Genomic DNA, 288,358 nt, shown 5'->3' on the forward strand with positions numbered 1-288,358 from the left:
GCCGTGTGCATGAGCAGCCACGGACACGGCAACTCGGCAGCTAGAGCCGGGTGATCTGTGCTGCCTGTCTACTAGCCCCCCCACCAAACAAACTTTTGGTCATAAAATGCCACCGTTGCCACGCTGGCGTCAGGACATAGCCTGAAAATCAGAGAATCCAGACCAATGAGTTTGCAACCTTTAACCACTGGGGTTTTACAGGGATCAGTGCTGGGACCACAACTGTTTGCCATGGGCGCGATCTTACCACCGTGTTGTGTCCGACTGATTTGGGTGCATCGGGAGCATCGCAGGAGAGACCCAAATTAGGCTTTGCACCAGGCGCAAAATCTCACGCCAACCCGTGGCGCTCGCCACAATCTGGATCACGCCCTCACTGCACATGATCCAGATAGTTATATTTCTAAAAATATTAATAATAATTTTTATTATTATCACAAGTAGGCTTACATTAATAAATGCAAATTACTGCGGATGCTGGAATCTGAAACCAAAGAGAAAATGCTGGAAAATCTCAGCAGGTCTGGCAGCATCTGTAGTTAGTCCTGCCCCTCCTTTAGCCAAGTTTCAGTCACAGCTATGATATCCCAGGCCCATGTATCTATCCATGCCCCGAGTTCTGCTGCCTTGCCCGTTAGGCCTCTTGCATTGAAATAAACGCAGTTCAATCTGTTTCTCTGCCTTCCACTTTTCTCCTTCCTGACTTTTGTTTCTATCCTCTCTTTACTACCCTCCGACTTCCTGCATTGGTTCCCATCCCCCTGCCACATTAGTTCAAAAACCTCCCAACAGCACTAGCAAACAACTCCCCTGGGACATCGGTTCCAGTCCTGCCCAGGTGTAGACCATCCGATTTGTGATGGTCCCACCTCTCCCAGAACCGGTTCCAGTGTCAAAAAAATCTGAATCCCTTCCTCCTGCACCATCTCTCAAGCCACACATTCATACTGTCTATCCTGTCATCTCTACTCTGACTAACACGTGGCATTGGTAGCAATTTCAAGATCCTCACTTTGAGGTCCTACTTTTTAGTTTATCTCCTAACTCCCTAAATTCAGCTTGTAGGACCTCATTCCTTTTACCTATATTGTTGGTGCCTATGTGCACCATGACAGCTGGCTGTTCACGCTCCCCCTTTAGAATGACCTGCAGCCGCTCAGCGACATCCTTGACCCTTGCACCCAGCAGGCAACATACCTTCCTGGAGTCTCGTTTACGTCTGCAGAAACACCTGTCTACTCCCCTTACAATCAAATCCCCTATCACTCTTGCTCTACCACTCTTTTCCCTTCCCTCCTGTGCAGCAGAGCCAGCCACGGTGCCACAAACCTGGCTACTGCTGCCTTCCCCTGTTGAGCCACCTCCCCCAACAGTATCCAAAACGGTATACCTGTTTTGGAGGGAGATGACTGCAGGGGACCCCTGCACTGCTTGCCAACTCGTCCTCTGTCTGACGGTCACCCATTTCCTATCTCTGTCAGCATTCTATATCTGCGGTGTGACCAACTCGCTAAACGTGCTATCCACTAATTATTCCTCAGCATCGTGGATGCTCCAAAGTGAGACCATCCGCAATTCCAGAGCCGTCAAGCGGTCGAACAGGAGCTGCAACTGGACACACTTCTTGCACGTGAAGGAGCCAGGGTCAGTGGACGTGTCCCTGAACTTCAACATCACACACGAGGAGCATGACACGGGTCTGGGATCTCTTGCCATGTCTTGAACCTTAGGTTAACTTATACAACTACAATGCCAATAAACAAAAGAAAACAAAAAGATAGACAAATGAAAAGAAAAGAAAAGCTACTTACAATATATATTGTGTATATCTGGGGTCCCAGCACCGATCCCTGCGGTACCCCACTAGTTACTGCCTGCCAATTTGAAAAGGACCCATTAGTCCCTATTCTTTGTTTCCTCACTGCCAACCAGTTTTCTATTCATCTCAATACACTTCCCCAACCCTATGCATTTTAATCTTGCATGATAATCTCTTATGCAGGACTTTGTCAAACGCTTTCTTAAACTCCAAATATACTACATCGACTGGCTCCCCCTCGTCAACTCTACTAGTTACATCTTCAAAGAATTCCAATAGATTTGTCAAGAATAACTTCCCCTTCATAAATTCATGCGAACTCTGTCTGATCCACTGTTTTCTAAATGCTCCACTTTCAAGTCCCTGATAATGGATTCGAGAATGTTCCCCACCATCGACGTTAGGCTTACTGGTCTATAATTCCCTGTTTTCTCTCTACCTCCCTTTTTGAATATTGGAGTGACGTGAGCTACCCTCCAGTCTGCAGGGACTGTTCCAGAGTCTATAGAATCCCGGAAGCTGAGTTAGGCCTCGTCTGGTGCACTGCATCCAGTTCTTGATGCCACACCTGAGGAAGGACATGAAGGCATATGGTCAGGGTAAATAGTGAGTGTCTTCACTGAAGGGAGCATCAAGAACTGGAGATCACAGATTCAGAATAATTGACGAAAATTTGATAAATTTCTTTCACCCGGAAAGTAGTTGGGAGTTTGGAACGAGAGGACGGTAGAGGCAGGTTAGGTAGAAGTATTCAAAAGGGAATTGGATTGCAATTTGAAAATAAATAATGTGCAAGGTTATGGGGATAAGGCATGTGAATGGGACTAGATAGAATGCTCTTTCAGAGAGCCAATGCAGACCTGATGGACCCAATGTCCTCCTCCTGCACTGCAATTATTTTGTGATAAATACTGTGGCCCCAGGGCAGGCCAGAAGCTGGGAATCCAATTATGCGTAATTTAACTACTGATTTCCCAAAGCCTGTTCACCATCGAAAAAACTGTGCTGTTTAGCACACTGGGCTAAATCGCTGGCTTTTAAAGCAGACCAAGGCAGGCCAGCACGGTTCGATTCCCGTAACAGCCTCCCCGAACAGGAGCCAGAATGTGGCGACTAGGGACTTTTCACAGTAACTTCATTGAAGCCTACTCGTGACAATAAGCCATTTTCATTTCATTTTTCATTTCACTTGCCTGGATGAGAACAGCTTCAACAACGCTCACGAAGCTCGACAACATCCAGGTCAGACCAGATGATTTGATTGGCCCCTCATCCACCATCATCAGCATTCACTCCCTCCACGCACACTGTGCACAGTGGCAGCCGTATGTACCACCTACAAGATGCATTGCAGCAACGCACCAAGGCTCCTCCACACCCACAAGCCTGATCATCGAGAAGGGCAAGGGTAGCAGATGCCTGGGACCACCACCACCAAGAGGTTCCTCTCCAAGCCACACATTATGGTACAATATTGCTTCGAATTGGACCAAAATAACTGTTATGGTATTATATATTTACATTAAAATTACACTATAACTGCGGGAAATCCCAGAATCCAATCAAGGTAGTAGAATAAGGGTAGATATTAGCTTATCTTCAGAAGACCTGAAACGATTGTATAATACTTTTTAAATCCCATGTTTGTTGTACAAAAAAAATTGATTTCCTGCACAGAACTGTAGGTATGCTCAAATTTAAATTTTATTTTTATTTCCATAGTGGGAAATATGTTTTAATCTAGTTTTTTAAAATGTATATTGTATAAATTGGGGGGTGGGGTCATAGGGGAGTGTACCAGCCTCCCCGGACAGGCGCCGGAATGTGGCGACTAGGGGCTTTTCACAGTAACTTCATTGAAGTCTACTCGTGACAATAAGCCATTTTCATTTCATTTCATTTTCATAAGGTACACCGTAGAATTATTGTCTGAGATGCAGCTAGAGAACTTTCTTGAAAAAGGAAAGTTAGCTTTAAAATGAAATGTATCAGTGTTCCTTCGCTGTCATGGGGCCAAATCATGGAACTCTCTTCCTCACAACACTGTGGGTCTACCATATGGGCTGCAGAGGTTGAAGAGCAGTTCACCAATTAGAGATTGACAATCAATATTGACCTAGCCAGGGTCACCCAGATCCCCTGCATGATGAAGAAGAGTGTCCTTGTGGCCATTGTGGGTAGTCGTAATGGACATAAAACACCGAATAAATTTGGCATTGGGCCATCCCAGTACTAAATCTCTTATTTTATGCCTGAAAATGAATTTGACACGCATTAATGTCTACTCCCTATAATCATATCACAGAAAGCTGAGGCAGGAAAGCTGACAAAGCGATAAATGTACATTAAAATTGTTACAAGGCACAAAATACATTTCTGTATATGATTACATAGATCAAAGCACATGTACAGAATAACTCAGAGTCATATGTCTTCGGAGGCACCACGGTAGCACAAGAGCATATCATGCTGCTCTGACATCACTGCTGTGGAAGCTTCATTTGATGTGGGGATATGATTCCGGCGTATGAACACGATATAATGACCTTCCCAACATTAAACGATGGGAAACATGACCTGACATGGGCAGCATGGTAGCATAGTGGTTAGCACTATGGCTTCACAGCGCCAGGGTCCCAGGTTCGATTCCCCGCTGGGTCACTTCCTGTGCGGAGTCTGCACATCCTCCCCGTGTCTGCGTGGGTTTCCCCCGGGTGCTCCAGGTTTCCTCCCACAGTCCAAAGATGTGCAGTTTAGGTGGATTGGCCATGCTAAATTGCCCTTAGTGACCAAAGAGGTTAGGAGGGGTTATTGGGTTACAGGAATAGGGTGGAAGTGAGGGCTTAAATAGGTCGATGCAGACTCGATGGGCCGAATGGCCTCCTTCTGCACTGTATGTTCTATATGGCTTTTATCGCTTGAAAACATACCTTTGATAACTTAGTTAGGGTTTAACCTTGTTGCGTATAATGATATATCGTAACTGCTTAAGCTATATAATTACATGACATAAAATGGGCTATTGTACCACTTTTTATTGATAGAAAATTGTGGTAGCTTTATGTGAGGAGAGTTTTGAAATAAACACCAGTGGGCTTTTATTCCTGAAGCTTTATTACAGCAGTTCAATCGTACCATCATGTTCCTCAGAGTGTTATCCATCATGCGGTTCATGATCAGTCACTAATGGTATTGCACATTGGAGGGCTTTCCTTCAAGGTGACACAAATTTGAAATATTTCATGGGTAGGTCGACAGTAACCCAAGTTCCTCAACTGTTGTATGAGTAATTGAATTGACAGTCCATTTCAGTGCTGCTGCTTTCACTGTCACAAACCTGCAGAACAAGAAGTGTTTTAGATGAGACAATAGGCTATTTCATATATATTTGCCAAGATCTAATAACAGTTTGCCACGGGCGCTAAACTGGGGGTTGCGCAGGCGAGATCTTGGTTTGAGATCTTCTCTGCCCTCTGCATGTGGTGTGATAATGTTCAGGCCATAGCATTTGCCCATGATGGATCACTCTCCGGCCGGTGTGAACAGCTGGTAAATCCTGCCTTGAATTGTGTTTCTGGAGGGAAACACCAATTTCTCGGTCAGAGCTTGACACTGACAAATTTAGGGAAAATTTCACCCACTGTTTTCATGATCTATCGGTCCACTTGTGATGTTGTATGAAGTAAGTAATGGCATGATGGGAAAACTGGTCAACTACTGGCCCATTCGTTAGCACAGGCGACCTCTAACCTGACCCTTCACCAGCCAGTACAAGTGCACACGTCGCACTCTATTGTGGCTCTCCTAACGTCTCAGCAAACCCAACATTTGACTCAAGCTCGATGGCAGCACGGGGAGGAGGCTCGTGATGAGGTTTCACTGCTGCAGAACCCCTACCTTTCTTTTTATTACTGTTCAACCTTAAATCCTGCTATGTTCCTCGATCAGCCCCCTGATAACCTTAATGATGCACCGCACGACTGCTTGCTGAGGAACCACTTCCTTACCGCGCCACGCCCAGATTTAACGGATCATCCTCTGGAACATCCAGAACTCATTTTTTATGTTGATGGGGAGTTCCTCCATTTCTATCACTGGAGTCCCACAGTCGGGATATGCCGTGTCTACGGACACTGACGTTCGGGAAGCAGCAGCCTTCCAGACCCCCGTCTCTGCACAAAAAGCCGAGCTATTCGCCCTTACTCGAGCATGTATTTTGGCCACTGACAAAAGTGTAAACATTTACACTGATTCTAGGTATGCCTTTGGCGTGACCCACGATTTTGGCCGCCTCTGGCAACAGCGAGGCTTTCTCACCTCTGCGGGGGTTCCCAATCAAAATGCAATTTGGGTTAAAAATCTCCTCGATGCTATTCAGCTTCCCCATCAATTGGCAATTATTAAATGTGTTGCGCGCACGGAGGGGGACACTCCTGTTCAATTAAGAAATGCCCATGCTGATTCAGCTGCTAAAGCTGCAGCTTCATCAACCTCTTTAATTGTTCCCAATGGGGCCAATCAGGCTCTAAACCAGGTACCTGCATTAGGGACGAAGGGCATGCCAGAGATAACTGAAGTTCAAAATTTACAGAGGGACGTCTCTGATTCTGAGCGAACACTATGGAAGTCAATGAGGTGTTCGCACTCCTTGACACGAGACCTCTGGCTTACTCCCATTGGTCAAGTTTGTATTCCGAATTCTTTATTGCCGGTCCTTGTTGATTATTTGCATTCTTGTACCCATCTTGGCAAGGAGGGAATGGTACAGCTACTCCTAAAAACTTGGTGGCACCCAGATTTGAATACAGCAGCGCAAACGCGGCTGGACCGATGCCTCATTTGTATGAAACATAATAAGGGTAAAGGTATTAAATGCCCACCATGAACCACTCCCTTGCCAGATGGCCCTTTTGCCTATATACAGCTTGATTTTATTGATTTACCAAAAGTACAATGCTACAAATATTGTTTAGTATTAATCAATGCGTTTAGTAAATGGATTGAAGCCTTCCCCACCACAAATTGTACGGCACATACAGTGGTGAAGTTGTTGGTAATAGAAGTTAATCCTCGCTTTGGGGTACCCAAAATGGTGAGCTCAGACAACGGACCACATTTTGTGGCTCGAATCAATACTGAACTGTGCGAAGCACTCACAATCAAACAGCAATTGCACTGCGCGTATCACCCGCAGGCAGCAGGAATCGTGGAAAGAGCCAACGGGACTTTAAAAGAAAAATTATCTAAATTGACTGAAGAAACTGGGTTAAATTGGCTAAAGGTATTACCCTTGGCGCTGTTTCACATGCGAGTGACTCCCCATTCGCGGACCGGACTGTCAGCTGCAGAGATAGTCTATGGTCGGCCAATGAGGACTCCCTGGGATGCCCATGGAAAGCCCTTAGAGGGCGTAGACCTCCATGTGATGGGTGAACAAATGCAGAACAATTAAAGCAATTAACTTTCTCTGAAGTTTCTCCACTCACAGGTGAAACATGCGCATCTCCCAGGGACAACAGGGACAGCCGTCCCTCGATATCCAGTAATCAAACCCAGAGATTACGTAGTGGTGAAAAATTGGGACAGGAAGAATCTAGGACAACGCTGGAGTGGACCTTTCCTGGTACTACTGACGACACCAACTTCGGTCAAGCTTGAAGGACGTTCCAGTTGGATACATTTCTCCGATTGCAAGAAGGTAGTCTCCAACACAGACGAGAACCCAGGATGAAGATCTTCAGTCCAAAGATGTGCGGGTTAGGTGGATTGGCCATGCTAAATTGTCCGTAGTGTCCTAAAAAGTAAGGTTAAGGGGGGGGGGGGGGGGGGGGGGGGGGGTTGTTGGGTTACGGGTATAGGGTGGATATGTGGGATTTGAGTAGGTGATTATGGCTCGGCACAACATCGAGGGCCGAAGGGCCTGTTCTGTGCTGTACTGTTCTATCTATATCTATCTATTATCATTTGTGGACTCTCTGGACTATTTAGCCTTAATGGCCACTCGGTAGTAGAAAAACTAACCACCTGGGAACCGCATTCTAATACCTATTTATACATGTCATATCTTAATGCTGAAAGATTGAATATAAGTAAGTGTTGGATTTTTACCCACAACCCCATCCATTCGAGAGAAGGAACACCTCTCCAATCCCTCTCCTTTCATACCGTAGAGACAGTTGAATGGATTTTACAAAATCAAACAGGGGAGATAGGGGAGATATGGAAAGATGGAGATCTGCTGGCTATGACATGGCTAAATTTTCAGCTTCATATCAACCTGCTTACAATCATGCCCTGACTCCACCCTCCCTCACTGTTCACTCGAATAATTCTTAAGCACTCCCTTTCACGAGCCAAAAGGTCTATTACTAAAACCTAATATGGAACAGGCAAGGCATCCGACGAACTGATCCACATGGCCTCAGCATTGGAACAACTGGCGAACGTAACGTCAGCAGAAGCCAGGGAAACTGGACAGACACTGGCCGAGGTCTCAGCTGAGCTAGTGACTGTCCGAACCGTGGCATTACAAAATCGACTGGCTTTGGATTATCTGTTAGCCTCGCAGGGAGGAACGTGCGCTATTGTAGGACAGGATTGCTGCACTTATATTCCAGATGGCTCTGAAAATATCACTAACCTGGCCGACCATATTAAGAGACAGGCGGATCAACTTCAAGAGATTGGCAGTGAATTTCATAACGGGAACCCGCCGGGTTGGGTAGGATGGTTGGGTCACGGATTATTTGATTGGATTTTTTAAGGCCTTCATTCTACTACTACTAATGCTACTAGGGATAGGATTGCTTGGCTGCCTGTGTAAATGCCTTTTCAATCAAGTCATGGATGTGCCCATTTGACCAGTTGGCATGATATGACAAAAGGAGGGAATGTGATATTGTACGAAGTAAATAATGGCATGATGGGAAAACTGGTCAACTACTGGGTAAAATGTAAGAAACGCTGACTTCGCATGACCTAAAGCCTGAATAAGATCAGAGAAGGTCAAGCTGTTCCGAAATGCTTGGACTCCGTAAATTCTGATAAGACTAACTCGTCATAACCCAAAGCAGTCTAAATACAACAAGATAGGGTCAGAACAAGTCTCCTCCGACTCTTAAACATTCCATCCAAGGACAAAATAATGATCTGAGTGAGGGGATAGAGTCCTGAAAGGTCAGCAAGGTGGCGCCTGTTTTATGATATTGCTTATGTTTGTACTTCTGATCGAATTCCTGACCAAGCTGTAGTCACGTAATCCTGATTCTGATAATGTATAAATACTGAGCTGATTCTCTGTGAAAGCGTGAACTTGAGTAGGAATCAGCAGAGACACTCCCTGCTCTCCGACCTCAACTTTCAGCCATCAACTGCAGTCCGTTCGTAAATAAAGGCTTGTTATGTTTTCTTAACGAGCGTTGTTGAATCTTTCTACCACAGTCCAGAAGCGGGAAAAATATTGACTTCTACACACTTATACAAGATTAATGCTTCATGTGCAGGCTGTCATACTATATTGTTTTGCCGAATAAAGGGCGAAATTCTCCCCCCCCCACGACGGGTGGGAGAATAGCGGGAGGGCCTTCCCGACTTTTTTGACGCCCTCCCGCTATTCTCCCCCACCCCCCCCCCCCCCCGCCGAAATCCCGACACGAATCGCTGCCGCCGTTTTTTTTACGGCCGGCAGCGATTCACAGCTGTTAGAAGGGCCGAAGTCCCAGCCCTTTACGACCTTTTTACGAACGGCAAACACACCTGGTCCTGCCGTTCGTAAAAACGTCGTGACCACCTGGAAAAAAATAACCATGGCACCGATTGGCACGGCAGTACCACGGCCGTGCCAAGGGTGCCATGGGCCCGCGATCGGTGCCTACCGATCGCGGGCAGCGGGCCCGATGCCCGCGCACTATTTGTCCTTCCGCCGCCCCGCAGTATCAATACGCGGGGCGGCTGAGGGGCAACCCGGACCGCGCATGCGCGGGTTTCGCGCAAAAACGCGATGACGTCACCCGAGCATGCGCGGGTGAAGTCTTCCCACCTGCGCATGCGCGGCTGACGTCATATGACGCGTCAGCCGGCGCTAAGTCCGACAAGCGGGCTTAACGATTTTCGTTAAGCCCGACTTGTCGGAGCCTCCGACGTCGGGCTGCTAGCCCCGACGGGGGACCAGAATCGGTCCCCCGTCGGGAAGGGGCGCGATGCCGTAAAACCCGCCCGGGTTTTACGGCAGTTTGACGATTTCTCCCGTTTTGGGAGAATTTCGCCCAAAAGGTTTTCTGAAAGAAATTAAACTCAGTTTACTATAATAGTAAGTAAGTTGCTGAGAAAACTGCTCCATCGATGCTGTTGAAATGCAGCTGAGTCGACAACTGATATACTTCACATCTGTCTTCATCCAAGAAAACGTGGATGTAGGTACGGAACTCAGGGACAGGGACTATGATATTCTTGAGCAAATTGACAAAGGGAGTGACAAGGTATTGGAGGTGTTGGCAAGTTTAAAAGTGGACAGATCTCCAGGTCCAGATGAACGTGTCCCAGGCTGCTGTGGGAGGTGAGCGAGGAGATTGCAGTGGCTCTGACCCAAATGTTTAATTTCTCTCTGACCACAGGGGAGGTGCCAGAGGTCTGGAGAACAGCAAAAGTGGTCCCAGTATTTAAAAAGAGTTGTCGAGACAAGCTAGGAAAGGACAGAACAGTACGTCTTACGTCAGTGGTAGGTAAACTATTGGAGAAGATTCTGAAGGAGAGATCAGGCATAGTCAGAATGACTTTGTCAGAGGGAAATCATGCCGAGAAAATTTGATTGACATTTTTGAGGAGGTGACTAGGTGTGGAGATGAGGGTAGTGCAGTTGATAATAATAATAATCTCTATTAGTGTCATAAGTAGAGTTACATTAACACTGCAATTAAGTTACTGATGTAGTTCATATGGAAGTCAGCAAAGCCTTTGACAAGGTCAACATGGGAGACTTCTTCAGAAGGGATCCTTCACATGGGATCAGGGTAATTTGATAAGGTGGATTCAAAATTGGCTTAGTTGGAGGAGACAGAGGGTGATGACAGAAGGTTGCTCTATTGACTGGAAGCCACTGTCCAGTGGTGTACCACAGGGATCTGTGCTGGGTGCCCTATTATTCGTCATTTATATAAATGATATAGATGATTATGTGGGGGCTCGGATCATTAAGTTTGCGGATGGCCCAAAGATTGGCAGAGTGGTTGAGTGTCTTGGGTTGGAGACAGAATGGTCAAACGGGTAGAGAAGTGGCAGATGGAATTCAACCCTGAAAAGTGTGAGGCAATACACTTTGGAAGGAGTAATTTGACAAGGAAGTATTCAATGAACGGCCTGACACAGGGCAGTTTCGAGGAACAATGGGTCCTTCACATGTATGCCCATTGATCGCTGAAGGTGGGATGGTGGTGTAAACGGTATATAGGACACTTGCCTTTGTCAATTGAGGCATAGATTACAAAAGCAGGGAGTTTATGTTGGAGTTGTATAGAACTTTGTTGAGGCCACAGCAGGAACACTCTGTGCAATTTGGTCACCACATTATAGGAAGGATGTGATTGCACTGGAGTGGATGCAGAGGAGATTCATCTGGAAGTTGCCTGGGTTGGAGTATTTAAGTTATGAAGAGAGGTTGGAAAGGCTTGGGATCTTTTTGCTGGAGCAAAGACTGAGGGGTAGCCTGATTGATGTGGACAAGATTATGAGGGTCATGGACAGGGTGGATAGGGAGCAGCTGTTCCCCTTAGTTGATGGGTCAGTTACGAGGGGACACAAGTTCAAGGTGCGGGGCAGGAGGTTTAGGGCGGATTTGAGGAAAAGTTTTTTTACCAAAGAATGGTGGCGTTCTGGAATGCACAACCTGGGAGGGTGGTCGAGGCGGATTGCCTCACATCCTTTAAAAATTACTTGGATGAGCACTTGGCTCCATGCTTATCATCCCAGGCCCAAAACACTCATTCCAGGTTAAGCAGAGTTTCACTTGCATCTTTTCCAATTTGCCTACTGCATTCGCTGCTCCCAATGTGGTCTCCTGTATATCAGAGAGACCAAACGCAGACTGGGTGATCGCTTTGCTGAGCACCTTTGGTCTGTGCGCATTCAGGATCCTGACCTTCCCGTTGCTTGTCATTTTAACAAAAGACCCTGCTCCCATGCCCACATGTCTGTCCTTGGCCTGCTGCAATGTTCTAGCGAAGCTCAACGCAAACTGGAGGAACAACATCTCATACGCTGCAGCCTTCCAGTCTCAACATTGAATTCAACAACTTCAGATGTTAGCACTACCCCACCTCGACCCATTTGTTTTCATCCCATTCCATTTTAACTTACCATTTCTTTCCTTCCTAATATATATTTCACCACCCCTCCTCAAATCTTATCCACCTTTCCTTAACCTTTCTTCTCTTTGCTTCCCCCCTTTCCCCACCCCCACATCTACAGTTCACCCTCTGATGTTAGTTTCTCTGCTGTTTGACCGTTCACATCTTTTGTCCTCTCTGGGGACTGCCATTAACACTCTTTCCCCTTGGCATCTGTGGCCATTAGCACCCGGTTTCCCTGGGTTTCTGTGGCTATGACTTATCTTTCATTCTCACTCCGCAGTATAAATATTTCCCACTCTGTCTGTTAGCTTTGACAAAGAGTCATCGGACTCTTTTCTCTCCCAACAGATGCTGCCAGACCTGCTGAGCTTTTCCAGCATTTTCTCTTTGGTTTAACATTCAAGGCTTTAGGTTAAGTGCTGGCAAATGGGGGATAGGTAGGCCGGCCAGATGTTTTTCACGTGTCGGTGCAAACTGGATGGGCTGAAGGGCCTCTTTTGCACTGTATTTTCTGTGATGCTGTGATATGATTTCAGAGTGCTTATTTCTATGAAGTGGATGCATCCTTATTTTCAAACTGTGAGCCCTGGTCCTAGATTCTGCGACAAGAAGAAACATCCTCTCCACACCTGCCTAAGACCAGAACCTGTGTTTCAATCACATCACCTCTTGCATTTCTAAACTCCAGCGAATACAAGCCTAGGCTGTCCAATCTTCCCTTCCAGTCAGGGCACACTTCCGCAGTCAAGGGCATTCAGCCTCTGATCTTAGGGTAAGCGTTCTCCAAGGCGGTCTTCAGGACGCAAGACAACGCAGAATCGCCGAGCAGAAGCTGGTGGGCAAGTTTCGCACACATGATTACGGCCTCAATCGGGACCTTGGATTCATGTTGCACTACATTCACCCCCTACCATCTGGCCTGGGCTTGCAAAATCTTACCAAATGTCCTGGCTGGAGACAATTCACATCTCTTTAACCTGTGATTATCCCTTTCTCCAGTCACACCATCTAGACCTGTATAAACTTCATTACCTGTAAAGACTCGCATTCAAAGTATCATCTTGCATCATTGACTTTGTCTGTATATGTGCTTGTGGAACCCTCCTCTTCACTTAACTTAGCTGTGCTCCGAAAGCTAGTGATTCCAAACAAACCTGTTGGACTTTAACCTGGTGTTGGAAGACTTCTTCCTGTGCCCACCCCAGTCCAACACCGGCATCTCCACATCATGTCAATCTTTTCTGATGAGACAATTCACCCATTCAAGGTATTGGGCCAGTAAATCTCAACTGCTTTCCCGCACATTTACATCCTTTCTTAAATAAGGAGACCAATAGTGCTCCTGATGTGGTCTTCCCAGTTCCCCATATATCTGAAGCGCAGGTTGGATTTTTCATCCCCGCCATCCGCAAGATCACCACGGACGGTGCAGGGACCATAACAGGGACCATGTTGACCTCAGGCAAGAATTTCTGGTCACCGGACAGGCGTGGCCGAAAAATCCCACCTATAATCCCCTTCCTCTTTTCGTATTCAGTTAACTTTGCAATAAATCTATTAACTTTCCTAATTACTAGCTGCACCTCCATTTTAGCCTCTTACGATTCATGTGCCAGGACACCTCAGTCCCTCTCCAGCCCATAGCTTGGCATTTTCTCACCATTTAGAGACTATGAGGCTGGATTCTCCGATTGTGAGGCGACGTCCGGAGCATGTATCTAGTCTTACGACAAAATAGTTGGCACCGCCCCAGCACTGACGTTCTGCCCGGTAGGGGGCTAGCAGCCACGTTACGTAAAACCCCCGACGTTCCTGAAAGAAACAGTCGGAGAATTGCCGGGTCCGTGGTCGCGCACGGCGTCAACCTGCGGCGGTCGCACCGTACAACACGGCGCCAGTCGCATGCGAACACAGCCTGCCAGATAGTGCCCCTCTGTAACCCCCCCATTGCTATCCCCGGACCGCTCCCCCACCAGTCCCCCCTGCCCCACCAAAGCCCCCCCCCCCGGCCAGCGGAACAGCTCCCCCCTGACTGACGGTGCTGGACACTGTCTGCAGCCGCCATGCAAGGTTGACGAAACTTCAGACCGCAAGTGATGCACGCGGTCGGGAAGTCGGCCCATCGGGGGCGGAGCATCGGGGGAGGGCCTTCAGGCTATGTCCTGAGGCCGTCCCAACGGCGTGCGGCCTACTCACCGATGATTTTTGGAGGGGGCGGAGCATCTGGAAACAGGCGCTCCCCTGATTTCAGCATCAAAAGGGATTCTCCGCACAACTTCCAAATGCGATTTTGGGGCAATCGGTGAATCCCGTCCATGATTTTTCATTGAAATAATCATTCTGAGTTATATTTCCTCATCTGGAATCTGCAGACTTTAGCAATCATTCTTCAAACTTATTTGCAGAAGGAGGAACACAGTTGCCTGCCTCACTTACTCAGGCCCCAGATAATCCTTGTAGGGTATTGCGCAAGAACTGATATCTGCACAGCACAATCCCACCCAGTTCATAAGCTCAGAGAAAGCCAATGAACAAGTCTGAGTGCAGCGAACTGCAGACACCGTTTCATTGCTTCTGATCGGCTCATATCGGACAAGAAATGTGAAACACCAGGGGCGAGATTCTCTGCAAATGCGGAGAGTCGTAAAGGCTGCCGTGAAACTGGCCGTGTTTCACGGCAGCCTTCACGCCCGCTTCCGGGACCCGATTCTCCCCCCCCCATCGGGACTAGGAGCGGGACCCCGGGATTCACGGCGTCGCGGCCTTAACGATCGTCGTTAAGGCCGTGCGCCAAGCCGGCTCCAACCGGTGCATGCGCGGGTGACGTCATCACGCCATTGACGGAACCCGAGCATGCGCGATTCCGCATTTCTCCACCGCCGCCCGACAAGATGTGGCGGCTTGATCTTGTCGGGCGGCGGAGGGGAAATAGTGCGTCCATTTTGGACGCAGGCCCGACGATCGGTGGGCACCAATCGCGGGCCTGTCCCCTCCCGAGCACAACGGTGGTGCTCCCGCCCCAAACGGGCATCGAGCGCCCGTTTGTACGACGGCAGCGAGCAGGTGTGTTTGCTGCCGTGAAAAAACGGGCGTAAAGGCCCGGCCGCTCGGCCCATCGGCCGTGGAGAATCGCCGCTCGCCGTAAAAAACGGCGATGGGCGATTTGTGACGTGGGTCAGGCGAGAGGAGGGGAGAATAGCAGGAGGGCGCAAAAAATATCAGGAGGCCCTCCCGCTATTCTCCCAACCGGCGTGGGGGGGGCGGAGAATCGCGCCCCAACATTGTGGGGCTGTTTAGCACAGGGCTAAATCGCTGGCTTTTAAAGCAGACCAAGGCAGGCCAGCAGCACGGGTTCGATTCCTGTACCAGCCTCCCCGAACAGGCGCCGGAATGTGGCGACTAGGGGCTTTTCACAGTAACTTCATTGAAGCCTTCTCGTGACAATAAGTGATTTTCATTTCATTTTTTTCATTTCAAAGCTTTGATCGATTAGCACTCCGAATGTTTTGAACTAGGTGACTGTGGGCAGAATGTTGCCAGAATTTGGCAAAGTGTCAGGCTCAAAATGAAATCTGGCATGAAACCCTCCTGTTGCACAGCCCAGTTTTCCCTCAGATCTTGAGCCCCTTTGAAGATAAAGAATGGTGGGCAAGGTTTACACCATCATTCTGGTCGGGTGGGGCTGGATAGAGCCCGCAACTGGCTCCACAGAGACCGGAGCACCATCGTTAAAGGGTGCTTCGATCAGCACTAAGACCTCACTGCCCCCAGCCCCACCGCGGAGTTATTGGGGACTCTCCCCGAACCCCCTACAATAATCGCCGGCTTTCAGCTCACACCCGACAATCATCACTAGCATTCCTCCCCCCCCCCCCCCCCCCCCACCACCATCCCTGACAATCGTCGCTGGCATTCACCACCACCCCCACCCCCACCGCGGACTTATCGGCAGCACAACCCCCACCCCTTCACTTCAGTGCCCATTCTCCCCCACCACATATAAATTAAGTGCCTCCCCTTTGGGCCCGATCCTGGCACTGCCCCAGCACCCAGCGCAGGCCGGCACTGCCAGGTTGGTACTGTGCCAATCTGGCAGTGCTAACTTGGCAGTCCCAACCTGTGCCAGAGGGCATGTCCCCCCCCCCCCCCCCCCCCCCCCCCCGCCCCCGCCAGGGCCACACTTACCTCTGCCCCGGAAGGAACCCTAAACTGATTCACGTTTGCCGAAACCTGTTGCAAACCTCGGCCACGGGATGTCTAATTGGCGCGGTATGAATAGTTAGAGGCGATCATGGAGCGGGAGGCCCATTAATAATACTTAAATGAATTAAAATCGATTTCTGAGATTCCCGCCCATTGTGGGTGTGAACCTCGTGATGTTGCCAACGAGGATTGGGGGAAAATCAGGAACCGTGATTCTCGACAGATTTTGCACCTATGTCGCCGATCCTGCTCAAGGCTAGAGGGTGCTCAAAATTGGCAGCTATATATCTCAGAATATACCTTGAAAGTCACAAGTTTGGTCATCTGTATCAGAAGTATCTGGATAATTGGCTGGCGGCAGTGCTGTCAAGAAACAAAGAGAATTGTCACTCAATGTGCATTTAGAACATTAATAATATCAAATCCCTGAATATGTTCGTCATTTTCTTCATCAAATCTCCTCACCCCTTGTCCCTTAAATGTGTTGACTTGATGTTAGTGTTCATGACAAGATGCTTCACACAAGCAGCTATTGTACATGTAATAGTGTTACCTCTGGAGTCCCCCAATATCCAAACTTGACCCCTTCTATTTTTCTACACACTGCTGCTCAGGGACATCATCATCTGAAATCACATCATGTGCATTGTCGATAATAACTCTATCTCGCTTGATCACCTCTCTTGATCCCTCTGGTTCTGAAGTCAGGTATAAGATGTCCAAAGTTTTCCTCCAAATAATTATTGCGGAGACACATTTTGCCCGAGACACTAATCCCAGCTGCCTCCTTGATCGCCGTCTGAAGCTGAACAGGACTGTTTGTTCCTGAGCAGAACTTCCAATCCCATATCCCATAGGGGCTGGTTTAGCACACTGGGCTAAATCGCTGGCTTTGAAAGCAGACCAAGGCAGGCCAGCAGCACGGTTCGATTCCCCCGTAACAGCCTCCCTAAACAGGCGCCGGAATGTGGCGACTAGGGGCTTTTCACAGTAACTTCATTTGAAGCCTACTCGTGACAATAAGCCATTTTCATTTCATAGGGGCTGTTTAGCACACTGGGCTAAATCGCTGGCTTTGAAAGCAGACCAAGCAGGCCAGCAGCATGGTCCCCGAACAGGCGCTGGAATGTGGCGACTAGGGGCTTTTCACAGTAACTTCATTTGAAGCCTACTCGTGACAATAAGCCATTTTCATTTTCATATGTTCTCCCTCACCAATACTGCCTACTTTCACCTTTAGAATTTCTAGTCTCAGTCTATCTGCTTCTGACACTCTCATCCATTCTCAATTCATGGGCATCTCTCATCTTCCATTTCTCCAAACTTCAACTGATGTAAAATTCTGCTCAGAAAAACATCGAAAATAGGAGCAGGAGGGGCTCATTCGGCCCTTTGAGCCTGCTCGCCATTCATTATGATCATGGCTGATAATCCAACGCAATAGCTCGTTTCCCCTTTCCCCCCCATACCCTTTGATCTCTTTTGTCCTGAAATAAATTTAACTCCTTCTTGAAACAATACAATGTTTTGGCTCACCTCTTCCTGTGGTAATGGATTCCGCAGGCTGACCCCTCTCTGGGTGAAGAAATTTCTCCTCATCTCTGTCCTAAATGGTCTACCCCGTATCCTCAGACTGTGACCCCTGGTTCTGGACCCGCCCACCATTGGGAACGTCCTTCCTGCATCTACCCTGTCTAGTCCTGTTAGAATTTTAAAGGTCTCTATGAGATCCCCCCTGAACTACAGCGAATACAATCCTAAATGACTCAATCACTCCTCATACATCACTCCGACCATTCCAGGAGTCAGTCTGGTAAACATTTGCTGCACTCCCTCTCGAGCAAGAACATCCTTCCTCTGATAAGGAGACCAAAACTGCACACAATACTCCAGGCGTGTTCTCACTGAGGCTCTATTTAATTGCAGAAAGATGTATTCTTGTACTCGAATCCTCTCAGTATGAAGGCTTACCTTCAGTGACTGGTGTACAAGGACACCCAGGTCTCATTGCACAGTATCCTCTCTCAATCTAAAGCCAATTCAGATAATAATCTGCTTTCCTGTTTTTGCTTCCAAAATAGATAACCTCACATTTAGACCATAAGACGTAGGAGTGGAAGTAAGGCCATTCGGCCCATCGAGTCCACTCCGCCATTCAATCATGGCTGATGGGCATTTCAACTCCACCTACCAGCATTCTCCCCGTACTCCCCAGTGCATTTATCCCAATTGTACTGCATCTGCCATGCATATGACCACCCACTTGTCCAAATCACACTGAAGCATCTCTGCATCCTCCTCACAGCTCACCCTCCCACCCAGTGTTGTGCAAATTTGGAGATATTACATTCAGTTCCCTCATCTATATCATTGATATGAATTGTGGACAGCTGGGGGCTTAGCACCAATCACTGAGGTACCCCACGAGTCACCGCCTGCCATTCGTAAAAAAAATCCGGGGCTAGATTCTCCGGTCGCCGACACCGAAATTGCGTTCGACGATGGGCCGGAGAATCCGAATTCCCGACAGAATCGGGGGCAGCACCGCCTTCGTGATGCTCTGTCCCTCCACAGCGGCTTACCCGCAGAGTACTCCGCACCACGTATCTAAGCCCTCAGGCCTGAGGCCCACCCCCCCCCCGATGCTCCGCCTCCGACTGGCCGAGTTGTTGACAGGGTGGGTCTCTCACGGTCTCACCCGTCGGGGACTCAGTATGGCGGCTCAGTCCAGCATCGCCAGTCGGGGGAGGGCCGCGGGTAGGGGGAACATTATTTAGGGATGGGGGCACTGTGGTGGGGCACCCAGGGCACGCCAGCTGACCGATGGGGGGACTATTTCACGGGCCAGGCCCGCAAGCGGCATCCGCCATGAGACAGGGCGCGGCCGCTGGAGGCCGCCTCCGTGCGCATGCATGGCCACAGACCTGGCCATTCTCCAGGCCATATCGGCAGTTAGAGCTGGGTGCTTTACACTGCCTTCCTGCCAACCCCGGACAAAACGGAGAAGCGGTGGCTGGCGTAAACCGTCACCGTTCCCATGCCGGCGTGGGAGTAGAGTCTCCAAATCGGAAAATCCAACCCCCGTTTATTCCTGGTTTCCTGTCTGCCAACCAGTTTTCTATCCATCTCAATGCGCCACCCCTAATCCCAAGCGCATTAATTTTAATTGCTTATCTCTTCTGTAGGACCTTGCTGAAAGCCTTCTAAAATCCAACTGAACCACATTCTCTGGCTCCTCCTCATCAACTCTACTGGCTACTTCCTCACAGGATGTATCAAGCCTGACTTCCCTTTTGTAAATTCATGCTGACTTCATCCGATTTTGCTACTGTTTTCTAAGTGCTCCAGAATGTGATCTAGAATGTGCTCTAGAATTTTCCACTACCGATGTCAAGTCTGTAATTCCAGACGAGGGCCCATTCACCCTCCCCAGGACCTCAGTCCTCTCGCTCTACACCCACGTCCTCTCCTCCAACATCCATTTTATATCCCCCACAGGGGCCCCCTCCCAATCCATCAGCTCCATGTAGACCTCGGACACCTTCCCCTCCCCTATCTCCTCCTTCGACAGCATCTTGTCCTGAAACCCCGAGGCTGGGAACCCAGGAAAGGACAGCACTTCTCTCAAAATCCCAAACCTGTAAGTATCTGTGGTGAATGTAACTTGGCAATTCACACTGTATCTTTGTAACCGCAGTGGCGTTATCCGACCACTAGGGGGAGTAGCTCTGGGAATGCTCAGGAGCTTGTATAGGGCTCCATCCTTGGCTCTGCCCACGACTCCTCCCCCTTGTGCTGCTGTATAAATACCCTTGTCCAGAGTCAGCCTGCAGTTCCCTGAGAGTTCATCAACGGGTAACAGGCTGGCTCTGTAGTAAGTAGATTAAAGCCTATATTCATATCGGAAAACACGAGTCAGGTGAATTGATGGTTCCATCAGTATCTGAAATCATTCCCCCTGGGCAGCTCATACTCTTCCTCCAGGTCCTCTAATCCCGCAAAACTGCCCCCTACAAACAGATCTCCAAATTGTTCAATCTCTGCCTGCCGCAACCCCCAAAACCTCACATCCAGCCCCCCCCCCCATTGCAAACCTATGATTATCACCAATCGGTGCACACATAGGGGCTGTTTAGCACAGGGCTAAATCGCTGGCTTTGTAAGCAGACCAAGGCAGGCCAGCAGCACGGTTCGATTCCCGTAACAGCCTCTCTGAACAGGCACCGGAATGTGGCGACTAGGGGCTTTTCACAGTAACTTCATTTGAAGCCCACTTGTGACAATAAGCGATTTTCATTTCATTCATTTCACTTCGGGGTTCCCTAAACCCTGGCCCATAACAGTAGCATGGATAGGGGATTAATGGGTGTTTCTTTGGTTGGCAATCAGTAGCTAGTGGTGTCCCTCAGGGATCCGTGTTGGGCCCACAATTGTTCACAATTTACATAGATGATTTGGAGTTGGGGACCAAGGGCAATGTGTCCACGTTTGCAGATGACACTAAGATGAGTGGTAAAGCGAAAAGTGCAGAGGATACTGGAAGTCTGCAGAGGGATTTGGATAGGTTAAGTGAATGGGCTAGGGTCTGGCAGATGGAATACAATGTTGACAAACGTGAGGTTATCCATTTTGGTAGGAATAACAACAAAACGTATTATTATTTAAATGATAAAATATTAAAGCATGCCGCTGTGCAGAGAGACCTGGGTGTGCTCGTGCATGAGTCGCAAAATGTTGGTTTACAGGTGCAACAGGTGATTAAGAAGGCAAATGGAATTTTGTCCTTCATTACTGGAGGGATGGAGTTTAAGACTAGGGAGGGTATGCTGCAATTGTATAAGGTGTTAGTGAGGCCACACCTGGAATATTGTCTTCAGTTTTGGTCTCCTTACCTGAGAAAGGACGTACTGGCCATGGAGGGTGTGCAGAGGAGATTCACTAGGTTAATCCCAGAGCTGAAGGGGTTGGATTATGAGGAGAGGTTGAGTAGACTGGGACTGTACTCATTGGAATTTAGAAGGATTTAGGGTGATCTTATAGAAACATATAAAATTATGAAGGGAATAGATAGGATAGATGCGGGCAGGTTGTTTCCACTGGCGGGTGAAAGCAGAACTAGGGGGCATAGCCTCAAAATAAGGGGAGTAGATTTAGGATTGAGTTGAGGAGGAACTTCTTCACCCAAAGGGTTGTGAATCTATGGAATTCCTTGCCCAGTGAGGCAGTTGAGGCTCCTTCATTAAATGTTTTTAAGATAAAGATAGATAGTTTTTTGAAGAATGAAGGGATTAAGGGTTATGGTGTTGGCAGTAAAGTGGAGCTGAGTCCACAAAAGATCAGCCATGATCTAATTGAATGATGGAGCAGGCTCGAGGGGCCAGATAGCCAAGTCCTGCTCCTAGTTCTTATGTTCTTTTGACCCGTGGGTCTTCCCAGCCTATACAAACCCAACGATCAGCACGTTAACCTTTTTAAAGAACGACTTCCGGACAAAGATCGAGAGGTTCTGAATTACGAACAGGAACCTGAGCAGCTCGGTCATCTTTACCGTCTGCATGCGTCCCATCAATGACAGTGGCAGCACATACCAGCTCTTGAAGTCCCTCTTCATCTGCTCCACTTGTGCAGCTGCGCCCAGCAACCCCGCGTCGCCTAAATCCTCAGGTATCCACAACTCGCCCCCACTACCTTAAACAGCAACTCCTCTAACCTCCTCTCCTGCCCTGTGGCCTCAATCAGGAACGTCTTGTCCTTTTCCCATGTTCAAGCAGAGAACCAGCCAAAGTCCTCCAAAATCCCCATGGTCCCTCTTTCCATCCAAAACCTTGCCCTTCAGACGGGGAACGGACCTGTAAATACCATCCTGAGCAGAAGCTACCAGATGAGCGACTGCTCATTCCATGGCTGCCACCGTGAGTGAGTCCAAACATGAAAAGATTAACTGATATATTTATCTTGCCCCGTACCTTATGCATCACAAATCCAGAAATCACTAATTCCGTGACCGGCTCCCACGCCAAAGACGGCTGGAGAATGGCCGGGTTCGTGTCTGCGCATGAGCACGGCGGCGGCCTGTGCAATATGCGCTGGCCTTGCGCGGGCCTGTCCCCCTGGTAACCCCGCCTCGCCACCCCTGGAGCACCTCCCACCAATCCTTCCAGTCCTCGCTGATGCCCCCGGCCAGCGGAACGCCCCCCCCCCCCCCCCCCACGTGGGTCTCCATGACAACAGAAAGCTTCCGTCGGGGACTCGGCCCATCGGGGACGGAGCATCGGGGAGGGCCTCAGGTGATTTTCCTGAGGCCGTCGCGACGCCGTTTGTGAGGGGGCAAAAGCGGCGCCGCCTCTGATTTCGGTGCCAACGAGGATTCTCCGGCCGATGGCCGAACACAATTTCAGCGATCGGAGAATCCTGCCCAGTCTGTCTCGCAAAATGTCGGGCTGGCCAAACCTTGTTAATATGGGTATAGAAACGCACTTGTGTCAATACAATACCATTTTTGGACTAATGATAGTCTTGATGGTGTGTTCCTGACCAAAAAAAGCTTTTGATTTGTACTTTTGCTGTTAAAACGACTCACTGCAGGATTTAGTACAATAGGATAAATAATCTTATGGAAACAGTACTAGTAAGAATATATACAGCAGCACTTTGGGCTTCAAAACACTTACGTCGATAATCTAATGTCAAATCAACGGGTGCATCTGGATCAAAACGTGGAAAAGATTGTTGTGGACATGGGCACGATTGTGCTATAAATAGAAGAGAAATATTGAAATATTAATTGCCAACACATCTGAAACATCTGCGGTCATGGTAAATGGCCGATTATTACACAATATACAACAGTGCTAGCTGAGGAACTTGTTGGGCGTTATACCAAGAGTTGATATCCTACTCTGCAGTCGGCCTTGCTTCAATGTCTGATCTGAAAGATGGAAACTCTTGACAATGCAAGAATACGTGCACAAGCCACTTTCGCAGAGGCAAGATATGGGCGAGGCTGGGCTGCACGCAAGTGGCAAGTACCAATTCACTTAGTTCGTGGTCAATTGCAATTTCTGAATCTGCTGACCCCCGTTTGAACTTGAGAGCAGGGTCCTGAATCACACAGGAAATATCATGCCCCATATTATTGTGCTGAATTGATTTCCCAATAAGCGGTCCTGTTTGCATTCACCAAACTATACAATTAGCCAGCGCATAATATCTTGGAACAGCTAATAATCGCAGAAATGGAAATGATACAGGCTCTTCACCACAGCTTTTGTACTCTTTTAAATGTCTCACATCCTCTCACCGTTTGAAGTTGATGCGCGATCAGTAACGACTGAAACAAAGGAGTAGTCCGAATTGAAGGCTTTAATCTACAAGATGTTTCCCCAGCAGCTCAAGTACAGAAAGAAGGCCGGCTGGTGGGGAACACGGGTTCTTATACCCCACCTCACTGGGCGGAGCTACCTTACGTTCCGACCAATGAAATGCAAACACTTGGGCCAATGAGCAGCGAGCCTTCTCCACCAATGGTAGCTCACACTCCCAGGTACCGTAGTACCTCTAGTCATACTACCACAGAAGTCAAGTTACATTTGTGACAGACTGGATTGCCCAAATTGCCTTCTGACATGAATGGAATGGTTAACAAAGGTTACTGGCTGCTTGCTAGGGTGGCATTATGATTCAAAGTGTGTGGTTTATGGCACTCTGAACTTGTGGGAAGTTAACAGGGACGGCATTTTCCAAAATTCCCTCAGACTGACCTGTCATCAGGACTGGGCAATCTCAGGCTGATTTGCCGAATGAACAATTGCAATGATATGAATGGTCAATTATGTATTTTCTTCCGACTTGGAATCTATGAGCACGATTCAGCGGACCAAAGCTAATATCCGGTTTTGAACGTGTTTGACAGGGAGTTTCATGACTGCTGTGGCGGCGAGATCGTGGCCCGTAACCATGGCATTTAGTGCCAAAAATGAGCTCCCACAAGATTCTCAACATTACTGGATCTCTCGCCGTCTGATTTGCCCGATTCGTACCTCAGCAGCTTGCTCTAACGTTCCCCCACTTAAATCCCTTATCACAACTACCCCAAAAACTATATGCCGAAGTTACAAATATTAACAGAGAAAACAGGTGAAGGAGAGTCCATCAAAAAGTCAATCGATGAGACCTCCAGGTCCTCCCAGACCTCCATTGCCCTCCCCTAGTCTTGACACTCTTTTGGGCGATTGAGTGGTGCCATCTCAGGAGGCACCACTTCAATGACAGTTGGACTGACATCACTGGCCTCACTGGCCTCGACAGGCTGGGCTGGTTGAACAGAAACGGGAATCCCTGGCTCACCTGGGTTGGACAGAGTTACAGGAGTCTTCATGATGCTAGCTGGACTTGCAGAATTGACACTTACCTCTCCACCCCTCCAGTGGTCGACGTGCTTTCTGATGATCTTCCTGTGATCGCACAAAATGCCAGCCCTGACTGGGCGACAAGACGTCCTTTTAACCACGGCGAACCTGACGCGACATTATCGGCCAAAACCGGGACTCCACGTGAAACAGCCTTTCACCCTCTGCTTTGACCGCTGACTCTTCTGGGAGGCCTGGCATACTGCCACCCTCCTCGCTAAATTTGGTAATGCAAGATCCAATCGGGTTCTCGACTGACGGTCCATGAGCAGCTCAGCTGGTGTGACCTCTGTGGCTGAATGGGGGGCTGAGCTGGACCACAACAATAAAATAGCCAACCTCCGGTGGAAGAGTTTATCAGGTTGTTTTTTTCGTGGCATTTTTCAAAGTTTGGGCAGCCCTCTCAGCCAGCCCATTCAACGCTGGCTGGTAAGTGGCTGTCCAGGTGTGTCATATGCCATTGGCTCGTACAAAAACCTGAAAATCATCGCTGGTGAAATGGGCGCTGTTGTCTGAAACAATTGACCCAGGAAGGCCTTGAATGGCAAACGCTCGACGTAAGGCGAGGCATCTACATGGCTGCTGAGGTTATTGGTCCCAATCTCTTGAACCAATGGCCACTTGGAGTCTGCACCAAAAACATCTTGCCCATAAAACGGCTCGCATAATCAAGATGGACCCTGGACCACAGGCAACCTGGCCATTTCAATGCGTGATTGGTGGACGGAAGTAGCAAAGATCGCTGCATTCTGCATTTGGCAATGGTGGCAATATTGTTACAGTCCTTCAATGGCTTTATCGATGCCCAGCCACTGCCTGCATCTTTGTCTGCCCAGGCTGGGCAGTATGTCACTCTTGAAGGAGGGGGGCCACCTGGCCTGAGGCAGGATGACCACCTGTGAGCCCCACAGAATCCGTCTTCACGTGTCAAATTGCCCAGATGGGGCCTCAGCGGCTCAGACATCTCATAGCGCCAACCAGGCCATATTATTCGCTGAATAGGGGGCGGGATTCTCAGTCGCTGAGACTAATTGCTGACGCCGGCGTGGGAACTGTGGTATTTTACGACAGAAAAAATGGTGCAACAGCTGCACCGATTCCGTTTACTTTAAATAGGTTAGCACCATCACCACGTGGAACGCAATCAATTCCATGGAGAACAGTGCCGGATTAGCCGGGTCTGTGATTGGCGTATATGAGTCTCACACGCCGCAACCGCACTTTAAAGGCCCTTCCCCCCCCACACACACACCGTCCCAGACAACAAGATGGCTGTGCGGAGAGCAGTGCCACGGTTCAGGAACGCTGAGGCGGACACTCTCCTGGACGCCGTGGAGGAGAGAAGGAAGACCCTGTACCCCGGCCCGGGAGGAAAGCCGCCAGGTGCCACCGTTCAGCACCGTGGGCAACGCCGTCTGGACTGGCATGCAGTGCCGGAAGAATTCCATGACCTCCTCAGGGCAGCCAGGGTGAGTTGGTTGTTCCGTGCCCTTGGAACTAACCCCGCCATCCACCCGCACCCACCTATAACCCGGCCCCCCTCCTCCCCTCCGGGGAAAGCCAAACCCCACCCTGCCCCGCATGCCAGCACCCGTGCCAGCCGCCCTGACCGGGTGCCCTGGTCACTGAGACCACCATCTACCCAACCTCTGGGCAGCTTGCGTTGGAAGATCTAACGGTTGTGCTATTTGTAGCCCCCCCCCCCCCCCACACACACACACACACACACACCGCCGTGAGCAAGAGGAGACAGGAGGGGCATCACCAGAACTGCAGCTCCTCATCATGCCCGGGCGGCCCAGAGGAAAGGGAGGTCAGCGAGGTGGAGTTCAACGGCGGGCGAGGAAGTCAGATCCTGCATTGTCGCGGATTCCCATGACATGTGTGCCCCGCCCCCCCACAGCCCCTCTCCCCCAGACCCCACACCCCTCTCACCCCTTACCCCACCCTCAACCTGCACCCCCTCACCCACCTCACCCCCAGACCCCACACCCCCCTCACCCCTTACCCCCCCCCCCCCCAACCTGCACCCCCCTCACCCTCCTCACCCTCCTTCAGCCCACACCTCCCGCTTCAGCCCCCACCCGAGACTCAGGACATCCCGTAGCTCAGGTCGGAAGACATGGGCTTTCTGTCACAGCTGCTTCCGTCACCCTCCACCATCCCAGGGAGCATCACCTCGGTTGGGCACATTAGCGAAGCAGGCCAAGGCTGAGCACATTGGCAGCATGGCCCAGTCACAGCAGGCCAAGGCTGAGCACATCGGCAGCATGGCCCAGTCACAACAGGCCAAGGCTGAACACATCGGCAGCATGGCCCAATCACAGCAGGCCAAGGCTCAGCACATCGGCAGCAGCATGGCCCAATCACAGCAGGCCCAGGCTGAGCACATCGGCAGCATGGCCCAGTCACAGCAGGCCAAGGCTGAGCACATTGGCAGCATGGCCCAGTCACAGCAGGCCAAGACTGAACACATTGGCAGCATGGCCCAGTCACAGCAGGCCAAGGCTGAGCACATCGGCAGCAGCATGGCCCAGTCACAGCAGGCCAAGGCTGAGCACATCGGCAGCATGGCCCAGTCACAGCAGGCCAAGGCTGAGCACATCGGCAGCAGCATGGCCCAATCACAGCAGGCCAAGGCTGAGAGCATCGGCAGCATGGCCCAGTCACAGGAGGCCAAGGCTGAGCACATCGGCAGCAGCATGGCCCAATCACAGCAGGCCAAGGCTGAGAGCATCGGCAGCATGGCCCAGTCACAGCAGGCCAAGGCTGAGAGCATCGGCAGCATGGCCCAGTCACAGCAGGCCAAGGCTGAGCACATTGGCAGCATGGCCCAGTCACAGCAGGCCAAGATTGAGCACATTGGCAGCATGGCCCAGTCACAGGAGGCCAAGTCTGAGCACATCGGCAGCAGCATGGCCCAGTCACAGGAGGCCAAGGCTGAGAGCATCGGCAGCAGCATGGCCCAGTCGCAGCAGGCCAAGGCTGAGCACATCGGCAGCATGGCCCAGTCACAGCAGGTCAAGGCTGAGAGCATCGGCAGCATGGCCCAGTCACAGCAGGCCAAGGCTGAGCACATCGGCAGCAGCATGGCCCAGTCACAGGAGGCCAAGGCTGAGAGCATCGGCAGCAGCATGGCCCAGTCGCAGCAGGCCAAGGCTGAGCACATCAGCAGCATGGCCCAGTCACAGCAGGCCAAGGCTGAGAGCATCGGCAGCATGGCCCAGTCACAGCAGGCCAAGGCTGAGAGCATCGGCAGCAGCATGGCCCAGTCACAGCAGGCCAAGGCTGAGCACATCGGCAGCATGGCCCAGTCACAGCAGGCCAAGGCTGAGCACATCAGCAGCAGCATGGCCCAATCACAGCAGGCCAAGGCTGAGCACATCGGCAGCATGGCCCAGTCACAGCAGGCCAAGGCTGAACACATCGGCAGCAGCATGGCCCAATCACAGCAGGCCAAGGCTGAGCACATCAGCAGCAGCATGGCCCAGTCACAGCAGGCCAAGGCTGAGCACATTGGCAGCATGGCCCAGTCACAGCAGGCCAAGGCTGAGCACATCGGCAGCAGCATGGCCCAGTCACAGCAGGCCAAGGCTGAGCATATCGGCAGCATGGCCCAGTCACAGCAGGCGAAGGCTGAGAGCATCGGCAGCATGGCCCAGTCACAGCAGGCCAAGGCTGAGCACATCGGCAGCATGGCCCAGTCACAGCAGGCCAAGGCTGAACACATCGGCAGCAGCATGGCCCAATCACAGCAGGCCAAGGCTGAGCACATCGGCAGCATGGCCCAGTCACAGCAGGCCAAGGCTGAGCACATTGGCAGCATGGCCCAGTCACAGCAGGCCAAGACTGAACACATTGGCAGCATGGCCCAGTCACAGCAGGCCAAGGCTGAGCACATCGGCAGCAGCATGGCCCAGTCACAGCAGGCCAAGGCTGAGCACATCGGCAGCATGGCCCAGTCACAGCAGGCCAAGGCTGAGCACATCGGCAGCAGCATGGCCCAATCACAGCAGGCCAAGGCTGAGAGCATCGGCAGCATGGCCCAGTCACAGGAGGCCAAGGCTGAGCACATCGGCAGCAGCATGGCCCAATCACAGCAGGCCAAGGCTGAGAGCATCGGCAGCATGGCCCAGTCACAGCAGGCCAAGGCTGAGAGCATCGGCAGCATGGCCCAGTCACAGCAGGCCAAGGCTGAGCACATTGGCAGCATGGCCCAGTCACAGCAGGCCAAGATTGAGCACATTGGCAGCATGGCCCAGTCACAGGAGGCCAAGTCTGAGCACATCGGCAGCAGCATGGCCCAGTCACAGGAGGCCAAGGCTGAGAGCATCGGCAGCAGCATGGCCCAGTCGCAGCAGGCCAAGGCTGAGCACATCGGCAGCATGGCCCAGTCACAGCAGGTCAAGGCTGAGAGCATCGGCAGCATGGCCCAGTCACAGCAGGCCAAGGCTGAGCACATCGGCAGCAGCATGGCCCAGTCACAGGAGGCCAAGGCTGAGAGCATCGGCAGCAGCATGGCCCAGTCGCAGCAGGCCAAGGCTGAGCACATCAGCAGCATGGCCCAGTCACAGCAGGCCAAGGCTGAGAGCATCGGCAGCATGGCCCAGTCACAGCAGGCCAAGGCTGAGAGCATCGGCAGCAGCATGGCCCAGTCACAGCAGGCCAAGGCTGAGCACATCGGCAGCATGGCCCAGTCACAGCAGGCCAAGGCTGAGCACATCAGCAGCAGCATGGCCCAATCACAGCAGGCCAAGGCTGAGCACATCGGCAGCATGGCCCAGTCACAGCAGGCCAAGGCTGAACACATCGGCAGCAGCATGGCCCAATCACAGCAGGCCAAGGCTGAGCACATCAGCAGCAGCATGGCCCAGTCACAGCAGGCCAAGGCTGAGCACATTGGCAGCATGGCCCAGTCACAGCAGGCCAAGGCTGAGCACATCGGCAGCAGCATGGCCCAGTCACAGCAGGCCAAGGCTGAGCATATCGGCAGCATGGCCCAGTCACAGCAGGCGAAGGCTGAGAGCATCGGCAGCATGGCCCAGTCACAGCAGGCCAAGGCTGAGCACATCGGCAGCATGGCCCAGTCACAGCAGGCCAAGGCTGAACACATCGGCAGCAGCATGGCCCAATCACAGCAGGCCAAGGCTGAGCACATCGGCAGCATGGCCCAGTCACAGCAGGCCAAGGCTGAGCACATTGGCAGCAGCATGGCCCAGTCACAGCAGGCCAAGGCTGGGAGCATCGGCAGCATGGCCCAGTCACAGCAGGCCAAGGCTGAACACATCGGCAGCAGCATGGCCCAATCACAGCAGGCCAAGGCTGAGCACATCGGCAGCAGCATGGCCCAGTCACAGCAGGCCAAGGCTGAGAGCATCGGCAGCAGCATGGCCCAGTCACAGCAGGCCAAGGCTGAGCACATTGGCAGCATGGCCCAGTCACAGCAGGCCAAGACTGAGCACATCAGCAGCATGGCCCAGTCACAGAAGGCCAAGGCTGAGCACATCGGCAGCAGCATGGCCCAGTCACAGCAGGCCAAGGCTGAGCATATCGGCAGCATGGCCCAGTCACAGCAGGCCAAGGCTGAGAGCATCAGCAGCAGCATGGCCCAGTCACAGCAGGCCAAGGCTGAGAGCATCGGCAGCATGGCCCAGTCACAGCAGGCCAAGGCTGAGAGCATCGGCAGCATGGCCCAGTCACAGCAGGCCAAGGCTGAGCACATCAGCAGCATGGCCCAGTCACAGCAGGCCAAGGCCGAGCACATCGGCAGCATGGCCCAGTCACAGCAGGCCAAGGCTGAGCACATCGGCAGCATGGCCCAGTCACAGCAGGCCAAGGCTGAGAGCATCGGCAACAGCATGGCCCAATCACAGCAAGCCAAGGCTGAGCACATCGGCAGCAGCATGGCCCAGTCACAGCAGGCCAAGGCTGAGAGCATCGGCAGCATGGCCCAATCACAGCTGGCCAAGGCTGAGAGCATCGGCAGCATGGCCCAGTCACAGCAGGCCAAGGCTGAGCACATCGGCAGCAGCATGGCCCAGTCACAGCAGGCCAAGGCTGAGCACATCAGCAGCAGCATGGCCCAATCACAGCAGGCCAAGGCTGAGAGCATCGGCAGCAGCATGGCCCAGTCACAGCAGACCAAGGCTGAGAGCATCGGCAGCAGCATGGCCCAATCACAGCAGGCCAAGGCTGCGCACATCGGCAGCAGCATGGCCCAGTCACAGCAGGCCAAGGCTGAGAGCATCGGCAGCATGGCCCAGTCACAGCAGGCCAAGGCTGAGAGCATCGGCAGCAGCATGGCCCAATCACAGCAGGCCAAGGCTGCGCACATCGGCAGCAGCATGGCCCAGTCACAGCAGGCCAAGGCTGAGAGCATCGGCAGCATGGCCCAGTCACAGCAGGCCAAGGCTGAGAGCATCGGCAGCATGGCCCAGTCACAGCAGGCCAAGGCTGAGAGCATCGGCAGCAGCATGGCCCAATCACAGCAGGCCAAGGCTGAGCACATCAGCAGCATGGCCCAGTCACAGCAGGCCAAGGCTGAGCACATCGGCAGCCTGGCCCAGTCACAGCAGGCCAAGGCTGAGCACATCAGCAGCAGCATGGCCCAGTCACAGCAGGCCAAGGCTGAGAGCATCGGCAGCATGGCCCAATCACAGCAGGCCAAGGCTGAGCACATCGGCAGCATGGCCCAGTCACAGCAGGCCAAGGCTGAGAGCATCGGCAGCATGGCCCAGTCGTTTGCCGGTGCGGCCCAGACACTGGGTGGGGTGGCCCAGTCCCAGAGGGAGGTGGCCCACTCACTAGTTGAAGTGGTGCAGTCCCAGATGGAGATGGTCCACTCCCTGTGTTCCATGTGATCAAGGCACTGCGCAGCATCTTCACACTGTTTGGTTTCCCTGCTTATATCCACAGCGACCGGGGTACATTGTTCATGAGCGATGAGCTGCGTTGGTATCTGCTCAGCAAGGGCATCGCCTCGAGCAGAACGACGAGCTATAACCCGCGGGGAAACGGGCAAGTGGAGAGGGAGAACGCGACAGTTTGGAAGGTCGTCCTCCTAGCCCTACGGACAAGGAGTCTCCCAATCGCCCGCTGGCAGGAGGTCCTACCCGATGCCCTGCACTCCATTAGGTCGCTCCTCTGTACGGCCACGAACGAGACCCCTCACAATCGTTTGTTTGTCTTCCCCAGGAAGTCCACCTCTGGGGTCTCGCTTCCACTCTGGCTGACGACTCAGGGACCAGTCCTACTCCGGAGACAAGTGAGGAGCCATAAAACAGATCCCATAGTCGAGAGGGTCCAATTGCTACACGCGAACCCTCAATACGCCTACGTCGAGCACCCCGACGGCAGGCAGGATACCGTCTCCCTGCGAGATCCGGCACCCGCTGGCTTGCCTACCGACCCCGACGCTTTCCCCACTGACCCCCCCCCTCCTACCGACGCTCCCCTCCCCGCATCGACCACCGACCCTGACAGCGCCCCCCCCCCCCCCCCCCATAGCACCCCCTGCCCCCCCAGCCGGCGCCGGCACCGATCACCCTAGTCACCCCGGATACCCCCCCCCCGCTCCAAGGCTCGCAATGGCTCAGTCAACCGTGCTCCCGGATATACCACCATCAAAACCGACGGCACCACCACCGGAGCGGAGAAGGTCAGCACGGACGGTCAGACCACCCACAAGACTGAACTTATAACTCCACTTCACCCCCAACGGACTATGTGTTTTTTTAAACAGGGGGTGAATGTGGTGAATGGTATCAGTAGCTGCTGTAACTGTACCTTGCCTTTAATACATTGGCCCTTTAAGACCGGGCTTGGAACACTGGGGGACTCCGCATCTGGCTCCGCCTCCAGGAAACGGTATATAAGATGAGGCTCACTCGGCAGCATGTGGTGAGCACACTTCTCGGCTGCTGTTTAGTTCTCTGATGATTAAAGCCTTTGAATTACCAATCTTCTCTCCTGTGTCGTAATTGAGGGTATCTCAACTTAATCATCAGACACAACAAGATGGACAGCGCTCTAAAGCCGGAGAAACTGAACCTGGACGCTCGGTCGGCGGAAGCCCCGGAAATGTTTAAATATTGGCTCCGGTGCTTTGAGGACTATATTGACTCCTCAGCGACTGATGTCGACGGCGCTCGCAAGCTGAGATTACTACATGCCCGGGTGGGCCACCAACTCTCCTGCGTGATCGAGAACGCTACGACCTACGAAACCGGTCCAGATACTGAAGAAACACTTCGTAAAGCCGATTAACGAGGTACACGCCAGACATTTGCTCTCAAACTGCAGCCAGCGTTCCGGGGGAAACTCTGGACGAGTACGTGGAGAGACTCACTGCGCTCACGAGGAACTGCAACCATAAAGCAGTGACGGCAGAAGCCCACATGAACTTGCATATCCGCGATGTCTTTGTGTCCGGTATCAGGTCCTCGTACATCTGGCAGCGGCTCCTAGAAGACGGGGCAAAGGATCTCCAAGGCACGGTAACGCTCGCCTCTTCCCTAGAAACGGCCCACCGTAACCTCCGTACATACTCCGCGGACCTTGCGAGCCCCTCTCGATCCCCTCCAGACTCGGCCACGCTACAGGCCTGCACCGCGCGGTGATCCGCTCACTCCAGGGGTTCCCCATGCTATTTCTGTGGGCAAGGCCAGCACCCACTTCAATTTTGCCCGGCCCGCTCCACGATCTGCAACGACTGCGGGTAGAAAGGGCACTTCGCTAAAGTCTGCCTGGCTGGGCCCAAAGGCCACAAACAAAATCCTCACCAGGCTCAGAAATCAAGCTCCCGGCCTCACAGGCCCCGCAACGCGGCCGCGCGGCGGCCGGACACGTCCACTTCCGACGCATCATCGACTTCGTTCGAGTCATGGGAGCAGCCATCTTGGCGGCGGCCATCTTCAAACCCCGACACGTGCGACCGACGGCGGCGGCTATTTTGTGACTCCAGGCGGCCATTTTGTGAGTCCGACTTAACCGAGGACTCTGACTACCCGCAACAAGGAGCGATCACGCTCGATCAATTGCGGCCAAAGCACCTGCAGCACTCAATGATGCGGGTACAAATCAACGGCCACGACACTCCCTGCCTATTCGGCTCCGGGAGCACGGAGAGCTTTATCCATCCAGACACGGTAAGGCGCTGCTCGCTGCGCACCCACCCCGCCTCCCAAACTATCACCCTCGCCTCTGGGTCCCATTCGGTCCAAATCACGGGGTATTCTGTCGCTGGCCTCGCAATTCATGGCGCTGAATACACCCTTTTTAAACTTTACATCTTTCCTCGACTCTGCGCCCTCCCCCTGCTGCTGTCTGGACTTTCAGTGCAGCCACCGGAGCCTGACACTGAAATTCGGCGGACCCCTGCCCCCACTCGGTCTGCAGCCTGGCGACACAAAGTTGCGCCACCCCACCTCTTCGCGAACCTCACTCCCGACTGTAAGCCCGTCGCCACCAGGAGTCGCCGGTACAGTACCCAAGACATGACTTTCATCAAGTCGGAGGTTCAGCGGCTACTAAAAGAGGGGGTCATAGAGGCCAGCAACAGCCCTTGGAGGGCCCAAATATGGGTAGTCCGCTCCGGGGAAAAGCAATGAATGGTAGTGGATTATAGCCAGACCATAAACCGCTTTACACAACTCGATGCTTATCCACTTCCCTGCATAGCTGAAATGGTGACTCAAATCGCCCAGTATCGGATATTCTCCAAGGTCGACCTAAAATCGGCCTACCACCAACTCCCTATTCGCTCAGAGGACCGCCCCTACACGGCTTTTGAAGCAGCCGGTCGGCTGTTTCACTTCCTCAGGGTACCCTTTGGTGTTACAAACGGAGTCTCCGTTTTCCAGAGGGCGATAGATCAAATGGTGGACCAGTACGGCTTACGGGCGACCTTCCCGTACTTGGACAACGTCACCATCTGCGGCCATGACCAGCAGGACCACGACGCTGACCTGAGGAAGTTCCTCCAGACTGCCCGGGCCCTCAACCTCACCTACAACAAAGAGAAATGCGTGTTCCACACAACCCGGCTAGCCATCCTCGGCTACGTCGTGGAGAACGGGGTCCTAGGCCCAGACCCTGACCGCATGCGTCCCCTTAAGGAACTCCCGCTCCCCCGTAGCCTCAAGGCACTCAAACGGTGCTTGGGGCTTTTCTCCTATTACGCCCAGTGGGTCCCCAGATATGCGGACAAAGCCCGGCCACTCATTAAGACCACGGTTTTTCCTCTGACGGCTGAGGCCCAGTCGGCTTTCAGCCACTTCAAGGCCAGCATCATCAAGGCCGCCATGCACATGGTGGACGAAGCCATTCCCTTCCAATGGTCGGTCGCCTTTATGTTCGATAACGCACAACGGGGCAAAATAAAGAATTACAAAATTCTGAGGTGGAGGATAGAGCTCTCCACCAATACGTACGATATTAAATATTGCCCGGGGAAGCTCAACGAGCCCCCGTATGCCCTGTCCCGTGGTACGAGCGCCAACGTGCAAAAAGACCGCCTGAGAGCCATCCACGATGACCTCTGCCACCCGGGGGTCACCCGGCTTGCCCACTTCATCAAGTCCCGCAACCTACCCTACTCCACAGAGGAGGTCAAGGCCATGACTAAGGCATGCCAGATCTGTGCGGAATGCAAACCGCAATTCTATCGACCAGACAGGGCCCGCCTGATAAAAGCCTCTGGGCCCTTTGAGCAACTAAGTGTGGACTTCAAAGGGCCCCTCCCGTCCACCAACTGCAACATCTATTTCCTCACCGTCATCGATGAGTTCTCCCGCTTCCCTTTTGCTGTCCCCTGCCCCGATATACCTCGGCCTCCGTGATCAAGGCACTGCGCAGCATCTTCACACTGTTTGGTTTCCCCGCTTATATCCACAGCGACCGGGGTACATCGTTCATGAGCGATGAGCTGCGTCGGTATCTGCTCAGCAAGGGCATCGCCTCGAGCAGAACGACGAGCTATAACCTGCGGGGAAACGGGCAAGTGGAGAGGGAGAACGCGACAGTTTGGAAGGTCGTCCTCCTAGCCCTACGGTCAAGGAGTCTCCCAATTGCCCGCTGGTAGGAGGTCCTACCCGATGCCCTACATTCCATTAGGTCGCTCCTCTGTATGGCCACGAACGAGACCCCTCACAATCGTTTGTTTGTCTTCCCCAGGATGTCCACCTCTGGGGTCTTGCTTCTGCGTTGGCTTTCGACTCCGGGTCCAATCCTACTCCGGAGACAAATGAGGAGCCATAAAACAGATCCAATAGTCGAGAGGGTCCAACTGCTACATGCAAACCCTCAATACGCCTACGTCGAGCACCCCGACGGCAGGCAGGATACCGTCTCCCTGCGAGATCTGGCACCCGCTGGCTCTCCCACCGACCCCGACGCTTTCCCCACTGAGCCCCCCCCCTCCTACCGATGCTCCCCTCCCCGCACCGACAGCGCCCCCCCCCATAGCGTCCCCTGCCCCCCAGCCGACACCGGCACCGATCACCCTAGTCACCCCGGATACCCCCCCGCTCCAAGGCTGGCAATGGCTCAGTCAACCGTGCTCCCGGATATACCACCATCGAAACCGATGCACCACCACCGGAGAGGAGAAGGTCAGCACGGACGGTCAGACCACCCACAAGACTGAACTTATAACTCCACTTCACCCCCGATGGACTATGTGTTTTTTTAAAACAGGGGGTGAATGTGATGTATCGCTGCTGTAACTGTACCTTACTTTAATACATTGGCCCTTTAAGACCGGCCTTGGAACCCTGGGGGACTCCGCCTCTGGCTCCGCCCTTAGGAAATGGTATATAAGATGAGGCTCACTCGGCAGCATGTGGTGAGCACACTTCTCGGCTGCTTTTCAGTTCTCAGATGATTAAAGCCTTTGAATTACCAATCTTCCCTTCGGTGTCGTAATTGACGGTATCTCAAACAGGGACCCTTGTCGCAGAGCAGGAGTGACAGCAGGGCCGCCTCCACTGCTGCTGAACCGTCTGGGGAAACCACCTAGGCATAGTGTTAGGGCCAGTAATAGATAATAGACAATAGAACATTCCAGCTCAGTACAGGCCCTCGATGTTGCGCCGACCTGTGAAACCACTCTGAAGCCCATCTACACTATTCCCTTGTCGTCCATATGTCTATCCAATGACCATTTAAATGCGTTTAGTGTTGGCGAGCCCACTACTGTTGCAGGCAGGGCATTCCACATCCTTACTACTCTCTGAGTAAAGAAACTGCCTCTGACATCTGTCCTATATCTATCTCCCCTCAATTTGAAGCTATGTCCCCTCGTGCTGGACATCACCATCCGAGGAAAAAAGCTCTCACTGTCCACCCTATCTAATCCTCTGATCATCTTGTATGCCTCAATTAAGTCACCTCTTAACCTTCTTCTCTCTAACGAAAACAGCCTCAAGTCCCTCAGCCTTTCCTCATAAGATTTTCCCTCCATACCAGGCAACAGCCTGGTAAATCTCCTCTGCACCCGTTCCAAAGCTTCCACATCCTTTCTAGAATATAATAATTTTTCATTTTCATTTTTCATGTAACGGTCCGCCTAGGCATCTAGGGCCTCCGTGACGGTGCGGATGCACCTGTGTGCTGAGGTCTGTGAGGTCCTGGTTAGGTTCCCACTCGGCGACTGGAATAACTCCGTCGCCTAGAGGTTCAGGGCGACCGTCACCTTGACGGTCCCCAGGAGCGGGTGTCCACCCCCATATCCCGCCGTACCACGTCTGTCATCATATGGCAGATGTGTCGCACTGTCTCCCTGCTCAGCCGGGGTCTCCGACAGCATGCCCGGTCCGGCAGGTCCTCGAATGACAGGTGCTGCTGGTACACACAAGGCCTCATGGGGCACCTCCTTGGCAGCACAGCCTCCTCGACTGTTGGGCGGCCAGCCCTCCAGCCTGTGCGGCTGCCACCTGTCCTCTGCAGCCCGTTCCTCTGCAGCACATTTCTCTGCTGGCCACTCTGCTGCTGCCCGCTCCACTGCTGCAGCTTTCCCCTCCTCTCCGAGTGGGCCCCCACTCACATGGCCGCAGTGCATCTCGCAGAGCTGCGGTCATTGCCAGGGTGGCCAGCATTGTTGGTTGAAAGCCAAACGCCATTGTCTGCAGGGGGTGGAAGGTCAACATGTTAGCATTGCGCATAATCCCGGGCCCAGCCAGGTTCCATGGGTGACGCAGTGGCCCCGGTTGGCACTGCGGGCTCTGCCCACGCATGTCCCTCCCGCATCCCTGCCCCATCGGTATCCAGCACCGATGGACTCCCCAATCCTGGCACCTGTTCCAGCTGCCAGGGGCACTGTTACCTCACACTGCCCTCACTGGAGGCTGCTGTGGGTATAGCCCTGGGTGGTCTGCCAGTTGGTGGTAGCCAGTTGGGCTGGGTGTTTGGTGGTGAGGGGGTAGCTGTGGAAGGGTTGTTGTGTGGGGGTGGGCGCACCCATACTGCCGGTGTCACTCCGTAGAACCAGGTGCCGAGATGGGTGGTCAGTAACCGCGCAGCAAGATGGCCACCGTAATGGCGGTCGGTGCTGGAGCATTGTCCCAGTCCTGTGAGGGGGGGGGGGGTAGCCGAGCTGCCTGACCTGGCTTGTCCCCTCCCCTCCCCCTCCCCTCCCCTGGCTCTGGCAGGGGCCCCCACAGCAGCCAGCAAGGCCCGTGTCTGGGCCGGCAGCCCGCAGTCACTCCACGCCATTTCCCACCTTCTCTCTCTCTCTCTCTCGCTCAGCTGCCAGCAAGGCCAGTGTCTGGGCCGGCAGCCCGCAGTCACTCCACGCCATTTCCCACCTTCTCTCTCTCTCTCGCTCAGCAGCCAGCAAGGCCAGTGTCTGGGCCGGCAGCCCGCAGTCACTCCACGCCATTTCCTACCTTCTCTCTCTCTCTCTCGCTCAGCAGCCAGCAAGGCCAGTGTCTGGGCCGGCAGCCCGCAGTCACTCCACGCCATTTCCCACCTTCTCTCTCTCTCTCGCTCAGCAGCCAGCAAGGCCAGTGTCTGGGCCGGCAGCCCGCAGTCACTCCACGCCATTTCCCACCTTCTCTCTCTCTCTCGCTCAGCAGCCAGCTTCACAATTTGTGAGACCACAAGTGAACTACGCTGTCGGGAACTCGGCCCATCGGAGGCAGAGAATCTCAGAGGCCCCGGAGAATGATGTCTGGCTCGCTGATGATATGCTTACTGCACTTTGACCCCGTGTGGAGAGCGACAGGTTTACGCCATTTTCTGGATGCCGGAGTTTCCCGACTTGGCATCAAACCGGCGCCGACCCCGATTTTGGCATCGGAAGCTATTTTCTGCTCAATCACGCTTCCCGGTTTCGGCGAGCGGAGAATCCCCGCCCCCAGTGTTGACGCCAATGGAGAATCCGTGGACTTTTATGACAGGAAGACAAGCGCCGGACCTGGATGGATTCCGCTACCATTGAGGGGCTAACACTGGTGCCGTGTGGCACACAATCGATTCCAATGAAAAACGGTGCAGGATTTGCCGGGTCCTTGATCGCCACACGGGAAACTGACAAGCTGCAGCCGTGCATCCACATTACACTCCCTACTCACACTTATTCCAGACAAAAAGATTGTACCCTGTTGTGCTGGAGCGCGCCCACACAGCTGATGGGCCGGCTGGGGCCAGAGGGCTGCTGGGCTAGCGGGCTGCCCGAGAAGGACACCTGTACGACCCGTGGCATCAAAGTGGGCTTGTTAGCGGTGTGCGCAGCTGCATGGCTGTCTTGCCGGCTCCTGACCACCCTCCACGGTTCCCCCCAGCCCTGGCAGAAGCCCCCACCGGCCAGCGGCTCAATTGTCAGCAAACTATGGCGATGTTGGACACCTTCCGTACCTCCTCTCTCCCTCAGCAGCCGCCACGCCGGTTTCATCATTTTTAAAAGCGCAAGTGAACGGCGCCCTCGGGAATGTGGCACATCAGCGATGGAGAATTGTTGAAGCCCTGGTAAATACCAGGCCCACTAATGATATGCAAACAGTACCTCCTATACGTGCGGAGTGAAATTTATTGAAGCCGTTTTCGAGGTGACAGAGAATCCTGATTTGGAGTCAAATCAGCGCCTGCCGCGATTTTGGCGTCGGAAGCTATACTCCGCCAAATCGCATTTGCCAATTTTGGCAGCGGCTAACCAAGAATCCTGTCCAGGGTCTTTTTGGGTTCTGTTACAGATGTACCCAATGGATACTGGCAGAGTGTCTCAGAGATTTAAAGTAAGAATGATCTCCTGGGGTACAGGTGGCGCCGGAATGCACTTGGGTAGGGGCAGGCGACTTAATACATCCGCATTCTCAATTTGTGTCCCAGGCCAGTGCTGAAAAACATGGTTGGAAGCTGCCAACAACAAGGACTAATACTGCCCCCTCACCGAGTCCCTGGATGGTGAGGGCTTATCTTTCCTGAAAAGACCCAGTAATGGCTTATGGTCGATCACTTGCTTCACCCTCTATTTTTCCGATTAATATTCTGCCCTCTTGTACAATCTCTGTTGGGAGGCCTAGAAAAACTGGATCTGGAGTCACATGTAGGCCAGAGCAGGCAAGGACTACAGATTTCCTTCCCTAAAAGACATTAGTTAACCGAATGGGTTTTAACAACAATCGACAATAGTTTCATGATCACCTTTAGGCTCTTAATTCCAGATTTTTATTGAATTCAAATCTGTCAAGGTGGGATTCGAACCTGGTGATATTATTAATTAAAATTATTATTAATTATTAGGTAATATTATTAATTACAAAAGCCAAGAGTGTAAAGTGTAGTTGATGTTAAATTACCCATCTCTCCCAATTCTCTACTATATACACACCAATTCTGAGGTGTGTCATGGGAGTGTACCTTTAAGAAAGGTTTTTGTCTTGTCACATGGCTTCAGTGATGTAATTGTGTGGGTGGAGCTGGGCTGTGGCTCTTGTGAGTTTTATTTTCGCTTTTAGATTTGGCTGCTGTGGACTCAGAGAACAGAAGTATTTTTTCCTGTCCCTCTATTTTCATTTTAAAGAGTTGTTCCAAGGAAGAAACGCATTGATTATAGCTACCTGCTGTTTTGGTAGAAAGATTTTTTTGATTTATGGGATCTTGTTTCTGAATTGGAACAGTTAAAGGGGAATTCATTAAGGGTTATACATAGAATACTGTCGCTGTGTGGGGTCCTTATGTTTGGAATGGATAAAAATTCTTGCTGTGTGTGTTTTTACAAATGTGAACTAAATTCGTAGAATAAAGCTTTCTTTTACGATTAAAAGCACCTAAGAAGTCTGTTGAATAACACCTAAAAGGCACCTCTTGTGCTCATCCCAACTAAATTCAACTAAATGCCATAGGTCAGGTGGACTCCATAAAACCCTGGCCCATAACAAGTGAAAGTGAAAAGTAGATCTTGGATGGGATTCTCCGGCCGTGTTTGCCCGGCGACTGGAGAATCCTGCTTGAGGTGGGTCGATTTTTACATTGTCAGTGTCTCGCCCATGGCAGGCAGAGTGGAAGAATCTAGCCCAATGTGTAGTTTTGTCGCTGCAGACTCAATGGGCCGAAGGCCTCTTCTGTACTGTACGGCTCTGTGACTCTAATTGGCGTGCTGTAAAGTCCCTCAAAAGGCAACTAAATGCATGATCAATTCTTGTGTTGTGTTGTTTCAGGGTTAAACATTGACAAGGCACTGAAAAAGCTCCTCTGATCTTCTTGCAATAGTGTCTTGGAGTCTTGAATGTTCAGCAAGGGAATGACTGAAAATGCGCAACTATAAGGTATGATTCATGTTTGTATGCCTCTCCAAGGGGATCAAGTGTTTGAAGCCAATCTAGTAATGGCCCAGCTAAGTACACTGATAACGGATGGATGCACCCCTTGAACTTCATGTAGCTTTACAACACAGAAAAGCAGGACATTTGTTATTGGACAACATTGAATTTATATCAGAAGTGCTACCCCTGGACCATCCGGAGATTACTACATAAAATAAAACTTTTATTTTATTAAATAAATTTAGAATACCCAATTCTTTTTTTCCAATTAAGGGGCAATTTAACGTGGCCAATCCACCGACCCTGTACATCTTTGGGTTTTGGGGGTGGGACCCACGTAGGCACAGGGAGAATGTGCAAACTCCACACGGACAGTGACCCGGAGCCGGGATTGAACCCAGGTCCTCGGCGCTGTGAGGTAGCAGTGCTAACCACTTTGCCATCGTGCCATCCATTGAAAGCACGGTAGCGTTGTGGATCGCACAATTGCTTCACAGCTCCAGGGTCCCAGGTTCGATTCCGGCTTGGGTGACTGTCTGTGCGGCGTCTGCACGTCCTCCCCGTGTGTACGTGGGTTTCCTCCTGGTGCTCCGGTTTCCTCCCACAGTCCAAAGATGTGCAGGTTAGGTAGATTGGCCATGATAAATTGTCCTTAGTGTCCAAAATTGCCCTTCGTGTTGGGTGGGGTTACTGGGTTATGGGGATAGGGTGGAGCCGGTGCAGACTCGATGGGCCGAATGGCCTCCTTCTGCACTGTAAATTCTAGGATAAAGAAAATAAAACTGAGACACTTCTTACATCAAATCTTATTTCAATCCATTACTTACCGGCTTGTTCTTGAGCGGCTCGTTCTTGAGCAGCTCGTTCTTGAGCAGCTCGTTCACAAGCAGCTCGTTCACAAGCAGCTCGTTCACAAGCAGCTCGGTCACTAGCCTCTTTCTCCTCCATCTCCCTCTCTGTTGATAAATAATGAACATGTGCTTATTTGTAGCATTGATAATTAAAACATCTCACCATTATTATTTCTAATCTTCAAAGCACAAGCTATTGATGCTATTTTTAAAAAAATTTGTTCATGGGATGTGAGCAGCATTTATTGTCCATCCCTAATTGCCCTTGATTGGCCACTTAAGTGCTGCGGGCCTGGAGTCACATGTAGGCCAGATCAGGGAAGGCCGGCAGATTTCCTTCCCTATAGGCCAACGACAATGGTTTCATGGACATCATTAGACATTTTTAATTCCAGATTTTTTTCGAATTCATTTTTCACCATCTGCAGTGGTGGGATTTGGACCTGAGTCCCCAGAGCATGACCCTGCGTCTCTGGTTTACTAGCCCAGTGACAATACCACTACGCCATCGCCTCCCCTGCATAGCTGTACTGATAGGTTTCTAATGGAGTTGATTGATTTCCATATTTAGTGCTCTGAATCTTGCCTGATGACAGCCCACATCCAGAAATGACGAGGCATTACCTTGTTATGTAAATTGAAATCAATGAATGGGTTAAAAAAAAAACCTCATGAAAAATTCTGGGCAGTTTTGAATCTGATATTTTTAAAATATGCTATTCCAGCGGCTCGTTTCTGGAAAAGGATTGAAAATTGTGAATACATACAAATATACAAAGCAGGAGCAGAAACAGGCCATTCGGCCCCTCAAGCCTGCTCTGTCATGCAATAAGATCATATCTGATCTGTTTGTGTTTTGAATTCTGCATTCCCATCTACCGTGCAAACCTTTGGTTCCTTTGCCTAATGAGAATCCATTTACATCTGTCTTAAAAATATTCAATGACCCTGCCTCCACTGCCTGCTGAGGCACACCACTCTCTGAGAGATACATATTCTCCGCATCTCTGTCCCAGAAGGGCGATCCCTCATTTTCAAACAGATCCCCCCTCCTTCTGGATTCATCCACAAGAGGAGAGTCCACCACAGGTCCACGTTATTGAGACAGTTCAGAGGTTATATACCTCAAACAAATGTTACCGTGAACAAAGGAGACCGCTAAATGCTAAATGCTCCCATCAAGGCATTTGACTGTGAACATCGGGGGCGGGATTCTCCGACCCCCCGCCGGGGGGAATGCCCGGGGTGAGGGGGGGGGGGGGGGGGCGGGGGGATCCGGTCCCGGGTAGGGGGGGGGGCACAGTGGCCTGGCCTGCAATTGGGGCTCACCGGTCTGCGGGCGGGACTGTGCCGTGGGGATCACTCCTTCCTTCTGCGCCGGCCTCTGTAGGGCTCCGCCATGGCCGGTGCGGAGAAGAACCTCCCTGCACATGTGCATGAACACGGCGGCCAGTCTGTGCATGCGTGGAACCACGTAGGTGGTTCTGCGCATGCGCCAACCCGCCATGACCCTTCGCCGCCAATTGCCACAGCACCAACCCCTCCGCTGCCGGCCTAGCCCCTGGAAGTGCGGTGGATTCCGCAACTTCCGGTTGGTCCGATGCCAGAGTGGTTCGCGCCGTTCTTGGCGCCAGCGTCGGGCCATCCCGCCAATTGTGGGAGAATCCCCCCCATCGTCTATTTCAGCTTAAAGTCTGGAGCACATTGATTGAATGAGTGGTGGAAGCAAATTGAATAAGAACTTTCAAAAGTGAATTGGATATTTATAATTCAAAAGGAAGATTTTTCTGGACTGTATGGGAAGAGGAGGGGGACTGGGATAAAGTGAACAACTCTTCAGAGAGCAGGCACAGTCACGATGAGCTATCAGCCTTCTTCTGTGTTGTTAATTCTCATGATTGCAGGAACTGTTGGGCTTAAGTTGAGAAGCTACTGTAAAACATGTTATGGTTGAAGTCAAAGATAAATAGGTATGCACGATGAAGTATATTTACCAATATTATAAGGCATTATTTTTTATTAAACCAAATGCATGTGGCTTAAAAAAATGACGCTACAGCAATATCTGTATCTGTTGAGATTTTCATTGAAAGACATTGATTTAGATTAGCCGTCGGCTATTCAGTATTGAAAATAATTCCAAAATGTTTTTCCATCAAATCTTATTTCCATATGTATTGTATTCTTCTCTTTGAAGTTTAGGTATTTTTTGAGTCATCGATTAGCTGAGGTCTGCATACAAGACAGATAGAGAGCGCACTCAGTAAGCTAGCGCTTTTCAAGGACACACATCCTGAGTGAGACTCATCCAGAGTGGGGATTGCAACTTGGTAATTTGGTGCAGTGAGGTAATTCGGTGCAGAGTGTAAGGAGGTGCTTTTTAACCCTGGTAAGTAGTTTTCCTTTTCATTGCCTAATTTATTTATTTTTATTTTGAAATTGTTGTTGTATAAGTTTACCTAAGGTTTAAGACATGGCAGGAGATCCCAGACCCGTGTCGTGCTCCTCGTGTGCGATGTGGGAGCTCAGGGACATGTCCACTGTCCCTGGCTCTTTCACGTGCAAGAAGTGTGTTCAGTTGCAGCTCTTGTTAGACCGCTTGACGGCTCTGGAGCTGCGGATGGACTCACTTTGGAGCATCCGCGATGCTGAGGAGGCCGTGGATAGCACGTTTAGCTAGTTGGTCACACCGCAGGTTAAAATTAACGAGGGAGATAGAAAATGGGTGACCAAAAGAGCAAGAGTAGGAAGGCAGTGCAGGTGTCCCCTGCGGTCATCTCCCTGCAAAACAGATATACCGCTTTGGATACTGTTGAGGGAGATGGCTCACCAGGGGAAGGCAGCAGAAGCCAGGTTCATGGCACCGTGGCTGGCTCTGCTGCACAGCAGGGCAGGAAGAAAAATGGCAGGGCTATAGTGATAGGGGACTCAATTGTAAGGGGAATAGACAGGCGGTTCTGTGGACGAAATCGAGACTCCAGGATGGTATGTTGCCTCCCTGGTGCAAGGGTCAAGGATGTCTCGGAGCGGCTGCAGGACATTCTGGGGGGGGGGAGGGTGAACAGCCAGCTGTCGTGGTGCACATAGGCACCAACGATATATGTAAAAAAAGGGATGAGGTCCTACAAGCGGAATTCAGGGAGTTAGGAGTTAAACTAAAAAGTAGGACCTCAAAGGTAGTAATCTCAGGATTGCTACCAGTGCCACGAGCTAGTCAGAGTAGGAATGTCAGGATAGATAGGATGAATGCGTGGCTCGAGAGATTGTGCAAGAGGGAGGGATTCAAATTCCTGGGGCATTGGGACCGGTTCCGGGGGAGGTGGGACCAGTACAAACCGGACGGTCTGCACCTGGGCAGGACTGGAACCGATGTCCTGGGGGGGGTGTTTTCTAGAGCTGTTGGGGAGGGTTTAAACTAATGTGGCAGGGGGATGGGAACTGATGCAGGAAGTTGGAAGGTAGTAAAACAGGGACAGAAGCAAAAGGAAGTAAGGGGAAAAGTGCAAGGCAGAGAAGACATAGTCAAAAATCTAAAAGGGCGACAATACAAGGTACAGTGACTGAGGGGAGCTCAGTGAATAGGTCCAGTAATAACAAAAGGAATACAACTGAAGATGTTAAGATTCAAAACAAAGGTAAAAAAACCAACATAAGTGTACTTTACCTGAATGCTCGTAGTATTCGGAATAAAGTAAATGAGTTGATGGCACAAATCATCGTAAATGACTATGATTTAGTGGCCATTACTGAAACATGGTTAAAGGATGGTCACGACTGGGAGTTAAATATCCAAGGGTATCAAACTATTCGGAAGGACAGAGTGGATGGTAAGGGAGGTGGTGTTGCTCTGTTATTTAAGGATGACATCCGGGCAATAGTAAGGGATGACATCGGTGTTATGGAGGATAAGGTTGAATCCATTTGGGTGGAAATCAGGAATAGTAAGGCGAAAAAGTCACTGATAGGAGTAGTCTATCGGCCACCAAATAGTAACGTTATGGTGGGGCAGGCAATAAACAAAGAAATAACTGATGCATGTAGAAATGGTACAGCAATTATCATGGGGGGTTTTAATCTACATGTCGATTGTTTTAACCAGTTCGGTCAAGGCAACCTTGAGGAGGAGTTTATAGAATGTATCCGCGATAGTTTCCTAGAACAGTATGTAATGGAACCTACGAGGGAACAAGCGGTCCTAGATCTTGTCCTGTGTAATGAGACAGGATTGATTCATGATCTCATAGTTAGGGATCCTCTCGGAAGGAGCGATCACAATATGGTGGAATTTAAATTACAGATGGAGGGTGAGAAAGTAAAATCAAATACTAGTGTTTTGTGTTTAAACAAAGGTGATTACAAGGGGATGAGAGAAGAACTAGCTAAGGTAGACTGGGAGCTAAGACTTCATGGTGGAACAGTTGAGGAGCAGTGGCGAACCGTCCAAGCGATTTTTCACAGTGCTCAGCAAAGGTTTATATCAACAAAAAGGAAGGACGGTAGAAAGAGGGAAAATCGACCGTGGATATCTAAGGAAATAAGGGAGAGTATCAAATTGAAGGAAAAAGCATATAAAGTGGCAAAGATTGCTGGGAGATTAGAGGACTGGGAAATCTTTAGGGGGCAACAGAAAGCTACTAAAAAAGCTATAAAGAAGAGTAAGATAGAGTATGAGAGTAAACTTGCTCAGAATATAAAAACAGACAGTAAAAGTTTTTACAAATATATAAAACAAAAAAGAGTGGCTAAGGTAAATATTGGTCCTTTAGAGGATGAGAAGGGAGTTTTAATAATGGGAGATGAGGAAATGGCTGAGGAACTGAACAGGTTTTTTGGGTCGGTCTTCACAGTTGAAGACACAAATAACATGCCAGCGACTGATAGAAATGAGGCTATGACAGGTGAGGACCTTGAGAGGATTGTTATCACTAAGGAGGTAGTGATGGGCAAGCTAATGGGGCTAAAGGTAGACAAGTCTCCTGGCCCTGATGGAATGCATCCCAGAGTGCTAAAAGAGATGGCTAGGGAAATTGCAGATGCACTAGTGATAATTTACCGAAATTCACTCGACTCTGGGGTGGTCCCGGTGGATTGGAAATTAGCAAACGTGACGCCACTGTTTAAAAAAGGAGGTAGGCAGAAAGCAGGAAATTATAGGCCAGTGAGCTTAACTTCGGTAGTAGGGAAGATGCTGGAATCTATCATCAAGGAAGAAATAGCGAGGCATCTGGATAGAAATTGTCCCATTGGGCAGACGCAGCATGGGTTCATAAAGGGCAGGTCATGCCTAACTAATTTAGTGGAATTTTTTGAGGACATTACCAGTGCAGTAGATAACGGGGAGCCGATGGATGTGGTATATCTGGATTTCCAGAAAGCCTTTGACAAGGTGCCACACAAAATGTTGCTGCATAAGATAAAGATGCATGGCATTAAGGGTAAAGTAGTAGCATGGATAGAGGATTGGTTAATTAATAGAAAGCAAAGAGTGGGGATTAATGGGTGTTCCTCTGGTTGGCAATCAGTAGCTAGTGGTGTCCCTTAGGGATCCGTGTTGGGCCCACAATTGTTCACAATTTACATAGATGATTTGGAGTTGGGGACCAAGGGCAATGTGTCCAAGTTTGCAGATGACACTAAGATGAGTGGTAAAGCAAAAAGTGCAGAGGATACTGGAAGTCTGCAGAGGGATTTGGATAGGTTAAGTGAATGGGCTAGGGTCTGGCAGATGGAATACAATGTTGACAAATGTGAGGTTATCCATTTTGGTAGGAATAACAGCAAACGGGATTATTATTTAAACGATAAAATATTAAAGCATGCCGCTGTGCAGAGAGACTTGGGTGTGCTAGTGCACGAGTCACAGAAGGTTGGTTTACAGGTGCAACAGGTGATTAAGAAGGCAAATGGAATTTTGTCCTTTATTGCTAGAGGGATGGAGTTTAAGACTAGGGAGGTTATGTTGCAATTGTATAAGGTGTTAGTGAGGCCACACCTGGAGTATTGTGTTCAGTTTTGGTCTCCTTACTTGAGAAAGGACGTACTGGCACTGGAGGGTGTGCAGAGGAAATTCACTAGGTTAATCCCAGAGCTGAAGGGGTTGGATTATGAGGAGAGGTTGAGTAGACTGGGACTGTACTCATTGGAATTTAGAAGGATGAGGGGGGATCTTATAGAAACATTAAAAATTATGAAGGCAATAGATATGATAGATGCGGGCAGGTTGTTTCCACTGGCGGGTGAAAGCCGAACTAGGGGGCATAGCCTCAAAATAAGGGGAAGTAGATTTAGGACTGAGTTTAGGAGGAACTTCTTCACCCAAAGAGTTGTGAATCTATGGAATTCCTTGCCCAGTGAAGCAGTTGAGGCTCCTTCATTAAATGTTTTTAAGGTAAAGATAGATAGTTTTTTGAAGAATAAAGGGATTAAGGGTTATGGTGTTCGGGCCGGAATGTGGAGCTGAGTCCACAAAAGATCAGCCGTGATCTCATTGAATGGCGGAGCAGGCTCGAGGGGCCAGATGGCCTCCTCCTGCTCCTAATTCTTATGTTCTTATGTTACTTACCAAGTTGTTCAAAGGCCTCCAGTTCTTCTTGTTCCCTCTCTGTTTCAAATAACAGAGATGTCAGTTTTAACCTCATCTGAACAAGGCTACACATAAAATCCAAAGTATAAGCCAATGCTATATTTGGATGTTTCATGAAGTATGAATTGGATATGGTGTAAAACCGAAACTTCTGGAAATTCTCGCCAAGTCATAATGCATCCGAGGAGAGAGGCAGAGTAAATGGGTGAATTTTCTGAAAGTTGGAAAGGCTCCGTGGCATGGGAGCCAAAATCTGGAAATTCCACTTCTGAACCCAGCACCCACTATTTTCGCTGGGGGATTTATTGGGGGTTTTTTGGGGGTGAGGGAGTGGGCAAAGAATGGAACAGGGTATGAAGTATTTATTACATCTATGGTTTATGGAGGCAGCAGCAGATTTAAAAGTGCAACTTCTTTCAAACAATTATGATCATCCGGATTTCTGAAACACGATTCAATAGCTATAAAAGAGAAAGTTCAAAACTTAACAGAGTTCTGTGCAGGGGTAATGTGCACCTTGGCGCATGTAAAGTGGATATTATCTTTGGAACTGTCAAGTCGTTCCAATACCCTTTCCTTTAAATTAAAAAAACAGCCAGTTTTCAGTTGAAAAAAAAAATCAGTGCTTGCAATTTCAGTTGGTTGATGTTGAAGAAGCTCAATGGTTATCATTATAGCATTAATTCTCTTTTATTACTTCCATGATCCTTTTTTTTGAAGAAGGGATTAAGTACTTGAAGGGAATCAAATGTACTGCATATGCATGTGTCAGCAATAGTTGATTTTAATATCGTGAGGTCTGTAATATACACTTAGAACTTTATTTTATTAATCTTAGCATAAGGGTAGCATGGCCGCACAGTGGTTAGCACGGTTGCTTTGCAGTGCCAGGGTTCCGGGTTCAATTCCCGATTGAGTCACTGTCTGTGCGGAGTCTGCACGTTCTCCCTGTGCCTGCGTGGATTTCCTCTGGGTGCTCCGGTTTCCTTCCATAAGTACTGAAGGACCTACTGTTAGGTGAATTGGACATTCCGAATTCTCCCTCTGTGTACCTGAACCGGTGCCAGAGTGTGGCGGCAAGGTGATTTTTCCAGTAACTTCATTTTAGTTTTAATGCAAGCCTACTTGTGACAATAATAAAGGTTATAATTATTATTAGATCTTAAGGACTTCCCATGGTGGATAGCCTGACATGGATAAAGTGAACAACTCTTCAGAGAGCAGGCACAGCCACGATGAGCCTTCTTCTGTGTTGTTAATTCTCATAATTACAGGAACTGTTGGGCTTAAGTTGAGAAGCTACTGTAAGACATGTTATGGGTGATGAAGTCAAAGATAAATAAATATGCATAATGAAGTATATTTACCAATATTAAAAGGCATCATTTTTTATTAAACCAAATGCATGTGGCTTAAAAAAATGACACTACAGCAATATCTGTATCTGATGAGTGATTTTCATTAAAAAACATTGATTTAGATTAGCAGTGGGCTATTCAGTATTGAAAACAATTCCAAACTGTTTTTACATCAAATCTTATTTCAATATGTTACTTACCAAGTTGTTCAAAGGCCTCCAATTCTTCTTGTTCCCTCTCTGTTTCAAATAACAGAGATGTCAGTTTTAACCTCAATGATCAAAATACCTCAACAAGGCTACAAATAAAATCCAAAGTATAAGCCAATGCTATGTTTTTTTTTCTATTAATTCGGAGTACCCAATTGATTTTTTCCAATTATGGGACAATTTAGCGTGTTCAGTCCACCTACTTTGCACATCTTTGTGTTGTGGGGGCAAAACCCACGCAGACACGGGGAGAATGTGCAAACTCCACACGGACCCAGAGCCGGGATCGAACCTGGGGCCTCGTCACCCTGAGACTGCAGTGTTAACCACTCCGCCACCGTGCTGCCCAAGCCAATGCTATATTTGGATGTTTCATAAAGTATGAATTGGATATGGTGTAAAACCGAAACTTCTGGAAATTCTCGCCAAGTCATAATGCATCCGAGGAGAGAGGCAGAGTAAATGGGTGAATTTTCTGAAAGTTGGAAAGGCTCCGTGGCATGGAAGCCAGAATCTGGAAATTCCACTTCTGAACCCAGCACCCACTATTTTCGCTGGGGGATTTGTTGGGGTTTTTTCGGGCAGGGGGGGGTTGGCAAGGAATGGAACAGGGTATGAAGTATTTATTACATCTATGGTTCATGGAGGCAGCAGCAGATTTAAAAGTGCAACTTCTTTCATACAATTTTGATCATTCGGATTTCTGAAACACGATTCAATAGCTATAAAAGAGAAAGTTCAAAACTTAAGAGTTCTGTACAGAGGTATTGTGCCCCTAGTGCATGTAAAGTGGATATCATCTTTGGAACTGTCATGTCATTTCAATACCCTTGCCTTTAAATAAAAAAACACAGCCAGTTTTCAGTTGAAAAAAAATCAGTGCTTGCAATTTCAGTTTATTTATGTTGAAGAGGCTAGATGGCTATCATTAGAGCATTAATTCTCTTTGATTGCTTCCATGATCCATTTTTTTGAAGAAAGGATTAAGTACTTGAAGGGAATCAAATGCATTGCAGACGCATGCATCAGTAATAGTCGTTTTTAATATTGAGAAGTCTGTAATAGACATTTGGAACTTCATTTTATTCATCTTAGTATAGGGGTAGCATAGTGGTTAGCACTGTTGCTTTATAAGGCCAGGGTTCCGGGTTCAATTCCTGATTGGGTCACTGTCTGTGCAGAGTCTGTACGTTCTCCCTGTGTCTGTGTGGGTTTCCTCCGGGTGCTCCAGTTTCCTCCCACAAGCCCCGAAAGACGTACTGTTAGATGAATTGGATATTCTGAATTCTCCCTGTGTACCCGAACAGGCGCCGGAATGTGGCGAGTCAGGGATTTTCCCAGTAACTTCATTTCAGTGTTAATGTAAGCCTACTTGTGACAATAACAAAGATTATTATTATTAGACCTTGAGGACTTCCCTTGGTGGGTAGCCTGGCATGGAGGGTGTAAGGACAAAAAGTGGTGGGTGGTGGAGCACGGGTTAGAATGAGCTGGCAGAAACATGGCAGAGGGACTATAAGGCCCATGGGGATCATGGGTTTGCATGCATTGACACTGTTGGCATTGAGGATCTGAAGAGCCATGGATGGGCTGTTTGGGGGAATAAGGTGGCATGACTTGACTTGGATGCAGAAGGAGGCTTGTGTGGATGTGAGGGGTAAAGGCTTCGGGACTGTTTTTAGTTTTACTGTATTTTTTTAACCACTGTGACAACATTCCAGCGTATTTAGGTTATTCTTTTTAAATAGCCTACTTGAGGACGTTGCGGTCCCAGTGGCAAAAGCTAATTAAGGAAAGTCAGCATGGCTTTGTAAGGGGAAAGTCATGCCTCACAAATTTGATTTGAGTTTTTTGAAGGGGTAATTAAAAAGGGAGATGAGGACAGTGCAGTTGATGTTGTCTACGTGGACTTTAGTAAGGCCTTTGACAAGGTACCGCGTGGTAGGTTGTTGCAAAAGGTTAAATCTCACAGAATCCAGGGTGAGGTAGCCAATTGGAGACAAAATTGGTTTGGCGGCTGAAGCCAAAGCATGGTTGTGGAGGGTTGTGTTTCAAACTGGAGGCCTGTGACCAGCAGTGAGCCTCAGGGATCGGTGCTGGGTCCACGATATATATTAATGATTTGGATGAGAATTTAGGAGGCATGGTTCGGAAGCTTGCCCATGACACCAAGATCGGTGGTATAGTGGGTAGTGTGAAGAAGATTATACAAGATTGCCAATGAATGGCAGATGGAGTTTAATTTGGATAAATGTGAGGTGATGCATTTTGGTCGATCAAATCAGGGCAGGATTTCTGGACACGAAACGTCAGCTCTTTTCTCTCCCTACAGATGCTGCCAGACCTGCTGAGATTTTCCAGCATTTTCTCTTTGGTTTCAGATTCCAGAAATTTGCTTTTATCAACTCATCAGACTCACTGAGTAGTCTCCAAAATAATCCTTTGGGTATCAGTTAGTTACTTAGGGCTTGGTAGCAGAATCTGCCACTGAGAATTAATTGACAATCGACTGTAAATATAGTCATCATAGGGCAAATAGAGTAATTTTCACCCCTTATTAAACTCATGCACTTGGTTTTTACCGTCTCCAAATTTGACTAGCCCCTCAGTGCTTTTGGCTGGCTGTCCCTTGTGCCATTAAGTTTTTGAACGTAGGTTCAAGTAGCTTCTGTGTATCCAATTCTCATTTTCATACTTACTCATGTCCTCAAGCTGTTGTTCCTCACGTTGTAATTTTTCTGTTTGAACACAGTAGAAATTTTTAGTTGCAATCTTAGTTAAAGTTAAATATACTGAATGATTACGTCAAAAAATAATTGTTTCGAACAAGTACGTATTCTCAATAAAAGGTGTTGTAGGGGTTTCTGTATTAGTTCGGGTATTCAGGGTTAGGGATGCTTTGGGGCACAGATTGGGAGAATTTTAACCTGGAGTAGAGTGTTTGGGAGATGTGGGAGAGGGTGTTTGAAAGTGGTAAAAATGTAAGCACGTCAGCAAGTAGACCTCAGCCTACCGACAGCCAGTGTGCTGTGGTGCTTGATGGCTTGAGAGAGGCAGGGGGTGCGATTCTCCAAAATGGAGAGAAGCAGCCGACGCTGGAGTGAAACCCGGAGTGTTTCACTCCGCTGTTCAGAGGCCGCTCCTCGCCCCCTATTCCCCCCCGGGGGGCGGGCTAGGAGCAGCGGTGCGCGAAACTCGGGCGCCGGGCCTTGATGCTTGCATCAAAGCAGCGCGCCGAGAATCACGCGGCCGGCAGCACCTACGTGGCGTCAGCCGCGCATGTGCAGGTTGGCAGGTGCCAACACGCGCATGCGCGGTTGCCGTCTTCCCCTCCGCTGCCCCGCAAGACATGGCGGCTTGATCTTCCGGGGCGGCGGAGGGAATATCTTGCCAAACAATTTCCTGTTGAATGGCCATAAAATCAAGGAGCATACATTAAAACTAGATACAAGAAGTAAGAAAGGAAGACAGCAGATCCCCAGATAAAACCCTCATGAGGCCCACGGGGTCCCAATTGATCTCCCCGTGGGGTACGGGAATTCGAGCTCCCCCACTGAGGGGCAAGCCTAACAGGTGGGGCAGTTGAAAGCTAGTCATAGAACATAGAACATTCCAGCGCAGTACAGGCCTTTCGGCCCTCGATGTTGCGCCGACCTGTGAAACCACTCTAAAGCCCATCTACACTATTCCCTCATCATCCATATGTCTATCCAATGATCATTTAAATGCCCTTAGTGTTGGCGAGTCCACTATTGTTGCAGGCAGGGCATTCCACACCCTTATTACGCTGAGTAAAGAACCTACCTCTGACATCTGTCCTATATCTATCTCCCCTCAATTTAAAGCTATGTCCCCTCGTGCTGGACATCATCATCCGAGGAAAAAGGCTCTCACTGTCCACCCTATCTAATCCTCTAATAATCTTTTATGCCTCAATTAAGTCACCTCTTAACCTTCTCTCTGACAAAAATAGCCTCAGGTCCCTCAGCCTTTCCTCATAAGATCTTCCCTCCATACCAGGCAACATCCTGGTAAATCTCCTCTGTACCCTTTCCAATGCTTCCACATCCTTCCTATAATGCGGCGACCAGAACTGCACGCAATACTCCAAATACGGCCGCGCCAGAGTTTTATACAACTGCAACATGACCTCATGGCTCCGAAACTCAATTCCTCTACCAATAAAAGCTAACACACCGTACGCCTTCTTAACAACCCTATCAACCTGGGTGGCAACTTTCAGGGATCTATGTACATGGACACCGAGATATCTGTTCATCCACACTACCAAGAATCTTACCATTAGCCCAGTACTCTGTCTTCCTGTTACTCTTTCCAAAATGAATCACTTCACACTTTTCTGCACTAAACTCCATTTACCACCTGTCAGCCCAGCTCTGCAGCTTATCTATGTTCCTCTGTAACCTGCAACATCCTTCCACACTGTCCACAACTCCACCGACTTTAGTGTCATCTGCAAATTTACTCACCCATCCTTCTACGCCCTCCTCCAGGTCATTTATAAAAATGACAAACAGCAGTGGCCCCAAAACAGATCCTTGTGGTACACCACTAGTAACTGAACTCCAGGCTGAACATTGCCCATCAACCACCACCCTTTGTCTTCTTCCAGCTAGCCAAATTTTGATCCAAACTGCTCAATCCCCCTGAATCCCATGCCTACGTATTTTCTGCAATAGCCTACTATGGGGAACCTTATCAAACACTTTACTGAAATCCATATACACCACATCAGCTGCTTTACACTCATCCACCTGTTTGGTCACCTTCTCAAAGAACTCAATAAGGGTTTGTGAGGCATGACCTACCCTTCACAAAACCGTATTGAAATCCCTAATCAAATTATTCCTTTCTGGATGATTATAAATCTTATTTCTTATAAACCTTTCCAAGACTTTGCCCACAACAGAAGTAAGGCTCACTGGCCTATAATTACCAGGGTTGTCTCTACTCCCCTTCTTGAACAAGGGGACAACATTTGCTATCCTCCAGTCTTCTGGCACTATTCCTGTAGACAATGACGACATAAAAATCAAAGCCAAAGGCTCTGCAATCTCCTCCCGAGCTTCCCAGAAAATACTAGGATAAATCCCATCCGGCCCAGGGGACCTACCTATTTCACACTTTCCAGAATTGCTAACACCTCCTCCTTATGAGCCTCAAGCCCTTCTAGTCTAGTAGCCTGCATCTCAGTATTCTCCTCAACAACATTGTCTTTTCCCTGCGTGAATACTGATGAAAAATATTCATTTAGCACCTCTCCTATCTCCTCGGACTCCAAGCACAACTCCCCACTACTGTCCTTGACTGGCCCTACTCTTACCCTAGTCATTCTTTTATTCCTGACATACCGATAGAAAACTTTAGAATTATCCTTGATCCGACCTGCCAAAGACTTCTCATGTCCCCTCCTGGCTCTTCTTAGCTCTCTCTTTAGGTCCTTCGTAGCTAACTTGTAACTCTCGAGCGCCCTAACTGAACCTTCACGTCTCATCTTGACATAAGCCTCCTCCTTCCTCTTCACAAGTGATTCAACTACTTTAGTAAACCACGGTTCCCTGGCTCAACCACTTCCTCCCAGCCTGACAGGTACAGACTTATCAAGGACACGCAGTAGCTGTTCCTTGCACGAACTGCACATTTCCATTGTGCCCATCCCCTGCAGTTTCCCTCCCCATCCGATGGGGAACCGGCACTTCAGATGGTCCCGGCTGGGACTGATGTACTGCACGCTGCGTTGTGCCTTGGTTTTATTTGACAGAATAACTGTGTGTTTAAGCCTTCTTGGGACACCTGTGCATATTATAAGCTCTAAAAAAAAGCTCCACTGTGATCTACATATAGATAAATTGAAGCATATGTTAAAAAGCGGATTTCGATCAATTAAAGTTGGCCAGAGATGTTGTGCAAGTGACTTTTTTTGATTAAATAAAATTGACACCAATGATCCATGAAAGGGAAGCTCAGACTTTGGCCTCCCTGTTTTAGACAAGCTGGTTTAGCTCACTTAGATATCCAGTTGGTTCATGATGCAGAGCAAGGTCAATCAGAGTGGGTTCAATTCCTGTACCGGCTGAGGTTATTCATGAAGACTCAACCTTAACTTCTCACCTGAGGTGTGGTGACCCCCAGGTTAAATCGCCACTAGTCAGCTCTCCCTCAAAGGAGAAAGCAGCCTATGGTGATCTGGGGCTATGGCGACCGTACCTTTATAACAAGCTGATCTGCTATGGCAGAGCCATGATGAAGAAAGAAGTTTTCAAGTATTTTGGCTGAAAGGTGAATATCAGTCAGGACACCAAGAAGAACTTCCCAGCTCTTTACGGGTTGCCTCATACCTTTTTAAAACGTACCTGGATGAGCACTCGGTACATCTTAACATTCGAGGATATGGGCCAAGTGCTGACAAATGGGATTAGTATTGGTAGATCAGGTGCCTTTCATGCGGCAGTGCAGACTTGATCTGTGATTCTGAAGTGACCAGTTTTCAGTGTAGGAAAGATGTCTTTGTTCTTCTTGGAATTTAGCAATATCTAATTTGTGCTGCGGGTTGAATTTGAGTCAAAGAATAAGGAAGATTACACAAAGAGTTGTCATAATAATCGAAATCTAAAACTTACCTTGTTCCTCGTGCATTTGTAGTTGAAGCCTTCTCCGCTCTATTGATAGAGAATAGAATTATACAATTGTATGGTTGCACATCATAGTAACTAGCTGTAGATTAAAGCTAAATTATAGCAATATCAAATAGCAATAATTAATATCATAAAGCATGATGCAATTTTACAAATATTCCTTGGCAGGATCATTCATATCCTTTAGATCTTGATAACATCTACATGGAATGTGACATCACCTTTCTTTGTTTAAATGTTTTACACAAAATCGGAGCCTCCTCTTTATGCAGGTTATGCTATGCTGTAGATGATTTTTGTTACAATCCCAGTTTGTGTTACTACTGGACGGGAAGGTCCCAGAATGGAACCCTGGGTCAAGTTTCATTTTATTTGAGAAAATTTGGATGGACAGTGTCATGTGAGAGTACCTTTAAGAAATGGATGTTTAAGCAATGCACCTTTAAGAAATTGAGCAGCTCATATTACTGAAGTGATGTCAGAGGGTGGGTGGAGCTGGGTTTTCAGCTCAGCCATTTTGCAGTGTTTAGGTTTTCAGTTTTGAGGAAGCGAGCTTGGGTGTGTCTGTGTTTGCAGTGAGCTGGATCTGCTGTGATCTCTGCCAGGAAAGACTATCTCTGAATCATTTGGGTGATTTAAACTCATAATAGTTAATGTCTTTAACCTGATGTGTTTCTGTTTAAAGGTGTTAAGTCTTTTGGAGGTTTGAAGGAACATTTTGAGGGATTATTTAGTGTTGTATTATTTTCGGGGTTATCTTTGAAGTAAGGGGTGTTAAGGGATCCAGTGTTTATTTAAAAAGGTTAAGTTGAATTCATGGAATAAACATTGGTTTGTGTTTAAAAACCCACGTGTCCATAATTGCAGTACCACACCTGGAGAACAAGCCGTGTGCTTCAAAAGCAACAATACATTAAAGGGAGAGGTTGGTTGAACTCCATGATACATTTTGGGGTTCTGAAAACGCCGCTCCCACAACAACAGGGTCACAAGACTGCCAATTAGCTTTTAACAAAAAAAAATTATTAAACATGAAAAGTTTGACTTTTTCACTCCAACTTATCTTCACAAATGTCCACCGACTCTAAAGGTGGCACAGGTTAAAAAATATATCTTATGTACAAGGTTTTCAGTAAACACTGTAAACCAACAGGCTACTAGTCAGGCAACATCCCTCTCTGAAACCAAATGGCAGATGCTACTCAGTCGGTCGTCAGTGGATTTCACCTCAAATTCCCTCCCCCAGATGATAGTCACACAAAGCTTCACTCTTTAAAATCTTCTTTCAAATAATGCTTTCCCTCAGTTGGGTTGGCAAGGATCTGGATCCAGGATTTCCAACTCTTTTGAGTATTCCTTTGTCATTTATAGGCGTGAAAACTCAGACTCTCACATAATCTCTCAGGAATTAAGCCACCAGTCGCTTCACAATTGCTTCAGCAATTGTTTCACATGCGCAGTAGGATATCACCAACCTTATAATTACTTCAAATGTCTCTGGCTTCTTGTGAGCCAACTTCACCAATTGCTTCACTTTTCCACTGTCCTTAACCTCAGTGAACAGTAAATCCCTGTTCCAGTTACTGTTTTACTTTTATTTCAATCTTCCTGTGAACCTCTCTTTTCATTGCCTCGTTTCTAGATCGGTACCTGCACTTTCCTGGCTCATGCACAGTCAGTTCCAACCCCTCACGATGCAGAGTTGCAGCACAGGTGAAATTAGATTTGCATTATATCCCAGGATTTGGTTGAGTTAAATTGACCACTGTCACCAGGTTTGTAAAATTTAAACACAATTAACCTTGTATTATCTACAGTATCTGATTAAACTGACAGTAAAATGTAACTAATATCCCTTTCCTAACTCTTCCCCCTTTCTGACGACCCACATTCTCTATACACACACACACAAATAAAACAGAAGATACAGAAGTCTGAAGACCCGCACATCCAGCTTCTTCCCCACAGCTACTGGACTCCTCAACGACTCTCCCTCGGACTGATCTGTTCCCTGTAAGAACACTATTCACGACGCCCTATGCTGCTCTTGTATTTGCTTTGTTTGGCCCCTTGTTCTGCACTGTAACCAATCACTGTTTGTCGATGTTCTCTGTTGATTATTCTTTTGTCTACTGTGTATGTACTGTGTACGTTCCCTCGGCCGCAGAAAAATATTTTTCACCGTATTTCGGTAGATGTGACAATAAATATCAATCAATCAAATATCGACATTCAATTCATCTTCCTAACCACTTGCTGTACCAGCTTACTGACATTTTAGTGATTCATGTAGGATCCTTAGATCCCGTTGTACCACCGAATTCTGCAATCTCTCCATTTAAAAGTACACTGGTGGGAGTCTCCGTCCGGAAGCCCTGCTGTCAGCAGTGGAATTCTCCATCCCGCCAGCCGGCCAATGGGGTTGCCCATTGTTGTCAGCCCCACACCGTCGGGATAATCCCCGGGCGTGGGTCGCTGCTGGCGCAACGGAGAATCCAGCCCACTGCTTTTGTCTTCTTCCTGCTGAAGTAGACAAATTCAATTTTCCAACATTATATTCCATCTGCCAAATGTTTGCCCACTCACTTAAATTTGTCTACATCTTTTTACAGACTCTCTATCTCCTTTTGCCGACTTACTTTCCTACCTAGCTTGGTGTACAAATTAAGTTATCATATTTTCGGCCCCCCTTCATCCAAATTATTGACATAAGACCATTAGACAGCGGAGCAGAATTAGGCCACTCGACCCATCGAGTCTGCTCCGCCATTCAATCATGGCTGATATTTTCTCACCCCTATTCTCCTGCCTTCTCCCCATAATCCCTGATCCCCTTATTAATCAAGATGGATTGTGAATAGTTGAGGCCCCGGAAGCTATCCATTTGTTCCATCTTGCCAATCCAACCAAGACCCGTTTTCCCCTATTCTCTCTTTACTGTTAGCTAACCGATCCTTTATCCACGCTATGACGTCACCTCTGACACCATGAGTAGTGGGATGCTCCGGTCCCATAGCCGCGTGTTTCACGATGACGCGCTATCTGTTGTCACGGGATTCTCTCTTACAGGCGCTTGTCAATGGGATTTCCCATTGAAGTCACCCCACACAACCAGGAAACCCATGTGTGCTGCCAGTGGGGACTGAAAATCCAAACAGCCGGAGAATTATGACCCATGTGTTCTTTGATTTGATTTGATTTATTATTGTCACAAGTATTAGTATACAGTGAAAAGTATTGTTTCTTGCATGCTGTACAAACAATGCATACCGTCCATAGGGAAGGAAGGAGAGACTGCAGAATATAATGTTACAGTTATAGCAAGGTGTAGAGAAAAGATCAGCTTAATATGAGGTAGGTCGGGAAGAAGCTGTTCTTGAGTCGGTTGGTACGTGACCTCAAACTTTGGTATCTTTTTCCTGACGGAAGGAGGTGGAAGAGAGTATGTCCCGGGGTGCGTGGGGGTCCTTAATTATGCCGGTTGCCTTTCTGAGGCAGCGGAAATTATAGAGTCTGGTGAATGTGATTCACACTATATATAGTTGTCAATATCACTCCATGTATATATGTTCGTTATCTACCCGTTGTAAGATCAATGCTGTATATAGTTGCTAATATAACTCCGTGTATATATGTTCACTATCCACCATTGTAAGTGCAATTGCACTATCCGACCACCAGGGGGAGTTGCTCTGGGAGTACTCGAGAGTTTGTACTGGGCCCCTCCCTTGGCTCCGCCCAGGACTCCTCCCCCTGGGACCGATGTATAAAGATCAGTGCCTTAGAGCCAGCCTGCCATTTCACCTGAAGTTCAACGACGAATAGGCTGGCTCTATTGTAAGTGTATTAAAGCCTCTGTTCAGATCCAACTACACGTGTTTGCTGAATTGATGGTTCCATCAATTTAATACACTTAAGAAGCTGCCGAAGTAAAGCATGGAATCCGCTCTAAAACCAGGACGTCTAGAACTCGATCCGCAGGATGCAGAGGCGAAAGAAACCTTCTGCCACTGGCTGAAATGTTTTAAGGCCTACCTGGCCGAAATCAGCACCGCTGAAACTACGGAGGAACAAAAGCTCAGCCTACTGCACGCGAGGGTAAGCCACAGAATTTCTACACAATTAAATCCAGCCGGTTCCTACACCGCAGCGCTGGCGATTTTGGACAAAATGTATATTAGGCCCATGAACGAGGTCTTTGCCCACCATGTGTTCACGACTCGCCGACAACTAGTTACTGAAACTTTAGCTGAATTTGCATGCGAGTTGAACAATCTCTCAAATGACTGCAATTACCAGGCTGTAACCGGGGCCGAACATAGGGAGCTTGCTGTGCGGGATGTTTTTGTAGCGGGCCTTCGATCTAGCTATGTACGCCAGAGACTATTAGAAATGGGGCCCAGGGCTTAGAGACTACCGTAGAGGCTGCTATCATGATGGAAGTTTCCTTCCGCAGCCTCAACTCGTTTCCCGCGGACCCCGCTAACCCTGCATGGGCCCCCGACCTGAGGACCCCCCAAGCCTGTGCCGCAAGGCCCCCCAGCTATCGCGCTGCCACAGCCGGTCGCCCTACTATCCCAGTCAACTACTCAAGCTATCCTGCTGCTCCAGCTAATTACTCAGCTTCCCCAGCCAGCTACTCAGCTCGCCAAACCAGTTATTCAACTGCTCCAGCCTGCCACTATTCAGCTCCCCAAACCAGTTATTCAACTGCTCCAGCCTGCCACTACTCAGCTCCCCAAACCAGTTATTCAACTGCTCCAGCCTGCCACTATTTAGCTCCCCAAACCAGTTATTCAACTGCTCCAGCCTGCCACTATTCAGCTCCCCAAACCAGTTATTCAACTGCTCCAGCCTGCCACTATTTAGCTCCCCAAACCAGTTATTCAACTGCTCCAGCCTGCCACTATTCAGCTCCCCAAACCAGTTATTCAACTGCTCCTGCCTGCCACTTCTGTGGACAAAGCCAGCACCCACGGCAGCACTGCTCAGCCCGATCCGCGACCTGCAGCAGCTGCGGGAAGAAAGGCCACTATGCTAAAGTGTGCCTCAGCAGAAGGGCCCCAGCCCTCAACACCCCAACAGTCCAAAAAACATCGCCCCCAGCACCAGCAGGCCCGCGGGGCCCGAAACGCTGCGGCCTACGCTCAGGCTCCGCCCCCTCCCGCCTCGTGCGATCCATGGGGGCCGCCATCTTGGCAAACCTCCACCATGCGGCCGGCCACGTGCGAATCATGGGGGCCGCCATCTTGGACGCCATCTTCATCACCACCCTCCACGTGCAATCCACGGGCCCTAGCTGCATACCCAGACTCAAACAACTCGTCGGAGGAGTACGACCTCCCCGGACAGTCACCACATGGCCCGCAACTCAGCGCAGTGTTCCTGCATCAAGCTTGCCAGAATGCAGCGGCATCTACTCGACAGGACGCCCAATCGGAAGAATTCGACTCCCCTGGGCACCCACCACGCGGCCCGCAACTCAACGCGGTCACCATCGACCAATCTCGCCCCAAGCATCTGAGAAATTCGATGACGGAGGTCCAGATCAACGGGTACAACACGTCGTGCCTCTTCGACTCCGGGAGCACAGAGAGCTTCATACACCCAGAGCTGGTAAGACGCTGTTCCCTCCCTATTTATCCCATCAACCAAACTATCGCCCTCGCTTCGGGCTCCCATTCCATCCAAATCCAAGGCCGCACTACAGCAACGCTAACGATTCGAGGCGCTAGCTATTCCAAATTTAAACTGTATGTCTTGCCCAACCTCTGCGCGCCACTCCTCTTAGACTTGGATTCCCAATGTAATCTCAAGAGTCTCACCCTCAGCTTCGGCGGGCCCCTGCCCCCACTCACTATCTGCAGCCTCGCCACGCTGCGCATCGCCCCCCCCTCCTCTCTTCGCCAACCTCACCCCGGATTGCAAACCGGTAGCCACCCGCAGCAGGCGGTACAGCCTGCAGGATAGGGTATTTATCAGAACGGAGGTCCGAAGGCTGCTCAGTGAGGGAATCATAGAGGCCAGTAACAGTCCCTGGAGAGCTCAGGTGGTGGTCGTCAAGACCGGGGGAAAATTCCACATGGTCGTCGATTATAGCCAGACCATCAATCGCTTTATGCTCCTAGACGCGTATCCCCTCACCAGAATCGCAGACATGGTAAACCAGATCGCCCAATATCGGGTATTTTCCACGGTGGATCTGAAGTCTGCATACCACCAGCTCCCAATCCGCCTGGAGGACCACCACAACATGGCATTCGAGGCCGATGGCCGCCTCTTCCATTTCCTCCGGGTTCCCTTCAGCGTCACTAACGGGGTTTCGGTGTTCCTACGAGCAATATATCGAATGGTGGACCAGTACGGGCTGTGGGCCACGTTTCCGTATCTGGATAATGTTACCATCTGCGGCTATGACCAGCAGGACCACGACGCCAACCTCCACCGTTTTCTCCAGACGGCCCAAAAATTAAACCTTACATATAACAAGCAGAAATGCGTGTTCCGCACAAACAGACTAGCCATCCTCGGCTACGTCGTGGAGAATGGAGTCCTGGGCCCAGACCCGGACTGCATGCGCCCCCTCTTAGAATTCCCCCTCCCCCATGGCCCCAAGGCCCTCAAACGGTGCTTGGGGCTCTTTTCGTACTACGTCCAGTGGGTCCCCTAATATGCGGACAAAGCCCACCCACTCTTCAAGGCCACACTATTTCCCCTGTCTGCTGAGGCGCGCCAAGCCGTCAGCTGCATCAGGGACGACATCGCCAAAGCAGCCATGCGGGCGGTGGATGAACCCACTCCCTTTCAGGTTGAGAGCGACGCCTCAGAGGTAGCGCTAGCAGCCACTTTAAACCAAGCAGGGCGGCCCGTTGCATTTTTCTCCCGTACCCTATCCGCTTCAGAACTCCGACACTCCTCAGTCGAGAAGGAAGCACAAGCCATCAGTGGAGGCTGTCCGACACTGGAGGCACTACCTCGCAGGTAGGAGGTTCACCCTAATTACCGACCAATGGTCGGTCCCCCTTCATGTTCGACAACTCGCAAAGGGGCAAAATTAAAAATGACAAAATTCTTTGGTGGAGGATTGAACTCTCCACCTACAATTACGATATCAAATATCGACCGGGGAAGCTCAACGAGCCCTCGGATGCCCTATCCCGCGGGACATGCGCCTGCGCGCAAATCAGTCGCCTAAAGGCCATCCACGATGACCTCTGCCACCCAGGGGTCACCCGGCTCGCCCACTACATCAGAGCCCAAAACCTGCCTTTCTCCAACGAGGAGGTAAAAGCGGTCACCAGGGACTGTCCGATCTGTGCGGAGTGCAAACCGCACTTCTATAGACCAGACAGGGCCCACCTGGTCAAGGTTTCTAGGCCCTTTGAACGCCTTGTGATCGATTTCAAAGGGCCACTCCCCTCCACTAACAAAAACATTTACTTCCTTAACATTATTGACGAGTTCTCCTGATTCCCCTTCGCCATCCCATGCCCCGATATGACCTCCCACACAGTCATTAGGGCCCTGCATAGTGTCTTCACCCTGTTCGGTTTCCCCAGCTACGTGCACAGCGACCGGGGTGCATCCTTTATGAGCGACGAGCTGCGTCAGTACCTGCTCGACAAGGGCATCGCCTCGAGCAGGACTACCACTTACAACCCCAGGGGGAACGGACAGGTGGAGAGGGAGAACGCGACGGTCTGGAAGACCGTCCTACTGACCCTCAGGTCCAGGAAGCTCCAAGTTTCCCAATGGCAGGAAGTCCTCCCTGACGCGCTCCACGCAATTAGATCCCTCCTGTGTACAGCTACCAACCAAACCCCCACGAGCGGCTCTTCATTTTTTCCAGGGGCACTAGCACAGGGGTCTCACTTCCGGTGTGGCAGAGGACGCCAGGCCCGGTTCTCCTAAGGAAGCACGTCAGGGCGCACAAGACCGACCCCATTGTTGAAAAGGTGCGCCTGCTTCATTCCAACCCACAGTACGCATTTGTTGAGTTCCCGGACGTTCGCCAGGACACAGTATCCCTCCGGGACCTGGCACCAGCTGGATCCAGCCCCCCATCTACCCCCACCGAGGAACTCCTTTCCCCGTTCCCTATGCGGCCGCCCCCTTGCGCCCCCGATTCTGCGAGCTCACCCCACCAGTCCCGAGCGCCAGCACCAGTCCGCCCCCCACGCCCCCCCCGTCTCCATTCGACCAGGAGGTGTATGAGGCTCGGACAATACTCGCCCCGGAGCCGGCAACCGTACCCCAGACCTCGACGTCCGCCCAGCCACCGCAAGAGGCTGCAACCCCGGTGCTCCGCAGATCAAAACGGACAATTCGTCCACCGGACAGACTGACCCTTTGAGCCATCACCCCCGCCGGACTTGGTTTTTTTAACAGGGGGTGAATGTGGTGAATGTGATTCACACTATATATAGTTGCCAATATCACTCCATGTATATATGTTCGTTATCTACCCATTGTAGGTGCAGGTGCACTATCCGACCACCAGGGGGAGTCGCTCTGGGAGTATGCGAGAGTTTGTACTGGGCTCCCTTGGCTCCGCCCAGGACTCCTCCCCCTGGGACCCATGTATAAAGATCAGTGCCTTAGAGCCAGCCTGCCATTTCACCTGAAGTTCAACGACGAATAGGCTGGCTCTATTGTAAGTGTATTAAAGCCTCTGTTCAGATCCAACTACACGTGTTCGTTGAATTGATGGTTCCATCAGAGTCAATGGATGGGGGGCTGGTTTGCGTGATGGACTGGGCTACATTCATGACCTTTTGTAGTTTCCTGCGATCTTGGGCAGAGCAGGCTCCATACCCAGCTGTGATACAATCGAAAGAATGCTTTCTATGGTGCATCTGTAGAAGTTGGTGACGGTCACAGCTGACATGCCAAATTTCCTCAGTCTTCGGAGAAAGTAGAGTCGTTGGTGGGCTTTCTTAACTATAGCGTCGGCATGGGGGGACCAGGACAGGCTGTCGGTGATCTGTACACCTAAAAACTTGAAGCTTCTTATCTTGTGTAGTAACGTTTAGTGTGGCACCTTGTCAAATGCCTTCTGGAAACCCAAGCACACCACATCCACAGGCTCCCTTTGCCCACCTTGCTTGTTACTTTCTCAACAGACACTAAGAAATTAATAAAACACTTTTCCCTTCTTTCAGAGACCCACGTTGACTCTGCCTGAACAAATTAGGACTTTCTAAGTATCCTGCTGCAACCTCTTTTAATAATGGATTCTTGCAATTTCCCCCACAACAGATGCTAGGCTATCTGACCTCTAGTTTGGTCATCTAGTGCATATGTTCACACATGTAGTGATATGCATCACTGTATATACACAAGGGGTTAAGGTGAATACACTACAACTAAGTAACAACTAGAGGGAGCACCAGAGATGTATATATGCATAGACAAACAGGAAGTAACCTCTCTCCCTTCACAGGAATGGCAGCTGGTGAGCAGGACACAGACAGGCAGCTCAGATGTAACATAGTATAAGCGCTGGAGAGAGAACGAACTCACAGAAATAAAGCATCGACTTCAACTGTAAGACTACGAGCTTTATTCAGACACAAGGAATAATACATGGTACCAGGACCAAGTGACTTCAGAACGCTTACTAGAAAAGTTACACAAGAGGCAGACAAAGCACGATCGAAAACAGAAGAAAATTCGGACGTGGGGAGATTTCTCTGAGTCCATGCAACTCGTTGGAACTCCACCGCAGCTGAAAACAACCGGTAATTTAAGTCATAGATGGAAAATCTTTAAACAAATGTTTGAACTGTATATCGTAGCTAATGAGTTGAGTGCAGCCTCAGAAGAAATTAAAATAGCACTTCTCCGAGCAGGACATGAAGCTAGAGAAATCTATAACTGCTTTAATTACTTGAAAGGTGAAGACAACACCAAATTAGAAGCAATACGTAAAAAAAATTAAGATTACTGTAACACCAGTAGCAATGCAGCTTTAAGACATTCAATGCTCAGAGACCAAATTGCACAGGGGATGAGTGAGACGAAACTCAAACAATCATCAGAACAGAAAGGTTTAATGCTGGAAATCACGATTGACAAGTGCAGATCGCAACAAAAAATAACTTTAAGTTTTTAACAAGAAAAAACGGCAAAAAGTTATTTTCCACGTGTCTGAGGAAGTTAAAATGACGTCTGAGCACATTTTAAACTCCCCGGCTGGGGACCAAAAGATGCAAATCTGGGTCTGTGCATACGCAGGAAACAGCAGCCGCGCTTGTACAATTGAAACAAGACGTTTTTGATTCAGATCATTCTGTGCATGTGCAAGCCGCGCATGTGCAATTGAAAAAAGAGATTTTGGGTGCAGATCATTGCAACTTGCGTATGCGCAGTTGAATGCATGCGCAGTTTACGTAAAAGCGCACAGTAAAGGAAAAGCGATTTGCGCATGCACAATCCATTCCTACGCTTTATGTCATGAGTGTCATGATGTCAGAGGCCCTGGACCACGCCCACTTAAAGGGGAAATGTCCGAATATTGAAAAAACGTGTTTTTTCACCTGGAAAGACAAAACAATGCCTGAACTTCTACCAACAGTTAAAAATGACCTCCGCAGCACCCTGGAACAAGCAGCTTGCTTGTGAAGAGCACAGTGTCAAATCCGAAACCAAAGAAGATGATTTGCTCATTGAACATGAAGAGCACGATGACAAATCCGAAACAAAAGAAGATGATTTGTTTATCGAAGAATACTACTCAGTCATGGCTGAGTTATTCGGATATGATGATCATAAAAGCATCAGCGCCATGGTTGAAAAGCTCAACACGACTATACCCATGGTGGATGAATCCAATACCATGATGCAATGGCAGATAGTCGATACATTGGATGACAGCAACCTGTCAAATACCCAAGAAGAAAATTATGCCACACAGCGAGTACTGAACGACTCCGCTGGGAGAGCACAGATCGACTCCACAGAAAGACCACTGCACCACTCCACACAGAGAGTGATGAAAGACTCAACAGAGAGAGCGATACAAGCCTCCACAGAGGGTTCGTGGACAGACTCCACAATGGAAGCAACTCAAGACTCCATAGCCAAGTCCATGCATGAACAAGGCCATGAAGGTGTATCAACCTTATCTGAGCAACCAGCAGCAGACTATGAAAGTCTACCAAGCTCACCTGAACAACAAAAAGACTATGACAGTCTACCCATCTTATTTGAGCCACCAGAGGAAGACTATGACAGTCTACCCAGCTTATTTGATCCATCAGAGGAAGACTATGAAAGTCTACCCAGCTCATTTGAGCCACCAGAAGAAGACTATGAAAGTCTACCCAGCTCATTTTACCACCAAAAAGACACTGAATGTCTACCCACTGTATGTGAGACAAGTGATGAAGAAATCACAATTCCCATACAAGGTGTGCAAGATCATAGCGAGACTGACAGATCTCAGCTCGTATGTACAGAAACACTCAACAATCAAAGTGAAACTACTCTTGAGATCACGCCAATTAAAACCTCATCTACTCTAACCTATCCCCAAGAAAATGAAACTTTGAAGATTTTGACTCCAGAAGAGGAGCATCAAGAAATCAATGATGATTCAAGTGAACCAGAAATGACTCCAGAAGAGGAGCACCGATGAATCAAAGGAGGAATCACATCAACCACAAAGGAGTGATGTCACCAAGATCAAAGCAACATCAGATCATTCACACAATCCTCAAGAAGAAATGCTCAATGAAACATCAGATACCACAAAGGACACTGACACAAATTACTTTGAGAAGGACTCAAATTATCCACACGGAACAGTCATTGAGCGCAATAAGAACAAAAAAAGCCACAAGAAGCACAACAGAATCAAGAACAACAACAGCAACAACAAAAACAACAAGAAGCACAACAAGAACAACTACAGGCACAACAAAAACTACAAGCACGACCGACAAAAACAACAAGAACAACAACAAAAACAACAAGAAGAAGCATAGCAAAGGCAACAACAGCAACAACAAGCATGACAAAAACAACAAGAACAATGGAAACAACAAAGACAGAAACGACAAAAATGACAACAATGAAACAACAACTTGTACAACATGGTACAACTCTGCACATGAAGGACAATGTAACAGCACAGCTCAAAACAATGGCAAGAGTATAAACATACCATGGCATGACAACGAATCTTACAAATTCAAATTTGCTCCACTACAAACAAGCAAACCAGCTTCCAAGGCAGAACCTGTACCCCAGATCTCTTTGTTCTGTAATTCTCCCCAATTCCCTACCATTAACTGAGTAGGTCCTGCCCTGATTTGATCTACCTCACATTTATCCAAATTAAACTCCATCTGCCATTCATCGGCCCACTGGCCCAATTGGTCAATATCTTGTTGCAATCTCATATAACCTTCCTTATCCACTATGCCACCAATCTTGGTGCCATCTGCAAACTTACTAACCATGCCTCCTACATTCTCATCCAAATCATTAATATATATAACAAATAAAGTGGACCCAGCACCGATCCCTGAGGCTCACCGCTGGTCACGGGCCTCCAGTTTGGAAAATAACCCTCTACAACCACCCTTTGGCATCGGTCGCCAAGCCAATTTTGTCTCCAAGTGGCTAGCTCACACTGAATTCCATGAGATTTAACCTCTTGCAACATCCTCCCACACGGTACCTTATCAAAGGCCTTGCTAAGGTCCATGTAGACAACGTTGACTGCACTTCCCTCATCTACCTTCTTGGTTACCCCTTCAAAAAACTCAATCAAATTTGTGAGACATGACTTTCCCCTTACAAAGCCATGGTGACTTTCCCTAATTAGTCCTTGTCTGTCTAAATGCCTGTAGATCCTGTCCCACAGAATACCTTCTAACAATTTACCCACTAAAGAAGTAAGGCTAACCGGTCTGTAGTTCCCAGGCTTATCCCTATTGCCCTTCTTAAACAAGGGCACAACATTTGCTACCCTCCAATCTTCAGGCACCTCTCCTGTGGCTGTCATTGATTTAAATATCTCAGCTCGGGGGCCGGCAATTTCCTCCCTAGCCTCGCACAACGTCACGGGATACATTTCATCAGGACCTGGGGATTTATCTATCTAAATTTGATTTAATACCTCCAGCACCTCCTTCCCTGTAATATGTACACTCCTCAAGACATCACTTTTTATTTCCCCAATTTCCCTAACATTCCTGTCTTTCTCAACAGTAAATACTGCCGAGAAACATTCATTTAGGATCTCTCCCATCCCTTGCGGATCTGCACAGAGATGACCTTGTTGATCCTTAAGAGGCCCAACCCTCTACCCCATCACCCTTTTACCCTTTATGTATCTGTAAAAGCTCTTTGGATTTTCCTTTGCCTTATCTGCCAAGACAATCTCATGTCCCCTTTTTGCCCTCCTGATTTCTCTCTTAACTCTACTCCGACAAGCCCTATACTCTTCCAGGGATCCACGATCCCAGCTGCCTATGCATGTCATATGCCTCTTTCTTCCTTTCACCAGGGCCTCGATATCCTGAGTCAGCCTGGGTTCCCGTCTTCTACCAGCCTCACCCTTCACTCTAAGAGGAATGTACTCACCCTGAACTCCAGTTAACACCTTTTTGAAAGACTCCCACTTCCCAGCTGTCCCCTTGCCTACAAATAGGCAACCCAAATCAACTTTTGAAAGTTCCTGCCTGATACCCTTGAAATTGGCCTTTCCCCAATTTAGAATTTTAACTTTTGGGCCGGAACTATCATTCTCCTCAGCTATCTTAAAAGTAATGGAATTATGGTCACAAAGTGATCCCTCACTAACACTTCCGTTACCTGCCCTTCCTTATTCCACAAGAGGAGGTCAAGTTTTGCCCCCTCTCTAGTCGGGCCACCCACATATTGAATGAGGAATTCTTCCTGAATACACTCGACAAATTTCTTTCCATCCAAATCCCTTGTGCTTTGGCCGTCCCACTTAATGTTGGGAAAGTTAAAGTCCCCAACTATTACCACCCTATTTTATGGCAGCTATCTGTAATCTCTTTACATATTTGCTCCTCAATATCCCGCTGACTATTTGAGGGCCTATAGTACAGTCCTATCAAAGTGACCTCACCCTGCTTATTTTTCAGTTTGACCCATATAGACTCAGTGGGAGAACCCTCGGATATATCCTCTCTCTGTACTGTTGTGATGCTGTGCTTAATCAAAAATGCAACTCCCCCTCCTCTCCTATTGTATACACCTCTGCCACTGTGCAGCAGTGATGGTGGGAGTGAATGTCTAAGGTAATGGATAGGGTGCCGGTCAAGCATGCTGTTTTGTTTTTTGACCTAGATGACGTTGGGCTTCTTGAATATTTTTGGAGCCGTACTCGCCCAGGCAAGTGAAGAGTTTCCCAACACATGAAAGATGTTTTTCAAATTTCCATCCCAGATATATTTTCAAGCCGTCATTGGTGATGTATTATATATTTTTGCAGGAATATTGAGATGGACTTTACTGGTCCTCTGTGTGGTAGTCACCACTGATGTATATATAGGATGTTGATAGAGGTGCTTTACGGTAAGGCCCCTGTACTACAGGTACGGTGGGGGGGGGGGGGGGGGGGGAATATCCCTGCGTGCTGGCTCCGCCCAGTAGGTGGAGTATAAATATGTGTGCTCCCCGTACAGCAGCCATTTAGTCAGCTGCTGTCGGAGGCCACACATCTCAGTGTAATAAAGCCTCAATTACATCCCACTCTCGTCTGTGCGTAATTGATAGTGTATCACTCTGAGAATGGACTGTGAGGCGGGAGGGCTCAACAAAAGGCTGCAGGAGGTGTTGGGAAGGGAGCCTGAAATCGTCCTACTCCCATAGGATTTTCTCAACAATCGGTACTTCAGCACTGTGGCTCTTCGCTGACTGTAGACAATTAACCACTTTAACCAATTAGTTGGCCCATGTTTGCATTTTAGCAGCATTGCGTGGGGCTGCCGCTGTGTTGGGATACCTCCAGGTAAACCATGTTTCATGTATAAGGACAGTAGCCTTCCTCAGCGTCTATTTCTGTGAGATGATTTATTGAACTGATCTTAAAATATCTGCCCTCAGTAGCCTCATAGAACATAGAACATACATGGCATAAGCATTTGACTATTGAAAGCCAGAGTTAGGACATCATTTCAAAACATGACATTGACCTTTTCATCTCAAACAAAAGATACAATCAGCCCTCTTTTCCAAAAGAGATATTTGCATGCACGATCCTGTGTGATTTTGAGTTGCCCAGGTTTCCCACTGAACCCCACCATATATTAGCACATTGTTCCACTAGTCATTTGCTGCACACGTATTTCACACATCATCTTTAAATTAACAGGAAACACATGTGAGTTGACATTGGCTGTTCTTCTGCCTTGTCCAGAGAGTGTCATTTCCTTGGTCCTGGTTGCCTTTATGACTGTTGTTTTTCCACTGTGGCTGTTGTTGACCCGTGGACCTCTGGGATTAATGGTAGGTTCTGTTCTCAATACACCTTCATCCTGACCACCCAGTTGCTGTGAAGGAACAGTGTTTCTAGTTGTTCAGATATGGTTGTAGTTGCAATGGTATAAATAAGTCGTTCACTTACATTATATACGATCGAGATGAAAATTTCTTTGCACATGTGTCAGGTTTCCATGTGGCCTGACCCGTGATGAAAGTTTGCACCTTGACTGGCTCCCCAATGCTCAGCTCAAGTCATAGTTTGCCACTCCTGTCAAACTGAAATTGGGCTTTCTTCTGTCTTTTCACCTTGACATTTTCACTCATGCCAGTTTCTATTCTGGTCCCAGTAGCTTTTATTCCTTTTGGAAGAGTAGTTTGTGTATGGCATGGTATTAATCTCTGCACAGAACTACTTTCCTCACCTTCAATTGGTGTGTTTCTCCAATCAAGGATTGTCTTGTGTACTTGTGCTGTAGAAGGGTCAATGTACTTGAAATGTTAACTGTGCTTCTCTCTCCACCGATGCTGCCAGACCTGTTGTCTTTTTCACAGATTTTTCTGTTTTTATTGCCTTTCGGGGGTGATGTGCAGAGCTGAATTTCCCAGTCTTGTGATTTGGCTGATTTCTTCACTGAGGGCTATTGTCATACATCACAATGTCTGGAATGCCATACCGACTGAGGTGGACTTTTAGGCATTCTAACCCTTCTCCCATCATCACTGAAGTCAGCTGGTCAAACTCCCGGTGGTGAGAATGCTGGTTGAAACTGACCAGATAATCAGTTAATCACAGATCATCTGACCAGATAATCACAAAATGAAAAGGTCGACCCCCCAGCTTCATCCATGGTCTGTTTGGGATATCAGGCATCATCAATGGCTGTATGGGATATCAGGCATCATCAATGGCTCTCTCGCTTTTGTTTGCTTAATACTCGGCACACACACTGTACCGGCCAATACAGTCTTTCATAGAAACATTGAAAATAGAAGCAGGAAATACACACAATAATCTTTATTGTCACAGGTAGTCTCATATTAACGCTGCTGTGAAGTTACTGTGAAAAGCCCCTAGTTGCCACCTTCCAGCACCTGTTCAGGTACACAGAGGGAGAATTCAGAGGGCTGGAAGAACTGGCGTAAAAGGGCCACAAATTCCTAGTCTTGCAGGGGGCGAGCAGGGACCCGGGGTAGATCTCGCAGCTTTTGCTGCAGATACGGGCCCCACACTTCCGGGTCGGAGGCTGCGCATGCGCACGGCGACGGCCTCCATCGGCCGTGTCGTGCTCCATGGCGGACTCGGACCTCAGAGCTAGACCGTAAAAATAAACCCTCCGATCGGCCGCGCGCCCGACCCTGACCGCCTGCACAAACATTTCCCGAACGCCTAGAAACCCCTGCGATCGGTTTGCCCCGACCAGGGCAGCCACAGACTGAGTCTGCAGCCGCCACACTAATATCCCTACCGTCTGGACCACATTAGATCCACGTGGTCAGGACTTCGGCCGGTCAGGGGCAGAGAATGGCTGAGCGGGACTCTGGCAATGGCCCCAGGTAGGTCCGAGGCAGTGCGGCGTACTCCACGAGTATGGTACCGATTCCTTGCGGGAAAATGGATTCTCCCCCCCCCCCCCTCCCCGCGGTGGCTGTGGTTACGGCATTGGGGTGCAGAGAATCCAGCCCAGAATTTCCAATTCACCTAACAAGCGTGTCTTTCAGGATTTGTGGGAGGAAACCCACGCAAACGCAGGGAGAACGTGCAGACTCCGCACAGACAGTGACCCAAGCCGGGAATCGAACCTGGGACCTTGGCACTGTGGCGCAATGGTGCTAACCACTGTGCTACCGTGCTGCACGTCTTTGTACTCCTTTGGGATCTGTTCTATTGTCAATGGTTTTGTGTGTAATGACACGTTGTGAAGCTGTCAGGTTACCAGCGCTGGACGAACTGTACACAGTTATAAACAACAGAACACCCGGAGGTCTGGTTCATCGTGGCCGGAGACTTCAACAAGGCCAACCTCAAGAGTGTACTGCCAAAATTCCACCAGCACATCTCCTGTCCCACCAGGGCGACAACACTCTTGACCACTGCTACTCAAAAATCAAGGGCGCCTACCGTTCCATCCCCCGACCGCACTTTGGGAAATCAGACCATAAGACGGCGCTCCTTCTCCCGGCATACAAGCCGAAACTCAAGCGGGAGCATCCAGCTAAGAAGGCCGTGCAGTGCTGGTCCGAGGAAACAGAATAGCTCCAACATGACTGCTTCGAGACAGTGGACTCGTCCATATTTAAGAACTTAAATGAGTATGCCACCACCGTCACAGAGTTCATCAGTAAATGTGTGGACGACTGCGTGCCAAAGAAAGCAGTACATATGTTCCCCAACCGGAAACCATGGCTCAATCGGGAGATTGACAGGCCTTCCTACTGAGGGACAGGTCTGAGGCGTTCAAGGCAGACAACCCTGTCCTATACAAAAAATCCAGGTATGAATTCCGCAAAGCCATCCGAGATGCTGAGAGAGAATATCAGACCAAGCTAAAGTCACAGACTAGCGTTACAAACTCTCGGCGGTTGTGGTAAAGCCTAAACAACATAATGGGCTACAAAGCAAAGCTGAGCAGTATCTCTGGCAGCAGCGCACCCTTCCCCGATGAACTCAATGCATTCTATGCTCGGTTCGAGCAGGTAACCAACGATCCACTGTCGAGTGCTCCAGCAGCCCATAACTCACCCATTCCCACCATCACAGCTTCCAAAGTCAGATCGGCTTTCCTGAAAGTGAACCCTCGGAAGGCAACGTGTCCAGACGGGATCCCTGGTCGTGCACTCAGAGCCTGCGCGGACCAGCTGACAGATGTGTTTGCGGACATCTTTAACCTGTCCCTACTCCACTCTGAGGTCCCACCTGCTTCAAGAAGACTACCATCATACCAGTACCAAAGAACAACCAGGCAACGTGCCTCAATGACTACCATCCAGTGGCCCTGCCTTCAGTTGCAATGAAGTGCTTCGAGAGGTTGGTCATGAAGCGCATCACCTCCATACTCCCAGAATGCCTTGATCCACTGCAATTCGCATACTGCTGCAACCTGTCCATGGCAGACGGCATTCACTCCATGGCCCTACACTCATTCCTAGAGCATCTCGACAACAAGGACTCCTACATCAGACTCCTGTTTATTGACTACAGCTCCACCTTCAACACCATAATGTTAGCCAAGCTCATATCAAAGCTCCAAAACCTCGGACTTGGCTCCACACTCAGCAACTGGATCCTGAACAGACCACAATCAGTAAGAATAAACACCAACACCTCCTCCATAATAGTCCTCAATACCGGGGCCCCGCAAGGCTGCGTAGTTAGCCCCCTACTCTACTCCCTGTACACACACGACTGCGTGGCAAAACTTGGTTCCAACTCCATCTACAAGTTTTCTGACCATAGTGGGACATATCTCGAATAACGACGAGTCAGAATACAGGAGGGAGATAGGGAACCTAGTGGAGTGGTGCATCGACAACAATCTCTCCCTCAATGCCAGCAAAACTAAAGAGCTGATCATTGACTTCAGGAAGCAAAGTACTGTACACACCCCTGTCAGCATCAACGGGGCCGAGGTGGAGATGGTTAGCAGTTTCAAATTCCTAGGGGTGCACATCTCCAAAAATCTGTCCTGGTCCACCCACGTTGACGCTACCACCAAGAAAGCACAGCAGCACCTATATTTCCTCAGGAAACTAAGGAAATTCGGCATGTCCACATGAACTCTTACCAACTTTTACAGATGCACTATAGAAAGCATCCTATCTGGCTGCATCACAGCCTGGTATGGCAACTGCTCAGCCCAGGACTGCAAGAAACTTCAGAGTCGTGAACACAGCCCAGTCCATCGCACGAACCTGCCTCCCATCCATTGACTCCATCTACACCTCCCGCTGCCTGGGGAAAGCGGGCAGCATAATCAAGGATCCCTCCCACCCGGCTTACTCACTCTTCCAACTTCTTCCATCGGGCAGGAGATACAGAAGTCTGAGAACACGCACGGACAGACTCAAAAATAACTTCTTTCCCGCTGTTACCAGATTCCTAAACGACCCTCTTATGGACTGACCTGATTAACACTACACCGCTGATGCTTCAGTGGATGCCGGTGTTTATGTAGTTACATTGTATACCCTGTGTTGCCCTATTATGTATTTTCTTTTATTCACTTTTCTTCCCATGAACTGAATGATCTATTGAGCTGCTGGCAGAAAAATACTTTTCACTGTACCTCGGTACACGTGACAATAAACAAAATCCAAAGTCCAAACTTTAGGCTGGCTTCAGGTGAATGAGTGACTGTTGTGTCCCATCTATGTTCTGGAACTCCAGATCTTTCTTCTTGCCATTGCGTTAGGTTGTCGGGCTCATTTGGCATCTCGGTTTGACTTTTGTACCATCATGTAGCCTCAATCTTTCATTTTTGGGTCACTATGCATGTATCTGTAAAGGTCAATATGCTGCATGATGCACCAGTGCTTGTTTGGAATTTCTTGTTTGCAGCACGTTAGCATTGTGGATAGCACAATCGCTTCACAGCTCCAGGGTCCCAGGTTCGATTCCTGGCTTGGGTCACTGTCTGTGCGGAGTCTGCACATCCTCCCCGTGTGTGCGTGGGTTTCCTCCTGGTGCTCCGGTTTCCTCCCACAGTCCAAAGATGTGCAGGTTAGGTGGATTGGCCATGATAAATTGCCCTTAGTGTCCAAAATTGCCCTTAGTGTTGGGTGGGGTTACTGGGTTATGGGGATAGGGTGGAGGTGTTAACCTTGGGTAGGGTGCTCTTTCCAAGAGCCGGTGCTGACTCGATGGGCCGAATGGCCTCCTTCTGCACTGTAAATTCTATGATCTCTGATCCTTTCCCTGTGCTGTCAACATGGTAATAGTCACAAACTACTTGTTCCCTCTTGACTTGACTGAACCAACCTGCTGTATCGTGTATGATTCTTCATCAGATTCATCTGCTGATAAAGGTAAAGCTGCCATGGCCCCAGATGACCAAAGGCTGCTTTCCCCTTTGAGGGGGATTGCTGACCGGTGATGATTTAACCAGAGGATCTCACAGCTCAGGTGAAGGTGTGACCTTCATGAATAACTTTTGCCGGTATGGGAATTGAACCCGCGTTGCTGGCCTCTCTCTGCATCATGAACCAGCTGTCCACCCCACTGAGCTAAACCCATGGAAGCCACCCTCAGCCATCAGAAAACCCTCGGGGGTGCACTGCCAGTGGGCCCAGAGAATCCCGCCAACAGTGAACGGCCCGGGAATTCTGGCCAGTATTTTCATCATGCCGTTTGGGATTGTTCCAGTCTTTTGACTCAGACTGTCTCAGAGTAAAGGTCTGGTCTGCTCTGCCATACATCTGCTCAAGCTGACCTTTCACAACCTCCACATTTCAATACATGTCTGTCGCTTTCTTCAGCATCAATTTCTCATCTCTCATCAAAACTTACTTCGGCCACATTTGGAATATTGCGGCGTGCAGTTCTGATCGCCACACTACCAGAAGGACATGGGTGCTTTGGAGAGAGTGCAAAGTAGGTTTCCTCGGATGTTGCCAGGTCCGGAGGGTGTTGGCTATGAGGGGTTGAATAAACGTGGATTGTTTTCATTGGAAAGATGGAGGTTGAAGGGAGACCTGATTGAGGTCTACAATATTACAAGAGGTATAGACAGGGTGAATAGTCAGAAGCTTTTTCCCCCAGAGTGGAAAACTCAATTACAAGGGGGCACAGAGGTTCAAGTTGAAAGAGGGAATGTTTTGGGGAGATATGCGGGGAAAATTTTCACACAGAGGATGGTGGGTGCCTGGAATGCGTTTCCAGTGGAGGTGGTGGAGGCAGTCATTATAGCAACGTTTAAGATGTATCGTGACGGACACATGAACGGGCGGGGAATGTAGGGATATAGTTCACTTGCGGAATAAGAAGTCGGCCTAAATAAGGAATCCGGATCGGCACAGGCTTGATGGGCCGAAGGGCCTGTTCCTGTGCTGTAATGTTCTTTGTTCTTCTTTGTTTCATGAGACTTGCCCTCTCTGCAGGGTCTCTCCCACCTAAGATCAAGTTGTCTTTAGTCAGACCATCTTTTAGCTGTCCAAATTCACAAAAGTCAGCTGTGTGACTGCAATGAAATGATATTCATCAGCACCATGCATTCAAGGTTCAAAATGTGCATTTTCAGGCTTTCAAAATCTCTGCCAACTGTTATCTTTTCTCAGCTGTTAGACTTAGGGTAGTATACCCTATATATAGGTCGTCTCTCTCCCCAGCAGTGTTAGGAGTGTGGCTATTCTTATCGGCTCAGGCTTGTTAACTAAGCCTGTTGCGATTTCATAGCATTGGCATTGTCAGTGGAAAGACTTGTCAGTTTTTCCACGCATGTTTTTTCAACTGGACTCGAGATGGGATTGGAAAATAATTACAGCAGCAATTTTTACTCGCTCAGTAATTTACTTGCAGCCTCGGACTGTGTTTCTTTCGTCCTTTTTCTCTGCAGCAAGCAATTTCAAACCCAACTAACCATGGCAGCCTCCCAGTGATTTTCCAGGATGGAGGACCCCTTACTCATCTGCATGAGCCACAGAGGGGCTCCCTTTTGGCAATGACCATCACGGGCATCCATTACTGTCACGGGGTCTGCACCATTCCAATCGTCTGCTTGCCTGCATGACCCCAATGGATAAAATAAAAAATAACCCCAGTTATTGAAGAATAAAGGGAGTAAGGGTTATGGTGTTCGGGCCGGAAAGTGGAGCTGAGTCCACAAAAGATCAGCCATGATCTCATTGAATGGCGGAGCAGGCTCGAGGGGCTAGATGGCCTACTCCTGCTCCTAGTTCTTATGTTCTTATTGCGGGCGCAACAATATGGACATGAACTCCTCTTTTCTTACTGCCTTAGCATGGGTACCTCTATTGATGATGTTGCCAAGGCAACCAATCTACCGCCTTCTGATTGACTTGGCAGTTCTGTGAGGAGGTGCCCCCGTCAATTGGACAATGGTCTTAGTGGCAACCTCTAAATTGGCCGCTGTCAGCAAAATGCCTTCCCCAGGGTCCTGCGTGACTCCTGCTCTTGGTCTGGAAAACAGGACTACCTACCTTTTGATACATTGGGAATATATTTTATATTTCCTCCCATACTTGCGGTATTGTTTAAATTTCCTCCATGACACTGAGAATGTACTTTACATTTCTTCTGAGACATTGAGGATGTGTGGAGGGAATGCAGTTAAATTTCCTCTTAGTTATTGGAGGTGCATTTTAAAATTCCCCATTGTCATTCTGGATAGTCAGAGGCTTTTTCCCAGGGTAGAGGGGTCAATTACTAGGGGGCATAGGTTTAAGGTGCGAGGGGCAAGGTTTAGAGATGTACGAGGCATGTTATTTTACACAGAGGGTAGTGGGTGCCTGGAACTCGCTGCCGGAGGAGGTGGTGGAAGCAGTGACTGTCATAATGTACATCTATGTATATAATGGAGTGCAGACAGGCAGTGATTGACACATAGGATGACCAGTAAGCACACAGAACAGAGCAGCCAATCACCAGACAGGACACTACCACTATAAAGCCAGAGGGCACTAGGTTTCCCGCTCTCTCTGGACCCAGCCACTGAGACAGTCAGAGCTCGTGAGCTAGCAAACACCATGTGGTAGCTAGTAAGTCTGGTCAGGCTAGTACCAGGTCTCCAGTCAAGTCAATATAGTTAACCCACAGTTAAACATGTATAGTAGTTAAGACGTTAAATACAATCGTGTTGCATCTTATCAAGTGTTGGACGTCTGTCTCTCGCTACACTGCATCAAGTACAGTCCACATCAACCCAGCCTGCCTAACGCATCATGGACGATAGTGACATTTAAGGGGCATCTTGACAAATACATGAATAGGATGGGAATAGAGGGATACGGACCCAGGAAGTGTAGAAGATTTTAGTTTAGACGGACAGCGTGGCCGGCACGGGCTTGGAGGGCCGAAGGGCCTGTTCCTGTGCTGTACTTTTTTTTGTTCTTTGTTGGACACATTATAAATTTCCCAATTTTACTTAGAGTCCTCATTTAATATTGATACAGCAGGCTAATGGACATTCATATTCATAAATACTTCTGTTAGATGCAATAAAATGGTAAATTAGCGAATGTGTGGAGTATGGCATTGCAAAGGAATGTAGAAGATGTTCTTTGAGAAAGAAAGAAAACGCATTCCACACTGACAGACATCTGCTAAGATGATGCTGCAGCTAATTTGATTCCACGATTTCAAAAAGACAAAGCTGCCTTGGCCAAGTATTCGATTCACATTGAATAGTCTCCTTTACCCAAATTTGTTTTGTACTGGAGTTTCCTAATGATGTAGAACATAGAACATAGAACATTACAGCGCAGTACAGGCCCTTCGGCCCTCGATGTTGCGCCGACCTGTGAAACCCCTCTGAAGCCCATGTGATGTGAACTTCTTACACCTCCAATCTTTGCAAATTAGCATGTGACATTTGGGAGCAGAAATCGACCAGGGGTAATTTACATTTAGAGAAAATGCTGGAAAATCTCAGCAGGTCTGGCAGCATCTGGAGGGAGAGAAAAGAGCGAACGTTTCGAGTCCGATGACTCTTTGTCAAAGCTTTTCTCTCCCTATGTTGCCAGACCTGCTGAGATTTTCCAGCATTTTCTCTTTCGTTTCAGATTCCAGCATCCGCAGTAATTTGCTCTTAATTCACATTTAGATCAGGACGATTTGTATTATTTCTCCCCTTACAACGTATTTTAACTTAAAAATACAGCAAATGCCAAATCTGTAACTCATATCAGAATTCATGTTACATTCCTCCATCCAGATCGAAACTTTAAACTCACTTTAGATTTTAAACAAGACACTTGTAATATCATTTACACCAACTATTCTAATAACTTACGCTTCTGTATTTGAGCATTTTCCTTCTGCAGCATATTTTCTGTTGACAGAGAATAAATTTGCTTAACGTTAAGCACTGAATTAGTTATCATGTACAATTCAATAGTTCACCACTAAACAATTCCTTTGTGAATGTTGAAAGTTGGCAGTTATTTTCTCTTTCCAAACAATCGCTTAAGCAGTGCCACTTGAATTTCGAAAGTAAATTCACTGATTCCACGGTCTCAGTATGGAGACCACTTTTTTACTATCAATGCAGTTTTTTTTGTAAAACCTCAAAACGTAAAAACAATGGACCTTTGTCACTCACAACTATCCCCATTTGTCTTTTTTTTAACTCAACTCAAATTCACTTCAAGTCGTCTAAATAGTGTTTGGAGTGAACAATTCAATCGATTGGTTCACTAATTAATAGCAAGAAGCGAAAGGTAAAAGCAAGAGCAGACCGTACCGTCCCTCACTCCACCATAACCATGCAATGTGATCATGGCTGAACTTCAGCCTCTAACACAATTTCCCACCCATTCCTGATATTACTTGAATCCCCAAAAATCTGCCGATCCCAGCCTCAATTATATTCAAAGGTGGAGCATCCACAATCGTCTGGGGTAGACAACGCCAAATGTTCACAAGCCCTTATCTCAAGTCTGTACTTCCATATATATACCTTCTAAAATCCACAGAATCTCTACAGTGCAGGTGGAGGCCCATTCGGCCCATCGAGTCTGCGCCGATACTCTGAAGAAGAACTCTACCTAGAGCCACTACCCCGTCCTAACCCCGTGACCCAGTAACTTAACCTGCACATCTTTGAACACTAAGGAGCAATTTAGAATGGCCAATCCACCCATCCTGCATATCTTTGGACTTTGGGAAGACACCAGAGAACCCAGAGGAAACCCACGCAGTCAAGGGGAGAAATGAAATGAAAATCGCTTATTGTCACAAGTAGGCTTCAAATGAAGTTACTGTGAAAAGCCCCTAGTCACCACATTCCGGCGCCTGTTTGGGGAGGCTGTTACGGGAATCGAACCGTGACATTCAAACTCCACGCAGACAATAAGTACCAGAGTGGTTAGCACTGCTGCCTCACAGCGTCAGGGACTCAGGTTCAATTCTGGCCTTGGGTGGCTAGTTGAGAGAAAGTTAGAAGTCATATATCCCATATTCTGATGAGGTTCGTTACAGCCTTTCAGATTTCGACTTGGGGGCTGAACTTCCGTGACCAAGATTCTAGTTTTTAATGATGTAGAGATGCCGGCGTTGGACTGGGGTGAGCACAGTAAGCAGTCTTACAACACCAGGTTAAAGTCCAACAGGTTTGTTTCAAATCACTAGCTTTCGGAGCACTGCTTCCTCAGGTGAATGAAGAGGTATGTTTGACATAGCTCTGTTCAAACCTACCTCTTCATTCCCTGAGGAAGGAGCAGTGCTTCGAAAGCTAGTGTTTGTAACAAACCTGTTGGACTTTAACCTGGTGTTGTCAGACTTCTTACTAGTTTTTAATGACATAATTGCTTCTACTGCTAGTTTAATGCTGACGCTGCTGGAGTACATCGGGTCAGGTGACCTGCATTTAATTTGGATGTGTTTGGCAGGCATCCATGCTAGATAGGGGGAAATTCAAGGCACTAATGTGCCAGGTTTTGAATGGGGTTGTTGAAGACCCTTTCTCCAAAAGTAGAGAAAAACACATTCAAAATACTTCCTTGTCAGTGTGTGGTTGCAAACATTTTTGAAAAATTCCCATTTCCGAGGTTTAAATCATGATCATAGCCTTGAAATCCCTCCACAGTGGAGTTCATACCAGCCCTTCAGAATACTGGCTTCCAAACTTACATCTCCCCTTGCGTGGGCAGAGGGTCTGTTGTGCCCCTGTCACGGCTACAAGAAACCATAGCAATCCAGGACATGTTATCTCCAGGTTTCCCTGGAGTTCATGGCCCTCTTCGCAGACTGACTGCAGAGTCTGCCTGGTTCGCTGAACATCACTGCTCTGCTTAAAACACATTTTTTAAAAAAAACTGCTTAGCCATCTCTGGCATTGACTTTCTTCATAAGAAAACGTACCTATTTCCACGGCTCGATCTGCTAACAGCTTCTCTGTTAATAAAGAAAACGATTACTAAAGTGCTGTCTTCTTCATTAAAATAACTACTAAAGATGTCACAAGTAAAGAAGTATGATAAAATGCAAAGTTGCAATAAAGTTAGAGTCAGGTGTGCAACGACCCACAATAGGTGTTTAGATTTGTGTTTTGCGTTGTTGGACATTCAGTCTTGTTAAAAGTATCATGTCGCTCTGTAAAGGCCTTATAAACGACTCCAAAGTCAGGGGGTGGAATTGTCCGGCGGCTGGATACTCCGATCGGCCGGCAGCGCATCCGGAAGACACCCAGGGGTTTCCCAATGGCATGGGGTGGCCACAATGTGCGACCCCATTGGCCGGTTGCAGGAAAGGAGAATCCTGCTGCCAACGGGGGCCCGCCACTCCGGAAAACGCGGCTGACGGACTGGAGAATCCCGCCCAGGATATTTCATTTCCTTTGTTGGTTTCAATCGCTCCAAAGAATCAATGACAATTAGCAAAAAATAGTTCAGATTTAGATGTCACCACCTAATGTCAAAATGTAGCAACTCTCTTTGTAGTATTCAATCTGTCCGATTGATGTAGTATGGCTAGAATTCTCCGTTTGTTCACACCAACCGGAGTCTCCGTTCCTGCCCCAGTGAATGGCTGAGACCCAAATTCTCCATTCTCGCTGCCAACTGTAGCAGGGTGAATTCGGAACGGAGAATCACAGCCAATATCGCAAACCTGTCTTGCCAAACAATTGCAATTTCGTAGTCAACTTTTATCTGTTGCAGAGGTCACCAACTCCTTGGCTTTCCATGGTAATAATTTTAATTATATCTGTTGCCATCAAGTTTTTTTTAAGCAATGTCGACAAAAATTAAGAGATACTTTGGAGTAACTTAAAAGATCAAGGTCAATTTCATTACTTCCGATAAAATTAAGAACTCACTTGACCTGTGGTTTACTGGTTTGTGACATGGAATAAGTATCTACAAAGATCATAGTGGTTTGAGCCCTATGTTCTATCCCATTGGACTGTCCTTTTACCACAAACCATATCCTCTGGAACTTACGTTTTTGTATAAGTTGCTTTTCTTCAATCAGCAACCAATCTGTGGATAGAGAATAAATCAGCTGAGTCCTCGTGCTTTAAAATAATCCACTGTTACAACTGAATATCTTTGCAAAGTAATGACATTGATAAAGCATTCTGGCCGGAATTCTCCGGTTATTGGGATTCTCTTTTCCCGCTGGCTGTGCAGCCACGCCAGCAGGTTTCATGGTGGTGCGGGGTGGTTATTATGGGAAATCCCATTGACAATCGGTGGGAAGACAGAATCCCACCCCCAACGAATGGCACGTGGCTGAGAAACAGGGGGCGGCGGACTGGAGTACCCACACTTTTTGAAAGACAATTTCAAAGCAGTCGAGGAGCATTCTTGGAAAAGGAGAGACTTCCATCAGGAGACTGCCAATGTGAAAATTAAAATTCAGTGATCTCAGAATGATAAAGCGAAGGAATGACCTTTCCATGACCTATCTCCTCAGATCCCAGAAGGATTGGGTTTTTGGGAATTAGGGGGCGGATTTCTCCGTTCCAGCGGCAAAGTGCCGGCGGCAGTGGAGAATCCGCGGGTGTATCACGATGGGAAAATCAGCGGGAACCCCTCACTGATTCCGGTACCGGTGAAGGGCTAGCGGATCGCGCGGAAAATGGCCGGAGAATCGTCGGGTCCCGAACCGCGAATGCGCAGGTCTGACGAGCAGCATCGGCTGCACCGAAAGCCATGGCGCCGGCAATGCTGGATACCTAGCCCGCCCACCCTGACCCCACAGCCCATTCCCTGTCCACCCCCCCAGTACTCCCCCCAACCCTACCAGGAGCACCCCCCCCCCCGCCCAGTGGCATGGATCCCGGGTGAGTGTGGTGGCGCTGGGCACTAAGCTGCCAGCAGGTAGACTGCCTTCCATGTGGAAAGCAGGTCAAATTCCATTTGCTGTTTTTTTTTCCCTCTCCGCTAGCAGTTCCACGACTGGGGCCACTGATCCACCTGCAGTATGGAGTCTATCAGCCACTGCTCAGTTTGCCTTTGTTTACTATCCCCAGGGTCCCCATGGTCTGTCACTGTGCTCGCTGCGGTAAATAAGACTGTCCTGCCCAATATGACCACACCCCCCCCCTGTCCTGGTATTGAAACAAGAGTGAAATATTTGTCCCACCCAACCCGTCCTTACTCCCTATCGGTCTCTCTGCCTCAGGTGTGTTTCCTGTTGGAAGGCTACATCCACCTTCAGATGGGCTAGGATCTCTTCACCGACCTGTTGAGGCCTCTCGTATTCCATGTTAGCCATATTCACCTTGTGGGCCCAGCCCAGCCTGCTCGGGCCTGTCCTTGTTCTCGGGCCACTATCATATTATTTGTTTCCTCTTTCTCGCCGTCCCTGCATGCAACCCGTTGCAACCAGCACTCTACTCCTTCCCCACCCCTCCTGTCGCTCCCCATCGCCCCCCTTGCCCTTGTGTTTCCGTCTCCTGCTCACCCCCTCATCTGTACCCTCCCCCCCCTCCATACCCCTGAACCCCCTTCTTTTGCCCTATTTCCCCTGAACTCTTCTGTTTCTCCTTCCTCCTGCCAGGGATAGCCTCTCTCCTGGGAGTCGTGCCGTTGCCTCCTCCTTCATCGTACTCCCGTACACCAGCTTTTTTTAAAGTTAGATTACCCAATTATTTTTTTCTAATTAAGGGGCAATTTAGCGTGGCCAATCCACCTACCCTGCACATCTTTGGGGTTGTGAGGGAGAAACCCACGCTGATACAGGGAGAATGCCTTGTTTGTCCTGCCCAAGTACATCACCTCACACTTACTCGGTTTTAATTCTATTTGCCATTGATCAGCCCATCTGACCAGCCCATCGATATCCTTCTGTAATCGAAGGCCATCCTCCTCACTATTTACCACCCCACCAATTTTCGTATCATCCACAAACGTACTGATCAACCCTCCTACATTCATATCTAAATCCTTTATATTCAACAAGGACCCCAACACTGATCCCTGCGGGACCCCAATGGACACAGGCTTCCAGTCAGAAAAACATGCCTCGACCTTCACCCTCTGCTTCCTGCCACTCAGCCAATTGTGGATCCAATTTGCCAAAATCCCTTGGATCCCAAAGGGCCTTCACTATCAGTCTCTCATGTGGGACCTTATCAAATGGCTTTGCTGAAGTCTAAGTGTACAACATCGAATGCATTTCCCTAATCTGGGCACCTCTTTGCAAATCTCCTTAAGAAAACCGTGCTGACTGTTCTTGATGAATCCCGGCCTCGTTAAATGCAGGTTAATTCTGTCTCTCAGAATTACTTCCAAACATTTCCCCACCACTGAGGTTTGGCTGACGGGCTTGTAGTTTCCTGGTTTATCCCTTCCTCCCTTCTTGAATAATGGTACCACATTGGCTGTCCTCCAGTCCTCCGGCACCTCTGCTGTGGCTAGAGAGGAATTAATCCCTGTGGATTAACTATGCTACCATGCTGCCCGTCCACAGTCCAGGACCGCCCCCTCTCTTGTCGGTCCTTATACGGACTGGTTCAAAAGGTTCTCCTGGATGCATTTTACAAATTCCGCTCCCTCTAAACCTTTCATACTTTGGCTTTCCTCCCTTGCTATTTCCTCCCTTGCCTCATACATTTGCCTGGGATACATAGATTTCATAGAATTTACAGTGCAGAAGGAGGCCATTCGGTCCATCGAGTCTGCACCAGCTCTTGGAAAGAGCACCCTACCCAAGCCCATACCTCCACCCTATCCCCATAACCCAGTAACCGCACCTAACACTAAGGGCAATTTGGACCCTAAGGGCAATTTGTCATGACCAATCCACCTAACCTGCACATCTTTGGATTGTGGGAGGAAACCGGAGCACCCGGAGGAAACCCATGCACTCACGTGGAGGATGTGCAGACTCCACACAGACAGTGACCCAAGCTGGGAATCGAACCTGGGACCCTGGAGCTGTGAAGCATTTGTGCTAACCACTATGCTACCGTGCTGCCCATCCACAGTCCAGGACCGCCCCCTCTCTTGTCGGTCCTTACACGGACTGGTTGAAAAGGTTCTCCTGGATGCATTTTACAAATTCCGCTCCCTCTAAACCTTTCATACTTTGGCTTCCACAGTAAATAGCGGGAAAGTTGAAACCTCCCCCTACCCTGTTACTTTTACACTTCCCTGAAATTTACCTCCATATTCTCTCTTCTATTTCTCCAAACTGTTTGGGGGCTGATAGAACACTCCCACCAATGTGATAGCTCCTTTTTGCTGTTTAAGTTCTACCCATATGGCCGCAGTCCTTACTTACTGCTGTAATTGATTCCCTGATCAAAATTGTGACATCTCCTCCTCTTTTACCTCCTTCCCGATCTCACCTGAAGTTTCTGTATCCTGGGATATTGAGCTGCCAATCCTGCCCCTCCTCTCTCAACCACGTCTCAGTGACAGCAATGATATCATACTCCCATGTTTTAATTAGTGTCCTCGATTCATTTGCCTTGTTCGTCGTACTCCTCGCATTAAAATAAACACCATCCAATCTTATCAAACTCCCTGCTGACTTAACTGGTCTAGACATTTTATACCCTCCTGACTCACTTGATGTCTCCACTACTTTTGGCTGTGCCAAATGTATCCAATGTGGTGATAACCACTGTAGATACGCATACTTGCAGTAGGGGGATGTATGCCTGTACCTGTAATACAGGTTCCTCCGGTAAGCCCCTGCCGGCTAGCTCCGCCCACAGGGAGCTTGTGTATAAATATGCGTGTGAGTCACTCAGACTCTAGTCTTCAGTTGCAGCCGGAGGAATAGCATCGCACAGCAATAAAGCCTCGATTGAACTTGTCTCTCGTCTTTGACTGCAATTGTTAGCGCCACAATTTATTGCTGTGTGATGCTATTCTTCTCTCTTTCTCTCAGGCCCTGCTAAGTTAGTTTAAACCCTCTCCAACAGCCGGTGATTAGACCATAAGACATAGGAGAGGAAGTAAGGCCATTCGGCCCATCGAGTCCACTCCACCATTCAATCATGGTTGATTTCAACTCCATTTACCCGCTCTCTCCCCATAGCCCTTAATTCCTCGAGAAATCAAGAATTTATCAATTTCTGTCTTAAAGACACTCAACGTCCCGGCCTCCACCGTCCTCTGTGGCAATGAATTCCACAGACCTACCACTCTCTGGCTGAAGAAATTTCTCCTCATCTCTGTTCTAAAGTGACTCCCTTTTATTCTAAGGCTGTGCCCCCGCATCCTAGTCTCCCCTGCTAATGGAAACAACTTCCCTACGTCCATCCTATCCAAGTCATTCATTATCTTGTAAGTTTCTATTAGATCTCCCCTCAACCTCCTAAACTCCAATGAATATAATCCCACGATCCTCAGACGTTCATCGTATGTTAGGCCTACCATTCCTGGGATCATCCGTGTGAATCTCCGCTGGACCCGCTCCAGTGCCAGTATGTCCTTCCTGAGGTGTGGGGCCCAAAATTGCTCACAGTATTCTAAAATGGGGCCTAACTAGTGCTTTATAAAGCCTCAGAAGTACATCCCTGCTTTTATATTCCAAGCCTCTTGAGATAAATGACAACATTACATTTACTTTCTTAATTACGGACTCAACCTGCAAGTTTACCTTTAGAAAATCCTGGACTAGGACTCCCAAGTCCCTTTGCACTTTAGCATTATGAATTTTGTCACCGTTTAGAAAATAGTCCATGCCTCAATTCTTTTTTCCAAAGTGCAAGACCTCGCACTTGCCCACGTTGAATTTCATCAGCCACTTCTTGGACCATTCTCCTAAACTGTCTAAATCTTTCTCAGCCTCCCCACCTCCTCAATACTACCTGCCCCTCAACCTATCTTTGTATCATCGGCAAACTTGGCCAGATTGGCTGGGGGGAAGTGCCCTGCACGGATGTGAGGGGTGAGGGGGAGGCCCAGGGGCCCCTTACTGTGGGTTGAGACTTGAGGGGTGTTTAGGGGTCGCGTCGGGGCATAAGAGATTGGGACACCATTTTTAATTGGCATGCCAATCTCTCGCTACACTGAGGAGGGACTAAGCTCAGCCTCTGATTCACCTCTGAGGCCCCGTGTCTAACCGGAGTCACATTAGATAACATTGTGTTGGAACTTCTGGTGGCGACATGTCGGTGGAGGTCAGACATTGGGTGGCTCCTGCTACAGTTTCTGGTTTTTAACTCTTTACCCCCAGTTTTGGGGGGATTTTTTTGAATGATTAGGTGTTAAAAGGTCTGAGGAGGTTGTGGAATGTTGACATTCCAGAAGAAGAATCAGGGAAGGAATGCAGTGAGTGAACATCCATCGGTGTGTGTGGCTGTCAGTCCGACAGGAGGAAAGGTGGCAGGTGCTTGTTCTTCAGGAAGGCCCGCTCCCATTATGGTGCAAAAGCTGACTGACGTGGTGTCGGAGGAGTGTGAGCGGCTGTTCGCTAAGCATTTTAATGTGCATCGGAAAGGGACGATGACCTCTCTCAAGCAGTGCGTAGGTGAGACTCTTGCCCTGAAAGGCGACTTAGACTAAGATGTCGATGGAGTTGCCGGAGCAAGGAGAGGTGTTGAAGGGGGTGGAGGAAACAGTGCCGTGGCACAGAGACCAGTTCACCTCTCTGGGTGAGGAGCTGTGTGGGGCGGTGGAGAGCAATAAAGGGCTGAGAGCCAAAGTGGAGGACCTGGAGAACAGGTCACATCGGCAGAATTTGAGGCTCGTGGGGCAGTCTGAGGGGGTGGAGGGCCAGAGGCCAACGCAGTACTGTGTGGAGATGTTGACTAACTTGTTGGGGTAGGAGGAGGACCCCACACTTTGCGAGTTGGACAGGGCTCATCAGTCGCTCCGGCTGAAGTCAAAGAGAAATGATCCATCGAGGGCTGTGATAATCTACTTCCACAGCTACCAGGTAAAGGAGAAGACCCTGAGATGGGCAAAGCAGGATTGAGAGGGCGAAGTGGGAAGACATTGGTATTTCAATATACCAAGATCTTAAGGCGGAGCTGGCGGGACGCCGGGTGAAGGCGGCATTGTATAATCGCAACGTGAGGCACGGATTGGTCGACCTGGTGAAGCTGAGGGTGACTCACAACTCAAAGAACTTTTATATTGAGGCGCTGGAGGAGGTGGAGGCATTTGTGAAGGCTGAAGGACTGTGACACGGATGCGTTTGGAGTTTGGTGATGTTGTCCTGAGGCCTCCAGCTGCGCGCTGAAGACTATTACCAATCAGGAATTGGCAATCGTGGTTAAATGAGCACTTCACACATGCCTAGTGGATTCCTGTGGGTGGGCGTAGCATGTGGGAGTCATTGCCTAGCATCCCAATCACACCTTGATGCCTGGACACTGCTCAAACACTGTGGGGGGTGCCACACCACACATGCAGAAGCTAACATCCGAACACCCAAGGGATGGCACACAGCTCCGGGACATGCCCATGGGCAGAGGGTGAGTGAGTGCCACGGGTAGGGGGGGGGGGAACGTATGCTTGAAGAGATGGGCTAAGGGTCCGGAGGTCAGCCCGCATTGCGGAAGGAAGTGACAGAGGCAACACAGCGGTTGTCCAAAAAGGTTTTTAATAAGTTGTACAATACTCAACTCCTGACGGTTCCATCCCCCCCCCTCCAACCCAAACCCCCCTCCCCACTCCCTACCTACCCCACCCCACCTCCTCCCCCCAACCCTGGTGCCCTCAATGATCCTCAACGTGCTTGGCCTTCCTCGCTCTGCCACTACGCCCAGGCGTTTCCCCGGGCGGCACATCCAAGGTGGAGGCAGCGAGCTGCTTACCTCTTCCCATGACCTTCAATGCCCCTGGCGAGCATCCTTCTGGGGCTCTGCGGCCCGAGGGCCCCGGCTCACTTATCGGCGACACTTGTAGAGCAGTGCCACCCTGTCCCGTGTGCCACCCTGTCCCGTGTGCCACCCTGTCCCATGTGCCGCCCTGTCCCGTGTGCCGCCCTGTCCCATGTGCCACCCTGTCCCGTGTGCCACCCTGTCCCATGTGCTGCCCTGTCCCGTGGGCCGCCCTGTCCTGTGTGCCGCCCTGTCCCGTGTGCCGCCCTGTCCCGTGTGCCGCCCTGTCCCATGTGCCACCCTGTCCCGTGTGCCACCCTGTCCCATGTGCTGCCCTGTCCCGTGGGCCGCCCTGTCCCATGTGCCGCCCTGTCCCGTGTGCCGCCCTGTCCCGTGTGCCGCCCTGTCCCGTGTGCTGACCTCGAGACGCAGCCTCATCAGAGGGGTTGAACTCTGAGGTGGTCACTGACATCACTCCACGGGACGGGTCCGGGTTGGCACTCAGTGGTCCATCTTCCTGGTCGGTGCCCTTCGGGCCCTGGGGTTCACCTTGGGACGGAGGGGCAGCTGGATCGAGCCCCCGGCTGCCCCTGCAACATCTGGCTCTGCCAACCCTGGCCATTCCCCATGGCCCGCATAATCATGTTGATGCCCTTGGCGATGTTCCTCAGTGACTGGGCCATGCTCTGCAGCGCTTCAGCAATGCCCACCTGCGACTGGGACAAGCTCCGCAGCGCCTCGGCCATGCCCATCTGAGAGCGGGACATGTGCCGTTAAACGTCATCCCAGGCAGCACTGGCTGCCTTGTGGCTGACTCTGTGGGACCCTCGGGGGAACAGGCCATTCCTTCCGGCCTCCACTGCGTCTCGGAGCCTCCCCAGGTCAGCATCCCCAAATTATGGGGCCGTTCTCCTCAGCACCAGTATTGCGAGCTGGCTGGGGTTGGCTGAGTAAATGCAATTTAACTGCTGCTCGACCTTGTCAGCGGGGGGGGGGGGGCTGGCGGGCGCCGTACCGGTGAATCAGCTGGTGAGCCATCACTTGCGACGAGAAGCCCGTGGTGCTTCGTTAAGTGGAGCAATTAACGTTGAATTAGGTTGCCAGCCTCACTGGGCCAAGCGGCAAGAAGCTCGTGGCAACTCCCGTTCCCGACCACACTCAGAAATCTTTCAGGATAATTGTGCCCCAAGTATTTCCGTTAACAGGAAAACCGGAGTGGCAGTCGGAGCGATGCCGAGGTGCTATTAAATGGTACTTAGAAACCTTCGTTGAGAGGTTGGGTTTTTCCGCTGGCCGTGAAAGGGATTGAGATCAGGGTGTCTTTTTAAAGAGTTCCCATTCTCAGAAATCTCTTGCAGCATCTGCTTCTGCAATCACTGGTGTGGCCCTTCCACAGTCGCTGGCAAGATCGCCCCCTCTCCTATTAATGGACTGACAAGGGCACCGCCAAATTGACCCCTGGAATTGAGTGACACCCCATTATGGGCTTGTTAAATGCCCACCCCTCTTCTGGCCCCTCCCTCCTTCTGGCCCTGCCCCTTGGCAGTGCCAACCTGGCATCTTTACTCCGAGGGAGGGAAAGGGGGCGAACCCCCTGTCTGTACTTCCCTCCAGGTTACAGATAGTGGTCCTTCAAAGGAGGTGGTGGTTGAGGGGGGCTGGGCTGGAGGGGCTGAGGTCGGGGGTCTTTGCCAGGATCGTGGTCTTTGTAGCTTTGAAAATCATTAAACTGCTTTTCAGGATGTCAAGTTGTAGTTAAAACTCTTCCCTCTGTCTCTTTGAATGCCTTTGATGTCTTTCCCAGTATGTCAATTTCAAACTTGTTGGAGAAAGTAGAAGTCTTCTCTCTGTAGCCTTAAAACCTTTCAACCGCCTCCCAACATGTCAATATCAGCGATCCGTCAGATGAAGGTAAAGTCTTCCCATTAACGTGTTGGAAATGTTTGAAGTGCTTTTTATACAGCCAATTTCACTCTCCTTTAATTTTTTTCAACTCACAAAGTGTTTGGTACCCGGCAGAAATCCCAGTTTGGCCCTCACCCCTGATTCGGTGGGTTGTTGCGTTTCCCGCCCTGGAGTAGCGGCCCGGGGAATTCCCCCCCGACGTGTGGGACCCGACGATACTGGCGAGCCTGGCCTCACAGGGATGGGAAAGGTGCCCCGATCTCAAAAGTGTGAATGCAGGCCCCACCCACTCCGTAACGATCGTTGGCACATATCCCAATATTGTGGATGCTGCACACATGGCACAGCAGAGGGGTGCGAGGTTTATGGAGGCAGGCCCAGTGACTGAGAAGGAACAGCGATATTTTTCCAAGTTACGGTAGTGAGTAACTTGGGTGGGGACTTCCAGGTGGTGGTGCTCCCATATATCTGCTGCCCTTGACCTTCCAGATATCAGCACATCAATGGGTTTGGAAAGTATTACCTCAGGAGCCTTGGTGAGTTCCTGCAGTGCATCTTGTCGCTGGTATACACGGCTGCCACTGTTCGCGGTGGTGGTCAGAATTCATGTTGGTGAATGGGGTGCCAATCAAGCAGCTGCTTTGTCCTGGATTGTATCAAACTTCTTGAGTGTTGGAGCTGCACTCATCCAGGCAAGTGGAGAGTATTCCATTACACTCCTGACTTGTGCCTGGTAGGTGATGGACAGGCTTTGGGGAGTCAGGAGGCGAGTTACTCACCACAGGATTCCTAACCTCTGACCTGCTCTTTTAACCACAATATTTTAGGTCAACCACGGATTCTAGGTCCATGATAATCCCCCAGGATGTTGCTTGTAGGGGATCCAGCGATGGTAATGACATTGAATGTCAAGGGCCGATATTAGACTCTCTCTTGTCGGAGATGATCATTGCCTGGCACTTGTGTGATGCAAATGTTACTTGCCACCTGTCAGCCCACCTGCAAATTTGCTGCATTTGGACAAGGACTATTTTGAAGATGATAAATATAGTGCTTCTGTTTGAAGATTCAAGAGTTTGTTGATAGTCCCTATCCTGGTAGCATCATCAGTGGAGAGAAGCATGGTACAAGTTCACATGTTCACATGGAGGGAAGTTATGTATGGAACCACAGGAAGTGGGTCAAGTCCTCAAAAAGTAATAATAATCATTATTAGTGTCACAAGTAGGCTTGCATTTACACTGCAATGAAGTTACCATGAAAATGCCAATTTGTATCAGTATTCACCAGGGAGAAGGACACGATGTTGAGGTCTGGGATAGGTGTGTGAACGCTCTTGAGAACGTCAATATATCAAAGGACGAAGCGATGAGTATTCTAAATTGCATTAAGATAGACATGTCCCCGGTGCCGGATGGGATCTATCCCAGGTTACTGCAGGAGACAAGGGGAGAAGTAGTTGGTGCCTTATGAGATATCTTCACACCCTCTTTGACCACAGGCGAGGTTCCAGAGGACTGGAGAATAGCCAATGTTATTTCCTTGTTTAAGAAAGGAAGCAGGGACAATCCAGCAAATTATAGGCCGATGAGCCTGATATCAGTGTTGGGGAAGCTTTTGGAAAAGATACTGAAGGATAGGATCTATGCATAAATGGAAGAAAATGGACTAGTTAGTGACAGGCAGCATGGTTTTGTAGGAGAAGGTCATGCCTCACCAACTTGATTGAGATTTTTGTAGAGGTGACAAAATTGATGAGGGAAGGGCTGTGGATGTTGTTTATATGGACTTTAGTAAGGCATTTGACAAAGTCCCACATGGCACACTGGTACTAAAATCACATGGGATTCAGGGTGGGTTGGCCAGATGGATACAAAACTGGCTTGGCTATAGAAGACAGAGAGTAGCAATGGAAGAGTGCTTTTCAGAATGGAGATCTGTAGCTAGTGGTGTTCCGCAGGGATCAGTGCTGGGACCTCTGTTATTTGTAGTATATATAAATGATCTGGAGGAGAATGCGGGTGGTCTGATTAGTAAGTTTGCAGATGACGCGAAGATTGGTGGAGTTGCTGATAGTGCCGAAGATTGTCAGAGGATACAACAGGATATAGATAGATTGGAGACTTGGGTACAGAAATGGCACAATGGAGTTTAATCCGGAAAAATGTGAGGTGATGCATTTTGGGGGATCAAATCTAGGTATGAATTATACTGTGAATGACAAAACCCTGATGAACATTAACATACAGAGGGATCTGGGCGTACAGGTCCCCAGTTCTCTAACAGTGGCACCACAGGTGGCCAAGGTGATTAAGAAGGAATATGGCATGCTTGCCTTCACCAGCTGGGGCATTGAGTACAGGAGTTGGGAAATCACGTTGCAGCTATATACAACCTAGGCTAGGCTGCGTTGGGAGTATTGTGTACAGTTCTGGTCACCACATTATCAGAAGGACGTGGAAGCTTTGGAAAGAGAGCAAAGAAGATTCACTAGGATGTTGCCTGGTCTCGAGGGTATTGGCTATGAGGAGAGATGAATAAACTAGGGTTGTTTTCACTGGAAAGACGACGGCTGAGGGGAAACCTGACAGAAGTCTACAGAATTATGAGAGAGCAAAGAAGGTTCATCACCAGGATGTTGCCTGGCCTGGAGGGTGTTGGCTATGAGGAGAGGTTGAATAAACTAGGATTGTTTTCACTGGAAACATAGAATTTACAGTGCAGAAGGAGGCCATTCAGCCCATTGAGTCTGCACCGGCTCTTGGAAAGAGCACCCTATCCAAACCCACACCTCCACCCTATCCCCATAACCCAGCTACCCCACCCCACACTAAGGGCAATTTTGGACACTAAGGGCAATTTAGCATGGCCAATCCACCTAACCTGCACATCTTTGGACTGTGGGAGGAAACCGGAGCACCCGGAGGAAACCCACGCACCCACGGGGAGAACGTGCAGACTCCGCACAGACGGGAATCAAACCTGGGATGCTGGAGCTGTGAATCAATTGTGCTAACCACTATGTGACCGTGCTGAACTTTTGATTTCAAAAGACGGAGATGAGGGGTGACTGATAGAGGTGTACAAAATTATGAGAGACAGAGACTGGGGGGGATAGTCAGAGGATTTTTCCAAGTGTGAAAGTGTCAATTACAAGGGGGCACAGGTTCAAGGTGAGAGGGGGAAAGTTTAAGGGAGATGTGCAAGGTATGTTTTTCAGGCAGAGTGTGGTTGGTGCCTGGAACATGCTGCCAGAGGATGTGGTGGAAACAGGGACATTAGCAACAGTTAAGAGGCATCTGGATGGGTACATGAATAGGGAGAATATAGAGGGCCACGGACCAAGTAAGGGTAGAAGGTTTTTTTTGGGTTAGAGCATCATGATTGGCACAGGCTTGGAGGGCCGAAGGGCCTGTTCCTGTGCTGTACTTTTCTTTGTTCTTTGTTCTCATATCTGACTGTATTTTCATTGGGTAGCTGAAGTTCAAATATCTTTATAATGAAGTAGGTTTTCGTACAGCACTTACCTTTTTCTAATTTCTCAACAGTTGCCTTCTCTGTAGAAAAAGAATTCAAGCAGTCAGTTAAAATGTTACATATTTAAACACTTCTCTCTTCCTTAAAAGAACAAACTTGAAGGTTTCTTTGTGATATCTGGTTCCACATTTCGGAAAGGAGAACTGGATAATTTTTCTACAGTGCGATAGATTTTTGATTTTTTTTTGTCATGGTCACAACAGTTTTTACATCAGTCACAATATTCTTTTCCATTGAAGCACTTGATTGTTATGGAGCTGACCCTTAAGCAAGACATTGTTCTTGCAATTTTTCTGTTGAGGAAAAAAGTTGCCCAGTTGGAAATGCATGCACCCTACCCAAGGTTAACACCTCCACTCTATCCCCATAACCCAGCAACCCCACCCAACACTAAGGGCAATTTTGAACACTAAGGGGAATTTATCATGGCCAATCCACCTAACCCGCACATCTTTGGACTGTGGGAAGAAACCGGAGCACCCGGAGGAAACCCACGCACACACGGGGAGGATGTGCAGACTCTGCACAGACAGTGACCCAAGCCGGAATCGAACCTGGGACCCTGGAGCTGTGCAGCGATTGTGCTATCCACAATGCTACTGTGCTGCCCGGTAAAATGGAAATCGCTTGTCACGAGTAGGCTTTAAATAAAGTTACCGAGAAAAGCCCCTAGTCGCCACATTCCGGCACCTGTTCGGGAAGGCTGTTACGGGAATTGAACCATGCTGCTGGCCTGCTTGGTCTGCTTTCAAAGCCAGCGGTTTAGCCCTGTGCTAAACACCCCCTGAACAACCTCAGCCGCTACAGGAATTCAACCCACACTGCGTGGCCTCGCTCCGCATCACAAACTAGCAGTCCAGCCAGCTGAGCTAAACCAGCTTCCCCTTGGGTATCCTTGAAACACCTCACCATGCCCATTGTTTGCTTTGCGAGACTTGCAGCCCCAGCGTGTTGAGGGCAACCCTGCAATATTACAAAATAGCTAAAAATTAATGCTACAGACTCCTCCACTGGGAGTTTGGAATATTGTGCGTTGCAAACTGAATTTTATCATATGAGAGTACCTTTAAGAAATGGGTGTTTATAAAATAGCTGTAGTGGATGTATCTTTAATAAATGGGTGTTTATCAGTGATGTCAGAGTGTGGGTGGAGCTGAGCTGTCTGTCAGCTTTTTACTTTCGTTTGGCTCTCTGCTGCAGGGTACATTTTAGTTTTGTTTTGAGAGCTGGATAGCTGCAGTCACAGCAAAAAGATGTATTCGTCTCTCTCTCTGCAATCTAAAGACTGTCTCAGATACTTTGGTGATTTAAAAATAATACCTGTTTCTGTAGAGAAGTTAAACCTGCTGTCTTTCTGTAAAAAGGGTTTTTTTTTGTCTTGCAAGGAAAGATTAACAGTTACTTATAGAGTACTGTATTCTTTGGGGGATTTATTCGTGTTGATAGTTGTTAAGATGTTTACTGTGGGTTTATAAAGTGTTAACTGGTTTCATAAATAAACATTGTTTTAATTTAAAAGTACTGTAGATTTCTGATGCATCACACCTGCAGAGAAGGCCCGTGTGCTCCCCATACCACAATCTATTAAAAGTTGTGGGTCAAGTGAACTCCATGATAAACTTTAGGGTTCTCTCAACCCTGGCCCATAACAATTTTGATTTCAAAAGCGCCGCTTGCATATAAAGGAGTAGATTTTATGGGCTGCGAAGGTCATTCTCATCGGGTCAGAAAGGAGCAGGAAACTGGTTAGCGCTGAAGCGTGTGTACATCAGTTTTTGACGTTAGCAGGGCAGGATTGAGAAGACTGCTAAAAAAATCACATGACTTTGTTAATAGAGGCATAGAGTGCAAAGCAAAGACATTGTGCTAATTCTTTATAATACACCAGATATGCCCCAGATGTACTATTCTGCAGGATTGCATAGGATATACAGCACAGCAACAACCATTCACCCCAAGAAGTCCAAGTTGGTGCTTAGTCTCCATTTGAACAAAGAACAAAGACAAATTACAGCACAGGAACAGGCCCTTCGGCCCTCCGGCCCTCCAAGCCTGCACCGATCCATATCCTCTATCTAAAACTGTCGCCTATTTTCTAAGGATCTGTATCCCTCTGCTTCCTGCCCATTCATGTATCTGTCTAGATACATCTTAAATGATGCTATCGTGCCCGCCTCTACCACCTCCGCCGGCAATGCGTTCCAGGTACCCACCACCCTCTGCGTAAAAAGCTTTCCACACATATCTCTCTTAAACTTCCCCCCTCTCACCTTGAACCCGTGACCCCTAGTAATTGAGTCCCCCACTCTGGGAAAGAGCTTCTTGCTATCCACCCTGTCTATACCTCTCATTATTTTGTAGACCTCAATGAGGCCCCCCCTCAACCTCCGTCTTTCTAATTAAAATAGCCCTAATCTACTCAACCTCTCTTCATAGCTAGCGCCCTCCATACCAAGCAACATCCTGGTGAACCTCCTCTGCACCTTCTCCAAAGCATCTACATCCTTTTGGTAATGTGGCGACCAGAACTGTACGCAGTATTCCAAATGTGGCCGAACCAAAGTCTTATACAACTGTAACATGACCTGCCAACTCTTGTACTCAATACCCCTTCCGATGAAGGAAAGCATACGTTATGCCTTCTTGACCACTCTATCGACCTGCGCAGCCACCTTCAGGGTACAATGGACCTGAACACCCAGATCTCTCTGTACACCAATTTTCCCCAGGGCTTTTTCATTTACCGTATAGCTCGCTCTTGAATTGGATCTTCCAAAATGCATCACCTCGTATTTGCTCGGATTGAACTCCATCTGCCATTTCGCCGCCCAACTCTCCAATCTATCTATATTCTGCTGTATTCTCTGACAGTCCCCTTCACTATCTGCTACTCCACCAATCTTAGTGTCATCTGCAAACTTGCTAATCAGACCACCTATACCTTCCTCCAGGTCATTTATGTAGATCACAAACAACAGTGGTCCCAGCACGGATCCCTGTGGAACACCACTGGTCACAGTTCTCCATTTTGAGACACTCCCTTCCACTACTACTCTCTGTCTCCTGTTGCCCAGCCAGTTCTTTATCCATCTAGCGAGTACACCCTGGACCCCATGAGACTTCACTTTCTCCATCAGCCTACCATGGGGAACCTTATCAAATGCCTTACTGAAGTCCATGTATATGACATCTACAGCCCTTCCCTCATTAATCAACTTTGTCACTTCCTCAAAGAATTCTATTAAGTTGGTAAGACATGACCTTCCCTGCACGAAACCATGTTGCCCATCACTGATAAGCCCATTTTCTTCCAAATGTGAATAGATCCTATCCCTCAGTATCTTGAGCAAAGATGAGTCTTTACTCATCTAAATCTACCATTGTAACCCACTATTCCCCTCTCCGTTCTATGCTCCTCTCGTTTCCCCTTAAATGCATCTGAACTTTTGGCTTCAATCACTTTCTCTGATATTGAGTCCCACATTCCCACGATTCTTGGGCAAAGCATCATCTGTCTGCACTGGATGCTCCTTTGGACTGCAGCAGAGTGCTTAAGTTGGAGTTTGGTGACCGAGGGAATTTAGGGTTAATTTCTATTTAAAGTCTCGACTTTAATTTAGTAATTAACCAAAAGTTGCTGTTTGGGTTAGAAGAATATAAGTTTTAGGTCAGCTTTAAAACAGGGTTCATTCAGTCTCTACTTGCAGCTGCAACTCATTGAGTAGATAACAGATTCACAAATGGAACCTCACCAGTCTGACGGAGGAAGTAAAAAAGGACCTGCAAAGATGGAACACACTCCCACTCTCCCTCACGGGGAGAGTCCAGATGATCAAAATGAACGTACTGTCCAAGGTACCTCTTCCTACTTAGATCCATTCCGATCTACATCCCCAAGGCCTTTTTCAAAGCGCTGGACAAACTAATCATGGCGTCCGTATGGGGGGGGGGGGGGGGGGGGAAGAATGCTAGGATCCCAAGGAAGGTCCTGCAAAAAAAAAATCCAGGTGGGGCGCTAGCCCTCCCAAACCTACAATTCTACCACTGGGTGGCAACAGCTGAGCGAATAAGGGGATGGATCCAGGAGCCAGAAGCCGAGTGGGTGCGCGTGGAAGAGGCCTCCTGCATGGGGACCTCCCTCCGGGCCCTCGCCACAGCAGCACTCCCATCCCCACCCAAAAAACACTCCAGCAGCCCGGTGCTGATAGCCACCCTCCAATCCTGGAACAAACTACGGCAGCAATTTGGCCCGACCAAAATGTCGGACAAGGCTCCCATCTGCAACAATCATAGGTTCCCACCAGCACCGACTGACGCCACCTTCAAAAGGTGGGGGCAGGACGGAGGGACACTGACAGTCAGGGACCTATACACGGACGGCAGGATCGCAACACTGGGCGAACTGACAGAGAAATTCCAGCTGGCCAGGGGGAACGAGCTCAGGTACCTGCAACTCAAAAACAGCCTATGAAAGGAGACAAGGACGTACTTCCATTACTGGAAGAACTACTGGACGCAAGCATCCTAGATAAAGGAAACTGTAGTGACATGTATGACCGACTGATAGAAAGGGCCGACACCATACTGGACGCAACAAGAAAGAAATGGGAACAGAACCAGGGGATGGAGATAGGGTGGGGACTCTGGAGCGAAGCACTGCATAGGGTCAACTCCACCGCCACGTGCGCAAGACTCAGCCTGACGCAGCTAAAAGTGGTACATAGAGCCCACTTAACAAGAACTCGTATGAGTAGGTTCTTCCTGGAGGTGGAGGATAGATGTGAAAGGTGCCAAGGAGGCCCGGCCAACCATGCCCACATGTTCTGGTCTTGCCCCAGACTTGCGGGGTACTGGACAGCCTTCTTCGAGGCAATGTCCAAAAGTGGTGGGGGTAAGGGTGGAGCCATGCCCGATAGTGGCGGTCTTCGGGGTTTCAGACCAGCCAGATCTATTCCTGGGGAGGAGGGCGGACGCCCTTGCCTTTGCCTCCCTGCTTGCCCGCCAGCCAATCCTGTTTGGCTGGTGGTCAGCAGCACCACCCAGAGCTGCAGACTGGCTGTCCGACCTCTCAGAATCTCTCCAAATGGAGAAAATGAAATTCGCCATCCGAGGGTCAGACGGCGGCTTCCACAGAACGTGGGAGCCATTCACCCAATTGTTCCGGGACCTGTTTGTGGCCAACTAACAAGCAGAAGAATAGCCAGGTAGCCAAGAATCAGGGTAATGTAGCCAAAGCATGAGAGGGAGAGATAGACAGGGAGATGGGGAGGGGGAACAGCTAAGCCTGAGGAAAGGCGAACCACAGGAGGGGGTGGGGGGTTGGGGGGGGGGGGGCGAGGTGGGGAGAAGGAATAGACAGGGAACAAGAGAGGAGAACCAGGGAGGTGGGGGGAGGCAGGGAAATGAGAGCCAGAAGGAAGGCACGGGATACCATAACAAACCTGGCATCTCCAGGAGTAGGGAGCGAGGGGAATAAAGACGGAAGACGGGAGGAACGGCAGAGGCGGAGGTGAGCGCGAGACGGCAGCGAGATCCGTCCAGGAGAAGCAAGCGACAGCACCAAACCCATCCGAGTATTGCCCACTGTAATTGTTTCTCTGGCATCCAAATGTATATTTACCTGCCCAGTCTCCATCCCCCCTTCCTCCCACTAACAGTCGCCCACTTATGTGTTGCTGCTGTTGAGCTGGTGCACAATACCCTACCAGTTATTCTATTTTATTTTTTATTGAATTTTTAAAAATTATTTACTATTTTCTTTTCTTTGGCATGTTTGGGTGTGCCCTTCTATTCTATATATGTGCATATATGTCTTTTATCCTGTGTACATAACGGTAAATATACATTGTTCTAAAACCCAATAAAAAACATTTGTAAAAAATAAAATAAAAAGATTTTTAGAGGCTAGATTCAGAGTGTGGGATTCTCTCACACTTGGCGCGGTGGCTCCAAAAGCGGCACGAACCATCCTCCGCACCTCTGGGGGTTAGGACGGCGCCGGAGGGGTTGGCACCGTGCCAACCGGCAACGATGGGCCGCCGTGGGCCGTCACGAGTTGCTGCATGTGCAGAACCGCTAGCATGTTCTGGCGCATGCGCAGAACTGGCAGCGTATTTCCTGCGCATGCGCAGCGGGTTGCTTCTCCGCGCCGGCCATGGCGGAGCCTTACAGAGGCCGGCGCGGAGGGATAGAATGCCCCCATCGCACAGGCCCGCCCTCAGATCGGTGGGCCCCGATCGCGGGCTAGGCCACCATGGGTGCCCCCCACAGGGCCGGATCCCCCACCCTCCCGAGGACCCGCTAGCCGGCCGACAATCCAGGTCCCGCTGGGATGGACCCCGTCCATTTCACGCCGGCGACACTGCCCGAAAACGGGCAGCAGCTCGGCCCATCGGGGCCCGGAGAATTGCCAGGGGCTCCGCTGCCAACGGCCCCCGACCGGCGCGGCTTGATCCCCCCATCCCCGCCCGAAAACCGCGCCGGAGAATTCGGCAGCCGGTGGCGGGGCAAGATTCACGCCCCCCCCCCCTCCCTTGTCATCTCATCATGCTGACTGTGTCTGTACTGGAGTGCTGCTGCAGGCTGCAGAAGAGTGCTGAACTTGAAATTTGGTGACTGGGGGAGTTTGGTGAGGAGGGAACCAAGCCAGCCTTTCATTTTCTACCTTTCCTCAGAAAGGCGAGCGGTGCCCTTGGGAAAGTGTAACCTGGCAGCTGTGGAGGCCGAGTCCTTGAACAGTTTCAAGGCTGAGATCGATAGGCTTTTACTTTCTGGGGGCGGAGATAGCTGGATCAGCCAGAGACAACCTGGATTGTGGCAGCGGACTGAGTTTTAAAAATAGCGGTGTGCTAGTTTGCATCTCCTAAAGTGTTGTCAGGATGCAAAGGTGATGCAGGGCAAGTGGGAGCAGCTGATTGGCTGAGTAGGGCTGGGAAATGATTTACTACTTTTATCATTTAGTTTTTAAGGTCAATATTGTGTTGTTCATAGTTTGTAAGGCCTATATTCTGTCATAAAGCTGGGCAGAGAAGAGTAGAGTAATTGGTATTATTTGATATTAAGCATCTTCCAAAAGGTTTAATTTAATTGAAAGGGGTAAGTCGTGGCAGCGCTCAATGTTCTTCCTGCTCTGTGGGAACAATTCCAGTGTTCGGAGCCAGCATGACTGCATTAAGCGTTTTCAGCTGCACCTCCTGCAAGTCCGGGTTCTGAAGCTGGAGGGGCGGCTGGGAGCACCGTGGAGCATCTCCGAGGCAGAGAGTATCATGGATAGCCTAGAGAGAAGTGGTCATCTGCAGGCTCAGATTCCCACAGGCAGGGAGGGAATGGGTGACCACTAGGCAGAGCAAGACGATTGGACAGGCAGTGCAGGAATCTCCTGTGGCCGTTCGCCTGCAAAACAGATATACCGCTTTGGATACTGTTGAGGGGAATGGCCTCTCAGGGAAAAGCAGCAACGGCCAAGCCGTTGCACCACAGTTGGTTCTGCTGCAGAGGGGAGGAGTAAAAATTGCAACGGCGCTTCTGAGCGTGGCCCAGTCATAGCAGGCTGTTGTTGGGAACGCTGGCGTAGACACAGAGGGAGGTGGTCCAGTCCCAGAGGGAGATGGCTGATGTGACACAAACCCAGCAGGTGGTGGCATAGTCGCAGCGTGATGTGATGCAGCCTCAGACAGAGATGGTCCACTCCCTGTGCTCCATGGCCACCAGCGCGCAGACCCTGGTCAGGCCCAGAGCGGGTCTCCAGGACTGGCAGTGCCACGTTGCGGGGCAGCCTCAGGGGCAGTTCCGTTCGCACCCCCATCCCATAGTGTAGCCTGGGGGCCGAGCTCTCCGAGGGAGGATGAGGTGATGGGGCCCGTGCCCTGACTCCCGCAGGGGAAGTTTCGAACACCGCAGCACCTCGGACTCTTCCCCCTCCCCTCCTGTCCCTGGTGCGTCTGGTGGGCAGTGGGCGGAAAGGGCCGGTACCACACCACCGGGGACACCCGAGCAGCAGCCAGTCCCATCCAGGCACATTCACCCCAGAAGACGCGCACCAACGGAGAACCAGGTCACAGTGCAGGAATCACAGCATGTCACCTCCATTCCTGCTGTACCGTCTGGGGAACCACCTCAATGCAGTGTTAGGGCCCGTAAGGCCAGGAAGGTAGACACCAGTAAATTGGCACAGATGCAGGGCAGTTTAGTTATAGAGGCTAGGGCCCATCCTCCCCCCGCAACCATCCACACCATCGCCATTCCAGGGTGGCACGGTGTGATGGAATGACCAGCTTGCATGCAGAGATCACCCAGTTGGACAGTGGAAAGTGCTGCCAGATGTTGGCATACGATGTGGAGCATCAGAGCTCATCGCAGAGCGGGTCATCATCATCCTCCACCCCATGGATTAAACCCGCCGTTCCTGCCAACACAGAGCCCACAACCTGTAGTGCGGCAGGTACGTATCACGGAGAGAGTTGAAGGCGGAGTCGAATGGGGCGGGTGGGGAGGGGGGGGGGGGAGGTTGTGGGGTTCGGGTACGGTGTCTATGCCCCTGGCTAGTCATCGTGCCCCCCCCCCTCACCCCCCCCACCCCCGGTCGGCCAGTGTGGAGGTGATCGGAGAGTCCAGTGCGAATTGGCCCTAGCGAACACGTCACGCGGCCTCCTGTGCCTGTCTGGGCCCCATGTCCTACCCATCCTCCCCCTCCCCTGTATCCTCCTTATCGGACGAGGCCTGGTGTTCATCCTCCTCCTCCAGCATATCACCCCTCTGCTGCGCGATGTTGTGCAGGACGCAGCAGGCCGCCACAATGCGTGCGATCCACCCAGCGTCAAACTGGAGGGCCCCTCCAGAGTGGTCCAGGCACCAGAACTGCATCTTCATTCTGTGGCCTCCAGATAGGTCTCATCAGCCACGACTGCAGTGGGTAACCCCTGTCACCCAGGAGCCAACCCCCTAGCCATGGGAGCATCTCAAACATGTCAGGAATCATTGAGTGTGCCAGGATGAAGGCATCGTGCACACTGCCCGGGTATCAGGTGCAGAGATGTACGATGCCCAGCTGATGGGCACAGGCCAGCTGGATGTTCATCGAGTGATACCTCTTTCAGTTTGTGCAGAAAGGCTTTTCATCTGCAGGTGCCCGTAGGGAGACCTGCATCCTGTCGATCACCCCCTAGACCCGGGGCATCACGGCGATGGCAGAGAACCCTGCTGCCCGGGCAGCCTGGTGAGCTCGGCCCACATTGAAATGGATATACTGAGCCACCTGGGCAATAGGGCCTCTGTGACAGCGCCGGTGCACCTGTACACCAAGGTCTGTGAGATTCCAGACAGGTCCAAACTTGGTGCCTGGAAGGAGCCCGAAGTGGAGAAGTTCAGGGCAACCATCACCTTGACAGCCACTGGGAGCCTGTGACCTCCCCCATACCCCCGTGGTGCCAGGCATGCCATTAGCTGGCAGATATGTCACACTGTCTGCTCAGCCGGGAGTCTTCGACAGCAGGCCTGGTCCGGCAGGTCTTCGAATAACAGGCGATGCTGATACACACGAGGCTTCATGCCTCTTCGGGAACCTCCTTCTCCCCGGTCTGTTGGCTGGCTGGCTCTCCATCCTGGACATGTGCCTCCTGTTACCATGCGGCATGCTCTGCTGCTGCCCGCTCCGCTGCTGCCCACTCCGCTGCTGCCCACTCCGCTGCTGCAGCTTCCTCCTCCTCGAGCAGCTCCAGCTCGTACAGCACACGGCATCCCCCAGGGCTGCGGCGACCAGCAGGGAGGACACTATTAGTGATTGAATCTCCATTGTCTGCAGGGGGTGAAAGGCCGACACTGGATGACGTTTTGGATGCAGTGGCCAGAAATGCCAAACCTGCCTTTCACTGTCCTCCAGGCTAGCATGCTTCCTGGAGCTGACCCTGGGATAGAGCACAGCCCCATGCGCATGCACTTCTCTTACCGAGGCCTGAAGGATGAAGGCAGAAGCAGGGTGCAGCCTTATTCTGGCTTTCAGCCTTTGTCTTCTGATTGCCAGTCATCTCTGATGGTCTCCTGGAGACAGGAAGGCTGGGGAGAGAAAGGTTTATGTGCTTATTTAAGATGCAACCACACCTTTAACCTTGTCATGCAACGGTGGGGCAGATGAATCAGCTCCCGAAGCACCAAGCGATTCAGGGAGCTATCTGCCTGTGCGTAATTAATGAGCTTCCAATTGCAGGGTTGGGCATAACTTCTTACCATTCCAAGCAGTACCACGGGATAAACACTGCAGAACCCATGTAGCACGCACTTAGTTTCACAAATAGAAAATTCCAATTCCAACTGTTTCTCTATTCACAGGCGCTGCCAGACCGATTGAGTATTTCCCAGTAGCTTTGCCTTGATTGCCTTGATTTCTCATTCCTCCTTGCCTTTGCAAAGCTGTCCCTTTCTTGAACACCTGCAGAACGTGTTGTACAGGTACTGAGCTCTGGGTGGCCGATTGAATTGTCAGCATTGATGGTGAATGCTCATCTGCAGAAGTAGGATAACTGGTGTGTTTGCTGTGACTGTAATTGGCATGACTCCACCCCAGTCAGCCTTGTGGCTCCCTAGTTTATTAATTAGATCTCAAATAGGTAGCCTAGAGTCTGATGGTTTGTTTCTTCTCCAGTTGAAGCCCTCAATCTTCCCACACAGAGCCTTTATTATGGGAAGTTGGTAACAACGTTGTCGTTTGTGTGGGAGAAGCGGCATCTCTTGTTATTGACAGCAGAAAGTGAAGCTCCGTATCTAACATTCTCCTTATCAATCCATCTTTATTCCAATTTGAAGGCAGCACATTAAAGTCTTTGTCTGAGTCACATTCAGGACAAAATTTCCTTCAAATTTTACTTTTCAACTCCATTTTTGCGGTTTCGGGCTGTAATATGTGTTTTCTGCCCTTTACACTAAAACTGAAAATGGCTTATTGTCACGAGTAGGCTTCGATGAAGTTACTGTGAAAAGCCCCTAGTCGCCACATTCCGCCGCCTGTTCGGGGAGGCTGGTACGGGAATCGAACCGTGCTGCTGGCCTGCTTTCAAAGCCAGCGATTTAGCTCAGTGAGCTAAACCAGCCCAACTGGAAGGACTATCCAGCTTTGGGCATCCTACACTGCTCCAGTTTGTTTGATCAGATAGCACTGAGATGTAGGAATGTGTCGTCTGTGAATTCTGCTTTCATCCAAATTTAGATGGATGGTGAAATGATGGGCATGCGATCCAATGGCCATACAGTGTCAGAAAAGCAGCATGCCGCGGCGCAGCGTAGCCGCTAAAAGCCGGCAGATCCCGTTCCTGGGATCTACCCGGCTCGCAAAACCTCATGCGATCCACCGTGATACCATGAGACGTTGCAAATGTAAATTCCGCCCATTGTGGGCGGGGTCACTTTTTGGCAAATCAGCATATTAGAACGAGACAGTTAGTCTCACTCTAATGTGCACATTCCCGAGGTACATCAGGCTTTGGGATTCATCTCTTTCGCCTTGGAGACCTCGAGCAAGCGCTGTACAGCACTCATCTCCGCAAATGGGGACCAGACAGAATGTCTCTCATTGGGGTCTCCCAGGGAATCGGAGCCCCCCCAGCTGCATGCCGTTTTGGCAGGACGGTACCCTGGCACTACTGGTGGCACCTGGGCACCATGCCAGAGCCACCTTGGTGCGAGAGCCTGGAACTACCTAATAGTATGGACAGGCCAGGTTTCTAGGTTGGCACTGACAAGGTGCCAAGCTGACATATTTTATGAATGCATGATCTGGCCGGGAGTGCCCGGCATTGGGGAGTGCCCTGGACCCTCCCATAGTGCGTCCGGACTGGGAGTTGACGTCGGGGATTGCTTTGAGGTCCTCGGAGATCGGGACGTCATTTGAAACTGTATATAACATAGTCATGTGCAGCCTCAGCGAGTTCCCCTTTCAGGCCCGTTAGACAACGTGAGTCGCGTTGCAAAGCCATGTTTATCCCGGCACTGCGGGCTCAGGGAAACACATTGCTGAACGTGCTCGTAATGGGACTTTGTTCCCATTTGGGTGAAAATATCATGAAATAACTCCTTGTAAGTTCCAATAGCTTTCAGGTGAAGCTTGTTCATTTTTTACTTAAGGCACAAATTATGATACTCCAACCCCTGGCAAAAAGCTTCGCTGATTGTGAGCATGATTACAACATTGTAGCGCCTAATCTGTCCTTCGCGATGCCATTTAGAACATAGAACATAGAACAGTACAGCACAGTACAGGCCCTTCGGCCCACAATGTTGTACCGACCATTTATCCTAATCTAAGATCAGCCAAACCTACACCCCTTCAATTTACTGCTGACCATGTGCCTGTCTAAGAGTCGCTTAAATGTCCCTAATGACTCTGACTCCACCACCTCTGCTGGCAGTGCATTCCACACACCCATCACTCTCTGTGTAAAGAACCGACCTCTTTTATCCTGCTTTTAACCTTGTATTCAGCATTCAAATTCAACCTTCCAAAATGAATCACTTCACATTTATCAAGGTTGAACTCCATCTGCCACTTCTCAGCCCAGCTCTGCATCCTGTCAATGTCCTGCTGTAACCTGCAGCAGCCCTCGACACGTTCTACAACTCCACCAACCTTTGTGTCATCGGCAAACTTACTAACCCGCCCTTCCACTTCCTCATCTAAGTCATTTATAAAAACCACAAAGAGCAGAGGTCCCAGAACAGGTCCTTGTGGGACACCACTGGTCACTGACCTCCAGGCAGAATACTTTCCATCCACTACCACTCGCTGTCTTCTTTCGGCCAGCCAATTCTGTATCCAGACAGCCAGATTTCCCTGTATCCCATGCCCCCTAACTTTCTGAATGAGCCTACCATGGAGAACCTTATCAAATGCCTTACTGAAATCCATATACACCACATCCGTTGCCCGACCTTCATCAATGTGTCTCGTCACATCCTCAAAGAATTCAATGAGGCTTGCGAGGCATGACCTGCTCCTCGCAAAGCCATGTTGACTATCTTTAATAAAACTATGTTTTTCTAAATAATCATAAATCCTATCTCTCAGAATCCTTTCCAATATTTTGCTCAAAACAGACGTAAGACTGATGGGTCTGTAATTCCCAGGGATTTCCCTATTCCCTTTCTTGAAAAAGGGAACAACATTCGCCTCCCTCCTACTCCAGTGGAGAGTGAGGACGCAAAGTTCATCGCCAACGGCACAGCAATCTCCTCCCTCGCTTTCCGTAGTAACCTTGGCTATATTCCGTCAGGCCCAGGGGACTTATCTATCCTGGTGCTTTTCAAAATTTACAGCACATCCTCATTCTTAATATCAACCTGTGTGAGTCTATTAACCTGGTTCACACTGTTCCCATGGGCAACAAGGTCCCTCTGTCTAGTGAATACTGAAGCAAAATATTCATTTATGGCCTCCCCCATCTCCTCAGACTCTAGGCACAAGTTCCCTCCACTATCCCTGACCGGCCCTACTCTCACTCTGATCATCCTCTTATTTCTCACATGTGTAGAACGCCTTGGGGTTTTCCCTAATCCTTCCCTCCAGGGCTTTTTCATGCCCCCTTCTAGCTTGCCTCAGTCCATTTTTGAGTTCCTTCCTGGCTACCTTGTAACCTTCTAGAGCCGAGTCAGATCCTTGCTTCCTCAACCTTGCGTAAGCTTCCTGCTTCCTCTTTAAAAAAAAAATTTTTTAGAGTACCCAATTCATTTTTTTTTCAATTGAGGGGCAATTTAGCGTGGCCAATTCACCTACTCTGCACATCTTTTGGATTGTGGGGGTGAAACCCACGCAAACACGGGGAGAATGTGCAAACTCCACACAGACAGTGACCCAGAGCCGGGATCGAACCTGGGACCTCGGTGCTGTGAGGCAACAGGGCTAATACACTGCACCACCGTGCTGCCCCTCCTGCTTCCTCTTGACTAGAAGCTCCACTTCTCTTGTCATCCAAGGCTCCTTCACCCTACCATTCTTTCCTCGTCTCTGTGGGACAAAACTATCCAGCACTCGCAGCAAGTGTTCCTTCAACAATCCCCACATTACTGTTGTGCATTTCCCCAAGAACAATTGTTCCCACTTTATGCTCCTCAGCTCCTGTCTAATAGCAGTATAATTTCCCCTCCTCCAATTAAATACCTTCCCATACTGTCTGTTCCTATCCCTCTCCATGACTATGGTAAAGGTCAAGGAGTTGTGGTCACTGTCACCAAAATGCTCTCCCACCGAGACATCTGACACCTGGCCTGGTTCGTTGCCGAGCACCAAATCCAATATGGCCTCCCCCTTAGTCGGCCTATCTACATATTGAGTCAGGAATCCTTCCAGTACACACCTGACAAAATCTGCTCCATCCAAACCATTTGCACTAAGAAGGTTCCAGTCAATATTAGGGAAGTTGAAGTCATCCATGACAACAACTCTGTTATGTCTGCACTTTTCCAAGATCTGCCACCCAATCTGTTTCCTTGATCTTTCTGCTGCTATTGGGGGGTCTATAGAAAACTCCCAATAAAATGACTGCTCCTTTCTTGTTTCTGACTTCCACCCATACTGACTCAGTAGACAAACTCTCCTCAATTACATCCTTTTCTGCAGCTGTGATGCACTCTCTAATTAACAGTACCACTCCCCCTCCTCTTTTACTTCCCTCCCTATTCTTCTGAAAACATCTAAACCCCGGAACATATACCAACCATTCCTGCCCCTGTGAAATCCATGTCTCCGTAATGGCCACAACATCGTAGTTCCAAGTAGTGAACCATGCTCTAAGTTCATCTCTCTTATTCCTGACACTCCTTGCATTGAAAGACACACTTTAACCCATTCCACTGAGAGCAACTTTGCCCGATTAACTGTCTATCCTTCCTCACAGACTCGCTGCATACTATTTCTGCCTGTTCAACAGTTACCGTATCCTCTGATCTATAGCTCTGGTTCGCATCCCCCTGCCAAACTAGTTTGAACCCTCCCGAAGAGCTCCAGCAAACCACCCGCCCAGGATATTGGTGCCCCTCCAGTTTAGGTGGAAGCCGTCCTTCATGTACAGGTCCCACCTTCCCCAGAAGGTATTTCAATGATCTACATATCTGAAGCCTTCTCTCCTGCACCAGCCATGTAGCCATGTGTTCAGCTGCACTCGCTCTCTGTTCCTTGCCTCACTTGCACGTGGCACCGGTAGCAATCCTGAAATTATTACTCTGCTTGTCCTGCTCTTTAGCTTCCAACCTAACTCCCTAAAATCACTTTTTAGATCCTTAACCCTTTTCTTAGCTATGTCGTTGGTGCCTATGTGCACCATGACTTCTGGTTGCTCCCCTCCCCCTTAATAATCCTGTAGACTCGATCCAAGACATCTCTGGCACCCGGGAGGCAACATACCTTCCGGGAGTCACGCTCGCGACCACAGAATCTCCTCTCTATTCCCCTAACCATTGAATCACCTATAACTATTGCTTTTCTATTCTCCCCCCTTCCCTTCTGAGCCACAGAACCAGACTCAGTGCCAGAGACCTGGCCGCTAGGGCCTTCCCCCGGTAGGTCATCATCCCCACCCCCAACAGCATCCAAAACGGTATACTTGTTTTGAAGGGGAACGGCCACGAGGGATCCCTGCATGTCTGCCTGTTTGTTTTCCTTCCCCTGACTGTAACCCAGCTACTCTTGTCCTGTACCTTGGGTGTGGCTACCTCCCTGTAATTCTTCTCTATTACCCCCTCTGCCTCCCGGATGATCCGAAGTTCATCCAGCTCCAGCTCCAGTTCCCTAACATGGTCTCTGAGGAGCTGGAGTTGGGTGCACTTCCCGCAGGTATAGTCAGCGGGGACACCGGTGGTATCCCTCACCACCCACATACTACAGGAGGAGCATGCAACTGCCCTAGCCTCCATCCCCTCTGATCTTACAGAATATAGCTGCCCTGTGAACCAACTGGACCTCCGCCTTCCGATTCTGCTCCCAGTCAGCTGTACTCTCTGTAAACTCCTGGCTCCCTTCTCGCTCTTTGAGGAAATGTAGGAAATGAAATGGAAAGGAGCACCTTACTCCCTCCTCGCCTAACTCCCTGAGTCACCAAACTCTCACTATAGCACTCAAATGCACCCAAATTCAGCACTCAATCAGTCACCAAACTCTCACTATAGCACTCAAATGCACCCAAATTCAGCACTCAATCAGTCACCAAACAACTCTCACTATAGCACTCAAATGCACCCAAATTCAGCACTCCGTGCAAACAATGTCTGCACTGTAGCTGGCTCACATTTACACTGTGTGACTCGCCTCTGAAAACTGGCCTAATCCAATGAACTAATTAACAAGTACCAGCTGCAAGTGGCTACAAGTAGAACCTTTGTTTAAAGCTGATTGAAAATTCACCTTCTTCTAAACCAAACAGCAACTTTGAAGTGAATTAACCAAAGGAATAGCTTCAGCTTGGACTCAGAGCTCAAAGCTCCTTTTCTTCTTGTGCGTTCTGCCTCTTCCCCAACACCCAACCCTACCCTGCCCCACCTTCTATCCTCCCAGCCCTGTGCCTGAGGTGGGAGTGGGACAACCTGGGGCCTATTGCTGTAGGCCCCCTCCCGGGGTGAAGGCCCTGCCCCACCTTCTATCCTCCCAGCCCTGTGTCTGAGGTGGGAGTGGGACAACCTGGGGCCTATTGCTGTAGGCCCTCTCCCGGGGTGAAGGCCCTGCCCCCTGCCTTCTATCCTCCCAGCCCTGTGCCTGTGGTGGGAGTGGGACAACCTGGGGCCTATTGCTGTAGGCCCTCTCCCGGGGTGAAGATCCCGCCTTCTGTCCTCCCTCCCCTCTGCCTGGAGTGGGAGTGGGACCACGAAGGATACGGACTTTGTTTTGCCCCCCCCTCCCCCCAGGGCTGTGTGGACCGAGGACTTGGTTTTGGGCCCTCACAGGGCTGAAGGGTATTGTCCACCCCCCCCCCCCCCCCCACTACCTTTTACCACCTGTGACGGGCGTGGGGCAGCCTGGGACATTGTTTTAGTCCCCTCAAGGGCTGGAGAATTCTGCCCCGCTCTGCTGCCCTACTCTGCTGCCCCGCTCTGCTGTCCCTCTGCTGTCCCTCTGCTGTCCCTCTGCAGCACCTTCCCTTGTGGCACCTGCTGTTAAGGTGCCACACCCCCCCCCCCCACCCCCCCTACTATTCTGATACACGGCCGTGCCATACCAGGAGTGGGCATGGCTAGCACCTCAGGGGCATCCTCCACTCTGTCGGGTGTGGGGCAGCCACATATTTATGCGGGGGAGTCAGAGGGGTGGGAGGACAGAGGGCAGGATCCTCTCGATCCTCCACTGCCTCCGCGCCCCCAACGCCCTTCCGCCTACTAACGCGGCAGCTGGGGGTGAAGTGTTATGCCCCCATTACCATGACTATCGAGGTGTGCACCCGTGCGATGGCCGGGGTTGTTGGCCCCTCGGCCTTCGTAGCCGCCTCAAGTGGGTACGGCAAGGCCGTGTTTTTCCTGCGGGCCGAGCAGGCGGCCCACCGGGCCTTGGAAAGGGGGCTCACGGTGGGCGGGACACACGTGGGGGTGGACCCGCTGGAGGCACCCGGCGAACGTGTTGTTTTATCCAACGTCCCACCCTACCTCCCCTCTGAGCTCCTCCTCCCCCATCGCAACCTCCAGGGGGAGGTCAGGTCCCGGGTGGCACCGCTGACGCCCGGCCTTCGGGACACCTCCCTCCGCAATGTATACTCCTTCCGGCGTCAGGTTTTTGTCCGCCTGACCCGGGAGGAGGTCACGGAGGGAGGTTTTGTGATCTCCCACCAAGGGAGCCATGCCTGCAGGGGGTTGGGGCATATTGACCGTAACTGCTCCACCCTAACGGCCGCTGCCAACACCACCTCCAGGGCGGCCACGGCTGGCACTGCCCCCCTCTCCTCTACCACCTCTTCGTCCGCCCAGCAGCCGGACCCGAACAACTGGCGGGGGTGGAGGGGGAGCCTCCGCTTGACCAGCGACAGTCGAGAAAAGCTAAACGCGCGGCAGTACGGCAGTCAGACCGGGCCCTCCAGGACCTAGGCCTGGCCCCGGCCGCTGTCCCCGTGTCCATCCAGTCCAGCTCAGAGGCTGCAGCCTCATCTCGGGACACCGCCTCCCTGGAACAACCTGAAGGGCCTGGAGGGCGGCGGTCACACTGTATACTGCCCCGAGGCGGAGTGGGATCCGGCCTCCTCACAGTCCCAGGGGCCGGGCGATGTGGAGGGGGGGGGGGGGGGGTGCTGCAGAGGGCTCTCTGACGATGTGGAGGGGGGGGTGCTGCAGAGGGCTCTCTGACGATGTGGAGGGGGGGGTGCTGCAGAGGGCTCTCTGGCGATGTGGAGGAGGGGGGGGGGGCGCTGCAGAGGGCTCTCTGACGATGTGGAGGGGGGGGGTGCTGCAGAGGGCTCTCTGGCGATGTGGAGGGGGGGGGCGCTGCAGAGGGCTCTCTGACGATGTGGAGGGGGGGGTGCTGCAGAGGGCTCTCTGGCGATGTGGAGGAGGGGGGGGGGGCGCTGCAGAGGGCTCTCTGACGATGTGGAGGGGGGGTGCTGCAGAGGGCTCTCTGGGGATATGGAGGCCGTGCAGCAAGGCGATCCCGCCCCAACCCCACCTCGTAAACACCACCTGTCCGGGAAGGAGGAGGTGGTGGATCTCACCGCCCCCTCCCCGAGCGAGTGGGGGTGGGTGACTCCGGTACTGGTTCCCATCCCCCTCACTCCCAGCCCGGTTAAAAAGAAGAGTAAAGCCAGGGAGGCCTTTGAGGCTCCCAAGGCGTTTGGGCTGCTGTCGTACCCTGAGCAGGGAGAGCCGGGGCCGGGCGGAGACATGACCCCCGAGGGCTCGTTCCGCCTGGTGGCGTTTTACTCCCCGGTCACTTCCTCTTGTTCGTTGCCAGAGGCCGGCGGCAGCCACCAGAGCCCCTACATACTCGGGCCATGGTGGGTTGCGGCGAAGAAGGCTCCCCGTTCTCTATGCCAAAGCAGAGGATGTCAGGGAGCCCAGGATCCATCCCGGAGCTGCTTCCGGAGATCTTCCCGGATCTCTCATTGGGCCCGGCGTTGGCAGCGTGGGCGGTGTTGGAGCTGCCACCATCCACGGGCCCAGAACCACGGGAGCAGCCTGCGAGGGACCAGCCTGAGGACGATCTGGGGGGTGGGATCAACTCGGGCCTGGGTCTAGCTGGTGGGGCCGTGTTGCCCGCCGCACTCCATGTGGCGGGGGACTCGGGCTCAGGCGATGACCGCTCGGAGGAGGAAGGCTGCCCGGTGACGGGTGAGGAGGAGGATTTAGATGCTCTCTGCAGCAAGGCAGAGGGTGCACTCACACCCGGCACTGAGTCTCCCCTCATCCCCTCAGGGGAGCTCCGAGCACTGAAAAGCATCACGGTCACCAGGACTGTGTGTGGCTGGCCCTGGACAGCTGGGGAAATCTGGGGTTGCTCTCGGGTCCCCCCGCGTCTATGCCAGAGAGGCGTGGGAGTTCAATCAGGACCAAGGGGAGCAGCGCCAAACTGTTCTGTTCCTCGCGGGGCTCCTGAGGGAGTGGAGGGGGGGCGACGACCCTCTACATCCTCCGTACAATGAGGTGATTGGTGAAGGACACGCGCTACAACTGACATGGAGGTAACCATAACCAGCCTCAACATCAACAGCAGCAAGAACGAACATCGCCGTTTCCAGTCTTCTCTGTCCTTAGGGACGGAAAGTACGGGGTGTGCTTCCTGCAGGAAACCCACGCCATTCCGGGGGATGAAGCTCAGTGGTCCCTGGAGTGGCAGAGGGGAGTCTTCATGAGTCACTTGGCCCCACGTTCGGGCCGGGTGACTATCTTGTTGGCTCCACATTTTCAGCCAGAGATCTTGGGAGTCAAGGAGCCAGTGCCAGGCCGTCTGCTGCATTTAATGGTCCGCAACAGGGATGTGGTGCTTCACTTTGTGAATGTCTACGCTCCCCAGGCCGGGCCGCTGCAGGCGACGTTCTACGAAAAAGTGTCCACTCTTCTGGGCACCATCGCGGTGAGCGAGTGCATCGGCCTGGGAGGGGATTTTAATTGCACTGGAGGACCGTCGTGGAGTCCCGCACAGCTCGCCGGCGGTGGTGAAGTTGAGGGACCTGGTTAGGTCCTTCGACTTAGTGGATGTCTGGTGGACTCTCCATCCTAAAGTGCGGGCGTACATCTTTGTGGGTCCTCCATTCAGAGCCTCCAGGATCGACCGTCTTTACATTTCCAAGACGTACTTGCCCAGCGTTCTGACGGCCTCTGTGGGGCAGGTGCCGTGCTCGGATCAGCACCTGTTGTGTGCCGGGGCTCGCCCCGTCCCGCACTCAGACACGGTCCGCGTACTGGCACTTTAACAACCTGCTGCTGGGGGACGAGCTTTTTCTGGACTCGTTTCGCTGTTTCTGGGCTGGCTGGAGAAGGAAGCGGGGTGGCTTCCCCTCCTGGAGGTTATGGTGGGACGTGGGCAAGACTCACGTACATGAGGTCGCGTATCCGTCTCCTGACGGACATGGACGCGGCTCCCCCTTTCTTCTACTCGCTGGAAAGAGGATGCGGGGCCTGTCGGCAGATTTCTACGCTGCTGGCCAACGACGGGTCCCTCGACTCGGATCCGGAGGGGGTCAGGACCCTGGTTAGGGACTTTTATTCCAACCTCTTCTCTCCGGATCCGTCCAGCGAGGACGCTTGCAGAGTTCTGTGGGAGGATCTGCCGCAGGTCGGCGCGGAGGGAGCCAGGAGGCTCAATCAAATCATCAACCTCCAAGAGCTGACCAGCGCCCTGGACAGCTTGTCAAGGGGAAAGACCCCAGGGCTGGGCGGGCTGACCGTGGAGTTCTTCAGGGCGTTCTGGGACGTCCTGGGGAGCGACAACGCGGGGGTCGTGGGGGAATGTATCGCGACCAGGGAGATGCCCCTTTCGAGGCACAGGGCCGTCATTGCCCTGCTGCCCAAGAAAGGGGATCTCCGCCTACTTAAAAACTGGCAACCGGTCTCCCTCTTCAGCATGGATTACAGAATCTTTGCCAAGGTGATGTCTTTACGCCTTGGCCCCGTGCTGGACCACATGATCCATCCTGACCAGTCCTACACAGTCCCGGACCGAACCATTTATGATAACATCCATCTGGTCTGGGACTTAATTCATTTTACCCAGAGGACGGGTATGTCGAGCGCCTTCCTGTCTCGAGTATTTGCTTGGGACTCTACGAGCTTTCACTTTCTCGCCCGGAGCCGATTACTGTACGCTCCCTCGGAGTATCTGCTTAAGGTTAACGGGTCCCTGACGGCGCCCCTTCGCTTTGGGAGAGGAGTGGGTCAGGGCTGCCCGTTGTCTGGCCAACTTTATTCCCTCTGCGTGGAGCCTTTCCTGCACGTCCTGCAGAGGAGGTTGTCAGGGCTGGTTCTGCGCGAGCCGGACATGGAGGTCGTACTCTCGGCTTATGCTGTATACTCCGCCGCGTCTTCTGCTCGGTTCAACTGGGCTAAATGTTCCGGATTCCTGGTCAGTCTGTGTCGGATGGACCCCCTCCCAGAGGAGCTCAGGCCCTTCAGCTTGAGCCCGACCAACAACCTCTACTTGAGAGTCCACCTTTGCCCGGCAGAGGAAGCCTGGCCGGCGAACTGGCAGGAGCTGGAGACCAAGGTCACCACTAGCCTGAGACGCTGGACTGGAGTGCTCCGAGTGCTTTCCCATAGGGGATGAGTTCTCGTCATAAACCAGCATCCTCCACGATGGTGTGCCCTGGCGACGTATTTCTTCCGCCAGGTTCACAGCCTGAACTACGACGTGCAGCTCCTGTCCGTTGACCGGAATGGTCTTTGGAACTCTTTGTTGGCGCTGCCCGTTTTGTACCAGGACCTTCTCAAAGTCTGGATCATGGTCGCCACGCGCCGCAGCTCTTCCCCGTCAGGAGTAGCGGCTGTCGTAAGGGAGCCGCTGCTCAGGAATCCCCACCTCCGCACCTCCGCCAATATCCATTCAGGTGGCTGGCGGAGCGGAGGGCTGTGGATGCCGGGGTGACCAGGATCGGGGACGTGCTGGGTGGCGGAGGGGTGGGCTGGATGACACTCTCCGAGCTTGCCAGGCGAGGAGCAGTGTCTGTCCGGTGTGTGACCAATGTTATCCAAGGCCTCAAAATGTTCGTGCTCGGCCCCATGGGCACACTTGGACTCAGGTTGGCGCGGTTGTGCGGCGGCATCCCGTCTGCGCGGACCCCTGCTCGGACATAATTCCACATTGGTCCCAAACCCCGGAACCCCCCTCCCGGGTGCTGGTGCCCCCCAGCCCCAGCCGCCTCGCGGAAATACCCTTCGTGCCCTTTCGCACTGCACGGAGGGATATCCTGTACGGCCTGCTGTTGCACACCTTCCACCCCCTTGCCCTTGCCCGCCGCCCGGACACGCCTTGGCATGCCTCGTTGTTGCCCGGCGGCGGAGCTCCCCACTGGAGGTCCCTCTACGGAGGTGTCCTCTTCATAAAACTAGGGGACCTGGGGTGGAGGGTGCTGCCATGGCAGTGCCGTACACCCATCATTTAAATCACTTCATGGCTTTGCCAGAGATCTGCCACTTTTGAGGCCTGGTGGAGACCGTGGAGCACATTTATGTTGTCTGTCCTGGGCTGCATTCCCTGTTTGTTTTCTTGACAGCGTTGTTGTTGAGGTTTTCTTTGCACTTCAGCCCCACGCTCCTGATCTACGGACATCCAATGCGGAGGGGGGCGGGGAGGGCGGTGGACCTCCTTGTGAACCTGCTCCTGGGCCTTGCCAAAATTGCCATTTATAGGTCCAGGCAGAGGGGTGACCGAGGGGGTCGTCCAGCCTGACTGTCTGCCCATTTTCCGCGGCCTGGTTCGCGGCTGGGTGTCCCTGGAGCGGGGGCATGCGGTGTCCACGGGCACACTCAAAGCCTTCCGTGCTCGGTGGGCACCGCAGGGGGTTGGATTGCCTTATCGACCCCGATTTTCACACTCTAATTTGACGGGTTTTTGATAAGTTTTTGTTTCCTTTCTCCTTTTTGGGCTGAGCTCCACTCATTGTTTTAGGGCCCTCGCCTCTTTTGTTTTATCTATCAGTTACTTTATGTTCTTTTGCTTGGTTGTCACACCCAGCATCACGCCAGTGTCAGTGGTGGATGCTGGCTTAACTCCTGTACGTGTAGATAAACGTACAGGTCATCAATTCACGAAGAAACACCAGAGAAACCAAAAAAAATTAAAAAGGAAAAACACAGAAACAAAAATATTTTTTATTTGTTAAGGTCTAAACTAAACAGCAACTTTTAAGTTAATTAACTAAAGAAAAGAAAGACTAGACTTTAGATAAAAATGAACCCTGAATAACCCTCAGTCACCAAACTCTCCCTATAGCACTCAAATGCACCCAAATTCAGCACTCAGTGCAAACAACATTTAACGAGGGATTGCAGCTGAAGTATTTCCCACTATTTTTCAGTCATTGCACATTGGAAAAGTTTAGAACATGATGGCGTATGTTAAATGGCTTTTACATAGATAACGGGAAACTGAATTGAAAATCAAAATCAGCAAAGCTAAAAATTTATAACGTAATCATTGAAACCAAAGATGACCCCACATAGGCCGGCTACAGGTTCAAAATCCTAATGCAGTTTCTCATGTTAGTTAATTTATTGATTCATTTATTAATTCATTCAATTACTTACGTCTTTTGAGTTCAGCTGCTTCACGTTTAATTTTTCCTGTTAACAAAAAATTGAAGTAGAGTTTTAATCCCTTATGTTGTTCAAATAACTGGTGTTGGAAATTCTAAACTTTGTGTGATAAAACAGTAAACATTTATACACAAGTGTGTAAGACAGACAATTTACATGTATAAACAGTGCTTTCACGACACTTCCAGTAAACAGAAAACGCTGGAATGGGAACACCTCGAAGGCATTTCGTTAGCTGAAAATTTTAAAGGTTGCTTTTTAATATTGTAAACTGTTATGTTTGAATGAAAGACCAAACATTCAGCACCATTCGCAACTCCTTGATTACCAAAGCAGTCCATGTCCAAATTCAGCAATGATATGGAGATGCCTGTGTTGGACTGGGGTGAGCACAGTAAGAAGTCTTACAACACCAGGTTAAAGTCCAACAGGTTTGTTTCGAATCACTAGCTTTCGGAGCACTACCAGAAACATATATACAGGCAAAATCAAAGATGCCGTACGATACTTTGAATGCGAGTCTTTGCAGGTAATTAAGTCTTTACAGGTCCAGACGGAGCAACTAGAGAGAGGGGTAATGACAGGTTAAAGAGGTGTGAAATGTCTCAAGCTAGGACAGTTGGTAGGATTATTATAGACCTCCAGATAGACAGTGGGTCATTGAAGAGCAAATAAGTGCGCAATTCTTGGAGGTGTGTAAAAATAGTAACAATAGGGTAACTACATTAAGTCATTCTGACTTTCTCAACATTATTTGGGATAGTCACATGGCATGATCTAACTGAAATGGAACAGAGTTCTGTGACAAGCGTGTTTAGCCGGGTGTTTCTATCGGGGCTCTGGTTGTATTTGGAGCCTCAGCGGGGAACAATCCGACGTTCAGCTCTACTTGCTGGAACTCCTCAGTGCAGAAGGAGATCGGGATGTTATTTCAGCTGACGCCCCCCCGATCTCTTGACCCCCAACTCACTTATAAGGGGGTCCTTGGCACCCCCCCCCCCCCCCCCACCCACACAAGGCCCCCCTGGGCTCAATTTCCGTTGTGTGAAAAATAGCAGCTTGGCACCAGCAGCCTGACCGTGTCCCAGCCAGACGACAGTACCACCTGGGCACCTTGGCAGCGGCAGGCTGGCACCCAAGTAGCACTGCCAAGGTGAAATGAAATGAAATGAAAATGGCTTATTGTCACGAGTAGGCTTCAATGAGGTTACTGTGAAAAGCCCCTAGTCGCCACATTCCGGCGCCTGTTCGGGGAGGCTGGTACAGGAATCGAACCATGCCGCTGGCCTGCCTTGGTCTTCTTTAAAAGCCAGCGATTTAGCCCAGTGTGCTAAACCAGCCCCAGCGTGCCACACCGTCCAGAGGGCAAACACCTGGGGGCCTCCTGTCCCCTGGGAGACACCCCCCCCCCCACAAGTGCCATTCCATCTGGCCCCATTTGTGAAGACCAGCATTGAACTGTGCTCGCCCAAGGTCACCAAGACAAAGGGGTTAGATTCCAGGGCCTCGATAGATCAGGCGAGAGCATATTAGAGCGAGTCAGAGCGAGTGGGATTTAGGGGCAGCACGGTAGCACAGTGATTAGCACAATTGCTTCACAGCTCCAGGGTCCCAGGTTCGATTCCCGGCTTGGGTCACTGTCTGTGCGGAGTCTGCACGTTCTTCCCAGTGTGTGCGTGGGTTTCCAAAGATGTGCAGGTTAGATGGATTGGCCATGATAAATTGCCCTTAGTGTCCAAAATTGCCCTTAGTGTTGGGTGGGGTTACTGGGTTATGGGGATAGCGTGGAGGTGTGGTTTTGGGTAGGGTGCTCTTTCCAAGAGCCGGTGCAGACTCGATGGGCTGAATGGTCTCCTTCTGCACTGTAAAAATTCTATGATTCTATGATAAATTCTATGAGACTAACTTTAATGTGCAGATTTTCAAAATGTTGATCCCGCCCACAGTGTTAAGGGCTTAGATGGAGTGGAGTTCTTAAAATATATACAGGAGAACTTTTTAGGTCAATATCGAGAGGGTCCAACAGGAGACAGTGGAGGGCTGGACCTAATTCTGGGAATGAAGCCGGACAGATGGTTGAGGTGGTGATGCGGAGCATTTTAGTGACAGCGACCACAACATGGTACAATTTAAGCTTGGTATGGACAAAGCAATGGACAAGGTGCAAAAAAGAGGTTTTGGATTGGGAGAGAGCGGATTTTAGTAAAATAAGGCAGGATCTGGCCAAGGTGGACTGGAAAGATTACTGGGGAAACCTATAATAATAATAATCTTTATTGTCACAAGTAGGCTTACATTGAAACTGCAATGAAGTTACTGTGAAGTTACCTACCGAAGAGCATTCAAAAAGGAAATGGGGAGGGTACAGTCCCAATATGTTCTCTTGAGGGTAATAGGAAGGTGTAACAAACCCAGAGAACCAGGGATGACCAGAGACATTCAGGATACGATGAGAAGGAAAAGAGAGGCTTTTAACAAGTATAAGGGGAGCAGAAGCATTAGTGGAGTATAGAAAGTGCAGGATGGAGCTTAAGAAATCAATTAGGAGAGCAAACAGGAGTTCAAAGACATGCAGGTTAGGTGGATTGGCCATGATAAATTGCCCTTAGTGCCCACAAAAGGTGAGGTGGGGTTATTGGGTTACGGGGATAGGGTGGAAGTGAGGGTTAAATGGGTCGGTGCAGACCCGATGGGCCGAATGGCCTCCTTCTGCACTGTTTGTTCTATATGAGAAAGCGCTGGCTGGTAAAAGTAGGGAAAATCCCAAGATATTCTCTCAGTATATCAATGGGAAGAGGATAACCAGGGAGAGAGCAGGGCCCATTAAGGACCAAGGGGGAAATCTGTGGGTGGAGCCAGGGGACATTGGTAGGGTGGTGAACAAATATTTCGCATTGGTCTTCAAAAAAGGGAGACTTATTAAGAAGGCAAATGCATATAGGATACAGGGTGATTTGATAAGATGGATCGAAAAGTGGCTCAGCGGTCGGAGACAGAGGATGATGATTGACGGCTGCTATAGTGTCTGGAAACCAGTTACCAGTGGTGTACCATAGGGATCTATGGTGGGCTCCCTATTGTTTGCCATTTATACAAATGACATAGATGACTATGTGGGGGGGCTAGGATCAGTAAGTTTGCGGATGATACAAAGATTGGCCGGGTGGTTAACAGTGAGGTTGAGTGGCTATGGTTACAGGAAGATATAGACGGGATGGTCAAATGGGAGAATAAGTGGCAGATGGAATTTAACCTTGAAGTATGAGATGACAAACCTTGGAAGGGTTCTGTTACAAGGAAGTATATTATGAAAGGTCTGACACTGGAAAGTGCCGAAGAACAAAGGGACCTTGGCGTGTTTGTCTATAGATCTCGGAAGGTAAACGGGCAAGTTAATAGGGTGGTCAAAAAGGCATTTGGACACTTACTTTTATCAACGGGGCACAGATTACAAAAGCAGGGAGGTCATGATGGAGGTGTATAGGACAGCTGGAGTACTGTGTGCAGTTCTGGTCGCACATTTTACGAAGGATATGATTGCACTGGAGGGGCTGCAGAGAAGATTTGCCAGAATGTTGCCTGGGATGGAACGTTAAAGTTTCCCATGGCAGGATGATGGACAAAGTGAAGTTGTATGGGGTTCAGGATGTAGTAGCTAGATGGATAAAGAACTGGCTGGGCAACTGAGAGTCGTGGTGGAAGGGAGTGTCTCAAAACGGAGAAGGGTGACTAGTGGCGTTCCACAGGGATCTGTGCTCAGACCACTGTTGTTTGTGATATACATAAATGATCTCGATGAAGGTATAGGTGGTCTGATTAGCAAGTTTGCAGATGATACTAAGATTGGTGGAGTTGCAAATAGCGAGGAGGACTGTCAGAGAATACAGCAAAATATAGATGGATTGGGGAGCTGGGCAGAGAAATGGCAGATGGAGTTCAATCCAGGCAAATGCGAGGTGATGCATTTTGGAAGATCTAATTCAAGAGCGGACTATATGAACAAAGAACAAAGAAAATTACAGCACAGGAACAGGCCCTTCGGCCCTCACAGCCTGCGCCGATCCAATCCTTTACCTAAACCTGTTGCCTATTTTCCAAGGTCTACATCCCTCTGTTCCCCGCCCGTTCATATATCTGTCTAGATGCATCTTAAATGATGCTATTGTGCCCGCCCCTACCACCTCCGCTGGCAAAGCGTTCCAGGCACCCACCACCCTCTGCATAAAAAGCTTTCCACACACATCTCCCTTAAGCCCTTATGGTCAATGGAAGAGTCCTGAGGAAAATTGATGTACAGAGAGATCTGCGAGTTCCGGTCCATTGTACTCTGAAGGTGGCAACGCAGGTCGATTGAGTGGTCAAGAAGGCATACAGCATGCTTTCCTTCATTGGACGGGGTATTGAGTACAAGAGTCGGCAGGTCATGTTACAGTTGTATAGGACTTTGGTTAGGCCACATTTGGAATACTGCGGGCAGTTCTGGTCGCCACATTACCAGAAGGATGTGGATGCTTTGGAGAGGGTGCAGAGGAGGTTCACCAGGATGTTGCCTGGTATGGAGGGTGCTAGCTATGAAGAAAGGTTGAGTAGATTAGGATTGTTTTCATTGGAAAGACGAAGGTTGAGGGGGGACATGATTGAGGTCTACAAAATTATGAGAGGTATGGACAGGGTGGATAGCAACACGCGTTTTCCAAGAGTGTCAATTACAAGGGGTCATGATTTCAAGGTGAGAGGGGGAAAGTTTAAGGGAGATGTGCGTGGGAAGTTTTTTACACAGAGGGTGGTGGATGCCTGGAACGGTTTGCCAGCGGAGGTGGTAGAGGCGGGCACGATAGCATCATTTCAGATGCATCTAGACAAATATGAACAGGCGGGGAACAGAGGGAAGTAGATCCTTGGAAAATAGGCAACAGGTTTAGATAAGGGATCTGGATCGGCGCAGGCTGGGAGGGCCGAAGGGCCTGTTCCTGTGCTGTAATTTTCTTTGTTCCTTGTTCTTTGTTCTAAACCAGGAATACACAGGTTGTCAGAGGAGGAAAGGTCGGAGAGGCTAGGTTTGTATCACCCGGAGTTTAGAAGAGCGAGAGGCAACTTGATTGAAAACTTTCAAATCCTGAGAGGTCTTAATTGGGTGAATGTGGAGAGGATATTTCCTTTCACATGTTAATCTAGAACTGGGGGTTCCTGTTTAGAACGAAGGGGTCGCTCGTTTGAGACGGAGATGAGGGAGCGGGATTCTCCGTTTCTGAGACTAAGTGTTGACGCTGGCACAGAATTTGTGGACTTTCACGACAGCAAAACTGGCGCTGAACCTGGATCGATTCAGCAACTTTGGAGGGGCTAGCACTGGTGCCACGTGAAACACAATCGATTCCAATAAAAATTGGTGTGGGATTCGCCAGGTCCTTGATTGACACTCAGGAGTCTGACACGATGTAGCTGCATATGCACACCACTAGAGAATAGAGTCATAGAATTCCTAACGTACAGAAGGAGGCCATTCAGCCTGTCAAGTCTGCACCGACCCTCTGAAGGTGTACTTCACGAAAGTGTTATGGGCCAGGGTTTAGAGAACCCCAAAGTGTATCATGGAGTTCACCTGACCCACAACTTTTAATAGGTTGTGGTATGGAGAGCACACGGCCGACTCTACAGGTGTGGTACAGCAGAAATGGAAAAGTATTTTTGAAAGCAAAACAATGTTTATTCTATGAACTCAAGATAACCTTTTTAAAACATACAGTGAACATCTTAGCAACCATTAATTCAAATACAACCCCCAAAGAATACAACACGAAGTAATCCTTTAAGCTTTCCTTTTAACATCCATAAGACTTAAAACACACCCTGCAGCAAACAGCCTAAAACAAAAGTAAAAAGCTGGCAGACAGCCCAGCTCCACCCACTCTCTGACATCACTGCAATAAAGGTTCATAAAGGTACTCTCACTACAGATATTTATATACATACCCATTTATAAACACCCATTTCTTAAAGGTACTCTCACATGACACCTCCCCCCAAGAAACAAAAATAAACCATCAACTTCAAGATGGTTTCATTTTTCACCTTTACACTATCCTTTAAGAAATACACACAGTAAATATACTTTTTCGGTTCTAAAAACAACACACGCAAATAGGTATAACAATATAGTCCTTTTTTTCCCGTTTTCTTCCTCCAACTGAAATCCTTCTCGATGCATGACTCTGCATGACCCATCCATTTCTCTACGCCTCAGCATTTCTCTTTAAAGTCAGATACTTCATTTCAATTTGATCACAGAATCCCTTGCAATTCTCCAAAACAGGAGCATTGGTTGTCACAGCTTTCAGGCAGTCAAATGCCTGTTGAAACTCTGCTGTCCATTGAAATTTTCGGCGTTTCTTCAGCAAGTTCATCAGTGGCGCAATCACACTACGAAACTTTTGCACAAATGTTCGATCAAATCCACTCATGCCAAGAAATCGCATTATTTCCCTTTCTCTTGAGGGTATTGAAAACTCCTCAATAACTGTTGGTTTCACATCCCGTGGGACCATTCGACCCTGTCCAATTGTATGGCCAAGGAAAGTGACTTGGGCTTTTCCAAATTCACTTTTGGTTAGGTTTATCACCAAACCCACCTCTTGAAGTCGATCGAATAATTCCATCAGATGTTTAAATGTTCTTACCATGTCTGGCTGCAAATTACCAGATCATCGATGTATACCGCACAATTGGGTAATCCTGAAATGACTTTGTTAGTTAACCGTTGAAATGTGGCTGGGGCGTTTTCCATGCCAAATGGCATAACTTTGAATTGGTATATACCATCTGGAGTCACAAAAGCTGAAATTTCCTTCGCCCTTTCAGATAAAGGTACCTGCCAGTAACCTTTAAGTAAATCCAGTTTGGAAATAAAAGTTGATTGTCCCACTTTCTCAACGCAATCTTCCAAACGTGGGATAGGATAAGAGTCCATTCTTGTAACTGAATTCACCTTTCTATAGTCCACACACAACCGTTGGGCACCGTCTGGTTTAAGTACCATCACTATGGGTGAGCTCCATTGGCTGCAACCCACTTCAATTATGCCATTTTTAACCATATTCTCAATCTCTTTGTTAACCTGTGCCGATTTTAAAGGGTTAAGTCTGCATGGATGTTGTTTGATTGGAACAGCATTTCTCACATCTATATCATGTATAGCCATTTTATCTCTACAAACCTGCCTATGTGATATCAATAACTCTTTCAGGTCAGTCTGTTTTTCCTCTGGAAGGTAACTCAACAATTTATCCCAATTTTTAAGAACATCCTCGTTTTCCAATTTAATTTGAGGTATGTCAAATTCACAGTCATCTGGATTTGGTTCGTCACTTTGAGTTAGAATCATTAAAACCTCCTTTTTCTCTGCTTCCCTTTTCAGCATATTCACATGACACACTCGGTGAGTTTTCCTTCTATCCAACGTTTGTACCACATAATTCATCTCACTTAATTTCCTTTCAACCCGATAAGGTCCACAAAACCTTGCTTTTAAAGGCTCACCTACCACTGGTAACAACACTATAACTTGATCTCCACAGGCAAAACTACAAACTTTGGATTTCTTGTCCGCTACCCATTCCCTCACATTTTGTGCAACTTTTAAATGTTCTCTAGCCAATTCACCTGCTCTATTTAATCATTCCCTAAAATTTGACATGTAATCCAATAATGTAATTTCCGATTTCTCACTCACCAATTTTTCCTTAATCAATTTAAGTGGTCCTCTTACCTCATGACCAAAAATTAATTCAAAAGAACTGAATTTGGTTGACTCATTAGGTGCATCCCTAATTGCAAACAGTACGAATGGAATTCCTTTATCCAAATCCTCTGGATAATCTTGACAATAAGCCCTCAACATTGTCTTTAATGTCTGGTTCCATCTTTCTAATGCTCCCTGCGATTCTGGATGGTACACAGTTCATTTAAATTGTTTTATTCCGAAGCTATCCGTAACTTCTTTGAATAACATTGAGGTAAAATTCGATCCTTAATGTTTATTGTCACAAGTATGAAGTTACTGTGAAAAGCCCCTGGTCACCACATTCCAGCACCTGTTCAGGTAAGCTGGTACGGGAATTGAACCCGCGCTGCTGGCCATGTTCTGCATCACAAATCAGCACTCTGGCCCACTGAGCTAAACCAACCCTTTGCAGAAGCAGATACATTAACGGCGTTCAAAAGGCATCTTGAAAAATACATGGATAGGATGGGTATAGATGCACCAGGAAGTGCTGAGGGTTTTGGCCAAGGGGGTGTTTAGGCATGGAGGGCGAAAGGGCCTGTTCCTGTGCTGTATTGTTCTTTATTCTTTGACTTACTACCAGCTGGCAGGTATCCCACGTCACGTGATAGATCTCTAATGCCACCTGCTGGTGGGAGGTCGTACCAACATCTATGTGACAGATAGACAACGATATACATTGATGTGTACATGCATATCACCACACACCCCTTCCTTTGGAAGTATTAATATTTACACATGTGACTGTGCTTTACACCACATGATATGCATGATAACTTTAAACATATATTGTACACAGTTTATTACAGGTTCAGTCTGTCTGCTTTATGACGTAATCTGGTTGATCTCCTGGGCAATGGCTGAATCGGTGATTATGTTCCACATTCATTTGTTGTTGTTCCAGCTTGTTCCACATTCACTGCTGCAGATGCTTCTCTGATCACTGGCTCTGTTGGGTGGTTTGTGTCCTCTTCAAGTGTTTTGGGATCACATACCAGCTCTTCTGCTGGACTCAACACAAAAGAATGTTGCACTTTTAACAGCGCTCTTTGCTGAACCGCCCTCATTAAGAACCAAAAACTAATATGGACCTGCCTGTTGCAATATCTTTGCCAGCCTTGACTAACCATAAGACCATAAGACATAGGAGCAGAATTAGGCCACTCGGCCCATCGAGTCTGCTCCGCCATTCAATCATGGCTGATATTTTTCTCATCCCCATTCTCCTGCCTTCTCCCCATAATCCCTGATCCCCTTATTAATCAAGAACCTATCTATCTCTGTCTTAAAGACATTCAATTCAATTTGGCCTCCACAGCCTTCTCCGGCAAAGAGTTCGACAGATTCACCACCCTCCGGCTTAAAATATTCCTCCTCATCTCTGTTTTAAAGGATCGTCCCTTTAATCTGAGATGGTGCCCTCTGCTTCTAGTTTTTCCTACAAGGGGAAACATCCTCTCCATGTCCACTCTATCCAGGCCTTGCAGTATCTTGTTCGCTTCAATAAGATCCCCTCTCATCCTTCTAAACTCCAACGAATACTGACCCAGAGTCCTCAACCACTCCTCATACGAAAAGTTCTTCATTCCAGGGATCATTCTTGTGAACCTCCTCTGGACCCTTTCCAAGGCCAGCACATCCTTCCTTAGATGTGGGGCCCAGAACTGCTCACAATACTCCAAATGTGGTATGACCAGAGCCTTATACAGCCTCAGAAGTACATCCCTGGTCTTGTATTCTAGACCTCTTGTCATGAATGGAAATATTACATTTGCCTTCTTAACTGCCGACTGAACCTGCACATTAACCTTAAGAGAATCATAAACAAGGACTCCCAAGACCCTCTGTGTTTCTGATTTCTGAAGCATTTCCCCATTTAGAAAATAGTCTATGCCTAGATTCCTCCTTCCAATGTGCATAACCTCACACTTTTCCACATTGTATTTCATTTGTCACTTCATTGCCCACTCTCCTAGCTTATCCAAGTCCTTCTGCCATTTCTATTGGTATCCTCAAGTCTGAGCGTATCACCTGGTTGCAGTGGCTGGAGCTTCCTTGTGGATCTATCGTAGAACCATTTCTGCCTCCTCTTTTGAAAAAGCATTTCCCGCTCCAGTCCTCAATCCACAGGGTGAGTTGCAATGCAGGGCAGGGTGGTTCGCAGCTGTCTATTCATTAGCAGCTGTGCTGGTGATAGTCCATTGACAAGAGGTGCTGAACGACAAACTCAGAAGCACCAATTCGATGTCTTCATGGCTGTCAATAGCCCTTTTTAGCAGCTGTTTAACAATGTGCACATCTTTTCTCCCTTTGACTGGGGAAATGGAGGACTTGAGGTGATGTGCCTAAAATCATAATGACGGGCAAATCAGTCCACTCATAATTTTTGAAGCAGGGACCATTGTCAGACATAACAATGCTTGTTATACCAGGCCGGGCAAAAAGCGCTTCAGCATGTTGTATATCACACCGAGCAGTTGTGTTTGCTAATTCTGCGACCTCCGGATAATTTGAGAAATAATCAATAACTAAAAGGTAGTCTTTCCCATTGAAGTGGAAAAGATCCATGCCCGCCTTCTGCCACATGCATCGGCTCTTTGCTTTGCTTGCAGTGGAATCTCTGACATGTGTCACAGTGGTCGACCATGCCTACAATGTCACGGGTGATGCCTGGCCAATATATTGTATCCCTGGCCCTGTGCTTTCACTCCTCAATGTCCAGGTGCCCTTCATGAAGCTTCTTCAGCATGAGTGGGCTCAAGGAATGTGGAATCACAATCCCGTGCTGTCGCAGTGGAAGGCCATTCACCTCACTCGATTCTGACCGCACATTGTAGTAACTCGAGGAGGAACCCTTAGGCCATTCTTCTCGAAGACATTTGATTACCTTTTGTAGGACCACGTCCTTGGCTGTTTCTGCCATTATTAGGCGCAACTCCTCATCAGAGACTGGAAGCGATGCAGCAACGAGATTGACATGTTGTTGCACATCCTCATCAACCAGGTGTACCTCTTTCATGCCCGTGGCTCGGGAAAGCGTGTCAGCGACAGTAAGGCGATTGCCTGGTGCATAGATGAGGTCACAATCGTAGAGTTGGAGCTTCATCATGATGTGCTGGATTCCCGGGGACATTTGGCACAAATTCTTCTGCACAATGGATATAAGTGGCCTGTGGTCAGTCTCCACCAGAAACGCCGGAAGCCCATACACACAATCATGGAATTTTTCCAAACCTGTGACTAACCCAAAGCATTCTTTTCAATTTGCACTTCCCTGCGCTCCGTTTTGGACATCGCTCTGGATGCATATGCCCCCAGCAACCAGCTGTTGTCTGCACCCTACTGCAGCAATACTGCTCATAGGCCATCCTGAGACACATGGGTTGAAATTTTTGTCTTTATCGCTGGGTCCAAGAATGTGAGGACTGGCGCTGTTGTCAGCGAGATAGGCAATGTTTGCCGCTGCTGCTCATGTTTGTGAGACCAGTGAAACACTACCGGTGCGATTGTCCGACCCCACGCCGGGTGAGAGAATCGCGGGAGTGGTGGGCGAATCATGCCACGCCGCCCTGGCGCCCCCCACGCGATTCTCCCACCCCCCCCAAAATGGCGTGTCGCGTTTTGCGACAGGCCGCTTGGAGAATCGCCGCTCGCCATTTCTAACGGCAACTGGCGATTCTCCGGCCCGGATGGGCCGAGCGGCCTGCCGAACCCGACCGGTTCACGCCGGCGCCAACAACACCTGGTCGCTGCCGGCGTGAACATCGCACGACCGCTGCATGTGGGGCCTGTGGGGGGAGGAGGGAGGATCGAGCACCACGGGCGTACTCAGGAGGTGTCTGGCCCACTCTTTTCCCTCCGCCGCCCCGCATGATCAAGCCGCCATGTCTTGCAGGGCAGCGGAGGGGAAGACGGCAACCGCGCATGCGCGGGTTGGCGCCGGCTAACCTGCGCATGCGCGGGTGACGTCACTTAGGCGCCAGCGGCCGTGTCATTCCGGCTGTGCCACTTTGACGCAAGCGTCAAGGCCCGGCGCTCGAAATTCATTTGCCGCCACTCCTAGCCCCCAGGGGGGGGGGGGGGGGGGGGGGGGGGGGGAATAGGAGACGAGGAGCGGCATCCGACGCCGGAGTGAAACACTCCGGGTTTCACTCCGGCATTGGTTGTTTGTTTCCCTTTAGGAGAATTTCGCCATACGTCCTTTTATATTGAGTCTTGTAGTTGGGATGTTTTGGAGGCTCGGCTGGGAATAAACCTGCCCACAAAGTTGATCATCCCTAGTATTTGTAAGATGCCCTTTTTATCTGTGGGACGTGGCATTGTCAGAATGACCTTTCACTTTTTGTTATCCAGCTGTGCCGAGAGCCTGTCCCCTAAAACGGTCATGCTGTCAACCCTAATTTGACATTTTGTTTTATTGAGCTTGAGGCCACTATTTTTAACTGTTGTGGGACTCTGAGCAGCTGCCCAACATGCTCCTCGCGTGTGGACCCCCAGATTATGATATCATCGATATAAACGCGGACACCTGATAATCCTTCAACTATGTGCTCTGGCACGATGGAAAATTTCAGATGCCAAAATTATGCCAAACGGCATTCTTGGAAGCAGTAACGCCCAAAGGGCGTGTTAAACGTGCACAGCCTGCTGCTCGATTTGTCCAGCCTTAGCTGCCAGAAGCCTTGTGACGTGTCCAACTTGCTGAAACACGTCGCTCCAGCCATCTCGCATGCTATTTCTTCCCTCTTCAGAATCGGGTAGTACTCCCTCTTGATGTTAAGGTTCAGGATGTTGGGGTCCGTGCAGATATTCAGGTCGCCGTTCCTCTTTTTGACACACACCATAGAGTTAACCCAGTTGGTAGGTTCCTCTATCCACCTGATGTCACCTTCAGTTTGTCCTTCAGCGGAGCAGGTACACGTTTTGGCGGGTGCACAACTCACTTCATATTCTCCTTCAACTGGATGCGGTACATAAAAGGCAGAGTGGCAAAGTCCTGAAATACCTGGCACCGTGGCTGGTTCTGCTGTGCAGGAGGGCAGGAAAAAGAGTGGTAGAGCTATAGTGTTAGGGCATTTGATTGTAAGAAAATAGACAGGCGTTTCTGCGGACGCAAACGAGACTCCAGGAAGGTATGTTGCCTCCCTGGTGCAAGGGTCCTGATGTCTCAGAGCGGCTGCAGGACATTCTAAAGGGGAAGGGTGAACATCGATCTGTCATGGTGCATATGGGCACCAACGATATAGGTAAAAAATGGGTTGAGGTCCTACAAGCTGAATTTAGGGAGTTAGGAGCTAAACTAAAAAGTAGGACCTCAAAGGTAGTAATCTCGGGATTGCTAGCAGTGCCACGTGCTAGTCAGAGTAGGAATGACAGGATAGCCAGGATGAATGTGTGGCTTGAGAGGTGGTACAGGAGGTAGGGACATTGGAACCGGTTCTGGGAGAGGTGGCACCATTGCAAATCGGACGGTCTACACCTGGGTAGGAGTGGAACCAATGGCCTAGGGGAGTTGTTTGCTAGTGCTATTGGGGAAGGTTTAAACAATGTGGCAGGGGGATGGGAACCAATGCAGGAAGTCGGAAGCTAGTAAAGAGAGGATAGAAACAAAAGTCAGTAAGGAGAAAAGTGGAAGGCAGAGAAACAGATTGAACTGTGTTTATTTCAATGCAAGAGGCTGAATGGGCAAGGCAGATGAACTCAGGGCATGGATAGGTACATGAGACTGGGGCATTATAGCTATTACTGAAACATGGCTAAAGGAGGGGAAGGACTGGCAGCTCAATGCTCCAGGCTCCAGATGCTATAGGAAAGATAGAACAGGAGATGGGAGAGGAGGAGGAGTTGCATTTTAAATTAGGAGTATCACGACAGTACAGAGAGAGGACATATCGAGGGTTCGCCCACTGAGTCTATATGGGTAGAACTGTAAAATAAGCAGGGTGAGATCATTTTGATAGGACTGTACTGTAGACCACCAAATAGTCAGCGGGATATTGAGGCGCAAATATGTAAAGAGATTACAGATAGCTGCCATAAAATAGGGTGGTAATAGTTGGGGACTTTAACTTTCCCAACATTAACTGGTTCAGCCATAGCATTAGGGGCTTGGATGAAGAGAAATTTGTCGAGTGCATTCAGGAAGAATTCCTCATTCAATATGTGGATGGCCCGACTAGAGAGGGGGCAAAACTCTTGGGGAATAAGGAAGGGCAGGTGACGGAAGTGTTAGTGAGGGATCACTTTGGGACCAATGACCATAATTCCATTAGTTTTAAGATAGCTATGGAGGGGTAGCATGGTGACACAGTGGGGGAGCCCTGCTGCCTCACTGTGCTGAGGTCCCAGGTTCGATCCCAGCTCTGGGTCACTATCCGTGTGGAGTTTGCACATTCTCCCCGTGTTTTCTTGGGTTTCGCCCCCACAACCTAAAAATGTGCAGGGTAGGTGAATTGGCAATGATAAATTGCCGCTTAATTGGAAAAAAATGAATTGGGTACTCTAAATTTATTTTTTAAAAGAAAGCTGTGGAGAATGATAGTTCTGGCCCAAAAGTTAAAATTCTAAATTGGGGCAAGGCCAATTTCAAGGGTATCAGGCGGGAACTTTCAAAAGTTGATTTGGGTTGCCTATTTGTAGGCAAGGGGACAGCTGGTAAGTGTGAGTCTTTCAAAAAGGTGTTAACTAGAGTTCAGTGTGAGTACATTCCTCTTAGAGTGAAGGGTGAGGCTGGTAGAAGACGGGGACCCAGGCTGACTCAGGATATCGAGGCCCTGGTGAAAGGAAGAAAGAGGCATATGACATGCATAGGCAGCTGGGATCGTGGATCCCTTGAAGAGTATAGGGCTTGTCGGAGTAGAGTTAAGAGAGAAATCAGGAGGGCAAAAAGGGGACATGAGATTGTCTTGGCAGATAAGGCAAAGGAAAATCCAAAGAGCTTTTACAGATACATAAAGGGCAACAGAATGATCAGGGAGAGGGTAGGGCCTCTTATGGATCAACAAGGTCATCTCTGTGCAGATTCACAAGGGATGGGAGAGATCCTAAATGAATATTTCTCGGCAGTATTTACCGTTGGGAAAGGCAGGAATGTTAGGGAAATTGGGGAAATAAAAAGTGATGTCTTTATCTATCTTAATCGAATTAAGATAGATAAATCCCCAGGACATGATGAAATGTATCCCGTGACATTGTGCAAGGCTAGGAATGAAATTGCCGGCCCCCGAGCTGAGATATTTAAATCATTGACAGCCACAGGAGAGGTGCCTGAAGATTGGAGGGTAGCAAATGTTGTGCCCTTGTTTAAGAAGGGCGATAGGGATAAGCCTGGGAACTACAGACCGGTTAGCCTTACTTCTTTAGTGGGTAAATTGTTAGAAGGTATTCTGAGGGACAGGATCTACAGGCATTTAGAGGCAAGGGCTAATTAGGGAAAGTCACCATAGCTTTGTGAGGGGAAAGTCATGTCTCACAAATTTGATTCAGTTTTCTGAAGGGGTAACCAAGAAGGTAGAGGAGGGCAGTGCAGTTGACGTTGTCAACATGGACTTTAGCAAGGCCTTTGACAAGGTACCGCATGGTAGGTTGCTGCATAAAGTTAAATCACATGGAATCCAGGGTGAGGTAACCAATTAGATAAAAAATTGACTTGGCGACCAAAGCCAAAGGGTGGTTGTGGAGGGTTGTTTGTCAAACTGGAGGCCTGTGACCAGCGGTGAGCCTCAGGGATCGGTGCTGGGTCCACTGTTATTTATTATATATATTAATGATTTGGTTGAGAATTTAGGAGGCATGGTTAGTAAGTTTGCAGGTGACACTACGATTGGTGGCATAGTGGACAGTGAAGAAGGTTATATAAGATTGCAACAGGATCTTGACCAATTGGGCCAGTGGACCGATGAATGGCAGATGGAGTTTAATTTAGATAAATGTGAGATGATGCATTTTGGTAGATCAAATCAGGGCAGGACCTACTCAGTTAATGGTAACTCTTCCACAATCTTTTTAGCTGTAATATTACGTACTGGAATGGCCTCTGGATGGCCACATCCATTATAGTCAAAATATATTGATTCCCAATTTTTGTTTCAGGAAGTGGTCCTACGCAATCAATTAGGACCCTTGTAAAAAGGTTCCTGAAATGCTGGAATGGGTATTAAGGGTGATAGTTTTATCACTGCTTGAGGTTTCCCTATCACTAGAATGCGTTACATGATTGACAAAATTTAACTACATCTTTATGTAGTCCAGGCCAATAAAAATGTTTTTGATTTTAGCTTGAGTTTTCCTTATTCCCAAATGACCTCCCACTGGGACCTCATGTGCAACTCGCAACATCTCCTTTCTATACCCTACCGGCAATACTACTTGATGAACTTCTGCCCACTTTTCATAATCTTGCATTTGTAAAGGTCTCCATTTTCTCATCAAGACATCACTTTTATGGTAATAACACTCTGGTATACACTCAGATTCCTCTTCCGTTTATGCTTTCTGATACATCCGTTCATTTCTACATCTTTCTGTTGTAACTCTGCCAATTTTCCTGAACTAAAAATATCCGCCTCATCCTCCAACTGTTCTTGTTCTTTTTCAACCATCTGATCAAAAATTGTTTCTGATAATTGCACTTCAATTTCATCTTCACTCTTTGATTTCTCCTCTTGTCTTAACCTGTGACTTTGCGACCGGATTACTACGCAATCCGGAAAAATCCCAGGATATTCATCCTTCAACACTTCAGTTGTCTGATTTTCCACTGGCTTATCAACCACAGTAGGCATCAGTCCCACCTGCGATCCAGCTATGTCATTATCCAAGATAAACTGTATTCCTGGACAAGGCAGTTTCTCTATTACTCCTACTACCACTTCACTGGACTTTCCAACCTTACCTTATATAATGGAACGCTACTCCTCTCACCCTGAATTCCACATATCACCACCTTTTCTGGCAACATTCTTCCCAAACTACCTAACTCCTCATCTCTTACCATTAAAGATTGACTAGCTCCCGTATCTCTTAAAATTGTGACTTCTTTACCTGCTCCTCCTGATACACATGAGTAAGCTTTACCCACACAAGTAAATTATTTAAAGAGATCTGGCACCTTCCTATCAATCACCTCTTGATCAGGTTGTACAATCTTTTGCACCTCCTTTGCTTGACTTGGGCTTTCCTTTACCGCTTTCACAAATCACACTGTCTTCTCCTGTTTTACCACATCAGCCTTCCCAGTGATTTTCTTCAACCACCAACACTGTGACTTTACATTGCCTAGTTTATTACAGTGAAAACATTTGAAACTTTTCATGTCTCTTCCACCCTCCTGGATTTCTTTTTTAATCTGAGGTACACTCTCCTTATTGTCTCCCATCAGATCACCTTTACCTTTACCACCTGAGTATTTCTCATGTCCCCAGTTTCTATCCCTCACAGGCTGAAACTGATGTCGGAAACCAAGCTTTGATTTGTGAACTAATTCATAATCATCTCCCAGTTCTGCTGCTAATCTCGCAGTTTCAACCCTCTGCTCTTCCACATGAGTTCTCACTACATCAGGAATTGAATTTTTAAACTCCTCCAAAAGCATAATTTCTCTGAGAGCTTCATATGTTTGGTCTATTTTCAAAGCCCTGATACACCTATCAAAATTGCTCTGTTTGAGCCATGTATGTTTGACCAAATTCTTTCCTTAAATCTCTAAACCTTTGCTTGCAGGCTTTGGGCACTCGTTCATATGCACCTAAGATGGATTTTTTCACCTTCTCATGCGTCCCAGATACCTCCTCCGGTAGTGTTGCAAACACTTCACGAGCCCTATCTATCAGCTTTGAATCAGTAATACCCACATGTCCCGTGGCTATTTCATTTCTTTAGCCACCTTCTCAAATGAAATGAAAAAGGCTTCCACCTCCTTCTCGTCAAACCTTGGCAATGCTTGGACATATTTAAATATATCCCCACCAAGCCTTCGACTTTGACACTCTTTCTCACTATCCTCATCATTATCATCCAACTGTACGTTTCCCTTTATGTCTGCCAATTTTAACTGACTGTCATGTTTCATGGCCATTTTCTGAAGTTCAAACTCTCTCTCTTTATCTTTTTCCCTGATTGTATCTCCCTTTCTCATTCTTTTTGTTCTGCTAGGGCTATTCTTTCTTTTCTCCTTTCTTCTCTCTCCTTTTCTTTTTCCTCTCTCTCTCTCTTTCCTCTCTTTCGTATTCCAGCTGCTTTAATTGTTCCTCATGTTCCATTTGTTTAATTTGTAACTCAATTTTTTGCCATTTCCAATAAGTCAGACTGTATCTCAGGCAACTTGAAATGCTTAGCCATCGCTATACTTACCTCATCTTTTCGCATTTTGTCAGGTAATGTTAACGGCAATGTTTTTGCCAAATCTAACAGTCTGCTTTTAGTCTCTGTCCGTAAGGTACTGCGTGTGACCGTCTCCACCCCAAAAACTTCAGAGCCTCTGAAAGAGCCATTGTCCACAACACATTCCCCACTTAAACTAGAATACCACACCTGAAAAGCAACCATAATATGCTCACCCCTCTAGTCTTTAAGTTAACTGAGCCAATCCAATAGATAGACTTTTATCCTCCTCGAGTCCCAATTTGTTATGGGCCAGGGATTAGAGAACCCCAAAGTGTACCATGGAGTTCACCTGACCCACAGCTTTTAATAGATTGTGGTATGGGGATCACACGGCCCACTCTACAGGTGTGGTACAGCAGAAATGGAAAAGTATTTTTTAAAGCAAAACAATGTTATTCTATGAACTCAAGTTAACCTTTTTAAAACATACAGTGAACATCTTAGCAACTATTAATTCAAATACAACCCCCAAAGAATACAACACTAAGTGGAAAATACTCGACAGGTTTAGATAAAGGATCTGGATCGGCGCAGCTGGGAGGGCCGAAGGGCCTGTTTCCTGTGCTGTAATTTTCTTTGTTTTTTGTTCTTTGTTCAAGTAATGCTTAATAACTTCCCAAACAACATCCAAAAGACAAAAGAAGCACCTTTTAACAGAAGCACGTTAGGTTTACAATCACCACTGAGAACATTTATAATTCTGAATTCACCAAATGATCAAGAGATAGTCTTTTGATGGCAGGCAGAACAGCAGTACACCTGCTCTGTCTGGCTTCAGCTCCAGCACTGAAAACAAAACTAAATGGCCTGCCGCAAACAGCCTAAAACAAAAGTAAAAAGCTGACAGACAGCCCAGCTCCTCCCACTCTCTGACATCACTGATAAACACCTATTTCTGAAAGGTACATTTCTTCAACACCCATTTCTTAAAGGTACTCTCACATGGCATTCAGTACGGCCGGGATTCTCCCGAATTGTAACTAAGCGCGCATGCCAACGGGAAAACCAGAATGATTTCCACTGGCACAAGGAGTGACCTTAGGAATTTCCTTCGCTAAATCGGCTTTTCTGTGTCGTTCCATGGCACACACCATGGTCCGCACTGCAACTGAGAGCATCTCTGAGATCATCGCCCTATCTCTAAAGGGCTCTCCGATCCCAGGCAGCTGTTGTCCCCCCCCCCCCCATACCCTCTCTCTCTCTCCCCCCCCCCCCCCCCCCCCCCCCCCCCAGGATCACTGGCAGGGCACCTCCACCTACCCTAATCACTGGTAAGGGGTCCCCCACTCAGAACTCCCATTCAGCACCACCCTCATTCCCCCCTCACCCCCCCCTTGAGCTCCCCAAGTAACACTCTAATCCCCCTCACCCCCTACACACCCCTCAGTCCTCCCCTCTCAACCCTCCGTCCCCACCTTCAGTGCTCCCCATCAATTCCCCCTTTGACAGTAAAAACTTGGCATCTTGCAGTCTGAGGGGTAACAATTCTGGGCGGCACGTTGGCACAGTGGTTAGCACTGCTGCCTCACGGCTCCAGGGACCCGGGTTCAGTTCAGGTGTGGAGTCTGCACTCCCTTCCCGTGCCTGCGTGGGTTTCCTCTGGGTTCTCCATTTTACTCTCACAGTCCAAAGATGTGTAGGTTAGGTGGATTGGCCAAGATAAATTGCCCCTCAGTGTCAAAAGCTTTATACGGGGTTACTAGGTTACGGAGATAGGGTTTAAGTAGGGTTCTCTTTCAAAGGCTGGTGCAGACCCGATGGGCCTAATGGCCTCCTTCTGCACTGTAAATTCTATGATTGATGAACAATTGCTGGCAGGATGCTGAGTGGATCCCTCATGGGAGGTGGATGTCAAGGGCGGGGGGGGGGGGGGGGGGGGGCTTGAGCTTGGCTGAAGAGGTTCAGGTCAGCGGTCGTCACAGGGATGGAACTAATTTGGCTGCTCTCCCCATCTGCATCCTTTAAACCCATTAAACAGTCACTCCATATGTAAGTTTTCTCATAATAAAGTGAAAGTGTTCTCTGTACCCCAAACTCCTTTAAAAGGTCTGTCAGTATGCCAAGTTTCAAGGTCTGTGAGATGATGGTAAAAGTTATCACTTTAAAGTGATGGAAAACTTTGAACTGTTTTTTCACACTATCAACTGTGATGCCCATCAATGTCTGTGTGTATGGCTAGCAGGCTGAACACTGTGAACTGGAATCTTTCCATTCAATGTTGCACTCCACTGGGTGCTGCAAGCATTTTGATTGATATGTTGAGGCAGCTTCAAAAGGGAGAATCCGATTGTTTATTTTTATATTTCTGCAGCCGTCCATTAACTCGCAGCTGTTTTTCTAACTGCAGTTTTTAAAAAAAGAATTTGCCTCTTTGTTCTCAAGTGTTTCCTAGAAAGTGCAGGGGCAGCCCCCAGAGCTGCGTGTTCCTGTTTCGGGCACTTCCCGCGATTCTCCCGACAGACCGAGATATGCATCGGGCGCAACACAGCTGGAGAATCGTCCCCATCATCTGAAAATTGGACCTTTCATAAATAGTGGCAATAACAGCTATCAATTTTGTACTCTAACATAAATTAGCCTATATATGTTGCACAATAAGACATAATGCTCCAGACAATAAAATCTGTGATTCAAATTCATGTATTTCACGACCCTTCAATGATTTTAAAAATCAAGTAAATCTACTTTTAGACATACGTTTTTCCATTGGTCTTATTTTCTCTTCAGCCGACCTTTCTGTTGAATAGAAAAAAAAACATATTGAACAAAATTCCATCTGCTAGATGTATTGAACAAACAGATGATGATTTACTTGTATTTTACCAAATTGAAACTTGTGCTGAGGTAGCCTCTCGGTCGGAGGCTGTGGGGCCATTGGAGCAGATGCTGCACATCCCGATGACAGGGAGTGAAAACTTCAGCTGTCCCTGGTGACCACGTGTGCAGGAAGCGTGCCCAACTGCAGCTACTGGTGAACCGCATTTCAGAGCTGGGGCATTCCCTGTGGACCATCCGCCATGCTGAGCAGGTCGTGGATAGCACGTTCGGTGAGGTGGTCATACCGCAGGTGAAGATTGAACAGGGTTGACGGGAATGGGTGACCACCAGGCAGAATTGAGAAAGGCCCCTGTGACCATCCCCCTTTCTAACAGATATACTATTTTGGATACTGCTGCGGGAGATGACTGTGTCGGAGAAAGCAGTGGCCACCATGGGTGGGTCCGCTGCACAAGACGAGAGGAGGGAACACATCAGGGCTATAGCGGTCAGGGATTCAACTGCAAGGGGAACAGATAGACATTTCTGCGGTCGCAAAAGTGACTCCAAGATGGTATGTTGCCACCCTGGTGCCAGGGTCAGGGACGTTACTGAACATTTGTAGGGCATCTCGAAGGGGAGGGCAAACAGACAGATATAGTGGTACACATGGGTGCCAACAATATAGGCACTAAAAGGGATGAGGTCCTGCATGCAGAATTTAGGGAGCCAGGAAGAAGATTAAAAAATAAGACCCAGAAGGTAGTAATTTCTGGATTTATTCCGGTGCCGTGTGGGAGTGAGTATAGAAATAGGAGGTTAGTCCAGATGAATGCGTGGCTAGAGAAATGGTGCAAGAGGGAGGGCTTTAGGTTTCTGGGATATTGGGACCATTTTCGGGGAAGGTGGATAGGTTGCCCCTGAACTGAAATGGGAGCAGCGTCCTTGCAGGAAGGTTTGCTGTTGGGGAGGGTTTAAGCTAACTTGGCCAGGGGCTGGGATCCTGGGAGAAGGCTCAGCAGACAGAGATGCACAACCAACATTAGAAGAGACATCATGTGAGTCAGGAAGACATCGAATTACAAGCGTAATTGTTCTGCAGAAGCCCTGGAGGCATGTAGAATTTGCAAGAGGGAACTTAAAAAGAAAATTAGGAGAACTTAAAAGGGACATGAAAGGGTATTAACAGGGAAAATGAAGGAAAATCCTAAATTGTTTGATAAGTACATTCAGGGTAAAAGGATAACTTGGGAAAGAATAGGGTCCTGAAAGGGCCACAGTGATAATTTGTGTGTGGAGCCGGAGAGTGGAGGTAGTGTTCTAAATGAATACTTTGTGTCTGTGTTCAATTGTGAAGGGCCAGTGTGGGTATCGAAGGCAGAGAGCACCTTCCTGTGATCCGTCATGATTAAAAGTAAATAATTATGCAGCGCCAGGTGAAATGTATCGCAGGTTGTTGAGCAATGCAAGGGAGGAAGTAGCAGGGATGCGAGCAATCATTTTCAAAGAACATAGAACAAAGAAAAGTACAGCACAGGAACAGGCCCTTCTGCCCTCCAAGCCCATGCCGACCATGTTGCTCGTCTAAAGTTAAATATTCTACACTTCCGGGGTCCATATCTCTCTATTCCAATCCTATTCATGTATTTGTCAAGATGCCCCTTAAATGTCACTATCGTCCCTGCTTCCACCATCTCCTCCGGCAGCAAGTTCCAGGCACCCACTACCCTCTGTGTAAAAATCTTGCCTCGTACATCTCCTCTAAACCTTGCCCCTCGCACCTTAAACCTATGTCCCCTAGTAATTGACCCCTCTACCCTGGGAAAAAGTCTCTGACTGTCCACTTTGTCAATGTCTCTCATAATTTTGTAGTCCTCTATCAGGCTGCCCCTCAATCTCCTTCGTTCCAGTGAGAGCAAACCGAGTTTATTTAACCTCTCCTCATAGCTAATGCCCTCCACACCAGGCAACATCCTGGTAAATCCCTTCTGGACCCTCTCTAAAGCCTCCACATCCTTCTGGTCGTGTGGCGACTAGAATTAAACACTATACTCCGAGTGTGGCCTAACTAAGGTTCTATACAGCTGCAACATGACTTGCCAATTTTTATACTCAATGCCCTGGCCAATGAAGGCAAGCATGCCATCTTGACATTCTTCTCCACCTGTGTTGCCCCTTTCAGTGCCTTATGGACTTGTACACCTAGATCTCTCTGAGATGTGCACTTTCGATCCCAGGGCCTACAAGGCTATGGGCCAAGTGGTAGAAAATGGAATTAGAATATGTAGGTAGTTGTTTCTGACCGGCACAGATGCGATGGGCCAAAGGGCCTTTCCTGAGATGTCGATCTCTCTGACTCTATGACAATGGGCAAAGTTTTTCCTATCTACTCATGATTTTGAATACCTCTGTCAAATCTTTTCTTCCCTCTATTCTGTAAGGAAAATTCTAACTTCGCCAATAAATTTTAATAACTGTAAGCCCCCCCCCCCCCCCCCCCACGGCCGCCCCACGACACTAATTGCTGCTCGCCGTTTTTTACAGCGAACAGCGATTCTCCCCAGGCCGATGGGCCGAGTTCCCAGGCCTTTACGGCCGTATTTACGGCAGCAAACACACCTGCTTGCTGCCATCGTAAAAACGGCCGCAACATGCCCGTTCTGGGCATGAACATGCCCGTTCTGGGCATGAAGGGCCCTGATTGGCACAGCAGTACCACGGCCGTGCCAAGGGGGGCATGGGCCCCGCGATCGGTGGGCACCGATCGCGGGCAGTGCGTCCGTAACGTACGCACTCTTTCTCCCTCCGCCGCCCCACAGGATCAGTCCACGGGGCGGCCGAGGGAGATGACAGCCCCGCGCATGCGCGGCTTGGAGCCGTCTAATCCGCGCATGCGCGGCTGACGTCATCGTACGCGTCAGCCGGCGTGACGCTTGGCGCGCGGACTTAGCGACGGTCGCTAAGGCCGCGATGCCGTGGTTCACGGGGCCCCGCTGCTATCCCCGCCCGGGGGGGGGGGGGCGAATCGGGTCCCAGGAGGGGGCGCGGAGGCTGCTGTGAAACACGGCCAGTTTCACGGCAGCCTTTACGACTCGCCGCATTTGCGGAGAATCTCGCCCCTTTTCTTTGGCCTCTCGAACGTCTTCACAACCTTCCCAAAGTGCGGTGCTCAGAACTGGATGCAATATTCCAGCTGAGGGTAAACAAGTGTGCTATCCAAGGTCAACACGACCTCCTTGCTTTCCCACGCCCCCCCCCCCCCCCCCCCCCCCCCTTCCCAATTCCTTTATGGCAGGTTGTCCCATGGAGGAGGCAGCTCGCCATTGGCTGCCGGAGGGTTTTTCATGTCCTGCTGAAGTCCATGGTGCTTTGCATGGCTCACCCCAATGCCGGAGAAGCTGCCATTGGAGGCTGACTTCAGCTGCACTGGAAGATCCTGCCGCTGGTGGTTAGCGCTGGAATGTCCGCTCTGGGACATGCTGCTTTATTATCAATCTCTTCTGCTCCCTTCAATGACTCATACACGTACACACCAAGGTCCCTCTCTTCTTGCCCATCTTTTAGAGTTGTACCTTTTATATTGCCTCAACACATTCTCACAAACAAAATTAATCACTTTACATTTCTCTGTATTATAATTCATCTTCTCCCTGTCTGCCCTTTCCCCCACCTTGTCTATGTCCATTTGGGAATCTAAACCAACCTTCTCACAGTTCACAATGCTTCCCAGCTTTGTATCATCTGCAAACCTTAAATCCTGTCGAACGTACCTTAATATCCCATTAGGTGGCTCAATGTCAATTTATTTTTAATTCGTTCTTGGGATGTGGGTGTCTCTGGCTGGGACCAGCATGTGGTGCCCGTCCCTAATTGCCCTTGAACTGAGTGGCTTGCTGGGCCATTTCAGTGGGGGGGGTAGTTACAAGTCAACCACGTCGCTGTGTAGGGCTGGAGTCACATGCAGGCCAGATCAGATAGGGATGGCTCACTCATGGCAGTAAAAAACCCCACGTCAATGTTTCAAAGAAGAGGAGGGGAGCTACCCTCAGTGTCCTGGTTATTAGTTGTCCCACAACCAATAGAACCAGCTAGATGACCTGGTCATTATTACATCACCGTTTCTGAAAGCTTTGCTGTTTACAAATTGGCTCGTGTTTCCTTTATCTTAAGCAAACTAGCTGTCTGAGTGCAGGAATCACAAAAGTTCAGCATGCAGTTACAGCAAGTTAATAGAATTAATAGAATGTTTCCATTTATTGCGAGGGGAATCGAATATAAAAGTAGGGAGTTCATGCTTCAGTTGTGCAAGACATTGTTGAGACCGTGGCCGGGATTCTCCCCTACCCGGCGGGGCGGGGGGTCCCGGCATAGCGGAGTGGCGCCAACCACTCCGGCGTCAGGCCTCCCCAAAGGTGCGGAATTCTCCGCATCTTTAGGGGCTAGACCCGCGCCGGAGTGGTTTCCGCTCCACCCATGGCGCGAAAACCGGCGCCAACGGCCTTTGGCACTACGCCGGCGGCGTCGGGGCTGGCCGAAAGGCCTTCGCTGGTCCGCGCATGTGCCGGTGCGTCAGCGACCGCTGACATCACCACCGGCGTATGCGCGGTAGGGGGGGCCTCTTCCACCTCCGCCATGGCGGAGGCCGTGGCAGCGGCGGAAGAAAAAGAGTGCCCCCACGGCACAGGCCCGCCCGCCGATCGGTGGGCCCCGATCACGGGCCTGGCCACCATGGGGTCACCCCCCGGGGTCCGATCGCCCCGCACCTCCCCAGGACCCCGGGGGCCTGCTCACGCCGCCAATCCCGCCGGCACCAGAGGTGGTTTAAACCACGCCGGCGGGAGAGGCCTGTCAGCGGCGGGACTTCGGCCCATTGCGGGCCGGAGAATCGCCGCGGGGGGCACGCCGATCGGCGGGGCGCGATTCCTGCTCCTGCCGTTTCCCGGGTGGCGGAGAATTCCGGCCACGGCGGGGGCGGGATTTACGCCGGCCCCGGGCGATCCCCCGACCCTGCGGGGGGGTCGGAGAATTCCGCCCCGTGTCTGGAGTATTGCGTACAGTATTGGTCTCCTTACTGGAAGAAATATGGAAATGCAATGGAAGCAACTTGGAGAAGGTTTACTCCATTAATTCCTGGAATGGGCAAGTTGTCATATTTGGAAAGGCTGGCCAGGCCAGTTAAATCAGGAGTTGAAACATATATCGCGGGATTCACTGTTTCTGAGACAAAGTGTTGACGCCAATGCAGAATTCGTGGATTTTCAAGACAGCAAAACTGGTGCCGAACCTGGATCGATTCTGCTACCGTTGAGGGGCTAGCACCGGTGCCATGTGGATCACAATCGATTCCAATGAGAAATGGTGCCGGATTCTCTGGTTTCCTGTTTGACACTCAGGAGACTGACAAGCTGCAGCTGCACATACACACTTCCTTCCCCATACACCCCATCCCAGCCAACACTCAGGGGACTGACAAGCTGCAGCTGCACATACACACTTCCATCCCCATACACACTTCCTTCCCCACACACCCCATCCCAGCCAACACTCAGGGGACTGACAAGCTGCAGCTGCACATACACACTTCCTTCCCCATACACCCCATCCCAGCCAACACTCAGGGGACTGACAAGCTGCAGCTGCACATACACACTTCCTTCCCCATACACACTTCCTTCCCCACACACCCCATCCCAGCCAACACTCAGGGGACTGACAAGCTGCAGCTGCACATACACACTTCCTTCCCCATACACACTTCCTTCCCCACACACCCCATCCCAGCCAACACTCAGGGGACTGACAAGCTGCAGCTGCACATACACACTTCCTTCCCCATACACACTTCCTTCCCCATACACTCCATCCCAGCCAACAAGATAGCAGTAAGGAGAGCGGTACCAAGGTTTGCGGACGCATAGCTCGAGACCCTCTTGGACGCCGATCCGTTCAATGTTCCCCAGAACACGTGTGCCAATCCTCCACCTCAATTGACTGACAAATGCAGAGAGGGGGATATAGGAGTCATTTTCTAGTGGAGTGCCACCCCCACACCACACTCAACCCACCCTCAGCCCCCACCACCACTATAGCACCATCATCCCCACACCAACTCCACAACACCCTCACCCTACACCACTCCCACACCACCCTCACCCCCACCCTCACACACACACCACCCTCACCCTACACCACTCCCACACCATCCTCACCCCCACCCTCACTCACACACCACCCTCACCCCCACCCTCACTCACACACCATCCTCACCCCCACCCTCACTCACACACCACCCTCACCCCCACCCTCACTCCCACACCACCCTCACCCCCACCCTCACACACACCACCTTCATCACCACCTCTATCCCACCAATCCCCCCACCCTCACTCACACACCACCCTCATCACCACCCTCACTCACACACCATCCTCACCCCCACCCTCACTCACACACCACCCTCACCCCCACCCTCACTCCCACACCACCCTCACCCCACCCTCACCACCACCTCCATCCCACCAATCCCCCCACCCTCACCCCCTGGGGGTGAACTCACTCCTGGGGGATCCTTGCCCCCCCCCCCCGCCGCACCCAATCACATACCGACCGGGCATCTCCAGGCCCGATCCCTGGTGCGGGCAAAATGCCAGCTTGGTACTGCCAACCTGGCACCATGGCAGTGCCCCCGTCAGCCTGCCAGTGTAACCTGGGCATTCTGGCAGTGCCAGGGTGGCACCAGATGACACTGCCAGGGTGCCTAGGTGGAACGAGCAATGTCAGAATGGCCAGGCTGGCAAGAGTCCAACCACCCTTGGATCTCCAGAATGAGCTCACCTCCCCTCCCTCCCCCCCCCCCCCCCCCCCTCTCCAAGTGCTGGTACCCCTATTTTCCATTTGTGTGGGCCAGAACTAATCAGTGCTTGGCTGGAGTTTCCTCGGCGAGCGCCAATAGATGCCGGGTGGCCGTTTGATCCGGCGTCAGCACGGCTAAGTGGGGTTTTTAAACTCACTTAACCATGCACGACAGGCTTACCCCTCGCGAGATCAGGTAACGGCCATCGGGAATCCCGTGGGAATCCTATCCTGGGATCTACCAGCCGTGTCCCGCTCCGATTCCAGCGGGACGCAGCCGGTAAATCACGTCCATATGGCCTGAGGTGAACTTGTTGCAACTGTCCAGCTAGTTATGCATTTCCTTCAGCAATTAATGGTCTATATGGATGGGGGAGTCGGAAGATGTTGCTGAATTTCTCTGGACAACTGGCCTTTGACATGATCCTCCATCGCATTGGCATGATCTTAGATAATACTTTTCTGTGGAGGGCAGAAATGAATTTTAACTGCATTTTTATTGCACTTGACTGCCTCATTGACCAAATGCTATGTCTGTTGTGTTGGTAAACCGTCCAGAAGAGAAAGTTTCCAAAATGCAAACACTGATTCATGCTGAAGTGGTGATAAATAATGCTTGCATTAAGGGAGCACTTTTAATCACAGAAAACTACCTCAAAAAACAAAGATAATATGCAATTAATTATTTTGAAGGCTTTGAATCTTACAATCTTCGAAGCAAATATTTCCAAACTTACTTTGATGAACTAGTTCTTCCTGTTTTTTCGATCGTACTGTTGACAGAGAAGAACAGCATTTTGTTGGTCAAACATTGCAAATAACAAATTGAAATGGTCGGACATTGCCCTTGCAGAATGTATGCACAATAATGAAGCACAATCAAATATTCAGTCAACTGTTTTCGGACTCAGCTGCAGGAAAGTGAGTTCCTGTTGTTGGTTACCACTCTATCTAATGGAAGACCCCCTCCTGTAATCTGCGGGAAGCGTTGTTCAACTATTTTTTCTTCTGGTAGTTAACATATGAACAACAAATTTCTGAAACTATGCTTGAGCACTCAACACATTCATCTGAGAAATATTTTTGTTACTTTATTAGAGGTGTTAGCTCACTTATTTTAAGTGAAAGTGTAAATCGCTTATTGTCACAAGTAGGCTTCAATGAAGTTCCTGTGAAAAGCCCCTAGTCGCCAAATTCCGGCACCTGTTCGGGGAGGCTGGTACGGGAATTGAACCGTGCTGCTGGCCTTCCTTGGTCTGCTTCCAAAGCCAACGATTTAGCCCAGTGTGCTAAACCAGCCCCTTTTAAACACATTAATGGGCGAGAACGACCGGCCACATTGCGCTCGAAAGGCAGCGGTCTCGCAGGGCGTTGCGAAGTGGAGGGTGGAGTCACTTTTTAGCAAATACGTAAGGTTAATTTTGATGCAATCAGACAGGAGCTTGCAAAGATTGATTGGAGTAGCTTGTTTGAGGACAAAGGGGCCTCCGGCAAGTGGGAGTCCTTTAAAAGTGAAATAGCTAGAGTTCAGGGTGCATATGTTAGTGTTAGAGTGAAGGGCAAGGCTGGCAGAGTAGGGTGTCGCCGGTTGAGTGGGGTGGCCGGAGAGGGGGCGGCACCCACCCATACGGCCAGCTTCACAAATTTTTATACGTGGTTCGAACCACACCGTCGGGAAATTGGCGCATCCAGGCCTCAGAATCGCGGAGGCCCTGGAGAATCGGTCTTCGGGCGTCGCGATTTCGTCATGTTGCGAGGGGGGGGGGGGGGGGGGGGGGGCGGGGGGAGGTCAGGAGAATTCGAAATCTGCGCTGAACTGACGTCAAACCAGATTCCGCCATCGGAGCCGATTCTGCAGGCCGATTACATTTTGCAATTTCAGCACGATGTCTCGGCGAATCCAGCCCAGGGTTTGATTAGGAATAGTCAGCATTGCTTCGTGCATGGGAAATCATGCCTTCCAAATTTGTTAGATTTCTTTGATGAAGTGACCAGGAAGATTTTTTTAAAATAAATTTGGCGTACCCAATTCATTTTTCCAATTAAGGGGCAATTTAGCGTGGCCAATGCTCCTGGCCTGCACATCTTTGGGCTGTGGGAGCAAAACCCACGCAAACACGGGGAGAATGTGCAAACTCCACACGGACAGTGACCCAGGGCCGGGATCGAACCTGGGACCTCGGTGCCGTGAGCAACAGTGCTAACCACTGTGCCACCGTGCTGTCCTGTGACCAGGAAGATTGATGAGGGCAGGTTGGTAGACGTAGTCTGTATGGATTTCAGTAAGACCTTTGATAAAGTTCCACATGGTAGGCGATTCTGGAAGCTTAGTTCACATGAAATCCAGGGAGAGCTGGCAAATTGGATATACAATTAGCTTGATGGTCGGAAGCAGAGGGTAATGGTGGAAGGATGCTTGTCGGACTGGAGGCCTGTGACTAGTGGTGTGCCTCAGGGGTCAATGCTGGGCCCATTGCTGTTTGTTATCTATATCAACGATTTGGATGAGAATGTTCAAGGCATGATCTGTAAGCTTGCAGATGACACTAAAACAGGTGGCATTGCAGATAGTGAGGAAAGTTATCAAAATTTGTAGCAGGATCTTGATCAGCTGGGGAAGTGGGCCAAGAAATGGCAAATGGAGTTCAATACAGATAAGTGTGAGGTGTTGCATTTTGGAAAGTCAAATCAAGGTAGGACTTTCACGGTGAATGGTAGGACCTCAGGGAGTAAAATGGAACAGAGGGACCTTGGAATTCAGGTGCCTGGTTCTCTAAAGGTGGAGGCACAGGTAGATAGGGCAGTGAAGGCAGCTTTTGGCATGCTGGCCTTCATCAGTCAGGGCATTGAGTATCGAAGTTGGGAAGTTATGTTGCAGTTATACAGGACGTGAGGGAGGCCACACCTGGAGTATTGTGTTCATGTTATTAAACTGGAGAGAGTGCAGAAGAGATTTACAAGGATATTGTCAAGATTCTAGGGGCTGAATTACAGGGAGAGATTGGACAGGCTAGGACCTTTTTCTTTGGAGCGTGGGAGACAGAAGGGTGATCTTACAGAGGTGTATAAGATCATGAGGCATGGATGGGGTGAATGCACTCGGTTTCCCAGGGTTGTGGAATCGAGAACTAAAGGGCTTGGGGTTAAGGTAAGAGCGGAAAGAATTAATGGGAACCTGAGGATCAACACTTTTACACAGAAGGTGGTATGTGTGTGGAATGAGCTAACAGAGGAAGTGTTTGAAGCAGGGACATTGACAATATTTAAAAGGCATTTGGACAGATACATGGATAGGAAAGGTTTAAGAATAAAGAACAAAGAACAAAGAAAATTACAGCACAGGAACAGGCCCTTCGGCCCTCCCAGCCTGCGCCGATCCAGATCCTTTATCTAAACCTGTCGCCTATTTTCCAAGGATCTACTTCCCTCTGTTCCCCACCCATTCATATATCTGTCTAGATGCATTTTAAATGATGCCATCGTGCCCGCCTCTACCACCTCCGCTGGCAAAGCGTTTGAGGTACCCACCACCCTCTGCGTAAAAAACTTTCCACGCACATCTCCCTTAAACTTTCCCCCTCTCACCTTGAAATCGTGACCCCTTGTAATTGATACCCCCACTCTTGGAAAAAGCTTATTGCTATCCACCCTGTCCATACCTCTCATAATTGTTTAGACCTCAATCAGGTCCCCCCTCAACCTCCATCTTTCTAATGAAAACAATCCTAATCTACTCAGCCTTTCTTCATAGCTAGCACCCTCCATACCAGGCAACATCCTGGTGAACCTCCTCTGCACCCTCTCTAAAGCATCCACATCCTTCTGGTAATGTGGCGACCAGAACTGCATGCAGTATTCCAAATGTGACCTAATCAAAGTCCTATACAACTGTAACATGACCTGCCGACTCTTGTACTCAATACCCCATCCGATGAAGGCAAGCATGCTGTATGCCTTCTTGACCACTCTATCGACCTGCGTTGCCACCTTCAGGGTATAATAGACCTGAACTCCCAGATCTCTCTGTACATCAATTTTCCCCAGGACTCTTCCATTGACCGTATAGTCCGCTCTTGAATTGGATCTTCCAAAATGCATCACCTCGCATTTGCCTGGATTGAACTCCATCTGCCATTTCTCTGCCCAACTCTCCAATCTATCTATATTTTGCTGTATTCGCTGACAGTCCCCCTCGCTATCTGCAGCTCCACCAATCTTAGTATCATCTGCAAATTTGCTAATCAGACCACCTATACCTTCCTCCAGATCATTTATGTAAATCACAAACAACAGTGGTCCCAGCACGGATCCCTGTGGAACACCACTGTTCCTGTGCTGTAATTTTCTTTGTTCTTTGCTCTTTATTCTTAAACCTTTCCTATCCATGTATCTGTTCAAATGCCTTTTAAATATTGTCAATGTCCCTGCTTCAAACACTTCCTCTGTCAGCTCATTCCGCACACATACCACTCTAAAAAAACTCTCCTGGGTGCTAGAATCTTGACAGGCTAGGACCTTTTTCTTTGGAGCGTGGGAGACAGAAGGGTGATCTTACAGAGGTGTATAAGATCATGAGGCATGGATGGGGTGAATGCACTCGGTCTTTTTCCCAGGGTTGCGGAATCGAGAACATGAGGGCTTGGGGTTAAGGTAAGAGCGGAAAGAATTAATGGGAACCTGAGGAGCAACACTTTTACAAAGCTTCATCAGTTTTAAGTTGCCTAGATCTTATGTATACTTCCTTTTTCAGCTTAGCTAGTCTCACAATTCCACTCGTCATCCATGGTTCCCTCACCTTGCCATTTCTATCTCTCATTCACACAGGGACATGTCTGTCCTGCACTCTAATCAACCTTTCCTTAAAATACTCCCACATTTCAAATGTGGATTTACCCTGAAACAGCTGCACCCAATCCACATTCCCTAGCTCCTGCCGAATTTTGATATCCTTGGCCTTTCCCCAATTTAGCACTCTTCCTTTAGGACCACTTTCGTCTTTGTCCATGAGTATTCTAAAACCTACGGAATTGTGATCGCTATTCCCAAAGTAATCATCGGCTGAAACTTCAACCACCTGGCCGGGATCATTCCCCAATACCAGGTCCAGTATGGCCCCTTCCCGAGTTGGACTATTTACACACTGCTCTAAAAAACTCTCCTGGATGCTCCTTGCAAATTCTGCTCCATCTACGTCTCCAACACTACATGAGTCCCATTCAATGTTGGGGAAGTTAAAATCTCCCATCACGACCACCCTATTGCTCCTATATTTTTCTATAATCTGTCTACATATTTGTACCTCTACTTCACGCTCGCTTTTGGGAGGCCTGTAGTAAAGTCCCAACAATGTTACTGCACCCTTCCTATTTCTTAGCTCTATCCATATTGCCTCAGTGCTCGAATCCTCCATCGTGCCCTCCTTAATCACAGCTGTGATATCATCTCTGACCAGTAATGCAACTCCTCCCCCCCTTTTACCTCCCTCTCTATCCCTCCTGAAGCATCTGTACCCTGGGAAATTTAGTTGCCAATCTTGCCCTTCCCTCAACCAAGTCTCAGTAATACCAATAACATCATATTCCCAGGTACTAATCCAAGCCCTAAGTTCATCTGCCTTACCTGTTACACTTCTCGCATTAAAACAAATGCACCTCAGACCACCTGTCCTTTTGCGTTCATCATCTCTTCCCTGTCTACTCTTCCCCTTAGTCACAATGAGTTTATTATCTAGTACCTTACTGGCTTTAGTTGCTGCCTCTTTACTGACCTCTAACTTCCTAATCTGGTTCCCATCCCCCTGCCACATTAGTTAAAACCTCCCCAACAGTGTTAGCAAAAGCACCCCCTCGGACATTTGGAAGGATATGGGCCAAATGCAGGCAAATGGGGTGAGCTTAGATGGAGCGTTTTGGTTGGCATGGACCAGTTTGAGCTGAGGGGCCGGTCTCCGTGCTGTAGATTCTATGAAGCAATTGTATCCTTAGGCCAGCTGATTTCTTTTCACCAACATCTGTAAGTAAACTATCCTGGTGTTTTGGAGCCAGGATGTGTTGCTGACACAGTTTGTACACCTGGTTTATGCGATAAGGCAGTAGACTGGGGGTGGGGGGGGGGGGGGGGGGGGGGGTCTTCAGTGGCCAATCTTATCGGGTTTCTATTGGACAGCATCTACTATTCCCATCTTTTTTACTCATACCACAAACAACAGTTGAAGCTCAGCAAAGATATTAAGGGATATGTGTGGTAGTATGACTAGAGGTACTACGGTACCTGGGAGTGTGAGCTACCATTGGTGGAGAAGGCTCGGCGCTCATTGGCCCAAGTGTTTGCATTTCATTGGTCGGAATGTAAGGTGAGGCGGGGTATAAGAACCCGTGTACCCCAGCAGCCGGCCTCTTTCTGTACTCGAGCTGCTGGGGAAACATCTTGTTGATTAATGCCTTTAATTCGGACTACATCCTCGTTTCAGTAGTTATTGATCGCACATCAATATAGGACAAAGGAAGGTATATAGAGTTAGGCCACAGATCAGGCATCGTCCCATTAAATAGCAGGACAGGCTCGAGGGGCTGAATGGCTTACTCCTTCCTGTTCCCTAGTTCCTGGTCGGCAAATGAGTCTCGCACCCTATGAACCATCCCCCTTTGCTTGAGGAAACCTCAGCACTGTTCAATTGAGGTGGAAACCCAATGTAAACATTTGCCACCCAAACAACTACCTGTAGACACCTGAATTGCAACACAGATTTAACTGAAAGAATTGGAGATTTTTGAGGCCAGTGGCTTCCAGTCTAGCATTGGAGCAATTCAGCTGACCTCAAGTTGCTCTGTTTTTCAAAAATAGCACAGATATCTTATAAAGTCACTATTTCAATTTAGAACTTACTTCTGTCGATGGATGCATCATGTTGTCGCTGTTTCTGCACTATTTTAGATAAATCAAATGTTGGGTTAGAATTTTGCACCTATCACATCAAGAAATCAAACATGTAATTATATGTGTAAGGATAAAAGCTATTGAAAACCGTTGCTGTTGGAGAATAAAATCATTTACTGGCTCATAAGAGGCTTTTCCCCACCAATCCTACAACTCCCCCACCACCCAACTCTGCACAGCCCCTCCTCACAGCTTATTTGCTCCGCATAGCTTCAACAAATCTTTATTCTAAAAAATATACATATTCATTTATAAGGATCTTAGTTGCAGACAAAACGTACATTCCAAATGAAGTGAAAATTAGGTCTCTGGGATGAATTTTACAGACTCCTTCAACCCCCAGTCTTCCCGTCCGCCCCATCCCTTTGCCCATGCTATGGGGTCAGTCAAGAAATAAGAGATGAGAATGGGATCTCAGCCAAGACTTATTATGGTCGGCACGATGGCACAGTGGTTAGCACTGCTGCCTCGCAGCTCCAGGGACCGGGTTCAATTCCAGCCTCGGGTGACTATCTGTGCGGGGTCTGCACTTTCTCCCCGTGTCTGCGTGGGTTTCCTCCGGGTGCTCCGGTTTCCTCCAACAGTCCAAAGATGTGCTGGTTAGGTGGATTGGCCATGCTAAATTGCCCCTTAGTGTCCAAAGGTTGGGTGGGGTTGCTGGGTTGTGGGGATGGGGTGGAGGTGTCGGCTTAAGTAGGGTGCTCTTTCAGGGGCCTCCTTCTGCACTGTAAATTCTATGATTCTATGTATTCTTGGCTGAGAGGCAGGCTATCCTTTGAAGCAGCTGCATCCAAGGGAAAACATTGCTTAAGTGCCAACTTTTCCTCTTTGATGTATTTCTCAATTGCTCAATGCTTATTTAAGACAAACATGTGTCAAGTGCCTGCAGTTCCCGTAGAACCAAGTTTTTTTTAAGTTATCAATTGAATGTCTTTTTAAAGCTTTTGCATACATGACACTGTTTAGCTTCAATAGATTTGTACATTAGGTGAATGGGCATGGAAGTACCAGAGGTCGATATGGAGGGTATCGGTAGCCATGTGTTAATGAATAACCATAGGTTGGCATGGAAGGCATGAGGGGCAATGAGGGTTGATTGGAGGGACATTAGTTGACATGAAGGGGATGAGGGGCCATTGGGGATGAGTGGAGGGGCATCGTAGGTTGGCATGATGTATGGACAGGAACTTTTAAACTCATCTTTCAAGGGTTCCCTTCATTGCAAAGATAGTTCACAATTCTTCTGAGGCATTGTGAACCATGACATCTTCAAAGGCTGGTCTGACTTACAGTTTTTCAGAAGCGCTGATTCTTCTTCCTTCAACTTTTCTGTTGAAATAAAATACAAAACTACATGGAAAATCTGAACATTTAAACACGTGCTAAGATTCAGGAATATTGATTCATCAATTGCAACAGTTTGCTTGCCAGTTTTGGCAAGTTAACGGTTTAAAAGTGCACAACACCAAGAGTGGCTCAACTGTGTCGACGAGGTGGAAAGAGATGGGCAAGGGCTAAATTCAAAAGCAGGGCTTCTAAAGTAGTACATAGAACATAGAACATTACAGCGTAGTACAGGCCTTTCGGCCCTCGATGTTGCGCCGACCTGTGAAACCACTCTAAAGCCCATCTCCACTATTCCCTTATCGTCCATATGTCTATCCAATGACCATTTGAATGCCGTTAGTGTTGGCGAGTCCACTACTGTTGCAGGCAGGGCATTCCACACCCTTAGTAGTAATCTCAGGATTACTCCCAGTGTCACACGTCAGCGAGAGCAGAGTTAGGAGGATGGACAGGATGGATGCATGACTAAAGGGGTGGTGTCGGAGGCTAGGTTTCAAATTGGACCTTTAAAGACCGGATGGGTTCCACCCCAACAGGAACAGGACCATTATCCCTGCGGGGGTGTTTTCTGGTGTTATCGGGGAAGGTTTAAACTAGTATGGCAGGGGGAGGGGTTCAGGAGCAGAGAGTTAGAGCAGAAAAAGTGAAAGCAAAAGAGGAAGACATGGGAATAAACAGCAATACATAAACAGCGGCTCTATGGTCCCTAGAGGAGGGCTTAGTGTAAGGAAAAGTGGTCTAAAAACAAAATGAAAAGTTCTGCATCTCAACGCACATAGCATAAAAATTAAGATAAATGAACAGACGATACGAATAGAGTTAATTGGGCATGATCTGATAGCCATTACTGCGATATGGTTGCAAGGAGATCAAAGTTGGGAAATCAATATTCCGGGTTACTTGATTTTAAGGAAGGACAAGTGGAAGAAAAGGTGGTGGGGTAACTGCTAATAAGGAAAGAAGAGAAAATAATCAATGCGGGCAAGTTATCGAGAAACATAAAAACAAACAAGAGTTTTTTAAAAATACATTAACAGGAAGAAAGCATTGCCTCCTTAAATAATGAAACTGGGGAGGTAATTATGGGGAACAGTGAAAATTGCTTATTGTCACGAGTAGGCTTCAATGAAGTTACTGTGAAAAGCCCCTAGTCGCCACATTCCTGCGCCTGTTCGGGGAGGCTGGTACGGGAATTGAACCGCGCTGCTGGCTGGCCTTGGTCTGCTTTCAAAGCCAGCGATTTAGCCCAGTGTGCTAAACCAGCCCCCATACAAGGGAACGACAGGAGTTAAACAGATATTTTGCATCAGTCTTTGTTGTAGAGGATACTACAGGCATCCCAGAAACAGCAAAAAATACAGAGGAGGAATTAAATACCATCACCAGAGAATTAGTTTCAGGCAAACTAATGGGGTTAAAGACTGACAAGTCCCCTGGACCTGATTACACCCAGGATCTTAAAGGAACTATCTACAAAGATCGTGGGTGCATTGGGAGTCATTTTCCAAAAATCCTTGCAGCCAAAGGATTGGGAAATTTCCAATGTTGTACCCTTATTCAAAAAGGGAAGAAGGCAAAATGCAGGAATCTATAGGCCTGTTAGTCCAGGCCAGTCATTTATTGGAAAAATATTGGAATCAGTTGTTAGAATCTCGGGATTACTCCCTGTGCCACGTGCCAGTGAGGCTAGAAATAGGAAGATAAAGCAGCTAAACACGTGGCTAAACAGTTGGTGTATGAGGGAGGGTTTCAGTTAACTGGACCACTGGGAGCTGTTCCGGGGCAGGTGCGACCTGTATAAGAAGGACGGGTTGCATCTAAACTGGAGAGGCATAAATATCCTGGCCGCGAGGTTTGCTAGTGTCACACGGGGAGGATTTAAACTAGTATGGCAGGGGGTGGGTACCGGAGCAATAGGTCAGAAGGTGAAAACATTGAGGGAGAACTAGGGAATAGGGCCAGTATGGCTCTGAGGCAGAGCAGACAGGGAGATGTTGCTGAAAACAGCGGGTCTGGTGGCCTGAAGTGCATATGTTTTAATGCAAGGATAAGGCAGATGAACTTAGAGCTTGGATTAGTACTTGGAACTATGATGTTGTTGCCATTATAGAGACCAGGTTGAGGGAAGGTCAGGATTGGCAGCTAAACGTTCCAGGATTTAGATGTTTCAGGCAGGATAGAGGGGGAGGTAAAAGGGGTGGCGGAGTTGCGCTACTGGTTAGGGAGAATATCACAGCTGCACTACGGGAGGACACCTCAGAGGCAGCGAGGCGATATGGGTAGAGATCAGGAATAAGATGGGTGCAGTCACAATGTTGGGGATTTACTACAGACCTCCCAACAGCCAGCGGGAGATAGAGGAGCAGATAGGCAGACAGATTTTGAAAAGAAGTAAAAGCAACAAGGTTGTTGTGATAGGAGACTTCAACTTCCCCAATATTGACTGAGACTCACTTAGTGCTAGGGGCCTGGACGTGGCAGAGTTTGTAAGGAGCATCCAGGAGGGCTTCTTAAAACAATATGTAGATAGTCCAACTAGGGAAGGGGCTGTACTGGACCTGGTATTGGGGAATGAGCCCGGCCAGGTGGTAGAAGTTTCAGTAGGGGAGCATTTCGGAAACAGTGACCACAATTCAGTAAGTTTTAAAGTGCTGGTGGACAAGGGTAAGAGTGGTCCTAGGGTGAATGTGCTAAATTGGGGGAAGGCCAATTATAACAATATTAGGCGGGAACTGAAGAATCTAGATTGGGGGCGGATGTTTGAGGGTAAATCAACATCTGACATATGGGAGGTTTCAAATGGCAGTTGAAAGGAATTCAGGACCGGCATGTTCCTGTGCGGAAGAAAGATAAATACGGCAAATTTCAGGAACCTTGGATAACGAGAGATATTGTAGGCCTCGTCAAAAAGAAAAAGGAAGCATTTGCCAGGGCTAGAAGGCTGGGAACAGACGGAGCCTGTGTGGAATAAAAGGAAAGTAGGTAGGAACTTAAGCAACGAGTCAGGAGGGCTAAACGGGGTCACGAAAAGCCATTGGCAAATAGGGTTAAGGAAAATCCCAAGGCTTTTTACACGTACATAAAAAGCAAGAGGTTAGCCAGGGAAAGGGTTGGCCCACTGAAGGATAAGCAAGGGAATCTCTGTGTGGAGCCAGAGGAAATGGGCGTGGTACTAAATGAATACTTTGCATCAGTATTCACCAAAGAGAAGGAATTGGTGGATGTTGAGTCTGGAGAAGGGTGTGTAGATAGCCTGGGTCACATTGAGATCCAAAAAGACGAGGTGTTGGGCGTCTTGAAAAATATTAAGGTAGATAAGTCCCCAGGGCCTGATGGAATCTACCCCAGAATACTTAAGGAGGCTAGAGAGGAAATTGCTGAGGCCTTGACAAAAATCTATGGATCCTCACTGTCTTCAGGTGATGTCCCAGAGAACTGGAGAATAGCCAATGTTGTTCCTTTGTTTAAGAAGGGTAGCAAGGATAATCCAGGGAACTACAGGCCGGTGAGCCTTACGTCAGTGGTAGGGGAATTACTGGAGTTAATTCTTCGAGACAGGATCCACTCCCATCTGGAAGCAAATGGACGTATTAGCGAGAGGCAGCACGGTTTTGTGAAGGGGAGGTTTTGTCTCAATAACTTGATAGAGTTTTTCAAAGTGGTTACAAAGATGATTGATGCAGGTAGGGCAGTGGATGTTGTCTATATAGACTTCAGTAAGGCCTTTGACAATGTCCCTCATGGCAGACTGGTACAAAAGGTGAAGTCACACGGGATCAGGGGTGTGCAGGCAAGATGGATACAGAACTGGCTAGGTCATAGAACGCAGAGAGTAGCAATGGAAGGGTGCATTTCTGATTGGAGGGCTGCGACTAGTGGTGTTCCGCAGGGATCAGTTCTGGGACCTTTGCTGTTCATAGTATATATAAATGATTTGGAGGAAAATGTAACTAGTCTGATTAGTAAGTTTGCAGACGACACAGAGTTTGGTGAAATTGTGGATAGTGATGAGGACTGTCAGAGGATACAGCAGGATTTAGATCATTTGGAGACTTGGGCAGAGAGATGGCAGATGGAGTTTAATCCAGACAAATGTGAGGTAATGCATTTTGGAAGGTCTAATGCAGGTAGGGAATATACAGTGAATGGTAGAACCCACAAGAGTATTGACAGTCAGAGAGATCTAGGTGTACAGGTCCACAGGTCACTGAAGGGGCAACACAGGTGGAGAAGGTAATCAAGAAGGCATACAGCATGCTTGCCTTCATTGGCCGTCGTATTGAGTATAAGAATTGGCAAGTCACGTTGCAGCTGTATAGAACCTTAGTTAGGCCACACTTGGAGTATAGTGTTCAATTCTGGCCGCCACACTACCAGAAGGATGTGGAGGCTTTAGAGAGTGTGCAGAAGAGATTTACCAGGATGTTGCCTGGTATGGAGGGCATTAGCTATGAGGAGCGGTTGAATAAACTCGGTTTGTTCTCACTGGAACGACGGAGGTTGAGGGGCGAGCTGATTGAGGTCGACAAAATGATGAGGGGCATAGACAGAGTGGATAGTCAGAGACTTTTTCCCAAGGTAGAGAGGTCAATTACAAGGGAGCATAGGTTTAAGGTGCGAGGGGCAAGGTGTAGAGGAGATGTACGAGGCAAGTTTATTTACACAGAGGGTAGTGGGTGTCTGGAACTCGCTGCCGGAGGAGGTGGTGGAAGCAGAGACAATAGTGATGTTTCAGGGGCATCTTGACAAATACATGAATAGGATGGGAAGAGAGAGATACGGACCCAGGAAGTGTAGAAGATTTTAGTTTAGATGGGCAGCATGGTCGGCCCAGGCTTGGAGGCCGAAGGGCCTGTTCATGTGCTGTACTTTTCTTTGTTCTTTGTTCTGTTAAGGCGATAATAGCAATACATTCGGAATGTAATGATCTGATCAAACTTACTAGAGTTCTTTGAGGAGGTATCAGCCAGGGTAGTTAGAGAACCAGCTAGTGTTGTATGTTTGGATTTTGAAAATTGGCATTTGATAAGGTGCCATACAAATGTTTAATACGCAAGATGGAAGCTCATTGTATTGGGGATAATAGTCTGGCATGGATTGAGGGTTGGCTAACTACCAGGAAGCAGCAAATAGTGACAAGTGTGTCTTTCTCAGGTTGGTTGGCAGTATGCCATAGAGATCAGTGCTGGGACCACAGCTCTTCACAATTGGGCAGCATGGTAGCACAGTGGGTAGCACTGTGGCTTCACATCTCTAGGGTCCCAGGTTCGATTCCCGGCTTGGGTCACTGTTTGTGCGGAGTCTGCACATCCTCTCTGTGTCTGTGTGGATTTCCTTCGGGTGCTCAGGTTTCCTCCCACATGTCCCAAAAGACGTGCTTGTTTGGTGAATTGGACATTCTTAATTCTCCCTCTGTGTACCCGAACAGGCGCTGGAGGGCTGGGGCTGCTTTAGCACAGGGCTAAATCGCTGGCTTTCAAGGCAGGCCAGCAGCACGGTTCAATTCCCATCCCAGCCTCCCCAAACAGGCACCAGAATGTGGCGACTACGGGCTTTTCACAGTAACTTCATTTGAAGCCTACTTGTGACAATAAGCGGTTTTTCATTTAATTTTTCATTTTCATTTTCATTTCAGAGTGTGGCGACTAGGGGCTTTTCACAGTAACTTCATTGCAGTGTTAATGTCAGCCTATCTGTGACAAGAAAGATTATAAAATAAAAATAATGATTTGGAGGAAGGAACAGACTGTGGCCTCGGGGAGGGGGGGGGGGGGGGGGGGGGTTGCCGGGGGGTGGGGGGGGGGGGGTGGGGGGGGTGGGGGGGGGGGGGGGGAGGCAGGTTGGAAGGAGGATATGAATAGCCTCCAGAGAGATCTTGACAGATTAAGTGAGTGGGAAAATTGGCAAATGGAATTCAACGTAGGTGATGTACCATCAATTGAACGCGAGACGAGTTGCTGCACAAAAGTATGGCTTTAAATAGCTAGATGTTAGCCCTGCGGTTGACCACAGTAAATGGATGACCGTAGGGCATACTGGGTATTTATACCCCACCCTGGAGGCGGGGTTAACTCAGCCTCTCGACCAATCGGGGAGCCGTCACATGACTGGTCTCAACCAATCGGTCGAGAAGCACATGACCGGCCAGGGCCAATGGTAAGCCGGTGTTCTGCACCAATGGCAGGCAGCCATGTTAATCATACCACTACAGTTGGAAAATGTGGGATTGTTCATTTTGGAAGAAAAATGAGAAGGTGGATTATTATTTAAATAGAGAGAGACTGCAGAGAGCTGCAGTACAAAGGGACTTGAGGGTCTCTGTTCATGAAAGCCATAAAACTGCCAGACAGGCGAAGAAGGTAACTGGGAAGGCAAATGGAATGCTGGGCTGGAGAAAAAGGAAGATGTGTTGCTGCAACTGGTGTAACCATGTCCAGAGTTCTTCAGCTATTTGCTGGTGGTGATATTTTCTGGTCCGCTGGTAACGCACCGTGCATTCCCCCCGGAGTCGTGGGGTGGTTTCAATGGGAATTCTCATTGACAGCGGGGGGGGGGGGGGGGGGAGCAGAGAATCCCGCTCCCACCAAACGGAGTGCCACTTCCCACAGCCTAGACACACACACACCTGGGACGCTGGAGGATCCTGCCTCCCATTTAGAATATTTTCTCCAGTTTTGGACCCCTTATTCAAGGAAAGATACATTATCACTGTTGGGGGGGGGGGGGGCAGTACAGAGGAGAGTTACTGGGATGATCCTGGGTATGGAAGGACTGCCATATCAGGAAAGATTGAACAGGTTGGAAGCATATGGATGATAATGGCATAGTGTCATAGTGTCATATGGATGATAATGGCCTTTAGTTTTTGACTTCCCATGTCGGTGCAACATCGTGGGCCGAAGGGCCTATACTGCGCTGTATCGTTCTATGTTCTATGAACTCCTTGGAGCTCAGAAGAATGAGAGGTGGTATGATTGAAACATATGGGGCGCAATTCACCGGGAAAATATCAAAGTGAGGTTCAGGGCGCGTTTGGCGGGCTGTTTCGTGACAGCCGCAATGCCGAGATGGAGACCATTATTTAATGTTTTATTGGTCCTTGGAGTTTGTCTCCAGTCGGGGCCACACTTCGACATTTTTCCGGCACTGGGGAACTGAACTCACAGATCAGGACGCCATTTTGAAAGGCTACCCCAAACTTTCCACCTCCCCTCCTTTCAGGGGCCTCTCCCTTTCAGGACCCCCCCCCCCACCTTTCAGGACCCCCCTTTACCCCCCAACCTTTCTGTAGTACACACCCATCACCCCCCCCCCCCCCCACCCCTTTCATGGGCATGACCCCCAGGATCCAACCTTTGACAGTACCAACTTGGCATCTGGGAATCGTGGCACTGCCAACCTGGCATCCTGGCAGTGCCTCTGAAACGCTGCCAGTGCAAACTGGGCAACCTGATAGTGCCAGGTTGGCATTGCCAGAGTGATCAGTTGGCACTACCAGGGTGCCTGGGTAGTACTGCCAGGGAGAGTGCCAAGGTACGACCCTGCCTTGTCCTGACCACCCGGGGGAGGGGGGAGGTGGGGGGGTTTAAATGTTGCCATCACCACTGGTCCATGCATGTGCAAACAAGTATGAATCAATGCCTGGTTCATGCCCCACAGGCATGGCAGTTGACCCCCGTACATGGCGTCCTTGAATGGGTAGAGTACAGGTTCAGCAGAATGGTGACGGGGTTTACAGAGTTCAATTATTGAGGACAGGCTATCTAAACATAGCATGCCGACAGAAGACTGAACTGTGAACTGAGTGTTTAGGGTAGACATTGAAAAGCTATTTCTCCTTGTGAACAAATCAAGCATCAGGGGCTGCAATGGTAAAATAGAGGCTGGTGATCCGGGAGTGAAATGACAAAAAAGGGTATTATATATCTAAATCTCTCTTCCGCTAAAATTTGTGAATGCTGGGTAATAACAACATAAGAAATAGGAGCGAAGGTTGGTCATTTGGCCCCTGATATATTGAATGCTGGTCCAACCCACGATTTCGCAATGTCCTGGCTGATCTGAGTGTGGCTTCATTGCCACTTTCCTGCCAGCCTCACACAACCCTTGGCTCCCTTTTGATCAAAATTTAAAAAAAAAAAATCAACTTTGAATTCATTAAATGACGCAGCCTCGGCAGCACTCCAGGACGGTGAATTCCAACATCCCTCTGGAGAGAAATTCCACCTCATCTCCATCTTATATTGGACTACTTTCTTCAGCCAGAGACTGGTGACGAATCTGCGGAACTCATTACCGCGGAAGGCTATGGAGGTCAAGTCCCTGAGATGGATAGGTTCTTGCTTAATGAGGGGATCAGGAATTAGGGGGAGAAGGCAGCCATGATCGATAGCATGCCAGCCATGATCGGGCAGCACGGTAGCATGGTGGTTAGCATAAATGCTTCACAGCTCCAGGGTCCCAGGTTCGATTCCCGGCTGGGTCACTGTCTGTGCGGAGTCTGCACGTCCTCCCCGTGTGTGCGTGGGTTTCCTCCGGGTGCTCCGGTTTCCTCCCACAGTCCAAAGATGTACGGGTTAGGTGGATTGGCCATGCTAAATTGCCTGTAGTGCCCTAAAAAGTAAGGTTAAGGGGGGGGTTGTTGGGTTACGGGTATAGGGTGGATACGTGGGTTTGAGTAGGGTGATCATGGCTCGGCACAACATCGAGGGCCGAAGGGCCTGTTCTGTGCTGTACTGTTCTATGATCGAGACGCAGGGAAGACTAGATGGGCTGAATGGCCTAATTCTATAATAATCTTTTTTGTCACAAGTGTGAAGCTAGTGTGAAAAGTCCCTATATCTTATGGTCTTATGCCCGTAGTTCTAGATTCTCCAGCGTGAGGGGACGTTGGGCTGGTTGTTATAGGGCACCAGATTTTGGTCATATAAGGGCAAAGGATTAAATTTAGTTCGCTAACAAACGTGGACCATAGAAAGGTGATATGTTAACAGATCCATTTGCACTGGTAGTGAGGTAACCAACATTAGTGAAAAATAAAGAACTGCCCGCATCGTTCGTATTAAAATTTTACCCTATTCCGAGACTTACGCATTTCAATATCAACAACTTGTTTTTGCTTTGTTGTAACTGTTGGCAGAATAGAAACAGTGAAATCAAACGTTGGCAGAATAGAAACAGTGAAATCAAACAAACTGAAAGCTGTTACCGAAACAAATCTACAGATGCATCATGCACGTACATATGCTGCAATTAAACATGTTCCCTTTTCTGAGGGATTGCTTATGATGGTTTTCAATTGTCACTTTATCAATGGTGTTTCAGGATGCATTGGATATTTAGCAGCTGAACATGTGGAAATTGAATGGATCACATGCCATCAAAATCCTGCTGGCTTCTTTGCAACATCTGTTTGCCTCTTGTTTGAAAATGTAGGCTGGATTCTACTGATTGAGTCAACTTCTGATGCTGGCGTTACCTGTGGGTTATGCAACTGCATGGGTGTTTAGGGCAACTAGTGTGGTGATTTTTCCACTTTGTGGCGAACTAACATTCAGCTACCAATGGAGCTGGCTCTTGGAGGAACGGTAATGCCAACATCGAGATTGATGATGCCATTTTTATAGGCTAATGTCCAACCTTCATGCTGACCGCACACACAAAGGTCAGAGGAAGGCTGCAGCATAAGGGAATCTGTGAAGGAATGTTTTTTGTCAGAGGAAGATTGGTTGCATGTTTCAATGATGCTTTCCAGGAGGTGTTCCCTTCAGCAGCAAAGGAACAGGGCACGATTCTGTTCCAACTGGCTGGGAGGAAGAGATCAAAAAGCCTCATGCAGAAGGACTAGGTGAAGTTGACTGAGGAAGTAAATAGTCACCAGGTGGTCATGCAAACATAGATGCAATGCCAGAAACGGTGTTTGATGGTCTGGCAGGGTGAGTGGCATGCAAGCAGGCAATGCCCAGCTTTGCATGTCTTGTATGGTGGACATGAGATGTGAGGCGAGCTGACTGACCCATGCATAGGAAACACCTCCCCACCAAGGACCAAGTCAGTGATCCACAGAATGGCCTAGCAGAAGAGGATGATGTTTGTTTAATGTACCTGCTCCAATGCCAAGCATTCGTAACTGCTGGAAGGCCTCCCTGGGTCAAGATAATGCCCATTTTAAGTGGTGCAGTCTGATGAACATGACTGGGCCAGGACAGTAGTGTGGCTCTCTGTATTTCTTTTGTTGCCAAAGAAGCAGGTTCATCATGCAAAAGAGCGGGAGAAGTGCACAGAAGGGGGTGTGCTCTTCATTTTTGCAATAACACAGATGGAGGAGGAGGTGATGGAGATTGGATGGGTCGGCTGTTGCAGAATTGTGAACCCAAAAAGAGTGATTGGGGCACCAGATCTTCTCACTGATCTTGGCAGTTGTTTCTCTCTGGCCCCTTGATGACCACACGTAGGTCTGGATCATAGGCAAACCGGTAGGTGGACACGGATATTGTTATCAACACTTGCCTTCACTGCAGTCAGGTAGCTGTGAAATTTGGCTGGCAGTGGAAAGACATTCGCGACGATTCCAATGGGTTCTCCCAGTATTTTCTGGAGCCCCTCGAAGCCCATCACCACAGGCCCAGTAAAATTCAACTTTATAGCAATGAAGGACTATTGTAAGGGGAATATAATAGAATCATCTCATTGGTCACCGTTGAAGTTTCATTTCAGAATCATTCATCCATGGATAATTTGCAAGTTCTGCTGCTCTTCACAAAGCTCATTTAATGGACTTAGTAGGATAGAAACTGCTTGGTTCATGTCAACATTTTTAATCACATCTACCCTTGGGTGGATAATAGTGGGGTAATTGGAGTAGGACGCTCAGACTGATGCTCTGGGTACATAAATTCAAATCCCATTGTGACAGCTTGTGGAATTTTAAATTCAGTTAATAAATATTGAATTGAAAGCTCAGTAATGGAACTATCATCAGTCATGGCAAAAACCTATCCACTTCAATGTCTTTTAGGGGAGAAAATCTGTCGTCCTTACTCGGTCTGGCCTTCATGTGACTCCAGACCCACAGCGATGTGGTTGACTCTTAACTGTCCCTCAGAAATGGCCCAGCAAGCCAAGGACAATTAGGGCGAGGCAATAAATGCTGGCCTCGTCAGCCATCTTGACCAGGTCTGACCTACATATGACTGCAAACCCACAGCAATGTGGCTGACCCCAAAATATCTTCTGAAAGCCACACGTTCAGGGAGGCAGCCCCCCGTTGCCTTCTCAAGGGCAATTAGAGATGGGTAATAAATATTGACCTTGCCTGAAACACCCAAGTCATGTCCATGCTTTAAGAAAAAAATGCCCTTTGGGGAAGTAAATCTGCCAACTTTACCTGGTCTGGCCTACATGTGAGTCCAGACCCACAGCAACGTGGTTGATTCTTAGCTCGCTGTTGAAATGGCCGAGCAAGCCACTCAGTGATACCTGACTATGACAGAAAAGTCAAACTAGGTCAACTGGTTTGTGAAGACAGCTCCCCACAACCTTCTCAATAGTGATGAGAGATGTGCAACCAATGGTTGCCTTGCCTCTAGCTGCCACGTTGTACACAAAAGAACAAAAACAAAAATGTCCTAATTATGAGTTTGTCCCATGGAAGAATGTTAAATTTGTAGTACAACATGAAGACTGCCGCTAAAAAGCACTAATATCTTTCTCTTTTGGATCTTGGTACATAAAATAACACCGGCCATCCTTAAACTCTGATGTCTATAAGCCAGCTCTTAAACTTTCACGTAGATATTCTTCTCCGTCTGGAACTTACGTTTTTTGAGAAGCTGTTCTTCTTCTTTCAAGCCCTCTGTTGACAGAGAACAGAATTAATCAGACACCAATCTTGTTACATCCAGGTATGTGCGGAGAAGCAGCAAATAACATTCACGCCACTCAAGCCAGACAGTGACCATTTCCAACAAAATAATCAAAGCATTGCTCCCAAGGGCTGTAATTTCCAAACTCCCCAGCTTCACATTGCCCTCTGGCCAATTGCCCCCGTGCGAGCAACCATCTGAAAAAGCAATTTCAATCGCCAACTTTGGATGGTGCTCCCAGTGTCACATCAACAGTTACGCAGAAAAAGTTGGAATTAAAACTTATTCAAAACTTCTGGGCTATTGTAAAGATCCATGCCAACCCCGCTGAAGAGACTCCAACCGCCAGCGGGCACCCCCAACCCCATTCCCCAACTCCCCAGGGGATTCCCCCCCCCCCCCTCACCCCAAGCACACATGTGACTCCCCCTGGTAACATGCAAAAATCAACTGGATAAATACTTGGAGAGGGAAATGATATTGGGTTGTGGGAAAAGCAAAGGAGTGTGACTAATTGACTGGCCCTTTCAGAGAGCTGACACAACAACAATGGGCCAAATTACCACCGTCTGTGGTACATGATTCTCGGAGCAATAATATGGGCCACACTTACTTTTTTTAGCACAGGCTTGTTTATCTGAAGGCTTCGTAGCTGTGAAGAGATTATAAATACTGAGATCAAAGGAAACACAACCATATGAAGTTATTTATCTGTCATACTGCATTTTTAAGTCGAAACACTTAATGAACAATAAATAACCTTTATTGTCACAAGAAGGCTTACATTAACACTGCAATGAAGTTACTGTGAGAAGCCCCTAGTCGACACATTTTGGTGCCTGTTCGGGTACACGGAGGGAGAATTCAGAATTCTCAGCCAGTACGGGAATTGAACCCGCGTTGCTGGCCTTATTCTGCATCACAAACCAGCTGTTTAGCCCACTGAGCTAAACCAGCCAGTAGTTTTGGACCACTTTGCATTTTGTCACCCAGTAATATGCATGAACACTTTCAGGTGACTTCCAACAGTTTTAAACTTTATATGGCGCGATTCTCCGCTCCCCACACTGCGTGGGAGAATCGCGGGAGGGTCCCCCGACTAATTTCACGACCCCCTGGCACCCCCCGCGATTCTCCAACCCACCGCTCGGAAGAATCGGCGTTTGCCATTTTTCACAGGGACCGGCAATTCTCCGACCCGGATGGGCTGAGCAGCCTGCCGTTGGCGACCGGTTCACGACGGCGGCAACCACACCTGGTCGTTTGGGACTTGTAGGGGGCCTGGTGGGGAATGAGCACCACGACTGTGCTCGGGAGGGGACAGGCCTGCGATCGGTGCCCACCGATCATCGGGCCGGCGTCTCAATCGGACGCACTATTTCCCCTCCGCCGCCCCGCAAAATCAAGCCGCCATGTCTTGCGGGGCGGCTGACGGCCACCGCGCATGCGCGGGTTCGAGCTGTCAGCCGTCGTGACGTCAGCTGCGCATGCGCGGGTTGGAGCCGGCCAACCTGCGCATGCGCGGCTGACGTCACGTCACTCTCGGCGTGCCACCCGGCGAGTTCACGACGGCCCTCCCGATTATTCCCGGGAGCGGAGAATCGCGCCCATAATCTTTACTGTCACAAGTAGGCTTACATTGCAATGAAGTTACTGTGAAAAGCCCCTGGTCGCCACATTCTGATGCCTGTTCGGGTACACGGAGGGAGAATTCAGGATGTCCCAATGACCTAACAGCACATCTTTTGGGACTTATGGGAGGAAACCGGAGCACCCGGAGGAAACCCACGCAGACACGGGGAGAACGTGCAGACTCCGCACAGACAGTGACCCAAGGTGGGAATCGAACCTGGGACCCTAGCACTCTGAAGCCACAGTGCTACCCCCTGATTTAGAATTTAGAATGAAGCACTTTGTCCCAACACAGTGCCTAATTCTTCATCCTTGATGAGGATGGTTAGCCACCACCTCAGTAGCATGCACTTCCTGAGTTTCGGCATTGATAAACTCTGTGACTTCTCAGTATGAAATTTTCAATTGACGTGAATATTGAAGAATCGCGATGAGGCTGATCAAGTTCATTCCATGTGACACCGCTAGAAATAGATGATTTTCATCCTTTTGGGTGTGAAGTGCCTTTGAGCCAAATGTGAATGGAAAGCCTGGGCTGGATTCTTTCATTTCAGCGGCTAAGTGCCGGCCCAAATGGAGAATTCACGGGCGTTTTACAACACAAAAATCGGAGAGAACCCTCACCAATTGAATTGGATTTTGTTTATTGTCACGTGTACCGAGGTACAGTGAAAAGTATTTTTCTGCGAGCAGCTCAAACAGATCATTCAGTACATGAAAAGAAAAGAAAATTTAAGAAATATATATAATAGGGCAACACAAGGTACACAATGTAAATACGTAGACACAGGCATCGGGTGAAACATACAGGAGTGTAGTATTAATCAGGTCAGTCCATAAGAGGCCGTTTAGGAATCTGGTAACAGCAGGGAAGAAGCTGTTTTTGAATATGTTTGTGCGTGTTCTCAGACTTCTGTATCTCCTGCCCGATGGAAGAAGTTGGAAGAGTGAGTAAGCCGGGTGGGAGGGATCCTTGATTATGCTGCCCGCTTTCCCCCGGCAGCGGGAGGTGTAGATGGAATCAATGGATGGGAGGCAGGTTCGTGTGATGGACTGGGTAGTATTCACGACTCTCTGAAGTTTCTTGTGGTCAATCCACCTAACCTGCGCATCTTTGGGTTGTGGGGGTGAAACCCAAGCAGACACGGGGAGAATGTGAAAACTCCACACGGACAGTGACCCAGGGCCAGGGTTTGAACCCGGGCCCTCAGAGCCGTAACCCCAGTGCTAGCCACTGCACCATGTGCCACCTGAATTTCTTTAGTTTCCTGAGTATGTCTGGGCGCCGTTGTGCTTTCTTGGCCGCAGCGTCAATGTGGGTGGACCAGGACAGATTTTGGTGATGTGCACCCCTAGGAATTTGAAGCTGTCAATCATCTCCACCTCGGCCCTGTTGATGCTGACAGGGGTGTGTACAGTACTTTGCTTCCTGAAGTCAATGACCAGCTCTTTAATTTTGCTGGCATTGAGGGAGAGATTGTTGTCGCTGCACCACTCAACTAGGTTCTCTATCTCCCTCCTGTATTATGACTCGTCGTTAATCGAGATCCAGCCCACTATGATCGTATCATCACCAAACTTGCAGATGGAGTTGGAACCATATTTTGCCACGCAGTCGTGTGTGTACAGGGAGTAGAGTAAGGGGCTAAGTACGCAGCCTTGCGGGGCCCTGTTATTGAGGACTATTGTGGATGAGGTGTTGTTGTTCAAGAGGAGATTCCGGGACTAGTGAAGGGCGAACAGCAGCGCAGGGTGAAACTCCCGGCTCCCACGCCAAAAACGGGCAGAGAATGGTCAGGTCCCTAGCCGCGAATGCGCATGGCAACAACCTGCAGCGGTCGCGCCATACAACATGGCGCCGGCTGTACGCGACGTGACCTGCCATCCGCGACCCCACAGGCTACCACTGGCTACCCCCCATCAGTCCCCCCAGGCCCTCGCAGAAGCCCCCCCCCCCCCGGCGAGCAGAACGGATCCCGGCCGATTGTGGCGGTGCTGAACAGTCCGCAGCCGCCACGCTGGATCCCCGGCCGCTGAGACCACATGTTTCCCGTGGGGTCAGGAACTTGGTCCATCAGGGCGGAGCATCGCTGGAGGGCCTGCCGATGATGCGCTAACGCTGTTGCAATGGCGTGAGGTGTGCGACCCAATGGCACCATTTCGGAGGGGCAGAGCATGGCTGACCAGCGTCAAACCATCGCTGGTCCCAATTTGGGCCACGGAGTCGATTTGCCGCCCGATCGCCGGTTACGATACTCCCGCCGGATAATGGAGAATTCCACCCCTGATTTTTAACTCTGTCACAGTACTCGGCCAACACCTTTCCTCCCAATCTGAATCATTACATATAACCTAGAATTTGCAGCACAGAAATTGGCCATTCAGGCCAACTGTTCGATTAGTCTACGCCAGTGTTATGCTGCATATAAACTTCTTCCAACCCGACTTCATTTAATCCTGGCAGAATAAATTTTCATTTGTTGCTCCCTCATTTGTTGATCATCTTCCCATTAAATGCTCCAATGCTATCATTAACTCTGCATGGCGCAATCCACGTTCAGGCTTCTCCTGAATTTCTGGCTGTATTTATTATAGCGATTAACTTCAGCTACTGTTGGTGATTATTTATGATCGCCAAAGATATCTGACAAACATCTCTCCCTTATTGGGTGGTCTGTGCCAGACATTATCCGATTAACATTTTGCATCTGGACTCCTGGCACCTGCCAAGAGTGGATGCTGTTAATTCGAAAGAGCTGGAGGGTCAGTCCTGAGGGTTGGGAGCATGTTTTTTTTTGCAGTATGATTCTTGGCACCCACAGGGAGTATAGCAGTATGATATTTACAACAAAGTTCTTGAAATAATTGCGGAATAATTGTCCCTGTTGCTATGTATAGCAGCATCATAAATTCATTCAAATATTTTGAGCGTCAGTCCGGCTTGGGTCACTGTCTACGGAGTCTGCACATCCTCCCCGTGTGTTCGTGGGTTTCCTCCGGGTGCTCCGGTTTCCTCCCACAGTCCAAACATGTGCAGGTTAGGTGGATTGGCCATGATAAATTACCCTTAGTGTCCAAAATTGCCCTTAGTGTTGGGTGGGGTTACTGGGTTATGGGGATAGGGTGGAGTTGTTGACCTTGGGTAGGGTGCTCTTTCCAAGAGCCGGTGCAGACTCGATGGGCTGAATGGCCTCCTTCTGCACTGTAAATTCTATGAAATCTATGAATAATTCCAAAGTCCAGTTTTGGGTCGGTTTGTTGGGGTGCTTCAGGCTGGCTGTAATGTCGACATGGAGACCGCTATTCAAAGCCGCTTACTCATTATTTTGGGCTTTGGTGGGTTTCTTACCGGTCGAGACCACACTTCGAAATTCTTCCAGTAGTGGGAGCTGAACTCACCAACGGCTACTCACAGATCACGGCTCCATTGTGAAAAACCTCCCCAATCTCGTCACCCCTTCCCCGTTCAGTGCCACCCCTTCCAGGACCCCTGTTCACTCCCCCAACCTTTCTGTGCCCCCCTCATACATCCTCACCTCCTCTTTCATGGGCATGGTCCCCCCAGGCCCCAGCCCTTGGTGATGCCAACCTGATACCCAGGGACATTGGCAATGCCAGCCTGGCATCCTGGCAGTGCCCCTGGAACACTGGCAGTGCCAACTGGGCAGGTTGCCAGGGTGCCTCGATGATATAGGGAGGTCCAGGGCACTACCCTGCCCTGTCCTCGACCACCCAAGGGGCTCTAATGACCTCTGCAACCCCCCTCCCAGGTATCATCATGCCTGGCCCATGCCTGTGGAAACCAATACTAATCAGTCCCTGAATAAAGCCTCGCAGGCACGGCCATTCTGAGCCAGGCCCAACGCGGTGGCTGGGACACAAACATCATTTTTAAGACAGTATGAAATACAATTGTAGTGAACTGTTCAAGACCTGAAAAGGGGCACAGGGATTGTGGTGCACAATTAATTCATGCCTATACACTGTGTTGCAGTTAATATGTTAAATTTGTGCTATCTGTTCTTTTAATTGGGCGGCACGGTAGCGCAGTGGTTAGCACTGCTGCCTCAAGGCACTGAGGGCCCGGATTCTGTCCTGCCCCGGGTCACTGTCCGTGTGGAGTTTGCACATTCTCCCCGTGCCTGTGTGGGTCTCAGCCCCACAACCCAAAGATGTGCAGGGTAGGTGGATTGGCCACGCGAAATTGCCCCTAATTGGAAAAAAAGAACTAGCTGCTTTCAATGTCAAACAAATCTGGGGCGCGATTTTCCATTAGCCAATGCCGAATTCGCAAATTGTGAATGGGCGGAGAATCCGTTCTGACAACAAAATAGCGGCAGGCGCCGATTTGACTCAAAATCGCAATTCTCCATCACCTCAACAGCGGCGTCAATGCGTCCCGGCACACAGGTACAGTAAACACCGTTTGCATATCATTAGCCAACAAGCAAGCAAGGCAAGAGGAGTGTGAAGATGGACTGTTTTCTTACAATGAAGAGACAGCCAGAGACACAAATAGGCAGAGTATAGTCACTGGGCGCGATTCTCCGCACTCACGCCGCTTCGGAGAATAGCGGGCCGTGCATATTTTCACGGCGACGCAGGTCCGACGCCCTCCCGCTATTCTCCGAACCCCGAACAAACTACACGTCGGGATTCCCGGCAAAGGCCTCGAATGCGCCCCCGACACGACCAGAATCGCTACTTATTGGCCCCCCGCTATTCTCCAGCCCGGATGGGCCGAAGTCCCGACGTCATCACGCACCGTTTTCACGCCGGCCAACACACCTGCTTTTCAAGTTCGTCAACCAGTCGTGCTGGCTGACGGGAGCTTCGATTAAGTGAGCGCACCGCTCAGCGCACCGCTCAGTGCACCGCTCAGCGCACTGCTGGAGTCTGGCCACAACGGGGAAGGCATCCCCGAGAACGGGAGGGGTTCCAGAGCGGGGGGGAGTGGGGGAGACTGAGGGGGGAGTGTGGGAGACTGAGGGGGGGAGTGAGGGAGACGGAGGGGGGAGTGGGGGAGACTGAGGGGGGAGTCGGGGAGACTGAGGGGGGAGTGGGGGAGACTGAGGGGGGAGTGGGGGAGACTGAGGGGGGAGTGAGGGAGACGGAGGGGGGAGTGGGGGAGACTGAGGGGGGAGTGGGGGAGACTGAGGGGGGGGAGTGAGGGAGACGGAGGGGGGAGTGGGGGAAACTGAGGGGGGGAGTGCGGGAGACGGAGGGGGGAGTGGGGGAGACTGAGGGGGGAGTGGGGGAGACTGAGGGGGGAGTGGGGAAGACTGAGGGGGGAGTGGGGGAGACTGAGGGGGGAGTGAGGGAGACGGAGGGGGGAGTGGGGGAGACTGAGGGGGGAGTGGGCGAGACTGAGGGGGGAGTGAGGGAGACTGAGGGGGGAGTGTGGGAGACGAAGGGGGGGGAGTGGGGAAGACTGAGGGGGGAGTGGGGGAGACTGAGGGGAGAGTGGGGAAGACTGAGGGGGGAGTGGGGGAGACTGAGGGGGGGAGTGAGGGAGACGGAGGGGGGAGTGGGGGTGACTGAGGGGGGAGTGGGCGAGACTGAGGGGGGAGTGACGGAGACTGAGGGGGGAGTGTGGGAGACGGAGGGGGGGGAGTGGGGGAGAGTGAGGGGGGAGTGGGGGAGACTGAGGGGGGGAGTGGGGGAGACTGAGGGGGGAGTGGGGAGACTGAGGAGGGAGTGGGGGAGACTGAGGGGGCAGTGGGGGAAACTGAGGGGGGAGTGGGGGAGACTGAGGGTGGAGTGGGGGAGATGGAGGGGGGAGTGGGGGAGATGGAGGGGGAGTGGGAGAGACGGAGGGAGGAGTGGGGGAGACGGAGGGAGGGGAGTGGGAGTGGGGGGGGTAGGGAGAGAGTGAGCGAGTGACCCGTCCAACCCCGTTACAAAATGTCTGCCACCATGCCATGGCGTGCCGGTCACGAGTACACGGCTGCTGGTTGCCCTGTGGCTTACGGCCACAGGCCACTGACGCACCCGTGAGGAGGACGTAGTTAACTGCCCTTTGGATGCAGAAAGTGACCAGGGGTTAGGCTGCCCGCGTGTCAGCAGCGCGACCAGGCCACCGGGACACACAGGTATCCCGTGGCTGGCGGCTGCCGAGGTGTCGACTAACCTCCGTCTAACATGTCCCGTTTCTCTGCCCCCCTCTAGCCTTCTGTAGATTAGCACAATGTCTGTGAACAGAACGCCTATGTTCTGCGCAGTGGTTGGGGCCGCTGCACTGCATTTGGAGATGCAGCAGCATCCACAGCCACAACCCGCAGTGGATGCAGGGCCAGCTGCAGCAGCAGAGGGAAGGGCCGAGGAGTTGCCAGTCGTCGAGCAGCATAGGGGGGAGGAGGAGAGAGTGAGGGTGCAGCCACGGCGCCAGAGGCGACGACCAAGGCCGAGGGTGTACCATGCCCGGATCTCTTTCCTAACAATGACAGACATCATCTGCAGGAGGAGACTCCGGCTGAGTAGGCAGACGGTGATACATATCTGTCACCTCGTGGCGCACCTCGGCCCACGTGGAATGGGGGGAGGACACGCGATCCCGGTTGCCACTAAGGTGACGGTCGCTCTTAACTTCTATGCTACCGGCTCCTTCCAGTCTCCGAGTGGGGACCTCTCCGGGATCTCCCAGTCATCGGTCCACAGGTGCATCCGGGATGTGACCGACGCCCTCTATGCCATCGCCGATCGCTACATCACCTTTCCCGAGGACCAAGCAAGTCAAGATTCACAAGCTCGTGGATTTGCCAGCGTGGCCGGGATACCGAGGGTTCAGGGGGCAATCGATTGTGTTCACGTCCCCATGCGCCCGCCTGCAGGGGACAGGGATGTGTTCACAAACAGGAGGGGGACATACTCCATGAATATCCAGGTAGTATGCGACCCCCACATGAGGATCATGAACGTCTGTGCAAGGTTCCCAGGAAGTGTGCATGACTCCTACATACTGGCGCAGTCGTTCATCCCTGCGATGGTTGAGGGGCGTCCCCCCCGGCTGAGGGGCTGGTTGCTAGGCGACAGGAGTTATCCGCTGAGGTCTTGGCTGATGACGCCTATACAGAGGCCTCAGACCAATGCGGAAACCCGATACAATGAGGCCCATGCAGCAACCAGGGGTGTGGTGGAGCGCTGCCTTTGCCTCCTGAAGATGAGATTCAGGTGCCTGGACCGCTCCGGAGGGGCCCTGCAGTACCAGGCCGACAGGGTCGCTCGCATTGTTGTGGTCTGCTGTGCGCTGCACAACAATGCGATGCAGAGGGGAGATGACCTGCTGCAGGAGGCGGAGGGAGAAGCCAGTGGCAGTGGTGCCAACATGGAGGAGGAGGAGGAGGAGGAGGAGGAGGAGGAGGCGGAGGAGGCTGGCGGAGTGGCGGGCGCAGCACGCAGACACGACCCAGGTGTTGGTGATGTCCAGGAGGCGGCATGTTGGACCCGGCGAGGACGGCGGGCACGCGACGCCTTGGTGGCAGCACGGTTCACGCGTCGTATGCGACGTCCCCGCTGAACACCAAACCACCACCTGCATCGCTAGTCGTGCAGAGGGTCAACACATAACTACAAGCGATATGCAGTATGCACTACAAGCTGCATACCCTCATGCACTACAAGCTGCATACCCTCATGCACTACAAGCCGCATACCCTCATGCACTACAAGCCGCATACCCTCCTGCACTACAAGCTGCATACCCTCATGCACTACAAGCTGCATACCCTCATGCACTACAAGCTGCATACCCTCCTGCACTACAAGCTGCATACCCTCATGCACTACAAGCTGCATACCCTCATGCACTACAAGCTGCATACCCTCATGCACTACAAGCTGCATACCCTCATGCACTACAAGCTGCATACCCTCATGCACTACAAGCTGCATACCCTCATGCACTACAAGCTGCATACCCTCCTGCACTACAAGCCGCATACCCTCATGCACTACAAGCTGCATACCCTCATGCACTACAAGCCGCATACCCTCCTGCACTACAAGCTGCATACCCTCATGCACTACAAGCCGCATACCCTCATGCACTACAAGCCGCATACCCTCATGCACTACAAGCCGCATACCCTCCTGCACTACAAGCTGCATACCCTCATGCATTACAAGCTGCATACCCTCATGCACTACAAGCTGCATACCCTCATGCACTACAAGCTGCATACCCTCATGCACTACAAGCTGCATACCTTCATGCACTACAAGCCGCATACCCTCATGCACTACAAGCTGCATACCCTCATGCACTACAACACTCCTGGTGGGAGTGTTTGCCAGTGCTGTGGGGGCGGGTTTAAACTAATGTGGCAGGGGGGTGGGAACCGATGCAGGAAGCTGGAGGGGAGTAAAGTGGGGACAGAAACATAAGGCAGAGAGGGGAAAAGTGAAAGGCAGAGAAACCAACGTCAAGTCAAAACAGGCCACAGTACAAAGTACAGAGACTGTGGATAACTCATTGAATGGATCCAAGAAAGGTTAAGAGAAATAAAACACAGGGAGAGTGCACAAAACATGACAGGACAGATGGTCTGAGCAAGCAGAGCAGAAAGCAAGGAAGACGGGCAAGGCAAATGAACTCAGGGCATGGATGGGTATGTGGAACTGGGATATTATCGCTATTACTGAAACATTGCTAAGGGATGGGAAAACTGGTAACTCAATGTTCCAGGGTACAGATGCTATAGGAAAGATAGAGCAGGAGATAAGAGGGGAGGAGGAGTTGCATTTTTGATTAGGAAGAATATCAAGGCAGTACTGAGAGGGGTTAGATCTGAGGGTTCACCCAGAGTCCATATGGGTAGAACTGAAAAATAAGAAAGGAGAGATCACTTTGATAGGATTATACTACAGAAATTGAGGAGCAAATATGGAAGGAGATTACAGATAGCTGCAAGAAGAATAGGGGGTAATAGTTGGGGACTTTAACTTTCCCAACATTGACTGGGACAACCATAGCATGAGAGGCTTGGATGGAGAGACATTTTGTTGAGTGTATTCAGGAGGGATTTCTCATTCAGTATGTGGATGGCCTGACTAGAGATGGCCTCTTGGGGAATAAGGAAGGGCAGGTGACAGAAGTGTTAGTGAGGGATCACATTGGGAACAGTGACCATAATTCCTTTAGTTTTAAGATAGCTATGGAGAATGATAGGTTTGGCCCAAAAGTTCAAATTCTAAATTGGGGCAAGGTCAATTTTGATGGTATTAGCCAGTAGCTTGCAAAAGTTGATTGGGGGAGTCTGTTGGCAGGCGAAGGGATGGCTGGTAAGTGGGAGGCTTTCAAAAATGTGTTAACCAGAGTTCAGAGCAAGTACATTCTTTTTAGAGTGAAGGGCAAGGCTGGTAGAAGTAGGGGACCCTAGATGATTCAGGATATTGAGACCCTGATCAAAAAGAAGAAGGAGGCATATTACATGCATCGGCAGCTGGGATCAAGCAGATTCCTTGAGGAGTATAGAGGTTGTCAAGTAGAGTTAAGAATTAAATCAGGAGGGCAAAAAGGGGGCATAAGATTGCTTTGGCTGATGAGGCAAAGGAGAATCCAAAGAGCTTCTACAAATACACAAGATCAAAAGAGTAACGAGGGAGAGAATTGGGCTTCTTGAGGATCTACAAGGTCATTTATGTGCAGATCCACAAGAGATGGGTGAGATCCTAAATGAATATTTCTCATCGGTATTTACTGTTGAGAAAGGCATGGATGTCAGGGAACTTGGGGAAATAAATTGTGATTCTTGAGGAGTGTACATATTACAGAGAAGGAGGTGCTGGATGTTTTTAAGTGCATCAAGATAGATAAATCCCCGGGAGCTGATGAAATGAATCCCCAGACATTGTGGGAGGCTAGGGAGGAAACTGCAGGTCCCCTGGCAGAGATATTTGAATGGTCACCAGCAGCAGGTGAGGGGCCTGAAGATTGGAGTGCAGTAAATGCTGTGCTTTGTTTAAGGAGGGCCACAGGGAAAAACCTGGGAACTACAGACCGGTGAGCCTAACGTCCGTGGTGGGTAAATTGTTGGAAAGTATTCTGAGAGACAGGATCTACAGGCATTTAGAGAGGCAAGGTCAGATTTGGGACAGTCAGCATGGCTTTGAGTGGAAAATGGTGTCTCACGAATTTGATTGAGTTTTTTGAAGGGGTAACCAAGAAGGTGAATGAGGACAGTGCGGTCGACGTTGTTTACATAGACTTTAGCAAGGCCTTTGACAAGGTATCGCGTGGTAGGTTGTTCCATCAGGTGAAATATCATGGAATCCAGGGTGAAGTAGCCAATTGGATACAACATTGGCTTGGCAGCGGAAGCCAAAGGGTGGTTGTAGAGGGTTGTTTTTCAAACTGGAGGCCTCAGGGATTGGTACTGGGTCACTGTTATTTGTTATATATATTAATGATTTGGATGAGAATTTAGGAGGCATGGTTAGTAAGTTTGCAGGTGTCACCAAGATTGGTGGCATAGTGGACAGTGAAGAAGGTTATCTAGGATTGCAACATGATCGTGACCAATTGGGCTAGTGGGCCGATGGAGTATAATTTCGGTAAATGTGAGGTGATGCATTTTCATAGATCTAATCGGGGCAGGACCTACTCAGTTAATGGTAGGGAGTTAGGGAGAGTTACAGAACAAAGAGATCGAGGGGTACAGGTTCATAGCTTCTTGAAGGTGGAGTTGCAGGTGGACAGGGTTGTGAAGAAGAGTTAGGGTTAGGGGTGGTGAAGAACGTTTACAGCATTCACGGAACCGGCGAATCCGCTGCCGTTCCGCTTGCAGATAGCGAGCGCGGCAGAGAACGAGGGCGGCAGAGAACGAGGGCGGCAGGGAATGAGGGCGGCAGAGAACGAGGGCGGCAGAGAATGAGGGCGGCAGAGAACGAGGGCGGCAGAGAACGAGGGCGATCAAAAATCAAATCAAAGAGATCTAGAGATACAGGTTCATAGCTTCTTGAAAGCGGAGTTCCAGGTGGACAGGGTTGTGAAGAAGGCATTCAGTATGCTAGGTCAGAACATTGAATTTCCCTTGGGCCGCCTGATTCAAAATCACTTGATCGATCGCAGCCTTGATCGGGTTCAGCGTTTCTTTTTTCAGCTCAGCGAAACAGTCCTTAAAGAGCTTCATCTGCTGCTCCTTAGACCCACTGAGCCACCGCTCCCTGGTCCTGACCCTCCGCCACGCTGCGCCGTGATACCATCTCCAACTGCTTCACTCTATCAGGGCTGCGTCTTTTCACACGGCCACTTCTAGTCCAATTAGCCATACATCAGAGGAGGAATCCTTCTTGATATTGTCCACTTCACCGATCTATCCCATAAAGTCCCAGAAAAGTCAGGGAAAAAAGGTCTGAAAGTAGTAGAGTCCACGGTCGGGATTCTCCCGCAATTGGCAGGGCGGCCCGTACCGGCGGCAAGAGCGGCGTGAATCACTCTGGCGTCGGGCCACCCGGACATTGCGTAATTCTCCGCACTTCCTGGGGCTAGTCCGGCGCTGGAGGGGTTGGCGCCGTGCCAATCGGCGCTGAATGACCGCCACGCGATGGTGCATGCGCAGCACTGTCGCCGTGTTTCCTGCGCATGTGCAGGGGGTTTCTTCTCCGCACCGGCCATGGTGAAGCCTTACAGAGGCCGGCGTAGAGGGAAAGCGTGCCCCCACGTCACAGGCCCACCCGCAGATTAATGGGCCCCAATCATGGGCCAGGCTACCATGGCCCCCCCCCCCCGGACCGGATCCCCCCAGCGCTCCCCTGAGGACCCCGCTAGATGGCCGACAAGCCAGGTCCCTCGGGGCTGGGCCATGTCTATTTAACACCGGCTGGACTGGCCGTAAACGAGTGACCGCTCGGCCCATCGGGGCTCGGAGAATTGCCGAGGGGGCCGACCGGCGCGGCGCAATCCCCGCCCCCGCCCGAAAACCGGCACTGGAGAATTCGGCAGCCGGCGTCGGAGCAGCGGGCTGGGATTCACGCCGTTCCCCGGCAATCCTCCGACCCGGCGGGGGGGGTCGGAGAATCCCACCTTCTGCCACCTGTTCTGCCGCACGGAGGGAAAATTCAGAATGTCCAAATTAACAGCACGTCTTTCAGAACTTGTGGGAAAACCTCGTGCTGTAAACCTCGATGACTCAGAGATTCTATGACTCTACATTTCACTGCAGCAAATGGTCACAATTACTGTCTACTTTTACTGCTTCTGGGCATGATAGGTATTTTTGGTGCTTTGTGTCTACATGTTAATTTTTGATTCAAAAACATTTCAAAGCCGAAACAAAAGAATCACCCCAATGCGGATGATTAGTTTCAGTGCCACGGGCATCATCAAATGGGCACGCTGCACCCAAAAAGCAGCGCACCACGGTGCTATACAGCCGATATATAGCCAGGAGACCAAGTTCCTGGGGTCTGCCTGGTGCGGATGCCTCGTGAGATCTAACGCGATATCGCGAGACATTGCGATGGGACTCCCATCCATAGTGGGCGGGATCACGTTTTTTGCAAATCTCCATATTCGAGCAAGACAGCTAGCCTCACTCTGATATGCAGTTTTCCAAGGCACCCCAGGATCTATCTCCTTTGCCTCACTGACCTCGAGTGTGTGCTGTTCAGTACAGGGTCTCCACGAACAGGGACCAGGCGGAATGGCACTTGTGGGGGGTGTCTCCCAAGGGATTGGAGGCCCCCAGGTGAATGTCCTTTGGGTAAGGTGGCACCCTGGTACTGCTGATGCTAACTGGGCACCCTGGCACTGCCAGTCGTGCACCATGGAGGAGTGCCAGAGTGGAACTTCTGGTGCCTGAGTGGCACTGCCAGGGGAGGTGCCAGGTTGGCACAGCCAAGGTGCCAACTGGACTTTCTTGCTTGGCAGTGACTGGGCCGGAGTCCCCTGCGCAGGTGTTGGAGGGTGCCCGGGGACACCTCAGTGAGTTGGGGCTTGGGGGGGGGGGGGGGGGTTCGGGGTTTGAGTTAAGGGGCTCCAGAGATCGGGACCCTTTAAAAGTGGCATCCTGATCTCTCGCTGCACAGTGCAGAAAACAGGGCCCTGTGAAGCTTCGTCCGCATGCTCCCCACTGAAGCCCGAGTGATGTTAACGTAGTGTTTCCTGATGCTGCGAGTGCCAGGAAACACACGGCTAAACACGTTTGCTGTGGGACTTTGCTTCCATTTAGTTAAACTGCGCCCCACATTGTTCTTGTCAGTTTATTGCAGGGAACCCGCTGGTAAGTCTCAGCTTGGCCAAAGGGAGGAACCATTCTTGAAGAAGAGGAGACGGACCGGCGCAATGTTAGTCTCCTTCAACTTCAGCGAGCCAACGTCCAGGTTGATAATGGTGAATGAGCAGATATTTAACAGAAAATGCTGCGGAAGCTCTGCAGGTCTGGCAGAGTCTGCGAAGAAACAGAAGTTGACGTTTTGAATCCGTAGGACTCGCCTTCAGAGTTCTTCAAAAAGAGGGGAAAGCCACTTTGGACTGAGATGAGGAGAATTCTATTTTATTCAGTGGGCTGTGAATCTTTGGAGTTCTCTACTCTCAGTGCTGGGGGAGTTCAGTCAATGAGTGTGTTTAACCTGGAAACTGACAGATTTCTAAATGCACAGACGCTCCCAGACCTGTATTCTCAGCATTTTCTGTTTTAATTTCAGTTTGCCGCCTCCACAGTATTTTGCTTTTATACATATTTAATCCTTTTATCGTGTTGTGGGCCATTCTGTGGTGACGTGTGGCAATAAGTATGATGTGGGGATATTGCCCATCAATAGTTTCATGACAATATTTGATGAGTCACTGTACTGCTTTGATGCATTGAGAGTGCTTCATTCTCAAAGACTAAACATGGACCTGCTGTGCAAAACTAGCCCTTTTTCAAGCTTACAACTTACGTGCTTTGCTTGGTGTGGGTGGTTTTCTTGCGCTGGGGCACGTACGCTTCCTTGCAGCTGAAAGAGATATTGAATATTGCTGTTAAACAGTAAGGAAATTCCCTTCTCACCCTATCGGCTGGTTTAGCACACTGGGCTAAATCGCTGGCTTTTAAAGCAGACCAAGCAGCATGATAATAAGCCATTTATTGTCTTATAAGAGGTGGTCACATTGTATGGTGGAGCAGGGCCGAATGGTCGACTCCTGCTCCTAGTTTCTATGTTTGATACCCAGAGCTGAATCTCAGCAACATTCATAAGGGAGGGGGATTGTGAAATGAAATGAAAATCACTTATTTTCACGAGTAGGCTTCAATGAAGTTACTGTGAAAAGCCCCTAGTCGCCACATTCCGGCGCCTGTTCGGGGAGGCTGGTACGGGAATTGAACTGTGCTGCTGGCCTGCCTTGGTCTGCTTTAAAAGCCAGCGATTTAGCCCTGTGATGAAGGCAAGAATAATAAGCATGCCTCATGGGTATTTGCCATTAGAAACAAACTGCATCACTTGATGTATGTTGAGCAGTGGCATCAACAAGTAGCGGAACTGTCTGATGACACCTATTTCGTCGGCCGATGGTTGAGCGGTACCAAACCGGGGAAAACACTGACGTTGACGAAACAATTGGCAATTTTCCCCCCTTTATTTGAAAAAGCTGGGGGAAAACTATTAATCATGAAATGATTAAAGCACACAAGGAAACCATCACGTCTGTGCTGACCCTTTGAAGGAACAATTTTCCTCGTGCCACACTCCTCGACCCTCTCCTGTAGCCCTGCAACTTTTTCCTTTTCAGATCATGGGTGGTATTTCCGGCCCTGACACTGGACGGGAAAATTTGGATAACTATTAAGAGTCAATGGCTCTCCCCATCTGAGCTGGAAAATTCCACCCAATGATTCAGTTCGCTCGTGAATACCTTGATTGACCCATCCTCCACCACCTTCTCAGACAGTGCATTGTACATAGTAACCATAGAGCTCTCCACTTTGAGAGCTGATGTGGATCACCACACCTCAGGCGAGGGGCAAGGTTGAGGAGATGCCTTCATGAACAACTTCAGACGGTACGGGAATTGAACCTGCACTGTTGGCTACTCATCATAAACCAGCCCTCCAGCCAGCTGAGCTAACCGACCCCCATTCTTTGCGTGAAAGCATTTTTTCTCATGTCATCATTGCTTCTGTTGCCACTTACTTTAAATCTGTGCCCTCAGGTTCTTGATCCTTTCATCAATGGGAACAGTTTCACCTTGTCTACCCTGTCCAGACCCCTCATGATTTTCAATGCCTCTGTCAAATCTCCTCTCAACCTCCAAGGAGAACAGTACCAACTTCTCCCATCAATCAACGGAGCTGAAATTCCTCAGACCTGGAACCATTCTTGTGATATCTTTTCACATCCTCTCTAATTCCTTCATGATGCGCAATCAATAACTACTGAAACGAGGATGTAGTCCGAATTGAAGGCTTTAATCAACAGGATGTTTCCCCAGCAGCTCGAGTACAGAAAGAGGCCGGCTGCTGGGAAACACGGGTTCTTATACCCCGCATCACTGGGCAGAACTACCTTACATTCCGACCAATGAAATGCAAGCATTTGGGCCAATGAGCAGCGAGCCTTCTCCACCAATGGTAGCTCACACTCCCAGGTACCGTAGTACCTCTAGCCATACTACCACCCTTCATATCCTTCCTAAAGTGTAGTGCGTTGAATTGGACACACTACTCCAGTTCAGATAGCTATCTTGCTCTTATACTCCAAATTTCTACTGATGAAGCCCATGTACACCACGTCCACCACATCCTCATCTGTGGGCCGAAACCTTCCGGCCATTCCCGCTGGCGTGATCTTCCCGTCTTTATCCCTTTAATAATCTTATTTCATTTCTCGGTTTCCTTTTGAACTTTCTACATTTTGCCTGGTTCTCAGTTGTATTATCAACCGGGCATCTGTCACGTACCTTTTCTGCTTCATCTTAATCTCAACCACTTTCATCATCCGGGATTTGTTTACCCCGGCTTTCTCCTTCGTGAGAATATTATTTTGACAGCGCCCAACAGTTTTGCCCGCCTGTCTTTGAACTCAAATGATCTGGGCCAGATCTCTTCTTACCCCACTGAAGTTGGATTTCCCAGGGCAGCACGGTGGCGCAGGTGGGTTAGCATTGCTGCCTCACGGCGCCGAGGTCCTAGGTTTGATCCCGGCTCTGGGTCACTGTCCGTGTGGAGTTTGCACATTCTCTCCGCGTCTGCGTGGGTTTCGTCCCCACAACCCAAAGATATGCAGCCTAGGTGGATTGGCCACGCTAAATTGCCCCTTAATTGGAAGAAATTAATTGGGTACTCTAAATTTATTCCAGATTTATTTTCAAAAAACGTTGGATATCCCCCAGTTCATTGTTTCATAGAATTTACAGAGCGGAAGGAGGCCATTCGGCCAATTGCGTCTGCGCCAGCTCTTGGAAAGAGCACCCTACCCAACCTCCACCATAACCCAGTAACCCCACCCAACACTAAGGGCAATTTATCATGGCCAATCCACCTAACCTGCACATCTTTGGACTGTGGGAGGAAACCGGAGCACCCGGAGGAAACCCATACACACACGGGGAGGATGTGCAGACTCTACACAGACAGTGAGCCAAGCCAGAATCGAACCTGGGACCCTGGAGCTGTGAAGCAATTGTGCTATCCACAATGCTACCATGCTGCCCACTAACTATTCTTACTGATTGTTTCCTGCTCTTTTCCATAGCCAGCCTTAAACTTTATGATGTAATGATCAGTGTCCCTTTACTGCCACTTGTTTGATGTGCCCAGCTCAGTCCCAAGATCCACTCCCGGCAAAACTTCCTTTCTTGTACTACAACCATGCTGCTCTGGAAAAATCCTCCTGAAAACACTCTTGGAGCTGGTGTCCCTTTCTGCTCGATACACGCTTACTATCTCAGCCTCTAATCGGGAAACTAAAGACCCCCATTATAAATAATCATATTGCACTTTTCTGTAACTTCCTTGCAAATGTTTTAATCTTTCTCAGAAAGCCAATATTAAACAACTTGTTGATATCCGCTGAAGATGACTGGACAGTTTCAAATGTTGGAAGAGGAGACTGACCACAAAGTGGACCTGATACAGCTGTGGGGCTGATACAGCTGTGGGGCTGACACAGCTGATACAGATGTGGAGCTGATACAGCTGATACAGCTGTGGAGCTGACACAGCTGTGGGGCTGATACAGCTGATATAGATGTGGAGCTGATACAGCTGATACAGATGTGGGGCTGATACAGCTGATATAGATGTGGAGCTGATACAGCTGATACAGCTGTGGAGCTGACACAGCTGATACAGATGAGGGGCTGATACAGCTGTGGGGCTGATACAGCTGTGGGACTGATACAGCTACGGGGTTGATACAGCTGTGGGGCTGATATAGCTAAATACAGCCACAGAGCTGATACAGCTGTGGGGCTGATGCAGCTGATACAACTGTGGGGCTGATACAGCTGCGGGGCTGACACAGCTGTGGGGCTGATACAGCTGTGGGGCTGATACAGCTGTGGCTCTGATACAGCTACGGGGTTGATACAGCTGATACAGCTGTGGGGCTGATACGGTTGTGGGGTTGATACAGCTGTGCGGTTTATGCAGCTGATACAGCTGTGGGGCTGATACAGCTGTGGGGCTGATACAGCTGATATAGCTGATACAGCTGTGGGGCTGATACAGCTACGGGGTTGATACAGTTGATATAGCTGTGGGACTGATACAGCTGATACAGCTGTGGGGCTGATACAGCTGATACGGCTGTGGGACTGATACAGCTACGGGGTTGATACAGTTGATATAGCTGTGGGGCTGATACAGCTGATACAGCTGTGGGGCTGATACAGCTGATACGGCTGTGGGACTGATACAGCTACGGGGTTGATACAGTTGATATAGCTGTGGGGCTGATACAGCTGATACAGCTGTGGGACTGATTCAGCTGATACAGCTGTGGGGCTGATACAGCTATGGTAGTGATACTGCTGATACAGCTGTGGGGCTGATACAGCCGATACAGCTGTGGGGCTCATTCAGCTGATACCGCTGTGGGGCTGATACAGCTGTGGGGCTGATACAGCTGTGGGGCTGATACAGCTGTGGGGCTGATACAGCTGTGGGGCTGATACCGCTGTGGGACTGATACAGCTGTGGGGCTGATACAGCTACGGGGCTGATACAGATGTGGGGCTGATACAACTGTGGGGCTGATACAGCTGTGGGGCTGATACCGCTGTGGGGCTGATACAGCTGTGGGGCTGATACAGCTACGGGGCTGATACAGATGTGGGGCTGATACAGCTGTGGGGCTGATACAGCTGTGGGGCTGATACCGCTGTGGGGCTGATACAGCTACGGGGCTGATACAGCTGTGGGGCTGATACAGCTGTGGGGCTGATACAGCTGTGGTGGTGATACAGCTCTAGAGTTGATACAGCTGCAGGGCTGATACAGCTGATATAGCTGTGGGGCTGATCCAGCTGTGGGGTTGATGCAGCTGTGAGGTTGATACAGCTATGGGGTTGATACAGCTGATATAGCAGTGGGACTGATACAGCTGTGGGGCTGATACAGCTGATACAGCTGTGGGGCGGATACAGCTATGGGGCTGATATAGCTGTGGGGCTGATACAGCTGTGGGGTTGATGCAGCTGTGGGGTTGATACAGCTGATATAGCTGTGGGGCTGATATAGCTGTGGGACTGATACAACTGCGGGGTTGATACAGCTATGGGGCTGATGCAGCTGATACAGCTGTGGGGCTGATACAGCTGTGGGGCTGATAGAGCTGTGGGGCTGATACAGCTGTGGGGCTGATACAGCTACGGGGTTGATACAGCTACGGGGTTGATACAGCTGATACAGCTGTGGGGCTGATACAGCTGTGCGGCTGATACAGCTACGGGGTTGATACAGCTATGGGGCTGATACAGCTGATACAGCTGTAGGGCTGATACAGCTGTGGGGCTGATAGAGCTGTGGGGCTGATACAGCTGTGGGGCTGATACAGCTACGGGGTTGATACAGCTACGGGGTTGATACAGCTGATACAGCTGTGGGGCTGATACAGCTTTGGGGCTGATACAGCTGTGGGACTGATACAGCTACGGGGTTGATACAGCTGATACAGCTGTGGGGCTGATACAGCTGTGGGGCTGATACAGCTACGGGGTTGATACAGCTGATACAGCTGTGGGGCTGATACAGCTGATACAGCTACGGGGTTGATACAGCTGATACAGCTGTGGGGCTGATACAGCTGTGGGGCTGATACAGCTATGGGGTTGATACAGCTGATACAGCTGTGGGACTGATACAGCTGTGGGGCTGATACAGCCATAGATTTGATGTAGCTGTGGGACTGATACAGCTACGGGGTTGATACAGCTACGGGGTTGATACAGCTGTGGGGCTGATACAGCTACGGGGTTGATACAGCTGTGGGGCTGATACAGCTACGGGGTTGATACAGCTACGGGGTTGATACAGCTGTGGGGCTGATACAGCTGTGGGGCTGATACAGCTGTGGGGCTGATACAGCTACGGGGTTGATACAGCTGTGGGGCTGATACAGCTGTGGGGCTGATACAGCTGTGGGGCTGATACAGCTACGGGGTTGATACAGCTACGGGGTTGATACAGCTGTGGGGCTGATACAGCTGTGGGGCTGATACAGCTACGGGGTTGATACAGCTACGGGGTTGATACAGCTGTGGGGCTGATACAGCTGTGGGGCTGATACAGCTGTGGGGCTGATACAGCTATGGGGTTGATACAGCTGTGGGGCTGATACAGCTACGGGGTTGATACAGCTGATACAGCTGTGGGACTGATACAGCTATGGGGTTGATACAGCTGATATAGCTGTGGGACTGATACAGCTGTGGGGCTGATACAGCTATGGGGTTGATGCAGCTGATATAGCTGTGGGACTGATACAGCTGATACAGCTATGGGTTTGATACAGCTATGGGGCTGATACAGCTGTGGGGCTGATACAGCTGTGGGGCTGATACAGCTGTGGGGCTGATACAACTATAGAGTTGATACAGCTGTGGGATTGATACAGCTGTGGGAAGGTCATCTTAAAATAGAAGTACACATTTCTTAAAATGGCACAGCAGCTGGTTTTCGAGTTGCAAATGGAAATTAAACTTCAGAAAAAAGAATGGAAATTCGAGCGATCATAAATAATTCAACTAAATAATTATAAAAGGGCCAATTTAATTCAAGCTATTTGTGTATTTTGAATCTACCTGGACATGTTGATGCTGCCGGCGCCATTGGTTTTGGTGGCATCCTTGGGCCTCGACAAGGTGGTTTGGGAGCTCTGGGGCCTGAATAGAAAGATGTCATTGTAAGCTTGGCTATTGAGAAACAAGTAACAATTGTATCAGCAATAAAAACTCAAAATGTTGGACAAACTCAACAGCTCTGGCAGCCGACAACGTTAACAGTTTGAGTCCAAATGACTCTTCTCCAAAACTAAAGAAGGGTATAAATGTTATGAATGATATAGTTGGAGAGAAGAGTGGAGGAAGTGGGGCAGAATAGAAAATCAGTGATAGGTCCGAGCTAAACAGACATTGACAAAGATATCATGGACCCGTCCCTTACATCTGCTGCCTCAGCAATAAGTGTTGACAGCAATAGTTGTTACTTCATAGAAATCAAAAACACATCATAAAGCTTTAAAACTCCTCATATCATTTGATGTGCAAGGCTTCTATTCACTTGCAAAGTTTTTATTAGGCTCTAATTGACAGGGTATTAGCTTCCAGGCAGCCAGGGGACTGGACTAGTTATTTTCATTTCCCTTCACGTTTGAATCCATCTCAGGTATCCTGCTTTGAAGAAAACCACAATGTTTATAAACATCGAGCCAAGATTGACAGCTCCTGACCACTTCAAAAGAAGTATTAAAAAGAGTAAGTGAAAGCACTTATCATCTCTGATATGGGGGTCTATGATGATTGGAATATTTTAGAAACTTTTATAAATGAAAGCACAATTGAAGGGTGAAAACTCTGGAGTTAGTGTTGTTTGACTGGGGAAGTCCCTGTCGAGTTAATGATTTGCAGCTTGCCTTAGTTTTTTTTCTACCTTGAAGAGGTGAGGTCAGTACTAGGCAAAGCTCAGAGAGGTGCATTTTGTGAAAAGCTGTGGCGAGAGAGTTTGGAAAAAACTCTTAGACAGGCAGGTTTTGGAAGCAAAGTCTGATCTCTGATCTTGCAACCATTGTTTTTATTGACACTACAAGTAAAGGCAGAGATACCTTGGGCGGGATTCTCTGTTAGCCAATGCCAAAATCGGGAAAGACGATTGGGCGGAGAATTGGGTTCCGATGCAGAAATCGTGGTAGGCGGTGGTTTGACACCAAATTGCATTGCTCCAGCACCTCGACAGCGGCGTCAATACATTCCGGGAAGCACATACAGTAGACATCTTTTGCATATTGTTAGTGGGCCCGACCCGATATTCTCCAGGGCTTCTGCGATTCTCCGCCTCCAATGGGCTGAGTTCCCGAAGGCGGGGTCGAGAAGAGGGTCATTTAGCAGTCTGGTGACAGTGGGGAAGAAGCTGTTTTTGAGTCTGTTCGTGCGTGTTCTCAGACTTTTGTATCTCCTGCCCGATGGAAGAAGTTGGAAGAGTGAGTAAGCCGGGTTAGAGGGGTTTTTGATAATGCTGCCCGCTTTCCCCAGGCAGCGGGAGGTGTAGATGGAATCAATGGATGGGAGGCAGGTTCGTGTGATGGACTGGGCGGTATTCACGACTCTCTGAAGTTCCTTGCGGTCCTGGGCTGAGCAGTTGCCATACCAGGCTGTGATGCAGCCAGAGAGGATGCTTTCTACGGTGCATCTGTAAAGGTTGGTACGGGTAAATGTGGACATGCCGAATTTCCTTAGTTTCCTGAGGAAGTATAGGCGCTGTTGTGGATGGACCAGGACAGATTGTTGGTTTCTGGGTGGCACGGTAGCACAGTGGTTAGCACTGTTGCCTCACACCGCCAGGGACCCGGGTTTGATTCATGGCTTGGGATCACTATCTGTGTGGAGTCTGCACATTCTCCCCGTGTCTGTGTGGGTTTCCTCCAGCTGCTCCCGAAACATGTGCTTATTTGGTGAATTGGACATTCTGAATTCTCCCTCAGTGTGCCAACTAGGGGATTTTCACAGCAACTTCATTGCAGTGTTAGTGTAAACCTACTTGTGACACTAATAATGATTATTATTATTATGATGGTGATGTATACACCTAGGAATTTGAAACTGCTAACCATCTCCACCTCAAAACCATTGATGCAGACAAGGATGTGTACAGTACTTTGCTTCCTGAAGTCAATGGCCAGCTCTTTAGTTTTGCTGAAATTGAGGGAGAGATTGTTGTCATTGGACCATGCCACTAGGTTCTCTATCTCCCTCCTGTACTCTGACTCATCGTTATTCGAGATCCGACCCACTACAGTCGTGTCATCAGCAAATTTGTAGATGGAGTTGGAGCCAAGTTTTCCCACAGAGTGTGTGTATAGGGAGTATACTAGGGGGTAAGTACGCAGCCTTGCGGGGCCCCAGTATTGAGGACTAATGTGGAGGATGTGTTGTTGTTTATTCCTACTGATTGTGGTCTGTGGGTCAGAAAGTCGAAGATCCAGTTGCAGGAGGAGCCAAGTCCTAGGTTTTGGAGCTTTGATATGAGCTTGGCTGGGATTATGGTGTTGAAGGCGGAGCTGTAGTCAATAAATAGGAGTCTGATGTAGGAGTCCTTGTTGTCGAGATGTTCCAGGGATGAGTGTCGGCCAGGGAGATGGCATCTGCTGTGGACCGGTTGTGGTGGTATGCAAATTGCAGTGGATCTAGGCATTCTGGGAGTGTGGAGTTGATGTCCCTCATGACCAACCTCTCGAAGCACTTCATAACGATCAGTGTCAAGGCCACCGCACGGTAGTCATTGAGGCATGTTGCCTGGATCTTCTTTGGCACCGGTACGATGGTGGTCTTTGGCACTGGTGTGATCGTGGTATAAAGTTAAGATGGCTGAATGTGTTGATAGGAGAACAAAGACCAGTGCTCAGTGGGACCAAAACTAAAGAACTAGGGACACATGACTTTATGGGGGAGGGTTGGGTTATACTGGGGCAAGCCACCATTTACACTCAGTGTTTCTGAGTTGGAGTCTGAGTTGGGGTTATAACAGGGCATCAGGGAAGGCTATTTGGTTCCAGGAGGCAGTCACGAGGCAGACAGTTAGGGGAACCAGTATTATGATGGAGGAGCTTCAGCCCAACTTTGTCCAAAGGGTGTGAATTGCTTCTTACCTGTGTGAATGAGGAGAGCGATCACAAAGTGAATGAACAGACTGACCATGGAACCATGGTGAAGGACAACATTCAAATGGAGGACACGAAGAGGAATACGTTAGTGATAGAAGACAGTACAGGTAAGGGCTATTAGTTCTCTGCAGCTATGATCTGGAAATCTGAAGGTTTTGCTGCCTGCCTGGTGCGAGGGTTAATGACATCTCCTTATGGTTGGAGAGGAACTTGGATTGGGAAGGAATTAGTGGGGTAGTCCATGTAGAAACCAATGACATGGGTAGAATCTTCAAGAATGATGTTCTGCTGAGAGAATTTGAGGATCCAGGACATCAAGACATACGGCATGCTTACCTTCATTAGCCGGGGCATTGAGTATAAGAATTGGCAAGTCATGTTGCAGCTGTATAGAACCTTAGTTCGGCCACACTTGGAGTATAATGTTCAATTCTGGTCTCCACACTACCAGAAGGATGTGGAGGCGTTAGAGAGGGTGCAGAAGAGATTTACCAGGATGTTGCCTTGTATGGAGGGCATTAGCTATGAGGAGCGGTTGAAAAAACTCGGTTTGTTCTCACTGGATCGACGGAGGTTGAGGGACGACCTGATAGAGGTCTACAAAATTATGAGGGGCATAGACAGAGTGGATAGTCAGAGGCTTTTTCCCCAGGGTAGAGGGGTCAGTTACTAGGGACAATGGGTTTAAGGTGCGAGGGGCAAGGTTTAGAGGAGATGTACGAGGTACGTTTTTTACACAGAGGGTAGTGGGTGCCTGGAACTCGCTGCCGGAGGTGGTGGTGGAAGCAGGGACGAAGTGGCATTTAAGGGACATCTTGACAAATAATGAAAAAAAAAAATTCTTGAATAGGATGGGAATAGAGGGATACGGACCCAGGAAGTGTAGAAGGTTTTACTTTCGACGGGCAGCATGGTCGGCACGGGCTTGGCGGGCTGAAGGGCCTGTTCCTATGCTGTACTTTTCTTTGTTCTTTGTTTTTTTTATCAAAGATATTAATCTCTGGATTGTTATTTGAGCCACTTGAAAATTAACTTGGATCAAGCAGGTTAGAGAATTATAAATTCCAGGAATGGTTTGGACGGAAGAGGGCTCGATTCATGGGGCACTGGAGTGAGTTATTCTGTTGGGATGGGCACCACTTGAACTGCGCTGGGAGCATTTTCCTGGTCAATCGTCAAGTTGGCGCTCTGGACTGGGCCTTAAACTACCCTCAGTGGGGTGGTGGGCGGAATGGGGAGGGGTGGAGTGAAGGGAGATTTAGAAATCCAAAGAGGAAGGTTGAAGCATTGTGGCACATTCTGGATGGAATTCTCCCATGGCAGGTTTGGGGGGGGGGAAGAAATCGGCAGGTGTCCAAAATTGCTTTTCCCCGGCGTGAATTTACTGCGGGATCTGCCACTGGTGGTCACTATGGCGGATTGGGAAATCCACTTGGATTTGTATCCTGCTAATGGAGTGCAGATGAAGACCCATTGCCTGACTGTCTGTGACATCAGCAGGAAAACAGGCCAGTCCAGAATGCACCTGGGAAAATACGGTGTAAAACTCAGGATTCACCTGAACAATGCCTGGGGTTGCCCAGCAACCCTGGACATTGGAGCACCTTAGCAGTGTATGGGGAGGGGAGGGGGGGGGGGGGGGGGGGAGCATTTACAGGTGGATCTTCCAGATCCGGTGTCATTGAAGAGGTTCTTCTTCCAGCCTCGGAGTTTTCCCGGAATTCCATCATCTTTTTCAGATTGTCCATCTTCTTTCTTCAACGGGGGTGGATCTGTGTTGGGCATCTTTTCAATATGGTATCCAGGTAGGATGGTGGGATTCGCACGTGCCAGGGAATACGACACCAAACCACCACTAAACCACATAGACCAGCATTAATTAGGTCTATGCTGGAAGCTATGGCATGGTTTCCCACATGCCTCTGGGAGTGGAAAACACTCCGCATTCCTGCCCCGCCAAGAGGCTTAGTCCCAGATGGGAGTATTGTCTGATGGCAAAATTGGTCATTTAGATTTGATGGTCATTACAGAGACTTGGCTACAAGAAAAAAAATTATTTCAAGGGATGTTGGTCCACTGGCTGGACCAGCATTTAGTGTCCTTCCTAATTTCCTTTGAATAGGTGATGGTGAGTTGCCTTCTTGAACCACTGCAGTCCATGTGGTATGGGTGCACCCACGGTGCTGTTCGGGAGCACCTTCAGGACTGTGACCCAGCGACAGTGAAGGAACGGCGATGTGTTTCCAAGTCAGGATGGTGAGTGGCTTGGAGGGGGACCTGCAGGTGGTGGGGTTCCCAGGTATCTGCTGCTCTTGTCCTTCTATATTGTAATGTTTGTGTGTTTGGAATGTGCTGTATTACAAAACGTGTTGAGTTCCTGCCATGCCTTTTGTAGATGGCACACACAGCTGTCGTTGGTGGTGGTGGAAGTGAATGTTTGTGGATGGGGTGCCAGTTAAGCGGGGCTGCTTTGTCCTGGATGGTGGCGAGCTTCTTGAGTGTTGTTGGAGCTGCGCTCATCCAGGTAAGTGGGGAGTATTCCATCGCACCCCTGACTTGTTTGTTGTAGATTGTGGACAGGCTTTAAGGAGGTGAATTACTTACCACAGGATTCTGGCTTGCTCCTGTGACCACAATATTTATATGACTCACTAGTTCAGTGTCTGGTCAATGGTAACCCCCAGGATTTTGCTCGGTGGTAGGATGTTGGTAAATAAATATTTCAGGGACACAATGGTTGGAACTCTCCAACTGGGAGACTAAAATGTTGCTGCTGGGACTCAATTGCATTCGCATCATATTCCTCTTGGGGGTGCTATTCGGAAAGTGAGTCAGGCCATGTACGAATTGAAATCAATTCCCGGCCCAATGGGCTTTGAAACCACTGGAGCCGGAGTCAGCATGAAGGAGCCTGACAGCTGGAGCTAGGTTTAAGCTCCACTTACCACACACTCACTACAACCGTGAAGACGTCTCACAGCAGACTTGCCCCATCAAGCCATGGGGTACAGGTCTCTGGCACAGAGTCTGTCCCCGTTGCTCAGAAGGGAAGGGGGGAAAGGAGTAGAACATTAGTCATTGGAGACTCCATAGTTAGGGGGATAGGTAGGAGATTCTGTGGGAACGAGAGAGACTCGCGGTTGGCGTGTTGCCTCCCAGGTGCCAGGGTCCGCGATGTCTCAGATCGTGTTTTCGGGATCCTTAAGGGGGAGGGGGAGCAGCCCCAAGTCGTGGTCCACATAGGTACCAACGACATAGGTAGGAAAAGGGATAGGGATGTAAGGCAGGAATTCAGGGAGCTAGGGTGGAAACTTAGAGCTAGAACAAAGAGTTATTATCTCTGGGTTGTTACCCGTGCCACGTGCTAGCGAGTCAAGGAATAGGGAGAGAGTGCAGTTGAACATGTGGCTGCAGGGATGGTGCAGGAGGGAGGATTTCAGATTCCTGGGCAATTGGGGCTCATTCTGGGGTAGGTTGGACCTCTACAAACGGGATGGTCTACACCTGGACCAGAGGGGTACTAATATCCTCGGGGGGAGGTTTGCTAATGCTCTTCGGGAGGGTTTAAACTAGTTCAGCAGGGGATTGGGAACCTGAATTGTAGCTCCAGTACACAAGAAGCTGAGAGTAGTGAGGTCATGAGTAAGGTTTCAAAGTTGCAGGAGTGTACCGGCAGGAAGGAAGGTGGTTTAAAGTGCGTCTACTTCAATGCCAGGAGCATCCGGAATAAGGTGGATGAGCTTGCGGCATGGGTTAGTACCTGGGACTTCGATGTTGTGGCCATTTCGGAGACATGGATAGAGCAGGGACAGGAATGGTTGTTGCAGGTGCCGGAGTTTAGATATTTCAGTAAGTTCAGGGAAGGTGGTAAGAGAGGGGGAGGGGTGGCATTGTTAGTCAAGGACAGTATTACAGTGGCTGAGAGGACATTTGATGAGGACTCGAATACTGAGGTAGTATGGGCTGAGTTAAGAAACAGGAAAGGAGAGGTCACCCTGTTAGGGCTTTTCTATAGGCCTCCGAAAAGTTCCAGAGATGTAGAGGAAAGGATTGCAAAGATGATTCTGGATAGGAGCGAAAATAACAGGGTAGTTGTTATGGGGGACTTTAACTTTCCAAATATTGACTGGAAACACTATAGTTCGAGTACTTTAGATGGATCCGTTTTTGTCCAATGTGTGCAGGAGGGTTTCCTGACGCAGTATGTAGATAGGCCAACGAGAGGCGAGGCCGTATTGGATTTGGTACTGGGTAATGAACCAGGACAGGTGTTAGATTTGGAGGTAGGTGAGCATTTTGGTGATAGTGACCACAATTCGATTATGTTTACTTTAGCGATGGAAAGGGATAGGTATAAACCGCAGGGCAAGAGTTATTGCTGGGGGAAAGGCAATTATGATGCGATGAGGCAAGACTTAGGATGCATTGCCTGGAGAGGAAAACTGCAGGGGATGGACACAATGGAAATGTGGAGCATGTTCAAGGAACAGCTACTGCGTGTCCTTGATAAGTATGTACCTGTTAGGCAGGGAGGAAGTGGTCGAGTGAGGGAACCATGGGTTACTAAAGCAGTTGAATCACTTGTCAAGAGGAAGAAGGAGGCTTATGTGAAGATGAGACGTGATGGTTCAGTTGGGTCGCTTGAGAGTTACAAGTTAGCTAGGAAGGCTCTAAAGAGAGAGCTAAGAAGAGCCAAGCGAGGACATGAGAAGTCTTTGGCAGGTAGGATCAAGGATAACCCTAAAGCTTTCTATAGGTATGTCAGGAATAAAAGAATGACTAAGGTAAGAGTAGGGCCAGTCAAGGACAGTAGTGGGAGGTTGTGCGTAGAGTCCGAGGAGATAGGAGAGGTGCTAAATGAGTATTTTTCGTCAGTATTCACACAGGAAAAAGACAAAGTTGTCGAGGAGAATACTGAGATACAGGCTACTAGACTAGAAGGGCTTGAGGTTCATAAGGAGGAGGTGTTAGCGATTCTGGAAAGTGTGAAAATAGATAAGTCCCCTGGGCCGGATGGGATTTATCCTAGGATTCTCTGGGAAGCTAGGGAGGAGATTGCTGAGCCTTTGGCTTTGATCTTTAAGTCATCTTTGTCTACAGGAATAGTGCCAGAGGACTGGAGGATAGCAAATGTTGTCCCCTTGTACAAGAAGGGGAGTAGAGATAACCCCAGTAACTATAGACCAGTGAGTCTTACTTCTATTGTGGGAAAAGTCTTGGAAAGGTTTATAAGAGATAGGATGTATAATTATCTGGAAAGGAATAATTTGATTAGAGATAGTCAACATGGTTTTGTGAAGGGTAGGTCGTGCCTCACAAACCTCATTGAGTTCTTCGAGAGGGTGACCAAACAGGTGGATGAGGGTAAAGCAGTTGATGTGCTGTATATGGATTTCAGTAAAGCGTTTGATAAGGTTCCCCACGGTAGGCTATTGCAGAAAATACAGAGGCATGGGATTCAGGGTGATTTAGCAATTTGGATCAGAAATTGGCTAGCTGATAGAAGACAAAGAGTGGTGGTTGATGGGAAATGCTCTGACTGGTGTCTAGTTACTAGAGAGGAAGGCAGCCAGCGACCAGGGAAGCAAAAAAGCCACCGACGTGCGGATGTTGGGCAGGCGGCTTCACAAAGCGGACAAGAAGCCAGCGGCGACTAAGAGAAAGGCCATAAATAAAGAGCTGGAGGAAACAATAGGCTCGCTTTTAGAAACCAAGCAGCCCAGGGAATCCAAGGATGACCCAAAGTAAAAGAATAATGGTTGACGAGGAAAACCTGAAGGTCTTACAACTGGCCCAAAGCATCCAAAGAAATCGGACAGGATTCTCCTGCAATTGGCGGGACCGCCCGACGCCGGCGTGAACCACTCCGGCATCGGGCCGCCTGGAAGTTGCGGAATCCTCCGCACTTCCGGGAGCTAGGCCGGTGCTGGAAGGGTAGGTGCCATGACAACCGGTGCTGAAGGGCCGCCGCGAGTTGGAGCATGCACAGAACCGCTGGTGTCTACACATTACACATGCACAGGGGGTTTCCACTCTGCGCCGGCCATGGTGGAGCCTTACAGAGGCCGGCGTGGAGGGAAATATTGCCCCCACGCACAGGCCCGGCCGCAGATCGGTGGGCCCCGATCACGGGCCAGGCCACTATGGGTGTCCCCCCCCAGGGCCGGATCCCCCCCATGCCCCCCCCCCCCCCCCACCCCGAGGACCCCGCTAGCTGCCCTCCAAGCCAAGTCCTGCCGGGACGGACCATTCTATTTCACACCGGCAGGGACTGGCCGAAAACGGGTGGCCGCTTGGCCGATCGGGGCCCAGAGAATTGCTGGGGGGCCGCTGCCAATGGCCCCCGACCGATGGGGCATGATCCCCGCTCCGCCCGGTGGGGGCGGGGGGGGCAAGCAGCCGGGCCACGTCAGGCAAAGGAGAATCCTGCCCATAGTCTCCCAAACGGAGCATCTTGTCCGCTGTCTGTCTGGACTGCTGTCCCATTTCTAGGCAGCGGTCTGTGCAATGTGGAGTTTCCAGATGGGGTTCCATCTAATGGGGGGCTTCCTGTTTTGGGCTTCTCTTAGAGGAACCTCCTGGTGTGGGTATCCATAATGGGGGGCTGCCTGGTGGGAGTCTCTGTAAAGGGGGCTTCCAGGCAGGGGTCTGCCTCTCTTATGGGGGGCTTGAAAATAGGGGTCTCTCGTATGGGAGGGGTTGCGGGCGGTGTCTCTCTTATGTGTGGTCTCTGGTGGGGATCGCTTATGGGGCTTTCTGGTGGGAGTCTCTATTGGGGGGTCTCAGGTGGGGGTCCCTTATGGGGGACTTCCTGTTCGGGCTCTCTCTTATGGGGGGGGTCTCTGTTGGAGGTTTCTCTTATGGGAGTTTCCTGGTGGGGTCTCAAATGGGGGGGGGGGGGAATCCCTAGTGGGGGGGTCTCTCTTTTGGGGGTCTCTGGTTGGGGTCTCTCTTATAGGGGGGTTCCTGGTGGCGATAATGCGGGGGGGGGGGGACTTCCAGGTCTGCTTCTGTATTGTGGGGGTCTTTGGTGAGTGTTCCTATTATGTGAGGATCTCTGGTGGGGTCACTTATTGGCGGCATCTGGTGGGGGTCTCTGTACTGGGGATTCTGGTGGGGGAGACCCAGAAAGTCACGAGGTGTGGTGTGGGGTGGAATTACGTTGCAAGGGAGGTCCCAGACCTCGCTATCAGGCTGCCCGCGAAAGGTGGAGCCCGATAACGTGATTTACCAGTGAATCCCTCACAGTCCCGGCCAGGCATCAATTTGCATGGCAAGGCATAGGGACACACCTCTGGATTTGTGCTCAGTGGCAATTATTCTCCAGCGGGATTCCCGTCGGCAGGATCCACCCCCCACAAGCAGCCCACCAACGCCAGCGCATTTCCCAACGCCATGGGGTGGCCCACAATGGAAAAGCCCATTGGCCGGTTGGCAGGCCGGAGAATCCTGTCCAGCGGGATCACGCTGCACTGGCCAACCGGGCTGGCAGGCCGGAGAATCCTGTCCAGCGGGATCACGCTGCACTGGACACCAGGCTGGAGGGATGGAGAATCCTGTCCAGCGGGATCACGCTGCACTGGACACCAGGCTGGAGGGACAGAGAATCCTGTCCAGCGGGATCACGCTGCACTGGACAACCAGGCTGGCGGGACGGAGAATCCTGTCCAGCGAGATCACGCTGCACTGGACACCAGGCTGGAGGGACGGAGAATCCTGTCCAGCGGGATCACGCTGCACTGGACACCAGGCTGGAGGGACGGAGAATCCTGTCCAGTGGGATCACGCTGCACTGGACACCAGGCTGGCAGGCCGGAGAATCCTGTCCAGCGGGATCACGCTGCACTGGACAACCAGGCTGGAGGGACGGAGAATCCTGTCCAGTGGGATCACGCTGCACTGGACGCCAGGCTGGCGACACGGAGAATCCTGTCCAGTGGGATCACGCTGCACTGGACACCAGGCTATCGGGACGGAGAATCCTGTCCAGCGAGATCACGCTGCACTGGACAACCAGGCTATCGGGACGGAGAATCCTGTCCAGCGAGATCACGCTGCACTGGACAACCAGGCTGTCGGGACGGAGAATCCTGTCCAGCGGGATTACGCTGCACTGGACAGCCGGGCTGGAGGGACAGGGAATCCTGTCCAGCGGGATCACGATGCAATGGACACCAGGCTGGAGGGACAGAGAATCCTGTCCAGCGGGATCATGCTGCACTGGACAACCAGGCTGGAGGGACGGAGAATCCTGTCCAGCGGGATCACGCTGCACTGGACAACCAGGCTGGAGGGACGGAGAATCCTGTCCAGCGAGATCACGCTGCACTGGACAACCAGGCTGGAAGGACGGAGAATCCTGTCCAGTGGGATCACGCTGCACTGGACAACCAGGCTGGCGAGACGGAGAATCCTGTCCAGCGGGATCACGCTGCACTGGACAACCAGGCTGGAGGGACGGAGAATCCTGTCCAGTGGGATCACGCTGCACTGGACAGCAGGCTGGAGGGATGGAGAATCCTGTCCAGCGGGATCACGCTGCACTGGACACCAGGCTGGCGACACGGAGAATCCTGTCCAGCGGGATCACGCTGCACTGGACACCAGGCTGGAGGGACGGAGAATCCTGTCCAGCGGGATCATGCTGCACTGGACAACCAGGCTGGAGGGACGGAGAATCCTGTCCAGTGGATCACGCTGCACTGGACAACCAGGCTGGAGGGACGGAGAATCCTGTCCAGCGAGATCACGCTGCACTGGACAACCAGGCTGGAAGGACGGAGAATCCTGTCCAGTGGGATCACGCTGCACTGGACAACCAGGCTGGCGAGACGGAGAATCCTGTCCAGCGGGATCACGCTGCACTGGACAACCAGGCTGGCAGGCCGGAGAATCCTGTCCAGTGGGATCACGCTGCACTGGACACCAGGCTGGCGAGACGGAGAATCCTGTCCAGCGGGATCACGCTGCACTGGACAACCAGGCTGGCAGGCCGGAGAATCCTGTCCAGCGGGATCACACTGCACTGGACAGCTAGGCTGGAGGGACAGAGAATCCTGTCCAGCGGGATCACGCTGCACTGGACACCAGGCTGGAGGGACGGAGAATCCTGTCCAGCGGGATCACGCTGCACTGGACAACCAGGCTGGAGGGACGGAGAATCCTGTCCAGCGGGATCACGCTGCACTGGACAACCAGGCTGGAGGGACGGAGAATCCTGTCCAGCGGGATCACGCTGCACTGGACAACCGGGCTGTAGGGACGGAGAATCCTGTCCAGCGGGATTAGGCTGCACTGGACAGCCGGGCTGGAGGGATGGAGAATCCTGTCCAGCGGGATCACGCTGCACTGGACAACCAGGCTGGAGGGATGGAGAATCCTGTCCAGTGGGATCACGCTGCAATGGACAACCAGGCTGGAGGGACGGAGAATCCTGTCCAGCGGGATCACGCTGCACTGGACAACCAGGCTGGCGAGACGGAGAATCCTGTCCAGCGGGATCACGCTGCACTGGACACCAGGCTGGAGGGACAGAGAATCCTGTCCAGCGGGATCACACTGCACTGGACAGCCAGGCTGGAGGGACGGAGAATCCTGTCCAGCGGGATCGGGCTGCACTGGACAACCAGGCTGGAGGGACGGAGAATCCTGTCCAGCGGGATCGGGCTGCACTGGACAACCAGGCTGACGGGATGGAGAATCCTGTCCAGTGGGATCACGCTGCACTGGACAACCAGGCTGGCGACACGGAGAATCCTGTCCAGCCGGATCACGCTGCACTGGACACCAGGCTTGAGGGACGGAGAATCCTGTCCAGCGGGATCACGCTGCACTGGACACCAGGCTTGAGGGACGGAGAATCCTGTCCAGCGGGATCACGCTGCACTGGACAACCAGGCTGGAAGGATGGAGAATCCTGTCCAGCGGGATCACCCTGCACTGGACAACCAGGCTGGAGGGACGGAGAATCCTGTCCAGCGGGATCACCCTGCACTGGACAACCGAGCTGGAGGGATGGAGAATCCTGTCCAGCGGGATCACGCTGCAATGGACACCAGGCTGGAGGGACGGAGAATCCTGTCCAGCGGGATCACGCTGCACTGGATAACCGGACTGACGGGACGGAGAATCCTGTCCAGCGGGATCACGCTGCAATGGACAACCAGGCTGGAGGGACGGAGAATCCTGTCCAGCGGGATCACGCTGCAATGGACAACCAGGCCTTCGGGACGGAGAATCCTGTCCAGCGAGATCACGCTGCACTGGACAACCAGGCTGGAGGGACGGAGAATCCTGTCCAGCGGGATCACGCTGCAATGGACAACCAGGCTGTCGGGACGGAGAATCCTGTCCAGCGAGATCACGCTGCACTGGACAACCAGGCTGGAGGGATGGAGAATCCTGTCCAGCGGGATCACGCTGCACTGGACAGTCAGGCTGGAGGGACGGAGAATCCTGTCCAGCGGGATCACGCTGCACTGGACAACCAGGCTGGAGGGATGGAGAATCCTGTCCAGCGGGATCACGCTGCACTGGACAACCAGGCTGGAGGGACGGAGAATTCTGTCCAGCGGGATCACGCTGCAATGGACACCAGGCTGGAGGGACGGAGAATCCTGTCCAGCGAGATCACGCTGCACTGGACACCAGGCTGGAGGGACGGAGAATCCTGTCCAGCGGGATCACGCTGCACTGGACACCAGGCTGGAGGGATGGAGAATCCTGTCCAGCGGGATCACGCTGCAATGGACACCAGGCTGGAGGGACGGAGAATCCTGTCCAGCGGGATCACGCTGCACTGGACACCAGGCTGGAGGGACGGAGAATTCTGTCCAGCGGGATCACGCTGCACTGGACAGCCAGGCTGGAGGGACGGAGAATCCTGTCCAGCGGGATCACGCTGCACTGGACAACCAGGCTGGAGGGATGGAGAATCCTGTCCAGCGGGATTACGCTGCAATAGAAAACCGGGCTGGCGTTGGGGAAAATCGAGTTGATGGGGAACTTGGCCACACAGTCATAGGTGTACAAGGAGTATAGTAGGGGGCTGAGGACACAGCCTTCTGGGCACCGTTGTTGAGGATGGTCATGGAGGAGGTATTGTTGCCTATCTTTACTGATTGTGGCCTGTGGGTCAGGAAGATCAGGATCCAGTCGGAGAGGGAGGAGCTGAGGTCCAGGCCACGCTGTTTGGAGATGAGTTTTGTAGTAATAATGGTGTTGAGGGAGAAGAAGAGGCTTTTTATGGAAACAGGAGCAAGCCTGAGGATTGGAACGTTTTATAAACCAGCAGAGAGGGCCACCAAAAAGCTAATAAAAATGGGAAAATGTAATATGAGCGTGAAGTAGCCAGGAATATAAAAACTTGTTGTAACTGCATTTATAAATATATAAAGAGGCGGAGAGCGCTGGTCCTTTGGAAGAGAGGCAAAGACGTTGTCATGGGTAATTATGAAATAGCAGAAGCATTGAACATATATTTTGCAGCCTTATTCACACTAGAAGCCGCATGTTACATACCAAAAATAGATGGTAACTGAAGGGGCTAAAAAGAATGGGAAAATTAACGAAATTAATACGAATAAATTGGTGAAACTTAAGGGACTAATATCCGACAAATCTCTGGGACATTATGGCCTCTATGTCAGGATTCTAAAAGAGGAAGCCACAGTTAGTGGAGGCACTGCCATGATTTTCCAAAATTCCTTCAGTTCGGGCACGATCCCATCAGATTGACAGGTGACAAATGATGCACCACTTTTCAAGAAAGGAGGAAGAGAGAAAGCCGCGAGCTACAGGCCCGTTAGCTTAACATCAGCTGTTGGGAAAATGTCACAATCTATTATGAAGGAAGTCTTCACAGTGCCCTTAGAAATGTATAGAATGGTTAGATTGAGTCAACACGGTGTTACTAAAGAGAAATCCTGTGCGATAAATTTATTCAAATTTTTTTTGTGGATGTGGTGAATTCAGTAGATAAAGGGGAACCAGTAGATGTAGACCACCTAGATTTCCTAAAGGTTGCAGTGCCAGTGGTCGGGTCTGGGGGAGCCTTGCTCAGAGGAGTGAGGGTGAGGGGAGGTTAGAAGGCCCCGGAAATTGTTGGGGTGGGGGTGTGATGGCGGGAAGTGGATCCTGAAAGCCAATGTCGAGATTGGGGCTGCTTTCCACAATGGTTCTGCGATCTGCGAGGAGCCAGTCCCTCTGGCGGGTCCAGCTCGCTAGCTCCCTCAAAGTGTCGCCTCAGAGGGTGAGAATCTCGGCAAGGCCCAAAAACCGGCACAGGTGCTGGTGAAACATGGGGTGAATCTCGGCTCTGCAGCCACCCAGGCGCCCCCTGCCAAACACACCCAAAAGCGGACTTTAACTTTTGTCTGCTGAATCGCACCCTCTATTGATTTTGTTCTTTTAAGAACACTCCTTCCATCCATATCCTGGAGTGGGACTTGAACCCCAAATTGCAGGTTTAGCAGGATGGACAATACCCATTGAGCCACAAGATAGAACAAAGAACAAAGGAAATTACAGCACAGGAACAGGCCCTCCGGCCCTCCCAGCCTGCGCCGATCCAGATCCTTTATCTAAACCTGTCGCCTATTTTCCAAGGATCTACTTCCCTCTGTTCCCCGCCCTTTCATATATCTGTCCAGATGCATCTTAAATGATGCTATCGTGCCCGCTTCTACCACCTCCGCTGGGAAAGCGTTCCAGACACCCACCACCCTCTGCGTAAAAAACTTTCCACGCACATCTCCCTGAAACTTTCCCCTCTCACCTTGAAATCGTGACCCCTTGTAATTGACACCCCCACTCTTGGAAAAAGATCTCTTCTGTTTCCTGTTTGTGGCGAAAAGTAATGGCAATGCCATATTTCCTAAGATCTCATGATCCTCAGGCAGAACTTTATAATCTTCCCTGTGACGCGACTAGCAAATTTGGGACCGTGGAGATGCTTGAGATAATGTATTAGCACGTTGTGCTCCATTGACAAATATCCAAAACTTAATGGATAGCACTTAGTCCCAAATCCACCCAGAATTATGAACTGCACATTAAAATTTACAATATTTAAAAACATAGTCACAAAACTCACAAACTCCAGATGAAGCAGCACCTTGCCTGAAGTCAGCTGGCGCAGACGCTGAAAATAAAAGCAGTGAATTCAAACTCTGTCAGTCGGAAACGTCAATGCACAGATACAGCCTTGATCAAATTAGTTATTGAAATTAATTTTTAAATAGATACTCTTGCAATTTGATTGACATCAGCCGGACTGGCTCTATTTCTTTCTTGAAATAAATTAGATCAAAAGTTAAAAGTGGCCCTTGAAGTTCTGTTTATGGTGTTACTGTGCAGGAGAGGGGTGGGTGGGGTGCGGGAGAGGGGTGGGTGGGGTGTTTGGGAGGGGTGGGTGGGTGGGGTGCGGGAGAGGGGTGGGTGGGGTACGGGAGAAGGGCGGGTGGAGTGTAGGAGAGGGGTGGGAGGGTGGGTGCGGGGGAGGTGTGGGTGGCGTATGAGAGAGGGGTGGGTGGGTGGGGTGCGGCAGAGGGGTGTGTGGGTGGGGTGTGGGACAGGGGTGGGTGGGTGGGGTGCGGGAGAGGGGTGTGTGGGTGGGGTGCGGGAGAGGGGTGGATGGGGTGTGGGTGAGGAGTGTGTGGGTGGGGTGCGGCAGAGGGGTGTGTGGGTGGGGTGCTGGAGAGGGGTATGTGGGTGGGGTGTGGGAGAGGGGTGGGTGGGTGGGGTGCGGGAGAGGGTGTGTGGGTGGGGTGCGGGAGAGGAGTGGGTGCGTGGGGTGTAGGTGAGGAGTGTGTGGGTGGGGTGCGGGAGAGGGGTGTGTGGGTGGGGTGCGGGAGAGGAGTGGGTGGGTGTGGTGCGGGAGAGGGGTGGGTGGGTGGGGTGCGGGAGAGGGGTGTGTGGGTGGGGTGCGGGAGAGGGGTGTGTGGGTGGGGTGTGGGAGAGGGGTGTGTGGTTGGGGTGCGGGAGAGGGGTGTGTGGGTGGGGTGCGGCAGAGGGGTGTGTGGGTGGGGTGCGGGAGAGGAGTGGGTGCGTGGGGTGTAGGTGAGGAGTGTGTGGGTGGGGTGCGGGAGAGGGGTGTGTGGGTGGGGTGTGGGAGAGGGGTGTGGGAGCGGGGTGTGGGAGCGGGGTGTGTGGGTGGGGTGCGGGAGAGGGGTGGGTGGGGTGCGGGAGAGGGGTGTGTGGGTGGGGTATGGGAGAGGGGTGCGTGGGTGGGGTGCGTGGGTGGGGTGCGGGAGAGGGGTGTGTGGGTGGGGTGTGGGAAAGGGGTGTGTGGGTGGGGTGCGGGAGAGGGGTGTGTGGGTTGGGTGTGGGAGAGGGATGTGTGGGTGGGGTATGGGAGAGGGGTGCGTGGGTGGGGTGCGGGAGAGGGGTGTGTGGGTGGGGTGTGGGAAAGGGGTGTGTGGGTGGGGTGCGGGAGAGGGGTGTGTGGGTTGGGTGTGGGAGAGGGATGTGTGGGTGGGGTGCAGGAGAGGGGTGTGTGGGTGGGGTGCGGGAGAGGGGTGTGTGGGTGGGGTGAGGGAGAGGGGTGTGTGGGTGGGGTGCGGGAGAGGGGTGGACAATATCAGTGAAGTCAGCACCAGTGACACCAATCAACCTCAATATTTAGATAAACCTTCCAGAAAGGCCAAAAGAAACACTGGCCGGAATTCTCCGGTGGTCGGGATTCTATGTTCTCGCCGGCAGTGCACCCCCTCCAATGGGTTTTCCCGTTGGTGGGGGGTGTTTTCAATGGGAAATCCCATTGACAAGTGGTGGGAAGGGGTGGGGTTCAATGGGAAATCCCATTGACAAGCGGTGGGAAGGGGTGGGGTTTCAATGGGAAATCCCATTGACAAGCGGTGGGGTGGGGGTTTCAATTGGAAATCACATTGACAAGCGGTGGGAAGGGGTGGGGGGGTTCAATGGGAAATCCCATTGACAAGTGGTGGGAAGGGGTGGGGTTCAGTGGGAAAACCCATTGACAAGTGGTAGGAAGGGGTGGGGTTTCAATGGGAAATCCCATTTTACCCAGTGACAGGTTAGGATCCAGGATGTACTGTCTGAGAGTATGGTGGTGACAGATCAGTCGGGGTCTTCCAAAGACGATTGGACACTTAGCTGGAGATAAAATAAATTGCAGGGCTACAGGGAAAATGTGAGGGAGTGGGACATGGGGTTGGTGTGGGGGGTGGGGAGGGGCAGGAATTCTGCCAGTGACACAGCTAACCTAATAATCGAATAAGCAATGCCTGTGAAACAATGTCAAGGGGCCTATTTGGGGCACGGGCTGTTGGGTGGTCACTGGGGTGGATCTCGATATTAGCTATAACCATTCCTGCATGTTTCAAACAGGAAATAAATCCAACACTTCCCTGGAGAGCTGTTAATCCAGAAATTCTGACAAGACAGTGCAATTGAAAAGAGGAATCAAGTGTAGTTTAATAAAACAATACAGTACTTTTTTAAAAATGGGCAACATTTTCCCCGTTCATTACTCACCCCGGGCCTGTCTCTGTTGTTGACGTGCTGTCATTGAGGAAGAATAAAGAAGAGAGATGATCAAACTTTCACACAAATGCAGGAAAAACAACACGACATAGTTTAAAAACAGAGAGAAAGCAAGGCTTGGTGCTGAAGTATATTGATGCAGAGCAGAAGACCTAGGGGCAGGATTTTCCATGCACTCCCATGGCATGTTTAGTGACAGCTTCTGATCCCACTGTTGTCGATGGGGTTTCCTGTTGTATGGATCCCCACTGCAGGGAAAGCCTTGGTGTGGGGATTGCTGTCGATGGGACTAGTAAATATTTGAAGGTGACAGGGCAGATTAGCAATATGCGCTTTTTGGGTGGCATGGTAGCACAGTGGTTAGCATTGTTGCTTCACAGCGCCAGGGTCCCAGGTTCGATTCCCGGCTTGGGTCACTGTCTGTGTGGAGTCTGCACGTTCTCCCCGTGTCTGCGTGGGTTTCCTCGGGGTGCTTCGATTTAACCCTGAAAGACGTGCTTATTATGTTAATTGGACATTCTGATTTCTCCCTCTGTGTACCCGAACAGGCGCCAGAGTGTGGCGACTAGGGGATTTTCACAGTAACTTCACTGCAGTGTTAATGTAAGCCTACTTGTGACACCAATAAAGATTATTATTATTATTAATTTTATGTTTCATTCAGGTCCTCTCATTCTTCTAAATTCCAGTGAATACAAGCCCAATCGATCCTACCGTTTCTCATACATTCTGCCATTCCAGGGATCAGTCTGGTGAACCTTTGTGCGCTCCCTCTACGGCAAGTATATCCTTTCTTTGATAAGGGGACTGAAACTGCACCCAATACTCCAGATGTGGCTTCACCAAGGCTCTGTAACAGCTGCTGTAAGACATCCTTGCCCCTGTATTCAAATCCTCTTACAAGAAGTCTCCTAATTACTTGCTGTACCTGCATGATTGCTTTCAGTGACTGGTGTACTCAGACACCAAGGCACCTTCGCACATCAACGTTTAAATAATACTCGGCCATTCTGACTCTCCGTCCAAAGTGGATAACTTTACATTTATCCATGTTGTACTGCATCTGTTACGTATTTATTTGCTCACTCAATGTGTTTATATCACCTTGATCTTATAGAAACATATAAAATTATGAAGGGAATAGATAGGATAGATGTGGGCAGGTTGTTTCCACTGGTGGGTGAAAGCAGAACTAGGGGGCATAGCCTCAAAATAAGGGGAAGTAGATTTAGGACTGAGTTTAGGAGGAACTTCTTCACCCAAAGGGTTGTGAATCTATGGAATTCCTTGCCCAGTGAAGCAGTTGAGGCTCCTTCATTAAATGTTTTTAAGATAAAGATGGATAGTTTTTTGAAGAATAAAGGGATTAAGGGTGTTGGGGCCGGAAAGTGGAGCTGAGTCCACAAAAGATCAGCCATGATCTCATTGAATGGCGGAGCAGGCTCGAGGGGCCAGGTGGCCTACTCCTGCTCCTAGTTCTTATGTTCTTATGAAGGCTGTTAACATCCTCCTCACCACTTCGCTTCCCACCAAGTTCCATGCCATCAACAAACTTGGAAATATAAATTTTGGCTGGGGTTGCAATTATTCACATAATTATGTATTAATGACTTGGACGAGGAAAATTAATGCACGGTTGCCAAATCTGCGGATGACACAAAAATAAGTGGGGAGGCAAATGGTGAGTCTTCAGCGGGATATCGAGAGGTTGGGTGAGTGGGGGAAAAAACCTGGTAGATGGAACACAATGTACGCACTTTAGTTGGAAAAATTAAGGAGCTGAATATTATTTAATTGGATTGACTGCAGAAAACTCTGAGCTCTGAGGGATTTTGGGAATTCTTGTGCATAAGTCCCAAAAAGCTAGCATGCAAGTTCAGCAGGTCATGGGAAGGCAAATGGAATGCCGGCCTTTATTTCAAAGGGAATGGAGCAGAAAAATAGGAAAGTCCGGCTAAATCTATACAGACTACTAGGTAGAGCACACACCTAGAATATTGTGAACAGTTTTGTTTTCATTATCTAAGGAAAGATATATTGGCATTGGAGACAGTCCAGAGAAAGTTCACAAGGTTTATCCTGGGTAGGAAGGGATTTTCTTATGAGGAGAGGTTGAATAGATTGGGCCTGTACTCAATGGAGAGTAAAAGAATGAGAGGTGACCTGATTGAGACATATAGATTTATGACAGGGATGAGGAGGAATTTCTCCTCTCAGAAGGGCAGTGAATCTGTGGAATTCTTTACCGCAGGAGGCTCTATGACGCTGGGTCATTAAGTATGTGCAAAGCTGAGATAGACAATATTTTAATGAGAAAAGGAGTCAAGGGTTACGGGGAAAAGGTGGAGAAGTAGAGTTGAGGATTATAATCACTGAATGGCGGAGCACTCGATTGGCAGCGTGGCCTACTTCTGCACCAATGCCTTGTGGTCTTATTGTTCTTACATCCAAATCATTGATGTATATCGCACACAGCTGTGGCCCAAGCATTGTTCCTTCGGGACCCGCCTAGTCACCGCCAGCCCCTTCGTAAAAGACCCATTTATTCCTACAGTCTGTTTTCTGTCTGCTAACAATTCTCAATTGCTGCAATATATTACCTCCAGTCCCATGTGCACTTTCATTTTACACACTGACCTCTTACATGGGACTTTATCAAAATCTTTCTACAAATCCAAATACACCACATCCACTGGTTCACCCAATCTAGTCTCATAGTTACATCCTCAAAAAACAACAGAAGGTTTTCTAAACATGATTTCCCTTTCATAAATCCAAGTTGACTTTGTCTAACCCCACTGATATTTTCTTCCTTAGACGTGGAGAAACCACTAGCCAAGCTCTTCGGAACTTCTCTGCTCAAGAGAATGTCATGCCTCAGAGTACGCAGCAGCACGTTTCCTCTGAACCATCGACCAGTGCAGATAGTCATTACTGGATATTCACTCGCAAATTGATTTGGGTGAGAACCTTTCTGGAATCCAGGCACAGCTGGGAGGCTGTGAGATCCAAGGGCCCTGACAATTCTAAGACTGTTCTAAGACAGACACAGGCTGATATCCTGCTTCTGAAGTCAGCCGTACTCACTGCATTGGTGTTGCAGTGACATAGAGGGGACTATCTAACAGAGATGCCTGAGGCATTAAGCAGATTCATAGAATTTAGTGCAGAAGGAGGCCATTCGGCCCATCGAGTCTGCACCGGCTCTTGGAAAGAGCACCCTACCCAAGGTCAACACGTCCACCCTATCCCCATAACTCAGTAACCCCACCCAACACTAAGGGCAATTTTGTACACTAAGGGCAATTTGTCATGGCCAATCCACCTAACCCGCACATCTTTGGACTGTGGGAAGAAACCGGAGCACCCGGAGGAAACCCACGCACACACGGGGAGAATGTGCAGACTCCGCGCAGAGTGACCCAAGCCGGGAATCGAACCTGGGACCCTGGAGCTGTGAAGCGATTGTGCTATCCACAATGCTACCGTGCTGCCCCAAATAAAGATGGTCTGTATCTTTCTTGGTTCTACAATGTATTGGTCCAGAAAACCATCCCGTGTATACTCCAGAAATTCCTGCTCGATTGCACCTGTGGGTGCAACTAGGCACTAGTTTGACTCACCCAATCTTTATGCAGATTCCAGTCACCCATAATCGCAGATGTTCCAATGGAGCTTTTATTGCAGCCCGTGTATCATCAATAGCACCCTGCGCAAATGGAAAGTCCCGCTGTCCACTCAGTCACGCTCTCAGGTCAGGGCAGTATTGGGCGAACTTACCAATCCACTTGAAGCCCCTTGGTCACCTCCTGAATGCACAATCTGATTGTCATAATATACACACAAGTATATAATGGTGCATAGACACACACTGACTGACACACTGAAAGGCCAATCAACACACAGAACACAGCAGCCAATCACCAGACAGGGCTCGGTCACTATAAAGCCAGAGGGCACTAGTTTTCCCGCTCATTCGGGATGCAGCCTCTGAGACAGACAGAGCCCGCGCAGTCAGTATCACAAACATCTACCATGTGCTATCAGTATAGTCTGGTCAGGTTAGCCATAGGTCGTCAGTCAACCTAACATAGTGTCGACCCACAGTGCAAGTATGTTTAACAGCTCATAGATAAATAAAATAGGGTTGTACTTCTACAAGTGTTGGTAGCCTGTCTCTCTCACTGCTATGGTAAACGCAGTCATCACAGACCCAGCATACTCAACACATCAGCGATGTTACCAAGGGTATCCCATGCAGATCAACATTGATCCTTGGAAGGAAATGGAGGTGTAGAGGTTGAGTGCAGTGGTAAATGTCAGCATCAATAGCACTGGGTGACCACCCTTTGGGCACAGGTTATCCAGTGTTGTGGCAAAATTTCATTGACTGTTTCTCTGGAGATGTGGACTGTTCTCTGGCAATGAGTGTTCTCTGCCTCTCGAACGTCTGCAGGTAATTCATTCTTGAAGTCACATCTGTGTCACATCGCATCCCTTCTACTTCCCCCCCTTATGGTAGGCCTCATGGCCTTGCGGTTGCTCCTGAACAGCTGCGGCCTGTGACTCCTGCTGTAGCTGCATGTCAGCAACGTTGTCACCGTACCATGGTGTTGGCTTCATCTGTGTACTTCCTCCTGTGGTAATGGGTAAATCACTGAATGGACGATTCACTTCTTTATGATTCACTCCCTTTATTAGCTGGCTTCCTAGAATGGTTTGAGCCACTAGGCCGGACAGTTCCTCAGAGCTGCCTCGCTCGTTTGACGATACCTTTCCTCCCTCTCTCCCCACCCAGACGCCACTGACATTGAACGTAGATTATCTTTTCCACTGAAAGACCGAGATGCTGCCTGAAAATCGGCAGCTTTTAATTGATGTGTTTCTGGTGGCACGAGATCCCTGTGCTTCTCCTGTTAGATTCACACGGCAGCATAAAATTCCATTCAGTGACTTCACGACCTTGTCAATGAACCATTGCTTCCGAGAAACATTGCCACTTTGCTTCCTTCCTCCCCATCGCACGCTTAATTGTCTTCCATTTTCATAGAATTTACAGTGCAGAAGGAGGCCATTCGGCCCATCGAGTCTGCACCAGCTCTTGGAAAGAGCAACCTACCCAAGCCCCCATCCCCACCCTATCCCATAACCCAGTAACCCCACCCAACACTAAGGGCAATTTAGCATGGCCAATCCACCTAACCTGCACATCTTTGGACAGTGGGAGGAAACCGGAGCACCCGGAGGAAACCCACGCACACACGGGGAGGATGTGCAGACTCCGCACAGACAGTGACCCAAGCCGGGAATCGAACCTGGGACCCTGGAGCTGTGAAGCAATTGTGCTATCCACAATGCTACCGTGCTGCCCTTTTGTTCACTATCAAAGCATCAATCTGAGCCATGCCGTGCAATTCAGGAGCTCCATTTGCTGTGATTCACCCCCACCCCAAGCGAGCTGCATTGCATTTCACACACTGAGGGGAAAAAGACAGGAAGTAATGCGAAGCCGAGATAAAACACGAGCTCAGCCCCAGATAGAATATTGTATTCAATTCTGGCCCCCTCACTTTTGAAAGTATGAGTTACAATATTTACAATTATCAGGGATTATAGACAAATGGATAGACTGGGGAAGCTGGGGTTTTTTGCTTGAGGGACAGTGTCGTGAGAATGTCGCTGTAAGAAATGTTTGGCTGCTCATGTTACTGCAGTGATGTCAGAGTGTGGGTGGAGCTGAGCTCTGGCTCTGCTTTTTAGTTTCACTTTGAGAAAAGCTTGGGTGTGTCTGTCTTTTTGGTTTCGTTTTTCAGTGTGTTGCAGCTGAAGTCAGGCAAAGCAGCTGTATTGCTGATCCCTCTGCCATGAAGGACTATCTCTTAATCATTTGGTGAATTCAGAAGAATTATACATGTTTTCAGTAGTGAATGTAAACTCTGATGTGCTTCTGTTTAAAGGTTTGTTAAGTCTTTTGGGTGTAAAGGACAGCAGACAGGTTACTTAGTGTTGTATCCTTTGGGTAGTGTATTTGATTTACTGGTTGCTAAGATGTTCAGTTTGTTTTAGAAAGGTTAACTTGAGTTCATAGAATAAACATTGTTTTCTTTCAAAAAATACTGGTGCATTTCTGCTGTACCACACCTGTAGAGTGGGCCGTGTGCTCCCCATACCACAATCTAGTAAAAGTTGTGGGTCAGGTGAACTCCATGATACACTTTGGGGTTCTCTGAACACTGACCCATAACACAGAGAAGAGTTTTGATAGAGGTGACAGGTTTAGATATGTAAGAATATATATAATATATTCTTATAGAAAGAGAAATGGCCAAAACACAGTGGGCTGGATTCTCAGATTCTGTGGCTATGTCCGCAGGATCCGTCTGGTCTTACGCCCAAAATGTCAGCGCCGCTCCCGCACTGAAGCTCTGCCCGGGGGGGGGCTAGCTGCCGCGCCACGTAAAGCCCCTTTACATGTCAATACAGACGCAGGATTGCCGGGTCCGTGGCCTCGCATGCTCTCAGTGGTGGACTGCGGCGGCCGCACCGTACAACATGGTGCCTGCCGCTGCAGACCCAGCCTGCAAAAAACTGCCCCTTGTAACCTCCTCGCATTCCCCGGACCACCCCCATCAATCCCCCAGCTCCTGCTGAAGCCCCCCCCTGTCAATGGAACGGCCCCCCCCCCCCCCCCCCCCCCCCCCCCCCCCCCCCCGACTGTGGCGGTGCTGGGCAGAATCCACAGCCACCACGTGTGGTCCCCGGAAAGTGAGAGGACACGCGACCGATGCTGTCGGGAAGTCGGCACATCGGGGCGGAGCCTCGGGGAAGGGCCTCGGGTGACGCTCTGAGGCCGTCCCGATGGCGTGGAGCATACTCCTCGAGTACACCGTTCTTGAGGGGGCCAAGCATCGGAAAAGCGGCGCCGCCCCGATTCCGGCGTAAAAATGGATTCCCCGGCCGATTGCCGAACGCGATTTCGGCGTTGCCGGTCAGAGAATCCTGCGCAGAGATTTTAAGATGATCGGCAAAAGAAACAGAGTTTATGTATTTTCATGGGGTGTGAGCATCACTGGCAAGGTTTCTGCCCATTCTTAATTTCCCTTGCGAAGTCGGGGGTGAGGTGCAGCCTTGATCAGCAGAAAGGTCTTTGTGCACAATAGTTGTTTAGGATTTGGAATTCACTGCCTGATAGGGAGGTTATTCAACGATAGCTTTCAGCATCGAATTTGACAAATATTTGAATGAGAAAAAATATAGGAACGAGTTACCGAGTCCACGAATTGGACTTCTCTTCGAAAGACCTGAGGGGCGGGATTCTCGGTCCCACTCCGCACCAGGGACGGAATTCTCCGACCCCCCCCCCCCGCCGGAGGGTCGGAGAATCGCCCGGGGCCGGCGTAAATCCCGCCCCCGCCGTGGCCGGAATTCTCTCCGGTACGCCGGGACCCCTCCCGCCCGCCGGGTAGGGGAGAATCACGGCCCAGTTTTCTGGTGCTGCGTGTCCCCGCCGGCAGCGCGATTCTCCATCCCGCCAGCCGGCCAATGGGGTTTCCCATTGTGGGCAGCGCCACACCATCGGGAAATGCCCCCGGCTGGGTGCACTGCCAGCGCAGCGGAGAATCCAGCCCCTGGTGAACCCAGCCCATGGTGCAGGTTCAACGAGATAATTGATCTCCTTCTATGCTGAATATTTCTATGCATCATTATTTTATGCGTTATTCACTACTCTGTAAAGTTCTTCACACTCTCAAGTCCTGTGGTAACCTTACTTTATCATTTCAACTCACCATATTCTTGCGCCTGTTTATGTTCATGGGGAAGCTGCCTCATCATTTCTGTTGGCCATTCTGTTTCTGTAACAATCCTGTTTTTGAAGTTCTGTTTTAACACATCCTTTGCCACTGAAAGAAAGACAAGGGATACATGTATAGTTCAGTAATATTCAACTCCTGGGGCTAAAGTTAACCATTTTGCCAGGAAATGCAATAACCCATATCTCCAGCAGTAACTCATAGATCATAGAATTTACAGTGCAGAAGGAGACCATTCGGCCCATCGAGTCTGCACCGGCTCCTGGAAAGAGCACCCTGCTCAAGGTTAACACCTCCACCCTATCCCCATAACCCCAATTTTGGACACTAAGGGCAATTTATCATGCCCAATCCACCTAACTTGCACATCTTTGGACTGTGGGAGGAAACCGGACCACCGGGAGGAAACCCATGCACACACGGGGAGGATGTGCAGATTCCGCACAGACAGTGACCCAAGCCGGAATCGAACCTGGGACCCTGGAGCTGTGAAGCGATTGTGCTATCCACAATGCTACCTGATTTAATTCTATTCAATTCATTTAGAATGTTTAAATTTTTCATGATTTCACACCTTTCACGGGGAGAAATTATTCTCGTTGCCTGTTTCGTTCCAATTTATTTATTCATTTACTTATGTTGCAATTTTAAGGTTGAGGTTGGCAGTTATTCAGAACTTGCAAAAACAAGTACTTTCAGCCTCCTGCCAAATGGTTTTCCTTGTTCAATATGGGCTCATGCCTTGACCATTGCTTAACTTTTAGGTAGCCAGCACTTCCACTGGCACTGAGGTTAGTTGTCCAATTAGCACTGGCTCGCTTGGGACCCATATTTTCATCCCCTGGTTGGGCATACAGAGACGGGAGATTTCCCGACTCAGTGGTCCTTATCAGCTGGATTGGATCTTCACCGGAGGGCTGGAGTTGGGGGGGGGGGGGGGGGGGGGGGCAAACCTGGAATGATTGAGGCTGCAGGACACAGAGGCAGGTTGGGTGGAAGGCCAGGCTTTGTACTCTAGCACTGTGGTTAAATAAATAAAAATAAATTACAAAATCACAAGCTGCCCTCCGGCCCCCACCTTCCCCATGTTTGTCCCATCCATTCCAACTTATGCTAACTCATGTCCTGTGCACCCTTATGCCAACTTAGTTCCAACGTATGCAAATCCATCCTCCACCTACCACCCTTTGCCCTTATGCTCGCCATGCTAGCTCACCTAGTGTCATTGGATATTTCTGACATTTCCTTGACAGTTCTTTAAAGATTCTTCAAAAACTGGACAGTTCCAATGAGTTTGTGCATAAAAATTGCATTATCAAGTTGACTTTTAACAATCCCAAATGGCGCCTTAACTCTCAAAAAGGGGTCCTGGCACTCTATCCAAAAGGCACCTTACTTCTTCAAAGGTGTACACCGACTATCCAAACAAATCCATCAAGTCTTGCCTGTTCTAATCTGCACATTCCAGGTTTCACTCTCCTGGCCTACCACAATCCCAGTTCTGTGGAGGCAGCTGGTGACTTAAATGGTCAGCTGCCTCTGCAAATTGTATTTGTGTGAATCTTGGCCCAGGTCCATGGGCGGGCATGGTGGCACAGTGGTTAGCACTGCCGCCTCACATCTACAGGGGCTAGGATCGATTCTGGCCCCGGGTGAATGTCTGTGTCGAGTTTGCACATTCTCCCCGTGTCTGCGTGGGGGTCCTCCAGGGTGCTCCGGATTCCTCCCACAGTCCAAAGATGTGTTAGGTGTATTGGCCATGATCAATTGTCCCTTAGTGTCCAAGAGCTGGGATGAGGTTATGGGGTTACAGGGATACGGTGGGGGAGTGGGCCTAGGTAAGATGCATTTTCAGTGGATTGGTGTGGATTGGTGTGGATTGGCTGAATGACCTCCTTCTGCACTGTAGGGATTGCATGATTTTATGCCCTTTGATGCCAAGGGACCATACTTAGATGGTCATTGACTAAAACTTGTGCGGTTCGAATGTTACTTGCCACTTACCAAGCATGCCTATTTTTCAGGTCTTATTGCATTAGGGTATAGACGGCTTCAGTGACTGAGGAATTGTGAATGAAATGAAATTAAATGAAAATCGCTTATTGTCACGAGTAGGCTTCAATGTGCTGGCTTGGAACCTTCATTTGGTTCCAATACCTTATCCAGAAGTGTGCAGTAAAACTTGGTTCAAAGAGTCTCCGCCCAAAAGTATAACGCACTCATTTGTTCTCGTCCTCCCAGACTATCCCCACAAAAGCACTCTTGTTTTTATGTGAGCCCGGTGCCTTGGACCCCCACTCCCCCCCTTCATTTTGACCGTTCTTCCTAACAAACTGTTCCAAATTTTATTACCCTCTATGTGAAGAATTGGTTCTAGGAATCCACCCTAAACTTTTTATTTAGTCTGTCCTCCCTTGTCTTGCTACCTTGCTGTTTTTGGAAGCATTGGGATGGATTCTTCCGCCCCGCCGCCTCCAGAACGCCACGGGCGAGACACAGCGAGACGTCCAGTGACCTCGGGCAGGACTTTCCAATCGCCGGGAGCACTTGGCCGAGGAATCCCGCCCATTGATCAATTTACTTTATACCTTAAGTCGGCCTTTTTAAACTCTGGAAGATTCTCTCAGAGCTGTTTCTTTTCAAGCTCATGGATCGTTACATTATCACATTGTTTCTCATAGCTCATCCAACATATGGATTCACCTTTGTTGCTTGTCCAGACAATGCTTCTGCTTCATACTAATCAAAGCATTATACATCTACATAATGGTTTCTGACAACCTGGACTCACAGATTTGACAATACAACCCCACCTTCTAGTTGCATTGTTTTCTTTGTCACTTTGCAATGTTTGTTTCACCTCCAGGCACCTTTCAGCCACCCTCTTGGCAAGTTCCATCCCACCTTTTTGTTTCTTAGTTCCAACAGAACAGTTCATGCATTGCATTTCATTTTTTACTGATAAAGAAATCAACATTTTTTGAAAAGATGTGAAACTTTTAAGTGTTCATGTCCACATTTGGATGTATTCTTACAAAGAACATGTCATATTGGCCTTGGAGGCGGTACAGCAACGCTTCACTAAATTGGGGGCAGTTTTATACTGAGATGGAGTAAATTGGGTTTATAATCTCCGCAGTTTAGAGAAATCAGAGGTAATCTCATTGAAACCAACAAAATTCTGAAGGAACTTCGAACGTGTAGACACTGATAGTTTGCTTTGGAAGTCTAAAAGATTTTGCGATGCTCCGCCCCCTCCAAAACGGCATACTCTGGGAGTACTCCACACGTCATATGGACGGCCTTAGGGCATTACCTGAGGCCCCCCCCCGACGCTCCGCTCCGACGGGCCGAGATCCCAATGGCGTGGGTCTCATGCTATTTTTTGTCGGGAATTCAACGTGGGGGCTGCAGATTGAATCCAGCGCTGCCACAGTCGTGGGGGTGGGGGGGGGGGGGGGCTATCCATGGGCAGGGGGGCTTTGTCAGAGGCTGGGGGCACTGTTGGGGGGGGCTGGTCCGGGGATGGCAAGCCTGGCCAAAGGGGGACACTATTCGGCTGGCTGGGTCCGAGCGAGGTTGGCGCCATGTTGCAGGGTGCGGTCGCTGTAGCCCACCCCCCATGCGCATGCGGGGCCACGGACCTGCCAGTTTTCCAATCAATACCCATTTGTTTCTTCTTCCAAGTCTTTGTCCGTGTACTAACCCTCATGAGACCCATGGGATGACCCGATTGATCTCCCCGTGCCGTTCGTGGAATACGATCTCCCTCACTGAGGGGTGGAAGCCTAGCAGCTGGGGTTCGTAAATCTTGTGTGTAAAAGCAGGCCCAGATTGGGACCGGCCAGAGCAGTAGTCCTGGCCGGGACTTTGTACGCTGTGTCGCGGCCTTTACTTTTGTTCACCAATATAAACCGTTTTTGCGGCACCTTTTGGGGACCACCGAAGATATTACAGTTCCCTGTCGAACTTACAAGGAGGTTCTGTCTTTCTGTGCGGATTGATCAAAATAATTTTACGGTTCCCTTTACTGCAGGCTGATGAATGCCGTTGCTTTTTTCGTTTACTTCTTTTTGCCTTTCTCTGATATTCCTGCTGCGCAACTAAAGAAAGAAAGAAAAATCTTGCATTTATATAGTGCACAAACTTAGGAGGCTCCGACATGTTTTACTACCATTTTAGTATTTCGGAAGTGTTGTCTCAATTGCAAAATATGGCAGCCAATATGCACACAGCAATGTCCCACAAATAGAGACAAGGTAAGAACCAGATCATCTGTTTTAATGATGATGGATTTGAAATATTGATCCTAACATCAAGGAGAACTGCACGGCTCTTCTTCAGGCAGTGCAGGACCCGGTATTGGGGAATGAGCCTGGACAGGTGGTTGAGGTTTCAGTAGGGGAACATTTTGGGAGTAGTGACCACAATTCCGTAACTTTTAGGGTACTTTTGGACAGGGATGAGGGTAATCTTTGTGTTGAGGTGCTAAACTGGGGAAAGGCAAATTCTGATAACATTAGACAGGAATTGAAGAATTTAGATTGGGTGCGGATGTCGGAGGGTAAATCAACATCGGACATGTCTTTCAAGCGACAGTTAATAGGATTCAGGAATGTCACGTTCCTGAGAGAATGAAGGATAAGTATGGGAAGTTTAGAGAGCCTTGGATAACGGGGGATATTGTGAACCTCGTCAAAAAGAAAAAGGAGGTTTTCATACCTTTCCGAAGGCTGGGCACAGTCGCAACCCTCGAGGAGTATAATTAAAGTAGGTTCTTGAGCAGGAAATTAGGAGGGCTATTTGGGGTCATGAAAAGTCCTTGGCAAGTAGGATTAAGGTGAATCCCAAAGCTTTTTATTCATTTGTAAAAAGCTAGAGGGTGGCCAGGGAAAGGATTGGGCCACTTAAGGCCAGTGGGGAGAATAAATGTGTTGAGCCAGAGGAAATGGGTGAGGTACTAAATGAGTGCTTTGCATCAGTGTTCACCGAAGAAAGGGACTTTGTGGAAGATGATTCTTGGGTAGGGTGTGTGGACAGTCTGGGTCATGTTAACATCGAAAATTAGAAGGTTTTGGGTCTTTTAAAAGACATTCAGGTAGATACGTCTCCTGGGCCTGATGGGATTTACCCCAGATTACTGAGGGAAGCAAGGGAGGAAATTGCTGGGGCTTTGACTGACATCTTTGTATCCTCATTGGCTACAGGTGAGATCCCAGAGGGCTGGAGAATAGCTGATGTGGTAGCGCTGTTTAAGAAAGGTAGCAGGGTAGTAGGTAAATTATTGGAGAGAATTCTCAGGGGATAGGATTTATACCCGTTTGGAAACAAATGGACTCATTAGCGATAGACAGCACAGTTTTATACAGGGAAGGTCGTGCCTCGCTAACTTTATCAAGTTTTTTCAGGAGGTGACAAAGATGATTGATGAGGGGAGGGAGGTGGATGTTGTTTACATGGACTTTAGTAAAGCCTTTGACAAGGCGCCTCATGGCAGACTGGTACAAAAGGTGAAGTCACACGGGATCAGAGGTGAGGTGGTAAGATGGATACAGAACCGGCTTCGGTGCAGATGGCAAAGGGTAGCAGTAGAAGGGTGTTTTTCTGAATAGAAGGTTGTGACCAGTGGTGTTCCACAGGGATCAGTGCTGGGGCCTCTGCTGTTTGTGGCATACATAAATGATTCGGAGGAAAATGTAGCTGGTCTGATTAGTAAATTTGTGGATGATACCAAGGTTGGTGGAGTGGCAGATAGTGTTGAGGATTGTCAGAGGATACAGCAGGACATAGATAGGTTGGAGACTTGGGCAGAGAAATGGCAAATGGAGTGTAGTCCAGACAAATGTGAGGTGATGCATTTTGGTAGGTCTAACACCGAGGGGAAATATACCGTAAATGGCAAAACTCTTAGGAATATAGAAAGACAAGGTAGTCAAGAAAGTATCGGGATGCTTGCCTTGATTGGACGGGGCATCGTGTATAAAGACTGGCAAGTCATGCTCAGTTGTATAGAACCTTGGTACGGCCGTAGTTGGAATATTGCGCACAATTCTGGTTGCCACACTACCAGAAGGATGTGGAAGCTTTGGAGAGGGTGCAGAGGAAGTTTACCAGGATGTTGCCTGGTCTGGAGGGTGTTAGCTGTGTAGAGAGGCTGAATAGATTCATAATGTTTTCATTGGAATGATGGAGATTGAGGGGTGACCTGATGGAGGTCTACAAGATTATGAGTGGCACGGATAGAATGGATGGGCCGGCACTATTTCCCAGGGTAGAGGGTGTAATTCAACAGGGGGCATAGGTTTAAGGTCCGTGAGGCAAATTAGTGGAGAGGCAGATTTTTTACACAGAGGGTGGTGAGTGCCTGGAACGCGTTGCCAGGGGTGGATGTGCAAGCAGGTACATTAACGCCGTTCAAAAGGTATCTTGACAAATACATGGATAGGATGGGTATAGAGGGATACAGCACAAGGAAGTGCTGAGGATTTTGGCCAAGGTTGGTATCATGACCGGTACAGGCTTGGAGGGCCAAAGGACCTGTTCCTGTGCTGTATTGTTCTTTGACCTCTTATGGTTGTCAGGGTCAGAGCTACTCAATTCAGGGGCGGCATTCTCCCCTAGGGTCCCGGCGTAGGGGAGTGGCGCCAAGCACTCAGGGGTCGTGCCTCCCCAAAGGTGGGGAATTCTCCCCACCTTTGGGGGCCAGCCCCGCGCCGGAGCGGTTGCGACCAGAAGACCGGCGCAAAAAACCGGCGCCCCCGCTGCGGGGATGGCCGAAAGGCTTTCGCCGGTCCGCGCATGCGCCGGCAGTGACGTCAGCGGCAACTGGCCGCTGACGTCACTGCCGGCGCATGCGCGATGTGGGGTTCTCTTCTGCTCCCGGCATGGTGGAGGCCGTGGCAGACGTGGAAGAACATAGTGCACCCAGGGCACTGGCCCGGAGTCTGAGCGGGGGGCCCCGATCGCGGGCCAGGCCACCGTGGGGGCACCCCCCGGGGTCCGATCCCCCCCGCCCCCCCCAGGACCCCGGGGGCCTGCTCGCGCTGCTGTGCCCGCCGTTCCAGAGGTGGTTTAAACCTCGGCGGCGGGAGAGGCCTCCCAGCGGCGGGACTTCGGCCCATCCGGGCCGGAGAATCACCGCAGAGGCCTCTCCGATCGGAGTGGCGAGATTCCTGCCGCCGCCACTTCCCGGGTGGCGGAGAATCCCTGCCACGGCGGGGGCGGGATTTTAGGCGCCCCCAGGCGATTCTCCGACCCTGCTGGGGGTCGGAGAATTTCACCCCATATCTGCACATTGTGGAACTGGAAATCTCTGAACTTATTCCCAAAAGACAAACACAGCACCATAGAAGAAGCAGCTATTGAGGTTGAACCTTTAAAAACCCTTCAATAAAATTATATTTGCTGGACCAGATCAAGCAGGTGACTTCCTAACAGACATACTTGTATGGCCTGCCATAGGACACATATGGGCCGGGATTCTCCATTACCCGGCGGGGCGGGGGGTCCCGGCGTACCGGAGTGGCGAGAACCACTCCGGCGTCGGGCCTCCCCAAACGTGCGGAGAATTCCGCACCTTTAGGGGCTAGGCCCGCGGCAGAGTGCCTCCCGCTCTGCCGACCGACACGAACGGCCTTTGGCGCCCTGCCAGCTGCCGCTGACGTCACCCCGGCGCATGCGCGGTGGAGGGGGTCTCTTCCGCCTCCGCCATGGTGGAGGCCGTGGCGGCGGCGGAGGAAAAAGAGTGCCCCCACGGCACACACCCGCCCGCCGATCGGTGGGCCCTGATCGTGGGCCAGGCCACCGTGGGGCCCCCCCCCCCCGGGGTCCGATCGCTCCCCCCCCCTCTCCACATCTGAACCTTCCTTTGTAAGAGTGAACATCAAGGAAGCAGCTCATGCTACGCCAAGAGCATAAGACAATATCCATTACCCCTAAATGTCCCAACATATGATCAGACCAAAGCTGGTGCCACACTATAAATGCCGTCTAATCAAAATGTTGTGCATGGTTTATAACATCAAATCAACATCACCAGTTTAGGCACCAAGAATGTTTTTGTTTCAGTGGAAAGGTTGTTCATAAAAGACCATAAAAGACGTTCACTTTATTCAAACTTCTTTTCAGCCAGGAACTTACTCCATTCAATAAGAGCAGTTTGTTCTCTCTGCAGTGCCTCTGTTAATAGAGAATAAAGGCATTTCAATACAAATTGCAAACTTTTAGAAAATCTAACAGTAGGTTTCAAAGAAAAGAAAGCGTAAAGAACATCAATTATTTTCAGTTCAACCATCTTATCAGCGTTGGACTTACCAGCTTGTGCTCGTAAACTTTGAATGGTGTTTACTATTGACAAAGAAATACGTGTTCAATTCAATTCTTTCAGATCCATGAATTTAGCATTGAAATTAATGTTTATTGCTATCGAGGCACAAGGAAAAATCTATTCAACAAATCATTGTTAATATTGCTATTAAAGAATGATTGTAAATTCACACTGTTTCCTGGCAGCTACACAGGAGTTCTGCTGGATTGTCAGCAAAATTAACATTTGATATCATTCTTCACAATGTATTTCAGAGGTTTTAATTGTGACGTTCACCTGTTCGATCAGAAAGCCATAAACGACGACAGCAGGAAGCTGCTACCTATTCATTCAGCTGCCATATGTAGATCAGGGGTGGGATTCTCCGCCCCCCCCCCCCCCCCCCCCCCCCCCCCCCTGCCAGATCGGAGAATCCCGGGGGGGGGGGGTGGCATGAATCCCGCATCGCCACCTTGAAGCCGGCTGCCATATTCTCCGGCGCCGGTTTTCGGGTTGGAACGGGGTTCACGCCACGCCGGTCAGGGGCAGTTGGTAGCGCCCCCCCCCCCCCCCGGCAATTCTCCGGGCTCCGATGAGCCGTGCGGCCGTCCATTTTTGGCCAGTCCTGGCGGCGTGGGTTACGCATGTTGTACATGGTTTATAACATGAGCCACCCGACACACGACAGCACCTGGCTGGTAAGTTGGCATGGGTGGTCCTCGGGGGCGAACCCTACGGTGGCCTGGCCCACGATCGGGGCCCACTGTGAACGGGTCTGTGCCATGGGGGCACTCCTTCCTTCCGCGTCGGCAAAACAGCTTTGTGTCAAGACGGAATGCCCAGAGTATTGGGAACACGGCGTATTGGGCAGGCCGCTCGGCCCATCCGGGCCGAAGAATCGCCGCTCGCCCGTTACAAACGGGCGATTCTCCGAGCGGCCAGCCGTAAATCTCGCCGCGCCGGTTTGGGGGGAGGTGGGAGAATCGTGTGCGGGTGCCGGGGCGGCATGGCGGGACTCGCCCGGCGCCCTCACGATTCTCCCACCCGGCATGGGGGGGGGGGGGCGAGAATTGCGCCCAAGGGGTTTCCCGTATAAAAGAGAAATGTGGAGATGTTTACTTTCAGTGGTTTGTGAGTCTGTGCAATTCTCTTGCACTGAGGGTCGTTGAATATGTTGAAGGTTGAGTTAGATGGCTCCTTAACTGACAATTATGTCAAGGGTAGAGGGATGAATGGGAAAGTAGGGGATGTGCTGGCACATGGACTAGTAAACCAGAGACCCAAAATAATGTTCTGTGGACCCAGGTTCAAATCCCGCCACTGCAGATGGTGAAATTTGAATTCAATAAAAATCTGAAATTAAAAGTCCAATGGTGACCATGAAACCATTGGCGATTGTCGTATAAACCCATCTGGTTGACTCATGTCCTTTAGGGAAGGAAATCTGCTGTCCTTACCCGTTCTGGCCTACATGCGACTCCTGACCCACAGCGATGTGGTTGACTCATAACTGCTCCTTCAAGGGCAATTAGAATGATAGAATTTACAGAGCAGAAGGAGGCCATTCAGCCCATCGAGTCTGCACCGGCCCTTGGAAAGAGCACCCTACGTAAGCCCAGACTTCCACCCTATCCTTGTAACCCAGTACCCGACCTATACTTTTGGGCATTAAGGGGCAATTTAGCACGACCAATCATCCGAAGGGAACCCACTCAGGCACAGGGAGAAGGTGCAAACTCCACACAGTCACCCGAGGCCGGAATTGAACCTGGGACCACCTGGAGCTGTGAGGCAGCAGTGCTAACCACTGTGCCACCGTGCCGCCCCCAAATTGGGGAATAAATGCTGGCCCAGCTGATGATGTCCATGTCCCATGAGCAAATTTAAAAAAAAAACAATCAGATCAGATATGATCTTATGAAATGGCAAGGCAGGCTCATGGGTCCAAATGGCCAAGCATGGCTTCCAACGTGTACGATACCAAACAAGTCTTTAGACAAGCAGTGGACCAACAAGCCATTACATCAATCAAAGCTCTTGAATCACTGCATTTTCAAAATAGAGCTTAAATTTCTTGAAGACTAATTGTAACATTCTATAACTTACAATTTTCTAGAGTGCTATCGTTGTCCTGAGGTGCACCTAGAAAATAGAAATCCTCAGCATAAATCACAGCATACCAAACGTTGTTATCAATATCAAATCAGAATCAGCGTTGGGGCAAGGTGGAGGTTTGAAGAAGGTAGCTTCAGAGAGTAGTTTTGAAGGAGTGAGAAGGAAATTATATATTACCTCACACTCAGAAGAGCAAGGCTGAAAGACATTGTGGTGCACAGCAATGTGAAATTATTCGATCATTCCTAAAGACCATGGGGCGGCATTCTCCTTTGCCAGCACCAAAATTGGGAAATGCAATTGGGTGGAGAATAGGTTCCGATGCCAAAATCACGGCGGGCCGCCGATTTGACGGGCGACTCTCCGTCACCGCGTCAATGCGTGCAAGAACGTACGCACTGTAAACACCGTTTGCATGTCACTAGCGGGCCTGACCCGGTATTCTCCGGGGCCTCCGCGATTCTCCTCCGGGTTCCCGATGAGAGGGGAACAGGCCGAGTGGATGGGGTGACCCCCCCCCCCCCCCCCCCCCCCCACGGGACTGGGGCAGTGCCCAGTCACGGACGGCCATTACCGCGACCATCTTGCTGCGCACCCATTGACCACCCACCTTGGTCCCGAGTCCTTCAGAGTGACACCAGCTGTATGGGTGCCCCCCACCCCTCCATCCCTGTACCCCACCCGGCTGCCACTCACTGGCGGCCCACCCAGGGTAACACCCACAGTAACCCCTACGGGGGCCGCAGTGCATACTCCTGGTGAGGGCGGTGCCATCAGATGGCACCCCTGGAATTAAGGACGGGCGCCAAGGCTTGAGGCCCTCACAGTGATGAGGCCAGGGTGTGGGGATGGGGGAGGGAGAGGGGCATGGGGGAAATGTGGGGGGCAGAATCTGCAGTACCAACTGGGTCCACAATGTAGCTCGGTGGGCCTGGTTGGGTATGGGGGTAAAGATCATGCTAACACCTCCTGCAGACAATTTATATTGGCATTCAACCAGCAATGGTGGCCTCCCTGCTGGTCGCCGCAGCCGTGGGCGATGCCCTGCGGCTGTACGAGCTGGAGCTGCTCGAGGAGGAGAAAGCTGCAGCAGCGGAGCATGCAACAGAGGGACAGGAGGCAATCGCCCAGGATGGAGACCGAGCTGCCCAACAGGCCAGGGAGGAGGAGGTGCCAAGGTAGCGCCGCATGAGGCCCTGCTTGTACCGGCACCGCCTCACAATTCTGGGACCTGCTGGACCTGTTATGCCATTGAAAACTCCGGCTGAGCAGGGGGACAGTGCGATTTATCTGCCAGATGATGGCGCACCAGGCACGATGGGGGTATGAGAGAGGACACCCGCTCCCAGTGGCTGTCAAGGCGACGATCACCCTGAACCTTTACGCGAAGGGCTTCTTCCAGATGCCGAGAGGGGACCTGAGCGGGATCTCTCAGACCTCGGTGCACAGGTTCATCCGCGGCATCACGGAGGTCCTATATGCCCAATCGGCACAATACATCCACTTCAATGTGGACCGAACCCACCAGGCTGCCTGAGCTGGCCATTCCCTTGCACAGTCCCATCGAATCCCTGGGCTGATGGTGGTGAGGATAGTTGGGGAGGAGTTGGGGAGGAGGTGGGGGCAGTAGGGGCCCGGGCAACCTACAGGGACCCTCCCTTCCCCCCCCCCCCCCCTAATGTCCACCCATTCCCTCCCACCATGCCCCCCTCTCTTCCCAGCCCATCCCTCACACCCATCTGGCAGAGCACGTGGAACTGGGAGTAATCCTGAGATTACTACATTTGAAGCCCTGCATTTTAGTTTACCTGCTAACTTCTTGTAGTCGTGACTTGCAGGTCCTCACCCTTAGCTTACTTATGTCATTGGTACCAATGTGTACTACAAACACTGGCTGTTCAGCTTCCCTCCCCAGAATGCCCTGCAGTTGCTCCGTGAGATCCTGGACCCTGGCACCAGGCAGGTGATTCACGTTTGCGACCACTGAAGGATCTGTCTGTGCCCCGACTTTGAATCCACTGTCACTATAGCCATTGTTTGCTCCCCCCCTCCCCTTCCCCGCCACCCCGTCTGAGAAGCAGAGGCACCAATGGTACTGTGATCTTGTCTGCAGCTGCTTTCCCTTGCGAGGCCAAACCCCCCCCCCCCAACGTATCCAAAGCAGTATATCTGTTTGAGACGGGGATGACATAGGGACTCCTGCATCACCTTCCTGAGTCTTTTACCTTCTCTGACGGTCACCCATTCCATTTCTGCCTGCAAAATGCTCACCTGCAGAGTGATCATCTCACTAAACCTGCTCTCCACAACCTCCTCAGCATTATAGATGTTCCACAGTGAGTCCACCTGGGGCTCCAGCTCCAAAATCCAGTTTGCTAGATGCTGCCCCTCGGCACACATGCTCATTAGGGATGCTGGATGTATTCCTCATTCCCAACATATTATGGACAGGTCTGAGGTCTCCTGCCACGGCTTCCCTCTTGATTAAGCTAGTTACTCCCTCAAACAAAATTTCCTTTAGCTCGGGGCATTGTTTACGTTAGCTGGGAACCTTGTTTCTTAATTAAATGCTTCTCTTATAATTGAACAGGTCGATTCTCTACTCCTTTTTAGTCTCTACCTCAGTGTTAGCCAATGAATTAGTTTAAAAGGTTGAAAATATTCACCGGAACTTAATCATCAATCAGTTGCATTAATTGATTCCACGTCACTTTCTCAACCCGTGTTTGTATTTATCGTTTCCCTCTCACGCTCTTTTGAAATTCCTGCCTTTTCTTGCGCCTTTCTGAACTCGTGGCTCCTCCCACGCTCTTTTCAAACCCCCCGGCTCCTCTCGAGCTCTTTTCAAACGCCCAGCTCTCCTCGCACTCTTTGTCTCTTTCCTTTACTATTCTGTATATCTACCCAGACTGATTCCACGTCCTGGTTTCCAATGCCTATATGGTTTAGCACCCTGGGCTAAATCGCTGGCTTTTAAAGCAGACCAAGGCAGGCCAGCAGCACGGTTCAATTCCCGTACCAGCCTCCCCGAACAGGCGCCGGAATGTGGCGACTAGGGGCTTTTCAAAGTAACTTCATTGAAGCCTCTCGTGAAAATAAGCGATTTTCATTTCATTTCTCATTTCATTTCATTTATCACTGCAGATTCCTTCCTTTACCAGCAAAATTCTGCCATCTCCTTTTCCTTTCTGTGTATCCTTCCGAAATACTGAATATCCTTGGATATTCAACTCCCAGACCTGGGCTGGGATTCTCCCCTCCCCGGCGGGGCGGGGGTTCCCGGCGTGTTGGAGTGGCGTGAACCACTCCGGCGTTGGGCCACCCCAAAGGTGCGGAAATCTTTGCATCTTTAGGGGCCAAGCCCTCACATTGAGGGGCTAGGCCCGCGCCGGAGTGGTTCCCACTCTGCCGGCTGGCGTGAACGGCCTTTGGCTGAATTTTTAGATTTTTAAAAACAATCACACTGATTAAATTGGCTTTGGCACCAGTATCTAACTTCAATCTGACCACTGTACCGTTCACTTCATGTGGTAACAGCCATTAGTCTTCATCAATCTTAATGAAGTTATCAGTTTGCATTTTTTTAAGTGCTGGAGAAATTTCTGATGTCTCCAAAAGATTCTCCTTCTGTGTTATTACTCCAATGATCTTTCATCAGTGGAGACTGTGTCTTCCCTGTACTGATTGGTCTGTGGTTGAGTTAGAGTAACGATTCTGAGCAAAGTGATTTTTTTTCCTGGAACAAAACTTGCCAAACACTAGACACTGTCTTAATTTGTGGCTTTAACCACATCTTTTACACAGAAATACTTTGTCCAGGGGCTGGACTCTCCGTAGCCTCACGCCAAAATCGCGTTTGGCGCGAGGCCGGAGAATCCAATTTTGCACCCAAGTCGGGCCCGGCGCCGGAACGTCGATTCTCTGGGATTTGAGAATCGGTGTGATCACGGAATACGCCGTTCGGCTGGGGGACCCATTGGCATAGGCCAGCCGAGCGAGCCTCCACTCTCAACCAGCCGAGTTCTCGACAGTGTGGAACTAACCTGGTATTGCAGGCCGGGATGTTGGCACCCTGGTGGGTGGGCGGGGGAATAGGACACCAGGGGATGGGGCCTTATAGGTGGCTCTAGCGTTTTTACACCGGAGTAGGGACATAGTCCCATTTTGGGAGAATCCAGCCCCTGATCTTTAACCTGTTTGTTGGTGTGCGAGGAGTTGCAGGAACTTTCCCGCCTTTTTGGAAAAATGGCGGCAACTGGAGTTACCTCCTACAAGGAGACGCCGCCATTACTGAGAAACATTTCAGAATGCTGTGCGGCTAGCCCGTGAGCCTGACAAAACTTAACTGTTTCTTCCAAAGACAGCTCCGATTCCCTCAGCAACCGTTCCCTCAGCTTAATTTCATTCACTCCAAACACAACCTGGTCCCCAATCATGGAAGATGCCACCGCGGAAAGATCACACATTTTAGATTTTAACTTTAATTCAGTGATGAAATGATCTATGGACTCTACTGTCGTCTAAATATCACTACAGTCGCCAAGATCATCGTTTCCATCTCTTGAATGGGGATCAATCAATAGGAGGAACATTTTGCCCAAGAAAGGACCAGCAAAGCCCCCCTGTATCCTCGTCCTTGGGCGACCCGGCCACTCACAGGGGTGCAGGTTGGCTGCAGGTAGCAGCATCTGCTATGCCTGGCAGAGGTCACACTGGCGCGCCATGTCTTCAATGTCCTTCTCTATGCCAGGCAACCAAATGTGGCTACGAGCGAGAATTTCTGTCTGGCCTGGATAGGCAACTGCAACAGCGGCCATCTGGCTGGGGATGGTATTACCACTGTTGACCCTCAACGTATGACTTCATCCTCACATCCGAGATCATGAATACAAGTAAGGTAGGGTCCTAATTGGTCAGATTTATCGTGGTGCCACTGGTTAAGATTATGTGTTTCACTTTGATCAGGACTGGGTGGCGTTTTGTCCAATTCTTCACGTGACCAGACTAAGCTGTCAGGATGCCCAGAAAGTTCAATGCCAGGATGATTTCTTCAGGCACCAGCAGGGCTGCCAGGTCCTGTAGGCGTGAGAGGGGTCTCAGTGCATCAATGTTTGAAAGGTCTCGTACCTGGCCTATGCTGAAAGATGTTATCGTCAGCCCCAAGCAACAAAGCCCACTGTTGTACTCTGGCGGAGACGATTGATGGTATTGGCTTATCTTCAAGAAGGAGCCCCAGCAGAGACTTGTGGTCTGAATTTATTATTGTCAAATGTTGCCCATAAGCATACTGCTGAAAATACCTGATTACAACGAGGCCTTCCTTCTCAAACTGTAGGTTCTGTAAGACCTGTTTAATGTGCTGTAAGGCTGCCTCTGTGGCTCCTAACAATGCCAACGCTGATCTTTTCTAAAAAGCATGTGTAATGGCTCTGGTGTTCAATCTGGGTTGACATAAATCTTGGCCTTTACTCCTTTTATTCAACCCAGCTTGTTCTGGAACACACTTTTATATTTGCCTAAGAGTCGCTGGAAGACACACACCAGCTACACATTCATCGACTGGAACCCATTTTGGACTGTGAAGAGCGGCCTATCAACCGCAGGTGCTTGTAGGGCGACATACATCCCATCGATCACCCTCTGGACCCGGGGAATCTCGGCAATAGCAGTGAGCCCCAATGCCTGGGTATCCTGGTGGGCTCGGTCCACATTGAAATGGATGTATTGTGCCGACTAGGCAGATACGGCCTCCATGTCAGCCCGGATGCACCTGTGCACTGAGCTCTGTGAGGCCTCGGACAGATCTCCACTCGGCGCTGGGAAGTAGACCAGGACTCACAGGTTCAGGGCGACCGTCACCTTGGTGACCACCATCAAAGGGTGTCATCGCCCATTCCCCCATACACTGCACTGACATATCAATGCAGATATGTCGCACTGTCCCCATACTCAACGTCTTGGGTGGTATGCCCGGTCTGGTAGATCCTAAAATGACAGGCACTGCCAGTACACATGAGGCCTCATGCGGCACCTCATTTGCAACACCTTCTCCTCCCTCCTCGACCTATTGGGCAAACAAGCTCTCCATTCTCAGCGGCTGCCTTCTGAAAACTTGTAAATGGAGTTAGAGCTGAATTTTGCCAGTCTTGTGCGCATAGGGAGTATAATAGCAAGGTATTGAAGATGGCGATGGTCTGGAATGCATTGCCTGGGAGGATGGGTATAGCCGGTTTGCCTGACAGCCTTTAAAAAGTACCTGAATGAACGCTTACTTGGGACTTTATCAATCGCGACATGGATTTTAGGGTGCCGGAGGATCCCGATGTGGCGTCAAATCGGCTCCTACCGCGATTTTGGCGTCGGAGGCTATTCTCTGCCCAATCGGGCTTCGCAATTTTGGTATCGGCTGACAGTGAATCCCACCCCTGGTCTCCGTTTGTGGAGACCAACAGAGATTCGTGCCAGCTTCATACTGCACTGCAGCTGGGAGAATTGCAGGTACCAGGAGAATCCAGCTTAAAATGGATCCTGTGTTAAATATGTTCATCTGGTTCAAGTCCCGTGAGGCCATGAACCAGGTCATGCCAGCTGGATTGGACAAGGAGCATCGGTAACTGTTTGGCGAGCCCCGGCGCAAATCCCTTATCGGGCCTCTCCCGGCATAACGGGAGTAGCGACAAGCGCAACATGGTCGGAAAGCCACCCCCACAGTTTCTCGCTTTTATGTCAGATAGAGGCTTTGTACAGAATCGGAAGACCTCAAGGCCCAAACAAGTCAATGGCACTCAAGCACTTCTGTCAACGCCAACCTCCGTTATGACATTGTTCAATATCAGGGAAGGATAAAGCAGGGGAAGTTGAAGAAGTAGGTTTAAGGTACACTTGAAGAAAAAGTTTTTTGAGTTTTGAATGGAAAGGACAGAGGGTAAAGGGGACAAGTTAGAGTCAAGTAATAAAAATTCCTTTCAGGGACTCACCTGCACCACCTTCATTGGGGCACGCTTCTTCTTCGCTATCCATATTTTCCTCCTCCTCTGGTTAATGATGTGCTTTGCTACTGAGGGATTTGCCCAAAGACGTAAGGCCAACCCTGCCCAGGGTGTCAAAATTAAAGGCTTTATGACATATGAGAAAATGTGCGATGAAGTCAAACTGTTTGTGATGTCATCTGTTCAACCATGTTTATTGAACTGCTAATTTCAATGAAAGTAAAATTTCAAACTTTTGTCAAAATCACTTGTGGAAGGTAGATTTTCCACTCGGGCTTAACCTCTTTCAGGAAGCAATCTGGTTGCGGTGGAAGTTCAGCAATCGAGTCACAGAGCGGGATTCTCCTGCCCTGCCCGTCGCAAAAACGCCACTGGCGAGCCGCGTACAATGGAGAACTGCATTGACCATGGGCGGGATTCTCTGGTCGCCAGGCGAATGCGGTCGGTGAATACCGCCCATAGAATCAGACAGCACAGAAAAGCCCTTCGGTCCATGCGCCAGTCACAAATCAATCACCTAACCATTCTAATCCCACTTCCGATCCAATGGCACATAATGCTATGGGCCAAGTGCGAGAAAATACTTCTTCAATGTTATTAGGGCCTCTGCCTCCACCACCCTTTCAGGCAGTGAATTCCAAACTCCCATCACCCTGTGGTAACTTTCCCCTCACATTCCCTCGAAACTTAAATCTATTCCCCGATCATTGACCCCTGTCTACGATCACGTTAGCACAGTGGTTAGCACTATTCTTTCACAGCGACAGGTCCCAGGATCATTGAGTCATAGAATTTACAGTGCAGAAGGAGGCCATTCAGCCCATCAAGTCTGCATCGACTCTTTGAAAGAGCACCCTACCCAAGCCCACACCTCCACCCTATCCCCATAACCCAACACTTAGGGCAATTTTGGTCACTGAGGGCAATTTAGCATGGTCAATCCATCCCAACCTGCACATCTTTGAACTGTGGGAGGAAACCGGAGCACCCGGAGGAAACCCATGCAAACACGGGGAGAACATGCAGTCTCTGCACAGACAGCGACCCAAGCCGGGAATCGAACCTGGGACCCTGGAACTGTGAAGCAGTTATGCCAACCACGGTGCGACCGTGCTGCCCCGATCGATTCCTGGCTTGCGTCACTGTGCGGAGTCTGCACATTCACTCCAGGTGTGCGTGGATTTCCTTCGGGTGCTCCAGTTTCCTCCCACAAGTTCTGAAAGACGTGCTGTTAGGTAATTTGGACATTCTGAATTCTCCCTCAGTGTACCTGAACAGGTGCTGGAATGTGGCGACTAGGGACTTTTCACATTTCATTGCAGTGTTAATGTAAGCCTACTTGTGACAATAATAAAGATTATTATTATTATTATCTATACCCCTCATAATTTAATAGATCTCAATCATGCCCTCCCTCAGTCTCCTCTGCTCGATGGAAACTAACCCAAGCCTATCCAGTCTCTCTTCAGAACGATCAGGGGCTGGTTTAGCACACCGGGCTAAATCACTGGCTTTGAAGGCCAACCAAGGCAGGCCAGCAGCATGGTTCGATTCCCGTACCAGCCTCCCCGAACAGGCGCCGGAATGTGGCGACTAGGGGCTTTTCACAGTAACTTCATTGAAGCCTACTCGTGACAATAAGCGATTTTCATTACACTTCATTTCATTTCATCCTCCAGCCCAGGCAACATCCTGGTAAATCTCCTCTACACTGTTTCCAGTACAATCACATCCCTTCTATAATGTGGATTCCTGTTGCAGGATAACCTCCCTGCTCTTAAACTTTGTGCCTTGGCTATTAAAGGCAAGAATACCATCTGCCTTCTTAACCACTGTGTCCACCTGCTCGGCTACCTTAAGGGACCGGTGTACATGCACACCAAGATCCCGCTGATCCTCGGTGCTTCCCAGGGTCCTGCCGTTTATCATGTATTGTCTTGCCTTGTTTGTGCTGCCCAAGTACATCACCTCACACTTACTCGGTTTTAATTCTATTTTCCATTGATCAGCCCATCTGACCAGCCCGTCGATACCCTTCTGTAGTCTGAGACTCCCCCTCATTCTTTACCACTCCACCAATTTGCGTATCATCCGAAAACTTACTGATCATTCATATCATGTGTAGAAGGTTGCGTGCCAAAGAAGGTAGTGCGTACATTCCCCAACAGGAAATCATGGTTTAATCGAGACATTCACTGCCTACTGAAGGCCAGGTCTGAGGCGTTCAAGACAGGCGACCCTGACCAACACAAAGAAAATCAAGGTGTGACCTCCGCAAAGACATCAGGGATGCCAAGAGACAATACCAGAGTGAGCTAGAGTCACAGATCGATGACACGGGCTCTCGTTGGTTGTGGCAAGGCTTAAGCAGCATAACAGGCTACAAAGCAATGCCGAGTAAAATCTCCAGCAGCTGCGAACCCTTCCCCAATGCATTCAATGCATTTTATGCTCATTTTGAGCAGGAAGCCAACAGACCGTTGTCAACTGCCCCAGCAACCTAAGACAACCCCATACCTACTGTTACAGCTTCCGAAGTCAGATCGGCCTACTTGAAAGTGAAGCCTCGGAGAGCAACGGGTCCCGACTGAGTCCCACGTTGTGCACTCAGATCCTGTGCAGACTAACTGGCGGGTTTGTACGCGGACATCTTCAACCTCACCCTACACTGTTCGAGGTTCCCACCTGCTTCAAGAAGGCCACCATGATACTGGTGCCAGCTTCAAATTCCTACCAGTGCATATCACCAAAAACCTGTCCTGGTCCACCCACGTTGACGCTACGATCAAGGAAGCGCAACAGCGCCTATACTTCCTCAAGAAAGTGAGGAAATTCGGCATGTCCACATTGACTCTTACCAATTTTTATGGATGCACCATAGAAAGCATCCTATCTGGCTGCATCACAGCCTGGTATGGCAACTGCTCAGCCCAAGACCGTAAGAAACTTCAGAGAGTCGTGAACGCAGCCCAGTCCATCACACGAACCTGCCTCCCATCCATTGACTCCATCTACACCTCCCGCTGCCTGGGGAAAGCAGGCAGCAAAATCAAAGACCCCTCTGTGGTAGTCGGTATTAGGGGTATTACGGTACCTCTGAATATGCTGTAAGACCATTGGTGTGGGAGGTACCTGAGACTGCTGTTTCATTGGTTAAGCCTGCCTGCTGGTTCCGCCCAGTAAGGCGGAGCATAAGAGCACGTGTCTCCCCAGCAGCTGCCTTCTGTACCAGCGCTGCTGGGGGAAACATCTAGTGCAATAAAGCCTTAAATTGTCTCCAATCTCGCTTCTGGAGTTATCGATTGTGCATCAATTTATTGCACTAGATTTTAAAGAATGGAGCTCCGAATCGAGCCGGAGTGCCTGCAACTCACCCCCCACGTGGCAATCGCAGCAGCAACGTTCAAACACTGGCTGGCGTGCTTCAATGGATATCTCAGGACGGCCACAACTGCACCCACAGAGGACCAGAAATTGCAAGTTCTGCACTCAAGAGTGAGCCCAGAAATCTGCACCCGCATCGAGGACGCGGACGATTTCGAGGCTGCGACGAATCTGCTAAAAAGACACTATATTCGCCCTGTAAACCAGGTCTACGCCCGAAATCTACTAGTGATGAGGTGACAAAACCCTGGGAAATCGCTGGACGAGTTCTACCGTGCGCTCCTGGTGTCAGGGAGGAACTGTAACTGCACGCAAGTTTCGGCCAACGACCACGCAGAACTTTTGATCCGGGCTGCATTTGTTACAGGTTTGCTGTCCTCCCAAATCCACCAGCGATTGCTGGAGAAAGAGACACTAGGCCTCAAGAAGGCACGGGCCCTTGCCAGCTCCCTAGATGTGGCATCCCAAAATGCCCGCGCCTACGTCCCCAACCGCGCAGCAGCCCCTTGGGCAACGTGGAACCCCCCCCCCCCCCCGGCCGACTCCGAGGCACCCCCATCCCCCCACAAGCTTGCGCTGCGAGACTGCCAGGCAACCCTGGGGGGCCCCGCTGCTACTTTTGCGGGCATGCCTAGCACCCCCGACAGCGCTGCCAGGCCCGCTCATCCATCTGCAAAGGGTGCGGCAAAAAGGGCCATTTCACGGCAGTATGCCAGGCCCGGGCGGTCGCTGCAGTCTCCAGAGACGAATCGGGACCACCATCACAACTCTCTCCACGAGCCACGTGTGGCCTCCGGGCGCCGCCATCTTGCCCCTCGGACACCAAGTGCGATGGATGGGCGCTGCCTTCTTGTGCACCCCCAGCCATGTGCGACCAATGGGCGCTGCCATCTTGGCTGGACTCTCAGGACCCCGACTCGGATGACTGCTCACCGCCTGAGGAAAATCTCCAACTTCTGCCACGACTCACCTCGGTGACCCTGGACCAGTCTCGGCCCCGAACTCTCTCGACCGCGACGATGACCGTGCTCATCAACGGGCATGAAACATCCTGTCTGATCGACTCCGGGAGCACAGAGAGCTTCATACACCCCAACACGGGAAGGCGCTGTTCTCTTCCCATCCACCCAGTTAACCATAAACTCTCCCTGGCCTCCGGGTCCCATTCAGTGGAGATCAAAGGGTTCTGCGTAGCGAACCTCATGGTCCGGGGAAGGGAGTTTAAAAATTACCGGCTCTACGTCCTCCCCCACCGCTGCGCTGCCACTCTCCTAGGGTTAGATTTTCAATGTAACCTCCAAAGCTTAACTTCTAAATTCGGCGGCCGTGTACCCTCCCGCCCCCTCACTGTCTGCAGCCTCGTGACCCTCAAAGTCGATCCGCCTTCTTTGTTTGTGAACCTCACCCCGGATTGCAAACCCGTCGCCACCAGGAGCAGACGGTACAGTGCCCAGGACCGGATCTTTGTTAGATCGGAGGTCCAGCGATTACTGAGGGAAGGTATCATTGAGGCTAGCAACAGTCCCTGGAGATCTCAAGTAGTGGTTGTAAAGACCGGGAAGAAGCACAGGATGGTCATCGATTATAGTCAGACCATCAACCGGTATAAGCAACTCGACGTGTACCCTCTCCCCGCATATCCAATCGGTTCAACAAGATCGCACAATACGAGGTATTTTCCACGGTGGATCTCAAGTCCGCCTACCATCAGCTCCCCATCACCCTAGCGACTGAAAATACACTGCTTTCGAAGCAGATGGGCGGCTCTACCACTTCCTAAGGGTTCCCTTCGTTGTCACGAATGGAGTCTGGCTTCCAACGAGAGATGGACCGAATGGTTGAACGGTACGGTTTGCGGGCCACGTTTCCGTACCTCGATAATGTCACCATCTGCGGCCACGACCAGCAGGACCATGACACCAACCTCCGCAAATTCCTCCAGACCGCGAAAATCCTTAACCTCACATATAACAAGGATAAATGCGTGTTCAGCACCGACCATTGAGCCCATCCTCGGCTACGTAATGCATGATGGAGTTATAGGCCCAGATCCTGAACGCATGTGCTCCCACATGGAGTTTCCCCTCCACCACTGCTCCAAGGCCCCGAAACGCTGCCTGGGATTTTTTTCCCAGTGGGTCCCCAACTATGCGGACAAGGCCCGCCCATTAGTCCAATCCATGGTTTTTCCCCTGTCGACAGAGGCCCGCCAGACCTTCAGCCGCATCAAAGCGGATATTGCAAAGGCCACGATGCACGCTATCGACAAATCCCTCCCTTTCCAAGTTGAGAGCGAGGCACCTGACGTACCTCTGGCGGCTACCCTCAACCAAGCGGGCAGACCCGTGGCCTTCTTCTCACGCACCCTCCATGCTTCAGAAATCCACCACTCCTCAGTGGAAAAGGAGGCCCAGGCCATAGAGGCATTACCTGGCTGGAAGAGATTCACTCTCCTCACCGACCAACGGTCGGTGGCTTTCATGTTTGATAATGCACAGCGGGGCAAGATAAAAAACGACAAGATCTTACCGTGGAGGATCGAGCTCTCCACCTACAACTATGAGATCTTGTACGATCCCGGGAAGCTAAACGAGCCTCCTGATGCCCTATCCTGCGGCACATGTGCCAACGCACAAGTGGACCGCCTCCAAGCCCTCCACGAGGACCTCTGCCATCCGGGGGTCACTCGATTCTTCAATTTCATTAAAACCCGCAACCTGCCCTACTCCATCGAGGAGGTCAGGACCGCCACCAGGAACTGCCAAATCTTCGCAGAGTGCAAGCCACACTTCTACCGGCCAGAGAAAGCGCACCTGATAAAGGCGTCCCGTTCTTTTGAACGCCTCAATATCCAGCAGAGGGCAGTAGAGCGGAGCTAATGATTGACTGCTGTGGGGGAAATTTGCATACGCCTGTTGCGAGTAAAGATCAAGATGAAGGCTCGAGGGCAGGTAGATGCAGAAAGAAGTTGAAGCGTGACGTCACAGCCTGCAGGAGAAGCGGCCTTCAGATTTTCGGGAGCAGGGGTCTATCGGGAAAGTAAGTTTACCTCTTTAAAAACTTTAAAAACTTACCTTGAAGAGTGACATCACAGCAAAGCAGTGACCTGATTGGCTGGTAAGGAAAGTGCTCCAATTAGCAGTAGCTGGAGAAATTTAACTCTTTGTGTGTTGGTAAGTATTGTGATTGGTGAGTAGAATCCTTATTCCTTTCACTTATTTATTAGCCTTCTGTACCTGCGCTGCTGGGGGAAACATCTAGTGCAATAAAGCCTTCAATTGTCTCCAATCTCGCTTCTGGAGTTATTGATTGTGCATCACCCTCCCACCAGGCTTACTCACTCTTCCAATGTCGTCCTTCGGGCAGGAGATACAGAAGTCTGAGAACACGCACAAACAGACTCAAAAACAGCTTCTTCCCCACTGTCACCAGATTCCTAAATGACCCTCTTATGGACTGACCTCATTAACACCCCTGTATGCTCCATCTGATGCCAGTTTTATGTAGTTACATTGTATATCTTGTGTTGCCCTATAATGTATTTTATTTTATTCCCTTTTTTTCCCATGTACTGAATGATCTGTTGAGCTGCTCGCAGAAAAATACTTTTCACTGCACCTCGGTACACGTGACAATAAACAAATCCAATCCAATCCAATCCAGGCGGCGCAGTCCCAGAGGGAGATGGCGCAGTCACTGGCTGGTGAAGCACAAGCCTAGAAGGTGGTGGCACAGTCAATGGGTGATGTGGCACAGTCCCAGACGGAGGTGCTCCACTTCCTGGGCTCCATAGCTGCGACCTCAGGGATCGCTCCGCTGGCACCCCCCAGTCCCATGGAGTAGCCCAGGGGCCATTGGGTACTGCGAGGGAGGAGGAGTTGATTGGTCCCATGCCAGTGACTGTGTGGTCACTGCCAACCTGGGGCCCCCACCCTGTAGAGCTGCATGTCTGTATTACGGACCGGTTGCAGTCAGGGTGGTGGTTAGCCAGGGGTGTGGGTGTAGAGGTGTATGAATGGGATGCAGTGTCCTTGCCTCTGGCCACTCCTTCTTTTTAAAATCTTTTTATTGGCATTTCCCATATTTATAAACAGTTGTATATATACACATCCCATTTTTCGCGCCTGCGCTAATTTCCTTTATTATACAGAGAGGTTTAATTTGTCCTTCGTTTAACTGACCCTATATGGATTCCATTGTCCTCTGGATCGGTGTATGGTTCCCCCCCCTCCCCCGTTGTCCGCCCCCCTCATCTCTTGTGGTTTCCCCATTTTCCTTCCGCCTTCTCCTCCCCCCCCTGGGTTGAGCTGTCTTTTGGGTGCCTCATCCGTCTTGGTGGTTTTATTTTAAATTCTTATTTGGTCACCCCTCGTTGCTGGCCTCGATCAGGTTTCGGAACAGGCCGACGAACTGCCCTCAAGTATCCAGGAAGCCTTCCTCTGACCCTCGGATGGCGTACTTAATCTTCTCCAGGTGGAGAAATTCCGAGAGGTCAGTGAGCCAGTCTGTAGGTGTGGGTGGTGCTGCTGATCGGCAGCTGAGCAGGATTCTCCGGCGTGCGATTAGGGAAGCGAAAGCGAGGGCGTTGGCCCCCTTCCCCGTGTGTAACTCTGGCTGCTCCGATACCCTGAAGATTGCCACTATTGGGCATGGCTTCAAACTCACCCCCACAACCTTGGACATTGCCTTGGAGAAGGCTATCCAGAACCCAGCAAGCTTGGGGCAAGCCCAGAACATGTGGGTGTGGTTGGCCGGGCCCCTCTGGCACCGTTCACATTTGTCCTCCACCTCCGGGAAGAACCTGCTCATTCGGGTTCTGGTCAGGTGCGCTCTGTGCACCACTTTGAGCTGCATTAGGCTTAGCCTTGTGCAGGAGGAGGTGGAGTTCACCCTGCTCAGTACTTCGCTCCAGAGTCCCCACCCTCCCTCTGCCCCCAGTTCATCCTCCCAATTTTGTCTGGTCTCGTCCAGTGGACTCCAGGCTCTGTTCAGTAGCTGTCCGTACATTTTCCCACGTGGCCACCCCCTTCTCACTGCTTGTGCTGATCAGGTCCTCTACTAGTGTGGTTTCTGGGGTGCCCTGGGGTACCCTACTGCCACTTGTCAGAGGAAATGATCGAAATGAAATGAAAGAAAATGAAACTTGCTTATTGTCACGAGTAGGCTTCAAATGAAGTTACTGTGAAAAGCCCCTAGTCGCCACATTCCGGCGCCAGGAAGTGTTTTATTTGGAGGTGTCTCATTTCCTGTCCTTTTCCTAGCCTCCACTTCCTCGTCAGTTCGCATAGTGTCGCCAATCTGTGCCCTACGTAGAAGTCCCCGACTGTCAGTGTGCCCCTGTCCCGCCTCCACCTTTTGAAGGCGGTATCCAGCATGGCTGGGGGGAATCTGTGGTTGCCGCAGATGGGGGACATTTTGGTTATCCCGAAGTGCTGTCTCAGCTGGGTCCACATTCTCAGCGTGGCCGCTACCACTGGGCTCGTTGTGTACCTTGTTGAGGGAGATGGGAGTGCTGCTGTGGCCAGGGACCGGAGGGTTGTTCCTTTACAGGACAGTAAGGGACAATGGAAGATATATTTACACACTGACTCCCATTGTGTCAGACCAGGCCAGATAATGAAATGAAAATCGCCTCCTTCATTTGTACCCAATCTGTGTCGGGGTCTTGTACCCATCCCCTCACTCTGCCGTTGCTGCCCAGTGGTAGTATTGTAGGTTCAGTAGAGCCAGGCCCCCTTTGACTTTCCCTCTTTGCAGTGTCGGTTTGGGAATTCACGGGTTCTTATATCCTCCCCCCAACACACACACACACAAACGCCATGATTAGACTGTCTACGTTTTGGAAAAAGGTCTTGGGGATGAAGATCGGGATGAATCTAAACAGGAAGAGGAACCTTGGCAGTCCGTTCATCTTGATCGTCTGCACTCTCCCTGCCAGGGAGAGTGGGAGTGAGCCCCACCTTTGAAGGTCTTTTCTTACTTCCTCCACCAGGGTGGTCAGTTCCACTTGTTACCTGTGTCCAGTCTCTGGCTATCTGGATCCCCAGGTAACGGAATCTGTTCTGGGCGGTCACTGTCTGTGCGGAATCTGCACATTCTCACCTTGTGTGCGTGGGTTTCCTCCGGGTGTTCCAGTTTCCTCCCACAGTCCAAAGATGTGCGGGTTAGGTGGATTGGCCGTGCTAAATTGCCCATAGTGTCCAAAATTGCCCTAAGTTTTGGGTGGGGTTGCTGGGTTGTGGGGATGGTGTGGAGGTGTAGACCTTGGGTAGGGTGCTCTTTACAAGAGCCGGTGCAGACTTGATGGGCCGAATGGCCTCCTTCTGCACTGTAAATTCTATGTTTCTATGATTCCCTTCCAGCTTTTCGCGTCCCGCAGGGCTATTGCCAGGGGTTCGATCGCTAGCGCGAATCAGAGTGGGGACAAGGGGCAGCCCTGTCTTGTTCCTCTCTGCAGCTGGAAGTATTCAGAGCTGGTGGTGTTAGTGCCCCCTGCCAGTGAGTCTGCGAACATGTCCCTTAGGAAATGGGGCCTACTCCTACTCCTACTCCTATCACATCTGGTTCTTTAATGTCCTTTAGGGAAGGAAATCTGCCATCCTCACCTGCTCTGGCCCACATGTGACTCCAGACCCACAGCAATGTCGTTGGTTTCTAACTGCCAACAATGAGGCTGGATAACAAATGATGGCATTGCCAGCGAGGTCCACATTCTGTGAAAGGTGAAAGAAAAAGCAATATTTTTCATTTTCCGATGTTCTTCTATGTTATTCTCCAGAAAGGATCCCTTTTTTTCCTATCACTGAGGTTGGTCTGACCTTGACTGCCCCCTCCGAATTACTGCTGCTTCCAAACTGCAGTGTTCTACCTGACTAGTTTCCTTAAAGTACTATTCTGATTGGCTGCTGCCCCTACCAAGGAGTTGACTAAAAAGCTGCAACATGGCCAGCAGAAGTGGTAGTCCATGGTTCAGTTAAACTTCTCTGTAGGTTCTTCTCCAGGTTCCCAGGGTAAGGAAGAAGGTAATTCATATTATTTTCCTCAGCCTTGCCCGCTGGCTCTGTTACCATGGAGGTCTGGACTCAAAGGTCAGGGATGACCCTCCAGTCTACTGCCCCTCTCGTCTGTTATGGGCTGCCTTGTCCTAGGGGTCACAGAAAGGACATGGTGAGATGCATGGACGTGAGATCTACATGGATCCTGTACCTGGTGGCATATGTACCCCTCGTGGGGTTGAGTTTGATCAAGGGGGCTGAAGCGTCCCAGATCGGGGTCACCCCTGGGCTGGGAGGAGTGACGGGCTTTTGTATCAGTAAGATCTTTCAGCACCTCTTTAACTATTATGGAGACCCCTAACTACTGTAGGGGCAAAAGCTGCTGCCTGTCTATCCAACCAAACACTTCCAGGATGCAGCCCTGCTGTGGCTACAATTCTGAAAGTCAGTTTCACTTCCTTTGGCTGTGAGCAGCCTCTAGCTTCACAGCTGAAGGCTATTGCAAATGAGGAATTCGCCTTGTTAGCTGGTGAGCACTTCACAGCTGCAGGTTGCTTGCTGCTTGCTCCTGCTGGTGGCTGCAAATGCCTGGAGGCTCCTCCTGCTGTTTCCTTCCTTTTCTGTCGCCGGGAAGAAGGAAAATGTTTTTTTGAGATACCTGGGTCCTCGCACACTGGGCTCAGGGGGACGTACGGGTCCAGAAGGCGTTCGGGTTTGAAGCAAGAAGATGCCGTGGGACCTGGTGGACAACACTGATCCAAATGGGCCACCTGATGACACCGTTGAAGAAATGCTTCTGCAGATTGCTGATGCTTTTGTTGCTGGTGTGGAGAGTGCTGCATGTCACCGCGGGTTAAACACGCTGGAAGTAACTGCACCTTGAGCACCAGTGGAATTATGTGGACATCAGGATTTGGTTCTAATGCGATTGGGTCATATGGGACGGCTGCACAGATGAGCATCCTGGAAATGAAATGAAGTGAAATGAAAATCGCTTATTGTCAAAAGTAGGCTTCAATTAAGTTACTGTGAAAAGCCCCAAGTCGCCACATTCCAGCACCTGTTTGGGGAGGCTGGTACAGGAATTGAACCGTGCTGCTGGCCTGCCTTGGTCTGCTTTAAAAGCCAGCGATTTAGCCCAGTGTGCTAAACCAGCCCCTATCTAAACCAGCCCCTGAAGGAGAATGGCACTGATACATGGAACAACTAACACATTGAAGGACAGATTATTTCTACGACAAAGTTCTGGACATGAAAACAAATTCTCAGGCTTATCCTCCATTTCTGTTGAGGAACCTGTGGGGGGTAGAGGGGCTGGTTTAGCACAGTGGGTTAAAGAGCTGGCTTGCAATGCAGAACAATGCCAGCAGTGCAGATTCAATTCCTGTACCAGCCTCCCCAAACAGGCGCCAGAATGTGGCGACTAGGGGCTTTTCACAGTAACTTCATTGAAGTCTACTTACGACAATAAGCGATTATTATTATTATTATGATACTGTGTGGGGTTTTTTGTGAGAATGAGCTGATACAGCTTTGGATTAGTACCAACATGGAACGGTGATGTTTCCTTGTTGCTTAATGGTTAGTGTGATATATGGAACATTACGTAGTTAATTTTCTTTGTTACTGTTGACCGTTTAATGAACAAAATATTCTCAACTCTCAAGTGTCTCCTCAACCTGCTCCAGGGGCCTGGCGAAACTTGCCATAAACAGGTCCAGGCAGCGGCCAACCGAGGGGGTTGTCCAACCCAACTGTCTGCCCCTCTTCTGTGCCTTCATTAGCGGTTGGGTGTTTTAAAAAATTTGTTTACGGGATGTGGGCGTCGCTGGTTAGGCCAGCATTTATTGCCCATCCCTAGTTTCTCTTCAGAAGGTGGTGGTGAGCTGCCTTCTTGAACCTGCTGCAGTCCCTGAGGTGCAGGTACACCCACTGTGCTGTTAGGGAGGACTTTCCAAGATGTTGCCCCAGCCACAGAAGGAACGACGATATATTTCCAAGTCCGAGTGATGAGTGACTTGATGGGGAACTTCCAGATGGTGGGGTTCCCAGGTATCTGCTGCTCTTGTCCTTCTAGATGGCAGTGGTTATGGGTTTGGAAGGTACTGTCGAAGGAACTTGGTGAGTTACTGTAGTGCATCTTGTAGATGGCACACACGGCTGCCACTCTGCGTCGGTGGTGGAGGGACTGAATGTTTGTGGAAGGAGGAGCAATCAAGCGGGGCTGCTTTGTCCTGGATGGTGTCAAGCATCTTGAGTGTTGTTGAAGCTGCACTCTGTTGCCCTTTTAATAATGTGTTGCATACCATCCCACCAGCTTCACCAATAATGTTGCCAATCGGCACCAGAGTCGCCAATAATGTTACCAATTATTAATGATGATATTGCTTTTCAGAGCTTTTCGGATCTGGAGTGGCTGGGTCTGGAGAAGTAATTTCGGTTCTGCTGGACTCATCCGTCTGGTAGCGATCGTTGACCTTGAACTTGCTTCTGGCTGTGGTGCTGCAGTTGGCTTCAGGTATAGGCCGAGCTGAAGAGAGCCGGTGTGCCAGGGCCAAAAGAGATCGAACACATGGCAGTGTCTCTCTCTCTATCCTTTGGGGTTTCGCGCTGTTTTGGGCGGTCCTTAGCACTGGACCCAATAATTCGGCAGGCTTCGATTTTAGCCAATAAAGGGGCGGGTGCCTTGATGGCTGGCCGTGTCCTGAGCAGTCATTGACCTTGGCTGTTTGGGCTTCCTGGGTGAAGGGAGTGGCACCGATGTGTCTGGAATTGTATCTGATACCTGAGCACCCGTCCAAAGTCCTGGTGCAATGGGCCATTAGGATGCAAATCGGCTGGGGGTTTCCATACTGTCTGGTTCTCTGTCAGCAAATATACATTTAGGCTCTGAGGTTGCCTGAATCCTGTATTGGCCATATTTCCCTTGAGTCTTTGCAAGTATCCGTGTTTCCTTTGTAAGTGGCCATCTCAGATGGCTACAGTCTGTCCTCTTGATCCTAAACGCAAAGCATGCTGGATCACAATACCGATCTTTTATCTATTCTTTGTTGTGCCGGGTACCCTTGGTCAAGGACAGGTTCTATACTACTCTGACCTATGTATTGGAGCATTTACCTAAATTTTTAATACATCACACTGTTATGGGAGCAGCGTTTCCAGAACCTCAAAATGTATCATGGAGTTCAACCAACCTCTCCCTTTAATGTATTGTTGCAACCCCCCCGATGCCGCAACCCCCCCCCCCGATGCCGCAACCCCCCCCCCGATGCCGCAACCCCCCCCCGATGCCGCAACCCCCCCCCGATGCCGCAACCCACCCCCCGATGCCGCAACCCACCCCCCCCCCCCACCCCACACTGAACGGCGTCAACCATCATCAATGGTTGACGCCGTTTTAAAGCAACTGTGATTTTCGCCGACGTGACCCATGGCCACGTCGGCGGGACTTCGGCCCATCCGGGCTGGAGATTTGTGGAAACTAAAAAAAAAATGAAATCCCGCCGGCGCCAGCTGTTTTCAGAGGCTGCCGGCGGAATTTGCACAGCGCCGGTTTTTGGCCGGTCAGAGATTTAAAAACCCTGCGGGAGCGGGAATAACGCCGCTGCCGGCCGATTCTCCGACCCTGCGTGGGGTCGGAGAATTTCGCTCCTGAAGCGAAAGGGAAAATGCTGGAAAATCTCAGCAGGTCTGGCAGCATCTGTAGGGATGCCAGACTTGCTGAGATTTTCCAGCATTTCCCCAGCTCCTTTTAATCCCTCAGTTTAGGTTAATTAGTTGAACTCAAAATAGTTCAAGTGCCTCCTCGATGTGCCATGCCCCGGAAGATGATTCGTGCATTGCTTTTCAAGTAAACTTTGAAATGAAAATCGCTTATTGTCACGAGAAGGCTTCAAATTAAGTTACTGTGAAAAGCCCCTAGTCGCCACATTCCGGCGCCTGTTCGGGGAGGCTGGTACGGGAATCGAACCATGTTGCTGGCCTGCTTGGTCTGCTTTCAAAGCCAGCGATTTAGCCCTGTGCTGAACAGCCCCATTTGAAGCCTGAACTGTGGGCTGAACTCCATAGAGGTAGCTGCCAACAATCAAACACTCACTGGGAATCCTCTCACAGTCAAAGGGAAAGTTTGTGGATCAGGGGAGGGTTCCTGAACATGGTCTCCCTAATGTTCCCGGCAGAGGTCTGGGGTGTAGGAGCTCCTGATGTGTCCGGGGGTGAGTATGCAGAGCAAGGGGCAGCACGGTAGCATGGTGGTTAGCATAAATGCTTCACAGCTCCAGGGTCCCAGGTTCGATTCCCGGCTGGGTCACTGTCTGTGTGGAGTCTGCACGTCCTCCCCGTGTGTGCGTGGGTTTCCTCCGGGTGCTCCGGTTTCCTCCCACAGTCCAAAGATGTGCGGGTTAGGTGGATTGGCCATGATAAATTGCCCGTAGTGTCCAAAAAAGTAAGATTGCTGGGTCACGGGTATAGGGTGGATACATGGGGTTGAGTAGGGTGATCATTGCTCGGCACAACATCAAGGGCCGAAGGGCCTGTTCTGTGCTGTACTGTTCTATGTTCTATGTTCTAAGGTTTGTTCGCACAACTGGCTGATACGAAGGCACTCTGAGAGAAGGTGGGACAGTCATGGTAAATATGGTGGATTTGAGGGTCCCAGGATGGAAGCCAGAAAGGATTGTTGGTGAATCTCCTCCAATTCCTTACAGATACCAAAATGTGTGCTGGGCTTGGTGATGAAGCAGCTTCCCTCCCGTTGCTGGTGGTAGTCCAGACACCAGAGAACGCAGCAGTGACGACACAGGCTGGAAGTGGCACTGAACAGCCACCCATCAGGCTGAGGAGGAACCTAGAAGGGGAGGGCAACGACGGCCCATCATGTAACGGCATGGTTGGTCTTTCAATGAGATGACAGACAGCATGTTCTGCAGAAGACGCTGCCTCAGGAGGGAGACAGAGCTGCACCTGTGTCACGTTCTCACGGACTTGGCACCTCGTGGTGGAGGAGGACACCCATTCCCAGTGGCCATGAAGGTCACTGCAGCCCTCAACCTTTATGCAGATCCCTGGTGTATTCGAGGACCATAGGATGACGTGTTGGCTCTTGGGGGACAAGGGATGCCTGCTGAGGTCCGGGCTGATGACGCCAGTGTGAAGACCTGATACCGAAACGGAGACCCGTTATGATGAGGCCCATGTTGCCATCCGTGCTGTCGTGAGCGGTGTATCGGACTGTTGAAAGTTCCGATGCCTGGACCGCTCTGGTGGTGCCCTGAAGACAACCCCAGAGGACCTCCTGCTCTGTGGTGGTCTGCTGTGCCCTCTGCAACCTGGCACAACAGCAGGGCAACATGCTGGAGGATGAGGAGGTGGAACATGCGGCCTCGTCTGAGGAGGAGGTGGAGGTGGACCAGCAGGGGTTTGGGGAAGAGCCAGGGGTGGAGACGGAGGATGAAGGCGGCAAGGATTTAGGGCAGCATGGTAGCACAGTGGTTAGCACGGCTGCTTCACAGCTCCAGGGTCCCACGTTCGATTCCCAGCTTGGGTGACTGTCTGCACATTCTCCACGTGTCTGCGTGGGTTTCCTCCGGTTTCCTCCCACAGTCCAAAGATCTGCAGGTTAGGTTGATTGGCCGTGATAAATTGTTCTTAGTGTCCAAAACAAAAGGTGAAGTGGGGTTACTGGGTTACGGGGATAGGGTGGAGTCATGGGTTTAAGTAGGGTGCTCTTTTCAAGAGCCAGTGCAGACTTGATGGGCCGAATTGCCTCCTTCTGCACTGCAAATTCTATGATTCTATGATCCGCCACAGCCGGAGGACCAGCAAGGCCCTCATCCTCACTAGGTTGTATCAGACAAGGTTGTGTCCATCAGCTCAACCCCCACCCCAATTTCTGTCCCTCCTCACAATCCCACCATCTTCCTCCCTCTCCCTCCCCCATTTCCCTCCTTCCACCCCCCCACAATCCCTCCTCTGCAGTGCCTTTGCAATGTCCATCTGCGTCTGGGACATGGCCCCAGTGATTGGGTATGATGCCGAAGCCCTCAGCCATGATTGTCATAGACTGAGCCATGACTTGGACACCACCACTCAAGACGCAGACGTCATGCTCCAGGCTATCCACTGCGGTCACCACCCTAGCAGTGTCAGTTTTGCTGCTGCGTGTTGTCGGCACCACCACCTGTGCCCGAAGCCTTTGAACAAAAAACAAAGAACAATACAGCACAAGAACAGGCCCTTCGGCCCTCCAAGCCTGTCCTGGTCATGATACCACCCATGGCCAAATCCCCCAGCACTTCCTTGTGCCAGATCCCTCTATACCCATCCTATCCATGTATTTGTGAAGATGCCTTTTGAACGGCGCTGAGGTATCTGCTTCCACAACCTCCCCGGCAACGCGTTCCAGGCACTCACCACCCTCCGTGTAAAAAACCTGCCTCGCACATCTCCCTTAATTTGCCTTACGGACTTTAAACCTATGCCCCCTGGTGAATTACACCCTCTACCCTGGGAAAGAGTGCCTGCCCATCCACTCTATCTGTGCCCCTCATAATCTTGTAGACCTCCATCAGGTCACCCCTCAATCTCCATCATTCCAATGAAAACATTATGAATCTATTCAGCCTCTCTACACAGCTAACACCCTCCAGACCAGGCAACATCCTGGTAAACTTCCTCTGCACCCTCTCCAAAGCTTCCACATCCTTCTGGTAGTGTGGCAACCAGAATTGTGCGCAATATTCTAAGAGCAGCCTTACCAAGGTTCTATACAACTGTAGCATGACTTGCCAGGTTTTATACATGATGCCCTGTCCAATGAAGGCAAGCATTCCGATGCTTTCTTGACTACCTTGACTTTCTATATTCCTAAGAGTTTTGCCATTTACTGTATATTTCCCCTCCGTGTTAGACCTACTAAAATGCATCACCTCACATTTGTCTGGACTAAACTCCATTTGCCATTTCCCTGCCCAAGTCTCCAACCTATCTATGTCCCGCTGTATCCTCTGACAATCCTCAACACTATCTGCCACTCCACCAACCTTGATGTCATCCGCAAATTTACATATCACTGGTCACAACCTTCCATTCAGAAAAACACCCTTCTACTGCTACCCTTTGCCTTCTATGACCTAGCCAGTTCTGTATCCATCTTACCACCTCACCTCTGATCCCGTGTGACTTCACCTTTTGTACCAGTCTGCCATGAGGTGCCTTGTCAAAGGCTTTACTGAAGTCTACGTAAACAACATCCACCACCCTCCCCTCATCAATCACCTTTGTCACCTCTTCAAAAAACTCGATCAAGTTAGTGAGGCACGACTTTTCCTGCACAAAACCATGCTGTCTATCGCTTTGTTTCCAAATGGGTACAGATCCTGTCCCTGAGAATTCTCTCCAATAATTAGGGCAGCACGGTAGCACAAGTGGATAGCACTGTGGCTTCACAGCACCAGGGTCCCTGGTTCGATTCCCCGTTGGGTCACTGTCTGTGTGGAGTCTGCACATCCTCCCCGTGTGTGCGTGGGTTTCCTCCGGGTGCTCCGGTTTCCTCCCACAGCCCAATGATGTGCAGGTTAGGTGGATTGGCCATGATAAATTGCCCTTAGTGTCCAAAAAAAAAGGTTAGGAGGGATTATTGGGTTACGGGGATAGGGTGGAAGTGAGGGCTTAAGTGGGTGGGTGCAGACTAGATGGGCCGAATGGCCCTCTTCTGCACTGTATGTTCCATATAAAAAATTTACTTAATATCGACGTGAGGCTCACCGGATTATCGTAGAATTTACAGTGCAGAAGGAGGCCATTCGGCCCATCGAGTCTGCACTGGATCTTGGAAAGAGCACCCTACCCAAGGTCAACACCTCCACCTTATCCCCATAACCCAGTAACCCCACCCAACACTAAGGGCAATTTTGGACACTAAGGGCAATAAATCATGGCCAATCCACTTAACCTGCACATCTTTGGACTGTGCGAGGAAACCGGAGCACCCGGAGGAAACCCACGCACACACGGAGAGGATGTGCAGACTCCACACTACAGTGACCCAAGCTGGAATTGAACATGGGACCCTGGAGCTGTGAAGCAATTGTGCTATCCACAATGCTACCGTGCTGCCTTTCTTAAATAGCGGTACCACATTAGCTATTTTCCAGTCCTCTGGGACCTCACCTGTAGACAATAAGGATACAAAGATGTCAGTCAAAGCTCCAGAAGTTTCCTCCCTTGCTTCCCTCAGTATTCTGGGGTAAATCCCATCCGGCCCAGGAGACGTATCTACCTGAATGTCTTTTAAAAGACCCAATGCCTCTTCCTTTTTGATGTCAAAATGATCCAGACTGTCCACACACCCCACCCAAGAATCATCTTCCACAAAGTCCTTTTCTTTGGTGAACACTGACATACTCATTTAGTACCTCACCCATTTCCTCTGGCTCAACACATAGATTCTCCCCACGGTCCTGAAGTGGTCCAATCCTTTCCCTGGCCACCCTACTGCTTTTTACATATGAGTAAAAAGCTTTGGGACTCATCTTAATCCTAGCCCTCCTAATTTCCTGCTTTCTGTATACTCCTCAAGGATTTTGACTGTCCCCAACAGTCGAGGCCGTACAAAAACCTTTTATTTTTGACGAGGTTCAGAATATCCCTCTGGGTAAAACACAGGCCTCGCATATCTCCTCTAAACTTTGCCCCAGGGACCTTAAACCTATGCCCCCATGTGTGACCCCCTCCACTCCGGGAAAGAGGCCCATCCACTCTATCCATGCCCCTCGTAATCTTGGAGACCTCTATCAGGTCTCCCCTCAACCTCGATTCTTCTGATGAAAACAGTCTCTCCACATAGCTATCACCCTCCAGACCAGGCAATATCCTGGTAAACCTCCTCAACACCCCCTCCAAAGCCTCCAAATCCTTCTGGTAGTGTGGCGACATTAGTCTGGATTAAACTCCACCTGTCAATTCTCTGTCCAAGTCTCCAACCTATCTATGTCCTGCTGTATCCTTTGACAATCCTCAACACTATCTGCCGCTCCACCAACCTTGCTGTCATCTGCGAACTTACTAATCAGACCAGCTACATTTTCCTACAAATAGTTTATTTATACTGCAAATTTCAGAGGCCCCAGCGCAGATCCCTGTCGAACACCACTAGTCACAACTTTCCATTCAGAAAAACGCCCTTCTACTGCTACCCTTTGACATCTGTGACCGAGCCAGTTCTGTATCCATCTTGCCATCTCACTTCTGATCCCGTTTGACTTCACCTTTTGTACCAGTCTGCCATGGGGCAACTTGTCAAAGGCTTTACTGAAGTCCATGTAACCAACATGCTGTCCCTCAGAATTCTCTCCAATCATTTACCTATTACCAACGTGAGGCTCACCGACCTATAGTTTCCAGGATTAGCCCTGCTACCTTTCTTAAACAGCGGTACCACATTAGCTATTCTCCAGTCCTCTAGGAGCTCACCTGTAGCCAATGAGGATACAAAGATGTCAGTTAAGGCACCCGCAATTTCCTCCCTTGCTTCCCTCAGTATTCTGAGGTAAATCCCATCCGGCCCAGGAGACTTATCTACCTTGATGTCTTTGAAAAAACCCAATACCCATCCTTTTTGATGTCAACATGGCCTACACAGTCCACACACCTGACCCAAGAATCATCTTAAGACCATAAGACATAGGGGAAGAATTAGGCCACTCGGAACTATCGAGTCTGCTCCGCCATTCAATCATGGCTGATATTTTCTCATCCCCATTCTCCTGCCTTCCCCCCATAACCCCTGATCCCCTTATTAATCAAGAACCTATCTATCTCTGTCTTAAGGACACTCAGTGATTTGGCCTCCACAGCCTTCTGCGGCAAAGAGTTCCACAGATTCACCACCCTCTGGCTGATGAAATTCGTCCACATCTCTGTTTTAAAGGATCGTCCCTTTAGTTTGAGATGGTGTCCTCTGGTTCTAGTTTTTCCTACAACTGGAAAAATCCTCTCCACGTCCACTCCATCCAGGCCACGCAGTATCCTGTAAGTTTTAATAAGATCCCCCTCATCCTTCTAAACTCCAACGAGTACAGACCCAGAACCCTCAACCGTTCCTCATACAACAAGCTCTTCATTCCAGGGATCATTCTTGTGAACCTTGTCTGGACCCTTTCCAAGTCCAGTGCATCTTTTCTTAGATATGGTGTCCAAAACTGCTCACAATACCCCAAATGGTATCTGAACAGAGCCTTATACAGCCTCAGAAGTACATCTCTGGTCTGTATTCTAGCCCTCTCGACATGAATGCTAACATTGAATTTGCCTTCCTAATTATCGACTGAACCTGCACTTTAACCTGAAGAGAATCATGAACAAGGACTCCCAAGTCTCTTTGTGCTTCTGATTTCCAAAGCATTTTCCCATTTAGAAAATAGTCTGTGCCTCCATTTCTCCTTCCAAAGTGCAGAATCTCACACTTTTCCACATTGTATTTCATCAGCCACTTCATTGCCCACTCTCCTAGCCTGTCCAGGTCCTTCTGCAGCCTCCTTGCTTCCTCAATACTACCTGTTCCTCTACAGATCTTTGTATCATCTGCAAACTTAGAAACATTGCCTTCAGTACCTTCCTCCAGATCATTAATGTATATTGTGAAAAGTTGTGGTCCCAGCACAGACCCCTGAGGCACACCACTAGTCACCGGCTGCCATCCTGAAAAAGACCCCTTTATCCCCACTCTCTGCCTTCTGCCAGTCAGCCAATCCTCTATCCATGCCAGGATCTTACCCTTAACACCATGGGCTTTTAACTTATTTAACAGTCTCCTATGCGGCACCTTGTCAAAGGCCTTTTGAAAATCTAAATAAATCACGTCTACTCGTTCTCATTTGTCTAATTTCCTTGTTATTTCTTCAAAGAACTCTAACAGATTTGTCAGACATGACCTCCCCTTGACAAAGCCGTGCTGACTCAGTCCTATTTTACCATGCATTTCCAAGTGCTTCGCGATCTCTTCTTTAATAACAGACTCTAAAATCTGACCAATGACCAAAGTCAGGCTAACCGGCCTATAATTTCCTGTCTTCTGCCTCCCTCCCTTCTTAAACAGGGGTGTTACATTAGCCACCTTCCAGTCCTCTGGGACCCTTCCTGCCTCCAGTGATTCCTGAAAGATCACCACTAATGCCTCCACAATTTCCTCAGCTATCTCTTTTAGAATCTTGGGGCGTAGTCCATCCGGTCCAGTTGATGTACCCACCTTCAGACCTTTCAGTTTTCCCAGAACCTTCTCCTTAGTGATGGTCACTGCACTCACCTCTGCCCCCTGGTTCTCCTGGAGCTCTGGCATCCCACTGGCGTCTTCCACCGTGAAGACTGATGCAAAGTAACTATTCAGTTCATCTGTCATTTCTTTGCTTCCTATTATTATTTCTCCAGCCACATTTTTCAGCAGTCCAATGTCTATTTTTGCCTCTCTCTTACCTTTTATATATTGAAAAGAAACTCTTTCTATCTTCCTTTATATTACTAGCTAACTTGTACTCGTACTTCTTCTTTTCCCCCCATTTTGCTTTTTTAGTTGTCCTCTGCTCGCTTTTAAAGGCTTCCCAATCCTCTGGCTTCCCACTAATCCTCGCCACTTTGTATGCTTTTACTTTTGCTTTTATGCTGTCCTTGACATCCTTTGTCAGCCATGGATGCCTTGTCCTCCCCTTCGCATGTTTCCTCCTCCTTGGGATGAATTTCTGTTGTGCCTCCCGAATAACCCCCCAAAAACTCCTGCCATTGCTGTTCCACTGTCTTCCCTGCTAGGCTCCCTTTCCAATCAACTCTGGCCAGCTCCTCCCTCATATCTTTGTAGTTACCCTTATTTAATTGTAATACTGTTACATCTGATTGCAGCTTCTCCCTCTCAAACTGCAGGGTAAATTCTATCATATTGTGGTCACTGCTCCCTAAGGGTTCCTTCACCTTAAGTTCCCTAATCAAGTCTGCCTCATTACACATCACTAAATCCTGAATTGCCTGTTCCCCAATCTCCTGATTTATTTTCTGCCTCACATCCTGACTACTGCTAGGCCTGTACATAACTCCCATCAGGGACTTTTTACCTTTGCGATTCCTCAACTCTACCCACAGACATTCTATGCCTTCTGATCCTCTATCGCTCCTTGCTATCGATTTAACTTCATTCCTTACCAACAATGCAAACCCGCCCCCTTTGCCCATCTGCCTGTCCTTTCAATAGGACATATATCCTTGTATATTTAGATCCCAGTCCTAATCCCCTTGCAGCCATGTCTGTGATGCCCACAACATCGTACCGGCCAATTTCAATGTGAGCAACAGGCGCATTTACCTTGTTCCGTATACTGCGCGCATTTAGCTACAACACCCTCAATCCTGCATTGACCATCTCCCGTTTCACACTTGTCACCTTTTTTGCTCTGCCTGAGGGTCATGTTGTTCATTTATTTTGGTTTTCTATTTCCCCTTCAGTTATTACACCTTCTAAGCTCACATTCTGGTTCCTACGCCCCTGCCATACTAATTTAAATCTTCCTGAGTGAATTTAGCAAGCCTCCCAGCCAGGATATTGGTGCCCCTCCAGTTTAGATGTAACCCGTCCTTCTTGTACAGGTCGCACCTGCCCCAGAAGAGATCCCAATGCTCCAAAAATCTTCTACAAAGTCTTTTTCTTTGGTGAACACTGATGCAAAGTAATTTAGAACCTCGTCCATTTCCTCTGGCTCAACTCATAAATTCCCCCCCCACTGTCCTTCCCGTAACAGCCTCCCCGAACAGGCGCCGGAATGTGGCGACTAGGGGCTTTTCACAGTAACTTCATTTGAAGCCTACTCGTGGCAGTAAGCGATTTTCATTTCATTTTTCATTTCAAGTGGTCCTATCCTTTCCCTGCCCCCCCCCCCCCCCCCCCCCCACTCGTGCTTTTCACATTTGACAAATAAACTTTAGGATGTACCTTAATCCTACTTGCCAATGAATTTTCATGACATATATAAAACCACCATTGGCTCATTTCCCAATACCAAGTCCAATGCTGCCCCTTTCCTAGTCTACATATTGCATCAAGAAGTTTAAACTAATTTGTCAGGGGGCTGGGAAAATGAGCTGTAGTCCAGAAGCCAGTGTTGAGAGTAGTGAGGTACTGAGGAGGGTATCAAGGTCGCAGGAGTGTACCGGCAGACAGAAAGGTGGATTGAAGTGTGTCTACTGTAGGTGAACTTGGAGCGTGGATTGGTACTTGGGACTACGATGTTGTGGCCATTACGGAGACATGGTTAGAACAGGGACAGGAATGGTTGTTGGAAGTTCCGGGGTATAGATGTTTCAGTAAGAGAAGGGAAGGTGGTAAAAGAGGTGGAGGAGTGGCATTGTTAATCAAGGATAGTTTAACGACTGCAGAAAGACAGTTTGAAGGGGATCTGCCGACTGAGGTAATATGGGCTGAAGTTAGAAATAGGAAAGGAGCGGTCATGTTGTTAGGAGTTTTCTATAGACCGTCAAATAGTAGTAGAGATGTGGAAGAAGAAATTGCAAAGCAGATTATGGATAGGTGTGGAGGTGTCAGGGTAGTTGTCATGGGTGGCTTTAACTTTCCAAATATTGATTGGAACCTCGATAGGTCGAACAGTTCGGATGAGGCAGTTTTTGTACAATATGTGCAGGAGGGTTTCCTGACACAATATGTGGATAGGCCGACAAGAGGTGGGGCCACATTGGATTTGGTACTGGGTAATGAACTGGGCCAAGTGTTAGATTTGTTTGTGGGTGAGCACTTTGTCTTTCACTATTGCAATGGAGAGGGATAGGGCCATACGGCAGGGCAAGGTTTATAATTGGGGGAGGGGTAATTATGATGCGATTAGGCAAGAATTAGGGAGCATAGATGGAAACAGAAACTGTCAGGGAAAGGCACAAATGAAAAGTGGAGCTTGTTCAAGGAACAAATACCGTGTGTCCTTGATAGGTATGTCCCTGTCAGGCAGGGAGGAAATGGCCGTGTGAGGGAACCATGGTTCACAAAAGCGGTTGAATGTCTTGTCAAGAGGAAAAAGGAAGCGTATGTAAGGATGAGAAAACAAGTTGGGTCGCTTGAGGGTTACAAGGGAGCAAGGAATGAACTAAAAAAAGGGCTGAGGAGAGCTTGGAGGGGGCATGAGAAGTCGTTGGCGGGTCAGATCAAGGACCCCGGAGCCCATCCGTGCTGCCAGGTCTCGACGGTTAGGGACCTAGTCCAATTTACGCCGGCGGGACCTGCGTAGAACGAACGGGACTTCGGCCCATCGCGGGTTGGAGAATTGCCATGGGGGGGGGGGTGCTCTGAGCGGCCGCCAACCGGCGCAGCGCGATTCCAGCCCCCACCGAATCTCCGGCGCTGGAGAATTTGGCTGCCAGTGAGGCGGAATTCCCCCCCCCCCCCCCCGGCTATTCTCCGATCCGGCGGGGGGTCGGAGGAGTCTACGCGCTGCCATGTTTGTATGTTGACTGGGAGTGAGTGGTGAGGGAGCTTTTAGAAGCAGCTCTCCCTTGTTAGTGGCAAGAAGCCGAGACACTCCGACAAATTAGATGGCGAGACAGTCAGCAATGGTGAGAAGCTCATGGGCTCTTATTTTTGGCCATTGTGTATGGGCCACGCTCGCGCCAACGCTGCTGTGGAGGAACACCCGGCCAAACGCGGCTAAAATAACATTCAGAAATGTTTCCGTTGAATCACGCCCTTAGAAATCTGCGTAAGTGTTGTCAGCCGGATTTTATAGTGTGCAATTCACCCTTCCCGTGGGATGCTATTCGGAAAGCGAGTCAGGATATTACAAATGGGCCAGAATTCTGTCAGCGTGAATTCAGAGCAATACCCAGCTCTGCAGACTGCTGGGGCTGGAGTTCAAGCTGAAGGGCCTGACAGCCAGAACTGTTTTTAAGTGCCCCACTGACCAAACACTCACTGCAGTCACAAAGGTAGCTCTGCCCCCCGAGCTGGAGAGGCCAAGGTGGACCCACTGCTCCGTGCCAGTGAGGAGAGGGGTTTGACCCTCTACCCCAGGGTGGGCCTCAGACTCGAGTCTGCCCTCCTGAACAGCACCCTTGGAGAGGTGGTGGCAGGGGCAGTCAGTGCTGCCAGCCTCACCAAGAGAAGGTAGCTCGTGGTCCTGGCTGGTGAGGCTCCTGGCCTGAGAGGGGCAGTAAATTAGGGAGGTTTCCAACGTCCACGGTGCAGGTGTCCCTGTGTTGGGGTGAGCTCTGTTGATCCCTTGTTTCCTCTGCAGTGGGGAGCGCTTCTCAGGCATGTCAACACCAGATGGGCCCTTGATTGAGCTTGGCCATGCCCATCCCCTTGATGAAACGGCTGGGGTATGAGCCTGGGTGAGCTCCCAGATGGCCAGAGGCCCTCTGAGCACACAATGGACACAGGCAGGACTCAGCAGGGTGAGCAGCCAGGAGCCTGTAAGTAGCGCCAAAGCGGTGCATTTAAATCACATGCTGCAGCAATGGTGGTCTTAGCCATGCCTCCCCAATCCCGACAAGGACACTGAGTCCATGGATGTGGCACCAAGGCGTTCCCCGCGACTCCCTCCGGCCTGGACTGCCAACCCCCCCAGCAAGCCTGAAAATCTCAAAACGTTTTCAGATTTTCTTTACAGCCCCACTCCCCACTTGGAAATACCTGCATTAATTTGTGCCCACGAGACGTCTGCCTAAGACTGGCATAGCATCGTGGAGGGAAGGAGCTGTTCTGTGTTGTGGCCGTAGTGCAGATGCACAAAGAACATCTATGGCGCGATTCTCCGCCCCCCACGCCGGGTGGGAGAATAGCGGGAGGGCCTCCCGACATTTTTCACGCCCTCCCGCTATTGTCCCCCCCCCCCCACGCCCGAACCATGCCACGAATCGCCGCTCGCCGTTTTTTACGGCGAGCAGCGATTCTCCGAGGCCGATTGGCCGAGTGGCCGGGCCTTCACGCCCGTTTCAACACGGCAGCAAACACACCTGCTCGCTGCCGTCGTGAAACGGGCGCCAGATGCCCATTTGGGGCATCTAGAGGCCCGATTGGCACGGGAGCACCACGACTGTGCTCGGGAGGGGACAGGCCCACGATCGGTGCCCACCGATCATCGGGCCAGCGTCCAAAACGGACGCACTCTTTCCCCTCCTCCGCCCGGCAAGATCAAGCCGCCACGTCTTGCCGGGCGGCTGAGGAGAAAGGCGGGCAACTGCGCATGCGCGGGTTGGCGTTGTCTAACCTGCGCATGCGCGGCTGACGTCATCGGCCGCATCAGTCTTCGTGACGCTTGACGTGCGGCCTTGACGGTCGTCAAGGCCACGTCGCCGTGACGCACGGGGCCGCGCTCCTAGCCCCGCCCGGGGGGGGAGAATCGGCCCCGGAAGTGGGCGTGAAGGCTGCCGTGGGTCACGGCCTGTCCCACGGCAGCCTTTACCATTCTTCGCATTTGCGGAGAATCTTGCCCCTAGTTCTTTGACAAGTAAGATAGTTTATTAACAAAATATGAACACGTGGAACGACAACTAATGACTATGATAAAAACGGTAACGAATAGATGAATTCAGTGAATTCTCGTGGTGCTACCTCTGGTGCGACTATCCTCCAGCGCGACTTATTACCAACTGCCGGATATTTCGAGTCACATGGTGGGTCATTGAATTCAATAAAACATCTGGAATTAAAAGTGTAATGGTGACCATGAAACCATTGCCATAAAACCCCATCTGATTCACTGATGACCTTTGAAAGGAAATCTGCTGTCCTTACCTGGTCTGGCTGACAGGTGCCCGCAGACCCACAGCAACATGGTTCACGCCTAAATGCCCTCAGGGATGGGCAACAAATGCTGGTCCAGACAGCGACACCCACATCCCACGAACTGACAAAACAGAATCCATGTAAATGACGGTTTGTGCACGGCGAGGGACAAGAGCAAGGCGTTAAGATTGGCACTGAGCGCGCAAAAGATTTATTTCCAGTTTGCGTGATTGTCGTGGAAATGATAATAAAGACAAAATCTGCGAGGTTCAATTTGAGGAAATTTATTTACACAAATATATTTGCTGAGAGAGAGAGTGTTCCTGCTACAAAGCCAGTGCACTGCACTCTGAGATTCGATTGAAGACAGCGTATTTTTATAGTCTGAAATAACAGCTTGAAGTTAACAGGCATGATTTCATTAAATAGACCTTGGAAAGTACGTAAAATGAAATAAGTAGTACGTATGTTCTTGCCCTTGCCTAAAAACAACTCGAGTACACATTTTGTTATCTTTCGGAGGACAATGTGTTGTCATAATAAGGTCGAGACCAGAATATTAGGCAGTATTTAATTTATGTTACCTGACCTACTTATTTTCATTCAAAAGCAGTGATGAACTATAGTCAAGCATTTCCCAGCATGCTTCTAAGTTGGCAACTCATTAATTTCCCTTCCACAATTCCCTCCTTGTTAATGTTTTGATCAACGCCTTTTAGTAAATTATCGTGTAGGGTGGTTTATAATGTAAGGGGAACGGACGTATGACAGTTCCCTGCGTGTTATGAGCCTGGTAGCAAGGAGGCAAGGTGGCTAGGGCTGTTCCGTCTTCGTACAATAAGAATATCTTGCGCAACATTAAAACAGTAACCACACGACAATCAAGATTACAGTGGCGATAATAATCCAGACACAATCCTCTGTCCTGACGATCCTAACCACCCAAAGCCAAAGTCCCATCCCTCATTTTCGTGTAATCTTGTCACCTCTCTACGAATGTGATCCACCTGATTATCATTTATTTCTGAGTTATCAGGGATGTATGTGCAGCAGTCACTGCCAATCAGGGCACAAGTACCTCCCTTTTCAGCTAACAGGAAATCAAGATCCGTTCTATTCTGCAGGGCAACCGCTCTTATAACAACCATCTCAGTTTGTATCTGGTTAACAGCTTCTGCAGTGTCATTAACTACCTGCTCAAGAATGTCTCGTAGTTCGCATAGTTAGTATGCATTAGTAACTATTCCTGATGGTGGTATCATTATTCCCAGCATTTGTGCCCATGTCATAACACTTTGTGCCATCCTGTGATGGGGATGGTCCTGCAGTTGCTGAATGTGATGCACATAAGGGAATACGTGTCCAAAATAGCAGGAGCCTTCCCAATTTTGTGGTATGGCCATAGATAAAATACGTGCCGTTATATGCGGTCAGGTTTCCGTTACTATCAGTCATCATTAGTCAAATCGATCCCCTTCCCAGGAGCCTCCACTAGATCGATTTTCAGCCGCTGACCAGTCAAAGATAGGTCCTTTAGCTGTAAGGTGGAACATAGGGGGTTGCCAATTCAAGGTCTGGTCGCACTGACTCGTGCCTACTTGGAGGTCCCATATGTTTTATGTTTCCCACAGCATATACTATCCTTTGGGACTCCAGTAAAACTGGGAATAATCAACCAGGGTGGTTGACGTGTCACATTAAACCTGGGCCCCCACCATTCCTCAAACCTATTCATATCGTATCCAGCTAATCTCCAATCTAACATATTCCATGTATCTTCCCCATGCCCTGCATTATTCCATCTGAGGGACCACTCTGCTATCTCGCTACTGGTGAATGGGAAGGATCGCATGGGGATGCCCTCCCCCAAGCATCTGGGAATATCTGTACAAACTCAACAACTGAATTTATTGACCCTCTCTGCGTATGAGTGAGACATGTATATTGAGGGTTTAGTATGCAGTTTACCCTCTACGTGATGTTGGATTAATATGATAATACACAAGAACAGTATCGCCGTCATTCCCTTCAGGTCAGCGTTTCACGGGTACTCTCAAAGTTCCGTATGATGTAGTTTACATGAGTTGCGTGGATCCAATCTGGCTTTTCTTTTACTTTAACGGCTGTTCGGGTTGTGAGCAGCACTTGGTAGGGTCCATTCCACCTAGGAGAAAAATAATCTTTGTTTAGTGCTTTCACATACACTTGATCTCCAGATTTAAAGGGTGTGTATTTCCCGCTTTTGGCTGCATCTGAGCCTGTTGCACCTTTTCATGTTTTTTTCAGCGGTTTTACACATGGCCCGGGCATATTTTAGTGAAGCCTCATCTGCCCATATTAAGGCTACTGCCGTTGGAGTCATTGGGGGTTTAGTTCCAGTTGTCAGTGACCGTTCCATTAATATCTCATACGGGGTTAAACCGACTTTGTGATTTCTCTGATTTCTCAGGGCATACATTGCTATGGGTATGGCACCTGGCCATAGCAGCCCATTTTGTTGACACACTTTTGCAACCGCAGTTTTAATTATTCCATCCGCCCTTTCCACCATTCCTGAGGATTGTGGCTGATATGGTATTTGCAATTTCCAATCAAATCCCATGGCTTCTGTTAGGGCTTTCGTCAATTTGCCAGTGAAATGAGTTCCCCTGTCCCTGTTAAAACCCATTAGTAGCCCAAACCTAGGTATTATTTCCTTTAACAGAATATTTACCACTGTTCTAGCATCATCTCTTTTGGTTGGAAAAGTCTCTACCACCGTGAAAACATGTCCACTATCACTCATTATTCCTTTGACAAATCATACATGTACTTTTTCAATTGTTACCGTAATACCTCGAGCATACCATTGTTGACATATGGCATGCGTCATTCCTCTTTTGCCAACATGAGCCTGCCCACGGGCAAGCTGCGCGGGTATCTGGGTGGATCCAGATTTGATATATTTTCTTGATAGCAACCTGTTTTTAGCCAAGAGCGATGCTCCTGTGGGGAGACTTGCTCCTGTGCCTGTTTAACTTTAGTTCTGTTATGGTTGATGGAAGTTCAACTACAGCCGCCTGTAGTTATGGCTGCTGTTTGAGAGCCAATTCCTTTGCTATTTTATCAGCAAACCTATTGCCGCATGAGACTTCATCGTCTGCGGTAGTACGCGCTTCACACTTTAAAACAGCTCTCTTGCTGGGCAGCTGAACAGCAACTAGTAAATTTAAAACCAATTTAGCATCTTTAATAGGTTGGCCGGATATGAATCCCCTGTTTTTCCATAATTGACCAAAATCATGTACTACCCCAAAAGCGGATCGGGGATCAGTATAAATATTGACTGTTTTATTTTTAGCCAGAATACATGCTTTAATAAGGGCAAACTATTCGGCCGCTTGAGCAGACGTTCCTGAAGGCAGAGCAAAAGCTTCCACTATCTCGAATGGAGTTACTATGGCGTAGCCGGCCAGGGGGGTCAGATCATTTGGTCTGTTTGCTGACACATTGGTGAAGATGATGTCTGGATTTTCTAGTGGGTGACTCAATAAATCAGGTCGAGGGGTTGTGGTGGCTTAAACCAATTGTAAACAGTCATGATCATACATATGTTCTGCTTCCGAGGGCGCGGGTAAGAGTGTAGCAGGGTTGATAGCTGGCGCTCGCTTGTTGGTAAAGTTGGTTTTAGAGAGGATTACTTCATACCCAGTGTGTCGAGCAGCAGTAACATGCTATGTTGCGGATGAATTAAGCAGCAGCAAAGCTGATTTTTTCTACTATGGCCGCTGTGGCTGCTGCAGCTCTGAAGCAATTTGGCATAACCTTTACCACAGCACATAGGGCCACCGAGTAATAGGCAAGGGTCTTTTCCCTCCTCAATGCTCTTGCACCAGGACCCCTGTTGCAAATCCCCCCTGCTTCATTCACATAAAGAGTAAAGGGCTTGCTGAAATCAGGAAGTCTCAAGGCAGGGGCGCTAATCATGGCTTGTTTCAAATTACAAAATGCTTGCTCCCTCTCTGGGATCCAGGTACAACTGAAGGGGCGTCCTGTAGGGTAGCCTTGCGCAGTACTGCATCCATCTCTCTATAGTCCGGTATCCACTGACTGCAATAGCCCACTATGCCGAGGAAGGTAAAGGTTTCCTTCTTCGTGCGCGAAGTTTGAACCCTTGCTACAGCTTTCAGACCCAAGCCTCCGCTGTCCTTGCTGCAGCTGAATCCCAAATACTGAACTGCCTCCTGACAGAATTGCAGTTTGTCCATTGAGAGCCTATTCCCTCTTTCTGCCAGATGTGATTTATAACAAAAGGGTATTAGAACATAGAACAGTACAGCACAGAACAGGCCCTTCGGCCCTCGATGTTGTGCTATTCTGCTGACAAACTAGCCCTCCCTCTGAGGCCATCAATAAATTATCATATTGAGGGAATGTTGAGCCTGCAGACAACTGGCACTTGTCCAAGTGTCTTTTTTCTACTGTTAATTTCCGATATGTAAAGGCAAATAAAATATTGACTTTCCAGGTGCAATGGTATGGAGAAAAAGGCTGAGAAAGTATCCATTGTTGGTGGTATAGAAGACAAAATGACATTGTGTCCAGCACCAATGGAGCAATAGTGATAACAGTTTATTGATGGTTCTAAGATCTTGCACAAACCACCACTCGTTGAGTCTTCCTACCTTGGAATGGGGAGTATAGGGTGTTACAGGGGCTTGTGTTCTCTTCAGCAACCCCTTTGCTGTAACAGTGCATTGATCACTCCCTCTATCCCGTTTCCTGCTGCCGGTGCCAACCTGTATATTTTTAAGCAGGGCAGGGCAATGTTCTTCTGTACCTGCACCCTCGGCACTGGGGCAGGAATGTACTTTTCCAACATGGTTTTTTATGTTGGGCCCATAGATGTGCCAGTACCTGGGCCAGGATTGAAGGGAGTAAATGAGTGGCTCTCTCAGGGAGGTTGTGTCTTTCAAATATAGCGGGGCCATTGCTCCTCTTTCCAGGTCACTCTGCCCTCCTGTTGCCAAGAAAATTCTATCAGGCAATTTCGTCCGTCCATTTCAGTATAAATCCATGGATTACTTTTTCCTTTGGCCTCTTTGATCACTTCTCCTATTTGCTTTGCCTCAGCGGGATATCTTACGGCCAATGCTAAATGGGGTTTGAAGTTAAACCCAATCCTAAAAAGGTCCCTCTGACTATGGGTCACTGGTACTGTGGTAAACACCACTAGTGTTATATTGTATGTATTACGGCGCTGCCCGTGTATACAGGTACGACAGTAAACTCCCCGCCTGCTGGCTCCTCCCAGCAGGTGGTGTATCAAAGTGTACGCTCTCCTGCGCTGCAGCCATTCTGGTTCCAGCTGCAGGAGGCACAACATCTTGTGCAATAAAGCCTCGATCGTTGCACCATTCTCGTCTCGTGGTCATTGATGGTACATCATGTACTAACATTCCTAATCCCACAACACCGAAAAAGAAAAAGGAGTGACATGCAATGCAATGATGTCGGCTTACTCAGTGACTTTGGTTTGCAAATTGTATGCGTGCTCATCCTCATGAGCATACCAAGGCGTGCAATGGGCCACTATATTCTCTCGTCTGGACTCTAGCAGGTGTTTTGATAGCTGTGCCCAAGGGTCAGTAACCTTTTGTAAGACTTCCTGCCGTTTAAAAAATTTTTTTTAAACAGTGGTTAACGTTCAGCTGCCAGCATACAACGCAGACACAGATGCTGATCGGGCGCAGGCTCAGAAGTTATTACATTTTGCTGCTGGTGAGCTCGTATTTGAGGACAGTTCTATAAACATTCCATTATCAATGCAATGTATGAACCGCTCCTAATTTGCAGAGTGTCTGTCTGCCTAATAGGGGAAGGGTGTCGCTCGGTGGGGTACATCCTTCCTGGGGCTAAATGCTTCTGGCCCCTTTGCCTGACAGCCTCTTTCCCTCTATTTACTAACCAGTGTTCGAGGGATTCCTTTCCTTCATTCTAATGATTATCATTATTGGGAACCCAGCCCCCATTTAGCCGGGTGGGATCCCATCCTTCAAAGCCCAAGATGCACCATAGAGTATTTTAGAAGCAGCAAAACGTCCCCTGGGAGGGGGGTGTAATAACACACATTTAAGTCAATTTCCAATGATTGATTTTAGAGACATTTGCCGATTCTTAGAGACGTATATTTTCTTTGTCAATTCAGAAAAGGTCAACTGCCTGCTGAAATGGTTATTGTTTCCTGCAGAACCGAAGGGGTGGAGAACTTGGAATGGTCTTTTCACGTAAACTAAAAATTTCTTCATATTCAATTGCTTTTATCGTAAAGGCACTTTCTTCCTTTGAACTGATTTTAAATTCCATATTTTTCAGTTCATTAGAGAAATCTCAACAAAAATCACTTAAGTATAATCTTGGACTCAGACAACAAAAAACACAACCACTTAGCACTTCATGCTTTGACTAAAATTAATTCATTAAAACAAAATACACAGATTCTCACAGTTCACAAATATCACAGCTAACCATTAGCCTTATCGCACGGCTACAGACAAATCTGAATTCCCTTTTTCTACAGGAACCCATCTGTTGTCCTTTAACCTTAATCTTCTATTACTTTTACTTCCCGGTTTTGTTTCCGAGAGGGGTTCAGCTTCATTATATTTCTATGGGGGACATATAGGTTTTTCTACCTGATTCCGTTGCTTTACGATTGTTTCTTTTCATTTTCTGACTCATTTGACTCCCTATCTGTCGTCGTCAAGGAGTTCACCTTCTTTCTCGCCCCGGATGTCTTTACCGAGACTTCGGGACGACCTGTGAGGGGCGTCCAGTTTATTGCTCATTATTCCTTCTGCAAAATACTTTAGAACATATATATAACAATAACAATGACCGCGGAAATCCTTTACAAATACTACAGGGAGCGCACACCGGTGTTTATCCGTTCACGAACCTCAAAGTCTTTTCCTTTTAAATTTTAGTCTCGAATGCACCTTTTTTCTTCCCGTGCAGCTATCATTAATTTATTAATTAAGATAACTCATCCTAGCATGAGTCACTGGCCAGTAATTAAGGCTGCCGAGCAGCAGACCCCCCCCCCATTCAGCTGGGGTCGCGCTATGGCTCGCTCCCTTTCAGCCGAGAGAGTCCACTTTAGAGAATCGTTTAGGGGGTTCATGTCCGTTAAATTAGGGAAACTGCAACGACAACGCCAATTTATCGTGGAAATTACAATAAAGGACAAATTCCTCAAGGTTTGATTTAAGGAAATTTATTTACACAAATATATTGCTGAGAGAGAGTGTTCCCGCTGCAAAGCCAGTGCACTGCACTCTGAGATTCAATTGAAGACAGCAGAGAGCATAGAACATAGAACAGTACAGCACAGAACAGGCCCTTCGGCCCTCGATGTTGTGCCGAGCAATGATCACCCTACTCAAAACCCACGTATCCACCCTATACCCCCAACCCCCCCCCTCCTTAACCTTACTTTTTAGGACACTACGGGCAATTTAGCATGGCCAATCCACCTAACCCGCACCATCTTTGGACTTGGGGAGGAAACCGGAGCACCCGGAGGAAACCCACGCAGACACGGTGAGGACGTGCAGACCTCCGCACAGACAGTGGACCCAGCCGGGAATCAAACCTGGGACCCTGGAGCTGTGAAGCTTTATGCTAACCACCATGCTACCGTGCTGCCCCGTGGCATGTTTTATAGTCTGAAATAAAAGCCTGAAGAAAACATGCATGTTTATATTAAATAGACCTTGGAAAGTACGTAAGATGAGATTCGTAGTACGTATGTTCTTGCCCTTGGCTAAAAACATTTCGAGTACAACTTTTGTTATCTTCGGAGGACAATGTGTCATCATAATAAGGTCGAGACCAGAATATTAGGCAGTATTTCATTTATGTTACCTGACCTACTTATTTTCATTCAAAAGCAGTGTTGAACTATAGTCAAGCATTTCCCAGCATGCTTCTAAGTTGGCAACTCATTAACTTCCCTTCCACAGCGATACTCTGCCCCGATTATCACTTCTGGCGTCACGAAGTGGAGAATCCAGCCCATAGGGAGCGACTCTCCAGCCTTGTTGTGCTCTCACCCGAGCGAAACGGGACCGGTGGAATAGCGGGGAGAGGCCAGAAACGAGATCCAGGCCAGGCGCCAAATAGTTTGCAATGCAGCCGGCACGCTCCCGTAGACGAAATCGGGATCTCGCTGTAGTTTGGCGTGAAACCGATTATCACCACTTAAGCCCAATTTCCATATAATTCCATACTCCAGCGGCCTCCTGTCATTCATAATCCTCCCAACAGGGGGTCACACTGACGCCCATTAGTTCTCCTTTTGAAAAACGTGAACCTGGCGGAAATGTTTCTGTGGGGAGCCGAGGAGGTGAGTAATAATAATAATAATCTTTATTCTGTGAAATTCCCTAGTTGCCACACTCCTGCGCCTGTCCGGGTACACAAGGGAGAATTGAGAATGTCTTTTGGGACATGTGGGAGGAAAACGGAGCACCCGGAGGAAACCTACGCAGCCACGGCGAGAACTGTGGCTTCTCAAGGGCGATTAGTGATGGGCAAATATTCTGGCTCAGATAGCGAAGCCCACATCACACAAATGAATAAAGAAAGGCACAATTATCAATTTTTGGTGGGAAAAATAAGCATATCATATAAATGGTGGAAATTACAGAGATCAGGGGCGGAATTCTCTGATCCCCTGCCAGGGTTCGGGGAATCGCCCGGGGGTCGGCGGTAAATCCCGCCCCCGCCGTGGCCGGAATTCTCCGCCACCCGGGAATCGGGGGGAGGGAGGGAATCCCGCCCCGCCGGTCGGCGAGCCCCCCGCGGCGATTCTCCGGCCCGCGATGGGCCGAAGTCCCGCCGCTGACAGGCCTCTCCCGCCGACGTGGTTTAAACCACCTCTGGGCCGGCGGGATTGGCGGCGCGAGCGGGCCCCCAGGGTCCTGGGGGGGGGGCGGGGTGATAGGATCCCGGGGGTGCCTGCACGGTGGCCTGGCGCGCGATCGGGGCCCACCGATCGGTGGGTGGGCCAGTGCTGTGGGGGCACTCTATTTCTTCCGCCGCCACCCCAGCCTCCACCATGGCGGAGGCAGAAGAGACCCCCTCTGAAGCGACACTCCGGCCGCTGACGTCACCACAGGCGCATGCGCGGACCGGTGAAGGCCTTTCGGCCAGCCCTGACGCCGGGCAAGCGCCAAAGGCCGTTGTCGCCAGTTTTGGCGCCATTGGTGGAGCGGGAGCCACTCCGGCGTGGGCCGAGCCCCTAAAGGTGCGGAAGGCCCGACGCCGGAGTGGTAGCCGCCACTCCGCCAAGCTGGGAGCCCCCGCCCCGCCGGGTAGGGGAGAAATTTGCCCCAGAATCAGGATTTTCCATTGCCCGACACCGATATCATAATCGGCGATTGGGCGGAGAATCCACTCCGATGCCCAAATCGGGGATGGTGCCAGTTTGATACCGGTCAGCCGTGCTCCACCTCCCCTCAGAAGTGGCATAATCGCGTCACGTGCCACACGGCATTGCAACGGCATTGGTGCATCATCAAGATGGTCTCCCGCGATGCCCAGCCCAGGATAGACTGAGTTCCCAACTGTGTCCCGCGCCGCCACACTCGGCCGGGATCCATGCCGCTGGTTAGGGCGGCTTCTGCAAGGGCTGGGGGGGACTGGTGGCGTGTGGCCAGTGGGTGGACAGGGGGGTGGCCTGTGCGGTAGCGGATGGCGGTTTGGGTCCGCACACGACCAGCACGACCAGTGCAGGTACAGCGCGACCAGTGCAGGTCGTCATCGTGCGCATGCGCGGTCAGGGACCCGGCCATTCTCCGACGGTATTCAGCACGGGAGACAGGAGTTTCAACTGGGGCCTCTCTTTGCCCCTCACCGGTACCGGAATTGGTGTGGGTTCGGTGACTGTTTTGGCGTAATAAATCGCCCGCTACTAAGTGCTGGCTGAAATGGAGAATCCAGCCCTCGGGGTGCGATCTAACCAAATTGGAACAGAATCCTGTGAAGAACGCATTGAGCCGAGTGTTTCCTGTTGATAAACACCACGCTATCTATCAGGACTGTTTCAATGTGGGGCCCTACTGAGGCCACACTTAGTCACGTTTCCTCCACGGAGGAACACCCCAGTGCAGGAAGAGATCGGGACACCATTTTAAATTTCCAACTCCCTGGCGCAACCCCTGATGCCCCTCAAAGCCCCAACTCACGTTAAGGAGGTCCCCAGTTGAAAATGAAATGAAATGAAAATGAAATGAAAATGGCTTATTGTCACGAGTAGGCTTCAATGAAGTTACTGTGAAAAGCCCCTAGTCGCCACATTCCGGCACCTGTTCGGGGAGGCTGGTACGGGAATTGAACCCGCGCTGCTGGCCTAGCTGGGTCTACTTTCAAAGCCAGCAATTTAGCCCAGTGTGCTGAACCAGTTCCCCTCTCACATGCGCAGGGCACCCTCCGGCACAGACACAATACCAGGCTGGCAGCGACAGAGTGCGGGGCTGGCAGTGCCCAGGTGACACTGTCAGTGTCAGGGTGCCACCCTGCTCAGAGGGCAAGCACTTGGGGGCCCCCGGATCCCCTGGGAGACCCTCACAGGTGCCATTCTGTCTGGTCCCCTTTTGTGGTGTTCGCTCGGGGTCTCCGAGGGGTTAGATGCCAGGGCCTCGGTCGATATAGCGATTATATATTGGAGTGAGGCTAACTGATGTTTCTGAAGATGGTAGGTGAGAGGTTCCAGTCAGATCTCCTCACCCATGATCTTGTAGAATGGCAGAGCAGGTTCGAGGGGCTGAATGGCCTGATCCTGCTCCTAGTTTGTTTGTATTATTCCCTTCTTGCCACTCCAAATTCTGACTACCCATCACAAATCCAGCTCCTCAGGGGCCGGAAATTCCTGCACGTTTAACTGTGTACCTTGTGTTAGCTTCTAAACCAAATCAGTGATAAGGACAAAGTTCCTCAGTGTTCCCTTTAATTAGAATTTCCTCAGACTCATAATCTTCAACAGGCTTCCTGATAGCTTTTTGAAGATCCTGATGTCAGGATTACTTAATGTAGCCCTCACGCTCTTTCATACTTTCAGCATAGTTGCTCATTTAATGAAGCAATTTAATGTGATGACAGAAGAATCAGTTTGATTGCATCACTCATTGTCTTCTATGTCACAAAGCCCCCGAGTTTGACTGCTTGGGCTTTTAGTCAACTGCTCTGAAAAAGTAGAGCGAAGTGTTTCCAGAGGAGGAGGAGAACATGGAAAGTGACTCAGAACCAGCTGCCAGTACGCCCGCACCTCCTGACGGTTAGTACTCATCAGCAATGATCCCTTTAAAGAATGCACATGCAGCACGACCCAATCATTTTGAGCGTCCACACATTAACATAATCAGGCAGCTAACAGCAGAAGTTCAAATGGTTAATGGGACTGAACATCAGATCCCATGAGAAATAACGCAAGTGCCTGGCCTCCGCGCAGCAAAGGATGTAGCCGATTGGCCAGGCCTGGTTTGGGAAATGTAAATGGCCATTGTATGATTCCCTTTGAGTTCGGCTCCTGCTGCCCACGTGGATCATTAGACCATCTTCGGACATAATGAGGCACCAGTTTCTGTGATACCACCAACAGCTCTTACTGTCTGAGGGTCAGAACGAGGCATAACTTCAGCCATTTTACATCGTCACTGTCCAGGTTTAAAATTTTAGAAATTGACCATGCGATTTTAAATAAAAAATCTTTCAAGGGCTCCGTTGGCCAGGCCTCTATTTATTTGCCCATCCCTAACTGAGTTTGAGAGGGTGGTGGTGGGCCACCTCCTCGAACTGCTACAGTCCTGAGATGTAGGTCCACCCGCAGGGGGCGGCATGGTGGCACATTGGTTAGCACTGCTGTCTCACAGCGCCAGAGACCCAGGTTTGATTCCGGCCTTGCTGATTGTGTGGATCTGTCCCAGGCGTTCTGATCTGCTACACTCCAAAGATATGAAGGTTAGGTGGACTGGGCATGATAAAATTGCCCCTTAGCGTCCAGCGACATGCAGGTTATGTGGGGTTGCGGGGTCACAGGGATAGGGCATGGAAGTAAGTTCAGGTGGGGTGCTCTTTCAGCGGGCCAGTGCACACTCAATGGGCCAAATGGCCTCCTCGACACTGCAGGAATTCTTTCGGGAGGGAGTTCCAGGATATTAATCCAGTAAAAGTGAATACACAGCAATCTATTTCCAAGTCAAGGTGGTGGGTGACTTGGAGGGGGTGGGGGGAGGACTTCCAGGTGGTGGGGTTCCCAAGTATTTGCTGCCCTTGTGCTTCTCGATGGTAGTGGTCGTGAGTTTGGAAGATGCTGCTTGTGAATCTCTGCAGTGCATGTTGTAGATGGTACACACGGCTGCTACTGTTGGTCGGTAGTGGAGAGAGTGAATGTTTGTAGATGGGGTGCCAATTAAGCTGGCTGTTTATGTCCTGGATGGTGTCGAGCTTCTTGAGTGTTGTTGGAGCTGCACTCATCCAGGCAATTGGGGAGTAGTCCATTACACTCCTGACTTGTGCCTTGTAGATGGTGGACAGGGTTTGAGGAGTCAGGAGATGAGTTGATCGCCACAGGATTCCAGGCCACTGATTGGCTAGTTAGCTACAGATTTATATGGCTGGTCCAGCTAGGTTTCTGGTCAATGGTAAACCTCAGGATGTTGATAATGGGGGAATCTGGGCAGCACGGTGACGCAGTGGGTTAGCCCTGCTGCCTCACGGCGCCGAGGTCCCAGGTTCGATCCCGGCTCTGGGTCACTGTCCGTGTGGAGTTTGCACATTCTCCCCATGTTTGCGTGGGTTTCGCCCCCACAACCCAAAGTTGTGCAGGCTAGGTGGATTGGCCACGCTAAATTGCCCCTTAATTGGAAAAAGTACTCTAAATTTAAAGAAAAAAAAGATAATGGGGGAATCTGGCGAGTATTGACATGTCAAGGAGTGATGGTGGGGGGGGGGTAGGGGATAGGGGGGGTAGAGGTGGGGGGGTAGGGGTGGGGTGGGGTGGGGGGTAGGGATGGGGGTAGGGGGGGGGGGGTAGGGGTAGGGTAGGGTAGGGGGTGGGGGGGGTAGGGGTGGGGGGGGTGTGGGTAGTAGGGTAGGGGGGTGGGGGTAGGGGTAGGGGGGGGGGGGGTAGGGGTAGGGGGGTAAGGGGGGGTTGGGGTAGGGGTAGAGGTAGGGGGGTAGGGGTAGGGGGGGTAGGGGTAGGGGGCAGCGGCGGTGCAGAGGGGGGGGGGGGGGGAACCGACGGTGCGTTGGCCCCAGGCATCCATTGGATGGGGGCATCAGCAGATCTTCCTCAAGGCTCCCCTTCCTCCCAGCTACCTTGTCTTTGTTTGAGAGAGAGAGAGAGAGAGAGGGAGATTGTTGGGACAGACAGATGCGCATGGCAATAGCACTCGTCTTAAAGCAAGGTCAGTCTTGCACTGTGTCATTATAGTTCCTCCGATGCCACACTTTTGAATGCATTTCACAACCCTCTCACTGGGGCGAAGGGACAGCAAAATCCTTCAGGCAGTTACACCAGCAAACGTGTTTCCTTGTGACATGGATAACTGCACAAAATCAATTTGGTCAGAGACCGTTTAACTTTTATTAAAACCTGGTGTGGACAAACTCAAAGACATCTCCGTCTGGAAACTCCAGGAAAGAGAAACTTGCAGGCCTGGGGGGTGGGGGTGGGTGGACAGGGGCTTTGATGAGATGCCTCCCAAAGTAACTAGCTAGTACCTGATGCCCAGACCCAAACGTAAGAACAATTATATTGGTGCATTATAGAAGATCACCCCCTCCCCACCACGTGGATGAGGTTAGATGGAGGATGATTTGGGAGGGGGGTCAGACACATCTCCCACCCCGGGATCCCAGCATTTCCCTCTGCATTCTAACCAGGCAATATTCCTGGGTTTAGGCAGATTGCAATATACTCACCAAAGCCCTGCTCTCAGCCAGAGGACGGACGGGACTCCCTCTCTCTGTCTCTCTCTCTCTGTCTGTCCCCACAATCTCTCTCTCTCAAACAAAGACAAGGCAGCTGGGAGGAAGGGGAGCCTTGAGGAAGATCTGCTGATGCCCCCATCTAATAGATGCCCGGGGCCAACGCACCGTCGTCCCCCCCTCTGCACGCCGCTGCCCCCTACCCCAACCCTCTACCCCCTACCTCTACCCCTACCCTGACCCTCCTATTCCCCCTACCTCTACCCCACCCCTACCCCCCACCCCCCCACCCCTACCCCCCCACCCCCCCACCCCTACCCCCCCACCCCTACCACCCCCACCCCCACCCCTACCCCCCCACGCCTACCTCCCCAAACCCCTCACCCCTACCCCCCTCCCCCCCACCACTACACCCCTCCCCCAACTCCCTCCCCCACCCCCTCCCCCCACCCCTAACCCCCCCCACCCCTACCCCCCTCCCCCCCCACCACTACCCCCCTCCCCCCCACCCCTACACCCGTCCCCCCCCACCACTACCCCCCTCCCCCCCACCCCTATCCCCCTCCAACGCCGGGTGGCGTTGATGATGTCGCCCGACGTCAACCGACGCGCCACTTCTGCAGCGGGTGAAACTGACGCGTACAGCGTCACTCCGCTGCTGGCCCTTTCGGGACGGGAGATTTAGGGCTTATAAGCTTATAAGCGGGCCCCGACGCCGGAGTCACCAGCGCCGTTTTTGCCCGCCGGTCAAGGGCGTCACGATGGTTTTCGGTGAATTTCGCCCCAGTTAAGAGAAGAGCGGATGTGCTGGGCTCACCCGTCAGTTAAGAGAGCTAGAATGGGCCTGATGAGAGTGGAGATTGCATGTGGTGATAGGTGGCATTTGACATTGAGATACATATAACCAGTGACGGAGAGGGAAAATTGGACCGAGATCAATGTTTTCTTTAACGTGCCTGTATATGTAGTTGTGTAGACATCTTCAACATACCACATTGAAATAAATAGACCACCCACAACTTTGAGTTGTCTGCCATTGACCAGAAATGTAACTAGACCAACCATATAAATGCTCTGGCTGCAACAGCAGGTCAGTGTCTGAGAATTCTGTGATCAGTAACCAATATGTGAGAAATATGAGAATGACTAGAGCGAGGGTAGGTCCGATCAAGGACAGTAGCGGGAGATTGTGTAGTGAGTCTGAAGAGATAGGAGAGGTCTTGAACAAGTATTTTTCTTCAGTATTTACAAGCGAGAGGGGCCATATTGTTGGAGAGGACAGTGTGAAACAGACTGGTAAGCTCGAGGAGATACTTGTTAGGAAGGAAGATGTGTTGCGCGTTTTGAAAAGCTTGAGGATAGACAAGTCCCCCGGGCCTGACGGGATATATCCAAGGATTCTATGGGAAGCAAGAAATGAAATTGCAGAGCCGTTGGCAATGATCTTTTCGTCCTCGCTGTCAACAGGGGTGGTACCAGAGGATTGGAGAGTGGCGAATGTCGTGCCCCTGTTCAAAAAAGGGAATAGGGATAACCCTGGGAATTACAGGCCAGTTAGTCTTACTTCGGTGGTAGGCAAAGTAATGGAAAGGGTACTGAGGGATAGGATTTCTGAGCATCTGGAAAGACACTGCTTGATTAGGGAGAGTCAGCACGGATTTGTGAGGGGTAGGTCTTGCCTTACAAGTCTTATTGACTTCTTTGAGGAGGTGACCAAGCATGTGGATGAAGGTAAAGCAGTGGATGTAGTGTACATGGATTTTAGTAAGGAATTTGATAAGGTTCCCCATGGTAGGCTTGTGCAGAAAGTAAGGAGGCATGGGATAGTGGGAAATTTGGTCAGTTGGATAACAAACTGGCTAACCGATAGAAGACAGAGAGTGGTGGTGGATGGCAAATATTCAGACTGGAGCCCAGTTATCAGTGGTGTACCGCAGGGATCAGTTCTGGGTCCTCTGCTGTTTGTGATTTTCATTAACGACTTGGATGAGGGAGTTGAAGGGTGGGTCAGTAAATTTGCAGATGATACAAAGATTGGTGGAGTTGTGGATAGTGAGGAGGGCTGTTGTCGGCTTCAAAGAGACATAGATAGGATGCAGAGCTGGGCTGAGAAGTGGCAGATGGAGTTTAACCCTGACAAGTGTGAGGTTGTCCATTTTGGAAGGACAAATATGAATGCGGAATACAGGGTTAACAGTAGGGTTCTTGGCAATGTGGAGGAGCAGAGAGATCTTGGGGTCTATGTTCATAGATCTTTGAAAGTTGCCACTCAAGTGGATAGAGCTGTGAAGAAGGCCTATGTTGTGCTAGCGTTCATTAGCAGAGGGATTGAATTTAAGAACCGTGAGGTGATGATGCAGCTGTACAAAACCTTGGTCAGGCCACATTTGGAGTACTGTGTGCAGTTCTGGTCGCCTCATTTTAGGAAGGATGTGGAAGCTTTGGAAAAGGTGAAAAGGAGATTTACCAGGATGTTGCCTGGAATGGAGAGTAGGTCATACGAGGAAAGGTTGAGGGTGCTAGGCCCTTTCTCATTAGAACGGAGAAGGATGAGGGGCGACTTGATCGAGGTTTATAAGATGATCAGGGGAATAGATAGAGTAGACAGTCAGAGACTTTTTCCCCGGGTGGAACACACCATTACAAGGGGACATAAATTTAAGATAAATGGTGGAAGGGCAGCAGGGTAGCATGGTGCTTAGCATTAATGCTTCACAGCTCCAGGGTCCCAGGTTCGATTCCCGGCTGGGTCACTGTCTGTGTGGAGTCTGCACGTCCTCCCCCTGTGTGCGTGGGTTTCCTCCGGGTGCTCCGGTTTCCTCCCACAGTCCAAAGATGTGCGGGTTAGGTGGATTGGCCATGCTAAATTGCCCGTAGTGTCCTAATAAAAAAAGTAAGGTTGGGGGGGGGTTGTTGGGTTACGGGTATAGGGTGGATACGTGGGTTTGAGTAGGGTGATCATGGCTCGGCACAACATTGAGGGCCGAAGGGCCTGTTCTGTGCTGTACTGTTCTATGTTCTATATAGGGGGGATGTCAGAGGCAGGTTCTTTACCCAGAGAGTAGTGGGGGCATGGAATGCACTGCCTGTGGAAGTAGTTGAGTCGGAAACGTTAGTTTAACTTATGAAAGGAACAGATAGGATAGAAGGTTGTTTCCACTGGTGGGCGAAACGAGAACGAGGGGGCATAGCCTCAAAATAAGGAGGAGCAGGTTTAGGACTAAGTTTGAGAGGAACTTCTTCACCCAAAGGGTTGTGAGTCTGTAGAATTCCTTGCCGAGTGAAGCAGTCAAGACTACCTCGTTAATTGTTTTTAAGGCAAAGATAGGTAGATTTTTGAGCAGTAAAGGAATAAAAGGTTATGGTGGACGGGCAGGTAAGTGGAGCTAAGTCCACAAAAAGATCAGCCATGATCTTATTGAATGGCGGAGCAGGCTGGAGGGGTCAGATGGCCTACTCCTGCTCCTACTTCTTAAGTTCTTATGGTCTTATGGAGTTTTCACATTCTCCCTAAGTTCCCGTGTCTGCATGAGTTTCCTCCGGGTGCTCCGGTTTCCTCCCACAGTCCAGAGATGTGCAGGTTAGGTGGATTGGCCTTGCTAAATTGCCCCTGAGTGTACAAAAATATGAGGTGGGGTTACAGGGACAGGGTAGGGATGGGGCCTAGGTGGCATGCTCTTTCAGAGGGTCGGTGCTTACTTGATGGGCTGAATAGCCTACAACTGCACTGTTGGGATTTTATGAGTTGAATAAAAAAGCTGGGGCCTTCCTAAAATTGGCGACATAAAATTCACACACTAATCAACCAAACGGCTTTTCACAGTAACTTCTTTGCAGTCTTAATGTAAGTCAACTTGTGACAATAAAGATTATTATTATTATTATTATACCTTCTCAAAAATGTGTTCATTTAGTCTTTCCAAACAAATCTTTGCCTTTCTAAATGAAAATTTATCCCATCCCTCAGAATCTTTACCAATAATTTTCCAACCACCTGGGTAACTGGCCTATGATTACTCCATCTTCCAGTTCTCCCTTTTTAAACAAGCATAAAACCTTACCTGTCCTCCAAACCACTTTCACCGCTCGTGGTCAGAGGACTTTCTAGCAAATCCATTCCAAAAGAAAGTTTGCAGGGAACAGGGGCGGGATCAAACCACCTACCTGACCGGCGGGATTGGCGGCGCGGGAAGGCGGCGGAGTCCTGGGGGGGGGGGGGGGGGGGGGGGCGCGGGACGATCTGACCCCGGGGGGTCCCCCCACGGTGGCCTGGCCTGCGATCGGGGCCCACCAATCGGCGGGCAGGCCTGTGCCGCGGGGGCACTCTTTTTCTTCTGCCTTCGCCATGGTCTTCACCATGGGGGTGGAGGCGGAAGAGACCCCCTCCCCTGCGCATGCGCCGGTATGACTGCCGCCAAAGGCCGTTCACGCCAGCCGGCGGAGCGCCAACCACTCCGGCGCGGGCCTAGCCCCTCAATGTGAGGGCTTGGCCCCTAAAGGTGCGGAGACTTCCGTACCTTTGGGGCAGCCCGACGCCGGAGTGGTTCACGCCACTCCATCCCGCCGGGACCCCCCGCCCCGCCGGGTAGGGGAGAATCCCAGCCCAGTATTCCTGAGTTATTTGATGATTTGTTGATTGTGGATTGATAAATGATGTGTGACTTTTCCTCCTCACTCACAGAAGCTGGTGAATCTGGAAGTCCAAGACCAGCAACAGCTGATGGTGAGTACCCGCAAGCTCTTTTTTATAGTTTTGTTTTAATTATCCCTTGATGAAATCATTTGTGAGCTCGACAGTCGTACGAGGCAGACCTCATCAAGTGGCTTTCTTGCTGCCAGTTTTCCTTTGTTCAGCCACCCCTGCTTTTTAAGTTGCTTCCAGCTTCAACCCGGACAATGGGATGAAGTAAATTGAGCAAGGAAAACCAGAAGAATTTTACCATGATCAGAATTTTCTGTTCTGGAAGCTAAGTACGGCGTGGATGGGAAATGCCTTAAGGGCAGCACGGTTGCATTGTGGATAGCGCAATTGCTTCACAGCTCCAGGGTCCCAGGTTCAATTCCGGCTTGGGTCACTGTCTGTGCGGAGTCTGCACATCCTCCCCGTGTCTGCGTGGGTTTCCTCCGGGTGCTCCGGTTTCCTCCCACAGTCCAAAGATGTGCAGGTTAGGTGGATTGGACATGATAAATTGCCCTTAGTGTCCAAAATTGCCCTTAGTGTTGGGTGGGGTTACTGGGTTTTGGGGATAGGGTGGAGGTGTTGACCTTGGGTAGGGTGCTCTTTCCAAGAGCCGGCGCAGACTTGATGGGCCGAATGGCCTCCTTCTGCACTGTAAATTCTATGATAATTCGTCATAATTCCCACTGGGTGGCAGGGCGATCCTCTGCTTTACAGTTCATTAATTATGCATCAGACTTGGCAAGCTCTGTGGTGAGGCGAGGCGGGGCAGGGTGGGGTGGGCAGGAAATCACCCACTCTACTGTTACCTCAGGGAGTCATAAAAGGGAACCTGGACAGACCTTCACTCACTGTAGGACAGGATCTCCACATTACTCTGGTCATGATACCAACCTCGGTCAAAATCCTAAGCTTCCTTGTGCCGTATCCCTCTATACCCATCCTATCCATGTGTTTGTCGAGATGCCTTTTGAACGCCTTTAATGTATCTGCTTCCACAGCCTCCCCTGGCAACGCGTTCCAGGCACTCACCACCCTCTGCGTAAAATACCTGCCTCACACATCTCCTCTAAACTTTGCCCCATGGACCTTAAACCTCTGCCCCCTGGTGACTGATCCCTCCACCCTGGGAAAGAGTGCCTGCCCATCCACTCTATCCATGCCCCTCATAATCTTGTAGACCTTTATCGGGTCACCTCCTCAACCTCTGTTGTTCTAATGAAAACAGTCCGAGTCTACCTCGCCACTCCACATAGCTAACACCATGAAGACCAGGCAACTTCCTGGTAAACCTCCTCTGCACCCTCTCCAAAGCCTCCACATCCTTCTGGTAGTGCGGCGACCAGGATTGTGCGCAACATTCCAAGTGCTGCCTTCTCGAGTTTTATACAGCTGGAACATGACTTTCCAGTTTTTATACTCGATGCTCCGTCCAATGAAGTTTTACAACACCAGGTTAAAGTCCAACAGGTTTGCTTCGAATCACTAGCTTTCGGAGCACTGCTCCTTCCTCAGGTGAATGAAGAGGTAGGTTCCAGAAACATATATATATACCGGCTTGGGTCACTGTCTGTGCGGAGTCTGCACATTCTCCCCATGTGTGCGTGGGTTTCCTCCGGGTGCTCCGGTTTTCTCCCACAGTCCAAAATGTGCAGGTTAGGTGGATTTGCCGTGATAAATTGCCCTTAGTGTCCAGAATTGCCGTCAGTGTTGGGTGGGTTACTGGGTTATGGGGATAGGGTGGAGGTGTTAACCTTGGGTAGGGTGCTTTTTCCAGGAGCCGGTGCAGACTCGATGGGCCGAATGGCCTTCTTCTGTACTGTAAATTCTATGATATAGACAAAGTCAAAGATGAAAGACAATGCTTAGAATGCGAGCATTTGCAGGTAATGAAGTCTTTACAGATCCAGAGATAGGGGTAACCCCAGGTTAAAGTGGTGTGAATTGTCTCAAGCCAGGACAATTGGTAAGATTTTGAAAGCCCAGGCCAGATGGTGGCGGATGAATGTAATGCGACATGAATCCAAGGTCCTGGTTGAGGCCGCACTCATGTGTGTGGAACTTGGCCATAAGTTTCTGTTTGGCGATATTGCGTTGTCGCGTGTCCTGAAGGCCGCCTTGGAGAACGCTTACCCGGAGATCAGAGGCTGAATGCCCTTGACTGCTGAAGTGTTCCCTGACTGGAAGGGAACATTCCTGCCTGGTGATTGTCGCGAGATGTCCGTTCATCCGTTGTTGCAGCATCTGCAGCATGGTCTCGCCAATGTACCACGCTTCGGGACATCCTTTCCTGCAGCGTATGAGGTAGACAACGTTGGCCGAGTCGCACGAGTTTGTACCACGTACCTGGTGGATGGTGTTCTCACGTGTATTGGTGGCACCCGTGTCGATGGTCTGGCACGTCTTGCAGAGATTGCCATGACAGGGTTGTGTGGTGTCATGGTCGCTGTTCTGAAGGCTGTGTAGTTTGCTGCAAACAATGGTTTATTTGAGGTTGCCTGGTTGTTTGAAGGCAAGGTGTGGGATGACGTTGGCAAGATGTTCATCTTCATTGATGATGTGATGAAAGCTGCAAAGAAGATGTCGTAGTTTCTCCGCTCCGGGGAAGTACTGGACAACGAAGGGTACTCTGTCGGTTGTGTCCCATGTTTGTCTTCTGAGGAAGTCGGTGCGTTTTTTTGCTGTGGCGGGTTGGAACTGTCGATCGATGAGTCGAGCGCCATATCCCGTTCATACGAGTGAATCTTTCAGCGTTTGTAGATGACTGTTACACTCCTCCTCGTCTGAACAGATCCTGTGTATACGGAGGACTTGTCCATAGGGGATGGCTTCTTTAATGTGTTTAGGGTGGAAGCTGGAAAAGTGGAGCATCGTGAGGTGATCCGTGGGCTTGCGGTAAAGTGAAGTGCTGAGGTGACCGTCCTTGATGGAGATGAGTGTGTCCAAGAATGCAACTGATTTTGGAGAGTAGTCCATGGTGAGTCTGATGGTGGGATGGAACTCATTGATGTAATCGTGTAGTCGTTTCAGTGATTCTTCGCCGTGGGTCCAATGAAAAAAATGTCACCGATGTATCTGGTGTATAGCATCGGTTGAAAGTCCTGTGTGGTGAGGAAGTCCTGTTCAAACTTGTGCATGAAGATGTTGGCATATTGAGGTGCAAATTTGGTCCCCATGGCTGTTCCGTGCGTCTGGATGAAGAATTTGTTGTCGAAGGTGAAGACGTTGTGGTCTAGAATGAAACGGATGAGTTGCAGAATTGTGTCTGGAGATTGGCAGTTGTCGGTGTTGAGTATTGAGGCTGTTGCAGCAATGCCGTCGTCATGGGGGATGCTGGTGTAGAGTGCCGAGATGCCCATTGTGACGAGGAATGTTCCTGCTTCAACTGGTCCATGGGTGCTGAGTTTCTGTAGGAAGTCCGTCGTGTCGCGACAGAAGCTGGGCGTACCTTGTACGATGGGTTTCAAGATGCCTTTGATGTGGCCAGAGAGGTTCTCACACAGGGTCCCATTGCCTGATACAATAGGACGGCCTGGTGTGTTGGCCTTGTGTATTTTCGGGAGGCAGTAGAGATCTCCAATGCGGGGATTATGTGGGATGAGAGCACGTAGGGTGCTCTGAAGGTCTGGATCCAACGTCTTGATCAGTCTGTTGAGTTGGCGGATGTGTTCCTCGGTCGGAGCTGCGGGTAACTGTCTGTAGTGTTCCTGGTTGTGATTCCGCAGATCCATAAGCCCACGGATAACCTCACGATGCTCCACTTCTCCAGCTTCCACGCTGAACACATTAAAGAAGCCATCCACTATTGACAAGCCCTCCAAATACACAGGATCTGCTCAGGCGAGGAGGAGTTTATCAGAAATCACAAACGCTGAAAGATGCCCTCGTACGAATGGGATATGGCGCTCAACTTATCGATCGACAGTTCCAACGTGCCGCAGCAAAGAAATGCACCGACCTCCTCAGAAGACAAACGCGTGACACAACCGACAGAGTACCCTTCATCGTCCAGGACATCCCTGGAGTGGAAAAAGTACATCTTCTTCGCAGCCTTCAACACATCATCGATGAAGATGAACATCTTGCCAAGGTCATCCCCACACCCCCACTACTTGCCTTCAAACAACCTCGAAACCTCAAGCAAACCATTGTTTGCTGCAAACTACCCAGCCTTCAGAACAGCGACCACGACACCACACAACCCTGCCATGGCAATCTCTGCAAGACGTGCCAGATCATCGACATGGACACCACCGTTACACGTGAGAACACCATCCACCAGGTATGTGGTACATACTCATGCGCCTCGGCCAACGTTGTCTACCTCATACGCTGCAGGAAAGGATGTCCCGAAGCGTGGTACATTGGCGAGACCATGCTGCAGATGCTGCGGCAACGAATGAACGGACATCGCGCGACAATCGCCAGGCAGGAATGTTCCCTTCCAGTCGGGGAACACTTCAGCAGTCGAGGGCATTCAGCCTCTGATCTCCGGGTAAGCGTTCTCCAAGGCGGCCTTCAGGATGCGTGACAACGCAGAATCGCCGAGCAGAAACTTATAGCTAATTTCCGCATACGGCCTCAACCGGGACCTGGGATTCATGACACATTACATTCATCCCCCAACATCTGGCCTGGGCTTGCAAAATCCTACCAACTGTCCTGGCTTGAGACAATTCACACTTCTTTAACCTGGGGTTACCCTTATCTCTGGATCTGTAAAGACTTAATTACCTGCTAATGCTCGCATTCTAAGCATTGTCTGGCATCTTTGACTTTGAGGAAGGAGCAGTGCTCCGAAAGCTAATGTTTGAATCAAACCTGTTGGACTTTAACCTGGTGTTGTAAGACTTCTTACTGTGCTGACCCAGTCCAACACCGGCAGCTCCACATCATGGCCATCCAATGAAGTTAAGCATTCTATTCTTGACTACCTTGTCCACTTGTGTTGCCACTTTCAACGGTCTGTGGACCTGCACACCCAGATCTCTCTGACTTTCCATATTCCTAAAAGTTTTGCCATTTACAGTATCTTTCCCCTTTATTTTTTTAAATATAAATTTAGATTACCCAATTATTTTTTCCAATTAAGGGGCAATTTAGCGTGGCCAATCCACCTACTCTGCACATTTTGGGGTTGAGGGGGCGAAACCCACGCAGACATGGGGAGAATGTGCAAACTCCACACGGACAGTGACCCAGAGCCGGGATCGAACCTGGGATCTCAGCGCCATGAGGCGGTTGTGCTAACCACTAGGCCACCGTGCTGCCCACATCCTTTCCCTTTATGTTAGACCTACCAAAATGCATTGCCTCACATTTGTCTGGATTAAACTCCATTTGCCATTTCTCTGCCCAAGTCTCCAACGTATCTATGTCCTGCTGTATCTTCTGACAATCCTCAACACTATCTGCCACTCCATCAACCTTGGTGTCATCCACGAACTTACTAATCAGACCGGATAAAATTTTCTCCAACTCGTTCATGTATACTACAAACAACAGGGCAGCAGGGTAGCATGGTGGTTAGCATAAATGCTTCACAGCTCCAGGGTCCCAGGTTCGATTCCCGGCTGGGTCACTGTCTGTGTGGAGTCTGCACGTCCTCCCCCTGTGTGCGTGGGTTTCCTCCGGGTGCTCCGGTTTCCTCCCATAGTCCAAAGATGTGCGGGTTAGGTGGATTGGCCATGCTAAATTGCCCGTAGTGTCCTAATAAAAGTAAGGTTAAGGGGGGGGTTGTTGGGTTACGGGTATAGGGTGGATACGTGGGTTTGAGTAGGGTGATCATGGCTCGGCACAACATCGAGGGCCGAAGGGCCTGTTCTGTGCTGTACTGTCTATGTTCTAACTCATCAAGTTAGTGAGGCACAACCTTCCCTTAACAAAATCATGCTGTCTATCGCTAATGAGTCCATTTGTTTCCAAATGGATATAAATCCTGCCCTTGAGAATTCTCTCCAATAAATGACCGACTACCAATGTGAGGCTCACCGACCTGTTGTTTCCAGGATTATCCCTGCTACCTTTCTTAAACAGCGGTATACACGTGTAGCCATGACTATTCAAAGTTGTCAGTCAAGGCTCCAAGAATTTCTTCCCTTGTTTCCCATCCGGCCCAGCAGACTTATTTACCTTGATATCTTTTAACAGACACAATACCTCTTCTTTTTCTATGTCAACATTACCCAGACTATCCACACATCCTACCCAAGAATCATCTTCCACAAAGTCCTTTTCTTTGATGAACACTGATGCAGAGTTATTTAGTACCTCGCCCATTTCCTCTGGCTCAACACGTAGATTTCCCCCACTGTCCTTAAGTGGCCCAATCCTTTCCCTGGCTATCCGCTTGCTTTTTACCTATGAATAAAAAGCTTTGGGACTAACCCTAATCCTACTTGCCAAGGACTATTCATGATCCCTCCTAATTTCCCGCTCAAGTACCTTCCTACTTTCTTTATACTCAAGGGTTTTCACTGTCCCCACCCTTCTATACCGTACAAAAGTCTCCTTTTTCTTTTTGACAAGGTTCACAATATCCCTCGTTATCCTAGGCTCCCTAAACTTCCCATACTTATCCTTCGTCCCCTCAGGAATGTGACTTACCTGAATCCTAATCATCTGTCGCTTGAAAGACTCCCACATGTCCGATGTTGATTTACCCTCCAACAGCCGCACCCAATCCAAATTCTTCAATTCAGGTCTAATATTACAATAATTTGCCTTTCCCCAGTTTAGCACCTTAACGTGAGGGTTACCCTCATCCCTATCCAACAGTTCCCTAAAACGTACGGAATTGTGGTCACTACTCCCAAAATGTTCCCCTACTGAAACCTCAACCACCTGTCCAGGCTCATTCCCCAATACCAGATCCAGTACTGCCCCTTCCCTAGTTGTACTATCTACATATTACATCAAGAAGCCTTTCTGGATACACTTTACAAACTCTGCCCCATCCAAACCCCCAGCACTAAGTGAGTTCCAGTCAATATAGGGGAAATTTAAATCCCTGCCCACAGCTTCCCTGTTACTTTTGCACCTGTCCAAAATCTCTCTACCTATCTGCTCCTCTATCTCTCGCTGGCAGTTGGGGGGGCCTGTAATAAACCCCCAACATTGTGATTCCCCCTTCCTGTTTCTGAGCTCTCCCCAGATTGCCTCTTTGTATGAGTCCTCCGAGATTTCCTCCCGCAGTACAAAGAACAAACAAAGAACAAAGAAAATTACAGCACAGGAACAGGCCCTTCGGCCCTCCTAGCCTGCGCCGATCCAGATCTTTTATCTAAACCTGTTGCCTATTTTCCAAGGATCTACTTCCCTCTGTTCCCCACCCGATCATATATCTGTCCAGATGCATCTTAAATTATGCTATCGTGCCCGCCTCTACCACCTCCGCTGGCAAAGCATTCCAGGCACCCACCACCCTCTGCGTAAAAAACTTTCCACGCACATCTCCCTTAAACTTTCCCCCTCTCACCTTGAAATCATGACCCCTTGTAACTGATACCCCCACTCTTGGAAAAAGCTTGTTGCTATCCACCCTGTCCATACCTCTCATAACTTTGTAGACCTCAATCAGGTCCCCCCTCAACCTCCGTCTTTCCAACAAAAACAATCCTAATCTACTCATCCTTTCTTCATAGCTAGCACCCTCCATACCAGGCAACATCCTGGTGAACCTCCTCTGCACCCTCTCTAAAGCATCCACATCCTTCTGGTAATGTGGTGACCAGAACTGCACGCAGTATTCCAAATGTGGCCAAACCAAAGTCCTACACAACTGTAACATGACCTGCCGACTCTTGTACTCAATACCCCATCCGATGAAGGCAAGCATGCTGTATGCCTTCTTGACCACACTATCGACCTGCGTTGCCACCTTCAGGGTACAATGGACCTGAACTCCCAGATCTCTCTGTACATCATTTTTCCCAAGGACTCTTCCATTGACTGTATTGTTCGCTCTAGAATTAGATCTTCCAAAATGCATCACCTAGCATTTGCCTGGATTGAACTCCATCTGCCATTTCTCTGCCCAACTCTCCAATCTATCTATATTTTGCTGTATTCTCTGACAGTCCCCCTCACTATCTGCAACTCCACCAATCTTAGTATCATCTGCAAACTTGCTCATCAGACCACCTATACCTTCCTCCAGGTCATTTATGTATATACAGTGGTCCGAGCACGGATCCCTGTGGAACACCGTTAGTCACCCTTCTCCATTTTGAGACACTCCCTTCCACCACTACTCTCTGTCTCCTGTTGCCCAGCCAGTTCTTTATCCATCTAGCTAGTA

At 49.9% G+C, this 288,358-nt stretch overlaps 2 protein-coding genes across 6 annotated transcripts in view; one reads left to right on the plus strand and one right to left on the minus strand.

Annotated features, from left to right (window-relative positions):
- Positions 1-4,839: 4,839 nt before the first annotated feature.
- Positions 4,840-234,355, minus strand: LOC119966625 (uncharacterized abhydrolase domain-containing protein DDB_G0269086-like). 2 transcript variants are annotated; one of them, XM_038798628.1, is made up of 30 exons: positions 234,252-234,355; positions 227,266-227,301; positions 225,168-225,200; positions 224,994-225,032; positions 220,829-220,957; positions 216,831-216,944; positions 209,035-209,061; positions 206,633-206,680; positions 190,466-190,546; positions 184,123-184,179; positions 169,223-169,261; positions 168,564-168,599; positions 165,836-165,874; positions 156,689-156,727; positions 155,348-155,386; positions 149,200-149,235; positions 141,551-141,589; positions 120,682-120,717; positions 96,987-97,016; positions 84,767-84,805; positions 83,688-83,720; positions 81,619-81,657; positions 57,176-57,214; positions 53,234-53,272; positions 50,526-50,564; positions 48,947-48,985; positions 42,361-42,489; positions 23,037-23,117; positions 16,666-16,728; positions 4,840-5,156 (listed from the first exon to the last, which is right to left on the minus strand). In XM_038798628.1, exons 1-30 carry the CDS (start codon positions 234,292-234,294, stop codon positions 5,149-5,151), a joined length of 1,488 nt encoding a protein of 495 aa, XP_038654556.1. In that variant the 5' UTR covers positions 234,295-234,355; the 3' UTR covers positions 4,840-5,148. The 2 variants fall into 2 exon arrangements, with proteins under 2 accessions (XP_038654556.1, XP_038654557.1); XM_038798629.1 differs by lacking the exon at positions 48,947-48,985.
- Positions 234,356-272,620: 38,265 nt separating this feature from the next.
- LOC119966626 (golgin subfamily A member 6-like protein 22) overlaps positions 272,621-288,358 on the plus strand; it is a 287,183-nt gene continuing 271,445 nt past the window's right edge. For 3 of the 4 annotated variants that reach the window (XM_038798630.1, XM_038798631.1, XM_038798633.1), the window contains exons 1-2: positions 272,621-272,727; positions 280,063-280,104. In XM_038798630.1, the coding sequence (XP_038654558.1) occupies positions 272,679-272,727; positions 280,063-280,104 (91 nt within the window). In that variant the 5' untranslated portion in view covers positions 272,621-272,678. The remainder of the gene's footprint in view (positions 272,728-280,062; positions 280,105-288,358) is intronic. The other variant, XM_038798632.1, reaches the window with a different exon arrangement.

The sequence above is a fragment of the Scyliorhinus canicula genome, chromosome 5 (genome assembly GCF_902713615.1).
Source record: "Scyliorhinus canicula chromosome 5, sScyCan1.1, whole genome shotgun sequence".
Classification (NCBI taxonomy): domain Eukaryota; kingdom Metazoa; phylum Chordata; class Chondrichthyes; order Carcharhiniformes; family Scyliorhinidae; genus Scyliorhinus; species Scyliorhinus canicula.

Excerpts from the sequence above, each read along its gene's own strand:
- LOC119966625 (XM_038798628.1), bottom strand. The coding sequence starts at position 234,294 with ATGGATAGCGAAGAAGAAGCGTGCCCCAATGAAGGTGGTGCAG. Across the intron at positions 184,180-190,465 it reads GGCAGCATCAACATGTCCAG|CTGCAAGGAAGCGTACGTGC; the intron begins GTAGATTCAAAA and ends TATCTCTTTCAG. Across the intron at positions 155,387-156,688 it reads ATCAGCGCTTCTGAAAAACT|TGCAGAAACAGCGACAACAT; the intron begins GTAAGTCAGACC and ends TATCTAAAATAG.